This window comes from Mustelus asterias, chromosome 14, assembly GCF_964213995.1.
Source record: "Mustelus asterias chromosome 14, sMusAst1.hap1.1, whole genome shotgun sequence".
In the NCBI taxonomy this organism is placed as follows: Eukaryota; Metazoa; Chordata; class Chondrichthyes; order Carcharhiniformes; family Triakidae; genus Mustelus; species Mustelus asterias.
Window position 1 is genome coordinate 44,189,120 of NC_135814.1, and position 273,892 is coordinate 44,463,011.

The following is a 273,892-nucleotide window of genomic DNA, read 5'->3' on the forward strand; positions in this document are numbered from 1 at the left end:
AACCTGTGGTAAGACAAAAGGTTGATTGTGAACAGGCTGTGGAGCTGGTTAGAACCGGTTCAAGCTGCCTAGAGAACAATGGAAAGGTACTTACTGAGAGATTGCTTAAGTTGCAAAACCTGTTCAGCAATAGAGTATAAAAAGAGGGACACAAGGAAACCTTGTTTGTTATGACACTGTACAGCTGGACTGAACACCATGTGCCTTTGAAATAAAAATTCGTAACCAAAAACTTGTGCCTCATCGCTGACTCTCCAAAGAACCAGGATTTGAAGCTAAAATCTAACAGTTTAAAGCCAGAATCCAACAGGTGTTAATAAACCAAAAGAGAAAATGCTGGAAAATCTCAGCAAGTCTGGCAGCATCTGTAAGGAGAGAAAAGAGCTGATGTTTCGAGTCCAGATGACACTTTGCCAAAGCTAAAAGGCATAGAAAGTGGAAGATATTTATACTGCAGGGTGAGGGAATGAAAGATGAGTCATAGTCATAAATACCAGGGGGAAAGACTGCTAACAGCTGTCCACAGAGAAAATAAGGGGTGTGAATGGCCAAATGGCAGAGAAGCTGTAAGCTGTGACAGATGAAGATGTTGGGGGAGGGGGAAAAATGGGACAGAGGTAGAATGTAGAAAGGGGAAGCCAGGGGAGAAAAGGTAAGGGAAGGGGGATGAAGTAGGGGGAAAGAGTGGGGGGGGGAAGAAAAATTAAGAAAGATAATAAAGAAATAAAAGATAGAGAACAGTAAAAAAATTAAATAAAATAGAATGAAAACAAAGGGGGCCGAAGTGGGATAGAGCAAACTATCTGAAGTTGTTGAATTCGATGTTGAGACCGGAAGGCTGTAAAGTGCCTCACCGGAAGCTGAGATGCTGTTCCTCCAGTTTACGTTGAGCTTCACCTTTTTGGTTTCAGATTCTAGCATCTGCAGTAATTTGCTTTTATCAGGTGTTAATAAATGTGGTGAATAGTTGAGGCCCAATCACAGATCTTTGGAATGCTGGATGTAACTGTACCATTATCCATTCTCTCTTACCTGCACTCAGGCAATTTCCTAACCAGGTCAAAAATGTACCTTCAGTTCCACAAACCAACTTTGTCCAACAGTCTCTAATCAGGGACTTCATCAAATGTCTTCTGGAAATCCATATAAATAACATCCATAGACATTCCCCTGTACATGACTTTAGTCGCCTCTTCAAAAAATTCAGCCAGGTTCATTGGAAAGACCTGCCCTTTACAAATCCAAATTTGGTTCTTTCCGATCAACTGAAAAGCTTCCAGGTGTTCAATCACTCTGTCCCAATTGACTTGAGTAAGATTAAAATCATGAAGCACTTTTTCATACAGAGTTCTGGAAATCTGGAACCTTTTCATCCAAAGTGAATGATGGGTCAACTGAAATTTTCAACATTGAAAATCACGACCAGTCCAGCCAGTTAAAATCTTACTCACCTAAATTCTTAAGTGTTGTATTAGAAATTTAAACTGGCTGCTGATTAAATTTCAAACTGCATCATACTTTGTACATCCCTCCTTTAAGTCTGCATCTTTGCAAATAATTTGTTGAAAATACTTGTTTTAGAAATGCACAAAGTACACATATATGGTATAATACTAAAATATTTACTTCTCCAGTGTGTGTATAAAAAGTTAATAACTTGCCTTTTCATTTAATTTACACAGATATAACTTCAGTATACAAACAGGCACTCTGTGTGTTCCTGATTGTTGCACAGAGTTGTCTGTAGATTGTTGTGATATGTGTCATTTTCTTTTCTTTTTAAAAAGAAAATCAATAGAAAATGTCTGTATTGACATCTTTCACGTTATGAAGAAATCTGTTTTCATTCTTTTCTGCCTTACTTGCTGCACCCTGTAGAGACATGAGAGCCTGAGGCAAAATGCCATTCATTCATCAGCGTGATCTCAGCTTGCCTCCTCCCTCTGCCCTGTGGTTTTTCAGACTCCTCCCAAAACTAAGGCCTACTGACTGATCTGCCAGTGACTCTCTCTACACAGCAGTGAGTTATGTGGTGCTCCCCCTCAAACAGGCTGATTTGCAGATTTGCTGTTTGACGCTTGTTTCCTGTACAACATAATCTTACTTGTGTGACTTGATTGTGTGGCACCAAGGGCTGTAAAGATGCTGCTTTCCATGCCACAGATGGGGTTTGGCCCTCGCTCTCGCCCTGTACAGCAAGCTAAAAAGGTAAATACAAAGCTTTTTGCATCGGTTGTGCTGTTCAGTGAATTGACGATTGTATGTTTTGATACTCTATCGATGATAGATGAAGGAGGTAGCTATGTAAGCTGGGGATTTTTTTTTAAATTCAGGAAATGACTGAGAAGGAAGTTGCAGGAGCTCAGGCACTCTCATCAAAGGAAGTCCTGTAATGTTCCCAGCAGCATAATTCTCAGACTAATAACCAGGCCAACATCTTTTATGACTCTAGTCTTTTAAAATTTATGTCCATTTTCATATTTTAAGTGCGTTTCGAGTGTGACATTAGTTCTTATAAAAGGTAAATCATTTAAAATGCAGTTAAAAATACTGAAATATTTTACCTTTGTCATGCATTTGGTTTGTAGTTTCGAGGAGTCTTTTTTGCTGTGGACGTGATAACCGTATCTGCCCTGAGTGGGCAGATAGGTTATTTTAATCCTTCCATATTACATATTTATAAAAGTTGCACATAATTTACAGAATTACATTATGAAGCCTGGCTTTTCCTGACTAAGGCAGTGGCTGTATTTTTTTTTCAAAATAACCTTCTCAGATTTAAAAAAAATCTTTTCATGGGATGCGGGTGTTGCTGGCAAAGCCAGCTTGTTGCCCATCCCTAATAGCCCTTGAACTGAGTGGCTTGCTGGGCCATTTGACAGGGCAGCTAAGATTCAACCACATTTCTGTGGGTCTGGAGTCGCATTTAGGCCAAACCAGGTAAGCAGTAAAGGAGATTAGTGAACCAGATGGGTTTTTACAAAAATTTATCACTGAGATTAGCTTTATATTCCAGATGTATTAATTGAATTTAAATTCCACTTGCTGTCTTGGTAGGATCTGAACCCATGCCCACTGAGCAATAAATAGCCTGGGCCTTTGGATTACTTGTCTAATGACATTACCATGATAGCACCATCTCCCCACCAATTTAATTCTATACCATGTCAAATGTGGCATAAAACAATAGGACTCCAACCATTCAACAGGGGCAGTAGTGTTAATCTGTTCAGTCCATCCAGTGATGTGGAATGGGTTTGATATGGATTGTAATAGTGCATTTTTTCTGTGATATATAGTGAATCTTTCCTACATTTCAATTGTAAAAAGAACTGCACGTTTACATTTTACTTGTAGTGTTTGCCCTGCTTTACATTTCTTTTATCATCATTTAACTGGCATTTTACTTATGCATCATTTAACCATTATTGTTAGTCACCAGATACAAAATTCCATACACTAAATGTTTTTGAATTTGTTGTGATTAATCTGCATCTTTGATGTTTGGATATTCTGACAACATGCTGTTGTAATGTTTGGGGCAGAAGTAATTCAGATCAATTTGTAAAAAAGAATTTCTGTCAAAAATCAATAATCGCATAAATCTAGTACTTAGATACAAATCTGGAACTACTTATCAATTCTTGGTGTTACAAAACAAGAATATAGAGATTGCAAATGTTAAAAAAGGCACACTGCTTCTAGCCATTCCAATTCCTTTCATGGAAAACTGCTCAGAGTAGGGATATCCAGATATGCATTAATTTTGAACAGGAGTCAGATACTCCTGCCTCAAAACTAAGTGATATTTCCATACAGTGTTTTATTCATTATACCAAATGCTGGTTTCGAAAATTATTTTTTAAAATTATATTTCTAAATAAAATACAATTTACAATGGTAGTTGTGTTTCTTACCTTTTGTCCAGTACCTGTAGTTGGTATTAGCTGGCTAGTAAATGTAATTTATTGCAGTCTTTCATGACCAGGAAACCTTTCCTTGCCTCTGGACTAGCTTTGAAACAGGTGGGTGAAACTAATTCACTAGAGTCCTTCATTACTCAGGAAATCTCTTCATGGACTAGCTTTGGGCTTTTACACTTGCACATCCTCCAGATTCAGACCCTAACCTGCCTTGCATTGAAATGTTCATTCTTGGAATTGCTAGTTCTACACATGTGAATTAAATTAGCACACCTAGATAAGAAACAAGTTATTGAAATGTGTGATATGCTACTAAGATATAGGCCAGAATTTTTCAGAGGCAACAGATGTCCTGCCACTGGAGCTGAAAGCTGGGGGCTGTCCCTGCTTCGGCAGTCCGTAGGACTCTTGAGTTGTATTTGGTTACTGACTGTGCTTCCATCCTATTAAAGATGGCGGCTTGGACCAAGAGCTGCCGGCCCAATTAGAGAGCCAACAGCTCAGCATCGCCACCACTAGTGATGGTCATTTATGGGGTTGCACCAATAGGATGAGAGTTCATTGATGGTTGGAACCTCTAAAGAGGAGTAACTCGGATTGGGGTATTCGGGACCTGGCAGTCAGGTCCTGGTGATTGTCGGGGATGGAGAGGAGAGGGGGCGTATTCTTGGTGGATAGACAGTGCCATTGCCACTGAGGACCCCTCTGTCAGCCTTGGATGCCAAAAAATGGGTCTCCTCTCTTTAAGAATCCATTAGAAAGCCACCAGGTTTCATTGGACAGTCTCCTAATGCAGCAAAAGGCTACCTAGTCACTAGCAAAGTCCCCGCGGAGGCCTTTAATTCTCTCAGTTTTACTGAGACAATTAAAGGCCTCTGTGGAGTGGGAGATGAGCCGTCTGCAAAGCAGGGGCTCATCTCCCATCCTTCTCACATCTGGCAAAATGGCATGGTGGCGGGAATATGTTAGTCCTGCCGTTCAATGCCTTCCTGTGCCATTCTATGAGTCTTCCTCTCTCCCAGCCTTTTCCCAAAGGGCTGGTAAAATTTAGCCCATAGAAATAAGAAATGCCCAGTTTCAGGACCTGGCCCATGCTGGCCAATGAGGTCAGCTGGGGTAGCAATGAGGATATGATGTGTTTAAAGTTAAAAAAAAATTTGCACAAATAGAATCTAAGTAAACTCTTCTGCCATGTATGGAATTTAAGCGCAAGCAGTCATAATTACAAATTAAAATAAATGAAAGAAAATAGGAAATGCAGGAGGAATGTTATTGCCAAAAGAGTGGCAAGTATAGAACAAACTGTGGGCATGGCTTGTGAATTTAAGAAAGAAAGAAAGAATTAAACATGTTTTTGACAACACATGGAATGCAATGTTACGAGAAATATACCAGGAGAATAGTATGGTTAAGTTAGCTCAAAGGATGGACAGTTTTCTGATTGAAATGATTGAAACTGCCAGGAAAACAGACAACTGGCTGTTGAAACTCATTGGTACCCACCAATTACAGCCAAACTAGGGTGGAACGACATTTAAATATACAAGGTGAGATCCTTCACCTATTGTAGGACACCAATTACAATTTTCAAGAACATGTGGATGAAACACTCAAAATGCATGCCTGTCCCACTTTCTCTGGATGTTGAAAGGCCCTTAAATAGATTGTTGGAGGCCTCTTCAAAAAAGTGATTTTTGTGTGTGTGTGGAATACTGGTGCCTCACTAAACCTACAGAGACTTTTTTGGCAATTGCTCCTGTTCCTCTCACCTGTCCTTATCTGCTGGCTGGCTGCACACAGTAGCTGACTGGTATTTCCTTCTCATCAAATTGATAAACTGAAGCGAGATGCAAGTTTGGTGCCTCCAGCAAATAAGTCTTAAACCTGACTTGATCCTCTCTACTACCACATTGGGTAGGTACTATGGGTGCACTGCCTATGTCATGCACATTCAGTGCCTAACATGAAAGTCTCTCCACTATGTCACTGTCAATTTTTAGGTGTCAGTGGCAGTTCAAAGACTTGAGTACATAATCTAGGTTGATACTTCAGTGCAACACTGAAGGTGTGCTGCATTGTGTGACGATACAGTGGCACAGTGGTTAGCACTACTGCCTCATAGCGCCAAGGACCTGGGTTCGATTCCTGGCTTGGGTCATTGTCTGTGTGGAGTCTGCACATTCTCCCCTATATGGATTTCCTCTGGGTGCTCTGGTTTCCTCTCATAGTCTGAAAGACATGCTGGTTAGGTGCATTGGCCATGCTAAATTCTCCCTCAGGCAGGCAGAGTGTGGCAACTAGAGGATCTTCACAGTAACTTCATTGTCGTGTTAATATAAGCCTACTTGTGAAACTAATAAATAAACTTTTCTATCTTTTGAATTTCTTTTCTTTATTCTTTCCTGGAAGTAGGCGTCACTGACAAGACCCCGTCCTTAATAGTTCTTGAACTGAGTGGCTTTCTAGGCCATTTCAGAGGTCAATTCAGAGACAACCATGTTGCTGAGGGTCTGGAGATACATGTGGGCTAGACCAGGTAAGGATGGTAGATTTCCTTCCCTAAAGGACATTAGTAAATCAGATGGGTTTTTATGACAATTGATGATAGTTGCATGGTTACCATTACTGCAGCTAGCTTTATATTCCAGATTTTTATCAACCGAATTCAAATTCCACCAGCTGCCATAGTGGGACTTGAACCCATGCCACCAGAGCATTAGGGTCTCTGGATTACCAGTCCAGTGACATACGCCACTATCTCCCTGAATGAGATGTTAAACTGAGGTTGTCGTAGATGGACATAAAGGATTTTGTGACACCTTTGCTTTCCCTGTATATCACCATGGCTCAGATGGCAGTACTCTCATCTGTGAGTCACAGGATTCTGAGTTCAAGTCCCATTCTAGGACTTTAGCACAAAAATCAAAACACACCCATTCAGAGGGTGTGCTGCACTACTGAGGTGCTATCTTTCAAATAAAAAGTTATTGCTAGGGCAGATGTAGAAGATTCCCATGCATTTATGGTGGCACAGTGGGTTAACACTGTTGCCTCAGCACCAGGAACCCGGGTTCAATTCCAGCCTTGGGTAACTGTCAGTGTGGAGTGTGCATGTTCTTCCTGTGCCTGCGTGGGCTTTTTCTGGGTACCCCGGTTTCCTCCCACAGTCCAAAGATGTGTAGGTTAGATGGATTAGCCATGGTATATGTGCGTGGTTATGGGGATAGAGCACGGAGTGGGCCTGGATAAGATGCTCTTTCAGAGAATGGGTGCAGATTTGATGGGTCAAATGGCCTCCTGCACTCGAAGGATTCTATGAAACTAACAGGACTGGGACTAGTGGCCTTATGGGGATGTTTGCCACTGCTGTTGAGGAGGGTTTGAACTAGATTAGCAGGGGGATGGGAATTTCAGGAGAAATTCAGAGTGAAGAGGAGAAGAACTGGCAATAGGAAGTGGACAAGTATTAACTGATAAGAAGGAATATCAGGGAGTAGTATCAAGGTAAATAGAATATTTGGAGAGTTTTATAGAATTAATGTAGGCAATAGTGAGTTATTAGTTGGTGTCAGAGGAAAGGGGAAAGTAAAAAAGCCTAAATCAGGGTTAGCGTGCATGTATATGAATGCGCAGAGTGTGGTGAATAAGATTGGTGAACTATAGGCACAGGTTAAAAATGCAATTATGGTATCATTGCTATCAGAGGCCCTAAGGGCAGCACTGGGCATTAAGTATGCCTGGTACAAGGTGTTTAGGAGAGATAGGAAAAGCAAACAAGTGAGTGGGAAGTGACAAATTGATTAAAGGTGGCATTACAGTACTGAAGTGAGAGGATGTTTGGAGAGGGGTCAAGGATGGAGTCTCTCTGGCTAGCGGTAAGCAATGAAAAAAGTGCAATATTGATTGGTGTAGCATATAGACCACCAACTAGTGGAAGGGATGTAGAGAAACAAATTTACAAATTACAGAGGTGCAATAATTATAGAGTAATTATAATGGGAAACTTAATTATCCAAATATAAACTGGGATAGAAATAATGTAAAGGGACAAGAGGGGCAAGAGTCCCTCAAATGTGCTCAAGAAAATTTATTTCTGCACCAGCAAGTTTCTAGTCCAACGAGAGGCAGGCACTGTTAGACGTGATTTTGGGGAATTAATTGGCCCAAGTGGATCAGATATCAGTGGGAGAGCAAAAGGGGACAGTGAGCATTGTATCAAACTTTAGGCTGGCCATGGAGAAAGACATGGAGCAATCCAGAGCAGGGATCATTAATTGGCAGAAAGTCAACTTCAGTGCGGTGAGAATGCATCTGAGTTGAGTGAGTTGGAATCAAATGTTAGCAGAAAAGACAGTGGCTGAACAATGAACCACCTTCAAAGAAAAAAATATTGCAGATAATGTCAAGCTATATTCCCTTGAAGGGCAAAGGTAGGGCAAATAAATCCAGAGCACCCTGGTTGATCAGAAAGATAGAGGTGATGATGAATAGGAGGAAGTGCATGTACGACAGATGTCAGAATGAAAATACAATGGAGAATCAGGCTGAATTTAGAAGGACCAAAGGGGCTGCAGGGCTCTGTATTGGGACCTCTGCTGTTTGTGATTTATATAAACGATCTGGAAGAAGGTGTAACTGGGGTGATCAGTAAGTTTGCGGACGACACAAAATTGGCAGGACTTGCAGATAGTGAGGAGCATTGTCAGAGGCTACAGAAGGATATAGATAGGCTGGAAATTTGGGCAAAGAAATGGCAGATGGAGTTCAATCCTGATAAATGCGAAGTGATGCATTTTGGTAGAAATAATGTAGGGAGGAGCTATACGATAAATGGCAGAACCATAAAGGGTGTCGATACGCAGAGGGACCTGGGTGTGCAAGTCCACAGATCCTTGAAGGTGACGTCACAGGTGGAGAAGGTGGTGAAGAAGGCATATGGCATGCTTGCCTTTATAGGACGGGGCATAGAGTATAAAAGTTGGGGTCTGATGTTGCAGATGTATAAAACATTGGTTCGGCCGCATTTGGAATACTGCGTCCAGTTCTGGTCGCCACACTACCAGAAGGACATGGAGGCTTTGGAGAGAGTACAGAGGAGGTTTACCAGGATGTTGCCTGGTATGGAGGGGCTTAGTTATGAGGAGAGATTGGGTAAACTGGGGTTGTTCTCCCTGGAAAGACGGAGGATGAGGGGAGACTTAATAGAGGTGTATAAAATTATGAAAGGCATAGATAGGGTGAACGGTGGGAAGCTTTTCCCCAGGTCGGTGGTGACGTTCACGAGGGGTCATAGGTTCAAGGTGAAGGGGGGGAGGTTTAACACAGATATCAGAAGGACATATTTTACACAGAGGGTGGTGGGGGCCTGGAATGCGCTGCCAGGCAAGGTGGTGGAGGCGGACACACTGGGAACGTTTAAGACTTATCTAGATAGCCATATGAACGGAGTGGGAATGGAGGGATACAAAAGAACGTTCTAGTTTGGACCAGGGAGCGGCACGGGCTTGGAGGGCCAAAGGGCCTAAGGGCATGTTCCTGTGCTGTATTGTTCTTTGTTCTTTGAAGAAACTAATTAGAAAAGCAAGATGAGAGCATGAAAACAGACTGGCAGCTAACATAAAAGGGAATCTTGAGGTCGTCTATAAGCATATAAATAATTAAAGTGTGGGAAAAGAAAGAGTAGGGCTGATTTTGGATAGAAAGGGAACTAGCACATGGAGGCAGGAGAAGTAGTGGAGGTATTAAATGAGTACTTTGCATCTGTCTTTACAAAGGAGCTTACCCAGATCTGGTCCAGTAGAAGAATTTACAAGTGAGAAGGAGGAGGTTTTAGAAAGGCTATTTTTCCCTAAACATTGCTAAGGTACCAAGACCTTGGGGCCGATTTTACCAAATTGGGACCAAGTGCCGGGTCCGGTCATCAAACGGATCCGCACCCGGCAGCCGTGCTCCAGCGTGCCCATATGCCTTTTTCGGCGCCGGTCTATTGGGCGGGGCTTAGCGCTCTTGGAGTGGCCGGAGCTCCAACTGCACATGCACAGTTCGGAACAGACCGCAGGCAGCGCGCCCGGGCGCGAATGGCAAAGCAGCACAGACAGCAGAGAGGATGAAAGGAATTCCCTTTGGAGGATAATGTCCAAATCACAGGAACTAAAAACCTGACAGTCCAAAATCTGGGATAATATTACAGATGTGGAGATGCTGGCGTTGGACTGGGGTAAATACAGTAAGAGTTTTAACAACACCAGGTTAAAGTCCAACAGTTTATTTGGTAGCAAATACCATTAGCTTTCGGACCGCTGCTCCTTCGTCAGATGGAGTGGAAATCTGCTCTCAAACAGGGCACAGAGACACTTGATTTTGTGTTTGATTTTGAACTTGATTTTGTGTCTCTGTGCCCTGTTTGAGAGCAGATTTCCACTCCATCTGACGAAGGAGCAGCGCTCCGAAAGCTAATGGTATTTGCTACCAAATAAACCTGTTGGACTTTAACCTGGTGTTGTTAAAACTCTTATAATATTACAGGACAGGGATGGGGGGATATACATTTTAAAATATTATCCCAGATTTTGGACTGTCAGGTTTTTAGTTCCTGTGATTTGGACATTATCCTCCAAAGGGAATTCCTTTCATCCTCTGTGCTGCTTTGCCTTTCCCTGGGGGGGAGGGGATGGAGAAGGGGAGTGATGTGTCTCCCCTGGGGGGGGGGGGGGGGGGGGGGTGATCCCTCCTCCGGTGGGGAGGAGGGATTGAAGGATCGGCCACAGACTGGCAGCGCCCCCCCCCCCCCCCACCCCCAGGGGCAGACACGTCACTCCCCTGCTCCATTCCCCCCCCCCCCAGGGGCAGACACGTCACTCCCCTTCTCCATCCTCCCGCCCCAGGGGCTGACACGCCACTCCCCTTCTCCATCTCCCCCCCCCCCCCCCCCCCCCCCCCCCCGCCCCCTCCGGCCCAAGGAAAGGCAGAGCAAGGCCAGGAACGTGCAGGAGCAGTGGAAGGATGGTGGACGGAGACCAGCGATCAGGCTAGGTCAGGGGTGTGCCTCCCAGGGGGATCCGATCCTGGGGGGAGAGGGGGGGTCTGCCGGCGGGGCCTGCCTCCCAGGGGAGTCCGATCGGCGGGGTTGGGGGGGGGGGGGCGGTGGGCTGCCAGGGTGGTTCGCGGGGGGGGGGGTCCGCAAAGGATGGTCAGAGGGGATTGGCTTCGGCGGTTCCCCTGCTGAATTTGAGTCCCATTCGGACTTTTATTTAGCAGGCCGTTTAATGCGCGGACGCGAAATGGGCCGCAACCTGGTAAAGTCGGATTCGTCGGTGAAGTTGGGCGCGAGCTTCATTAAGTCGATTTAAATGCATGCAAATGCATTTAGATCGTCACGCCGGCTGATTCGGGCGCACGCCAGACCCGCGCCTGGATCGGGGCTCGGTAAAGACGCGATCTGCCATGAGTCGGGTGCAGATCACATTTTAGTCCCGATTCCCAACGGGCGCGAAATTTTGGTAAAATTGGGCCCCTTATGTGAAATACATGCAAGGAAAATGAGGGAACTGAGCGTGGAAATTGCAGAGGCACTTGTATTGAGGATTGTGAATGTTACACCCTTATTCAAGAACGGTTGCAAGATTGCTAGCAACTACAGACTATTCGGTTTGATTTCACTGGTAGGGAAACTTCTGGAAACTGTAATTCAGGAGAAAATCAATAGTCACAAATGCAGGATAATTAAGGGAAGAGAGCATGGATTCATTAAGGGAAAATCAAGTATAACTTGAAGTTTTTTGAGGAGATAAGGTTGATCAAGGCTATGCTGCTAATATGGTGCATATCGATTTTCAAAAAATATTTGATACAGTGCCACACAACAGACTTGTGAAAAAAATTCCAGCTCATGGAATAAAAGAGGAAGTAGACATTTGGATAAGCAATTGGCAAAGTGACAGGAAAGAGAGTAGTGATAAATGGATTGGAGGAAGGTTTGTAGTGGAGTTCTCCAGGGATCAGTGTTGGGGCCCTTATTCTTCCTGATATATATTAGTAACCTAGACTGTAATGTTCATAGAACCATAGAATCCCTACAGTACAGAAAGGCCAAGAATCACAGTCTAATCAAGCAGTGCAGAAAGAGGCCATTTGGCCCATTGAGCCTGCACCAATCTCCAAAAGAGCATTTTAACCAGCTTCCCCCCCACCCCCCCATACATTTATTATGGCTAATCCACTTAATCGACACATCTTTGGAATTTGGAACGTCGAAGGAAACTAGAGCACTTGAAGAAAACCCATGCAGACACAGGGTGAATATGCAAACTCCACACAGACAGTCACCCAAGGCCGGAATCAAACCCAGGTCGCTGGCATTGTGAGGTAGCAGTGCTAACCACTGTGCCACTATGAAATCAGGGCATTATTTCAAAATTTGCAGATGATATGTAAACTGTGATGAAGGTTGTCTTGAATTTCAAAAGGATGTGCTGGTTAGGTGCATTGACCCGAACAGGTGCCGGAGTGTGGCGACTGGGGGAATTTCACAGTAATTTCATTGCAGTGTTAATGTCAGCCTTACTTGTAACTAATAAATAAACTTTAACTTAATATAGAAATGTTGGTGGATTGGGCAGACAAGTGGCAGTTGAAGTTCAATGCAGAGAAGTTGAGGTGATTCATTTTGGCTGGAAGAATATGGAGAGATAGTATAAAGTAAAGGGAGAAACTCTAAAGGAGATGCAGGAACAGAGGGACCTCGGTATATATAAGTCAGTGAATGTGACAGAGCATGTTGAAAGAGCAGTTAATAAAGCAATTCTTGAGCTTTATTAATAGGGGCATTGAGGACAAAAGTAAGGAGGTCATGTTGAACTTGTATAAGACACTAGTTACGCTTTATCTGAAGTACTGCATCCAGCCCTGGTTACCATATTTGAGGAAGGATGGGAGGGAATTAGAGAAAATATAGCGGAGATTCACAAGGATGAATCCAAGGATAAAGAACTGTAACTATGAGGATAGATTGGGACTGTTTTCCTTGGAGAAAAGAAGGCTGAGAAGAGACTTGAGAGAGGCATTCAAGATTCTGAGGAGTATAGACAGGTTGAATAGTGAGAAATTATTCCTACTCAAGAGTATCAAGAACTAGAGGGCACAGATTCAAAATAATTGGCGAAAGGAGTAAAAGTAATGTGAGGAAAATATCTTTCATTCAGAAGGTTGGTGATTCCAGGTTCGAGCGAGGCATTCAAAAGGGAATCAGATTGCTATCTTAAAAGAAAGAATGTGCAAGGTTATGGGGATAAGGCAGAGGAGTGAGTCTGTGCAGACTCAATGGGCCAAATAGCCTCTTTCTGCACTGTAAAGATTCTGTGAATGTATAATCACTGTTTTGCCACCTTTGGTAGGTCTGTTCTGATGGGACAGGGCATACCCAGGGATGGTGATGTCTGGGATATTCTCTGTAAGGTATGATTATGTCAGGCTGTTGCTTGATTAGATGTGAGTCAGCGCTCCCATTTTTTGTACAATCCCCAAAATGTTAGCAAAGAGGACTTTGCAGGATTGATGGGGTTGAGTTTGCTGTTGTCATATCTGGTGCCTAGGTCAATGCTAGGTGGTCTGTCCATTTTCATTTCATTTTTTTAAAACTTCTTTAAAGTAAATGATGGAACAATTTGCAGTTATTGTATTTTAGTATCAATAAGTAATTGCACACTCTTTTTGTTTTTCTGGTATTTTGACTCATTAATAATGTACGATCATCATTGGCAAGATCATTACTTATCACCTATTCCTAATTGTTCTTGAGAAGGTGTAAGTGAGCTGCCTTCTTGAACTATTGCAGTCCATGTGGTGCGGGTTTATATCAGTGCGACTAGCGAGGGAGTTCCAGGATTTTGACCCAGTGACAATGAAGAAACAAAGATATATTTTCAAGTCAGGATGGTGTGTGACTTTGACGGGAGCTTGCAGGTGGTGGTGTTCCCATGTACCAATTGCTCTTATTCTTCTGACTCAGCACCTTCTCAAGGGTAGTTAGGGTGGTGCCTTGCCAGTACCTTGCAAGGCTGGCCTTGCCAGTGCATTCACATACCATGAACAAATAATTAAAAAAGAACAAACAGCTTGTAGTTACTTTTTCAGTAGTTTATGGAATCGCAAGTTCTTGCTTTAATGAACATTTTAAGGGCTCGTTTAAAACTAGGAAAACATATGATACATTCTTACAAAATACTAAAATGTCAAAATAAGCAAAATATCCTGATAGATTGGGCAATACACATCAAAATCATGCAATCTGTTGGTTTTGATTAATTTAATCATTAAAAATAAACTGAAATAATACTGGAAATCTGGGCTGATATTGGATTGAACTTCAAAAAACATTTTTAAAAAGTAGCTGGAAGTGAATCACAAATTGCTAAGAACTCGCACCATTAAAGAGTGCATTTATGTCCATTAACAATTTATTAAAAATCAGGCAGTTTGTGAAGTGAAGGAGATATGTTATGAGTTTCAATTCTCTGCAAATTACTGAATCAGTTACACATTATGAATTATTCCTGCTACAGTCATTCAGGCCTTCTCATTACTGTCATAGACATCCCTGGTAATGATGCGATTTATGGTCCTAACATGACACTCATCCTTGGAGGCCTATGGACAAGGACCATTGAGGCTGCAATGTCTCATTTCAACATGTGGTGAATTGTTCCTGGAGGTTGTATACCCCAGTGAAATTGTTGTTGAAATTAATGAACAACAGTGGCTCTAGCATTGATCTTTATGGAAACCACTTCCCACCTTTTGCCTGATCAACTTCTGAAGGCCAATAAAGCAATACAACCATTCCCGGACACAAGTGTATTACAATGTCCTCATCTTCTGCTGATTCTTGTTAGTTTTAAAAAAACTTTTCTGGCTTTTTTTCTCTCTCTTCACTCACTTTCTTTATTCCCTTTCTTGTAAAAATGTCAGTTGACTCCATGTCTTGCTGCTCTGTCGCTCTGAGATTGTGGCCAGGGAGAGGGATGGATCTGATATTTGGGGAACAGAGTTTGGCAGGACCTGCGAGACAGTGGCCCGGATTTTTCTCCAGAGTTGTCCCAGTTGTTTTGTTAAATACAGTAAGTGTATTTTGGTTCCCAAAAATCACAACTTGAAATGAAATTATTTTAAGTGAATCATGGACTCCCATAGGAATGAATGTTAAAGCTAGAGATAGGTTCCTTTAGACATTTCTTGCCTGGAAAAAAAATGTACAAGTTGAAATACTGTACCATACTTGTGAAGAAATGTACGTTACTTGCTGAAATAACTTGCAACATAAAATAAAGAAGAAATAAAATATACAAATAAAATTATTTTAAAAATGTACAGTATCTGTCCTCGTCTCAATACATGGTATTTTTAGATTGTAAGAAGTTTAACAACACCAGGTTAAAGTCCAATAGGTTTATTTGGTAGCAAAAGGCAACCTGGTGTTGTTAAACTTCTTACTGTGTTTACCCCAGTCCAACGCCGGCATTGCCACATATTTTTAGATTGACCAGGCTCTATCTAGTGGCAGAAGTTGATGAGTGCAGTTGGCAGCTCCCTGCACTGGCTGACTGTCTACCACTAGAATCATAGAATCCCTACAGTGCAGAGGAGGTCATTCAGCCCATCGAGTCTGCACCGACTCTCTGACAGAGTATCCTACCCAGGTCCTCTCCCCTGCCCTATCTCCATTACCCCACACATTTCCCATGGCTAATCCATCTAACTTCCATATCTTGGGACACTAAGGAGCAATTTAGCATAGCCAAACCACCTAATCTGCACATCTTTGGACTGTGGGAGGAAACCGGAGCACCCGGAGGAAACCCACACAGACATGGGGAGAATATGCAAAATCCACACAGTCTCCAAAGGCTGGAATTGGACCCAGATCCCTGGTGCTGTGAAGCAGCAGTGCTAACCACTGTGCCACTGTGGATCCCAGGACTTAATGCAAATTCAGGAGTGGCGTTCAGGAGTACCCTAAGGTAAGAACAGAGACCCAGAAGCAAGGTTGTCAGGAGGGGGAGGGGGTTATGGATGGTGGGGTGTGGTTGTTGGATGCTGTGGTTAGCAAGGGTGGGGGTGTGGGGTCAGCAAGGCCCTCAATTCCCCCACCCCCACTCCTCATGCATCTTCCATGTCAACTCATACTAATTCATGATCCTCTACCCACTCCCAATCCCCCCCCCCATACCCTCCATGTCAACCCAAGCCACACCATCCATCCTCAATGGCCCCTCATACCCTCCATGCCAACTCATACACAGCATCCATCGCTATGGGCCCTTATAGCCCCCATACCAATTCATGTCCAACTCATGCCAACCCTTTGTCCTGACACCATCCATGCCAACTCATCCAATAACCATAAAGGGACACCTAAGGAGCCATGCTCTCACTCATGAAATCCCATTCAACAGATTGAAATCCCCTCAAATACTCAATCCCTTTTGAAAATAAACAGACTTCTATTCATAAGACCATACAATGGCACAGTGGTTAGCACTGTTGCCTCCCAGTGTTAGGGACCCAGGTTCGATTCCTGGCTTGAATCACTGTCTGTGTGGAGTTTGCATGTTCTCCACGTGTCTGCGTGGGTTTCCTCCAGGTGCTCTGGTTTCCTCCCACAATCCAAAGATATGCAGGTTAGGTGAATTGGCCATGCTACATTCTCCCTTGGTGTACCCGAACAGGCGCTGGAATGTGGCAACTAGGGGATTTTCACAGTAACTTCATTGCAGTGTGAATGTAATCTTTCTTGTGACTAATAAATAAACTTTACTTTACTTTACATCAAAGACAGCTTGTCCTTTAATAACCTCTTTGGGCTGCTAATCAAACTATGAACTTAGGATCTCCTGTAGAAATAATGATCAGTTGTGGAAAATAGCCAAGCACTGATAATGGCATAATGATAACCCTTGGGCGAAGGTCAGCAAATGGCAATTTAATTGCTGGAACAGATTTCATTCAACTCTCACTGACACATGCAGCTTACTTTTTAATTTTTAAAGGGCTGGGGATCTAAATAACTTTAACTTGACAGTTCTACAGACCTTACTGCTCTTCAAGAGCATTTATGACTACTTAAAACATGTGTAATGCCAACACTGTAAGTTAATGCCCTTTTGGCAGCATGGCATGACTCTCCACGAAGCTCTGAAAATCCATGCCAGCGATTCAGTATTCTCAGTGTGCAAAATTTTACTTAATCTCAGATGAAATACTAGTCAAGCAATCTGATGGTGCACAGGCCTAGTAAAACGTTATTCATGATGACGAAACAAATACTGCTTAAGAAGTTTACATTTATGTGATACAAAACATTTGAATTGCAAGATATCACAATGCGGAGCAGCATGGTTATAACTTCTTTCCCCATCTTAACTGAATTCTCAATGTCATCTTGGCTGCTAATAAGAGACAGCATAATATATCATCTTGTCTTGCAAAGGAGTATAAGAAAGCTATGTTCTGTATATGATGCCACTATAGGTTCTTCAGGCCACTGATGTTCATGAGATTAATTAATAAATCTTGTCTTATTCATGATGGCAAAGTGACTGACTGAACAGTGTGTTCAATTTCTGTCAGGAGTCCCTTCAAATATAACACACACTATAACTTACTCTTAAAGACATGTCTACTGTGCTGACTGATGTCTGGATGCAAATAGAGCTGCTACTATGAGCATCATGTTGTTGGTGATGAAAGTTCCCCATGAAACGTTAACTCTTTCTCCATGGATGCTGCCAGATATGCTAATTTGTGGAGGCATTGGTGGAGATCTTTCAAGAATCACTGGAGGCAGGGAGGGTCCCAGAAGACTGGAAAGTAGCTAATGTAACACTTCTGTTTAAGAAGGAAGGGAGGCAGCAGACAGGAAATTATAGGCCGGTTAGCCTGACTTCGGTCATTGGCAAGATTTTAGAGTCCATTATTAAAGATGAGATCGTGGAGTATTTGGAAGTGCATGATTAAGTAGGAGTGAGTCAGCACGGCTTCATCAAGGGGAGTACATATTTGACAAATCTGTTAGAGTTCTTTGAGGGGGTAACAAGGAAGTTCGATAAAGGAGAACCAGTGGACATGATTTATTTAGATTTCCAGAAGGCCTTTGACAAGGTGCCGCATAGGAGACTGTTAAATAAGTTAAGAGCCCATGATGTTAAGGGTAAGATCCTGGTATGGATAGAGGATTGGCTGACTGGCAGAAGGTAGAGAGTGGGGATTAAGGAGTCCTTTTCAGGATGGCAGCCTGTGACTAGTGGTGTGCCTCAGGGATCAGTGTTGGGACCACAACTTTTCATAATATACATTAACGATTTGGAAGAAGGAACTGAAGGCACTGTTGCTAGGTTTGCGGATGATACAAAGGTAAGTAGAGGGGCAGGTAGTATTGAGGAAGCAGGGGGGCTGCAGAAGGACTTGGACAGGCTAGGAGAGTAGGCAAAGAAGTGGCAGATGGAATACAATGTGGAAAAGTGTGAGGTTATGCACTTTGGAAGGAGGAATGGAGGCAGAGACTATTTTCTAAATGGGAAAATGTTTAGGAAATCAGAAGCACAAAGGGACTTGGGAGTCCTTGTTCAAGATTCACTTAAGGTTAAGGTGCAGGTTCATTCGGCAGTTAGGAAGGCAAATGCAATGTTAGCATTCATGTCGAGAGGGCTAGAATATAAGAGCAGGGATGTACCTCTGAGGCTGTATAAGACTCTGGTCAGACCCTATTTGGAGTATTGTGAGCAGTTTTGGGCCCATACGTAAGAAAGGATGTGCTGGCCTTGGAAAGAGTCCAGAGGAGGTTCACAAGAATGATCCCTGGAATGAAGAGCTTGTCGTATGAGGATTCTGGGTCTGTACTCGTTGGAGTTTAGAAGGATGAGGGGGGATCTTATTGAAAGTTACAGGATACTGGGAGGCCTGGATAGAGTGGACGTGGAGAGAATGTTTCCACTAGTAGGAAAAACTAGAACCAGAGGGCACAACCTCAGGCTAAAGGGACGATCCTTTAAAACAGAGATGAGGAGGAATTTCTTCAGCCAGAGAGTAGTGAATCTGTGGAACTCTTTGCTGTAGAGGGCTGTGGAGGCCAGGTCATTGAGTGTATTTAAGACAGAGATAGATAGGTTCTTGATTAATAAGGGGATCAGGCGTTATGGGGAAAAGGCAGGAGAATGGGGATGAGAAAAATATCAGCCATGATTGAATGGTGGAGCAGACTTGATGGGCCGAGTGGCCTAATTCTGCTCCTATGTCTTATTGTCTTATTTCTAGCAATTTCATTTGATTTTAGATTCCCAGCATCTGCAGTATTTTGCTTTTACATTATTGTGCATGTGTTGGCATCTGCAACAGGTAAGTGAGTGAGACTGCCTACTGTAAAATGCTGGAAAGACCTTTACCTGTGGCTGATGTTGCTGGGTCCTCTGGGCCATCTTACGAAACAGAAGATGGACAATGTTTACATTGGTGTCAGCAGCACATCTCTTTTAACAAAATATATGATGCGCTGAGATACTACGGTACATCTAAGGTTTGGAAAGGGCAGTGCCTGAGGTTGTGACGAATGAAAATAAGATATGCCATAATAATGGATATTTGACTGGTGCAGGGCGAGAATTTGCTGTATGGTCTCAACTTATTTCCTGACAGAATATGTGCCTATTCTATTTTAGATCCTTCACAGTGGCGAGGGACGAGAAACGACATCCAGTTATTCTTTACTCCCATCAATGATACCTTTTTCCTCCAAACAGAAACATATTTGTGAAAAGCTGACATTTGAGAAGTGCAGACTAGATGCATGCTATATGCAAACAACTGCTATTGTAAGCTACATAAGGATGACAAATTTTTCAGATATGTGTGCTGATCTTTTGAAGGTTTCCTTGGTAGCTGGAAGGTGAAGCAAGCTTTTGACTTCATCTCTCTTCCTGACAACTGTCATGAGTTTGAACCAAAGCATTTGCAACCCTGAGATGAATTTTTAGTCACATATCTGTCCCATCACCAAGACTGCTTGCATATTTCCTATGTAATGTCACCTGACTCCGCCCCACCTCAGCTCATTTGCAGCAGAAACCTTCATTCATCTTGCTTCATGTTGCTTCTCGACCTGATTATCCCAAAACCCTTAGAAAGCCTCCCATCTTGGCAACCTCCACAAATCTAATCTCATCAAAAACTCTCCTGCTCGTATTCTAACTCGCATAAAGTCCCATTAGCTCCATGAGATCCATGTGTCCGCTGATGAACATTGGCTCCCGGTTCATCAATACCTCAATTTTAAACTTCCCATTCTTGTACTCAAATTTCTCCATAGTTTTATCGCTCCCCAGATCTAAAATTCCTCCAGCCCGACAATGCCTGGGATCTCTGGACTGCTCCAATTCTGTCCTCTTGCATATTCACAATTTTAATTCCCCTCTCATTGTTGACCATACTTTCAACTACCAAGGCCCTAAGCACTGAAATTCTGTCCCTATCCTCTCTCTCCTCCTTAAGGCAATACTTAGAGTTCTGACAAAGCGTCATCCAGATGTGATAGGTTGGCTCTGTCCTCTCTCCACACAGATGCTGTCAGACCTGTTGAGATTTTCCAGCACTTTTTGTTTTTCTTTCAGATTCCAGCATCTGTGGTAAATTGCTTTTATCTTAAAACTTACCTCTTTGACAAAATCTTTACTCATCTGTCCTAATATTTCCTCAAGTGGTTACTGTCATATTTTTAAAAATAATATTCCCATAAAACACCTTGGGACCTTTACTATATTAAAGGCACTATATAAATACAAGTTGTTGTTAAAATAGGTTTTTTCATGATGGCAACATGCTGAAATTTTCACAAGTAATAATCATACATCTGTGTTCAAGATGCTGCTGTTTGAGGCAATATTTTTTATCATTACAGTTAAATGCAGGGTACACTTGATAAATTTCCTCAGAGTCTGTGCAGCTGCCTTGAAAAGGGACACCACATTAATAGCCATTCTGCCACCTCTGTATGTGCTCTTCCAGCAACTTTTGAGACATGTGTCATTCATATTGAGAATAGCAACCATGTTTTGCTGAGCTTCCATTGTTATCAACCCGAGAGCACTCGAACTGAAGAGAGCAATGAAGGAATGTTGAAGATGATAGTTCCTTCATACATTTCACTGTTGAGTTTAAAATGTTTGAATGCTTTTTTGTTTAAAAACTTTAGTTCAAAGTTTCACTTGAAGACATAAAAGCAGCTACCAGATATCCCTCCATCGATAAAAACATATTCCCAATTGACAGAGGGAATATAGCACAAATATATTAATAAGTAAATCTCACAGGAGGGATAGGGACTAATTCTTATACTGTCAGCATGACCAGCATGCATTTCTGAATGGATTTACTGACACTGATAGGACAACAAAATTAAGCTGATGGTATCGTTCATGTCTTTTTGTTGGAGTTGTGTGTGGGAGGTGGGAGATGGGGAGAGGAGATGTAAACTACTCAGGACTGAGAGCTGTACGAAAAGCTGTGGTCAAAATAGTATATTTTGAGGAGACATTTGAAAGTAAGGAAAGATATAGATAGTAGTTTCAAAATAGAGATTAAGAATGCAGAGTTCTGATGGCTGAATACTTTCTTTGGAGTTCTTGCCATCTCTAACACTGCCTTTTCCATGTTTTTTTTAACATTGCCTGACTTTGTCTTGTCTCAGCTCACCTGCAGCTGGAACCCTCATCCATGTCTTTGTTACTTCTAGATTTGACCAATCCCATGCACTTCTGGCTGGTCTCCTACATTCTGCCCTCTGCAAATGTGAGGTCATCCAAAACTCTGCTGCTCATGGCTTAATTCATAGCAAGTCCAGTTCCTTTGTCACTCTTCTGCTCATTGATATACATTGGTTCACAGTCAAGCAATATCTTGATTTTAAAATAATCATCGGCAAGTGTCTAAAGCGGCTTCTTCCCGGCTGGTTTTCAGTGCAAGGCCATTGGAAGGACAAATGGTGCTGTGGATTGAATGCGGACACAACCCACAGAGGAGATGAATGTGTGTGAGAGAGAATGAGTGGTGATGTCCCTTGAGCTGGCAGTGAGTGAGGTCTTTGTAGATGTGTGATAGGTTTGTGAGGGTGTGAGATGAGAGTGTTGAGAAATGTGACTTACTCTGGTGGAACAGAGCAGATCATTAATTCTTTTTCTGCACTGGATGGCTGTCCTCTTTTGTAGGGATGATGTGGAGATGCCGGCGTTGGACTGGGGTAAACACAGTAAGAAGTTTAACAACACCAGGTTAAAGTCCAACAGGTTTATTTGTTAGCAAAAGCCACAAGCTTTCGGAGCCTTTCGGAAGGCTCCGAAAGCTTGTGTGGCTTTTGCTACCAAATAAACCTGTTGGACTTTAACCTGGTGTTGATAAACTTCTTACTCTTTTGTAGGGCACAGGGGCTCATCACTGCCACTGCCTGCTCCGCTGGATTTGTCACCTTGGATGAGGCAATTCGCCCAGAGCAAGGATAGAGAACTTTGCAGCGGGCCTCCACTGCGTTCAGCAGATGCTCAAGAAAGATGTCATTGAAAGTGAAGCAGTATGTTTCCTTTGGAAGCCATGACTTTTCAGCACCTTATGATCCCTTGGGAAGTGCTAGCTCTGTTCAGGGGTAGTCTTTAAATATGGCAGGTACATCACTGAAGGCCTGTGGTCAAGGCAGGGCAGGTGAATCAGAAGCCGCCCCACCACTGATCTGATGTGAAACTTGTGCCTCAGCATTTTTTTCAATAAGGTGCCGCACAATACAGCGGTGAAAGCTGCCAATGCCATTGCAGGTCAAGCATTGCTTTCTGATATCGAACTTTGCCAATTTCTGTGATGATTCTGCCCTATGTCTTTGGCCAATCTTTTGATAATCTGCCCTAATATCTCCTTATGTGGCTTAGTGTTATACTTTGTTTTATAATGTTTTGAGGTATGAAGGCCATGGGACGTTTCATTACATTAAAGATGCTATATATAGAAACATAGAAAATGGGAGCATGGGTAAGTCATTTGGCCCTTCGAGCCTGCTCCGTTATTCATTATGATCATAGCTGATCATCCAACTCAGTAACCTGTTTCCGCTTTCCCCCCATATCATTTGATCCCTTTAGCCCCAACAGCAGTATCTATCTCCTTCTTGAAAACATACAATGTTTTGGCCTCAACTGCTTTCTGTGGTTGAGAATTCCACAGGCCACTGACTTGGTGAAGAAATTTCTCCTCATGATCCCTGGTTTTGGACACCCCCTCCATCGGGAACATCCTTCCTGCATCAATCTAGTCCTGTTAGAGATTTAAAGGTTTCTATGAGATCCCCCCATTCTTCAAAACTCCAACAAACATAATCCTAACCGATTCAATCTCTTCTCATATGTCAGCCCTGCCATCCCAGGAATCAGTCTGGTAAACCTTCTCTGCATTCCATCCATAGTAGGAACACCCTTCTTCAGATAAGGAAACCAAATCTGCACACAATATTCCAGGTATGGTCTCACCAATACTCTGTATAACTGCAGCAAGACATCCCTGCTCCTGTACGCCAGTCCTCTTGTTAGGAAGGCTGACACCATATTCTTTCTTCATTGCCTGCTCTACCTGCATGCTTACTTTCAGCGACCCATTTATTCCTATTCTTTGTTTCTTGTCTGCCAACTAGTTTTCTATCCACCTCAATACACTACCTCAATCCCATACGCTTTAATTTTACACACTAATCTCTTCTGTGGGACTTTGTCGAAAGCCTCCTGAAAGTCCAAATAAAGCACATCCATTGGCTCCCCTCATCAACATCTACTGTTACATTCTTGAAGAATTCCAGTAAATTTGTCAAGCATAATTTCCCTTTCGTAAATCTATGCTGACTGTCTGATCTTGCCACTGTTTTCCAAGTGTTTTACTGTTAAATATTTTATAATCGACTCTAGCATTTTCCCTACTACTGATGTCCAGCTGACTGGTCTATAATTCTCTACCTCCCTTTTTAAAAGGTGGCGTTGCATTGGCTATGCTCCAATCCATAGGAACTGTTCCAAACTCTATGGAATATTAGAAGGTGACCAACAATGAATCCACTATTTCTCGGCCACTTCCTTATGTATTCAAGGGTGTAGATTATCAGGCCCTGATGATTTAATACCCTTCAATCCCATCAATTTCCATTACACCATTTCCCTACTAATACTGCTTTTCTTCAGTTCCTCCCTCTCACTAAACCACGTGTTCCCCAACATTTGTTTTATGTTATTTGTGCCCTCCTTTGTGAAGACAGAACCAAAGTGTATAGTTAGTTAAAAGCAAATTACTGTGGATGCTGGAATCTGAAATAAAAACAGAAATTGCTGGAAAATCTCAGCAAGTCTGATAGGGTCTCTGGGGAGAGAACAGAGCTAACATTTTGAGTCCCAGTTCGTCATAACCAACTCATATCATCGTAGTTTCCTTTATTTAGATTCAGGACCCCAGTTCAGAATCAACTACGTCACTCTCCATCTTGATGAAGAACTCTATAATTTAATGGTTGCTCATCCCCAAGGGGCCTCGCACAACTAGATTGCCAATTATTCCTTTATATAAATTGTAAGGTGATGTTGTTAATAGACATATTTTATCTTATTCCCCTTTGAAGTCTGTAATTGAATCTATATCCACTTCCATATTGGGTAGTGCAATCCAAATCCTAAGCATTTTTGCCTAAAAATATTTTTTCCCTGTCACACAATAAAAGCAAATTGCAGCAGATGCTGGAATCTGAAGCCAAAGAGAAAATGCTGGAAAATCTCTGCAGGTCTGGCAGCATCTGTAAGGAGAGAAAAGAGCTTTTGTTTCGAGTCCAGATGACCCTTTGTCAAAGTTTTGACAACGTTTTGACAAAGGGTTGTCTGGACTCGAAACGTCAGCTCTTTTCTCTCCTTACAGATGCAGCCAGACCTGCTGAGATTTTCCAGCATTTTCTCTTTTGGTTTTTTTCCCTGTCACCTTGGATTCTTTTGCCAATTACCTTAAATTTGTACCCTCTGGTTATTGGCTGGTCCTTCAGCCATCTGGTCCTTCATTTGTTTCTCGTGTATATGTGTACATCAGTGAAGATTCATTAACAATGTTCAAAATGTTGAAGGATTTTGATTGAGTAGATAGGGAAAAACCATTAGGAGAGTTAGTAACCAAAGATTTAAAATAATTGACAAATGAACCAGTGAAAGATGAGAGTTTTTTATGCTTAAGGTAAGATCTGTAATGCACTACATGAAAGTATAGATTCATTGGCAACTTTTTAAAGGAAATTGGATATATACTTGAAAAGGAAAACTGTGTGAAAGAGTGGGGAATAGATCTTGCTGAATAACTCATTCAAAGAGCTAGTTCTGGCATAATGGGCTGAATGGCCTTCTTCTGAGCTATATGATGTGATATTCATGATCCAGAGAACAGAAATATAGTCAGCATATCATATTTAGATGAAGAATCAAAATAACCAAATTAACTTGAAATTTTGGTGATTAGTGTGTTTCTTCTCTTCTTCAGATTCCCACTCTATATGCTAAGGGTGAAATTAAAATTGAAGTGAAAGTACTGACTCCAATCTCAGTTTCAATGAGTTAAGGGCAAAGCACAATACATTCATCTCGTAAAGCTGAGACTTTGTTTTATTCAGACACATTTTTGGACAGTTTAGGACACAGGGATTGATGGCAGGACAAAGCCTAACAGGACAAAAATTGAGGAGTATGCAATATCATATTTTTGCAATGTGTCCACGAAAAAAAGGTTGGTTGCTCAGCAGTAAAGATTACATCATTTTGTACTGAACGGAATGAGCTGACATCACAGGAAAAGGAAATAAGATCCACTCTTTTCAAAACCAAGTAGCATCAAACCTTGAATTATAATGCTGAAGTCGTACATAATTTGTAGAGTGTTCCATATTCCTAAAATGAATGTTAGTTTATTTCCAAGGCTGTATATGGCCCACAGAATGTTTTACATGTTTCATATCAACTGGTCTTTCTTTGAAAATCTTATTTTTATCTTACACCCAAGTGGTAGTTTAGGATTATGATTTCAGTTAGATCTTTGCCATATTATTTGCAAACTTTAAAAAAGTACTTTTGTTCTTGCCATCGCTTGACAAGATCTCCACCAAAACTTGGATACTTGTTTTTACACGTTAACCCTCGGACAGATTTGTGTGATGTGCATTGTAAAAGGTATGCTACCTTTTGGGACCTTGAAAGAGGCAGGCATGCATGCTTTGAACTGGCGAGTGATTTATTGTACGTTAAATCATCTTAATTACACGAATGTGGTCATAATTTGATTAGGAGTAATCGCATATTTTTTCTTGATTTTCATTGCTAGGTATTTTTATCCGAACTATTCTCCTTCAGTTACTAATTAAATCAATATATTTAGTGGTGCTGTCAGTTGCTTTAGTGCATTCAGTAAGTATGTTCATTAGCTCGTTCAATAATGACTAAGAGACTTGCGTTTTCTGATATATTTTCATATTTGCAAATTGACCTATCTACATTCCTTTTAATTACACTGCTTCTAACCCTGCTGCTAAAAAGGTTTGCGCCTGTGTTCTGATAGGCTATTCCGACTCTGCCTTTTGGAGCACAGGAAGATCTATCTGATGGTTAGCATTTGGAATGCGAAGCATTTATGTCGGAGCCAACCATTTTAGTTGGAGGATTGGTTGATTTCTAGTTAGTAAGCTAAGAATTGGAAGTATTTTTAAAAATATGTAAATCGTAAATGTAGTTTTCTTTTTGAGTATTTAAGTGAAGTGAAATAAGCTGAATTTCAAAATTTGTACAAAGTAGAAGTGTCGGAGCTTGGCTAAGTATTTTGACACCCCTGTCTCTATTTTTTTGTCGGCGAGGCCACAGTAGGTGGGACCATTGCTGCTGGGAACCATAAGCCAGATCAATGAAGTGAAGTTGCGATTAAAACTTAAATTATATTGTCATAAAACTTGGCAGTCTGATTTGACAGGCGACAAGTAACTACAGAAAAGGTGCACACTCGTCAAAGGAATCGGGGAATTTTCCGTCCGCTCATTGGCATTGTACTTCAAATGGTTTAACTTTCCGTCTTGTAGATACATTTTGCATAAAGGAATACTTCTGTTTGTTGCCTCACAACTTTGGAGAATTGTTACGTTTCGAAGAATGATTTTTCCAAACAATCCCGTGAGAAATCCATCTCACAAACAGGTGGGATTTAAATCTTTCTATTTAGAAAATACAATTTATTAAAGTTGGAGACTTGTCTCGATTATGCTATTTCTTACAGGTCTGCAGATGTATGCGCAGACTAGTGATATATCATAAATGCCAATTAGTCTTGTAATGGATTTGGCTATTTCCGGTTTAATACTCAGCAACATTAATGCCATTATGTTAATGCGCAAAATGAACAGTTCCTGGTGTCAAATAAAGTCCCAAGTATAAGGCGAGAAAAGCCTTAATTGTGCAACCTTTATCATTTAATTTATGACTACAGCGGTAAAATCTTTTTACCATAAGGCTGATCACTTGAAGACCACGAGATGTACATTGCTGTGAAATGCCCCCTTTCTGTTAATCCTTTGATCACATCGGAGCAAAATTTCCCTTGCAGCAAAAGGCACTTATTGGTGAAGAAAGCTTCCCAGTCAGCAAAAAGTGTTCATTTTAACGAATAGCGTATAATATCTGTTGCGCACAATGATTATATACTGTGGAATGAGTTTAGAAAAGAAAATCTAAAACAGTGCGCTCCGTATGGTTTGTTATTTAAACTCCAACAGAAATAAAATGGCAGTCTGAACATAAAGCACTGTACATCTGGAATCAAGTTTCAGTGATCCCAATATAGTGGTGAGTCATAGCTAAAAAAGCACTCGCTACATCTTTAAACTTTCAGCTCAAAACAAAAGAATTGTTGATCTTGTAAAAGACTGGGAAAGCTAACTATTTAAAAACAACTCTTCTGAGAATACACTATTGATTCGATGTGTTGGCAACATAAATAAAATATCCAGTATTGACCAGGCTTTTGAATATGTGTATATTTGTTCCCCTTTTCCTTTTATTTACTGTAAATAATTTGTAAGAAGAGGTTTTCTTCAGATAAACTTGTTGATATTTTTATCAGTTCCTGAAAATTATTTTGTTAATTGAAGTCTTGCTGCTTTAATCTCCAATCGTGATCCTCTGTGAGGCCTTTCAATAAATGGAAAAAAAACTTTAAAATATCTCAAAGTATAAAAGCCATGAAAAATAGAAGAGCAATATTATTTTTATGTAAAGATATGATTAATTATATTAATTGATCAAGCACACATTGTGACATTGTCCTATTGTGACGGAAGATAATCATGAATCTTATGGTTTCATGGAAAAATTACTCACAATTTGAAACTTAAACCTGTCAAATACCACTGTACATATTTAGTTAATATCAGCATTCATTGGTAGTTAATTTTAAACACCAATAATTTTACCACAATTTAAGCAAGGCAGAGCAAACCACTGCTAATTTAAGCAAATGTTATGATCAGGAATTTTGTGTTTGTAAACCAGAAATTCCCATAGGTTTGGTTATTTCAAGTGTTTGGTTCTGCCCATGATGATGGTGAATTTGAAGTTTCTGTAAAGGTGTAATATTTTAAGGAAGCAATATAATATGTATTTTGAAAAAATACAATTTCTATGTATTTCTGAGTTTGCAAGTTTTTCACTGTTATGGTGAATTTATAGCTGGGTACAATTTTTATGAAGCCATTCCTTCCATAGAAGTTGAAGCGATTACAAATCAACTGTTTACTGCATTACTGTTTACTTGCCCAATTGAATAGGCCTTAATTAAATTATTTTTTATTTATATATTACAAACATGCAGAGGGGAAATGTTTGGAAATAGCTCAAATGGAATTGCAATTTCAAGTAAGTGTAGCTTGAATATTGAACTATTAGCCCTATTTAACTGTTACTCAAAATGCAAATACTTTTAGGATTCGTACCACAGCAAGTTGGCCTTCAAATTAAACAACCAGTTTATTCGCATTTCAGTTTTAACACTTCAGAAACAGAATTCCTCTTAACAAAGTGGCATTTTCACAAATTGTACATTTCTGTAATTCCAGTTCTGAATTATTAGGAGTGACTTCAGCTTTTTCCCATTTTTCACCAGAGGGAGAATTTGCGAGACAGTAGTTTGCAACACATGCCTCTGCTGCTTCATACATATTAGTATATTTGCTGTCACAACAGTTTAGGGTGGTTGCATTGAAATGAGTGAAGCTTTGAGGGTGAGGCCTATAACCTGGAATGGCTGTGTATTTTGTTTGCGGATGTGACTAACTCTGCTGGTCTGGAGCATGCTGATAAGATGCTTCTTTCTTCATACTGCAATCTATAGATTGAAAGGCCTGAATAGGCTGACAAGAGCCAGGAAAACAAACAGGCTTTCAGTACTCAAATGAGCAGGGAAGCAGTCAATGTGAGGGCACTATACTGACATGAAATCCAGGACATGCATTGGCATTTCATTCAAAGGTTCCTTTTGTCCACATTTAAACCTCAGAGTGAATTGCTTCATACACAGGATTTGTTACACTATTGGGCAACCAGATGATTCATTTTGGCTCTTCAGTATCTACTGTTTCTTTAAATGGCTTTGGTGCTCCCAGTTATTCAATGTGTAGAAGACAGTATCACTGCTATGAGCAACACAATATTTCATTGTTACCTTGTATTAGGTTGGTTAAATTAAATAGAAATTAATTAATCAAAATTGTGATTAGTTGTAACAAGAAAGTTACCAGCAAGCAACTGAACAAATTTGCTTAATGCTCCAACAAATAACGATTTCTGGACTTTTCTGTACTTGGGCATAATTAAACTTTGTCCATTTGTTGCTCTGCTTATCAAGTCACCAAACTGGGTAATAGAAAATATAAAGAGGATTTAACTCTTGAGAAATGAAAAAAATGCAAATTGGAATCTGTTAAAACATGTGCTGTTTATGTAATTTTGGGAAATTCAAATTTTCTTTAACATCAGAAAGGGTTCTGTGTATGGTGGTTATAAATCAACCAAGTGGTTTATTTCACTGGTGTGAACCAGCTATAGTTTGGTGCTAACTGCCCAGTGTTTTTACTTGAGCTAAATCTGCATTTCAAGTGAGCTGAGGAGAAGGGCCAGTGAGGAATTTAGCAGCATGACTGGATATTTGGTCTAACAGGGAGCTAATGTGTACATATCTTTGTGACTAAAAAATCTATGTTTTCTTATGGAAATGACAGGACACAAAATTGATGTGTGAAGCATTTCGCACACAAATGTGATTTAATACCAGGAATGATTTTCTGGCTAATCTAGTTGAAGAAAAATAGAATTGGTCCACAAGAAGATGGATGCTGTGATGAGGAATCCATATGTTTCTATACATAAATGAGCTACATAGACCACGATGTCTCCATTGTTTACTATTCTTTTGTGATTTTTTTTTATGGCTTGCTGAGGTAGCATTTGTAATTCCCACTGATTCAATTATACTTTCTGGTCCTGGTCTCAATCCCCATTGCTGCTTTTTACCACCAGTTTTAGTCAAGTCCACCCTTTCAACCAGCTCACTAAGATCTGGTGAACTACAAAAGTGAAGCAACGACTCAAATTCTCAATTCATGTTTATCACTTCATCTTTCCATTTTATTCCTTCTCTTGTTTTCTTGATGATGGGTAGCTCCAAAGAGTTGCAAAATAAATGAATAGTTGCCACTGTTCACATTATATTATCCTCAACTTGTTCAAAAGGTAACCTGGTTCTGCACCTGAAGTGCTGCAACCTGCAAGGTTACGGACCAGGTGCTGGAAGGTCAGATCAGAATGGCTGACTAATTTTTTCCGCCAGTGAAGACACGATGTGCGTCTTTCTATGTTGTAAATTTTCTATAATTATATGTGGAGAACCCATCATTTTGGAGTGCTGTGCACATATCCTTCAATATCGGCTTTTACAATCCCTCCAGCAAACTGACTGACTCATCTCAAAGTCGTGGAAGCTCTTAGTGCATTAGCTCTTGGATGCCCAGCTATGTGCACAAAGGTTGTGGCTACCACACTGGCCTAAATTCTAAGTCTTTATGTTGACTGTAAATATATGGTCTCTGATTCATTGGTTCAAACGCACAGACTGCATAAAAGTTATAAAACAGAGATCCTTTATTCCACTAGCATCAAGTCTTTACAAACATTAGTGGAAAAGTTTTACTCAGAAACGAACCAATTACGGTGGATATTCACAGCTGATGCTCCAGATCCACCAGGATGCTGTTGTGAGTTTAACACCTGACCTGTAATCAGCCAGGTATCAGAATTCAGTTGGTGGAGCTCCTCTTGCTAATTTCACTTGACCTGGTGTGCCAGATTACCTTGGCTCCCGGATCCAAAAGGTATCTCCCTCTCCTTGGGGCTTCTTGGACTTGGGTGGTATCCAGGCCGTTTGCCTAGGTTTCCAGCAGCTGTATTCCTGCTCCATTTCCACATTCCAGTTCCCTGGCCTCCACTGGAGGTGTTGAGCAGACCTATATGTGGCCTTGTCCCCTCAATGCTGCAATTCACTGGTACCAGACTCCTTTTCCTTGCTGTTTTGCAGCCTAACCTGTCAAAGACACTGCTCCCTACACAGAGAAGCCCACCGATTTTTATTTTTCCCCCCTTCACGCACCATCACCACCTGTTGGCGGAAGCCCTACTACACACTTCTCTGCTTGAGAGCTGCCATCTCAACAAAGACATACATCACAGTTGACTGTTTCATTGAGCAATTGTGTGATCATGTTCAATTGATCTACAATAGCTAGCACGTTCCAATTCACCTTGGTGGCACCATTTCCTTTGTTCATCACCAATCTGGGCAAATGGTAATGGTTGGGATGGTATCCAGAATTTGCTTGAGATGACCTTCTCAGCTTCTGCTCTGAACTGGCACATACAGTAGGATCCCCAGGCTTTGCATCTGGTCAACTGCATGAAGTTAATTGGTCACGTCTTCAAGGATCGCAATGTCAGCAGCATTTGTTGTTTTCGTTGCAGCCTCCCTGTTTGATGTCTCTGCATCTCTCTCCAGGACCCAGAGTATGCTCCCTCACACTAGGTGCTCCTCCCCTGAATCCCTGACACACACATTCCAGGATTCCCTGTCACTATCCGACTATCCTCCACCTGAGCAATGCTAGCCGGCTCTTCAGGTTTGGCCATGTTGTTGAATGGGCTTCAAGCACCCACGTCAACTGCCAGATTTCTGGCATCAAACAACTCCCCTCTGAAAATGGTCAGTTGAGGTTGCCCACCAGCTCCAGGATCAACCTCATAGATGTTAAGCTGTCTTACTGCTTTTGCTGAAGTACATCCCTCATAGTCTGGCAGTTGTTGGCAATATTGAGCTGTAATACCACTTTCTTGTTAGCGCAGCTGCCTTTTCAGATGTTTGGATGCCCCTCCCACTTATGGACGGTTTTCATCACTTGAAACTTGAGATTGTCGGCAGGGGTGAGTTTCTCCAACTCTTTCCCATTGTCACAGACCAGCCAATAGAGAACACTATCTTCCTCCCTGATCTTCTTTCAGCCCCTCAGGAGTTTACATGCCCATTTGGATTCTTCATTAGGCAGTGTCAAGACGGTGGAAAATTTGTCTCCAACAGAAGTGAAATCTATTGTTGTCTCCATTGACCAGTCGAAGCTGCCTCTTTTGAGGTGAATGGCAAAACTGAAACCATAAGTGGTTCTACGCCTCTGGATCAGATTTGGATCTCCCTCTAAGCTCATTAGTGACACTTGACAACTTCTTGCCTGGATTCCACAGGTTGAATGCATGATGCTATTTACTTGAGGCATGGGTGTGGCATCAGCCACGGTTCTCTCCAAATAGGCAAAAGTAGTCATGGTCAGTGGTCTGGCTAAAGGCCTTGATGTTTCCATCACCTTTCCCGGGCCTGGTTAGAGAGGAAGAATGCAGTTGTGCAATTTGGGGTCACCATTCCTGCTGCTTGTGGGGCTGAGGTTTCTGGGGCAGCCTCACTGAAGTGCCCAACCCTGTTACAAGCCCAGCATTTCTTGGACACTTCCTTTGGTTGGGATCAGTCTTGAGGTTATTTTTGGAGGCTGCTCTGTCTGCATCCTCAGCGTGAGGTTTGCATCCCCGTCAGTTCCGGCAGTCACCTCCCTAATGGTAGCCTCCTTTCTGGTCTTAGTAGTCCAGTCTTTCCCCATTATCCTGATGTAATCATGCACATCAAACAAGGACAGTTGGGGTTTGTCACTGTTAAGTCCCCTCAACTCCATCTGTTTGTCTTAATCCCTCATTTCTTCAGCAGCAACTTACAGCTGTATGTCCCTTGTTGGCCTGAAAGAGGGATCCTGGAGGAAAATGGGTTTGAACAATTTCACCCGCTCCAGGGATATGGAGACCAGGTCATCATCTCCTATGGCTTGTTTGTACTCATAAGACATCTGTGGCTGCTACTGCTGTACCCAAATACCATTGAAAAGACCTCAAAGATCCACTAAGGACTACTTTAGGTATCTGTATCTCCCCCATTATTTCCTGGTGGACTTTCCCACACAGGTATTCCATCATGAACTCCATCTGCTCCCTCTCAATGAGGTCCCTGGATGCCATGACCAGCTGTGTCCTTAATCCAGTTCTCAGCCACCGATGTTCCAGTCTTCACCCAAAACTGTCCAGCTTCCTACCAGTTGGTAGGTGGAATATCTGTGGTGGGATATTGTGTTCTTCCTTTCTGATGTTAAAGGAGGGCACTTCCTGATCAACAGTTTGACTGTCTGATTCATCCTGTGAAGCCTTTGCCTTGGTTAGAGCTACAACTACTCTGGTTCCCTTGCTGACATGGTCAGTTCCAGTTCTTTCACCAAATGCTCCATCTTGGACAGATGCATTTTCATTTTCTATGCCATGATTTGGTATCTGTGTTGTGGAATCCCATTTCTGACAACTAGATGTTACATGAAATTAAAGCGCAGTGACTGTACAAAGGTTATAAAACAGGGATCCTTTATTCTCCTGGCATCAAATCTTTATAAACATTAATGGAAAAGCTTAACTCGGAGAGACAAACTATTTACAATAGACATTGGACATTTACTATTGTTGCTCCAGACCCACCAAAATACTGTCGAGAGCTTAACTTATTATTTTTTAATCAGTTGGGTAGCAGGGTTCTGTTGGTGGAGCTCTTATTGGTGATTTTCGTGCAACCAGATGACCCAGATTACATTGCTTCCCAAACTGAAGGGAATCTTCCTTTCCTCGTGGACTCTAGTGCAGTCCAGGTGGTTTGCTCAGGTCTCCAGCAGCTGTATATCCACTCCACTTCACTTCCCATTTCTCTAGCCACTGTCAGAGACTTTTGAGGCAATTGTCTTATTTGTGGCTTTGGCTCCTCAATGCTGCAACTCACCAGTCCTGAATTCCTGCTCCTGTGTCTTGCTGCTGCCTTCACGTTCTCCTGATCACATCTGGCTCACCTAACCATGGTAAGAGTTTTAACAACACCAGGTTAAAGTCCAACAGGTTTATTTAAAGTCCAACAAGTTAAATAAACCTGTTGGACTTTAACCTGGTGTTGTTAAAACTCTTACTGTATTTACCCCAGTCCAACGCTGGCATCTCCACATCATCACCTAACCATGCCAGCCAAAGACACTTGCTCCCAACATGGAAGGCCTCGTGAAGCTTTGCTCGTACTCTCCCCACCGTTGTCCCCTGCTGACTGAGCCTCCACTGCACATAGAATCATAGATTTCAGCAGCACAGAAGGAGAACATTTGGTACAACCTGCCAATGATAGCTCCTTGAAAGAGCTATCCTCTTTTCTCAATTCAGCATTTTGTTTCTGGTATATATTCAGTATTCATTTGAAAGTTATGATTTAAATTGACCGATGTTCACCACCCCATCAGGCGATGCATTCCCGATCATCGTAATCTGCAGAATCACTGAATTGTTAAAGTGCAGAAGGAGGCCATTCAGCCTTTTCTGTGCATAACAATTGAACATTCTGTGGGTTCTGATGATCTGGAATGTATTCCTTGATTGGGTGGTAGAAGTCAGTTTACTGCATTAAAAAAAACCTTGTATTTCATACCCCAAATCCACTCTTACCATGGTTCTCATTTGTTCGCTGTAATTCATAGGACAGGGTAACATTTATATCTTTACCACAGCTATGGTCAGCTGCCTCTTTAACGTAATCACTTGGAATTTGTCCCATGTTTTAAGCCTTACTGGCAATAGATTTGTGCGGTCAGACAGCCGTGTCATGACTTGTTTGCAGAGAATGTATCACTAATAAAGGCTTACAAGCCAACTATTGGTGTTTCTCATAGACCTTTAGTTTGCGGAGCCCCAGTATTCTCTCAATCGTTGCTGACAACAATTAGTCAATAATGGGTTCTTCCCTCCATCTTACGACCCCACTGTCTTGCTTTTATACCCAGATCCCACTCTCCTTTACACACGAACCAACTATGGATTACCACACACCTGCTTTGAATTACCCTCCCCATACACACACACACCCGCTCTGAATTACCCTCCCCGTACACACACACACCCGCTCTGAATTACCCTCCCCGTACACACACACACCCGCTCTGAATTACCCTCCCCATACACACACCTGCTCTGAATTACCCTCCCCATACACACACACACCTGCTCTGAATTACCCTCCCCGTACACACACACACCCGCTCTGAATTACCCTCCCCGTACACACACACACCCGCTCTGAATTACCCTCCCCATACACGCACCCGCTTTGAATTACCCTCCCCATATACACACACACACACCTGCTCTGAATTACCCTCCTCGTATATACACACACAGACCCATACCCCTGCTCTGAATTAACAGACACACACGCACCCACACATACACTCCCACTGTTCTGAATTACCACGTGTGTGAACACACACAACCTGAATTGTCACGTGTGTGTGTGTGCACACGCATACTCCCTGCTGCTCTGAAATACCACGCACACACAAACAACCCCACCACCCCTGCTCTAAATTACCAGACAGACACACTCTGCTCTGAATTACCCCAGACACTAATTCTGCATTACCACACACACACAGACATTCTGAATTACTCCCCCACACACAAACACACACCCCTGCTCTGAATTGCCACACATGCGTGAACACACACACATATGCACACGCTCCCATCCTGAATTACCACTCTCTCACACACATCCCCCGCCGCCCTGAGCTGCCCCAGACGCACAGCTCCCGCTGCCCTGAGCTGCCCCACACGCACGGCCCCCCGCCGCCCTGAGCTGCCCCAGACACACCCCACTGTAAATTACCATGTATGGACCCCGCTGCTCTGAATTGCCACAAGCATGGACCCCGGCACTGTGAATTACCATAGGCACACACAACCTGCTGTGAATTAGCACACATGCGCGCGTGTGCACACACACATGCTCTCCCTGCTCTGAAGTGTCAGACAAACACACAACAGCACCCACTCTCAATTATTACCACACATACACATACAAGCGCGCGCTCTGGATTTACTCGTGGATGCGCACACACACACATCCCTGCTCTGAATTAACCTGCACTCACCCACCCAAGTTGAATGCACACCTCATTGTTGGGAAACCTGCAATGGGGGTGCACTATTGGCAGGACGGTAAGATCTTGCCAGTTTAAATGCCAGCAGGATTTCAGCGTTAAAAGCTTCTCTAACTTACAAGGCCCCAGTTGCTAAGCAACCATTGCTGGTTCATTTATTCTTCACACTGTAACTCACTCGAAGCACAATAGAATCATAGATGGAATTGAAACCAACCCCCACACATACAAACACCTTTGTCTAGCATGAATCTAGCTATAGGTTTTACCCTTCCGGGCACACAAACTTTAAACTTAACCCATTTAAAACTATACCTTATTTCTACTGTTTACCCATACAGATATAAATCCCTTAAAACTACCTTTGTTTTCCAAACAATGCGTGCACATGCACCACGTGCGCGCACGCACACACACACAAAGGACAAACGGGGTCTCTGCAGAGATGGGCTTTATAAAATAAAGGAGAAAATTTGGAGAGTTTTGGTGCTATCGATCTGGAGCTCCCTCATGTGAAGATGGGCTGCTGGTCCCAGTCCATGTCTGGAGGATCTGACCAATGGAGCTGCGAATAACTTATCAGGGCATATATTAGGGCAGGGGAAAGTGTTGCCAACAACAGTGAAAGTACACGCTTTGATAGAATTCCCAGCTCCCTGAAACAAAATAGGAAATCATATGATTTTTAGTAATGTGCAGCTTTTATCATAATTTCTGAAAAATTAAATCGGCATCCAAAGAAATACTCAACAATAGAAAAGGAAATTCTGGGATTGTTACTGGCCCTTAAACATTTTAAGGTACATATCCGTCATGTCTGTAAAGAGACACTAGTATATACTGACCATAAGCCTTTAGCTTTTGCAGAAAAATTTTAAGACAGACTATTCCAATGGAGTTTGCTAATATAACCTTATAACTTAAAGGTTTTTCATATTGCTGGAAAGGAGAATATAATTGTTGATGCATTATCAAGAATGTAATTTTTGTAGAATTATTCAAAAAGCAAAAAAGTCAGCAAAAACTGTACAGACTCTGTAATAGCAGTGAATAGCTGAGTAAGTGTATGTTTGAATTTTGTTCATTATATATATATCCTTCCAGTACCCTTTGAAATGAAATGCATTTGAACAATATCCCACTGGCTTTTCTATGCCCAGTTTGCCATGAAAGAAAATATCGAGCTCAAACAATTCTACTTGTCTCGGCTTTTCAGTGTTCCAAATGCAGACAAGTTATACTTGGATGAGCATTCTCTGGAATCGCTCGATAACCCCATACTGAATTTGAGGTAATGCAGGAAGAAAACGAGTTAGGGCAACAACCTTCCTTCTCAGTTTATTCCCCAAAACACACACACTTGAAAAACAACAAGTCCAAAACTTAAAAGCTTGTCTCTATCATGTGATTTCCAGTAAATCACAGGCCATGCCTTTACCAGTTTTTCCCATCAATTAAAATGATTATGGTTCAAAAAAAACAGCTCTTCCCCTCCAGTACCGTGCTGATCAGGTGATTTCTTGGAAGAGGCAAGCTTGTTGACAGTTCCAAGGTGAATCATAGAATCACTACTTATGACCTCATAGAATAGAGTCACAGAAGGTTTTCAGCATGGAAACAGGCCATTCGGCACAACTTGTCCATGCCACCCTTTTTTTTAAACCCCTAAGCTAGTCCCAATTGCCCGCATTTGGCCCATATCCCTCTGTACCCATCTTTCCCATGTAACTGTCTAAATGCTTTTTAAAAGACAAAATTGTACCGCCTCTACTACTACCTCTGGCAGCTTGTTCCAGACCTCACCACCCTCTGTGTGAAAAAATTACCCCTCTGGACACTTTTGTATCTCTCCCCTCTCACCTTAAACCTATGCCCTCTAGTTTTGGACTCACCTACCTTTGGGAAAAGATATTGACTAACTCGCTGAAATGTGTCCCACATTATTTTATAGACCTCTAAGATCATCCCTCAACCTCCTACGCTCCAGAGAAACAAGTCGCAGTTGATCCAGCCTCTCCTTTTATAATTAAAACCATCAAGTCCTGGTAGCATCCTAGCAAATCTTTTCTGCACTCTTTCTAGTTTAATAATATCCTTTCTACAATAGGGTAACCAGAACTGTACACAGTATTCCAAGTGTGGCCTTACCAGTGTCTTGTACAACTTCAACAAGACGTCCCAACTCCTGTATTCAATGTTCTGACCGATGAAACCAAGCATGCCGTATGCCTTCACCACTCTGTCTACCTGTGACTCCACTTTCAAGGAGCTATGAACATGTACCTCTGGATCTCTTTGTGCTATAACTCTCCCCAATGCCCTACCATTAACTGAGTAAGTCCTGCCCTGGTTCAATCTACTAAAATGCATCACCTTGCATTTGTCTAAATTAAACTCCATCTGCCATTTGTCAGCCCACTGGCCCAATTGATCAAGATCCCGTTGCAATTGGAGATAACCTTCTTCACTGTCCACTATGCCACCAATCTTGGTGTCATCTGCAAACTTACTAACCATGCCTCCTATATTCTCATCCAAATCATTAATATCATTAATCACCTTTTTTAAAATAACTTCAGATCAGCAACTGAATGTCCAGATAACACAATATTTTTCCGTACATTAAAATAAAACTACAGTTCGTGAAGATTCGGTATTCCCAAATCCTCTCCCTTAAGAACTGAAACACTATTTACTAAGCTCTAATAAGTTACTCGCACTTTCGCGAATTTTCTTTTGACAAAGTTTATTACCAAATTGGCAGATTGTATTTTTTTTTAAATGGGGCTTCTAGTTGTTTCAAGTGGTGTTTGCAAGGATCACTAGCTCAAATGGCATCACATGGCATTGGAAAAGATCATCTGGCATGACAAAGGCTGATACTTCTTTAGCTCAGGTGTTTAAGGGACCTTCCAGTATCCTTTCAATAAATCTGTCTTTGGGTAAGGAACGTGGCACTGTTAACCCTGTCATTACAATCTTCTACATGAGGGATTGGGTGGGAATTCTGTGCAGAATCTGTTTGGCCCATCAGATTTAGTCACTAACGTCTCTGGGGAACTCCAGTTTCTTTGATTTAGGTTCAATTAGGGTGAATTTCCAACATGGACTGGATCTCTGCTTTCATCTGAGCCTGTTTTTTCGGCCCTAAGTGATTAGGATGTTGTAGGAGGGGATTCTCTTCCATTCATGCATGGCTGAAGTTATACACCCTGGTTTATCCTGACAAGTTCATTCAAATTCTCTAAGATCCTCTTGCCATCCTGCCTCTAAGTATGAAAATCTAGTATCCATTTGACTGGATATTTCAATGTTAGCTAACTGGATAGAAGGAGGTTCAATTTGTGGATTATCTAAGTATCCTGCTTCACTTTCACCGTCTCTCTCTTGTCCTGCACTGTGCTTACTACCTGACATACCTGCTCCTTTTTTATCCTCCTCCCTACAATGGTATTGATATGACACAGTCTTGTGTATTTATAGTGTTTTCTTATCAGAAACATTGAAGCTGAACTGAGCACTTCCAACACCGGAAGTGATGTCAGTGATGTTTGTGTGGGTAACTATGCAGAGTAGGTTTGCAGTCTGTGCTAAACACATCTCCTTAATAAAGCTCTTTAGTTTGTTGAACCTCCGTGGCTTCCTAGCATCAGTCCTGTCCAGCAGCACTTACTAGCTGCTGGGGAGGGGAAAAAAATTGTTGGAGAGTCAAGAGAAAGGAGTTTGAAAAAAAAAGATCGCCACATACTCTAGATAGAACGGGTTTGGTGGATGTGACTAATAATTACTCTGCTGAAGCAAATAGAGTTGGGGCTATTTTTAAAAAAATGCAGGCTGAAGCTCTGGTTGGGCCTTGTTTTAAAGAGAAAGGTAAAGATAGTTGCTGAAAACATGTTGCAGACTGTGCACATGGAGATCCTTCCATAGAACGGAAATGGCAGGGGTTTTTGGCTCTGTGGGACCTGTCGATGAAAATGTGGAGTAATGATGCTCCTATCTGGAATGGATTGACTATTTTGTACAAACTAAAAAATGGCAAAAGACATAAGGGTTCCCACATTCCGAGCATAATAGAGTGAAAAACATTTGGGGCCCGATTTTACCACCGTGTTGCACCCGTTTTCGGGCACAAAAACTTGGTAAAGTCGGGCATGAGGTGAGTAGCCTGATCCGAACCTGCCTCTGTGCCTGTTCCCCCTTTTACCAAGGCCCGAAAATGGCCGCCATCAGACTGTGCCCGAAACAGGCACAAGGGCCATTTAAATGTATTTGCACGCATTTAAATTGACTTAAATGGGCTGCAAGCCCAACTTTACCAGCACTTCGCCCTTTACCACCGCATTCGCCCATCCGGAATCGGCGCAAAACAGACGTGCTCCATATAAATCCAATTCGGGCGCTCCATCAGTGAGGATTAGTGAGGAGGTAAGTGCCTAGCGTCTGACGGCTCTCTGCTTGAGATTAGTGGTGGGGGAAAGGGGATCCGCTGCCCCTATGTCTGAGATCAGTGAAGGGGAAGCGGAGGTCGCTGCCACTCTGCCTGAGATCAGTGGGAGGGGAAGGTGGGTCCGCTGCCACTGTGCCTGAGATCAGTGGAGGGGAAGGAGAGGGCCGCTGCCACTCTGCCTGAGATTAGTTGGGGGGGGGGAAGGGGGAGGGTGGATCACTCTGCCCGAGATCAATGGGGGGGGGGAAAGGGGAGGGTGGATCACTCTGCCTGAGATCGGTGGGGGGGAATGGGGGCAGGGGCCCGCAATCAGTCTGGGTGGCGAAGGGGTTGGGGGATAAGGTGGTCAGTAATGTTGTGGGGATGGGGCAATGTCTGTGGAGGCAGGGGGAGGCATTATCCAGCCCGGAAGGGATGTGGCAGGGGAGCAGCATTCTATCATTTTTCCACGCATGCGCAGCTGGAGGCACCGATCGGAGCTGCAGGGTTTTGGCACATTAAGCCCCACCCACAGGCTTGTGCAGCGTGATTCAGACTCGCTGAACAAGTCTAAAAGTCGGATCTGAAACACTCCCAGTTTCAAGTCCGCCCAGCACTTAGAATCAAAATGGTAAAATAGGGCCTTTAACCTCCTCAGGAGTCTAGTGCAGCCAGCAAAACTGGGCACGAAGACATATGATGAAATAGCGCAAATTCTGCAAGCCCACTATTCGCGAAAGCCTTGAATAATTGCAGGCTTTGGAGAGGGTACAGAAAAGATTTACCAGGATGTTGCCTGGTATGGAGGGCATTAGCTATGAAGATAGGTTGGAGAAACTTGGTTTGTTCTCACTCGAACGACGGAGGTTGAGGGGGCGACCTGATAGAAGTCTATAAGATTGAGGGACATGGACAGAATGGATAGTCAGAAGCTTTTTCCCAGGGAGGAAGAGTCAATTACCAAGGGGCATAGGTTTAAGGTGCGAGGGGCAAGGTTTAAAGGCGATGTAATAGGCAAGAACTTTACGCAGAGGGTGGTGGGTGCCTGGAAGTCCCTGCTGGGAGAGGTAGTGGAAGCAGATACAATAGTGAGTTTTAAGGGGCGTCTGGACAAATACATGAATAGGATGGGAATAGAAGGATTCCCCGGAAGGGTAGGGGGTTTTAGTTCAGTTGGGCAGCATGGTCGGTGCAGGCTTGGAGGGCCGAAGGGCCTGTTCCTGTGCTGTAATTTTCTTTGTTCTTGTTCTTTGACATTTCAGAAACATAACCATAAGAGGGAATCAATTGCACCAATCATGGCTTTATTGAAAAGACTCAGAGTACTGTGAGTTTGGTGATGTATTATATGATATAATCCAGGATAGACTGGTCTGTGGTTTGAGTAGTGAGACAATACAGAAATGATTGCTAATCAAGGTAACTTGACTTTGGAGAAAGACCGTGGAAATTGCTGTGTCAATCGAGCTGGCAGCGGAAAAAGCTCAGCAACTGAGTTTGAATACGAGGATTCACAAAATGTCAGTTGAAGGGGCATCGAAGAGTTTCGAAACTCAAACTCAAACACAGACTCGTACTTGTCACAGATGTGCAAAGGCAGGACATTCAGCTGCAGAATGCTGATGCAAGGATATTGTATGCAGAAGCTGTGGAGAAAGAGGCCAGATTGAGCATGCATGTTGGAAGAAACAGCAAGCTTGGAGCAAAAAGCAAGAGTAGTATAAAGCAACATGTCAACAGAACAAAGGATAAAGTGTTCATGTGATGTAAAAAGCCAAGAGAAGAAAATCAAATCACAGTTTGAAAATGAATTGTCACTGAATGTGCTAGCCATTGATGGTGCTATGAATGGATAATGGGTCACTTCGCTGCTGGATGGACAGCCAGTAAAGACGGAAGTGGACACTTGGATAACAGTCCTGTTGGTGCCAGAAACTATCTACAAGGAAAACCTCAGGCACATTTCCTCTGAAACCTTCAAAAATATTGTCGAAGGCATATACAGGCAAAGTGGTTCCATTGAATGGTCATATTGACGTAGCTGTACAACTAAATTAATAGCCAGCCAATCTGTTCTTGCACCTAGTTAAAGGCAATTATTCGGTATTAATGGGTTGAATATAGTTAGAAAAGATTTGACTAAATTGGGCCAAAGTCAACTGAATGCAGAATCTGGCCGTACCAAAATCCTAAAGGAACAGAAAGTAGCAGCAGCTCTAAAAGCAGCTATGGCCAAGGTTCAGGCTAGCAGTGCTGAGACCAAGGCGGCACAGTGGTTAGCACTGCTGCCTCATAGCGCCAGGAACCTGAGTTCAATTCTGACCTTTGGTGACTGAGTGGAGTTTACACAGACTCCCCATGTCTGTGCCGGTTTCCTTTGGGTGCTCTGGTTTCCTCCAGCACTCCAAAAATGTGCGGGTTGGGTTGATTGGCCAAGCTAAATTGCCTCTTAGTGTTAGCGTAAATACATGATGTTACGGGGATAGGGCTGAGGTGGGATTGTTATAAATGCATGCTCGATGGGCCAAATGGTAATTCTCCTTGACGTTGATATATTCATTGGACTTCAAGTGCTGTAGTACAAAATGAAATAGGAAATAAATATTGATATTGTAGACTGTTGTAGGATTCTATGATTCTAGAGGCTCCACATACTCTAACAAATATGGTTCAGAATCAGGAAACAAAGAATGAAGAGTTTACAAAGATGCATAAGAATGTTTTGACAAAAATGAAGGTCAAAAGCATACTGAAAAAGACGTCAAGATTGCTGAAATACATTTATGTGCTCCTTTTGTAAATTCTGAACCAGAGGAACAAGAAATTGAGGCACATCTCGAAGTTCCTTATCACAAGGAAACTCTGGTTCATTGGAAAGAACATTCAGTTGATAAAACAGCTGCTGATTTCCTTAATGCATCAATGATCCATAAGAATAAAAGGTTGCTGATTGTAAACAACTGGAGCAACAGGAGCAAAAGCAGTCAGCACAGAAACTCATGAAAGATGTTTTGATGGGAGTTGCCCCAGGTGACCAAATGAAAAGAGCTGAAGCTGTTCAGGGTGCAGTCTACAAGATCAATATTCCTTTCCTATTTCAGTTTGTACAGCAGCACTTGAAGTCCAATGAATATGCCAATGGCAAGAAGAATTGCCATGACCAGGTCACAAGGGAAAGTCTCCTCGCAGCATGCACAACAAGCCAACCACAAAGGCTAAATTTGATATGTTTTTAAAGGTTGAGAAGCCATTTGAAAATCCTCAGGAGCAGCAGCTTTAACTGAATAGTTTAGAAATTGCATTCCAGAAACAAAACCAAAAGGGCGAAGGTGAACACAGTGATGAATGAAACCCCGATGAGAGAGGGAGAGACACAGGATCTAATGGAGGCACGTAACAATCTGGAGAAGGCACAGCAGAGGCTGTGTCATAAGATTCAGGTAAAGGAAGCCCTGGTATGTAGCCCAGAGGGGCAACTATTGGCAATGAAGAAACAGATCAACAGCCTGGAACAAGAATTAGAGGCTGAATGCTGAGCTAGAGCGAAGTTGAAGAGCTTCAACACCAGCAGAATGCCAACCCCACCTTCCAGCTAAGATCTATCCTGTGTGTACCACACTCAAAGTTGCACATGAGGATTTCAAATGGGATGAATTGCAAGAAAAATATAACTGGGAGGTGGAGAAGGATGCTGGCCCCTGAAAAAGCTCTGAAACTGCAGGTTCAGCAGTTACGATTCAGCAGTAATAAGTGCTCCAGTGAGTCTGAATCCAACTGTGCCGGGTTCCGACCTGAACCTTCCCGAAAACCTGACGCCAACCTACCCGATTGGGACAAACAACACCTCAATTGCATATCAAGCACAGAGTCAACCTCTCGTTACAACGTCAACGCCAGTCAAACCAGCCACTGACGACTTTCATACAAAGCTGAAAACCTCAGAGGTTACAACTAATGCCAAAAAGCAGGCGCCTGAAATTTGCCAGCAGCCATTCGGAGAAAGACGACCCCCAAATCATCTGACTTATTGATTGTTGTAAATTGATTGTTCATGTTATACTTGTATCAGTGTGTTGGGGATGTTTGACTTAAAGGGGGAGGAAATGTTGTGTACTTATCGTGATTTATTATCAGCAGCATTATAGCTGGACTGAGCACTTTAAGATAATGCATGCATGATATCTTTGGAAGTGATGTCACTGATCATTTTCACTGTGCAGAGTAGGTTTGCCACCTGTACTGAACACATCTCCCGAATAAAATTCCTTAGTTTGTTGAACCTCCATGACCTGCTGCGGACTCGACAAAGCTCATTCTTTTTCCCGCAACTTGGGATGTTTTATCAAATAATTTGCTTTGCCTGTGCATGATATGCTGTGGACTTTAACTATTTTCTAGCAAAACTTTTCATTATGTTTTGAAATTTTTTAGTCATGAATTTGGAACCTTGGTTCGACTGGATCACTGTCAGTAATCCATGTTGAGTAAAGAATTGGGTTAACTTCTTTACCACTATCTTAGCTGCAATTGTCCTTGAATTTGGAAATATATAGCCAATCCTGTTGCTGTGTTAAAATCCTGGAATTCCAACTCTAACAATACTGTGGTTGCGCCTACATCTCAGGCTCTGCAGCAATTCAAGAAAGCAGCTCACCACCACCTTCTGAAGGGCAACTTGGGATGGGCAATAAGTGCTGGCCTAGCCAGCAACACTCACATCCCCCTAAATGAATAAAATAAAATTCCCAGTTGTCCCTTCTATTCCTTGGCTACTTGCCTTCCTTTCACCTGCCCACTTTCTACCCTACTTGGGTTTGTTGGGGTAACGAAAAAATTATTTGGTTTTGGACCAGCGCATTATCATCAGCCATCTTTGCTGTCCATTTAGCTGTTCTAACTCTCTAGCTTCAACATGGACTCTTAAGTACTGGAGGGAGTGAATTTTTAAATTCTTCCAGGAGAATTATTTCCCAAAAATTTCGTAGGTTATCTCTACCTTTTAATGGCTGTATTGGCTGGCGGTGGAATCTTCTATTCCCACTGTTGTCAATGGGATCTCCCATTGAATCTATCCCCTCGCCACCAGGAAACTCATGGCAGGGTGCGCCATCGGCCGGGCCAGAAGATCCTACTGGCAGTTCCTCACCTAGTATAATAAAGCATATGAACTGTGAACTTAACTATTTTCAACAATGAGTAAAATACAGTGTAAAGCCAATTGTTAAATGTGTGCATTTACTGGGATGGGGGGAATACTGCTGGTTCACTGATCCTGGACTGCATTCACTCCAGCACTGATATGACCGCAGTGTTTTCAGTTTATTTATTTGAAAAGCACTTTGACCAGTTAGCTTGCAATAATTTAGATTTTAATTGTTCCAAAATCACTGCTGTGCTATATACTCTTAATAAAGAAAAAGAATTGTAATAGTTAGTAAGTTATAGAACAGCGAAAATAGAAATCTTTTGATGCTTTAGAAATTTATTGAAAAGTTGAAATGATTCCAGACCTATTGATTTTGCTTCAGTTTCATCGAAAAGAATGGAATTGATGGTCAGGGGCAATTTTGAGTAATATGTATACATTAATAAACTAATAAACATTGACCAACATGTATTCAGAAGTGGGAGCTCCTACCGACCAGCCTTCTCAACTTATTGAAGAAAGTAACACCAAAGTGTGGCGATTAGGGGATTTTCACAGTAACTTTATTGCAGTGTTAATGTAAGCCTACTTGTGACATAATAAATAAACTTAAAACTTAAGTGGAATTTTCAGTGCCAAAAAATTTGTTGGGCCCAGTCTTTCAAAAAGTCAGAAGCAATTTGTTACACTCAGATGGGAATCCAAGGTAAATACTGGAAATGAAACTGCCTGAAGGATAATAACTCCTCTAACCATCACCTGAAGAAGGAGTATTATGAGGTGCCCCAGAAACTGTTGGTGGGACCACACTGTTTCTAATTTGAATTAGTGATGCAAATTTATAAATTTAACGCAAATTGATCAAATTTGCAGATTATACTAACCTAGGAAAGGCTGTGAAAGGCATTTTCTGGATCTTTTTCCTGTGCCTCTGTCTCATAGGAAAGTAGAAAGTTGGAGCAGGAGTAGACCATTCAGCCTGTTTTACAAGTTGCGTCATTCAAACAAATCATGGTTCATCATCTATCTCTACACCATTTTCGCCCATGACCCCCCACATCTTGCTCTCGACAGTCAAGGAGCTTCCTCTCCACAACTGATTCTGCTGACAACTGAAGTCAGATATGTACTACAATACATGTACAATATATGTTATACATAGTTTAAATATTCTTAAAATTGTGAACAATTTCTTGAATATCAGTGTTTAGATTTGGTCTTGCAGCTTCTGAAAAGTCAGTTGATAGCCAAGAGAAAGGGACTTTTGCGTTAAAGGAAATGTTCTGGCTTAAAACCGTTTTATATTTTCTATGAATGAGTAACAGGAAGGAAATGGTATACCACCATAGGTTAAGACATTTATAATTGTAAGAAAGTGGTGGTGAGAGTGGGATTTGGACATGGTATGATCTTTAATGGCAGAATAAATGCTTAGATTAATATTTTGCTTTGGAACATCCCTTCATTTATAAAGTACATGAACAATTTTTTCATCATTAATAATTGATTTCTATGATGTAGACTGGCACAAATCATAGAATCATAGATGTTTACAGCATGGAAACAGGCCCTTTGGCCCAACTTGTCCATGCTGCCCTTTTTTTAAAAACCCCTAAACTAGTCCCAATTGCCTGCATTTGGCCCATATCCCTCTATACCCATTTTATCTATGTAACTGTCTAAAAGATGAAATTGTACTCGCGTCTACTACTACCTCTGGCAGCTTGTTCCAGACACTCACCACCCTCTGTGTGAAAGAATTACCCCTCTGGATCTTTTTGTATCTCTCCCCTCTCACCTTAAACCTATGCCCTCTACTTTTAGACTCCCCTACCTTTGGGAAAAGATATTGACTATTTCGCTGATCTGTGTCCCACATTATTTTATAGACCTCTATTAGATCACCCCTCAGCCTTCTACGCTCCAGAAAAAAAGTCCCAGTCTATCCAGCCTCTCCTTCTAACTCAAACCACCTATGACTCCACTTTCAAGGAGCTATGAACCTGTACCCCTAGATCTCTTTGTTTTGTAACTCTCCCCAACGCCCTACCATTAACTGAGTAAATCCTGCCCTTCTCTGCAAAAATTATCTTTGCAATGTTAAACTACAAAAATTCTGAAAATGAATTACATTCAGCCTCCGCTTGTTTGTAATTTACAAATAGCTGATGAACAAGCTCCTACATTGATTTGCTGTTTACCTCCCAAACTCTCTTGATTCAGGAATTGTCAGTTTGGACAGATTAGGAACTTCAACACTTGGTTAAATGACTGTTGTGGAAAGAAGGTTTCCATTTTAAGTCAAGTAAATACTTTACTGGAATAAGAAATAGCTGTCATGATGGGATGGGCTTCACCAAGGTCCTGGCTGAAAGGATAAATATGCCTATAGATAGGACTAAACCAATAAAGAAGTGGAGGGCCTAACGAGAAATGAAAATAAGATAAAGATTTAAAAAGGGATGAGAGCAAGGGCCAAAGAAAAGGTGGAATAGCAATATTTACAAGGGACAGTTTTGCAGAGTTAGAGAGGACATCAGTATGGATGAGCAGGCAGTAGAATGCTTTGGGTGGAATTGAGGAATTGAGAACATAGGACATTACAGCGCAGTACAGGCCCTTCGGCCCTCGATGTTGCGCCAACCAGTGAAACCAATCTAAAGCCCATCTAACCTACACTATTCCAGTATCATCCATATGTTTATCCAATGACCATTTGAATGCTCTTAATGTAAGGCGAGTCCACTACTGCTGCAGGCAGGGCATTCCACACCCTTACTACTCTCTGAGTAAAGAACCTACCTCTATACCTATCTGTCCTATATCTCTCACCCCTCAATTTAAAGCTATGTCCCCTAGTGTTAGCCATCACCATCCGAGGAAAAAGGCTCTCACTATCTACCCTATCTAATCCTCTGATCATCTTGTATGCCTCTATTAAGTCACCTCTTAACCTTAAAAGGATGCTAAATTTTGTTCTTCTAGGTAGCAATGGTAAAATAACAGAATACATAATCAGAAGGATGAGAAACTTATTTTTCACTTACACTGGAGAAAGCAGCACTGCATGATTCTCAAAGGCAGTGATTTTCTTGAGTGTATTCAGAAACTTTTGTGGAAAAATACATGCTTAATCCAACAAGAAACTACACTTCTACACTTGCTTCGTGTGTTCCCAGCCTCCTAGCTTTGACAAATTATTCCTTTTTCTCTTTGACTAATAAACTGTTTGTAATGCATTTACATCTTTCTTTGAATAAGGAGACCGATACTGTACACAGCACTCCAGATGTGGTCTCATCAGTGCCGTATATAACAGAAACAAAACTTCACATTTTTGTATTCAATTCCCAGCGCAATAGATGATAACATCCTATTAGCTTTACTAATTACTTGCTGTACATGCATACAAACCTTTTTGTGATTCATGCATTGGGAGCTCGGATCGCTCTGTATCTCAGAGCTCTACAATCTCTAACCATTTAGATAGTGTTTTTCCATTTTTCTTCCCAAAATGAACAATTTTACATTTTCTCACATTATACTCCATTTGCCAGATCTATGCCCATTCACGTAACATATCTATATTCCATTGTAGTCTCCTCTGTCCTCTCCACGTCTTATTTTCCTACCTATCTTTGTATTGTCAGCAAATTTAGCAACCATACCTTTGGTCCCTTCATCCAAGTCATTTATATAGATTGAAAATATTCAAGATCTAGCACTGATCCCTGTGGCACATAACTCAATACATCTTGCCAACCAGAAAAATACCACCTTTGCCTCCTTTCTAGTTTTTAACATTTTCTCTGTGAAAGATATTGAGGTAACTAGCCTGTAGTTTCCTGTTTCTGGTCTTTTTTTTGAATAAAGGAGTTACATTCACTATTTTTCAATCTAATGGAACCTTCCCGAATCTAGCAAATTTTCAAAAATTAAAACCAACCAACAACAGCCACTTCTTTTAAGACCCGAGGATGTCAGCCATCAGACCCCAGGACACAGCTCCAACAATTTGCCAGGACCTCTTCCCTGATGAGTTTCTCTCCCCTTTACATTTTCTGGGATGTTATTTTTGGAATGTTACCTCTTTCCGTTATAGTGAAGGTTGATGCAAAATACTTGTTCAATTCATCTGCAATCCCCTGTAATTCCCCAGAGGCTCACTTTGTTAACTCTTTAAAATAGAAGTCCATAAGACATAGGAGCAGAAGTAAGCCATTTGGTCCATCGAATCTGCCCCGCCATTCAGTGTGGTCCTGACCAACCTGACATGATGATTCTCAACTCTTTCCCGCCTTATCCCCATAACACTTGATTCCCTTACTGATTAAAAATCTGTCTATCTCAGTCTTGAACATACTTAATGACCCAGCCTCCACAACCCACTGCAGTAAAGAATTCCACAAATTCACTACCCGATGAGTGAAGAAATTCCTCTTCATTTCTGTTTTAAATGGGCAACCCCTTATTTTGAGATTATGCCCGCTGGTTCTAGACTCTCTCAGAAGAGGAAACATCATCTCAGCATCTACTCTGTCAAGCCCGTTGAGAATTTTTTACGTCTCAATAAAGTCTCACGCTTCTATACTCCACTACAGGCTCAACCTCTCCTCATGAGAAAATCCCAGGATCAACCGAGTGAACTTTCTCTGGACTACCTCTAATGCCAGTAACTTTCCTTAGATAAGGAGATCAAAACTGTTCACAGTATTTCATCTGTGGTCTAACTAGTACCTTGAAACTTTGAACACCAGTTCTTAGTGGTGTATATTTTTAATTTGTTATAAAGTGAAAAAGATATGCAAACCAGGGTGGAACAGTGCAGTCTTGTGATCAATTAGTAAAGAATATTTATTAACTTAAAAGAAAGCACACAACAAGAAAGATTATAATACACTACAATGGTATACTTAACTACACTAATAGCTCTCCACAGTATCTCATGAAGTTACTCCTTTTTCCCAACTACCTACGTTCCTAAACTCTGAGAGACACCCCAAACAAAAGCCAATGTTTTTTAACTCTGAGCTAAATCTAGCAGATAGTTATCACCCAAAGGTTACTTCTCCACATTTGGGAAAGCCATCTTCGGTTTCAGCGAAGGAATGACCTCCTGTGAAAGCGTCATCTGGACTCGAAACGTCAGCTCTTTTCTCTCCTTGCAGATGCTGCCAGACCTGCTGAGATTTTCCAGCAATTTCCCTTTTGGTAATCTAGTTGATTCCTCCACTACTCTCTTGACTGTAATGTTTCTTAATGGTATAGCTTCAGGAAATTTCGTAGATATATCTATAACAGTTAACAAGTATTGATTTTCACTTTGCGTTTTCAAAAGTAGTCCAACACAATTGATTAAAATTCTTGTAAAAGCTAGAATAGAAATCAAAGGTGCTTGCTTTATTGCAGCTTGTGATTTCGCTATTACTTGATGTGTGACATGTTTGACAAAATTTAATTGCATCTTCATGTAGTCCCAACCAGTCAAACGGTTTCTGTACCTTTGCTTGTGTTTTCTTTATCCCTAAATGTTCTCCTAATGGAATTTCATGAGCTATCCTTAGAATTTTTTCCTACACTCAGGAGGTAATACAATTTGATACATTTCTGCCTGTGCGTGGGACTCCATTTTCTCATTTAATGTGCAATCTTTGCATTACATTCAGGAGTAGACTGAGTTTCCAATTCTAGGTAAGCCGTTTGTTAAATTTGTTTTAATTTGGAATTGCCCTGCTGTAATTCGATCAATCTCTTTGAGTTAAACACATCTGTTTCTTTTCCTTGATCTCATTAATCTTCATTCAGCGTAATAAAGATGGTATCAGGTAACCTTATCTCACTTTTCTCATCTTGTGTTCCTAATTCCTCTTTCTCTTGTCTCACCTTATGTGCCTGTGATTTTGTTACCACACAATCAGGAAACACCCCAAGATGGCCCATTTGCATTGATTTTCTACTGGATGTCCAACCACAGTAGGCATCGCTTATTATCTGTGACCCAGCTACATCATTCCCTAGAATGAATTGAATCCCTGCAATGGGCAATGTTTCTACCATGATAACACTTTTCTGTCTCCAAGCTACTCTTTAAGTTTACTTTCACCGGAGAATTTTTAATATCTCCATGAATACTGCTAACCAAAACTTCTTCCTTCAATATCCCTTCAGAACAACAAATATATATTTATCGCACAATATTTGGGATTGACTTGCTCCTGTATCTCTTAAAATTGTAATATATTTTCCTATTCCATTCTGTAAACATGAAAAGACTTTCCCTTCACGTACAAAATCCTTAAACACATTCGCTCTTCGCCTGTGTAAGTTATGCACATATTTTCACCCCTTCATTCACTTCTATTGTTTATCCTTCTCTGTTTAAACTCTACCAGTTTCTTTTGTTCTCCAGTCTCTGACTTAATATTTCCTTGCTTAAGACTTATCCAACTGACTTGCCATTTAAACTCCAGCACAATTATTTCATCATTTGTCTATAACAATGAAAATATCTAATTTTCCTCCTATTCTTTATTGTATCAGCGCTGTTTTTTTTACTTTGAGATGACGTCTCCTTGGAATTTTCTTGCTTCACTGTCTTTTTTCACACCTTCCCGTTTTCTGTCTTCCTCAGGTTTAAAATTGTATCAAAAAATGCTTTGGCCTATGAACCAATTCACCAGCAGGTTCTGTGGTTTGCCTTGCAGTTTTAACTTTTTGTTCTTTCACATGAGTTCTTGTCACTGCAGCTAATGAATCTCTGAGAGCCTCCTAGGTTCTTTTTATTTTTAATGTTCTTACCCACCCATCAAAATTACCATGTTCAACCGTTTCAAATTCAGTACAAATCCGTTCAGACTTTTTCTGAATGTTTTCTTACATTTTGAAACTTTTATCTGTAAGCCTCTGCTACTAACTCCTATGCACTCAATATAGCTTTCTTAACTTTATTGTACTCCCCAGACCTTTTCTCTGACAAAGATGTGTAGACATCACTCGCCCTACCTATGCGTTTACGCTGTATAAGCAGCGTCCAAATGTCTCGCAACCAGGTCATTTGTCTTGCTACTTTCACAAATGAGTTCAAAAATGCCTCCATATCCTTTTCATCAAATTTTGGAACTGCCTATACAAATCTAAACATCTCTCCACTAGGTTTATGTATAGAACTACGTCTTTCCTCACCCTGTTCTAGTGTCTCGGCTTTAACTTCCAGCATTTTAAGTTAAAATTCCCCCTCTTTCCCTTTCCTCATCTTCCCCTGCTAATCTTTCCTTTTCCATGTCAGGTTTCCTCTTTTCAATTTCCTTTTGAAAAGTTCTCTTTCATTTTCCTCTCTTTCCTTTTCCTGCAACTCTAGTTCCACATTTTTTTCATTTGAAATTGAATTTTAGCTAATTCAATTGCCTCACATTTTGGAGAACTTGGTCTATCTGACAGCTGTTGTACATTAAAATACTTTGCTATTCTTTCAATTACCTCAGCATTCTTCGTCATTCTGAGGTAACCCTAAATGTAGTATATTCACTAATTACATCAGTTTAGCTTTAGATACAGTTGCAAACTTTCCAATGTTATATTTCTACTCCTAAACAAGTCTTAGCCATTGTGAGGGACATGTTAGTCACCTTATTTTAAATCACACACCTCCTCACTGGGTTCAACACTTACCTCACTCTCGTTATATTTAAAAGTCACAAATTTCCCTACACTCAAGAAATTATGTTTACTAAAATCCCAGACCAACCCCCAATTTTTGTTAAGAACCCCACTGATGTTAAGTGTGAGGGTATCCCAAAACCCAGAAGGGTAACTTGGAACACCGGTTTTTAGTGGTGGATATTTTCAATTTGGATAAAAAGAAAGATATGCAAACCAGGAAGGGACGGTTTAGTCTTGTGATCGATTAATAAAGAACATTTAATAATTAAAAAAACACTAAGTAAAACTATAATACACTAGAACTGTGCACTCCCATGAGTTACCCCCTGTTCCCAACTTCCTATGTTTCCTGATCTGAGAGAGAAGCCCCTTTTTCCCAAACAACAGTCAATATCTTATAACTATGAGCTAAACTCAGCAGATAGTTACCATCCGCAAGTTTTGGCCACGTTTGGGAAAGCTTTCTTTTCTGTTTGTGTTTTGGATTTTAAACAGGAGCCTTTTAATACTAACTTGTGTTTGGGAGAGTCTGCTTTCTGCAGCTTGGTGTGTCTCTTCCTCCATTATCTTGCTGTGGATATATCATTTTTCCCTTTGATGTTACTCATCCTGTGGACCCCACGTTTAGCATATAGGTGCCAATTCCTTTACCTCTCCACTTGGTGTGTAGAAGAGGTGACTTCGTTTTTCCTCTAATCACACAGGTAAAAATTTGTTTTTCCCATTGGCATACTTATTTGCATATCAAAACAGCTGCACTTGTCAATCCCTTTTTTATTTTATCCCAATTTTATATTTTAATTTTCCTTAATTCCTAACATGGTGCAGAAGCTAATCATTTTCTCAAGTTGAGAGTAAGATGCATCATTCAACTGGATTAGAAGGAAGCTTATTTTGCATCCACTAACACTAATCTGAACTGGGAGTGCTTGATATTGATAATGTGGGCTTCAAGTGAAAAAAACTTAATTTTTCCCAACATTAGCCGACTTCCCTTAATATGCACGAAATTTATTACATGGAGACTACTTTCAAGGAAATATTGCAAGTTGCAGTTTGCGTCAGTGATCCAATCATTACAGTGGCATTAGAGCACAAGTTCTTTTCACAACAGCTCTTAGTTATCTGTATGATCCAAGTGAGCTACTGTTCAAAGAAATTTGTATATGGTACACTGTAAAATAGACCTCTTCTCAAAATAATCACAATCAAACAATTGATCAAACCTGTCTGAATACCAATCAATATTATCCATCAGTTATTATTCAATGCAGATTGTGCTGAAAACTCACCTTGCCCTCGTCCATTTGTCACAACTAAGAAGCTTTCAAAAATACTGTTATTGTCTTTGATGTATCCTCTATAGTTTGACAGGAATGTCAATTTAGATGTAATTCATGTACAACTTTTTAGAAAACAAATAATATATTGAATAATCATGGTTGTTACTTTATTAGCAGCCAATTGTTTCTGTGAACGAACACTATTCAGAAGTACATGATGCTGAAACAACGTTTTATGAGGATGCTGTCGAAGAATTCTATTTTGTCTTTAGTAATTCAAGCATCTTTTTTGACAACAATTGAAGCCTATATTTCGAGATTGATCAGATATGGTTTTGAATATGAAGGTATATACCAAGCACTGTGGCAATGAGACAGTTTCAATCATAAAGTTAAAGTTGAAGTTTGTTTATTAGTCACAAGTAGGCTTACATTAACACCGCAATGAAGTTACTTTGGAAATCCCAATCCTGCACACAGATGGCCCCAAGATGATGACAGTCACTTTCCACAGATCAGAATCAGTGTGGAGTTTGCATCCTTCTAAGGCAGTGGTTCCCAAACTTTTTTCACTGGGCCGCACTTTCGGAATAAAAATTTGTTCGCCCCACACCGAATTTTTTATTGATAAGAAATACATTCAAAAACAAAAAAAAACAACTCCTGGCAGTGCTTGATTCATAACATAGAACACAACTACTTTATAATATGATCATGGGACATCCAGAAAGTATAAAACAATGCTTGTTTAAACCATGTTTAAATGTTTCTTTGATTGTCCTTGAATCTTCCCGCCACGCTTGCCATCCTCTCTCGCCTCACCAGTGTGGCGCGCCGCACCCTTTGGGAACCACTGTTCTAAGGTTACAGAACAGTGCTTTTCATATACAGCACTGCTCTCTCCAATCTGTAGAAGGGGTAGAAAAGGAACCCTAAACACAGCCTGCTGTGCCTGCATCTGCCATTTTACCATTTCTGACTGGTCATCCATTCACTGCAGTCAAAATGTAAAGAACAAGACTAAAAGTCGTTGTATGAAGCTCAGTTCATGGAATGTCAGAACACTGCAAGACAACAATGTGAGACCACAGTGCAGAACAGCACACATAAGCAGAATGCAAGACAAGTGCCGTGTTGATGTAGCTGCCCCAAGTGAAATGAGGCTCGCTGAGGAGTCTCAGCTTGTGGTTGGTGAAAGCTATAGATTCTACTGGATTGGTAAATCCAAAGATCAACCTCTGAATTGGCATGCAAGTTTAACTCAGTTCCTACTGGGATCAGCAATCAACTTGTGGTTTTTGTCTTCAGTCTTGCCAGTAACCAGCATGCACTAATTAATGCCTGTGCTTCAACAATGACACTTAACAGATGAGGTCAGAGAAGCGTTTTATGATGACATTAGCAAGATAATTAGAGTACCTCCACAGCAGTACAAACTCATTATTCTTGGTGATTCTGGTACCTGAGCGGGCACACACTGGTGCATGGAGAGGAGACTGAGGACAGCAGTGAGGAGAGAAGAGAGTAGAACAAACTCCAATGGTCTGCTCCTTCTCCTAGTGCAGAGCATTTGATCTAACCATTACAAAAACCAACGTCCAGCAAGTAGACAACATTGGCACATGTTGGACTGTTATTGAACTGTATGAAAGCGTGATCCCATAGATGTGCACTCTCCTCGCTCCTTTCAAAATGCAGAATGCAGGTCCGATTGACGGCTTGTCAGGAGTATTGTGTCTTTGAAGATAAAATCTAAAGTACTTCAGCCACAAAAGAAGCTTTATCTAACTGTTCTTGAAGATATGGCCAAGAAACAAGAACTGGAACACAAACTAGCCACAGGAATTGCTGATATCCCAGAGGACAATATTGCCATTGAAGATTCTTGGAAAACATGAAGGGATGTTATTTGCATCATGTCATATGAAGTCCTAGGATTTGTCACGAAACCAATCTCTCAGCAAATGGCAATCAGCTCCTAACAAATAGGCATAAGATTTTCTCTGATGGACAGAGCGCTTAAGCAACCTCCTAAACCTACAATCCACAGCGTGCAATGATGCCATTGAGTCATTTGCACACACACTAGAAGAGTTTGCTCTCTTCTTCTGAAGCAGAAGTCACAAAGGACTTGAAGCAGCTTTTTTATGGGCAAGTCGCTGGGAGCTAATGTCATCCCAGTTGAAATATTCAAGTAGGAGGGACTCGCATGGTTAGGAAACTCACTAGTCTCTTTGGTGTAATGTGGAACTAGAGTGCTGTACCCCAAGACTATAACGATGCCTTCCATAACTCATATCTCTACAAATGGAAAGGGAACAAGTTCATTTGCGACAGTCATCTTGGAATATTACTTAATTCAACAGCAGAAAAAGCTCTCACGAGCTGTTCTTCGTGGATTGTCACTCACCTGATTGATTTGCATCTATCAGAATCGCAATGTGGCTTCTGTGCAGGATGAGGAACGGTAGACATGATCATCACAACATGTCAAATTCAAGAAAAGTCCTGTGAACAGAATAAGGTCCTCTATATGTTGCACATTGACCTGACCAAGGCTTTTGATACAGTTAGCCAAAAGGCCTGTGGAAGGTTGTATGTAAATATGGATGCCCTGAAAAGATTATGTCATTCACCCATTTCACCAGCAAACACAGTGTAAACCCAGGCCTTCATCCATCTCTCAAATACTGACATGAAATACAATATTTGCAATTGGTTATGCAAATTGAGACTTGGTATATCTTCACACATGAGATGACATCGAACTAGATTGTAACCTTTTTTATTGCTGAACACTGTTGGGCCATGTAGAAATGTGCACTTGATGCACACTATCAAATCTAAAAGTCCTGGTTGACCTTATTTCTACCCTTTCAAGTTTCATCCCCAAATACCGTTGCACAGCTCCTTTTCTAAACATTCCAACATACTCCTTGTATTCATGCTGCTGGTTGTCTTGCTTATAGTGAAAATAGATCAGATCAATTATTTAAATTAATGAGACCAACTGAGATATTTGCCCTTCTGTTAGCCCTCCCTCATTCTCACTGCACAAGCAGGAGGAAGTCCAGGAGTAGACATTTGAACGCAACAGTTGGATGGGAGGGGTAATTTTGCCAGCAAAATAGGGAGTGACAGCAGACGTGCTCCGAGAAATTATCATTGTGTTCATATTCACTGTGTCTCCTGCCAGTGCATGATGGCGGTCTGCGCATGTGCATAAGTCTAGTGACGTCACTCTGCTGTGCTCAGCCTGAAACTTCTGCCATGAGTTTCCCTTATTGGCTTATTTTTCTGCAAGCTTCACTTGCAACTTATTGGAATAAAGCAATGTTTCCATAACTTTTTTCCCTTGTGCTTTAGGTGCTTTCGCTCTTTAAATGTCGAAACTTTGAAAAGCTTAGACTGATATGAAGAAAAGAAAACATCTTTGCTGTTTGCTGGCAACCTGAATCTTTGAATTTGAAGGTGTTCCTGGCTTGAGCCCTACAAGCCAACAAGGAAGAAAATTTAATTAATCACTCACGGTGCGACTCAGCTGCCCAGTTATGATGATTTGAGCAACGCCATCTTTGGTCGTGGCTGCTGCATACAGCATCCCTCTCAGTGACATAACTGAGTAAAACAGTCAAATTGTGTATACATGGCGTTGACAGTAAACACAGCTGTTCATATTTTCCAGAAGAATGGCCTGTTACTGCGCACTGCCATTTTTAGCTTGGAAATTAGATTGACGCCATTGGATACTAAAAGTAATTAAGTAAATGTTGTAATTTGCATGAATTTAGTTCAAGGTATTTGTACTCGTATAGGTTTGGAAATATATTTATCTCAGCTATTATTTCAGTGTATGCTTCCAGTTTTTGCGCTAGCAGCCATGAGTGTATACATTAGGATCTATGTTTTAATATGCTGTGTCATTCATGCTTCCAGCATTGTTTCTTAATAATCCTTCTGTAATAATCAACTATTGAGATCCTATATTGAGCATATTATTTACAAATATGCAATCTGCCTATTAAGTTTAATAAACAATCTTGGAATAAGGCTCAATACAGGCTATACTCTTTTTTATTTTTACAGCAACCCTGTGCACCTACCTCCCATCCAATGGCTCCACCAAGTCCCCTTACCAACAGCAACAGTAGTGGCAGCAATAATACAGGATGGGAACAGCTCAGTAAAACAAACCTTTACATCAGAGGACTGCCACCGGGCACTACTGATCAAGATCTGGTGAAACTCTGCCAGCCGTAAGTACTACAAACATTATATTTTAAGTAGTCATTTGTATTTGTTCTTTGTCCAATTAACTTGCAATAGTTTTTTTTCATATTTAAATAATCTGTATAGTTACACTAAGAAATATGTATTAGAATTGGCTCAAATTACAGCAATTTGGTTTATTTTACAAATATATGCGATATGCTTTCACTTTAGCTGTGTATGTCATTTAGACTATGTTTACTTTAGAGCTCAAATGTTTCAAGCTGCAAACAATTGATTTCAATGGATTATAATTTAGAGCCTGTTAATATGAGAAAAAACATCTCTGTGGAATATATAAACTGAAGAATTAAGACTGAATTTGTCTCCAGTTGCATACAGGTTGCTAACTCATTGGACGTAACACTGATCTGTAACAAATCATTATAAATCTTAAGAAAGTAAAAATGCTTTTTGAGTGACCACCTATTACTTAAAAATAATGACTTTAGGGTGAACTTTTTCAAGATAAGAAAGTCTTTTTTATTTTTAAAAGGTCTTCTATCCTGTAGGAAAAGTTTGATCTTTAAATATATTTTGGGGTGAGCAGCCAAGCAACAGCGCTTGCCGTTGACCTCGAAGACAGCTGCCCCCAATGATCAAATGATCTTTGTGGCGTGGTTTTCCCTGTTCCTGAAGGCAGTTAAATCTGACACCAGTTCAAGGGGATCTTTTAGCATGCAGCTGCAGTGATGTTAGCAAACAGGTAAACAACAAATCACACACAGTATAACAGGAAGCTAACAGCACTTAATTTAAAAACGGTGAAGGATATCACTTAATTTATGATGGAAGCTAAAAATAAAGACATGCAAACTTAAAAAGTCTCCGTTTTACTTTTCTAATCATAATGGAGAAATCTAACATTCCACATACAAAATTAGTTTCTGATGACCAATGAGGATGTTTAACAGTTGTAATGAAGTTAGATGTCATTCAAAATGCAGTTGTACTTCATTCAAAAATGTTTACAGCAAGAAGTGGAAATTGTTATGAATTCATAGATTTCCCTTTGCTGTTTAGGGTGACTCAAATGAAGCGTAGAATTACTGCCAATTTCTGGATTTCCGTATTGTTGTATGCAAGTGTACACTCCAGATGTTGCCGACATTTTCACTGGCATTACTGCTGCAAAATCTGGCCATTGTCCATGGACAACTTCAAGTCTCCAAATTCAAAGTTGAGATGGATGGTCAGCAAGCAGCTTCATTAAATACACACCTGGTGACTGATACTTTGGGCTTGAGCATTGAATAATTATACAGCAATTTGATTCTCTAATTGGTTTAGAGGAGGCAGTGTGTAAATACCTTCATCCTTCTAAATTCACAAAAGTCCTGTTATGGTCCGACATGGAATGGTAGGATAGGGGAGTCATTTTGTATCCCTCCTCACATGGCTGCAACAGAAATTTGGAGGCTAACATCTGAGATCTGAATTCACAGACAATAAGAGCAACTGGAAGAGGGAACTAAGCTGTATTTCGAGACGTAAATTTATAAAAGTCAAGTTGAGACTTTCTTGTGTAGAGTGCTACAGCCAGTGCCATCTTAGAACAGATGGAAATTACTTTTGAGGACTTAAATTTTCTGTAGGTTCTGTTCATTGATGAATTAAAAAGAGTAGGAGTTGTAGTTAAGAGTTTTGCCCAAAAGCTTGAAATGTTAAAACTGGTTGTCAAAGAATTGCATTGCAAACCTGAGAAAAATTGAAAAGAAATAGCTTCAGCAGAAATACAGCTAGAAAAGAGATAGTGTTAAAACACCAAGCATTAGAAAAAGAGAGAGGAGGCTTTCAAAATAAAGGAAGATAAGACCATGTGAACAGCATAGGAAATGGGGCTTGTTGGAGAATAGTACTCTTGAAAGGGCAGGGACAGTCCAGGATGGTTGGTTAGGCTGGAGAAAGCCAACCAGGATCTGCCGAAGTACAAGGAACTGGGAAGCATTAAGAATCCCTACAGGAATGAAAGAAGAGAGCCAATGATCCTTAATGGCAGATGTAAATGGGGCCCAGGGAAGTTCCCAACTAGATCGAGTGTGAGTGATACCTACTCAGTTGAAGAGCCACAGTAGGAAGCTGAACATCCTTGCAAGAGTTACACTGTTCCAGGGAACGTGGAACAAATGAGGTGAAAGCCAATTCCCAAAACAAAAGTGGAAGGGATGGGAACTTAACACAAAGCAGACAAATCTTGCAGAGACTACAAGGGGAATATCAGCGAAACCCGTACACTGTTAACCACTGGTAAACAAAACAGATCAAGTTTTAAACCTCAACCAGGACAGCAGTGTTGATGGAAAATGCAGTAAAAATGAAGTCCCAGATACCAGTCCAGAAATCCGACAGGAGGCAAAAATCAAATTACAGCTTCTAACCTGGAAATCAGAAAGTGCCTGGGACTCCGCCAATAAATTCACGGGTTTGGAGTTGGACATGAGAGGTTAAAACTGATCAGAGCAGGCTGACAGTCAGGAAAATTTGCATACTAACAGCCTCTGTGCTAAGCAGGATGAAGGCAGAGCCAATGGGAGATACAGAATATCTCTACCCCACCAGGTAACTAAGTGCACCTTGGCTGTTGCCAACAAACTGAGAGATAACAGCCATGTAAAAGTGCCATCTTTTAGACTTAATACGAGTTTATAACAAGAAAATAGCACACAGTTTCTGAAAAATTATCTGACGTGTAAAAAGAATGATAGCAACCCAGGACCCTGATGTAAGCCTAATCTTTTCAAATGAAGACAGATTTTGTTTGTAATCAACAGCCTGAAAGTGAGAGCAATGTAAGAGCATGTTATCCAGTCTTAACACAGTTTAGGATCATCTGGGTATATAAACCCCAGTAAAGTGGAACAGATGCAATTAGATTAAAAATGTAAATGGGTGTGGATGTGTTATTTTTAATTCTCTTAATATTTGGATGTCTGTAATGAAACACTTATTGAAATTTTCATTTCATTCGTCATGAGCTAGAGGTGCCATGACGATGTGACTTGTGCATGAGTGCTATTAATCTTTTATTTAATCGGCTGATCAAACATATATTAAACTGTTAAAAGGACATGAATTTAAGATGGCTGCCAAAAGACACCTGATTTACAGAGTTGTAAGTTAACCAGTTTTGTGAATTACATTTAAGACGTGCCCTGGCACCCTCATGGAATTTCACACCTGCTGATGTCAATAACCACTTCAAAATATTGACTGAAACTGCACTGAACCTCATATTTGGACTTCTATAAAGCTACCTCTCAAGCGGAGACAGAAAGTCAGCGAGGTCATTTTTCATATCTAATCAAGATGGATAATGAATAATTCAGAAGCTAATGGCTGGAACATTGACAGAATCTAATCCTTGGCCATGGGACAATAACTCCAATATGTCCCAATATCTGCTAAGCAAATGGGGAGAGAGGTCATGTGACAAGAATAAGCATTTTAAAATCTCTTTTACTACTGCAAGCAGCTTAAACGGTAGTCTAAGAGCCTGGTATTGGGACAGTAAACCTTTGCTTCTTTCCTTCTTAAGATAAGCTCTATCTCTGTTAGTTTAAAGATTCAGCAGAGGTATAGCAAATTTCCATTGAAAAGAACCTCGGGTGCAAAAAACATCAAGGTTTTGGAAAAGATGGATCACATTTTCAAAAGAGACTCTTTCCAGACTTCAACTCCATTCTTCCAAGTCATTAATATAGATTGTAAATAGTTGAGGCCCCAGCACTAACCCTTGTGGCACTCCTAGTTACAGTTTGTGATTTTGAAAATGACCCATTTATCTCAACTCTGTTTTCCCTTAATTAGCTAATTCGCATCCTTGCAAATATTTCACTCCTGACACCATGAACGGGATTCTCCAATCATGTCTGTACCTGCCCTGGTGCAAGTGAGAATTTAACATTCCAGTCAAAATTCTGTTCACTTTCTGACTTTCAGCAGCACTGGAGAATCCCAGTTGCGAATGAGAACAGGTTTTATGGCCCATATGTTTTTAACTTGTGTAGTAACCTTTAATGTGGCACCTTTTTGAAAGCCTTTTGAAAATCTAAACACACTACATCTTCTGGTTCCCCTTTATCTGCTCTGCTACCTCGCCCTCAAAGAGCTCTAATAAGTTTGTCAAACACAATTTCGCTTTCACGAAACCAAATTGACTTTGCTTGATTCTATTACGATTTTCTAACTGTCTGCTCCTATCTCTTTAATAATAGAATCTATTATTTTTCCAATGACAAATGTTCGGCGAACTGCCCTATAGTTTCCTGCTTCCTGTCTCACCTCCTTTCTTGGACAGACATGTTAGGTTTACACTTTTCCAATCCACTGATTTTTTTTTCCAAATTCTCAGGAATTTTGGAAGATCACAATCAATGCATCCACTGTCTCCTCGAACACCATTTTTAAGACCCTCGGATGTAGGCCATTAGGTCCAGGGGACTTGTCAGCCTTAATTTCCATTTGTTCTCCTATTACTTTTTCTCTGATGATAGTGATTGTTTTAAGTTCCTCCTCTGACTTATGCCTCTTGATTTTCCACTATTCTTGGGTTGCTTTTTATGTCTTCTATTTTGAAGACGGATACAAAATACCTGTTCAAAGCTTAAACTACTCCCACCATTGACTTCTTCCTTTGCTATTTCTTATCTCCACCCAAACTGATTCTACATCTTAATCTTTGGAACAAAGATCATTTACCACTATTATACTGATTTCATCCTTTATTAAAATAACTACTCAACTAATTTTCCTTTCCTCCTGCCCTTTTGAAATGTTAAATATCTTTGAGTATTTGGGTCCCAGACGTAGTCACAATGCGACCACATCTCTGTAGTGGCTTTCATATCATATTCATTTTTTTATATTTGTGCTATCAAACCATCCATTTGATCACAAATGCTTTGAACATTCAGATAAAGAGCCATTATTTCTAACCTTTTACCATTTGCCTATTCTGACCTTATTTACTGGTGGTCTCTTATGTTTGTATGTCCTGGTCCTTTCTGTCACGTTTTGATTATCATGACCTGGTTAATTTTCGAAGGGAATGCAATGGATATTGTCTGTGTGGATTTGAAGAAAAACAATGGGGGCAATTTTGAGCCATGAGTAGCCATCAGCATAAATGGTGACACAGGCCCAAAATCTTGCCAAACTTTTCTTTCCTCTCATTCTCATTTTGAAAATCCCCCACCTCCTCTTTGCATCACTAATGATCGCCCTGCTTTCAGATACCCCTTCGAATAACTTCCCTCAGCCTCTCCGCAGTCCTCTCTTTTTATGCCTTCCTTAAATCCTGTCTTAACAATCCAGCTTTTGGTCACACCTCCTAAGATCTTCTGTGACTTGGAGTACGTTTTTGTTTGATGATATGCTAGTGGAATATCTTGGGATATTTATTGCAACATTAAACACAATGTTTAAATGCATTTTTGTAGATAACTACAACCTTATCAAATCATCTTTCAAGACACAATATGTTATTTCACTTCAAAATTCAATTGTAATATCACTTCACATCATGTATACATAATCGGTTGTCGTGACTAATGTTGATTAGCTGCACAAAAACATAAAACATGACATATGATTTCTACTCTACCGTCTTTTTCTCCCTGATGCTCCTTGTTTCTCTTTTCTGTTTCTCATAGTTCTGTCAAGCGCACACTTTTTTTCTTAATCTCTTATTCCCTTTTTGTTTCACTTCTCTGTCAGAACCAATTTTTCTCCTAAGCTCTGCTGTAAAATGTATAATTTCCCTTGGTAGTTCCTCTTGATTTGAAAGGTCCACAAATAGTCCTTGTAATCTGCACTGCGGTCATGTTATGCAAAGCTAGCATTTATTATGATCTTATCAGAAATTTAAAGACTTTGGTAATGTTCAGTAGCATTTTAGATAGGAAGTTTCATTCTAAAATATTTAAATGGCATGAATAACAAAGTGAGCTTTTCTCCTGCATCTGTTTGGATTACTCACAAAATAACATAGAAGCTCTTATCTATTTTTCAGAAGTGGTTTTTTTCTGTTTTCTTGTATCAGTTTTTAGCCTGTTCCCCTCGCATCTCCATAGATTCAGCTTGCATGAAATCAGATGAGAACTAGGTCTCGAGAGATATGATGGCATGCATGCCAACATTTATTGCAAGTAACTTTCAACCTTGGCATGGGTGGAAAGTAGGAGGTAATTATTCAAACATTAACGTCAACAGAAAGGAAAATTAGATGGAATACATAATTGATATCAAATTCAATGCAAAAGTTTTGCACCAGTCAGTTGACTAGGATAATGCTTGAAACATGGCTGGAGGACTGCTGGTACCATTGGAGCTGTACTGCAATGAGAGGAGAAGAATGAAAGAAAATACCATCAAGAAAAGCACCTTAAACCAGGTTGCTTTGATTGATCGAAAAGAACACAGTATTTGCAATTGTAGCAAACCACTCACCTCTTCCTCCACATAAAACTTCACTCCTGTCGCTTCCAGTTGATTCAACACATGACTGGTTGGCCTCTCACATTCTACACTCTGTAAACTTGAGATTATACAAAACTTTTACCTCATGCCCCCTTCACCTCTTATCGCAGAGCTATAATGGCTCCCAGTCAAGCAAAGCCCTGGTTTTAAAATTCTCACCCTTGTTTCCAAATCTCTACATGGTCCATGATTGATGCAAAGCTATTAACAAAGGAGCTGCAGTGGTTCAATGGGTAGCTCTTCTGCCTGTGAGCTGGAAGACTCTGGGTTAAAGTCCCATTCCAGGACTTGTTGGCTTCAAAAGAACGCAGCCACTGGTGCAGGCAACCCAGCATTGGTGTTGGTCACCAGCCTAGATAAATTGGGAGGGTTAATGGCAGGAATAGTGTCCAACTAGAAAACCACCGACCAAATCCAAAAAATGATGCTCGATATGAGGGTGATCAATCAGCATTGTGGTTATCCCATGTAACGTGGGCAAACTCAAACCAACCAATTCCAAGTTATTAAATAAATCTGAATCGGCTCTATAAATGGAAATATACGACAATCCTTGAATCATCTACAAGCTGTTCTCTCTCCTCCTCACCTGACCAAGTATCTTTTACCTCCCCATTGGCTCCTCTTCCTCTCATCTGATATCATCTTGGCCTCCAACAGTTCCTTCTCCTGCCCATCATACCTACCTTCATCCCTAAGTTAGATGCATCCTCAGAAAGCATATATCTTATCTGTCTTCTCTAGCATTCTTCACTGAGCCAATTGTTAGATCTCTTAAACTGCAGGGTGGGCAGGACTGGGAACTAAATATACCAGGATATAAGGTTTACAGGACGGAAAGGGAAAATGGCAGAGGGGTGGCATAGCCTTACTGGTTAGAAACAAAATCACTTCAATGTTGAGGGAGCATTTAATGAGGCGAAAGCATCCAGTGGATACCTTGTTGGTGGAGCTGAGGAATGGTAAAGGATCTAAAACTGTAATAGATGTTGTGTATAGATCCTGTGGTAGCAGCTCTGAAGTGCGAGATTGTATAAATGCAAAATTTAGGCAAATGTGTAGCAAAGGCAGAGTAGTATTAATGGGTGATTTTAACTTTAACGTAAATTGGGAGAGGCAGACAAGAAGCTGCCTGAAAGGTAGTGAATTTCTTGAGTGTGTCCAGGACAGCTTCTGAAGCAATGTATCCTGGATGCAACAAGAGGACAAGCAATATTGGATTTAGTAATGAGCTGGATTTAATTTAAAAACCTAGTTGTGTGGGAACATTTATCAAATAGTGATCATAACATGATCGAGTTCAATATAGCATTTGAAAGTACAAATCAGCTAAATTTTAGATTTAGGTAAGGGTGAATTTAATGCGATGAGACCGAGACTGTCCTCAGTGAACTGGGAAAATCTGCAAATGGGTAAAACAGCTGAAGAACGGTGGAGGAGATTCAAAGAAACATGTAATGCAATGCAGAACTAGTTTATCGACCTGAGAAGGAAAAGCACAACTTCACGAAAAAAACAGCCATGGACAACTAAAAAGATGAATGACAGTATAAAACTAAAAGAAAGGGTTTACAAAAATACAAAGAACAGCACAGATCCTGCTGAGTGGAAAAGATACAAAGACCAGCAAAGGTCTATAAAGTAGCTTATAAAAGGGATTATGAAATGAAACTTGCAAGGGACATCAAAATCAATAAGAAGAAATTTTATAGTTACATAAAGGGAAAGCGGGTGGTCAGGAGCAATGTTGGTCACCTAAAGACTGAAAGTGGAGATATTAATGACAATGAGGAAAATTGCAGACATATTAATTAATTTATTTGCCTCTATTTACAGTAGAAAAGGAGGACAGTTTGCTGGAAGCCCCAAGGAAATTAATAGTGGATCAGAGACCAAGTCTAAATAAAATTAAGGTTCGTTAAACATCGATAATGGAACTAAAGAGTGACAAATCCTCAAGACCTGAGAGTTTCCATCCAAGGGTGCTAAAGGAAGTAGGGGAGCAGATTGTAGATGCCCTATCTAAAATCCTTCAGAGTTCCCTAGATTCAGGAGTTGTTCTTCTGGATTGTAAAATTGCTCCTGTTACTCCACCTTTTATGAAGGTTGGAATTGGAAAGCCAGAGAATTACAGACCGGCTGGCCTAACATCTATGGTGGGGAAATTATTGGAATCTATAATCGAGGGTAGGGTAACTGAACACCTCACAAATTTTCAGTTAATCAAGCATGGATTAATAACAGGCAGGTCATGCCTAACAAACCTCATTGAATTTTTTGAAGAGGTGACTAAGGTAATGGACAGGACAGTGTCTATGATGTTGTTTATATGGATTTCCAGAAGGCATTTGATAAAGTCCTGCATAAGAGACTGTTAACCAAGGTAGAAAGAAGCCCACAAAATTGAGGGCAAATTATTGACATGGCTGGGTAATTGATTGAGTGGCAGGCGACAGAAATTAGAGATAATGGGTAGGGACTCAAATTGGCAGGATGTGACTGGTGGTGTCCCACGATGATCTGTGTTGGGGCCTCAATTGTTCACATTTACTAATAATTTGGATAATAGCATAGAAAATGATGTATCCAAATTTGCTAATGGCACAAAGTTAGGCACGTTGTAGACAATGTAGATAATAGCATAAAATTACAAAGGGGTATGAATAGATTAGGTGAATGTCATCTGTGTGACAGATGAATTTCAATGCAAGTGTAAGGTTATCCATTTTGGACCAAAAAGGATAGATCAGGGTACTTTCTAGATGGCATGAAGTTAAATGCAGTGGGTGTCCAAGGAGACTTGGGGATTTAGGCATATAGATCTTTAAAATGCAGGAGCAGGTGCAGAACATAATCAAGAAGGCTAATGGAATGTTATCGAGAGGACTGGAGTATAAGGATGCAGAAGTTATGCTGCAGCTATACAAAACACCCCACTTGGAGTTCTGTGAGCAGAACTGGGCACCACACTTTAGGAAGGATATATTGGTCCAGAAAGGGAATACAACATAGGTTTCCAAGAACGATACCTGGACTTCAGGGGTTAAGTTATGAGGAGAAATTAGACCAGTTTTCTCTGGAATTTAGAAAATTGTGGGGTGATCAAAGTGTTCAAGATATTAACAGGAAAAGGCAGGGTAGATAAACTATTTCTACTGATTTGGAAATTCTAGAACTACGGGGGCATAGATGACAAATTAGGGCCAGATCATTCAGGAGAAATATTAGGAAGCACTTCTACACACACAGGGTGATAGAGGTTTAGAATTCTTCCACAAATGGCAGTTGATGCTAGATCAGTTGCTAATTTTAAATCTGAGGTAGATAGTTTTTGTAAAACAAAGATATTATCAATATGGGCCCAAGGCAGGTATATGGAGTAAGGCCACAGATCAGCCATGATCTCATTGAATGGTGGAACAGGCTCAATGGGCTAAATGGCCTACTCCTGTTCCTATGTTCCTAAATTGTTCCACTCTCAGCTCTGGACAATATTATTTGAATCAAGCTCCAAGTGTCAATTCTTTCAGCTTTCACTACATCAAACTCAACTTCTTAATTACCGCTGAATCCAATTCCGCAACAAATTTACAACCATCATCTCTGTCTGTATTTTGACCTTCAGAATGTTCACCCTCATGGATAAAACCCTTGTTGTCCACATTTTTGCACTTTCATCCACATTGCACTTTCTGAAAAATGGCATTCAGGCAGTAACTCCTTTCCTATTCAGAAATTTATGGGAGCTGGTGTCACCAGACTAGTAATCTAGAAGCCATGGGTTCAAATCCACCATGGCAGGTGGTGAAATTTCAATTCAATTGTTCATAAACTTTGGAATTGAAAGCTAGTCTCGGTAATAATGACCTTTAACCTATCATTGCATTTAGTAAAAATCCATCTCGTTCACTATGCCTTTAGGGAAAGAAATTTGCTGTTCTGAGCTAGTCTTGCCTACATGTGACTCGAGATTCACAACAATGTGATTGACTCTTAACTGCTGTCTTAAAAGGCAAATCATTTAGGTTAAGGGAAATTAGGGATGGGATAAAATAAATTAACTGTTCAACCAAGTTATATTTTCTACTTTTGTCCTGTGGTACAATCCCAGTTGATGTTACTCTGGGCGGGAAGATTCCAGAATGGAACCCTGGCTTGAAGCATCATAGCTTTTACCTTTTTAGAAATATGACCCCAAATTAGGGAAAAAATCATTGATAATAGATAAATGTTACTATAATACTCCTTTAGCCCCCACCCTCCCTCACACGTTAGCATCACAAATGTATGCAGCTTTCAAAGATAACACCCCGTTCTGAAAACAAATGGCAATTGTCACTCAACTGATCTTTCATGGATTTCTTCTCCAAATCCACCCAGGTGATTTCAACTGAGTGTTCCCAACTCGACTCCCAAAATGTCACATTTTAAAATCTTCTTTCAAACAACGCTTTTGATCAGCTGTTTACATTACAAATCCACTCAGGTTTCAAACTAGCCTTTCTCCGCTGTTTTAACAAGGAATCCAGCTCCGGTTTTTCCACCACTCCTTTCGGGCTTTCTTTATCTTGAATCCTTTTACACAAACTCCGAGATCCAGCCACTGATTCCCACAATTTTTTCAACTCTCATGCCAGGCTGTCGTAAAATCTCTCAAACAATCTCACTTACTGTGCCACCGTGCCGCCCTGACGATTCATGAATCACTTCAGGTATCTTCAGGGCGGCATGGTGGCACAGTGATTAGCATTGTTGCCTCTCAGCGCCAGGGATGAATCCCAGCTTGGGTCACTGTCTGTGCGGAGTCTGCACGTTCTCTCCGTGTCTGCGTGGGTTTCCTCCGGGTGCTCCGGTTTCCTCCTACAGTCAAAAGATGTGCTGGTTAGGTGCATTGGCCATGCTAAATTCTCCCTCCGTGTACCCGAACAGGTGCCAGAGAGTGGTGAGTAGGGGATTTTCACAGTAACTTCTTGCAGTGTTAATGTATGCTTACTTGTGACACTAATAAATAAACTTAAAACTTATCTTTCTTGTTTCTCACTAACTAATTTCTTCTCAGCTCTGTCTGTCTTCACTGACCAGTATTCTGTTCTAGTACCTGTTTCTGCTGCTCTTTAACCTCAGAGTTCTTGGAAATTTCTCTTCATTTCTCTAGATTCCTTAACTGTCAGAATTTGTCAAGCAGCATTGTCTGTGGCCACTGCTGCATGGGTTCTGGGTGTGTGTTCTTGACAGTGTCTCAGTACTGTCCCACTGGGTCTCCTGCAAGCTCTCCAGCCTCTCGGCCATGGGCTGCAGAATCGCGAGAAGCCTGTTGAGGCCTTCAGCTGTGGCCTGCTGTGACTCAGATGGCCCTCTGGGACTCTGCCATGGCCTGCTGTGACTCAGCCATCGCTTGGACCCTGCTACCCATGGTGAGGGTTTCCTGCCCTAGGCTTTCCACTACAGATGCCACCCTTGCAATATTGACCTGGGAACCACACAAGAACAGGCAATAGCTTGTCCACCTGAAAGCTTTGGGACTCCTCCCAATAGCCTCACAGTCTCGGCCGTTCCCTCTTCCACCTGATGTACATCAGCAGATGTGTCGTGCGTACCAGAAAGTGACCCAGGTGCCTTGCCACTAACTTGACCCATTGATGTGACAGTCTCTGGGATGGTGAGTTGCGAGATGGAAGCTGACGCAGAACTGGTGCCCACCTCGGAGGTCCCTTCATCTGCGTCCTCCGAGAAGCCTTCTGAGCTGTAGGGGCAGGATGGATGGGAGCAGCAGTGGGGGCCACGATGCAAGATGGCCCAGGCACATTGGGCTCCCTTCCTGCAACACAGGATGCAAGGTCAAGTGCAAGGGGGGGGGGGGAACGACTCCAGCCTGACCATGCTGTCACTAATGGTCTGCATGCCCTCCTCTCCCGCAAGCCCTAGGTCCTCAAAGGGGGTGAGGACCCAGATTTCAGATATGCCACTCCATGCCCTCTCCCGACAATTATGGGTATTCTTCTCCTGTGGAGACAGAAGAAACCATGTAAAATCTGATGGCACGAGTCCTGCAAGGTATCGGGATGGCTCTCGGAGAGCAAGCGTTGTGATACTCTTGGGTGGGAGAAGGGAGGTGCTTGGGGGTTAGGGGCTAAAAGCATGCAGGGTGCTGGAGGCGGGGGATCTGAGGTCATTTAGGGGGAAGATACCAGATGAGGTAAAGCACTCACCCTGGCTGTCGGAACGAGGTCATTCAGTTTCTTATGGCACTGCTTCCCTGTTCTCCTGGTCAGTGCCCTGGCACTAACGCATGCTGCCACCGCCTCCCAGGCTGCGGTTCCATCCTTTCCTCGGGGACAGAGTCCTACTGGGGGGAAGAGGGTGTCCTGCCTTGCCTCCACTGTCACTTGGCCTGGTCAGCATCTGAAAAACAGGGAGGCCATTTCTTCCTGTCTGTCCATCCTTGGGGTTTTTGTGTGTCTGTGATGATCGGGGGCAGGGGAGAGAGATGGTCGTGTCAGTTAGCCATGGGGCCTGGGGGGGGGGGCCTTGTGCAAGGGGGTCTTGGGAGTGGGGGTGTGTAGTAAGGGGGAGTCAGCAATATTGGGGAGGGGTCTCCGATGTCCATGGGGAGGAAGAGGGAGGCTGTATCTGTCCCAGGGGGTTATGTCAACAAAGCTCTCTTTTTTTAATCTGCTTTTCCTGGCATGTGCAGTTTGTGGCTTCGATCTGAGCTGCTGACTCTCTGGCGAATTAGGCTCCACCCACTGCCTCGAGTGGTTAGAAAGTGTCAAGCCCATATTTTCAAAGACTGAGTGCATATGATTGGGTGTGAAAACTCGCCCGAAAAACGGATCAGGAACTCTCCCATTTTCACGCTAGCTGGATGCTTCGAAAAAATCTCGTAACATTCCACCTAGTATGTCCCAGAGAGAGATAGGGAACATCTGCTGCAGTCAGCAGAAAGAAAAAAGACAGTTTTTAACTGTAGGCTAGCAAACTGAATGTGATGATATTCTTGGGTCGAAAATACAGAACATGTGGAAATTTATAGACTCTGGCAGATGCGTCCTAGTGTGGTCAGGGGATTGAATCATCAGACTGAGCCATGCAGCTGGAGATTGGTTCTCGGTTTTTCAGAGAACTGATGCATAGGACCTTTGATGGTCACTCGATATGATGACTCAGTGAAACAGGAAGAGGTGAACCTATTGGAAGCTGGGACAAACTTTTCTAGCTAATATCCAAAAAAGGTACACCACGGGAAATCAGTGTTTCAGGTTAAAACACACTCGCGCATATCAGCGGGGTTTCATAACAGCATTTTATTGAAGTGATACATTTAGTGAAAATGCTGTTAATAAACTCTGTTGAGACCCCCGTTTCCCAAATTTAGCCAGTGATTACCACAATGTACAGCTAAGTGACCAGGATTTGGGAATGGTCTTCGGTTCAGTGAAGAAAACGATCTTTTGCACAAACTGTCTGATGCCTACAGCACTTCATCTCTACCTGAGCTGTTTCTGGAGAATGGCTGTCCTTCTCCTTTGCCCTTCTGATGCTTACAACAATCTCTGGCTGAATTGGTTCCTGGGGATGGCTGCTTCTCTCTGCTGCTACTTCAACACCTCACCTATGTCTAAACTGTTTTCTGGCTCACAGTACTCGTGACTAGTAATTGCATCAATTGCAAAGAACATCCTGTTACCTATTCATTCTTTTTCCTTCCTTTCTCTTAGTTGCTGCCCAGACATGGTTTACAAAATACATGGCAGTTTGATTTTGTACAAAAGAAACACTCATTTTAATAGCATTCTACCATTTTGTGACAATATCCTTTACAGCTTTCCCTCCATCTCAGTCATCAGGATAGTGCTAAGCCCTTTGCCTGGCCACTGACTAAACATGGTATTCCCACCTCACCCCTTCCAGGTAAAAGTTTGTGGGTCAGTAAGATCCCTCAAAGTGGGAGGAAGGTCTTTTCGACTGGATGGAGTTCAAGGTCAGCAGAAGTGACCCACTAAAGGGACACGCTAATAATTTAGGTAACTGGATGTCAACCGGTTGCTTATTTGTGTTCTCCACTCATCATCAAGATTTCAGCAAGGTGTGCAGCTGCCATTCATTCCATGCTGTTTGCCTTCGGCTGCTGTCAGAGGCAGGGTGAAGGGAGGTGAATAATTTGAAGGGGAAGAACTTGTGGATGACAGCCAACTCATGACTCCAGACCTATATCCTCCTGGGTGAATGGTCATGGCTGAGAAGGGCTCATGCAGTTAGTCGTTCTATGCTGCCAAGGCAATGATGGTGTCTCGAGAGTAGTGTAGACAAGTGGAAAAGTGTCTGAATGTGCCATCTTGCACATGGCTCTCATCAATCTGGTCAAAGAGCAACGTTTCCATACACAGTCATGTACGAACAAGAAGAACACAGATCTCTGTTCCTCCAGGATATCATTTACTTGGAAGGCGTGAGGTGGGATACAATAGCACATTTACATTTACAGATTTACATTTGCATGTACAGACAGATAAACAAGATGCATACATGTCAAGAGTATTAAGCTGGAAGTTCTGTAAAGCTATAGCACCTTTTAGGCTGAACAATTATAAGGCAGCTATGCAATCTGTCAAGGTAAAATATAGACTATGCCGTGCTCATCACCAGAATATGTCTGAAATAAGTTGATGAGATACTCTTGCTTTGAATACATTTTCTGGACTCTGTGAGGTGGTTATTTGAAGTACACCCAAATAAAGCTTGATCTCACTATTATTATGAATATCACATTTAGAATTGTTAAAATACTTCCATGGACCTCAAACAGATTTTTCTCTCGTGTTTCTCAAATTAATGTGAATACCTCATACCTGCTGGAAATCAGAATTTCTGTGATGCAAAATGGTAACAAGGGTATGATATGTTCCAGAATTCATTAGAGTAAGGCATGTGACAATATTCAGATGTGGAGATGCCGGTGTTGGACTGGGGTAAACACAGTAAGAAGTCTCACAACACCAGGTTAAAGTCCAACAGGTTTATTTATCACCTCAATATGCCAACATCTTCATGCACAGGTTCGAACAAGACCTCTTCACTGCACAGGACCTTCAACCGATGCTATACACTAGATACATCGATGACATTTTCTTCCTTTGAACAATCACTGAAACAACTATATGATGACATCAGCAAGTTCCATCCCACCATCAGATTCACCATGGACTACTCTCCGGAATCGGTTGCATTTTTGGACACACGCATCTCCATCGAGGACGGTCACCTCAGCACTTCACTGTACCGCAAGCCCACAGATAACTTCACGATGCTCCACTTCTCCAGCTTCCACCCTAAACAAATTAAAGAAGCCATCCCCTACGGACAAGCCCTCCGTATACACAGGATCTGCTCAGATGAGGAGGATCGCAACAGACACCTCCAGACGCTGAAAGATGCCCTCATAAGAACAGGATATGGCGCTCGACTCATCGATCGACAGTTCCAACGCACCACAGCGAAAAACCGCACCGACCTCCTCAGAAGACAAACACGGGACACGGTGGACAGAGTACCCTTCGTCATCCAGTACTTCCCCGGAGCGGAGAAGCTATAACATCTTCTCCGGAGCCTTTAACATGTCACTGATGAAGTCGAACATCTTGCCAAGGCCATCCCCACACCCCCACTTCTTGCCTTCAAACAACCGCACAAGTTCAAACAGACTATTGTCTACAGCAAACTACCCAGCCTTCAGGAGAACAGTGACCATGACACCACACAACAGCAACCTCTGCAAGACGTGCCGGATCATCGACACGGATGCCATCATCTCACGTGAGAACACCACCCACCAGGTACATGGTACATACTCTTGCAATTCGGCCAACGTTGTCCACCTGATACGCTGCAGGAAAGGATGTCCTGAGGCATGGTACACTGGGGAGACCATGCAGATGCTACGACAACGGATGAATGAACACCGCTCGACAATCACCAGGTGTTCTCTTCCTGTTGGGGAACACTTCAGCGGTCACGGGCATTCGGCCTCTGATCTTCGGGTAAGCGTTCTCCAAGGCGGCCTTCGCGACACACGACAGCGCAGAGTCGCTGACCAGAGACTGATAGCCAAGTTCCGCACACATGAGGACGGCCTCAACCGGGATCTTGGGTTCATGTCACACTATCTGTAACCCCCATAACAACTTGCCTGGGCTTGCAAAATCTCACTAACTGTCCTGTCTGGAGACAATACACATCTCTTTAACCTGTGCTTAACGCTCTCTCCACTCACATTGTCTGTACCTTTAAGATTTGATTACCTGGAAAGACTCGCATTCCAATCATTATTTTGTAAATTGAGTTTGTGTCTTTATATGCCCTGTTTGTGAATATAACTCCCACTCACCTGACGAAGGGGCAGCACTCCGAAAGCTAGTGGCTTTTGCTACCAAATAAACCTGTTGGACTTTTAACCTGGTGTTGTGAGACTTCTTACAATATTCAGAACCATATTCTTTCACAGGAATTTACCACTTTTTGACGAAAGTGGCTGAAAAATAGAGTAGCCAGGATTAGTCGTAATTTCTGCTTGATGAAATAATGGGGAGGTCTTTACTCAATCTGATTTACTGATTTTAGCCACTTGCTATACTTTCAAGCTGACACTTCGTAGCCAGTGTTTCAAGATCTGAAAATTCATGGGTCAGATTGCTACAGTACAGTATTAGCTGCTATAGCCAAGGGATGAAATAAATAAATCTTTCTCCAAAAATCTGATTTGCTTCTAGGGAACAATCTTGTTGAGTGAAGCTTCATTCCTCTTCACAGGCTTTATAATATATTTACCAAATCTCAAGCATATATGATCTTTAAACTCAAATAAGCATCTACAGAACATTAAGAAACACAATTGCACTGATGAATTCAAACATCTCAATGTTAAGTTTAATGATTATAGTTCTTTTGTAATTTTTTGTCTAGCTTAGAAGTATTGTAGGACAAAGTTATTCACAATACAGGTTTTTTAAAATGATGTATTCACAAAAAGCAATAACTTTGCAACATAGAATAACAAGATTTGATTAGCAAGAGTAGTGTGATAGTATTTGGCAAGATAGGAAATACCTAAATATAAAAGGTTTGGAAAATATAGACAAGGAAAAACTGTTCCCATTAGCTGATTCTACAATGACTAGGTAGTTCAGATTTAAGATTTTGGGCAAGAGAGGCAGGAGGGATGTGAGGAAGACCATTTTTACACAGAGTGGCAATGAAGTGGAACTTGTTGACTACATAGGTGCTGGAACAGAGACAATCGGTGGTTTCAAAAGGAAATTGGATAGGCTTGAGGGAATGAACTTGCAAGGATACAGGAGATATATGGGACTCACTGGTTTGCTCTAAAGAGAGCCAACATGGACTCAATGGGTCAAAAGGCCTGTATGCCTGGATTTCAGAGTTTGGGAGAGTTCAGAGATCTTCCAACACGGTGGTTGGGATCCAAATCCAGAGGTTCTACTGCCGTTTCCTGCAGATCCTATTTTCACTGGGTCTGGGGAGGGGAAAGCAGAGAAAAGTGGGATGGACAGGAAGTGACTCCCAAATGTGGGAATCCAAATTCACTCGGATCATTTTTACTGGGGCAAGGGCCTTATCTTTGTGTGGGTTACTCTAAAGAAGTACTTGAAATCTTTAAAGAAGTCATAAATGCTCTTGAAAGGTGGATAAGAATTGACAAGTGATTTAAATCCCCAGTCCTCTGAAAATAAAGTGCCCATGTCTGTTTAAGTTGAATAAAACTTGCTCTAGCAACTTTGATAGCTATTTGTTGACATAACCCGAAATACAATCATAATAGCACTATTAATGTTTGATTGCTGATGATCACAGTTGTGCGGGGGGAGGGGGGGTTGTGGTGGAGGCATGGTTGAGAGTTCAGTTTGATTGACAGCTCAAAGATTATAATCCTGCATAACTCTTGAAGTCTGCCTATGGTGGATAGTGGTGAATTGGCATTGTGGATAGGGGGCATGACTTGGCCTAAGTTGGCACTGTTGGAATGGAGCTATAAGGACATGGATGATGGGTGGGGAGCATGGGTTGACATTTATGGACAAGTGGGGGATTAAAGGTGTGTGAGGGCTACATGGCCAAAGTCCCAGAGAACTGAGGCCTTTTTAAACAGCCCACCGCAGCATTTTGCTAGTCCTGGTAACCATCTTTGGATCACACCTGAGGTGGCAGGACTGACTCCATCTTATACTCACCCCTACCCAAATGGAGATCATGCTATTCAGGGCACATTTTCCTCAGCTGAATATTTCTGAACTCCTGCTACCTGGCAGCATAGCAAAAATTGAGGCCCAGTGTCTGCGTCACTGAACTGAAATTTTATGTTCACTGCTAGCTTCTTTGAGAGGAGATGGTATGTCGGATTGGCCTTGTCCTTATGCATTTCTCGCAATAGAATCATAGAATCTCTACAGTGCAGAAGGCGGTAATTCAGCCCTTCGAGTCTGCACTGACCACAATCCCACCCAGGCCCTATTCCCGTAACCCCACATATTTACCCTCCCAATCCCTCTGACACTCGGACAATTTACCATGGCCAATCAACCTAACCCGCACATCTTTGGACTGTGGGAGGAAACCGGAGCACCTGGAGGAAACCCACGCAGATACGGGGAGAATGTGCAAACTCCACACAGACAGTGACCCGAGGCCAGAATTGAACCCGGGCACTGAGGCAGCAGTGCTAACCACTATGCCGCCCCTCGTACTCTTAGTTTGGGTTGGTAACTTCATTGCTTCGAAGTGAGTTTCTGAATATTGCTCATCAGAAAGCAGTTACTTGGAAAAGTCTTCAACACAATTTAACTTGTGGTTTGTTTACTATGTCACTGGTTATTTTTCATTTATTTTAGTTCTTCTAAAAAAATAAGATTTTTCAACATTTTAAATAGCTAGGAATTACTTGAGAGGGGAAATTTAAAATCTTGAGATTGGAGGGGGTGGTGTTTTGTTTGATATTTGATTTATATAATGTGCCATTGTATTTTTAATAATTAGCAGACAAATTAAAAACTATTTCATTGATTTCAGCTTCAAGAATCTTGTGTAAATTCAGTAAGCTTAATTTTCTTATAAATACTGATGTCTACAAATTTCTGGTTCTGTGAGGTCTCCTCCTTGGATGCAAGGCTGCAATTCATATGCATATTAGCATAATAGGAATAGTAATTCCTCTTGTTGCACTGACATATCTTGACTTGATAATGATGTCTACCACTCTCTGTACTTATTTGCAGAAAAGCTAAGTTAGCATTTTTAGTTTGGTTACAAGGCACTATTAAATGTGTTTCCTGTACTTTTGGTGAATGCATTTGCTTCCTATCAGAAAGTCAGAACATTCAAAAGCCTCTGTGGGGAAAAAAGAGACGGGCTATAAAAACTTCCTGTCTTACACTCTCAGATACAAGAAAGCCAGGTTTCAAGGTGAATGACAGTTTATACTGCATGATAAAAGGCTGCTGACTTCTTGGCAAGTTGGCACTGATTAGTTGAGACTTTGCCATGCCAAATGCAGAAGGGAGCTATTGTCTCCCGTGCTTTTGTTTTTTCAAAAAAGATGCAACACCTGGACGTATTCCTTTTGCCTGCAGAGAACAGATCCTGCATATTAATACATAAGTAGCAAGTGTAAGCAACCTTCCAAGACCAAAAAGCAAAAGGGCAATAGTTCCTTGGTGCGTTTGCCACAATAATGTTTCAACCAATCCAAGCTGACATACTAACCACCTCTTGTCCCGTGCAGTATAAATTGTTGTTCCCTTGGAAAACTGGCATTCTTCCAAGACAGAAAGCTTCAACAGCATGTCTCTTTTTTTTCAGCAATACTCAAGTTACTGCCTTTCAGGATATTTTACAAAGTTTATAAATACAATGCACAATCTGCAATGCGATGGCATACTCACATCATTAATCATATTTGCTTCTAAATTATTTAAAAGTACATGGCAAAGGTTTCAGCAGACATAACATCTGCTGTTGAGATCCTACCTCAGTGCCAACATTGTCAATTTACAGCTGAATTTTCAAAATATGAAATTTCATTGATTTCAATGCATCAAGGACAGGACCATCATTTTGTTGTTCATCTTGCCTTTAAATATTTGTTTGAACATGATTAGCATTTTTTTAACATAAGTCTATTTAGTAAAGTGTCTGCCTTGTGGATGGTGACTGCTGGAAAAAACAATAATGATAATCCCACAGTTTCTGTCCAAATTATGTGCATTATGTTGTCATTCCAAATGTTTTAATGCTACTTTCCTGTATTAACATGCTTCCTTTTTAAAATTATTGCAAATTCAAAAATTGTGGCAAGACAAAACGGGTCAACAGAGATCTAGGGTCACTTTTACCTTGTGTCAATGCAAACTTAATTTGTTAATCGTAGCATTTGCCATATACAGGTGGCATATTGGACTATTAGAGGCAAATGCAAGTTCAATCACTCTGTAATGCTGTTAGTACACAAATATGAGAAGAAATTGAACATAATGGGTGTTTCAGATTTCCTGGACTGTTTTGAACAGCAATCCTGGCTTCATATTCAGGCTGCTTAAGATTTAAGGCATTAGCACTTATATTTGTATGTTCCTCTTGCTCACTATTCACCTCTGCACCAAAGGGTAATTGCACGTTTTATTGAATGCCTCATGAAAAAATCTACAAGGTGCTTGCAAATATTTGGAACAAATCAGTAGGCTCCTTAGAATTGTTCTTTCAACTGTTAAATTTGAATAATAGTGATTCATTGGAGATGGGTGAATTAAAAACACCATTAAAGAATAATTTGAATGTAGAAGTAAATGCATCATTAAGTAGTATTTCATAAACAACAACCATGGTGTGTGGTAATGTAACTCTTCAGGTAATAATTGCAAGTCTGTATTTTTCACATTGAGTTATATCCAACCATATCAGGACTAAAATGCTAGGTAGGGACCTGACTAAATCAGATTAAACAAAGAACAATACAGCACAGGAACAGGCCCTTCGGCCCTCCAAGCCCGCGCCGCTCCCTGGTCCAAACTAGACCATTCTTTTGTATCCCTCCATTCCCACTCCATTCATATGGCTGTCTAGATAAGTCTTAAACGTTCCCAGTGTGTCCGCCTCCACCACCTTGCCTGGCAGCGCATTCCAGGCCCCCACCACCCTCTGTGTAAAATATGTCCGTCTGATATCTGTGTTAAACCTCCCCCCCTTCACCTTGAACCTATGACCCCTCGTGAACGTCACCACCGACCTGGGGAAAAGCTTCCCACCGTTCACCCTATCTATGCCTTTCATAATTTTATACACCTCTATTAAGTCTCCCCTCATCCTCCGTCTTTCCAGGGAGAACAACCCCAGTTTACCCAATCTCTCCTCATAACTAAGCCCCTCCATACCAGGTAACATCCTGGTAAACCTCCTCTGTACTCTCTCCAAAGCCTCCACGTCCTTCTGGTAGTGTGGCGACCAGAACTGGACGCAGTATTAAACTTCTATTTTCTGAATTTTTACACTTAATATGAGCTGTACAAGGTATTTGTAAAGAGAATTAGAACGGCTTTATGAAGTGAATACTTTGTCAGTTTAAATTAAATCCTTCCATTTACACAGTAATAAGGAGGATTTGCCTTTCATTCAACCCCCAGAGCCTCTTTTGTAGGCTCAGCAATCTATGATTGTTTTAATGGGGCTCTTTTGGAACCCTTTTGAATACAATACAGTTAAGTCATGATCAATTCTGAATTACAGCAATAGCCTTGCTCTTAGAAAAAATAAAAATAAAACATGCACAATCAATCAATTAAGGCTTGTTATCAAAATTTTAATTTTCCCGAAGATGTGAAAGATTTTTAATACCCTTTTGGTCTGCCTACAATGATCAAATTTAGCAAGTGAAATATGTCTTGGCAGTACAATGATGAAGCACAGAAATCACCAGAACTTTTCTGCTTTTATGTTGGAGCAGAGCAATGTTCGCAACAACTACTGACATGTCTTGTACAGCTATCTGTAACTGAAGAATAAACAAGAGTTGTTGAGGTCATTGATTGGTAGAACCCCATAAAATTGTTTTTCAGGCTTTTTGTGTAAGAGAAGCCTGTGCATTTACTTCTGGTTTACATTTTGTATTGCAAGACCCAAATACTGAGTTTGGTTTGCAGGCAGTGAAGGTCACACATTTGGTTGAAAACAGTTAATGCACAGCTCAGTACGTCCTCTCCAAGAGACCTCAAATTGTAGAACCATAGAAAATTACAGCTCAGAAACAGGCCTTTTGGCCCTTCTTGTCTGTGCCGAACCATTTTTTGCCTAGTCCCACTGACCTGCACTTGGACCATATCTCTCCACACCCCTCTCATCCATGAACCCGTCCAAGTTTTTCTTAAATGTTAAAAGTGACCCCGCATTTACCATTTTACCCGGCAGCTCATTCCACACTCCCACCACTCTCTGCGTGAAGAAGCCCCCCCTAATATTCCCTTTAAACTTTTCTCCTTTCACCCTTAACCCATGCCCTCTGGTTTTTTTCTCCCCTAGCCTCAGTGGAAAAAGCCTGATGGCATTCACTCTATCTATACCCATCAAAATCTTATACACCTCTATTAAATCTCCCCTCATTCTTCTACGGTCCAGGGAATAAAGTCCCAACCTATGCAATCTCTCTCTGTGTAACTCAGCTTCTCTAGTCCCGGCAACATCCTTGTGAACCTTCTCTGCACTCTTTCAACCTTATTTACATCCTTCCTGTAACTAGGTGACCAAAACTGTACACAATACTCTAAATTTGGCCTCACCAATGCCTTATATAACCTTACCATAACACTCCAACCTTTATACTCGATACTCCAATTTATAAAGGCCAATGTACCAAAGGCACTCTTTATGACCCTATCCACCTGTGACGTCACTTTTAGGGAATTCTCTACCAGTATTCCCAGATCCCTCTGTTCAACTGCACTCTTCAGAGTCCTACCATTTACCCTGTACGTTCTACTTTGGTTTGTCCTTCCAAAGTGCAATATCTCTCACTTGTCTGCGTTAAATTCCATTTGCCATTTTTCAGCCCATTTTTCTAGTTGGTCCAAATCCCTCTGCAAGCTTTGAAAACCTTCTTCACTGTCCACTACACCTCCAATCTTTGTATCATCAGCAAATTTGCTGATCCAATTTACCACATTATCATCCAGATCATTGATATAGATGACAAACAACAATGGACCCAACACCGATCCCTGCGGCACACCACTAGTCACAGGCCTCCACTCAGAGAAGCAATCCTCCACAACCACTCTCTGGCTTCTTCCATTGAGCCAGTGCCTAATCCAATTTACTACCTCCCCATGTATACCCAGCGACTGAACCTTCCTAACTAACCTCCCATGATGGACCTTGTCAAAAGCCTTGCTGAAATCCAGGTAGACAACATCCATCGCCTTCCCTTCATCCATTTTCCTGGTAACCTCCTCGAAAAACTCAAACATGACCTACCACGCACAAAGCCATGTTGACTCTCCCTAATAAGTCCCTGTCTATCCAAATATTTGTAGATCCTATCCCTTATCACACCTTCCAATAACTTGCCCACCACCGACGTCAAACTTACTGGCCTATAATTTCCCGGATTTCTTTTGGAACCTTTTTTAAACAACGGAACAACATGAGCCACCCTCCAATCATCCGGCACCTCCCCCGTGAATACTGACATTTTAAATATGTCTGCCAGGGCCCCTGCAAGTTCAATACTAGCTTCCCTCAAGGTCCGTGGGAATACCCTGTCCGGTCCTGGGGATTTATCCACTCTGATTTGCCTCAAGACAGCAAGCACCTCCTCCCCTTTAATCTGTAAAGGTTCCATGACCTCCCTACCTGTTTGCCCTATTTCCGTAGACTCCATGCCCATTTCATCAGTAAATACGGATGCAAAGAATACATTTAGTATCTCCCCCATCTCTTTTGGTTCCATATACAGTCTACCACTCTGGTCTTCAAGATGACCAATTTTATCCCTCACTATCCTTTTGCTCCTAACATACCTATAGAAGCTCTTTGGTTTTTCCTTCACTCTGTCTGCCAAAGCAACCTCATGTCTTCTTTTAGCCCTCCTGATTTCTCTCTTAAGTAGCTTCTTGCACTTTTTATTCTCCACGAGCATCTGATCTGTTCCTTGCTGCCTGTACATTTCATACAACTCTCTCTTCCTCTTAATCAGTGTTACAATCTCCCTCGAGAACCAAGGTTCCTTATTCCTATTTACTTTGCCATTAATCCTGACAGGAACATACAAACTCTGCACTCTCAAAATTTCTCCTTTGAAGGCCTCCCACTTTCCATTTACATCCTTACCAGAGAACAGCCTGTGCCAATCCACACTTCCCAGATCCCTTCTCATTTCATCAAATTTGGCCTTTTTCCAGTTCAGAACTTCAACCCGAGGACCAGATCTATCCTTATCCATGATCAGGTTGAAACTAATAGCATTATGATCACTGGATCCAAAGTGTTCCCTCACACTCACATCCACCACCTGCCCTAACTCATTTCCCAATTGGAGATCTAATATCGCATCCTCTCTAGTTGGCACCTCTATATACTGATGTAGAAAATTTTCCTGAACACATTTTACAAACTCTACCCCGTCTAAACCTTTAACAGTATGCGAGTCCCAATCTATATGTGGAAAATTAAAATCCCGTACTATCACAACTTTGTGTTTCTTGCAGTTGTCCGCTATCTCTCTGCTGATTTGCTCCTCCAATTCTCGCTGACTATTGGGTGGTCTATAATACAACCCCATTAATGTGGTCATACCTTTCCTGTTTCTCAGCTCCACCCATAGGGCCTCTGTAGACAAGCTCCCTAATCTATCCTGCCTGAGTACTGCTGTAACATTTTCCCTGACCAACAATGCCACTCCTCCCCCCCCCCCCCACCTTTTATCCCTCTGCCTCTATCCCAAAGAACAATACAGCACAGGAACAGGCCCTTTGGCCCTCCAAGCCCGCGCCGCTCCCTGGTCCAAACTAGACCATTCTTTTGTATCCCTCCATTCCCACTCCATTCATGTGGCTATCTAGATAAGTCTTAAATGTTCCCAGTGTGCCTGCCTCCACCACCTTGCCTGGCAGTGCATTCCAGGCCCCCAACACCCTCTGTATAAAATATGTCCTTCTGATATTCGTGTTAACCGCCCCCCCCCCCCCCCCCACCTCATCTTGAACCTATGACCCCTCGTGAACGTCACCACCGACCTGGGAAAAAGCTTCCCACCATTCACCCTATCTATGCCTTTCATAATTTTATACACCTCTATTTGGTCTCCCCTCATCCTCCGACTTTCCAGGGATAACAACCCCAGTTTACCCAATCTCTCCTCATAACTAAGCCCCACCATACCAGGCAATATCGTGGTAAACCTCCTCTGCACTCTCTCTAAAGCCTCCACGACCTTCTGGTAGTGTGGCGACCAGAACTGGACGCAGTATTCCAAATGCGGCCGAACCAACGTTCAAGACATCTGCAACACCAGACCCCAACTTTTATACTCTATGCCCCGTCCTATAAAGGCAAGCATGCCATATGCCGCCTTCTCCACCTGTGACGTCACCTTCAAGGATCTGTGGACTTGCACACCCAGGTCCCTCTGCATATCTACACCCTTTATGGTTCTGCCATTTATCGTATAGCTCCCCCCTACATTAGCTCTACCAAAATGCATCACTTCGCATTTATCTGGATTGAACTCCATCTGCCCTTTCTTTGCCCAAATTTCCAGCCTATCTATATCCATCTGTAGCCTCTGACAATGTTCCTCACTATCTGCAAGTCCAGCCAATTTCGTGTCGTCTGCAAACTTACTGATCACCCCAGTTACACCTTCTTCCAGATCGTTTATATAAATCACAAACAGCAGAGGTCCCAATACAGAGCCCTGCGGAACACCACTAGTCACAGGCCTCCAGCCGGGAAAAGACCCTTCCACTTCCACCATTTGTCTTCTGTGACCAAGTCAGTTCTCCACCCATCTAGCCACCTCCCCCTTTATCCCATGAAATCCAATCTTTTGCGCCAACCTACCATGAGGGACTTTGTCAAACGCTTTACGAAAGTCCATATAGACGACATCCACGGCCCTTCCCTCGTCAACCATTCTAGTCACTTCTTCAAAAAACTCCTCCAGGTTAGTGAGGCATGACCTCCCTCTCACAAAACCATGCTGACTATCGTTAATGAGTTTATTCCTTTCTAAATGCGCATACATCCTATCTCTCAGAATCCTCTCCAACAACTTCCCTACCACGGACGTCAAGCTCACCGGCCTATAATTACCCGGGTTATCCTTCCTACCCTACTTAAATAACGGGACCACATTAGCTATCCTCCAATCCTCTGGGACCTCACCTGTATCCAGTGACGAGACAAAGATTTATGTCAGAGGCCCAGCAATTTCATCTCTCGTCTCCCTGAGCAGCCTTGGATAGATTCCATCAGGCCCAGGGGATTTGTCCGTCTTTATATTCTCTAAAAAAAAACCTAACACTTCCTCCCTTGTAATGGAGATTTTCTCTAACGGTTCAACACTGCCTCCGAGACACTCCCAGTCAACACATCCCTCTCCTTTGTGAATACCGACGCAAAGTATTCATTTAGGATCTCCCCTAATTCTTTGGGCTCTAAGCATAATTCCCCACTTTTGTCCCTGAGAGGTCCGATTTTTTCCCTGACAACCCTTTTGTTCCTAACATATGAATAAAGTGCCTTGGGATTCTCCTTAATCCTGTCTGCCAAGGACATTTCGTGACCCCTTTTTGCCCTTCTAATTCCTCATTTGAGTTCTTTCCTACTTTCTTTGTATTCCTCCAGAGCTCCCTCCGTTTTTAGCTGCCTGGACCTAACGTACGCCTCTCTTTTCTTTTTGACCAGTCCCTCAATTTCCCTGGTTATCCACAGTTCTCGAATCCTACCCTTTCTATCCTTTTTTACAGGCACATGCCTGTCCTGCAGCCCTAACAACTGTTCCTTAAAAGACTCCCACATGTCAGATGTGGATTTACCCTCAAACAGCCTCTCCCAATCAACAGTTGCCAATTTCTGCCTAATCCCACTAAAGTTAGCCTTCCCCCAATCCAACACCTTACCCTTGGGACACCACTCATCCTTTTCCATCACTATCCTAAAGCTAACAGAATTGTGGTCACTGTTTGCCACATGTTCCCCTACTGAAACTTTGAAGACCTGACCGGGCTCATTCCCCAGTACGAGGTCCAGTATAGCCCCCTCTCTAGTCGGGCTATCTACATATTGTTCCAAAGAACCTTCCTGTACGCATTTTACAAATTTTTCCCCATTCAGAGTCCCAGCTCTAAGCGATTTCCAGTCGATACCAGGGAAATTGAAGTCTCCCACTACAACAACCTTATTTTTCCTGCACGTATCCAGTATCTCCTGACATATCCGTTCTTCCACTTCCCTTGGGCTGTTGGGGGGCCTGTAGTATACCCCCAACATAGTGACTGCGCCCTTCCTGTTTCTGAGCTCCACCCACAGTGACTCGTTACATGACCCCTCTGAATTGTCCTCCCTCTGCACCGCTGTAATATGTTCTCTAACTAATACTGCTACTCCCCCACCCCTTTTGGCCCCTCCTCTGTCTCGCCTAAAACACTTGTACCCCGGAATATTCAGCCAGTCCTGTCCCTCTTTCAACCAAGTCTCTGTCACCGCAACCACATCCAAATTCCTCGTAAGCATCAAGGCTCTAAGTTCGTCTGTCTTACCTGCTACGCTCCTTGCATTGAAGTAGATGCACTCCAGACCTCCAGGCCCAGTGAGGTCATCCTCCCCCAGAGTGCTCTTCTTCTTTGCCAGACTTGTCCTGGCCCCAAGCTCGTCCCCAGCCTCTACACTTGTAGACCTAATTTTTTGATCCCCACCCCCCTGCCATATTAGTTTAAACCCACCCGAACTGCACTAGCAAAACTCCCAGCCAGGATATTCGTGCCCTTCCAATTTAGTTGTGAACCGTCCTTCTTGTACAGGTGCCATCCTCTCTTGAAAACTTCCCAATGATCCAGGAAAAAGAACAAAGAACAATACAGCACAGGAACAGGCCCTTCGGCCCTCCAAGCCCGTGCCGCTCCCTGGTCCAAACTAGACCATTCTTTTGTATCCCTCCATTCCCACTCCGTTCATATGGCTATCTAGATAAGTCTTAAACGTTCCCAGTGTGTCCGTCTCCACCACCTTGCCTGGCAGCGCATTCCAGGCCCCCACCACCCTCTGTGTAAAATATGTCCTTCTGATATCTGTGTTAAACCTCCCCCCCCTTCACCTTGAACCTATGACCCCTCGTGAACGTCACCACCGACCTGGGGAAAAGCTTCCCACCGTTCACCCTATCTATGCCTTTCATAATTTTATACACCTCTATTAAGTCTCCCCTCATCCTCCGTCTTTCCAGGGAGAACAACCCCAGTTTACCCAATCTCTCCTCATAACTAAGCCCCACCATACCAGGCAACATCCTGGTAAACCTCCTCTGTACTCTCTCCAAAGCTTCCACGTCCTTCTGGTAGTGTGGCGACCAGAACTGGACGCAGTATTCCAAATGCGGCCGAACCAACGTTCTATACATCTGCAACATCAGACCCCAACTTTTATACTCTATGCCCCGTCCTATAAAGGCAAGCATGCCATATGCCTTCTTCACCACCTTCTCCACCTGTGACGTCACCTTCAAGGATCTGTGGACTTGCACACCCAGGTCCCTCTGCGTATCTACACCCTTTATGGTTCTGCCATTTATCGTATAGCTCCTCCCTACATTATTTCTACCAAAATGCATCACTTCGCATTAATCAGGATTGAACTCCATCTGCCATTTCTTTGCCCAAATTTCCAGCCTATCTATATCCTTCTGTAGCTTCTGACAATGCTCCTCACTATCTGCAAGTCCTGCCAATTTTGTGTCGTCCGCAAACTTACTGATCACCCCAGTTACACCTTCTTCCAGATCGTTTATATAAGTTTATATGAAGCCCTCCCTCCTGGGCCAGTCCTTTAGCCAAGCGTTCAATTGTACTAACTCCCTATTCCTAGCCTCACTGGCACGAAGCATTGGGAGCAGTCCAGATATTGCCACCCTGGAGGCCCTACTTTTTAGCCTATTTCCCAACTCCCTGAATTGCTCTGAAACATTGGAACCCTGGAACATTGAGCTGCCAGTCCTGCCCGTCCTGTAGCCAAATTCCACTAATGGCTATAATATCATATTTCCATGTGTCTATCCACACCTTCAGCTCATCTGCCTTCCCCACAATACTCCTGGCATTGAAATAGATACACCTCAAAAGGTTATTTCCACCACACTCAACCCTTCCATTTGTGATTTTGCTTGAACAAACCTGTCTTTTTACCCCTGCTCCACTATCTGCTTTGGCACTCTGGTTCCCATCCCCTGCAAATCTAGTTTAAAGGCTCCCCAATAATACTAGCAAACCTCCCTGCAAGTATATTGGTCTCCTTGTAGTTTAGGTGTAACCCGTCTCTCTTGTACAGGTCCCACCTGCCCCAGAAGAGGTCCCAATGATCCAAGAATCGGAAACCCTGCCCCCTACACCAGTTCCTCAGCCACGTGTTCATCCACCCAAGCATCCTACTCCTACCTTCACTTGCACGTGGTACAGGTAGCAATCCTGAGATTACTACCCTCAGGGTCCTGCTTTTTAACTTCCTTCCAAGCTCTTTGTACTCACTCTTTAGGATCTCCTCACTCTTCCTACCTACATCATTTGTACCTATGTGTACCACGACATCTGGCTGATCACCTTCTCACTTTAGAACGCTGTGCACGCGATCAGAGACATCCCTGACCTTGGCACCCGGGAGGCAACAAACCATGCGGGAGTCTCTGTCCCGACCACAGAACCTCCTGTCCGTACCTCTGACCATTGAGTCCCCTATCACTACTGCTCTCCTCTTCTTCCTCCCACCCTTTTGATACTGAGTCTGGTTCTACAGCGCAGAGTTCTGGCTGTCGCAGCTTGTCCCAGGTACAGCATCTCCCACAACAGTATCCAATTTAGTATACTTGTTGTGGAGGGGTATGGCCACAGGGGAACCCTGATGGTGGTCATCAAGCTCCTTCTCCAGATCCCTAACACGCTTTGCTAGCAGCTGCAGCTGGATGCATCTTTTGCAGGTGTTGTCGTCAGGGATACCGGGGGTCTCCCTGATCTCCCACATCCTGCAAGAGGAGCATTCCAACATCTTGCCTGGCATTTTTTTTACTCTGGGGGGGGAAAAACAAGAATAAACTTTCTGGGAAAATAAAACCCTACTCTCGCCTCTGCCTGTTCTCGCCGAAGCCCGTTTTGAGCCAAAGCCCTTCAGCCCTCACTCTGCTACCTGCTCACTCCGCCGCCCGCTCTCAACGCTGCCCGCTGGATAGTGCGGCCTGCTTTTTAAACCTCCCGCGCGCTAAAAAAAACTACAAAAAACCTTCCCAGGTCACCCTGCAGTCGGCCTACTTCCGTTTTTCCCTTAAAACTACTAGACTAAGAAACCCCGTGAAAAAGTAAGTAAAATAAAGCCAACCTCTTACCCTTTCACTCTAGCCACCAGTGAAGAGGTAAAAGATAAATGATGAAATATCACAACTTAGTTTTTACAAACACACTTGATTGAAATAATGTTGTGTTTTTATTATTATAAAAATTGCAATATTTGCTAATCATTCATTCTGATTAAAAAGTGACTTTTTTATTGTCAACTTATTGAGAAATTACATGTCAATTGCATGTTTAACTTGTCAATTAGAAGAGAGTATCATTAATTTTCTTACACTTAAGAGTCTTTTACGTGTAAGAAAATTAATGCATCTATTTGTTTTTTTCAACTCTGCAAACAAAGTCACAGTGAAAGAGAGGGTAGTTGAGTAACGAGATGGAATAGATAAAAAAGGAGATATTAGAAAGGCTGCCTGTAATTGATAAATCACCAGGGCTGGAGTAGATACATTCAAGGATACTGAAGAAAGTAAGGATTGAAATTGTGGAGACTCTGACCATTAATTTCAGTTCTCCACAGATACAGAGCTGGTTCCAGAAGACTGGAGAATTTGATATGTGCGCCTCTGTCCAAAAAGGGTGTATGGATAAGACTAGCTCATTGAAGAGAAGGTTGAGAGGAGATTTGATAGAGATTTTCAAAATCATGAGAGGTCTGGAAAGCATAGATAGGGATAAATTGTTCTCAGTGAACAAAAACTGTAAATTCAGTCCATGGAAACCAAGGTCCAATGCAGATTAGCAAGGTTAATGCTGATCATCAGGCAATGCTTAATGTGGAATTGGAATTGGTCAGTGGTATGGTGTACAAGTTGAAGTTTATGTAGATAACAATTCAGGAGGACAATGAGGAAGTCTAGTCTGCAAGTAACAAAAGTACATAATTTCAATGTCTTGTGCAAAGCGTTGTCCTGATAAAATTCTGGTGGATGATCAGGAAGATACATAATTGAGTGAATAATAGATGTTTCAGAACATCTGTACTTGAAATTTAGTGAGTTAATTCTGTTTGTTTGTTACATAATTACTGCAAGGCAAAAGATCATCAGACATGCTGTGAACACATTGAAAAGAGTTTGATTAATGTTTTTGGATTTTGACATTCATCAGAATATGCCAATTTTTGTTAGCAAAATTTAAATATGGGCAAAGAGTTCAGAAATATCTCTTGTAAAGGCTGGGGTGGAATAAAGGATTGATGAACATGTCTCTTATTGGCTGTGATATTTGTCATTCTTCTGAGGTGTGAGCTTTGCTGCTGGATAGGCTGGGCGTGCCTTGCACTGTGGTTGATTCATCTCCATGTTATTTCATAATTTAAAAATGCTTGTGTGGAAACAGCCTACTTCTGTAATTCCTGTGCCTTAACTTGGCCGTACTCAAAACTGATCAGAATATAGCATAATTCAATCAAATGATGAGTGCAAATGAAGCCCGAGTAAAATTGACACCAGGTGTTGTAGCTAGCTAAAGAACATTGGTCATAAATGTCATCAAGTATAATTATGCCATTTCCCATTGCATTCTGGGACACAGTAAATGTACAGCCTGAAAATCAAAAATTTATCAAGTATTACAAATCTTGTTTCTCACAAATCAGTTCAGCTGAAAACCACTAGAAGTATAGTTCAGCACAGTGCTGAAATGTAGAATAAACCTAAACTCCTTTTCACACTTAGGTTATTTACTATCATTCAGCAATTTGATTGCAACAGTGGCTTGTTATATTTTATTGTACAGAGGCAAGAATTGGTTGATTTCATTGTGGATCAATCAACCTAAACTGTTTTCCATCTTTTATCGGTTTGTAACCAGCTGCAAAATTATAAAATTCATTGTATTATTCCCAATTTTTGTAATCAGTAGCATCAAAATTATGTCAGGATGTTGTAAGAAGGGCATCAGAAATTTGAAAAGAAAACAGATAAAATAAGATAGTGGTAGCATTTCACTTGTGGATGTCTACCAGCTCAACCCTTCCCACTCGGGCTGGCAACTGGGGGTGCAAACATACAGTATGGCTGATCAATGGACATGGACAATTCCTGTGGAGGTATTCCTGTAATGATGCAATATCTTCCATTGCGGCACATGTTGGTTCCATCTTGGCAGATGTAACTTCCACTGTACAGTTAGCCATAGTCTTAAATCCACACCTGAACTCTTCCATCTGATATATTGGATCAATTCATGCTACTCTGGAGGACCTACACTGCACCCATCTAAAGTGATGCTTATCATACTTCCCTCTTTCTCCTTTGCATATGCTGACTCATCACAGTGCCTCGCATAATAATCACTTCTAATTCCTCCTATATTCTCCACTTTGTGCAAGGTTCTTGTGCAGGGATTGCAAAGATCATGCTGAGAAACATTCTGTTCCTCATAATATATTCAGTATAGGTATTAAACCCCTAAGCTGGAAACCGGTTATGCTTGACCCTTCCTTTTTAGACAAATTGGTCAACTGTTAATTTGTAATCCACATGGATACTTCTCCCGCATCAATTTATCTAAAATATTCCCTTTTCAACTATCCACAACCCATAAGTACTGCAGACATTATCCTGGGCTGCCTTAACATGAGGCATTATAGCCTTCATTAATTAATTTGTTAATGGTCCAAGCTCTGATGAAGGGTCATTCTGACTCGAAACGTTGGCTCCATTCTCTCTCCAGTATAAAGTTTGTAGCTGTCTTCTAAAAAGTTAGAAGATCTACAGACCATAGTCCAGTTTCTTTGACCAGCAGTTGGTTATTTTGAAGAGAGCTATTTGCAAAGCATTAATATGTGTACACACACATATATATTTTGAATATGTTGTGGAGCAGCTACTTGAATGTCAACTGTGATTCAGTTACAACCTCTTCTCCTGAGTCAGAAGGTTGTGGGTTAATTTGACTCTTAAGAGGCGAGGCACAAAATTCTAGACTCCAGTGTAGTATTTGAGGGATTGCAACACTGTCATAGATGCCATTTTTCGATGAGACATTAACCCAAGGCCCGTGCTCTCTCATGGATGTAAAAGATCAAGTGACACTATTTCAGCTAAGTTTTCTCTAGTGTCCTAGCCAATATTTATCCCTCAGTCAGCATCACTAAAACAGATTACCTGGTCATTATCATATTGCCGTTTGTGAGAGCTTGTAGTGCATAAATTGGCTACCGCATTTATTACATGATAACAGAGAATATCTCAAAAGCTTTACAGTCAATTAAGTATTTCTGAAATAGATTCAGAGGTTGTGAAAGACATTGTATAAATGCAAGCCTCTCTTTGTCCATTGCTTTCTTTCTTTTGTCACATGGCTCTTTACCCCAAAGGGGCTTACTGCATCTTTGATCTATCAAGTGATCATCTGTACTCAGGGATCCCTTAGGCTATTATAAATCGGTTGTCAAACATTGTAGGTTCTCACTTGTTTTGAACCACATCTCCATATAGTGCGGTGATGCAGCACTATATAGAGTTCAGTGTCTAAGATAATAAGGCTATGGGCAGGATTTTACAGTCTCACTCGAGTGAGACCGGAAGTTCCTGCCCGAGGTCAACAGACATTTTCGTTGTCTGCCCCTTGCCCGCTCCCATTCCGTAGCGGGCAAAGCAGTAGAATTCCGGAGTATGAATTTGAAGTAATTCATTTTAGTATCAGTAATCTGTCTAAAGTAACAAGGAAAGTTGAGTATACCCATCTCAGCTTAACTGTTGCTGAAACCCTCATCTATGTCTTTGTCACCACAGGACTTGACTATTCCAATAATTTTTTGGTGAGCATCCAACCTTGCACCCTCCCTAAACTTGTTCTCTGCTATTCAGATTCTAACTCTCACCAAGTTCCAGACAGCCATCAGCCTTGTACTCACTGATGTACAGTGGCTCCCATACCAACAATATTAAGATTTTAAAATTTGCATCCTTGTTTTCATGTCCCTCCATGGCCTCACCCATTCCTGTCTCTTTGTGCCTTGCAACCCTCCAAGACCTCTGAACTCACCCAGTTATTACAATTTATTTTATTTGTGGCTTCTTTTGCCTCTATTAATTTTGCTTTGCAATAAATTCAGATTTTTTCCCTGAGTTATGTGGTCTGTCAGCATGATTATTTTTAAACTACTGACTACCCAAATTCTCTTCATTGCCCCCATGCTATCTGATATTATAAATGATTCTCTCTCCATCAGCACCATCTCCCTACCTTTTTGATCTGGTGTCATCACCTCCCTCCTCAGGAAACTCATCCTTGACCACATTTTCCTTGCAAATTACCACCCCTTTTCCAACTTTCCTTTTCCTCGCAATTCCTGAGAATATTTTGCCTCCAAACCATGCTCATTCCCACAGCTCTGTGTTTCAATCTCTCTAATCAGATTCTTGCCACTGCCTAAGCACTGAAACAGCTCTAATCAAAGTCTCAAATGATATCCAGTGTGATTGTAGTAAACTATCTCTTCTCATCCTTCTTGACACAACCTTTGACACCTCCTATTCCAATGCCTCTGCTGTTCTAGCTGAGTGGAACTACACTCAATTGTTTCTGCTCCTACATATCCAACTGTGTCAGAGAATCTCCTAAAATGGGTTTCCTTCACCCATTCACAGCCTCTCAAGAATCCTTTTGACCTCCTCCTAATCCTTCTCTACATACTACCATTTGGCAACATAGTTCAAAGATGTCCATCTGACGACATTCCATTCGACTAACTCTGTATTTGTCAGATTGTCCTTTTTTCATTATTCTTCCATGGAATGTGGAATGTTGTTTTGTTGCCCATCCTGGCAGTTAAGTGTCAACCGCATTGCTGTGGGTCTGGAGTCTCATGTAGGCCAGACCAGATAAGGATGGCAGATTTCCTTCCCTAAAGGACATTAGTGAATCAGATGGATCTTTTGCAACAATCCATTATGGTTGCCATTACTGAGACTAGACGTCCTAGATGAACTGCAATTTCCTTCAGTTAAACATTGGGAAGACTGATATCATTATCTTTTGCTCCCAACACAAACTCCATTCCCTCACCTCTGATTCTATATCTCTCCCCAGTCATCTCTTGGGTTAAACTAGGCTATTTGCAACCTCAGCATTCTATTTGATCCTGAGTTGAGTATTCAACCCCATAGTCTCTTCATCACAGTGTTAGGAAAACAAAGGTAGTTTTAAGGGATTTACATTTGTCTTGGTAAATATTAGAAATAAGATACAGTTTTAAGTGGGTTTAATTTAAGGTTTATTGTGCCTGAAGGGTAAAACCTATAGTTAGATTCATGCTGGACAAAGGTGTGTTCCTATTGTGCTTGGAGAGGACTACAGCATGAAGAGTAACTAAGTCAGCAGAAATGTACAGGGGTTGCTTAGCAACTGGAGGCCCCTTTTAAGGGGAAACAAGCTTTTTTGTTCTTAGTTTAGTTTAATTTGTTGGCAGTTGAAGAATACCAGGGATTGAACATCTCTGCCAGAAGAAAGACTGTAAGAAGTCTCACAACACCAGGTTAAAGTCCAACAGGTCTTCCACTCCATCTGACGAAGGAGCAGTGCTCCGAAAGCTTACCAAATAAACCTATTGGACTTTAACCTGGTGTTGTGAGACTTCTTACTGAGAAGAAAGACTGGACAGGATGGGACCTACAAAGAGGGAGCCTTCCCAAAGAACCCGTTCGTGTCCAGTTAACTAGGGAATTGAGACAGAATGTCTTAAAACAACTCAAGTTACGAGAACAGAGACCAAGGTATTGTTCAAGAATTCAAGGAAGAGTAAAGAAAGTGTTCTGAGTTTAGGAGACAATTGCAGTAACCAAATTTAAAGTGGGAAAGCAGACTTCGGAGGTAAATCAAAAGTTTAATGTAATTTTTAATACAGTCTGGGAACCGAGAGTTAAAGCAATTGTGAACAGTTTGTACAATAGTCAAGGCAAAGAAGTCCAAAGGGAAGTGGTGTAAAACATGGTGCGGAAGCTTTGTTTAAAATACTAATTTGGAAAAGCTGGACTGCAAACCGTTGATGGAAAGCATTATTGTGAAAGAAGATTTAAAATGTGTATTTTGGAGTGGAATTTGGAAACTCTCATGTGACAGTAATCTAGGGGTTTTCTGAGCAGAAATCCACAGACACTAACTTGGGTTCAGATTGGAGTGTGTGTATTTGACCACAGCCAATCTGTGTATTTAAAGGGACTTTGTGCTGATGAGAATATTATAACTTAAGATGTACTTTGTAATCAGCATTAATCTTAATATGTGTGTATTTGTTAAACTAAGGGGGAGTAAAGGAATATTGTTTTATAATCCAAATTTTTATGTTCAATAGATGTTCTTATCTTATTGTTAAAACTAATTACTGATCCTATGACTATGTCCCTCCACATTTACTTAAAAAAGGGAAAATGTTACGGTTCCATTCTGGGACCTTCCCGTCTAGTGGTAACACCAACTGGAATCGTAACAACAGAGACCACCTACTTCCACCTTTATTCAAATTGCATTTCTTTGCTCCTGTGTGAACACCTGCTAAAATTTGTTACCTAAAGACTTGACTATTCCAATGCTCTTCTAATAAGCCTCCAATCTGCCACACTCTGTAAATTAGAGCTCATTCAAAACTCTTGGCTGTCGTCTAATCCACACTTAAGTTCCACCCACTCCCTGTGCTTGTTAACCTACAGTGGCGATGTCTCAGTTTAAAAATTCTCATCCTCATGTTCAAATCTTTCCATGGCTTCACCTCCTCCAGTCCTCTAGCCCTCCTTAAGTATTGCAATTTTCCACTATATTTTCCTGATTTTCTTTACCCCACCATTGATGCTCTTAGGCCCCAAGCTCTGGAATTCCTTTCCTAAACCTCTTAGTCTCTCAATCTTTCCACCTTTTAAGACTTTCCTTAAAACTTATCTCTTTGACCAAGGTTTCATTCACCTGTCCCAGTAACTCCATCATAGACTGGATTTCATTTTTTTCCTCCTCATCAACAGCACGGTGGTACAGTGGTTAGCACTGCTACCTTACAGTGCCTGGGATCTGGGTTCAATTCCGGCCACAGGTCACTGTCTGTATGGAGTTTGCACATTTTCCCCGTGTCTGCGTGGATTTCCTCCAGGTGCTCCAGTTCCCCCCCAACAATCCAAAGATGTGCGGGTTCAGTGGATTGGCCATGCTAAATTGACTCTCACTGGGGACTAGCAGGGTAAATACATGGGGTTACGGGATAGGGCCTGGGTGGGTTTGTTGTTGGTGCAGGCTTGAAGGGCTGAGTGGCCTCCTCTGCATTGTAGGGATTCTATTCTAAGATCATGCTTGGAATCATTCTCTTCATTAAAGGTTCAATTTCTCTTCTTTTAAGGTGCTACTTAAAACCTCTTTGTTCAAGCGTTGGGTCAATTAATATTTCCTTCTGTAGCTTTGTGTCTATTCTTGTCTGAACACATTCCACTGTAGTTACTTAATGTGTTTTACTGCTTTAAGGGCATTATATAAGCACAGTTTGTTGCTATAAGTATAAATTGTTCTTGCTGCAGAGGCTGGTGAAATTCATCAATGGTGATTCAGATTACCATGATGCTTCTTACCTTGACACAGCTTGCATCTTTTTCTGCATTTGTAGCAAAGAAGTACAACATGAGAACATTCAAGGATCATACGAGAGTGTTGGTGAGGGATGGTGGTAGGAAAAGGAATAAAATTTCTGTGCGAACAACCAATGCCTCATTTAGCAACTCATTAGATCACTGCTTGCTAAGATTACTGGTGGTACTTCAGGCCCAAATACTGCAGAATAGTTAAAAGTGGTGTTTATCTACAACGGTGAGGAATAAATCATAATCTCTTGGCAGATTTACGACCTATTCAGATATTTATATGATATGCAGCAATGAATCCTTCTAAGGCGCTTAATTTTCTTTTTTCTTATAGGTATGGCAAAATAGTATCGACAAAGGCCATTCTGGACAAGACAACTAATAAATGCAAAGGTATATTTTTGTTATATGACGCATTAACGTCTTGGTGTCTAATTGTGTTAACTCTTTTCTACCAGTTCAAAAACATAGCCTAACATAAATGTTAGAATTATGATACTGTAAACTGCTGTCCTTGTTTTTGGATTATGGATTACTCACTTTGGAGTGTTCAGCTGCAAATATTACATTCCTATCTCCATGAATCGGTTATTTTCATTTTGTCTGCACAGTTTCAGTGGGAAATAAAACTGCATGCTTGTCAGGTTTTTAAACAGCTGCAAGCTAAAATATGCTTTATCTGGAGAAGTAGGTTATTAAACATTTATCCATGAATCATCTTGGAGGGCATTACATTGCCAGTAAGCATTCTGTGGAACATGCCAATTGGGAATTGTTTACATGGTATCTTGAAAGCTGCAGAAATGTTTGCTCCTTGTAGACCGTCCAGGGACAGGAAACAATGGTATCACCCCTGTGGGAAAATGTGTAATATTGCCAAAAGACTGGCATAGACATTTAATTGCATTTCACCTCTTTTATGAGTGATAACAGCCTCCCACGCATCCAATATGGCAGGCAGGAAGCATGCACTCATTTCCAATCAGAAACAAATCACCTAGATCAGTTTATTCTGGTGGCCTTGTAAGAATGAAAAAGAATGAATAACTGATTTGTCTTAAATGTTCTGGATTTTGATATTCCCAGCACCTGACTCTCAATTTGCTGATCCTGCCCCGCAGTACCTAACACTAATTTACAGGGCATTCCATATTATTTAAAGGCATCATGCGGAACCTACAGCTTAGTTGTTGGTCTGTTATGTCAGGCAGCTCTTTAACTTTTAGGATTCATTTAGTGTGTGTATGACCAGGGAACTTTCAGATTTTCTGCAAAAATTGTTTTGATATTGTTCCACTGTGGGCTGCCTGACAATTTCACTGTGGGTCTGGATGGCCTGATGGAGCTGCCTTTGGGTTTGGAGGGCAAGATACAGTGGCGAGGAAGAGAGCAGGTCCATCGAAGAGAGGAGATGGGCATCGCAAGTGATTACATCTCCAGAGATCATTCAGGGAGCACTTTACATTGCCTTTACTTGGAAGCCATGCCTGAGGTACCTTTACTTCACAAGAACCTATGGAGAAGAGAAGGTTAAGAAGAGATTTAATGGAAGTGTTCAAATTCATGTGCAGCCTGGACAAAAAAGATAAGGAGAAACTGTTCCTGTTGACTGAAGGATCGAGAACCAGAGGATGTCGACCTAATGTTTTTGGAAAAAGAAGCAACAGCAACATGAGGAAAAGCTTTTTTTATGCAGCAAGTAATTAACATCTAGAATGCAATGTCTGAGAGGTCAGTAGAGACAGATACAATTGACACATTCAAAAGCGATTTTGAAAAGCAAATAATTGCAGGTCTACATGGAAAAGGTGGGGTAGTGGGACAAGACATTCCTGCAGAATGCAGTGCAGGACATAATGAGCAAAATGACCGCTTCTTTGTGATGCCATTTCTATGTTTCTATGGGCAGAGAAGTGATACAATCTGCAATAAAAGACAGTATAAGATAAAGGATACAATTCTAAAGGGGTGGAGGCAATGAGGGACCTCAGTGGTGGTGGGGAGGAGTGTGCTGAGGTGGTATGCAGATATGTGTCCACAAATCATTGGAGATGGTAGAGCAAGTTTAAAAAGTAATGAAGCACATAGGATCCTCAACTGGATTATAGACAGATTTTTAATCAGCAAGGGAGCCAAAGGTTGTGGGGATAAGGTGGGAAATTGGATGATCATATCCGAACAGTTATGATCTCATTGAATAATGGAGCAGGCTTGATGGACTGAAAAGCCTGCTTCTACACCTATATGTTATGGTCTTATCCTGGACTGTATAAATAGAGGCATAAAGTACAAAAACAAAAAGATTATGGTGAATTTATACCTCAACTGGAGAACTGTGTCCAATTCTTTGCACCACACTTTGGGAAGAATATGAAGGCATTAGAGAGCGTGCAGAAAATATTTACAAGAATGGCTCCAAGAATGATGGACTTCAGTTACATGAATCGAATAGAACTAAAGGCTGAGATGTTCCCAGGACCTGATGGCCTACATCCTATGGTCTTAAAAGAAGTGGCTGCTGAGATAGGAGATGCATCGGTTGTAATTTTCCAAAATCATGAGCTTTACATGAAATGTAATTTTCCAAAATCTGTTATGGTCCCACCAGATTGGAAAATGCACCTTCACAAGAAAGGAGGGGACAGAAAGCAATAACCTGCAGGTCAGTTAGACGAATGTCTGCATTGGGAAAATGCTGGAATCTGTTATTATGGAGGTGAAGCAGGGCATTTGGAAAATCTTAATACAATCAGGCATAGTCAACATGGTTTTGTGAAAGGGAAATGACTAATTTACTTGATTCCTTTAAGGAAGTAACAAACAATGTTTGTAAACAGAACCTGCAGAGTGTACTTGGATTTCCAAAAGGCATTTGATGAGGTGCCACATCAAAGGTTACTACATAAAATAAGTGAAGGGGACAGTACATTGGCATGGATGGAGGGTTGGTTAGCTAACTAGAAGCAGAGAGGAGGGATAGATGGATTGTTTTTGGGTTGGCAAACTGTAACTAGTGGGAGTGCCACAGTGATCAGTGCTGGAACCGCAACTATTTACAGTCTATATCAATGGCTTTGATAAAGGGGCCAAATATAGAGATGCTAGATTTGCTGGTGACACAAAGATAGGTGGGAGAGTAAGTTGTGAAGAAGTCATAAGCAGTTTGCAAAGGAATATCGATAGGTTTAGTGAGTGAGCACAAATTTGGAACATCATGCATAACGTGGGAAGATGTGAGCAGCCACTTCGGCAGGAAAGGTTAAAAAGTATGCATTCGTATATAGGTGCGGCAAGTGATTAAGAAGTGTTATGACATGACAGGTGGGAATTGCTGGGCTGCCCAAATCCCAAAGGGAAACTTTGATTAGCTATTGCAACTATTTGCAATTTGTATTTTGTTATGAGACTGGCGTCAGGAGGAAAAGTTTGAAATCAATTTGTGAAGATTTTAAGCATTAAATTTAAATTTTTATTAAATAAAAAAAAACATAAGCTCACAAGGTTACATTTACACAGTTAACAGTAGTTCTACGCACATTTTCAAGAATATTTCCGCTTGGGTCCTTATAGATTTTCTCTCTCAAAATTACAATAAGAATACCACAACCATTCATTTCTGCTATCGGGGAAATATTACATGCCTCTCTCATTCAAGACTGGAAAACCAAAACTTGTATCAAAATCTTACAGACACAAAACCTGTCTTCTCTGAGGATGGCTGCAGGCTGCTTTCTTCACCAGTCTGTTGTGACACACATGCTCTTCATGATCTCGTGGCCATATCTACCTATCCAGCCTTTAGTTTCTCTTTAAATATGTTTTCCCCCTTTCACCTATTGTTTTTAGATCTCTTTGGAAGTTCCATTTCCCAGACTATATTGATCTTTGATGTTATTTTATGGCTATTATTGTTGAGTAAAACTAAATGTAATAATTTTCTTTATTCATTTACAACCTTTGATAATTGTACATTTTCCTTTTGAAGTACAAAAGTTAAATTTTAAGTCACCTCCCTTATCTTCCTAATGCAAATTCTCATTTATGCTGCTCTGGTATCCCATCTTCTGTTCATCTCCACTTCAAAAAACCCGCTTTCACACCTAACTCCTTTTGATGTTTTTAACCTTGCAGTTTTAAATACCTTCAGTCTAATTAAATTTGCTACACACACAAACACACACACACACACTTTATTGGAAAAATATTGAAAAATATGATATTTTTGTCACAGAAGACAAATGGAAAGTAGTTGTTCAATGCAAGTGAAATCAAGTATAAGCATATGTAAACTTGCTACAGTTGTACGTGGTGAGACCACATTAGAGTTAAGAAAAGATATAATTGCATTGGAATCAGTTCAGAGAAGGTTTATTTGACTGGGATGAAGGAGTTATCTCATGAGGAAAAGTTGGACAGGTTGGTCCAGTATCCATCAGAGTTTACAAGAATGGTGATCTTATTGAAACATATAAGATCCTGAGTTGATGCTGAGTGGATGTTTCTCCTTGGGGTGGGGAGAAGAGAACACGGGACATAGTTTAAAAATAAGAGATCTCTCATTAAGACAGCAATAAGGAGAATTCTTTCACTCAGGAGGTCATTAATTTGTGGAATTCTCTTCCCCAAAGAGCAGTGGAGGCAGGGTCATTAAATACTTTAAAGGATGAGTTATATGGATTCTTGAGTGACAAGGGAGTCATAGGGTATATGGGTAGACAGCAAAGTAGCGTGTGGTCACAATCAGATTGTTACAAGGCTGCTACGATGGTTTTTTTGTTGTATTTAAAAGCATCATTCCCCTCAAGCAGCCAGACAAAGTCAGAGTGGTTTAAGATGATTTACTATAGCTTTAGGACTCCGAATGAAGTCATTCAGACCATTCAGAGTGAAAAATTTAGAAATACATAAGCAATTAAAGTCTCAGCTTCGATTACAAGTAATTAGCATATACCAATAAAAAGAATAGGAGTTATCTCCATCTAATCATAGTAATTAATTGAGATTACATCATATAAAGTACAGTTTTTAAAACCAATCACAATCACCTCACACTTGCTCACTTCACGGGCATGTCCTTCTCTTCTCTCCCACCTCCCCCACCCCCCCTCCTTACTCCAGGGCCATACTTATCTGTGCACTCCTGGCGGATTCCCTTTACCTGGTTCACATTTTAAAACAACAGTTGCAAACTTCACCAATTTCACATTGAGAAGTCCCAACCTTCCTGTACGGGAACTTTGTTACGTCAATGGTGGGTGGTGAGGGTGATCAGGCCACGAGACCTCACTGGCGACATGAGAGCAAAATCCCGGCCACGGTCTCCGGTATTTGTACTATTCTATCTGTCTAAAGAGGGAAACTAAAAAGTACTGCAGCACCTAAAAAAAATGTCAATGAGATGGAGCTCCTGAAAATCTATAAGTACCTCTCGGAAAAATCCCAAGAAGAGCCCTCAGATAAAAAATATTTTGACTCCTTGTGCTAGTATTTTTACATTTCTCTGAAATTTGAATACAGATTTGCTCCTTTATCATCTTCTTCTCATTTGGGCATCTATAAGACACACACTCATTAGTTTTATTTTCTAACTCAAACGAGAGAAATTCAGTCTTTGAATTGACTTGTATATTTTGTCCCTCTGTAAGAGCTATAATCTTAACCTTGATCAATATGGTGGCCCTCTTTTTTTTATATTCAAGGGGATGATTAATTCCCATTCCCATTCAAGGCCCCTCACCCCCATCACCATTACCCCACTTTCACTGTTGCTGGGTCAAAATACTGGGACTCCTTCCCTAACGGGACAATGGACTTCAGTGATTCAAGAAGGCAGCTCGCCACCACCTTCTCAAGGGCAGTTAGGGTAGGGTAATAAACGCTGGCCTGTGATGCCCACATTCCATTAATGAATTTTGACAAAAAAGGTAGAAACTGGTTCTTTAAATCTGCCCTAATCTTTCCCCAATTGGTATCAGCTGCTCTTCATCACAACGAGGGCATGCACACAATTGTCATAGCATTTGCAACATTAACATCCCAAAGTAAACAATTCAAGGACATTGGCAAAATAACTAGATGCGATATGAATAAAAATAACCACATAGCCAGCTGTGTGATCTGAAATGGGTAGTGGAAGCAGGTTCAATATTAACCATCAAAGGTAAATTTGATGAATACTGGGGAGATTCACTGGCCTCCCCTTGAAGCAGGAGGTAGGCCACTTTTGCCAGTAGCAGGATCTTCTGGTCCCGCCGCTGTCAATGCGATTTCCCATTAACTGCACCCTCATGCCGCTGGGAAACCCATGGCGGGGGAGTGCGGTCAGCAGGACCAGAAGATCCCACGGTGTGAATGGTTGGAGAATTCCAGCCTCTTTAAGGGAAGATATGCAGGACGTAGGGAAAGAGCAGGAGAATGGAAGTAACTCGATACTTCCACCCAAAATGTTAGCACCTACACAATGGTTGTATGGCCTCCTTCTGAGCAATACCATTCTTAACCTCTAAATATTGGATTCTCCAGTTTAACAAATTCTACGATTAAATATATGTTTCCTTTCAATCATTTTGTATTCCAAAATGTACTCTTTCTGATTTTATGTGCATCTATCAGCATTCTGGTCCTTCTGCGAATTGGTTTCATGTCATTTTTCAATCTCTTGATTTCTTTCTCACAGATTTCCATGACCCTTTTTTAACATCATCAAGCTTTAATATAATTCCTCAAATCCGTACCCAAATAATCTGTGAATGGGAAAGCAGAAAAGGTTGCAGCATAGAAGTCATGGATACACCACCGCCCAGTGATCAAAAAATATCAAGTTACCCTCTTTTTTTTTGCTTTCTGGATATTTGCTATCCCTCTCTTCACACAGCTGCATTCACTTTAATACTATGTAGATTTGTTGTATTACAGATGAGGGAAGAGATAATGGAATGACTTCTCCACTTTTTCCTCACTTCTCCAGTGTCTGCAACAAGATGTGTATTTAGAGGGAGTGTTTTACCTTTTTAGTGTTGTGACATTTAGTAATAGACAAGTAGCGGGCTTTTGAGTAAGTAAATCAGAAGAAACAGTCAGGGGCCAAATCTTCCAAGGAGTGGCAATCACCATTGGACTGTCACCTTGCCTCTCCACTCTTTTTTTCAAACTAATATGGAGCTTCATATATCTGGCCTGGACTTTCAAATCAGACCTCTTCAAACATGCAGATCACACCTGTTCTGGAAGTCTTTATTTGTAGTGCAAGATCGACAGGGGAAGCCAAGCCATGCCCCCTTTTTACAGCATTAGTTTCCATAGTTTGATAAGTGAGCCTTCATTCACTAACACATTAAAACGTTTTGGGACATTTAAATAGCTTGTGAATTGCAGGTGAGCATTGGGGAGTCAGGGCTATCAGTTATACAGTTACTCAGGAGTTGGGCATGGTGTATTCCTGTCTAATATTTTTGTAACTATCTAGATAAGTGACTTTGAACCCTTCAAAGTCTTTTTGGAGACTTTTTCAGATGGTTCCAGATGTAGTGGAATTACCATCAGAAGTTGAAACTTCCCAGGCAATTCCTGAGGAGACCTCGCGTTGGTACTTCTGAGGGGTCCCTTAGCGCATCCTCCGGGTACATCCAGTCTCCATCCAGATACCAGTCTGGGTACTAGATCTGGGCCAACGTTTATTCACACAGTGCCTCAAAATGTAAGCGCAATGAAAAACACTCATTCGGTCATGTACACAGCCAAGCACATTCAAAAGATGTATTCTAGAGAATTATGCTTTATATTAACGGAATACTGGAAACAAATCATGGACAGATTAAGTCCTTTTAAGGTGTGCGAAGTGCAGGCTTCGTTGGGTAATCTCTCATGGTTCTTTGGAGGTGAATGAAAGTTGGAAGTTACTGGATTTTCAGACAAGGTAACGGCTGACTTTCTGTGGAGGCAAATGTTTGCGGGTGAGATCGATAGCCCCCATGCACTGCCTGAGTTGTCTGATAGTTGAGCAGAGCTCTGTCCTCCTGGTTGGAGAAATGGTCCCTCTTGTCCTGGTAATTTCTAGACTCTGTTAAGGTTCGAATTTGGAAGTTTGAACTGAGTTTTGGGTAAATAAGTAGTGTAAATGCACAAGTGGTTTTGCATTCTGAATGTCTATGCAAAGGAGGACTTTCCACCCACAGTTTTACATTTTAAAAACTTTCCAGAAGCGCATTCAGACAGGAGTTAATCCTTTATCTGATGGATCCTTGGCAGGCAACTTAGGCAACATTCGGACTAGTTTTTAAAGTTACTTTCAAAAAATCTACATTGACTGAAGTCCATATCTTGAAAATTAATAATATGATATCCTTACTAGGCATTAGAGTTGTTGTAATAAGTCACTAATGCATACAAAAGTCCCTTCCTGAAATCTGTGCATACATTCTATGGCATAGTGGTGAGCACTGCTGCCTCACAGTGCCAGGGACCCAGGTTCAATTCCAGCCTTGGGTGACTGTGTGGAGTTTGCATATTCTCCCCGTGTCTGCGTGGGTTTCCTCCGTGTGCTCTGGTTTCCTTCGACAGTCCAAAGTGTTGCAGGTTAGGAGGATTAGCTATGCTAAATTGCCCGTTAGTCTCCAAAGATGTGTAGGTGAAGTGGATTAGCCATGGAAATGTGTGGAGTTATGGGGATAGGATGGGCGAGTGGGCCTAGGTAAGATGCTCTTTCGGAAAGTCGGTATAGACTTGATGGGCCAAATGGCGTTCTGCACTGTAGGGATTCTATAATTCCTATAACCATGGTAATTCCCTCAAAAAAGATTCATTTGGATTCGACAATATTACTACGCCTAACAAACATTCCAAGTTGACTGGAAGAGAGTTTTGCCAATGTCACAGCCCCCAAAGTGGAGAAGTCATCCAGTCCAGATGGAATGCAACTGAGGTTGCTGAGCAAAGTAAAGGTATAAATTATGGGAGGCTTAAGCCACAATCTTCCAAACCTCATTGACTGTTAGAGTGGTGCTAAAGGCCTTGAGGATTGCTTATGGGTCATCTAGACTCGAAATGTTGGCTCTATTCTCTCTCCACAGATGCTGTCAGACCTGCTGGGATTTTCCAGCATTTTCTGTTTGTGTGTGATTGAGTTCAACAATTTCAGAGCATGAAGTCTCTCCTCTGCCTTCACCCCATTTCCATTTATTATATTTCGTTTTGTTTCATCTCATTCATCCATCTTGCCATCTTTCTTTCTCACATCCATTTTTCCACTTCTCCATTCCAGCTCTCCTCCTTGGGATGAGGGTGTTCAGAATATTGAAAGATTTTGCTAAGTTTAAATAAAGAGAAACTGTTCCCAGTTGTGGAATGCGCAGTAACCAGAGGGGACAGATTTAAGTTGATTGGCCAAAGCACCAAAGTCAACATGTGAATTTGTTCACACAGCAAGTTGTTTTGATGTGGAATGCACAGTCAGGAAGGTTGGTGGAAGCATTTTCAATAATAACTTTCCAGCAGGAATTGAATAAATACTTGAAAAGGAATCATTTACAGGGCTATGTGGAAACAGCAGGGAAGTAGCACTAATTGGTTAGCTCTTTGAAAAAGCTGGCATAGGCATGATGGGTTGAATGACCTTTTGTGCTGTGTTTTACTATGGTGCCAACAGAAGGTACTATTAATGAGTATTTTTAAAGTACTTTACTAAATCCTAAAGAAGATCTGTGTGACATGAGTTTTATTTCTGTTTAACACATTCAAAGCAGCAGTGCAGCTTCAGAGAGTTTAGATGCAGCCATTTTCTGAAAACATTTTTAAGACTCACTGCTAGCAATCTTAGGAAAATGTCTGCTGACTGGCACTAAAATCAGCTTCTAAACCATTTAGGAATCTTCTTTAGCTAAGGACTGTGAGCATTCGCTCCGAATGGCAAAAATTCATTAAATGTTTGGTTTTTAAAAATTATTAAAACTCTTGAATTACTTCATTGCTGGAGTGTACATGAATTCGCCTGGGAACATTTTCACTGACATCATCAAAGTGAGGTTACTAGAGGTCTTCCAGCTGGAAACTAATCTCTTCTGGGTTCCACAGAAAAGAATTTAAAATACAGTGTGCCAAATATGTCACAAAAATAAAATGTTACCACATGAGACACAGCTGGGGCTAAGTATCTTATTTTCCCAACGTTGGCTCCTCTAATGACACTCATGGAAATGCAGACTTCAAAAAAATCTATTCCTTATTGTGCTGCCATGTGACCCCCTTAGTTTTCTATGCACCTCGTCTCTCTAATGTGCTGCCACATACTGCTCTTCAGCTGTGTACAGAAGCTTTTGAAGAAAATGTAAACTCACAGTTTGTTCATTGTGTGTGATATTTGAAACTTTTTTTTTAATAGTATGGGATAGATTTCAACAATTAGCACACCCTGTGCAAGTTTCATGTGAAAGGAATGCAGACCAGGAATTTGGGCGCAGAGATCAGCATGTCCTGTCTAATTCTCCAAATATAATGCCTGTCAAATTAGTGGGCTGCTTTAATTCCCACTAAATGTTTCCTGGTACGTGGAGCTCTGCAAAAAGAGCACTACTTCATAACGTATATCCCATTTAAAAAATGTTTTAATTTAACAATGCATTTTTCAATATTTGCCGTCATCTCATAGAATATCCAAAAAATATACATATTTTTCTTAGCATTGCTATGTGTACAGTTCAAAGTATAATCTTTGGTAAAGAGAGTTAAATATTTAATTGCTACATATCATTTACAATTGGGATGATGGAATCTAATAAGGTAATTGTAAACATTTTTCTTTGTGATTTCACTGATCACAGAGGCGGATTTACACTTTGCCGAACCCCGCACTCGCCATTTCTGCCACTAACCTCCCCCCTCACCCCCCACCAAAATCAAGCCCCTCCCAGCCCTGTGCGCACTCGCCCCACTGAACACGAAGATGCAAGCCACAAATGTATGCAAATTTGTCAGTACCTTAGTAACTTGTAAAATCACACCTGTATGAATCATTGCTGAATGGAAATCCAAGCTTGCCTCCTGTCAGAGTGACAGTAAAGATGGTTAATAATGCAATGTTTGGCTTGAGGTGAACAAACATGGAACTTTCCGATGAGGAACAAGGTGGAAAAATCAGCCAATGACTTCACTGCAGCACAGACCAGTACAGGACAGAATGAGCCAGTCCAGTGCAGGAGCAAATATTCCAAATCAACAAGATGCATGTGCAACCATTCAATTTATTTCAGTGTCTCCTTCAGAAGTTAACTTCCTTCCATCCTCTCTCAAAATCAAAGCTACTGCCATAAATTCACATGAGTGGAGTGTCCAGTGAGTCCAAGTCCAATATAAGTGGCTCTGACTGCAGGATTCTGTTCTTTGTCTCAGAAGAGACTTTCTGAAGTCCAGTCTTGAGAGTGATGGTGGTTCGAACCATCAGCTACAGCCATTATATCAGACCAGCAATGGTCCATTTTGAAAAACAGAATTTAAACAAGAGAATGTGGAAGACGGATTGATTTTTAAGATTTCTTTGCTTCATCCCTTGTTGGCATGACTTTATTTAGCTTTTTTCTCATTTTTTCTTCACAAAATCATCAATTACATCATCGTAGGTAAAATCTTGTAAAGGTGCAGGGCGCGATTTTATCACCTTGCTGCGCCCGGCAAACAGCACGGTGAAGTGGGAAACTAGCGTGCGAAGCTAAAATCTGATGAATGCTGGCACAAAACAGTTTGCTATCTTCCTGGTTCCCTTTTAATGGCACAGAAAGGGTGTGAAAAGTATTAGCCTGAGATTGACTGGATTTCAAAATCATTAGTGAGTCTGGCTTCCCCCCCTCCTGGATGCTTCCCACCCCTCCACCATGACATCATGCCAGTGTCAATTAGTACTGCTCTGTAAAAGTATTGCTCAGGTGCAGCAGTAGTGAAAGAGAGTGAGGAGGTGAGTACCACTGAGCACCAACCTCTCAGGTGCAGGGGGTGGCTGGTGTCAGCCATAGTGCAGAGTGGGGTGGGGGCTTACATGGGTGCAGGGGTTTGCTTGGGGGGTGGGGGGGGCAGGGGGATGTGGGGGGCTTGTGCCGGTCTGGGGGTCCTCAGGTTGTGGGTTGTCGCTGTCTTGGGGTTCATGTTGTGCATGGCAAGGCCTGTCCAGGCTCGAAGTCACAACAGGAGGACAGGGGGCCACTGGTTGGGGCCAGGGCACATCAGAACATAATAAGAACATAAGAACTTGAAGCACAAGTAGGCCATCTGGCCCTTCGAGCCTGCTCCGCCATTCAATAAGATCACAGCTGATCTTTTCATGGACTCAGCTCCACTTACCCACCCACTCACCATAACCCTTAATTTCTTTACTGCTCAAAACTTTATCTATCCCTACCTTAAAAACATTCAATGAGGTAGCCTCCACTGCTTCACTGGGCAGGGAATTCCACCGATTCACAGCCCTTTGGGTGAAGAAGTTCCTCCTCAACTCAGTCCTAAACCTGCTCCCCCTTATTTTAAGGCCTTGCCCCCTAGTTCTACTTTCACTTGACAATGGAAACAACTTCCCTGCTTCTATCTTATCTATTCCCTTCATAATCTTATATGTTTCTATAAGATCCTATAAGATATGTTTCTATAAGACGCAGCCGCCCATCGGCCAGAAGGGGGGCCCGGGCGATGTCAGAGATGGAAACCCAGACACTGTAGGACCCGCATGTCCTTTAATGAGCTGCTTGACATCATGTGCCGCTGCAGAAAGCATTTCAACACGGAGACAGTGTGGCACTTGTGGGGTAGGACACCCGCTCCCTTTCACAGTGGTCCCTTTCACCACAAGATCCTTCCAGGCCTCCATCGAAGAGCTCTGTGGCTTCTCCCAGTCATCTGAACACAAGTGCATTTGTGAGGTCCTGTACGCACAAGCAGACAATTACATCCACTTTGATGTGGGCTGGGCCCAACAGGATGCCTGGGCTGCAGGCTACACTGCCATTGCCGAGATTCCCCATGTGCAGGGGGCTAGTGATGACAGGAGCATCACTAGCCCCCTGTGGGATCAAGGTGCCCTTTATTAATTGGGAGGGATTCCACTCCCTGAATGTCCAGATAGTGTGTGACCACCTGCTGAACATCATGCAGTGTGCATGACACCCGGGGAACATGAACGATAGCTATCTCTTGCGCAGCTGAGACATCCCTGGGATCTCCAAGGACCAACCCAGGCTGCCGGGATTGTTTGTGGGGGACTACTTGCTGAGGCCATGGCTGATGACGCTAGTGCGGAGGCTTGATATCAAGGCAGAAGCCTGAGAACGAGGCGGAGACCCGCTACAATAAGGCTCATGCTGCCACCCGATCCATAGTCAAGCAGTGCACTGAGCTGCTGAAGATGTGGTTCTACTGCCTGGACGGCTCTGGTGGAGCCCACCAGTACAGCCTCCTGAGGGTCTCCCGGATTGTGGTGGTCCGCTGTGTGCTGCACAACTTGGCGCAGCAGTGGGCAGAAATCCTGGAGGAGGAGAACCGGGTGGAAACCCCTGAGGAGAGGGAGGCCGAGGAGGAGCAGGAGGATGGAGTTGTGGGGACTGGTCCTAGGGTGACGAGGGTGCCACCTCAGGCTATCTGTCACAATGGGCCTCCAGCGCTCCCATGGCTGGGACTACTTGAGAGGCCGACAGGGACTGGGCCAGAGGAACTTGGACCCGTGTCCCAGGACCCTGAGTCCCGCGTCAACAGTGGAAGCCGGCAACCTCGCAATACTAACAGCGTTTTCGGATGTGCATTTGGAGTACTACAGCAGTCGGGGATCTTGCACCGGTGCTGGGATCCACACGACTCCAGCAGTAGGTATCTTTGGTATACCCTTGGTGGGCCACAGGGCCTCTCTCACATTGAAAGAGGCTCTGAGCCTCTGTGGATGTGGTCAGGGTCTGAAACTCTCGGTGGGAGGCGGATCACAGACAGAGGAGTCACGGCCGTCTGGTGCAAGACCATTTAATAGTGATTATGTATCGTGCATATTACCCTATCCCTAACTACAGTGACTGCCTTCACCCATGCCCTCTTGGTGACTCTACAACATTTTAATCTTATGTGGCTTAACACTCCGTCTAGGTGATCCCCCAGAATGCACATCAAAGATGGAGGCAGTTGGTTGTGTTGTACGCCTGTGGCCAGGGATTTGACAGCTAGAATCTGCCAGGTGGGAAGACTTGGCATGGGCTCCAGCCTTTCCTCCTCCCTCAGAGTGCCCATGGGCCCCGGGACATCTATGGGACAGAAGTGCAGCTGGAGTGAGCTCCTGAAGCCTCAGTGTCATCTGGCGCTGCCAGTCCTGGAGGCCAAACTCTGTCTGCACCATGGTGTGCAAGCCCTCTGAGACTGGCCCAAGCTTTGGAGCCCCTCAGCGATCGTCTGCTGTAAATGAGTCATGCTCACGAAGCCTGCAGCTAAGGCCCTCTGTGCCTTGAGCATGCACCCGATGCCCTCAGCCCATGTTCCCCTGAGACCCGACCATTTCCTGTCCCAGGATTTCAACTGCGGCTGCCACCCTTGTATAGTTTGCCTGGGTGCCACACGTTGCTGGCACTATCTCCTGAAGGCTGTGGGACTCCTCCAAACAGCCTCATAGTTGCATGAATGTTGCTGACACCCCCCCCCCCCCCCCCCCCGCACTGCCTCAGCATCTCCAGCAGCTTTGTGAGAACTGATCCCAGTCTCTCAGCAACTGGTTGGCGGCCAGTTGCTCCGGCAGACCTCTGCCTTTCCGAGCCCTCGGATGATCCTGCCTCCACCTGATGTGCATCGATGGTTGTGTGGTGCACACCAGAAAATGTCCCAGAAGCCTCACCGCCACCAGGCTAACCGTATCTGCGCTGGCGAATGGTGTGGGTGATGCCTGTGTCGACTGGTTGGTGCTTTCCTTGGAGCTTCCACTGGAGCTTTCCTCCGAGTTGTCAACAGGAGCTGACTTCTGATGGCCCAGCCTCATCAGGTTCAATTACTGCAAAACAAGACAGATTGTTCAGTGTAAGAGAGGGACAAGTATCCGGGCAGATCGCAACTTACTTGAGGAAGGTCATATGAATAAAGGTTTTGTGGCTGCTCACTTCCGTAGCACACGCTGACCTGGCTGGCGGTTACGACTCTCTCCTCTGCCTCCCTGAAAACTCCATGGCACACTCCTCAAAGGGAGTCAGGAGTCACAGCTCGGGAACTCCACCACCAGTCTTCTCCTCCTTACTCCTGTTATGGGCCATCTTCTCCTGTGGGGCAAAAGGAAGGATTGAAAGCCTGATGGCTGGATGTTCCTGACACGTCATACTTGGCAAATAATCTTTAACTCTTAGCTGGGTCGAGTCATCACTCACTGCTCCCCTTACTGCCTGACAGCTGCTGAACAGCTGGTTCACCTTAGCTCATGGCTTCCTCTAGCACCTCGTGCCTCACCTCACTGATGCTGGCTGGCCTGCCCACTTCAGTCCTGGTCAAGTCGCTCCCTTGCCTGCTCTTTTCACTGCTGGATACCTGCTAGTTCACCTTGGCTCATGGCAATTTCTGGCTGGCCTGCCGTCCCCAGTCCTGGCTGAGTTGAGTCGCCCCTCGTCTGCTCCCCTCGCTGCTGACTGGCTAGCTCACCTTGACTTGGAGCTTTTGCCCGTGCTTCTCACCTCCCCTCGCTGTTGCTGGCTGGCCTATCCTCCTCGGCCCTTGTCAAGTCAACCTCGCCTGCTCCCCTCAGTGCAAGATGGCTGCTGACTGGCTGGCTCACCTTGGCTCGTGGCTCTCATCTGTCGCCTTCCCTCGCTGCTGGCCTGCCCTCGGCCATGGGTCGAGAAATCTGCAGGCTACGCCTTCTTTCACAAAAGTAAAACACAGGATCCTCTGCCTCTGTCTCTCTCCCTCCTCGCCTCACAGCCTCTTATTCCTCGCGTGTATGTGCCTCAACCTTCAGATCAGTCTATTTTCCCGCTCTAAGTGGGCTCAACAATCGGAGTCTGATGCTGCTCTACATTGCCTTCTGAGGCTCTGATTGGAATCTATGGGAACCAGCCAGCACGGGTACCCCATTGGTCAGGGCCCTGTGCCTAGGCATGGTGTGTTTCATTGTAAATCCACCCCTGATTAATCACATACAGAAACTGTAACTAGATATTGTGATGAAAATACTTAAATAGGATAATTGTTAAGCTATCATTTTGTGTATTTATTATTTCTTAGATTTATGTCTTGAAAATGTAGAAAATTGCTCTGCCGAGTTTCATCTCAGGCAAAGGTGCCTATTAACATCTACCCGTCAGAACCAGCAGATGACCCATGTTCAGTGCAGTGCCAAGACTGCTACGTTGATTATTCTCAAGCTGATGCACAATTTTAGTTAGCACTTGAGAACACAGGCTAAAATGGTAATATAATTATAATACAGCTCTTTGTCCTTGCCCTAGGAGATAGACATGCTGTTAGAAGACTACTTGCCTGCAATCTAATTTTGAATGGTTTACAAATTCTACAAATTAGTTCTCTCAGTTATAATGAAACAGCCCTTAAGTACTGTTTGATTAAATGTTTTGAGTCCTTAAAATTTTCCCTGATTATTGGAGGTTGCTTAAACAATTTAAACCAGCAAAATCTGATATAGGATGCAATTTATAATTTTTCTGAATGAAGCTGTGGTCTTTGTAATAATAAAATATTCACAGAAAAAATGTACAGATGAAAATAATCCAAATCAATCTGAAAATGGGACAAAAACGTGATATACAAGTCATATAAACTATATCTACTAAAACTGTTCAATTGCAGTTTATTTTACAAAATTTAAAAGCCAGAAAAATTATAGATTGTATTATCTGGAGAAGAATAACATGCAATGTATTTTTATCTACTGGAAGCTATCAATAAAATGTCTATCAGCAGCATTACTTCTGATGCATTTTTACTTTACTTACAACACCCCCAAGAACGATTCAACTCTTTATACGTGCATGAAATTCAGACAACTCCCAAGTACATTCAGTTAAATCTATCTTTCTGATGATGTGCACATTGCTTTAATTTGTGTGATTTTTAAAAAAAAATTTCCATCAAGGCAAATCAAGTTTCAAAGTGTTTATCACTTTCAAGTACTTTTATAGTAATACAGTTTAAAAACATGGTGCTATAAACACATCTTGTCTAAATATTTGGCTTGCATATACCAATATCAATTCTTGTACATAAAAAGTTGAAAATTTGGTATAATAGGCACTTTTTAAATAATTTTGCTTGGTTATAAAGTTGCTGATTCCAGTTCTCAGCTGGCCAACACTCTTCAGAAATTGCTAATAACCTCACTAAGAATTAAGTGTAGTTCTGCTTTCCAGTCCTGCTTTTGTCTAAACTGTCAATGAGTGAAATCTTCAGAAGGTGACAGTCTGCAGTATCAGTTCAGAGGCAGCATGATGCAGCAAAATTAGTACATGTCAATTCTGCCATTATAATTGTTTACTCACAGAGGCCCATCCCCTTGGTAACAGATATGCAATGAATGCATGTTACATTTTGTTTCAGTTTGAGTAATCAGAATTGAAATTGGAGTTAGCAGCACTATGTTATTTCCATTTAGTGGATTGTTGTCTACTTGACTCATTAATGACTTTTCTCTTTTTATAAAACTTTTTTCTCAAGTTTTCTTCCTAACCGCCGACATCCCTTGACCCCCACACCAAACACTCCTAATAGTGACTCAGAGTAATGCGCTTTTTGCAGGCAGCAGCATCCTTCTGCTACCCTGCCTGTGATGATTATTCTTATCTGAACCTGAATAGTCTGTACAAGCAAACTATTCATTTGTCAAGACCATTACAGTCAGGTATGATCCTGATGTCACCTGACATTCATGTTTGTGAATCCCAGTGGTGATCAGAGGAAACTGTCTGCAGTCATTGTCCATCATTCATTAAAGAAAAATTGGACATGACTGTTCAACTGACTTCATATTGAGTGTCCAAGTAGACCCAACAGGACTCTTAACTTGATCTTCAAATCCACAGACTTTGTGAATAATTCATAATTGAAAATTAAGGTTTATGTGTTTATATACATTAACATTCTGATTGACAAAACTTTTGAGAGTGGAGATTCACACACTCACAGAATGGTTAAGCACAGAAGGAGGCCACTCAGCCATTATGCCTGTGCTGGCTCTCCGAAGGAGCAACTTACCTGATGTCACTCCCTGGCTTCTTTACTGTAGACCTGCACATTCTACATTTTCAGATAATAATCCAATTCTCTAAAATGCCTCAATTGAACCTGCATTGACAAGATTTTCAGGCAGTGTATTCCAGACCCCAATAACTCTTTGCATGAAAAAGATTTTCCTCGTGTTGCCATTGCTGCTTTTGCCAATTATTTTAAATCTGTGCCCTCTTCTTGATCCTTCTACCAATGGGAACATTTTTTTCTTATCTAGTCTATCCAGACCTCTCATGAGTTTGAATACCTCTATCAAATCTTGTCTCAATCGTCTCTTTTCCAAAGGAGAGTGGGCCTAGCCTCTCGAATCTATCTATGTAACTGAAGTTTCTCATCCCTGGAACCACTCTTGTGAATCCCTTCTGCACTCTCTCTAATGGCTTCACATCTTTTCTAAAGTATGGCTCCCAGAACTGGGCAAAGTACTCCAGTTGAGGCCAAACCAATGTTCTCCACACGTTTAACTTGTCCTCCTTAACCTTCTTGCTTTTGTTGTCTATAACCCTATTAATAAAGTCAAGGATGCGATATGCTTTATTAACTGCTCTCAACCTGTTGTATGACCTTCGATGACTTGTACGTATGTACACCCCAAGTCTCTCTGCCCCTGTACCATTCAGCATTTTACCCTTAATTTTAAGTTGTCACTCTGTTTTCTTCCTGCCAAAGTAAGTCACTCCATACCTCTGCATTAAATTTCATCTGCCACTTGTCTACCCATTACACCAACTTTCTATATCGTTTTGTAGTTCTACACTATCCTAATTTTTCACAATGTTTCCAAATGTTGTAATATACACAAATTTTGAAAATATGTCCTGTATACCAAGATTTAGGTAATTAATATATTAGGAAGAGCAAAAACCCTAATACTGACCCCTGAGGAGCTCCACGACAGATGTTCCTCCAGTGAATTGACCATGGTGAGATGAGTATGTCTATTCATGATGATGGTTAAATTGATCATAAAATAATTAGTGATAAGAGAGCCCATTTACCCCATTTCAATTCATCCATTTAGAAGCATCTAAGAAAAATCTCCCATTGCAGTGTCAGTTTCTTGTTTTTGGCCTCCACTGTCTGGATTTCCATTCTACGTATTAATTACTTTTATTGTGAAGAATTTCTTGGCATTAGTTCTAAACATACTTTTTTATCAGCATGAACTGAATCCCCTTGTTCTTCTTTTGCAATTTAATTCAAACAATATTCTGGCTCACTTCTTTCACTCCTTTAACAATATAGCATACGTTAGAAATCACCTCACTGAAGCCTCTTTTCTGGACTGAAAACCAGAGGCTTGTATTTATCTTGCTCCTGGAAGTGGAACTGGTGTTCATTTTTATGCAGTTTTCTTGTGTCTTTTGAGCACATGGAAGGCTTCCATTATTTTAGCACCTTGTTACTGTCAGCTACAAACATTTCCCTGCTGCTCCAATTCATCCCAAACGCTTACATCCCATCCCTTCAAAATGCTGCTGCAGGCCCATGATGATTGGCTATCCTACTTGATTTCCCACCTGACAAATTACATGAAGTAGTGCAGTTAGCAGTGTAATTAAATTAGTTTATTATTCAGTGTTTCTTATGATGGGTGAGTGTAGCAGACAGTTTCAGCCAGAAGTTTTGAGTGGATGATCAATTCGGGCTCCTCCTGAGGGCCTCAGCATCATAGATGCCAACCTTCAGCCAATTCATTTCACTCCCTGTGAAATCAGAAAATGGCAGAATACTGGGTAATGAAAAAGCTTTGGACCCTGACAACCTACCAGCAATAGTATTGAAGTCTGTGCTCCAGAACTAGGTGGGCCCCTAGCTGAGCTGTTCCAATACAGCTACAAGACGAGCATCTAACCAGCAATATGGAAAATTTGGCCAGGTATATTCTGTCCACAAAAAGCATGACAAATCCAATTACCGTCCTGTCAATGTACTCTCACTCATCAGCAAAGTGATGGAAGGGGTTGTTGACGATGCTGCCCCAGCACTTACTCAGCATTAACCTGCTCATTGTAGGAGAACAGCTCGAACATGATCTTTGCGATTACTCAAGATGGACCAAGTGATTCACTCCATCAACAGCACAATGAACCTTAACAATGCTGGAGCCTGGTGTGACAACTTCCATTGTATAGGACGAGCTGCTGTCAATACCTGCTTTGTATATTTATTGATCTGCTTATTTATCTGTTTCGCAGAATTGGTACAATGCAAAAGGAGGCCATTCAATTATAACTGACAGGTTTTTATCTTTGTCTCTAAGTTTTTAAAGTAGCTGTTTAATGTACTATATACTTAATTATTAAAGTGTGAATAAATAATTGAGCATTTGGGAATTTGTTTTTCCTCTGGCTGTGCTTGTCCCTTCCCTTAAATTATCTATGATGTCACTTTTCAAATTCACCTCTCCAGTTACCTCAGCGCTGACACCACTATGATTCCACTCATTGCTTTAAAACCTCTCTTGACATTTTTTTGTTGGTACCTCCATGGATTGTTGAGTTTTAAGAGTGAACAAGAAGGCTGCTAACGCATCAAGTGGCACTTGTAACTGGTAACACCATATGCATACTTGCAAAGCTAAATATTATGGAAAACTCCCAGCATTCAGCCTTTCTGAAATGCACTAATCCAGGGGTGATCGGGGCACACAGTATTTCTAGCAACTTGCTAGTTTATTTGGTTCTATTTCATTGTGTCTATTATATTCTCCTATTATGCACAATTTTGATGTTGTTTATGATGTTCCTTCTAATCAGAGTCTGTTCCTGGTGCCAAAAATGAGTAATGGTGAAATTGCCTGCCTACCTGTCTTGTCTAGCAGTTTCCCTGTCCATAGATGTTCCACTGCCATTCACATAGCTGACCTCATGCATATTTAGAAAAACTGTGAATATAGAGCACTTTGCTAAGCTTAACACTATAAGTGACATCAAATCATGTTATATACAATCACATGCTTCAAATAATTCATGTTTATTTTACAATGCCTTGAAGCATTTCCATAAGATTTTAGAATAGAAAAAGTGGTTGTACATATGAATTCTAAGATGGTGCACAAAGTTTAGCGGAGTGTAATTTTTGGTATCTGAGTTTTCCCATGTTATCTTTGCTATATTTGTAATCTCCTATTATTCCAGTACCAATGTAACACTGAACATATCACAAATCCATTCAACAAGGCTCTGATACCATTTCCTTTCCTGTTGAAGCTTATTTTCTTATGTGCCTCCTGGAGAACACTGTCCATAGTAATAGATACATATATTAAATGAATGTTGTCAAGACAATAATGCAGGTGTTTCATCTATTTTTAATGAACTCATGAGGCTTTGATTAAATAGTAACTCTGCTCTCCGATGTTGCATTTCAGGTTACGGCTTTGTGGATTTCGACAGTCCAGCTGCTGCTCAGAAGGCAGTGGCTGCCTTAAAGGGTAATGGTGTCCAGGCACAGATGGCAAAGGTAAAGACTTAGGAATTAAAATAAGTGTGGTCTTTATGATTATTTGAACGCAGGTTTATTTTCAAGGTGCAGATCACTTTCAATTATGAAAATGCTGACACTTTTATTTTCACTACCTGCATTTTTGCCTTATTTAAATGGCTAATGTGTTGTGTATGCATCTGTTTTCAAACCTTTCATTTTGGCTTCCTATTTGAAGTCATTTTAAATAATAACAATACGGAAAAGTAATGGCTTCTTATTTTGTTAAAAATTAAATCTTTCACGCACTTGAATTTTATGTGACTTGTTTTTTCTTCCATGCGCTACTTCAAATAGCAACAAGCTGAACCTTTAATCTGTTCAAATTGTGAAACCTGTTGCTTCAAGGTTTTCTGAGTTCATTGGTCAATATGGTTAAAGATAGGAGCAATGTGAAATTCCTGTTTACCTACAAGAAAAAGGATGTCAGCAGTACTACTACTTGTGCACTGTGCACTTGCAATGACATTCACCAAAATGTATGGAAACTGAGTTACTGCTCATCCAGAGCAAAAATAGCAACTGCATTGTAAACTACAAAGATTTATTCCAGATTATTGACATTATGCGCTGTCTAACATGGCAATTAGTTTATAAAATGGTGGTGATAATTAGGTGATAAAATAACCTAACCTGATCCCATCACAAAGCCGCTACTCAAGTATTCTCTGTGAAGAACGTGGTTTAAATTTGAAATTGTAGTACCTTTGAGGTAATTAGAAGGAAATTATAGCTGCTTGTAACTTTTAGGATCCAGGTCAAAAAGCCAACTGAAACATAACTATGTCCTTTATATGTAGATTGTTTTACACCTGTCACAAAATCTTGACGTTATGAGCCCTAAACGGGCGCGAAAATGTGGTAAAGCCAGGTGAGAGGCCATTATCGCGATCCGCACCTGCGCAGATTGCCATTTTACCGAAACCCGGGAATGGCGGCGATTCGATTCACGCCCAAAACGCGCGCAATGACAATTTAAATGCATTTGCATGCATTTAAATTGAATTAATGAACTGCCTGCCCAACTTTATCAGCATTTCCCCTTTACCACCGCGTTTGCCAATCCGGAACCGCGCCGTAATGGACCTGCTAAATAAAAGTCTGAAACGGACATTCCAGCTTCTGAAGAGCACGTTCAGTGTTTCCAACGCCTGTCTGACTCAGATCAGTGGTGGGGGGGGGGGGAGGAGGGAAGCGGGTCAGATCATTCTCTGGTTGGGGGGGGGGGGAGGAGGAGGGGAGTGAGGTCAGATCGTTGTCTGGTGGGGGGGGAGGAGGAGGCGGGTCAGATGTATCTCTGGGGGGGGGGGGGCCGAGAGGGCCAACCATTGTCTGGTGGTGGGGGGGAGGGCTGATCGTTGTCTGGTGGGGAGGGAGGAGGAGGTGGGTCAGATGTTCCTCTGGAGGGGGAGGGGAAGTGAGGCCAGTTCATTGTCAGAGTGGGGGGGGGGGGGAGGCGGGTAAGATGTATCTCGGGGAGTGGGGGGGGAGGTCCGATCGCTCACTCACTGCTGGGGGGGGGGCAGATGGATCTCTGGTGGGGTGGGGGGGGCAGATGGATCTCTGGTGGTAGGGGCAGGGGGGTCCGCTGCCACTCTGTGGGCAATCAGTGGGGAGGAGAGGGGGCAGGGGTGGTGATCGGTCTGGGTAGTGGGGGGGTGGATAAGGGGGACAGTGATGTGGGTGGGTAGTGGGGGGGTCGATAAGGGGGACAGTGATGTGTGTGGGTAGTGGGGGGGTCGATAAGGGGGACAGTGATGTGTGTGGGTAGTGGGGGGGGTGGATAAGGGGGACAGTGATGTGTGTGGGTAGTGGGGGGGTGGATAAGGTGGACAGTGATGTGTGTGTGCACTGGCTTTTCGCTCCCGGGCCGCTTTCTCTGCTTTCTGCGGCCCGGGAGCGATCTGACACCGACGCGTTTTTACAAATTGTTTTCAAACTGCGCATGCGCAGTTCAGAGCTCCAATCGTTTCGGCTGCACTAAGCCCTGCCCACAGCACGAATGGAACTGGAGATGGCTGAGAGCGTATGGGGGCACCTGAAAGCAGATTTCTAAGTCGGATCTGCATTACACCCAGATTCAGCACTTAGGGTCTGATTTTACCATTTTCATTCTATGTCTTAAGTGTTATCGACATTGGCTAGCCTTTAGAGTTTTGTATATCATCCTAAATGTGAAGGGGAAGTATTTTTTTAAAGTCAAATGTGGAATAAAACAAATATTCTTGCAAGACAAAATTTAAAATTTCACATAAAAATCCTGTCCTTTAATATGTGTACCAGGATACTATATGGTCCAGCTGTGTGTCAGCTCTGTATTGTATGCATTGGGAATTGCAGAGCTACAAGAATGACTTCCAAATTTTAAGAGTCTGAAAAAAAAACACAGAATTTGAGATCCACAATCTAAAAACAGAAAATGCTGGAAATACTCAGCAATCTGGTAGCATCTCAGTAGAGAGAAACAGAGGGGACACTTTTCAGCTTGTGCCCACCGTCAAAGAGAACAGCGACGTGAGTTGAAAATCCATAGAGAAAATCCACGATTTTTCCCACCCCTTGCCAATGTCGTGGCAAGGTTCACGCTCACAAAGGGTGAGAACCTTATTTAAATGTATTTTGATATATTTGAGTATCATTAACCACTCCAGCCCCCGCCATATATTCCCCCCCCCACCATATTTTCAGACCTCGCTCACGTGACATCACAACAAGGTCTACAACAAGTTCACCCAGACATGAACCTGTCATGGGGATCCTCCCCCAGGGATGCAAAGGTGATTATAGCCCCCAGCAGGGAAGGACATGCCTAGGCAGTGGCCTGGCACAGCCCCTGGCACAGGTTGGCACTATCAAACTGGCAGTGCCAACCTGTGCCAGGGTACAGTGCTAGGAGTGGACCCTAGTGGGAGCCTCATTATGGGGATGGGCCTGCAACGACGCTTTGCGTTAAGGAGAGGGAGATGCTGGTGATGACTGCTGAGGGGTGTTGGGGGGGGGGGGGAACACTAGTATTATCCCAGTAGTAACAGAAATGCAAATGTTATAGAAAGGGGGGCATTTAGAACTATCATGTCACTAGGGAAAATGTTGTCTCCTAATTTGCACATTTTCATTATTGCAAATAGTCTCCAATGTGGAATCTGATTGAATGGCTTTAGAAATCCATATATTCTAGAGAGGAGGAAAGGTGGTAAGAGAGAGGAAAGACGTCTATGGCTAAGCAAGGAAGTTAAGGATAACATAAAGGCAAAAACTAAGGCATACTGTATTGCAAAGGCCAGTGGTACACTGGAAGATTGGGAACCTTTTAAAGATCAACAAAGGGTCGTTAAAAAAAGTAATATAAAGAGCAAAGGTAAATTATGAAAGAAAATTAGCGCAAAATATAAAAATGGGAAGCAAAAGTTTCCAAAAGTATATAAAGAGGAAGAGAGTAGCTAAAGTGAATGTTGATCCCATGGAAGATGAGGCTGGCAAGTTAATAGTGGGGAATGCAGAAATGGCTGAGACACTAAATCAATATTTAATGTAGATAAACATTCCAAGTCTCCACCAACATTTTCTGCCTTTAATTAATTCTTGAGAGATAAGCTTTATCTGTCAATAAATAGCTGTAACTGGGGCAATTATTTGCAAACCATCTGTAATATATTTAGTGGTTATTGGAGCTACAGATATACTTGGCAGCTGTTCTTGACTACCAACAAGTAGTCACATATCCTTTGAACATTATTTATGTTCTGGTCGCATTGGTTCATTAATTCTGTTTAATCTTTTATGCTGGAAGCACAGATTTCCAAGTAAATGCATTGGAAAATTGTATTGAGGGCAGTGGTCCGTTAAGCTTCACTGTTGGCATTCTATCTGAAATTAAATGATCATTAAATTTGGATGTTAACTTTGCAAAAGATTGTTTTTTTCCTCTTATTATCGTACCAGATCCAACATGATTGGTGTTGCATTCCACACTCTCTGGTTCATGGATTATTTTAATATGTGCATTTGGGCCCTGTATTGCATAAACATCTGCTCTGTGAACTTCTGACCTTGGCCAGGCCCTTGGGTGCAAATGCTGAAAGGAAACAAGTTGCATCTTAACAGATGGAAAAGGAAAAAGCTAGTCATCTCTATGCTGTGGCAGACTTTGTGGCAGCTGTATCCAGTGGTGACATTGACAAATAAGTGAGAAGGTCACATGATAAGTCAGCACGGTGGCTCAGTGGTTAGCATTGCTGCCTCACAGCACCCAAGATCCGAGTTCGATTCTGGTCTTGGGTGACTGTCTGAAGTTTTCACGTTCTCCCCGTATGCAATTGAGTTTCTTCCGGGTGCGCTGGTTTCCTCCCATAGTCCAAAGATATGCAGGTTAGATGGATTGAGTGTGCTGAATTGTCCTTTAGTGTTCAATGGTTAGGTGGATTAGTCGTGCTAAATGCGTGGAGTTGCAGGGATAGGGTGGAGGGGCGGACCTGGGTGGGATGTTTTTCTGGAAAACTGGTGCAGACTTGATGAGCTGAATGGCCTCTTCTGCACTGTAGGGATTCTATAGTACTATGCTCACTTTTCTAACTCGTCAGCTGGGGAATAGTATTTGGTCCAGACACACTGGAAATATAATAGAAGAAAATAAAGTTCTTATAAAGTTTGAAAAGAAGGCAGGCTAGCATATATCTTTCATAGATTTTTAGCTGTTTTAAAATTATTTAGAATACACATTTCAGTTTCTACAATTGGGATTAAAAAATAAAAACTTGCTTTTGTTCCTTTAAACGTTTTCATGCTTTAAATACAATGTTCATAATGTTTTTACTTAATGGTAATGCTTATTTTATTGAATTACTAAGATAATGTTTTCAATGCATTTCTGAATTAACAGATAAAATACAATTTGTAAAGACCACGTTTCTGAATTTGTAAGAGCTAAGTAAAGGGATTGAGTCTTTTTCATTGAAATCTGATAATGCTGTGTATACCAGGTATTTCTTTTAAGATACTTGTGAAGCTGGTTTCATCTGCAGCCTTCTGCGTTTCCTGTAGTCAACTGAACAGTTTCAAAGACTGGAAACATTTCCATAGTACATAGGAACATGAGGAGGCTATTCAGCCATCAAGCATACTCTTCCTTTCAACACAATTATGGCTGATCTATATTTGAACTCTATCCACCTGCCTTGACTTCGTATGCCAAAATACTGTTGGCTAGGAAATAAACCTATTGATCTCTAATTTAAAATTATTAATTGAACAAATATTGACTACTTTGCACTTCTATTACCCTTTGCATGAATAATTGCTTCCTAACTTCCCTCCTGAACAGCATGACAATGATTTAAGATCATGTCCATCTGTGACTTGACCTAGGAAAACCTCGCATCTACTTCATCAGTTTATTTCTAAGTCCTATAAAGTTCCATAAAATGACCCCTTCCATATGCCCTCTCCAAGCTCAGATTATCCATAAGACTCAACTTCTGTTCTCTCGACCCAATTTCTATGAAACTATTGGCCATCCAACTTCCCTTTTTGCTCCCTATGTTAATGGCACGGGGGCACAGACATTAGTACTGCTGCCTCACAGCACCAAGGACCCGGGTTCAATTCTCATCTTGGGTCACTGTCTGTGCGGAGTCTGCACATTCTCCCTGTGTCTGTGTGGGTTTCCTCCGGGTGCTCTGGTTTGCTCCCACAGTCTGAAAGACATGCTGGTTAGGTGCAGTGGTCATGCTAAATTCTCCCTCTGTGTACCCTAACAGGTAAGAAGTTTAACAACACCAGGTTAAAGTCCAACAGGTTTATTTGGTAGCAAAAGCCACACAAGCTTTCGGAGCTCTAAGCCCCTTCTTCAGGTGAGTGGGAATTCTGTTCACAAACAGAGCATATAAAGACATAAACTCAATTTACATGAATAGTGGTTGGAATGCGAATACTTACAACTAATCAAGTCTTTAAGAAACAAAACAATGTGAGTGGAGAGAGCATCAAGACAGGCTAAAAAGATGTGTATTGTCTCCAGACAAGACCGCCAGTGAAACTCTGCAGGTCCAGTCAACTGTGGGGGTTACAAATAGTGTGACATGAACCCAATATCCCGGTTGAGGCCATCCTCGTGTGTGCGGAACTTGGCTATCAGTTTCTGCTCAGCGACTCTGCGCTGTCGTGTGTTGCGAAGGCCGCCTTGGAGAACGCTTACCCGAATATCAGAGGCCGAATGCCCGTGACTGCTGAAGTGCTCCCCAACAGTAAGAGAACAGTCTTGCCTGGTGATTGTCGAGCGGTGTTCATTCATCCGTTGTCGCAGCGTCTGCATAGTTTCCCCAATGTACCATGCCTCGGGACATCCTTTCTTGCAGCGCATCAGGTAGACAACGTTGGCCGAATTGCAAGAGTATGTACCGTGTACCTGGTGGATGGTGTTCTCACGTGAGATGATGGCATCTGTGTCGATGATCCGGCACGTCTTGCAGAGGTTGCTGTGGCAGGGTTGTGTGGTATCATGGTCACTGTTCTCCTGAAGGCTGGGTAGTTTACTGCGGACAATGGTCTGTTTGAGGTTGTGCGGTTGTTTGAAGGCAAGAAGTGGGGGTGTGGGGATGGCCTTGGCGAGATGTTCGTCTTCGTCTTCATCAATGACATGTTGAAGGCTTCGGAGGAGATGCCGTAGCTTCTCCGCTCCGGGGAAGTACTGGACGACGAAGGGTACTCTGTCCACTGTGTCCCGTGTTTGTCTTCTGAGGAGGTCGGTGAGGTTTTTCGCTGTGGCGCGTTGGAACTGTTGATCAATGAGTCGAGCGCCATATCCTGTTCTTATGAGGGCATCTTTCAGCGTCTGGAGGTGTCTGTTGCGATCCTCCTCATCCGAGCAGATCCTGTGTGTACGGAGGGCTTGTCCGTAGGGGATGGCTTCTTTAACGTGTTTAGGGTGGAAGCTGGAGAAGTGGAGCATCGTGAGGTTATCCGTGGGCTTGCGGTACAGTGAGGTGCTGAGGTGACCGTCCTTAATGGAGATGCGTGTGTCCAAGAATGCAACCGATTCCGGAGAGTAGTCTATGGTGAGTCTGATGGTGGGGTGGAACTTGTTGATGTCATCATAGAGTTGTTTCAGTGATTGTTCACCATGAGTCCAAAGGAAGAAAATGTCATCGATGTATCTAGTGTATAGCATCGGTTGAAGGTCCCGTGCGGTGAAGAAGTCTTGTTCGAACCTGTGCATGAAGATGTTGGCATATTGAGGTGCGAATTTGGTCCCCATGGCTGTTCCGTGTGTCTGGATGAAGAACTGGTTGTTGAAGGTGAAGATATTGTGGTCCAGGATGAAGCGGATGAGATGTAAAATTGCATCTGGAAACTGGCAGTTGTTGGCGCTGAGCACTGAGGCCGTTGCAGCAATGCCATCGTCATGGGGTTGCTGGTGTAGAGTGCCGAGACATCCATTGTGACGAGGAGCGCTCCTGGTTCAACTGCTCCATGTGTGCCGAGTTTCTGTAGGAAGTCCGTCGTGTCGCGACAAAAGCTGGGGGTTCGTTGTACAATGGGTTTCAGGATGCCCTCGACATAGCCGGAGAGGTTCTCGCACAGGGTCCCATTGCCCGATACGATGGGACGGCCGGGTGTGTTTGCCTTGTGTATCTTCGGGAGGCAGTAGAGATCTCCAACGCGGGGAGTACGTGGGTTGAGAGCATGGAGGGTGTTCTGAAGGTCCGGATCAAAGGTCTTGATCAGAGAGTCTCGCCAAGGCCATCCCCACACCCCCACTTCTTGCCTTCAAACAACCGCACAACCTCAAACAGACCATTGTCAGCAGCAAACTACCCAGCCTTCAGGAGAACAGTGACCATGACACCACACAACCCTGCCACAGCAACCTCTGCAAGACGTGCCGGATCATCGACACAGATGCCATCATCTCACGTGAGAACACCATCCACCAGGTACACGGTACATACTCTTGCAATTCGGCCAACGTTGTCTACCTGATACGCTGCAAGAAAGGATGTCCCGAGGCATGGTACATTGGGGAAACTATGCAGACGCTGCGACAACGGATGAATGAACACCGCTCGACAATCACCAGGCAAGACTGTTCTCTTCCTGTTGGGGAGCACTTCAGCAGTCACGGGCATTCGGCCTCTGATATTCGGGTAAGCGTTCTCCAAGGCGGCCTTCACGACACACGACAGCGCAGAGTTGCTGAGCAGAAACTGATAGCCAAGTTCCGCACACACGAGGACGGCCTCAACCGGGATATTGGGTTCATGTCACACTATTTGTAACCCCCACAGTTGACTGGACCTGCAGAGTTTCACTGGCTGTCTTGTCTGGAGACAATACACATCTTTTTAGCCTGTCTTGATGCTCTCTCCACTCACATTGTTTTGTTTCTTAAAGACTTGATTAGTTGTAAGTATTCGCATTCCAACCATTATTCATGTAAATTGAGTTTGTGTCTTTATATGCTCTGTTTGTGAACAGAATTCCCACTCACCTGAAGAAGGGGCTTAGAGCTCCGAAAGCTTGTGTGGCTTTTGCTACCAAATAAACCTGTTGGACTTTAACCTGGTGTTGTTAAACTTCTTACTGTGTTTACCCCAGTCCAACACCGGCATCTCCACATCATGACTACCCTAACAGGTGCCAGAGTGTGGCAACTAGGGCATTTTCTCAGTAATTTCATTGCAGTGTTAATGTAAGCCTACTTGTGACACAAATAAACTTCTAAATATTATTAACAGTTCCGTTGCTTCAGCTATTCACTTTCTCTCTTTAAAAATGTTGTCTCCAATCCTCAAAAATTAACCCTTGTCTCCACTGTACTTGCAAGTTACTGTCCATCTTTGACTACCTTTTTCTCTCCAAAGTCCTGTAATGTGTGGTCAACTCTCAAATCCATGCTTAGTTTTCCAGGAGCTCTAATTTTGAATCCCTCCAATCTGGTTTCCTCACTGCAGTAACAAAATCTGGCCGTATCAAAGTCATAATGGCATCCTGTGACAAGGAAACTATCCTTTCTTGACTGGTCTACAATTTTAAATGTGGTTGAACTCATCTTCCTCTTCCAATGTCCCTGCACTGTTGTCTATTTGAGTAGGACTGCACTCAGCTGGTCTCCGCCACAGACAGAAGGAACATGTACACCCATTGTACTTGCTGGTCTTGACTCATCAAGCAAGAGCCTGACATTGTCAGACTCACGGAATCATACCTTACAGGCAATGTCCCAGACTTCACCGTCACCATCCTGGGTATATCCTGTCCCACCAACAGGACCCAGGGATGGTGTCTGGGATATTGCCTGTAATGTATGGTTCCTTGATGAGCAGGTGTCACAGTGGTATACAGTACGGAGAGAGTTGTCCTGTCCTCAACATGGGCAAGGAAACGTCTTGCTGATCACAACTTACCTTTCACCCACAGTTGATGAATCAGTAGTGCTCCATGTTGAACACAACTTGAAGAAAGCACTGAGGGTGGCAAGGGCACAGAATGTATTCCAGGTGGGGGAAGTCCAGTGTTGCTCACCAAGAGTGACTCAATTGAATCATCATTAACCAAGCTGGCTGGTCCTAAAGGCCATAGCTGCTAGACCGGGTCGGTGGTAGGTGGTGAGGGAACCAACAAGAGGGAAAAACATACTTGATTTGGTTTTATTATTGTTGTCCCGTGTATTGACATACAGTGAAAAGTATTGTTTTTTGTGAGCTATATAGGTAAAACATACAATTCGTAGAGTACATAGGGGAGAAGGATAGGGTGCAGAATATAGTGAGGATAATGTGTGAACTTAATCTGTGATAGGACCATTCAAAAATCTGACGACAGCAGGGAAGAAGCTGTTCTTGAGGCAGTTGCTATGTGTTTTCAAACTTTTGTGTCTTTTTTCCGATGGAAGAAGGTGGAAGAGAGTATGTCAGGGGTATGTGGGGTCCTTGATTATACTGGCTGCTTTTCTGCGGCAGCAGGAAGTGTAGATGGAGTGAATGGATGGAAGGCTGGTTTGCTTGATGGACTGGGCTGCGCTCACAACTTTTTGTAGTTTCTTGTAGTCCTGGTCCGATTAAGAGCCATACCAAGCTGTGATGCATCCGGAAAAGTTGCTTTCTATGGTGAATCAGTAAAATTGGTGAGAGTCGTAGTGGACATGTCAAATTTCCTTAGCCTTCTGAGAAAGAAGAGGCGGTGGTGGGCTTTCTTAACCATAGTGTCAGCGTGGAGGGACCAGGACAGATTGTTGGTGAGCTGAACACCTCAAACCTTGAAGCTCTCGACCATTTCCACTTCATCACGTTTGATGTACACAGGGGCATGTCATCCACTGTGTTTCCTGACGTCAATGACTGATTTGTTTTACTGACATTGAGGGAGAGATTATTGTCATCACAACATTTCAGCTGATTCTTTATTTCTTTCTTGTACTCTGTCTCATCATTGTTTGAGATCTGACCCATTACAGTGGTGTTATCAGCAAACCTGAAAATGGAGTTGGAGCAGAATTTGGCCATGCAGTCATGAGTGTATAAGGAGTATAGTAAAGGGCTGAGGACACAGCCATCCGGGGCACCAGTGTTGAGGATAATCGTGGAGGAGATGTCATTACCTATCCTTACTGATTGTGGTCTGCAGGTTAGGAAGTCTAGGATCCAGTCAGAGAGGGAAGAGCCAAATCCTAGGCAGTGGAGTTTGAAGATGAGTTTTATTGGGATAATGGTGTTGAAGGCTGAGCTGTAGTCAATAAAAAGACATCCTCATCCTCTCCAACCTGCGTGCTGCACACAGATGCATCTGTCCGTAACAGTACGGGTCAGAGTGGCCACCACACAGTCCTTATGGAGAAAAAGTCCCATCTATACATTATGGATACACTCCATCGTGTTGTATGACACTATCACCCTGCTAAATGGGTTAGACTTCGAACAACTCTAGCAACTCAAGACTGGGCATCCATGAGGCACTGTGGGTCATCAACAGCAGCAAAATTGTTCTCGACACCAATCTGTAACCTCATTGTCCGGCATATCCTCCACTCTATCACCAAGCCAAGGGATCAATCTTGGTTCAATGAAGACTGCAGGACAGCATGCCGGAAGCAACACTAGACTTATCTAAAAATAAGGTATCAACCTGGTGAAGCTACAACACAGGATTGCTTGCATGCCAAACAGCATAAGCAGCAAGTAATAGACAGAGCTATATACTTGCATAACCAATGGATCAGACCTAGGTTCCACTGTCCTGCCACATCCAGTCATGAATGATGGTGGACAATTGAAACAACTCACTGGAGGAGGAGGCTCCACAAAAGGCCCCATTCTCAGTGATGGAGTAGTCCAGCACATCAGTGCAAAAGGTAAAGCTGAAGCATTTGCAAAAATCATCAGCCAGAAGTGCCGAGTGGATGATTAATCTCAGCCTACTCTGGAGGTCCCATGCATCACAGATGCCAGTCTTCAGCCACATGATATCAAGAAACAGTTGAAGGCACTGGAAACTGCAACGGCTACGGGCCCTGACATTAGTACTGAAAACTTGGGCTCCAGAACTAGCCGGGCCCCTAGCCAAGCTAATACAGCTACATGTGGAAAATTGCCCAGGTATGTTATGTACACAAAAGGCAATACAAATCCAGCCCAGTCAATTACCATCCCATCAGTCTACCCTCAATCATCAGTGAACTAATGGAAGAGGTCATCAACAGTGCTATTAAGCGGCACTTGCTTAGTGATAATGTGCTCACTGATGCTCAGTTTGGGTTCCGTCAGGGTCACTCAGCCCCTGACCTCGTTACAGCCTTGGTTCAAGCATGGACGTAAAATTTGAAATTCCAGTGGTGAAGTGAGAGTGACTGTCTTTGACATCAAGGCAGCATTTGACCAAGGGTAGCATCTTGCCAATGGGAATCGGGGGGCAGTGGGTGGGGGAGGAGAAGAGAGACACCCTCCACTGGTTGGAGCACAAACAAAGATGGTTGTGCTGGTTGGAGGTCCGTCGTCTCAGTTTCTGGACCCCACTGCAAGAGTTTCACACACTCTTGTTCTGGGCCCAACCATCTTCATCTGTTTCATCAATGACCTTCCTTCCATTATAAGGCCAGAAGTAAGGAACTTCACTGATGACATAATTCACAACTCCTCAGTTACTGCAGGAGTCCATGTCCAAATGCAGCAAGACCTGAATAGTATCTAGGCTTGGGCTCACAAGTGGCAAGTAACATTCGCACCACACAAGTGCCATGCAATGACCATCTCCAACAAGAGAGAATCCAACCATCACTCCTTGACATTCAATGGCATTGTCATCACCGAATCCCCTCCTATCAACATCCTGGGGGCTACCATTGACCAGAAACTGAACTGGACTACCCATATAAATACTGTGGCTATAACAGCAGGTGAGAGGCTAGGAATCCTGTGCTGAGTCATTCACTTTCTGATTTCGCAAAGCTTGTCCGTTATTTACAGGGCACAAATCAGGAATGTGATGGAATACTCTCCACTTGCCCAGATGAATAAAGCTCCAACAACACTCATGAACCTCAACACCATTCAAGGCAAAGCAACCCACTTGATTGGCACTCTTTCTACAAGCATTCACACTGTCCTACCAATGAGCCATGGCAGCATTGTGTACCATCTACAAGATACAGTGCAGGAATTTACCAGGGCTCCTTAGGCAGCATCTTCCAAACCCACGGCTGCTACCATCTAGAAGGACAAGATCAGCAGACACATGGGAATACCACCACCTGGAGGTTTTCCTCAAAGTCACCGTCCTAATTAGGAAAAAACTCACTTCCTTCACTTTTGCTGGCCCAAAGTTCTGATACTCACTCCTTAACAGCACTGTGGGGGTGCATCTAGCAGCAGTTCAAGAAAGCAGCTCACCACCACAAGGGAAATTAAGGATGGGTAATAAATGCTGGCCTAGCCAGCCACACTTACAAAATAAAACAAAAGAAGTGGTATCCCTCTGCTGGTTTATTTAATAGGGCAATGTCTTGGTCAATTAAGGTCAAGCTGCCTCGTTTAAACTTCAAACAATACTTGGCAGTTAGCTGTCAGTCACTGTAAACTGGTGCTTTCCCAATGGCTTCTCCAGAGCCCACATGCCAACCAAGTAGCAGCCTCTTCTCATGCAGTATAATGTTGTTGTTTCTCTTGACATTGGTATTCTTGTGATTGTCCAGAGTGTAAGACTAAAAGCTTTGACAAGGTAGTTTTTTTAACAGTAATGCTCAAGTTCTGTGTTACCAAACAACTATAAGAAAACTTGCACTCAGTCCCCTTTTTCAGCCATTAATGTAAAGAGCTGGAGTCCAAGTACTAATCCTTGTGGTCCACCACTAATTGCAACCTGTTCACCCGTTTATTCCTTCTAACTAACCATTAACTAATTCTCAATCCATGATCATGTATTACTCCCAATCTCATGAATCCTAATTTTGCGCAAATAATCTTAGAATAGAGTACTGAATCCATTACAGCACAAAAGGAGGAGATGGGGCCCAACTAATCTAGGTCAGTTCTATATAGTGAATCCATACCAGTCATATTTCCACCTCCCCCCACTCCCCATACCTGTAGCGCTGCAAGTTTAGCTCCCTCAAGTGCCCGTCAATTTCCTTTTGAAATTATTGATTACCTCCACTTCCATCACCCTTGTAGGCAATAAATTCCAGGTCATTACCACTCACTGTAAAAATAAAGTTCCTCCTCACATTTCCCCTGTATTCCTTGCCCAAAACTTTCAATCTGTATTGCTAACTTCTTATACCATCACCTCATGGGAACAGCCTTTCTTTGTCTACCTCATCAAAGCTGCCATAATAACCTTGTACACCTTTATCAAATCTCCTTTGCTCCAAGGAAAACAACCCAACTTCTCTATCCTAACCCAGTAGCTAAAAACCCTTATCTCTGGAACCATTTAGGTAAATCTCATCTGCAACCTCGCAAGGATGCTGACATCCTTTTCAAAGTGTGGTGACCAAAGCTGGACATAATGCTCTAGTTGTGACCTAACTGGAGCTTTAGAAAGGCTCCCTATAATTCCATGCTCTTGTACTCACTTCCTCTATTCACAAAGCCCAAGATCCCATTTGCTTTCGAACCACTCTCTCAGTATGTCCTGCTGACTTGAGAGATCAATGCACATGCACCCCCCCTCCAAAACCCTCCCAGTTCTTCTGTTGTTGCACACCCATTACTTGCTGTATTTTGTCCTTAAATAATTTTTTTTATCCAAGTGGACCCTCCTATTCCATGAACCTCAATTTTGTTAACAATGCTTTTATGTGGTACTTTGAACAGAAAAACATGTATGACATTCTCATCATCAACTTTCTCAGTTACTTCATCAAGAAGTTTAATTAGATTAGTCAAGCCCTACCCTTGCCTTGTCTCCTTGGCATGGTTGGACAGGCTGTACTCCCAGCAGTGGCCATAGCACCCATCCGGTGCTGACAGGACTACAGAGCTGCTGGTCAGTCAGATTGGTGGGTTGCTTTGTATGGTGGGACCTCTTCCCAACAAAGAGATAGAAGTTTCAGCTTAAAGCAATCATTGCTCCCAATGCTAAATTGCTGTGGGACATCCATCAGGATTCGAGGCTGGCTCCATCCTGACTTTTCAGCTGCGGGGCAGCGGGCTGGGGGGTGGGTGGGTGTGTGTGGGGAGGGGTGGGGGAGGAGGAGATGGGGGAGGGATAATGGGATCATAGTAGCATGTAAGTTTCAGCTCCATGGTGCCATTCTGTTTTCAGTTTTTGTATTGCAATTAGCTGCAGTTATTAAAATGTTAAAAGATTCCATAACTCTTGTATATGTGAACTGACCTTGAAAGCGTTCCCGTGGAAAATAAATTTCATAATAAGTCAAATACATTGCAGAGCTAATTACATCAAGCTGATTAGTTTTGACCTCCAGCCCTGTTGAAAAGTGTACAGAACATAAAAGCTGGAATCAAGTTTTTCATGTTATTCCCTTTTTCACATTTTCACAAATTCTTGTGACATGACACAAAATGAACTTGTCCTTCCTTGCCACTATTTTGCCTCACGTTTTCAGAGTTAAAATGCTAAAGATTTCAATGTAATTCACATGTTAAAACTTTATTCAAGGCTCCAAAGTCACTTCAAGGGCTTTTATGTTCTATGGAGAATTTCTCATGCTGTGCCTGCTCATGTAAAAAAAATCACTGAATTCCTTCAGCGAAGCCAAACTAACTTGCATCACAAAGGAGTACCAACAAGCAATTTGCTAATAGGATAGATTAGTCCAACAAGTTACTCAAAAATGCTATTTTCGTGCATTGTTAAACTTTCTGAAAACTTAGATTCAAAGGTCTCCACTTGCATGAAAATGATTGATTCTCACATTTAAACTTTTTTTAATAGATTTTCTTTTCAAGATTTTGAACTGATTAATACCAAATCCAATGATATAGCAGGGTTAATCTCTGTGTACGTGGTGAAATATCATTTAGCTTCACATAGTTCCAATAATTTGATTCAAATATCTCTTTCCAAAGGACACACTGAATCTTGCAGCTCACCAAAGCCATCTCTGTTAATTTCTTCCTGTTTCATTACATAAAAGCGATAATTTTGAGAGGTGGACAAGGTTAAGTAGTTTCTGCGTTGTCGGGTCTGCTTATTTCATCTGATGTTCAACTCAAAGTGAATAATCTAAAATATGTAAGAATATTTCTCAATTTAATTATAAGGTACCTGTTAGTGAAATACAGTCCCCATTGCATAACAGTCTTGTTTGTGCTAACATAATTTGTCTGCAATAGGTGATAGCCAGTGTAACATTTAAATGACTTTATGGTAGGTGAGTTCCAAAAATAATGTCAGTGCCATTCCTATTAATTAATTAATATTGTGAGCATTTTGGCCCCGTATCTAAGGAAGGATGTACTGGCCTTGAAAAGGGTCCAAAGGAGGTTCACAAGAATGATTCCTGTCGTATGAGGAACGGTTGAGGACTTTGGGTCTGTACTCGTTGGAGTTTAGAAGGATGAGGGGGTATCTTATTGAAACTTACAGGATGCTGCGAGACCTGGATAGAGTGGACATGAAGAGGATGTTTCCACGAGTAGGAAAAACTAGGACCAGAAGGCACAACCTCAGGCTAAAGGTGCGATCCTTTAAAACAGAGATGGAGGAGGAATTTCTTCAGCCAGAGAGTAGTGAATCTGTGGAACTCTTTGCTGCAGAAGGCTGTGAAGGCCAGGTCATTGAGTGTCTTTAAGACAGAGATAGATAGGTTCTTGATTAATAAGGGGATTGGGGTTATTGGGGAAAAGACAGGGGAATGGGGATGAGAAAAATATCAGCCATGATTGAATGGCGGAGCAGACTTGATGGGCTGAGTGGCCTAATTCTGCTCCTGTGTATTATGGTCTTATTGAAAGTGTAAGGAATATTGCCTAGTAGATTATGCCAACAGACAATATCATGGTATATGTAAGCAGCTATGACTGAACAATAACAACAAAATATATATGCAGCACTTTTAACATCATAAAACATCCTGAGGTGCTTTACACAATCATTGTGAACCAAAATTTTACATCGAACCATGTAAGTGACATTAGCTCAGATGACCAAAAGTTTGGTCGAAGAGGCAACTTTTAAGGAGCATTTAAAAGAGAAATAACCTCTCAGTATCAGCAAAGTGATGGATGGTGTCGCCGATGCTGCTATCAAGTGGCACTTGTTCAGCAATAACCTGCTCACAGATGCTCAGCTTAGGTTCTGCCAGGGCTGTTCAGTTCCTGAATTCATTACGTCTTGGGCAAAGGAACTGACCTCAAGAGGTGAGGTGAGAATGACTGCCTTTGCTGCCTTGACCAAGTGTTGCATCAAGGAGTCCTAGCAAAACTAGTGTCAATGGAAATAAGGTGGAAAACTCTTCATTGATTTGAGTTGTACCTGGCACAAAGTAAGGTGGTTGTTGGATGTCAATCATTTCACTTGCAGGACATCACTGCCAGCATTCCTCAGGGTAGTGTCCTCGGCCCAACCATCTTTAGCTGCTTCATCAATCATCATCTCTCCACCATAAGGTCAGAAGTGGGATGTTCGCTGATCATTGTGCAGCAATATTCAGCACGATTTGTGACTTCTCAGATAATGAAGCAGCCTGTGTCCATATGCAGCAACATCTGGCCACCATCCACGCTTGGGCTGATAACGGACAAACCACAGAAGTGCCAAACAATGACGATCTCCAACAAGAGAAAATTCAGTCAGTGATATTAACACCGCTGAGTCTCCCTCACTATCAACATCCTGGGTGGATTATCACTGACCACAAACTGAACTGGACCAGCCATATAAAAACTGTGGTTACAGAGCAGGTCAGAGGCTTGGAATTCTGAGGCGAGTAACTTGTATCCTGACTCCTCAAAGTCTTTCCACCATCTACAAGACTCAAGTCAGGAGTGTGATGGAATGCGCTCCAATTACCTGGCTCATTGTCAGGTAGATCACAATTTTATAGCTGTATCAGAGCACTTTGTCCAGCGTGTGTCTAGTTCTGGAGCACAGGTCCTCAGTACCAGCACTGGGATTTTGTATGGGCCCATCGTCTTTTTTGTATCTGGTGCATTCAACTCTTTTTTCATATCACATGCAAGGAATTGAACTGGCTGAACACTGAGCATTTTGGGAGGAAGCCAATTCAGATCATTCATTCAGCACTTTTGGCTGAAGATGGTTGCAAATACTCAGCCTTGTCATTTGGACTACTCTGCTTGGCTCTCCCATTATCATAGAATTTTTGTTTGTGTAGTCTTCTCTTCTGTTTAATTATTTATTTGTCCATCACCCTTCATGTTTGAGCATGGCAAGACTACAGATCATTGATCTGATTCCATTAGTTATGGGATTGCTTTGTTCTCTCCCGCATGCTGCTTCTGCTGTTTAACATGCATGTCATACTGTGTTGTAGCTTCACCAGATTGGTACGTCATTTTTGGGTATTTCTGGTGCTTCTCCTCACATGTTCTCCTGCACTCCTTATTGAACCAGGTTCATCCCTTTGCTTGATAGTAATGGTAGAATGAGGGATATGTTGGGCCATGATTTGGAGATTGTAGTTGAATACAATTTTGCTGCTGCTGATAGCTTACAGTATCTCATGGATTTCCTGCGTTGACTGCTAGATCTTTTTTGAATCTACCCCATTTAAGTCCAATGGTGGGTATCCTCAGTGTGAAGTCAGGGCTTTAACTCTGCAAGGACTTTACCTCTGCAAGGACTCCTCCTCCCAATACTGTCATGGACAGATGCATCTAAGGCAGGTAGATTAGTGAGGTCAAGCAGGTTTTCCCCTTCTCTTGGTTTTCATCACTTGCCCAAGGCCTAGTCTGGCTGATCGTTAGGCAAGGGAATCAAAAGAAGTAGATTGGAGTGTGGAATTCGAAACACAAACAAATCAGCTATGATCTTATTGAATGTTGGAGCAGACTTGTGAGGCTGAATGACCTGCTTCTGTTCCTATTTCATATATATGTTCTTCTAGAGTTGGCCAACTTGGTCACTAGTAATGCTACTGAGCCACTGTTGGTGATTAACATTGAAGTGCCCAACCCAGAGACAAACAGGGTGAAATAAGGTATTGGAACTGTGCTGGAAATAATTGGTCTTAGAGATGCATGGTTGGAAGTTCATTATAGGGTCAAATATGACACCAAGGTTGTAAACAGGCTGTTTCAGCCTCCCTGCCCAGGAAAGGAATGGAGTTGGTGACTTGGGAACAAAGTTTATATTTAATGGGAAGAAAACAGTACCGGATGTCAGAGAATCTGTCTGACAATTAAGGGACAGTGGAGGGATTGAGAGAGGTGGGAGCGATGTGTCATCAGAGCACATGACACAGCTGGAACCTGACACTTTGTTTTTGGATGATGTTACTGAAGGACAGATGAAAAATAGGATGAGGCCAAGGATAAATCTTTGGAGGACATCAGGCTAACAGTTCAGGAACAGGAAGAGAAGTAATTGCAGGTGGCTGACTGGTTACGATTAGAGACGGAACAACAGAATCAGACAAGTATTATTCTACATAGCAGGAAGATAATGCAGAAGCATTAGAGGAGGATGGTTAGTTAACCATTTCTAAAGCTGCAGACAGGCTGAGAAAGACAAGATAGATCACAAGAATGTATATTGCCATAGTCACATAAGATGTCATTTGTGCCTTTGATAGGAACTGTTTCAGTAAAGTTTTAACGTTTATTAGTGTCACAAGTAGTTACATTAACACTGCAATGAAGTTACATTGAAAATCCCCTAGATGCCACACTCCGGCGCTGTTCAGGCACACTGAGGGAGAATTTAGCATGGCCAATGCACCTAACAAGCATATTTGGACTGTGGGAGGAAACCAGAGCACCCGGAAAAAAACCATGTAGACACAGGGAAAATGTGCAAACTCTGCACAGACAGTGACCCAAGCAGGAAATTGAACCCGGTCCTTGGCACTGTGAGGCAGCAGTGATAATCACTGTGCCACCGTGTGCCCTGCTACCATGCCTCCACTGTTCTGGAGTGGAAGTGTGGAGAGATTCAAGCGTAGAGTTCTGGCAAAGATGAGGCAACAGATTTAATTTGATTTATTATTGTCACATGTATTACCATACAGTGAAGTATTGTTTCTTGTGCGCCAAACAGACAAAGCATACCATTCATGGAGAAGGAAAGGAGAGAGTGCAGAATGTAGTATTACAGTCATAGCTAGGGTGTAGAGAAAGATCAACTTAATGCAAGGTAGGTCCATTCAAGAAAACAAGAAAGCCACTGGCCAGCTTCAAATTGCCTAAATTACTGCTGCCACTTTGTGGGTGCCATTTAATCGAGGCCTTGATTAAATTGGTAATTCAAGGAAAGAAATATACCTGTTGTGTACAGTTAAGCTGGAAGTCTCAAATTCTCTACAGAAGATACTTTGCAAGGTTGCTTTTTTTTACCACTGTACAAAAACAGTGCTGCAGGGCAAACTGCATTGCGTGCCAGATGATCCTATCCAGCTGCTTGAACTGCTCAAAATAGCTGACCTGCTTGATGCAGTTTAAGTGGCACTTTTATACTTGATGCCTAAGGTTGTGCCAAATGGTTGGTGACATTGCCTGATAGGTGACTGTCTGAGATAAATTGGGACTGTGTAAGTGATGTATACTGTATTCACAGATTTAAATTTTAATGTAACAGTGGTTCATTTTAATTAAACATTAAGTTTATATATTGCACAGGTTACTGGATACTAGGCACTTTTGCTGCTTGATTATTATTCCTTTAATATGCTATTTAAAGTTACTTCTATGTTGATTTTGTGCCACTGATTCTAAGTATTCAAGTTTGTTGCATCTTATAGCTAAATAAGGTGGATTTCTTACGACCAAGTGGTTAAGACTTCATAGCTTTTTTGGGGGATCAGTAAACATACTGATCAGAAACGGTACATTCACTAATAATAAGATTATAATTCATATGTATAATAATTCGTAATTGTGGACTCAACACATCCACTTTTCACGGACATTGTGATACCAGTAATTTCCACATGCATGCTGGTTAAACTGGCAGAGACAGTTTGGGGATTCATGACACAGAGTGACCCATAAATGCAGCCAGTTTAGAAGAAGACAAACAGAAGAACAGTCTACTGATACCACACCTGGGATGCAGCATAAAGCAACACTAATGAATAGTGGTGCAATAAGATTCTCAAAAAGTATGCTTTATTTGTGCTCGATCAAGAATTTAAAATAGCTCTCCGACAGTTAAATTACTGAATGCAGTAATAGTACAATATTTCACCATGAAAACTTGAAAAATCTCAAGGTGTGAGAAGGACATCATTTTGGGAAGCATGTCATTGATAGAAAGTCATTGAAAAGTGCTGGTTTATCCCTGTAACCGTCAGTCCTGTTGCCTGCCAGATACTTAGAGACTTCACCTAAAGGAGATATCCTTTGTTGAAAAGATTTTGTTCTTTTTTTTTCTACCTATTCTTGTCATTCTTTATTTCTGTAAGGTACATTCATACTGCAATAGGATTTCCTTGGCACCAACACTGCAATTAGAGCTTAAATCTTTGGAGCTGGTTCCATTTTGCTTCAGTCAGTGTAAAAGCCGCAAGCTTAATGTTGAAATGAAACCTAAACTGTTTTCCACCAACAAACTTGTTGTATTAATGAACTACCGTCTTCGTTGTTTTTCTAACTGTCTCTTTATTCTGAACCTCTTTCTCTTATCTTGCATGGCCTTGTCTCTGACTCTGTTTCATTCATTTCCTCTGTCTTCATCAGCTTGGTTGTCTCTTACTCAATCAAGCTGTGCTTGTTCTCGGCTAATTTTTCATGGCTCTAAAATGTCTTTGTTCTCTGGTGTCATTTTCAACAGCAGAAGAAACTAAATGAAATATAATTTAAGAACAGGAAAACATTGAGAGGGATGAAATGTTGTTGAAAAAAAACAGTGGCACAATTGCTGCCTCACAGTGCCAGGTTCAATTCTGGCCTTGGGTAACTGTCTGTGTGGCATTTTGCATGTTCCCCCTGTATCTGAATGGGTTTCTTCTGGGTACTCCAGTTTCCTCGCACAGTCCAAAGATGTGCAGGTTAGGTGGATTAACCATGATAAATTGCCCCTTCGTGTCTCAAGATGTGTGGGTTAGATAGATTATGATGTGGAGATGCCGGCGTTGGACTGGGGTAAGCACAGTAAGAAGTCTTACAACACCAGGTTAAAGTCCAACAGGTTTATTTGGAGCCTCAAGCTCCTTCTTCAGGTGAGTGTGGAGATCCTCTCCACACTCGCCTGAAGAAGGAGCTTGAGGCTCCGAAAGCTAGTGCTGCTAAATAAACCTGTTGAACTTTAACTTGGTGTTGGGAGATTTCTTACTTAGATAAATTAGCCATGGTAAATGTATGGGGCTATGGGAATAGGGTGGGGGAGAGGGCATGGGTAAGATGCTGCGTCAAAGAGTCAGTGCAGACTCAATGGGCTGAATGGCCTCCTACACTGTAGAGGTTGTATTAGGAGAGGAAGGCAGAATATGACCATCATGCCTATTTTTCTTCCAAAATGTTCAGTCACAAAAACACCTTGTCCCTTTCACGTTAATAACATTGACAAGCATTTTCACTAATATATTATGCACATTTCGGCAATATTAACATTTCATGTTTCATCAGAAATAAATAATTATGATAACCTTTTCATCTGTATATGGAGTGCGATGGTGACGGTGTTGATATTATTGTAAATGAACAGGAACAAAGAGTCTTCAAAGGGTAGAAGTTTTTAGTTGGATAAAAACTTGTCATTTGGTAATTGATTCGGAGGTAGACATTAAAATGAATTATTACTGGGATGTGGCAAGTGTGTTCCGGTTCCTCTGCAGTATACACAGTGCATGATTGGTAAGTATTAATTAATTTTGCAAAGTGAACTTGAAATAGGTGCTATCTCCCTATTTGAATATGAATATAAAATGGGCATGGCATCAACATGTTTCATATAATATACACACTTTTTATATATTACTGGTCGATCTCTCTTGCCAGTGTAGATAGGGAATTAACATCAAAACCAGAATATTTTTAATGTGCTGGGGCCTAGATTGGAGGTGGCTTGGCACACAGTTTTGTGCAGCCAGCATCTGTATGGTTTCCTGCCAAAATAACCGACTCTGAACCATTTTCAATGAGGGTGGCTCTGGATCAGATTGGCTGTTCACCAGGAAATGTTGGGCAGCTGATTAAGGCCAGTTATTAGTGTCATTATGGAGCTTACGAAGGCATAATTCCATTTCTAGTGAGCAGTGCAGAGTAACACCTCTAGGAGCAAGGCCAGGCACTTGTGGCCTTTTTATATTAAAAATAAACTTACCTGGCTTTTTCCCTATTTCTTTGCTCAGTTCGGCAGCTCTCACCTTGACTGGTGAGGCTGCCAGTTAATGCTGGAGGGCCTCTCATTGGATCAGCACTCTCGGGAGCCTACCCACCATCTCTGAATGAATGCCGAACCCACTCCCTCCCATTAATTGATCTGGCCCTTTAAAAATAAACCATGCAGGGTCGGGAGCCGGAACTGAACTGGGGAGTGGGTTCCCGAGAAAGAATTGAAAAACCTAGCCTGTGTATATTTTCAGACCAAGTGGGCTTAGAGGATGGGTGATAATTGGATTAGAGCATACAGTGGCATTTCATGCCCCATTTTATGGCCATATGTTCTGTCCTTTTTTTCTATTTTCATTATAAATTCCTATTTCCACATTTATAATGTAAACTGGTTATGATGTCTCGATACTCTTCCTCCAGGCATTGCAGTGCCTCTAGGTTCAGAAGGGTTTAATTACAACTGACAAATTTACATAGATGTGGAGATGCCGGCGTTGGACTGGGGTAAGCACAGAAAGAAGTCTGACAACACCAGTGCTAAGATGATACAAGTAACAGCATGACAAGTTTACATTATAAATGTGAATATAATGGAAAAGTTGAGAGGACGTAACATTTTTAACATATTGTAAATATGTGTGCATTAGTTTATTTAATCATTTTTAAGATATTTTTGCAAATTGTCAAAATAGTTTTGTTTGAATTCCCTGCAGTTAAGCTGAATTGAACACCATGGAATGGTTACGCACTCAGTCTTCAGCACCTATTTTCTGAACCCAACATAGATTGGTTAACATAAATCCTCCAGATCCACATTCAGTTTGTCAGTTCAGATGGGCTTGAAAGTCATTGGCTTGTGTGATGGTTAATTTGAGGAAGGCATACTTCCAACTGCTAATCTTCCAATATTGAAGCCAAAGGACAAACGGGCAGTTTGCAGTGATAAGGGGACTAGCTAGAGTAAATACGTGGGGTTATGGGGATAGGGCCTGGGTGGAATTGTGGTCGGTGCAGACTCGATGGGTCAAATGGCCTCCTTCTGCACTGTAGGATTCTATGATTCTCTATGATTCTATAACATAATTAACTAAGGACAAGTTTCAAACAGTAATGAATCGTAACTGTCACTGAGTAATGCAGCAGATTTTGTTTGTCACAATGTATTTTTTGTGCAGATTAAGGTATTTGTTACTTCTAATTTTATACGACATGTCTTTTACAAATTGGCAGTTTACATTCCTGTGTTGAGTACTGAAAGTAAATAATTGGAGGTTACCATAGATACCCAAGCATTTCTGCTTTGCAAGCTACAGTATTTAAAGGAAGTGGAAAGCTTTCACAAGATGTGAACTTTGTAACTTAGAGAGCTTAACCAAAGAGAACAGAAAAGTTACACAGGCTGACTTGACAATTACTTCACTTCCTTTCCAGCAATTGCATTGAAAAGAAATGCAGGGCTTTACATGAAGAGTGGTGTTTGCCTTGCCGAGGCTCTGTATAAAGGTTCAGTGTCAAATTTGTACATGTAGAAACGTGAAAAGACATGTTTTCAATGGGTGACTGTCTGCAAAATCAAAGACAGCTGTACAGTGTGACAAACATCTGGCATTAGCCTACCAGTTTATTCTGAATATTGTAGCTCAGATAATGGTTTGAGTTGACATAACTCAACCTATGGTTTTAAATAAATTCATTTAGCATGCAATTCTTAAACATGTTAATGTTACATTTTTTCCTTATTAAAAATAATTTATCACAATACAAAAGGTTTCAAATAATCTCGCAATATTTATAGTGTGCCATGGTGCATATTTGTTGCACTATCATTCATAGCTTCAGTACAAATGCACAACTTACATAAAACAACAAATAACTTGTGTATATCCATTTTTAGAAATCTAAAGTAAAAGAAGAAAATATTAGAAACACAACAGAATCTGGAAAGAGAATGGACAGTGCAAGAATTTGACCAAAGAGCCTTACATCCCAAATGTTAAGCTATTACATTTATTAGCATCGCAAAGAACAAACTAAATGCATAAATGAATTAAATGGACACACTATGTTGTAGTAGTAACTGTGCCATTTTATGTATACAATGTTGCCTAAAAGAGTTGCAAGTCTGATGATTGGGAAGATTTTAAAATTAGAAAAGAATGGTCAAGAAGTTATTGAAGGAGAAAATAGAAGAGCAAACTGGCAATAAACATAGGTCGTGATTCTCCTGAATTGGTTTTCCGCTTTCATTAGCGGAGCCTATCAAGTGGAATTCTCCCATCTGATAGATGCTAATTTATTCATCGCAGACAAACCGCCAGCCAGTCCCACTGCTCCAAGACCAGGCAGCCATTTTTAAATTGCATGTGTCCCGCTCCTGAACATGTTCCATTTTTTTGAGGGTGAGTTTCATGCCTACTCAAATATGCAGAAACAGCTTGCCATTTAAATCACCAGCTTCCCCTACTGACTTTTTTTTTTGGCACCCCAGCTGCGTGGATTCTGAAGTTCGCAGAACATACCAGGTCAGAGGAGATCTGTTTTCTGCACGTTTGTTTTGGATAACTAGGGGTACCCCATTGGAGAGGTGAAATATCACGAAAAGGTTATATTGAAGTTTTCATTTAAGGACCCAGAGGTGTCAGGAACTTAACTCCCACTGTCTTCTCGTGACCCAAAGGAGTAGCTGATCTGTCAGGGCAATTTTCCATTGCCCCCACTGATTGTTGGACCCAAGTGCAAAGAAACAATTAGTGCTTCAGAAGTGTTAATAGCACTTCATCTGAGTAAGTGTAGAGGATGAGCATGATGCCCTCTCACATAGACGCAGTAGAAACCAGTCGAAGTAAGCAGCCAGAGCTTGAAGTGCAGATGGAAGCGACTGTGGCATGAGCACGAGGAAGGACAAGGAGGAGAGGGAGGATGCCCAGGTTCTAACTAGTGGGACATGTGCACAGGCTAAGGTTATCATATCTCAACATAACGAAAAACCAGTACCAGACTTGAGTTGAGTCATGATGTGACAGACATTTTATGCATTGTGCAGAAACAATTGGAGCCACAATTCATCGACACCTATTCCCTGCCCTTAGTTGTGAAGTTAACCGTCACACTGAACTTCTATGCCTCAAGCTCTTTACAGAAAAATGGCTGGTATTTCCCAGTCAGAAGCACACGCATGCATTAAGGAAGTGACTAATATCCTGTGTGCTCATCTGGGGAAGTATCTTAGATTCTCCATGGATTTTGAGTCTCTGACTCAGAGAGCCATAATTTTTGTCCAACTTACAGGACTGCATTCTTATTGCAATAAAGGCCCCCATTCAGCATGTGAACACTTTAGTGAATTGCAAGTCATTACACTCCATCAGTGTCCAGGTAGTTTGTGGCTACAATAACTTGTTTCTTCAAGTGTACGCAAGATTCCTGGGCAGCTGCCTTCATACATTGGAATTCGCAACTCCCATTCAGTTTCATTCACCCATGCAGATCTGGGGCTGGCTCCTAGGAGGCAAAGGTTATCCCCTAAGGACATAATTAATGATTCCCTTAAGGAACCCACAATCTGAGGTAAAGTGAAACTTACAATAGCAACTATGTCATCACGAGGATTGCCATCAAGCAGGCCATTGGCATTTTAAAGATGAGATTTTGAAGCCTTTATCGCTCAGGTGGAGCTCCCCAATATGCCCACAAGGGCTTAGAGAATGCTGTACACAATTGTGCAGCAGAGCATCCTCCAACTTGATGACAAAGAAGCCATGGGCAGACCACCAAGCTCTGAGGCAGAAGATGAAGAGGAAGCCCATGGCTTCATTCAGGCCATTCTGAAATAGAAAAGGCGAATGAGCTCACCAGTGGCAGAGAAGCAGGGAGGCAAGGGTGTGCATCAAGGGCTGTTTCTGTGCACAAGGGGGTCCTTGCATATGGGTCCATGTTCAGAATAGATTTATAAAAGGTCCTCCAAAATAACAACTGCTATCAGATAGTCCCTGGTGACATACCTCTACATCAAGATCCTTGTACCTTGATGTCCAAGACTGTGGCACCAAGGGAATGAAACAATATTTATAAATATGATTAAGTCACATTCAAACTGCAGCTACCCTCTCCAATATAAACATGGCTGTTCACATCTTTTCTCACATGAATGTCATTGATCGCGAATGAGGCACCTATGTTGCCAACTGAACCATGATCAAGCCATGCCCACGATGCAGATAATGACATGAATGAAGATGTAAAACCCTACACACTTTGACACTAGCGTATGGCATCTTGCGCATGATGATTATTCAACTGTGCTATTACAGCTCATTGAAATAGCTGGTGCCACATCCATTCCAGCCAATGGTCCTGGATAAGAATTGGGTGCTACGTGCATCAGTCTTGGCTCATATATATCTCCGCAGACTGCTCAAACCACAGCCTGTGGTACTGGAAATGACAATGCAGCCACTGTTGTGGCGACAGCAGATATTAACTGAACAATACATGGCCCACCGAGCTGCTCTGCCCACACCAAGGCCAAAGTGTAACACTGCAGTGTGGATGAATGTATAGTACCCTATACATTCTTGCTTCAGATGCACTTGCTGAGGAGCATCTGGTCCTGGAGTTGGATCATTAAGCCTCCCTTAAAAACACACTTGGATGGAAACTGAAAGATACATGGAGCATCTTAGTGCATGAACCTTTGATCTCTGCAACAAAAGAAAGATGATGAAAAGAAATTGGAAGCGGAAAAGGAATTAGTATGGGGAGTTTTTTCTTTGACCTCCTTTTTGGACATGGACCGAATTGGCAAATATTATGCCCAGGAGATTGTCAGCTGGAAGATTCAATAAAAATGTAGGTTACATCATCTGTGAAGGAATGAGGGATAATGGCTTTTTACTAATTTATTTGACATAAAGTATACATTATTGATTTTATATCCTACACCTATTCCTATTTCTGTGTATTCAATAGAAAACTGAATATACTTGTGTAAAAGTGAGTTTCTGAGACCAAATTTTCAGGCAAAGTTGACTTATACATGATTAGTATTTTCGAAAGGCTGAAATTGTTTTGCACTGGGGCCAACAGAGCCCATAGGATCCAATTAGTGGCACTTTGGGTGACTTATTCTGCACCCCAAGACTCTACCACTTGTTACTTGCCTGACCGACTCTCCTGCTCAATGCTTCCCGGCCTGACTCTCTTACTTGCTGCTTCCCTGTTGTACTCTTTCGCACACTGCCTGACTCTCTCGCTCACAGCTCCCTTCTTTTGCTACCTCCCTCTCACCGCTCCACTCCTGAGTCATGCTCACAGTGAGGGTTTAAAGAAAAAAAAACAGCAAGCAAGAAAGTCAGGCAGGAAAGTGGCAAGCGGAAGAGTCGGGTCGGGAAATAGCGAGTGAGAGGAAGAGAGTCGACCTGTAGGAAAGCTGGGAGGCAGGTGGTAAGTAAAAAGCGATAAGATTTTTTGGTCCAAGGTCAGGGGCCGACTACTATTACTCAAGTATTTATGGCATAACATATATTTCTTGCATTTATTTTTGTAAGGCTTTTAACTTTTCACCTTATGCAGTCTACGTGAAGTTGAAAGCTAGGATAGTATACAGTGGAGTTTTGTTTGGATGTCTATTCCAGCTACATGATTCATATAATGGTGGAGGAAAGATTAGAGAGATAAGATTCATTATTAGTTTTCCTGGAATGTTAGGCATATTATCCCCTTCCTCTATACTGTGAAAACTGAGAAGGTAACTATTCGACAAGTCTGCAGTTTTTAAATTTTCTTTTGTTATATTTGTATTGATATTTAAAATCTGGCTCAAGTTTCTTTTTGTATTCACTTTTTACAGCTCTTATTATCTTGCTGCCTTTGCTGTTCGTTATATCACTCCGACTCCCCTGGATTTACATTACTCTTTGTACTTTATATGCTCTTTCTTTAGTTTTGCCTTATCTCGCACCACTTTTGTCAACCATGGCTGCTTTGTTTGGTAAGTAGAGTTCTTTCACCTTAGGGGTCTAAATTCTACATTTTTGAACACCTACCATTGTTCATCTGAGGTTTCACCAATTAGCTGCCATCACTGTCTGTTTCATACCATTGTAAGGTAGCCTTCAGCATTTCTAAATTTTTAACTATTAAATTTCTCCTTTTCAAACCTAACATTGAATTTTACCTTGTTATGATCACTCTTAAATAAATGTTTCCTTGTTTCCTGTTTACATTTTCCAATGTACATTCTTTGTCACTCTTTGCCCCTATAAGTTTTTCATATGAATGTTAAATAGTAAAAGGTAAAGTCACCATAGTCCTAGCTAACCATAGGCTGTTTGAGAGGGCAAGCTGACAGTTGGTGATTTAACCTGAGAATCACTATACCTCAGGCAAGGGGGAAGTTCAGGAAGTAGGACTTCATGAATAACCTCGACCAGTACAGGAATTGAACCCGCACTGCTGGCGTTGCTCTGCATCCTGAATTAGCCATCCAACCAATTAAGTTAACCAACCCCCAAGTAAATAGTAGCCTCTGATCAAAGATAGTAAATTATTAGTTAGTCATCTGTACTCTTTGCTGTTAACACATTGCTACCTAAATCCCAGTTATATTTTCAGTCTGAGCTATAATTAGCTGTATACAGTCATTTTTACTGGTGGGAGTGCTTACAAATTTTTTACTGACAACTTGGAATTGGCTTTATTAGGACATGAGGAATGTTGGATCGGCCATGATCCTTTTTAATGGCGGAACAGGCTCAAATGGCCTACTCCTGTTCCTATTTCTTATGGTCTTAGGACTGCTGTACCTTGTCTAGAGAAAATTTAAAAGGAAACAGTTTCCCATCAAGAAATTTCCGCACCTTAATCACTTTTACTCTTCAGTTGAACACAGACTCCAAGCAACTAAATACATTTTTATACCAGATTTATCTTCAAGAGGCAGAACACAGTTCCAACCCACCTGTTTAAAAACAAGGAGTCACTCATTTAAGATGGAGATGAGGAGGATGCTTTTCTCTGAGGGTGGTGAGTCTCTGGTTCTCTCTTCCTCAGAGCTAGATGGATTCTCGATTAGTAAGGGGGCAAAAGGTTATCGGGGGTAGGCAGGAATGTGGGTTGAGGTTACAATCAGAAAAGTGGGGTGGGCTTGAGGGTCAGAGTAGTCTACTCTTGCTCTTAATTCATATGTTCACATGTACCTCAACTATTTTGCAGGAAAAATCAACCTAATTTTATTGATTTTTCAATAGTTCAGTTTAGAAAATTTTCAGCATTTAGGTGGGTTTCCATTCATGTCAGCAATCTGACTGTCCGAAAAATAAAACTACAATATACTTTAATCATTTGAAATATTTGCCTTAAAACAATGCCACAATGGGAAATTTTAAAAACTTTTGAAATCAGGCAGTTTTACTAACTTTATACAAGTAGTTTATCTGTTTTATCGCTTACGAACTGAATTGACATTTTTGAGAAGAATGTGTTCACAATGATGTGATGAGAAACAGTGGGTTGTTGAACTGCTGACCCAATTCTTAGGATACAAGTATATATTTTATCTTTCTGACTTTTCCCCTGTATTTTGGGAAATGTTCCACATACACTGTGAGGCATTGTTAATATTTCAGGTTATTGTGGCTGAAAGTCTGTTATCATGAAGGGCCTCTGGTCACAAGTGTATCTCCTCATAGTGCATTCATTACCCTTGTTTTGTCCTTTGTGTGAATCCTGTTTCTGTTTTAACTAATTTTAGCCTGGTAAAGATGCCAACAAAGGAACTGTTTTACATGAAAGAGCAAGTACATTTGCAGGGTTTGTGATAGATTCCAAGGATTCTATATTAAATAGAACATTCAAGTTATAACCATGGACAACAGTGATTAACTATTAACTGACAACAGTGAAACTCATTCGCTTTATGACTAACCAGCTTGCATTAAAATAAATTAAAAGTAGTTATTTAGTGACCTGACTACACAACTAAGTAAAAATATAGCATTTAATTAATGTCTGCAATCTAAAGACATTCCTCTTCTCGATAGAGGTGTTTTCTCAGTTTCCTGGACAGCAGTTAACCCCTCAACCAATAAACAGATGTATATCATTGCTGTTTGTAGGATCTTCAATGAATATACTTCAAAAGTAGTTTGTTGGCTGTAAAGTACTTCCTGGGGTTGCGGAATCTGCTTTAAAAATACTCTTTGTTTTTTTTTCTTCAAATTGCTAACAACTGATATGGTTTTTTAAATGGCACTAAACATACTCAGGAACGGAAGAATGAGTGGGATGGAAAGCCGGAACACAAAGACGTTGGGAACGGAGCTTGCATTAAATTAGAAGGGCAAAAAGGGGTCACGAAATGTCCTTGGCAGACAGGATTAAGGAGAATCCCAAGGCATTTTATTCATACGTTAGGAACAAAAGGGTTGTCAGGGAAAAAATCGGACCTCTCGGGGACAAAAGTGGGGAATTATGCTTGGAGCCCAAAGAAGTAGGGGAGATCCTAAATGAATACTTTGCGTCGGTATTCACAAAGGAGAGGGATGTGTTGACTGGGAGTGTCTCGGAGAGGAGTGTTGACCCGTTAGAGAAAATCTCCATTACAAGGGAGGAAGTGTTAGGTTTTTTAGGGAATATAAAGACTGACAAATCCCCTGGGCCTAATGGAATCTATCCAAGGCTGCTCAGGGAGACGAGAGATGAAATCACTGGGCCTCTGACGCAAATCTTTGTCTCGTCACTGGACACAGGTGAGGTCCCAGAGGATTGGAGGATAGCTAATGTGGTCCCGTTATTTAAGAAGGGTAGGAAGGATAACCCGGGAAATTATAGATCGGTGAGCTGGACGCCCATGGTGGGGAAGTTGTTGGAGAGGATTCTTAGAGATAGGATGTATGTGCATTTAGAAAGGAATAAACTCATTAATGATAGTCAGCATGGTTTTGTGAGAGGGAGGTCATGCCTCACTGACCTGGTGGAGTTTTTTGAAGAAGTGACTAGAATGGTTGACGAGGGAAGGGCCGTGGATGTCGTCTATATGGACTTTAGTAAAGCGTTTGACAAAGTCCCTCATGGTAGGTTGGTGCAAAAGGTTGGATCTCATGGGATAAAGGGGGAGGTGGCTAGATGGGTAGAGAACTGGCTTGGTCACAGAAGACAGAGGGTGGTAGTGGAAGGGTCTTTTTCTGGCTGGATGCCTGTGACTAGTGGTGTTCCGCAGGGCTCTGTATTGGGACCTCTGCTGTTTGTGATTTATACAAACGATCTGGAAGAAGGTGTAACTGGGGTGATCAGTAAGTTTGCGGACGACACGAAAATGGCTGGACTTGCAGATAGTGAGGAACATTGTCAAAGGCTACAGAAGGATATAGATAGGCTGGAAATTTGGGCAAAGAAATGGCAGATGGAGTTCAATCCAGATAAATGCAAAGTGATGCATTTTGGTAGAACTAACGTAGGGGGGAGCTATATGATAAATGGCAGAACCATAAAGGGTGTAGATACGCAGAGGGACCTGGGTGTGCAAGTCCACAGATCCTTGAAGGTGGCGTCACTGGTGGAGAAGATAGTGAATAAGGCATATAGCATGCTTGCCTTTATAGGACGAGGCATAAAGCATAAAAGTTGGGGTCTGATGTTGCAGTTGTATAGAACGTTAGTTCGGCTGCATTTGGAATACTGCACTCAGTTCTGGTCGCCACACTACCAGAAGGACGTGGAGGCTTTAGAGAGAGAGCAGAGGAGGTTTACCAGGATGTTGTCTGTTATGGAAGGGCTTAGTTATGAGGAGAGATTGGGTAAACTGGGGTTGTTCTCACTGGAAAGACGGAGGATGAGGGGTGACCTAATAGAGGGTATAAAATTATGAAAGGCATAGATAGGGTGAACGATGGGAAGCTTTTTCCCAGGTCGGTGGTGACGTTCACGAGGAGTCATAGGTTCAAGGTGAGGGGGGGAGGTTTAACACGGATATCAGAAGGACGTATTTTACACAGAGGGTGGTGGGGGCCTGGAATGCGCTGCCGGGCAAGGTGGTGGAGGCGGACACACTGGGAACGTTTAAGACTTATCTAAATAGCCACATGAACAGAGTGGGAATGGAGGGATACAAAAGAATGGTCTAGTTTGGACCAGGGAGCGGCGTGGGCTTGGAGGGCTGAAGGGCCTGTTCCTGTGCTGTATTGTTCTTTGTTTGTTCTTTGTTTGTTTGTAAAGATTTAATGGCAGAATGCACATGGTATGCCTATAATTTGAAAGAGTGCTGTAAACTACTTTTCCCAACCATAACTTTTCCAGCTACGTTTTATGACATAATTTCTACCGCAATGTCAGTTCGGGTGATCATTCAAAAGGCAAAACACTATGCTTGCTGTAAATCTAAAATATAAACCAAAGATGCTGGAAATATGCAACCAGTCATGTAGCATCTGTGGAGAGAGAAACAGAGTTAACTTTTCGGGTCTGTGGCCTTCCGTCCGAACTGGAAAATGCTACAAGTGTTACAGATTTTAGTCAAACACATTAATTGGAGTCTAAACTCGATCAGCAGCACATGTCTCAATGGTAGAAGGTGTGAGTGGCATCTCAAGACAGCGCATTGAGAGGCATCAGCAAGGAAAGACCGACACCAAGGTGACTAGTTCACATACTTAATGATGTTACTACATATCCATAACATACAAGTACATTATACTCTCGGCAAAATATCCCTCTTCAGCAACATAAAGTATTTTATTTGATAAACTATTTCCTGTTTCACCAACTGTACAACCTAAACAGTGGAAAAACAAATATTTATGAATGATATTATGATCCAAGGCCATGGCCCAAGGTTTTTAATAAGATCTGGCTAGGGACCAGTAACGTTGTTTTAAAGTAGACAAAGTTTGAGATTCAAGGCACTTGCTAAACGAATAAAGCCACAACATTCCACAGGTTTTGAACAAGTAAAAATAAACTTGCATTAAGAAAGATAAAATAATTTACAATAGTTATCTTAAACATTCAGGGTTAATATGAGGCATATGTGAATTAACAGACAAATTGTAGTTGAACACAACATACTACACAATAAATGGCAGATGTGACCAAGACAAAATCCATGGATATCTCAATAACCTATGCAGATGTCAGTAACACAGGCAATCAATCTCCCTGAAACTCTGTCTCTCCCTCATGAGGGATTTCCATCTTCATTTTCAAAGATCTCATTTGGGAATTCTCTCCAGATGTCACTCCAACTCAGACGGCATCAGCAACAGCCCACCTTGCAGGGTTTCAGTCTCATCATCCAAGACTCTGTTCCTCTGAATTCCCAAGCACAACTTTAGCTCTTCAGGCACACGAAGCAGAACACTACTGCTACAAAGGGGTACCTTTACTCCAATGGCCCACAGCATGGAATCACCAACATTCAGCTACCTTCTTGGATCTTCAAGGCTGCTCCTTCTTTGATTGCCAGAGTTTACTGAAATTCTCTTCACTTACAGTCTGCTATCCGCAGCCCTTTTCCTGGACTCCACACAGTGACCCGAGGCCAAAATTGAACCTGGGTCCCTGGCGCTGTGAGGCAGCAGTGCTAACCACTGTGCCACCGTGCCGCCCTGACCCTTGGCTGTGACACTCGTCTTCCATGGTGCTCCGCTGCTGGCTACCTGACTCAGGTACACTGGGCCCATCCTCAGCCTAAAGAACTTAAACTGCCCAGTTGCACATGTGCTGCCCTCTCCCCAAATGCACAAAATCTCCAAGGTCAGTCAGGATTTGAAGTTCCAGACCTCTGCTCTCAACAAGGTGAATACAATTTTCATACTTTAAGCACACTTGGCATAGTTACAACTGACTTTTTAAAATCTACATCCCAAAATCAATTTTAGCAACTGGTTTATGAAGCCTTCCTGATCTGCTCATGGTTCATAAACTCAGCAATTTAATTAGCAGCCTGTGTTTTTAGTGTACATTCCTGGTTAATTATCTTTTCATCAATAGCTTTCAGGTTGGTTAAGTCTTGCACCCTCTCTTGATTATTTCCAGTTGCAATCTTTTCTTTTCCTTTTTTCAAAAATCTACATGAGCTATTGGAAATGGACAAATTTTCATGACCATGGTCATAAAAGAGTTTTGATGGCTTATTTCTACAGTTTCTCTTCTGTGTCTTCACACATAATGGAACAATCTTCACTAGATTGTGACCTTCATCCATGTGACATCGCTGCTTTCCATTACCACTGAAATTAGTTTTGTGGAATGAGTTCTCTTTCCTGATTAGCCTTTACTCAGCTAGCAGTTTATCTTTTGGCACCTACAGCATTTGGCATTTTGGTCTTAACATGCCTGTGCCATGAGGTTGCTGTTACAGCAATAACAAGTTGCTAAACTGCAATTACTAGCCTCTTCTGACCAGTTTTGCCCACATATGGCAAAATGCAAGCCTTGTTGATAGAAACTATACTAGTCACTTACATAAGAAGAAATTGACAAGCATGTTTTGATGAAATCTCCATAGCAAAAGCAATCTTCTACCCACCTCAAATGTAAAATTTTGTGTGTTTAGTAACTTCGATTGGTTAATTCGTCAACTAATTCACACACTAAATCTGTCTCGTAGGGCGGGATTTTCTGCATTTTCCCCCTTTCTCCCCCACCCCCCCCCCCCACCCACCCACCCGCAGGCAGGTTTTTCAATGGCATAGGCGGCCTACCATTGGCCAGCAGCAAGATCTTCCAGTCCTACTGCTGTCAATGGGTTTTCCCATTGTTTGCACTCTCTGCTGCTGGGGAATCTATGGTGGGGCTTTACCATCAGTGGGACCGGAAGACCCCACCAGCGATAATTGCTTTAAAAATTCGGCCATGGTGCATCAAAGTTGCAAAGTAATGAGTGATGTTAAATTCTTCAATGTCTCAATGTACCCCAGAAACTGTTGCACTATTTTTATTGTTCCAAATTTATCACTTTCCGCTATCTTTACTGGCATAGGATTGAAATGTTCCTATAGTTTGGTGGTGATTGTTTTGAACAATATTTTTTGCCTTGTTGGGGACAAGAAGGTCTGTGAACATGGCATATGCTTCTATGTCAATCTCTGTTAACAAAATTGCTTTCTTGTGCTCAAGAATTGTCATATTCCAAGTCTAGGCATTTTCATTTTTATCTTTTGAGTTATAAAATGTTATTAGCTCTGAAAAACATGCTCATTCTTTCAATGTATAAATTGAATGACTCTCAAGTTCAGTCACTTATTTCTAGGTTTTTGATGTATTCCATTGGTACAGCCATGTTGTCCTGTTTTATGTGTAGCAGTGACACAATACACTGTGGCTGTCATAACAGTGATACAGAGGAGTCAGCCTAATCCGAGCAAGCTCACCCAAAGCCAGTCTAGTTGGTAGTTGAATAAAATGGACACTAGGATCCAGCAACAGCCTTTCAACTGATTGTGGCCATATACTGTGAGGAACTTTGAGGTTCAGCACAATCCAATTGAAATCTCCACCATTTGAGTAGATAAGTCTCTGGATGCCAGGTGGTCTTATTCATCACGGTCCCTACTGCCAATTGTTGCCAAATGTTCTTGAACTTTGATTTCCATGTCGTGCCAAAAGCTGTTGCATATTGAGGTGCATTTTCAAAGAAAGACAAGACACTAAGTGGCAAGTTCATGTGTTTGATGACATTATTGTGACTTTTCAACTTGCTTAGCTGAGGCCATTCTGTGTATAATTACAAATCACAGATGATCTATTGTATTTGGAGTAACACAAAGAACAGTACCAGCATTATGCCCCCAATTTCCACAATTGCTGCTAGGCATTTCCTGGAACCTATGCAGGCCACAAACAGGTCAACCCCTTTAAATTACTGCACATATGCAGTGCAAAAAACAATTTAAAGGGACACCACTTGACTGTGAGAGGGGAGAAAACCTGATTGGAGAGATTCAAACTTGGAGTTTTGAGAAAGAAAGGAATGGATTTGTGAGGCATCGACATGTCCAAGGGCTTTGGAGGGGAAAGGGGAGGTTGGCAATTGGATGGTAATTTTCATGGACAGAGGGGTCAAGGTAAAAGCAAAATAGTGCGGCGGATGCTGGAATCTGAAACAAAAACTGGAAATGCTGGAAAATATCAGCACGTCTGACAGCATCTGTGGAGAGAGAATAGAGCCAACGTCTCAAGTCTGGATAACCTTCGTCAGAGCTGGCTCTGGAGTTGGGTCTCATGGACAATATGAGCTGAGAGAGAGCATGAAGGGCTCGGCCAAGAAAGAGCATTAAAGGAATTTTGGCCAGGTAGGCTAGTGGGAGGGAGGAATGTGGCAGAGGCAGCTGATGAAATTGTCTCTTAGTGACAAAGCCCATGAGTTCTTTGCACTTGTTATTGGAGGTGATGGTGGAGGGGAGAGAGAAATGGATTCAGAAGACAGTCTGTATTTGAGACAAGAAGGCAGAAGGTTATCTTTTCATTCTAGGATGACCCTGAAGTAGTGAGCAGTTTTAGCAGATGAGAATAAGACCTGATGGTATTTTAAGTGGTCTCACCAGATTTGGCAGTGGATGGTAAAACTTGCTGTGCACCATACCCTTTCATGTCTGTATCCTTTGGACTTAAGTAAGTGAAGGTGAGGGCCATAGAAGGAGGAATGGTAAGGGTGAGAGAGAATAATAGTTTTACTGGAGACTAGAGCATCAAAGTGACACTGAGGGGAAAGTGAGAGTATGGTTGGGTAAATCAGTAGCTACAGAAATTCTATAGCAATTAGAGAACCACAGGTTAGATAGTTGAGATTTCGAAAATGAAGTTCTAAGTGAATTGGGGAATAACTTTTCCAAGGATGGATAAGGGCAGAGATAAGGCTGGGGCATAGAAGGGGAATGTGGTGATGAGCGATACAAGGAAGTAATCAGAGATGGCTTTATCTGTGATTGAAAATATGAGAATAGTAAGACAATATGAGAGGGCAAAATACAAGTGGTGGCCAGGAATATGAGTTGGGGAGTTTACATGGAGGGAGAGATTTAGGGAGTAGAAGAGGGCAATGAACTGAAAAGGAGAGGGAACATGATGAGTTGAGATGAAGGTTGAAATCTCCGAAGATGAGAAATTTCTGGGAAGAGGATGAGGAAGGAAAACAGTGAAGAAATGTCAATGATAAAATGTTCATTTTCATTGGGAGGCTAGTACAGAACGAGAATTTTGAAAGAAAGATGGAAAAGGTGAGTTACTCAAAGGAGGAGAATGTGACAGGGGGTCGGATCAAGTTGTGTACTTGTAATAAGCGCCACACCGCCAGAAGTGCATTTGATATGTTTTTCTTTTATCGCAACCAAACATTCCTGCCCACCCCATCATGGTTGACGGGGCCCATGACAAATCTTTTCCTAACGATTCCATGCAGTTCTTCTCTCACCCCTTCCCTTCCCTCCCAGACCATCATCGGGTCTGTTGTCACTTCACCTTCCAGCCTACCAACCTCCTTATTCAACAGATCATCCTCTGTCATTTCCGGCCAATGTGATGTACCCACCAAGCACATTTTCCTGTTCCCTTCCTTTCAGCATTCCAAAAGGATGGTTCTATCTGCTACATTCTGATCCACAAGACGAAGGTTCTGTCCCCTTTCACTGAGTTCAAGGGTGCCAGGATTATAGTGATTGGATTCTTGTTAAGAGAATACTCCTGGAAGAGACCCTCTTCTTTCTGCTATTCAATGAGAAATATCTGCCTTTCTAACCCCCAAAAGCATTTTGAAGAATTTTGTGGCCACCTAAATAGTTTCTATTCATCAATTGAAGGCATCAGTGGTTGGTTGAATCCATCTGGATGTTGGTGTCAGGTTGACTTTTGGAACTCTTTCCAGTTTGCTTTTCTGAAATTCCATTGTGGTTTGGGTGTTGATGTAATTACAGGAATTTCAATGCCAGCGTTGATGATTGAGAGCTTGTGTTGATTCCTGGGGGAATAGAAAAATATAATTTTTTGGCACAGAAGGGGGCCTTTCGGAAAAATCCTCAAGAACAGTTCTGGAGGCAATAAATGAGTTTCCTTGGCTATCTTGAGAGATGAAACGTAGATCTGGAGTATAGTCTCCTGGCACCTCGATGAATTGCATGTAAGTCGATCTTTGACATTAGGAAAGAGGAATTTATTCTCTATTGGAGCCCACTGAACAATTGATTCTTCATTATATTTACATTTTCATAGCTCTGTATTGTGTGGTAGCTATTCAAGTCTCCAAGATAGATGGATGGGTATTGACTAAAAGGGAATGTGGATTAGGCCATTGTACAAGTGGTGGTTTGTAGACATTGGAAATTGTTAGTTCTCCTAAGCATATTACTGTGGTGAAAACACCAGAAATACTGGTGTGCTTGAGTTCACTTCAATCTTGGATGCATTGCTTGGCATAGCATACTATTCCATATTTGGGATGATTACTGCACGTGTCTAAGTTAAAACCTTGAGTATGTCCTCTTGTGTCAAGCTGGTGGCTGTGTTTGATGTGTATTCCTTCAATAATCAGGATATTAATGCTGTGCTTGAGTGACACAAGAAATAGGATCAGGATTAGACCATAAAACTAGTTGAGCCTGCTCGCCTTCACACGATCATGGCTGATCTCTAGCTTCAACTCCATTTTCTTGCCCACTCCCTGTATCACTGATTCTCCGAGTGACCAAAACTCTGTCCATCCCTTAAATAGTGTTCAATGATGGAGCATCCGCAACTCTCTGAGGGGGAGAATTCCATGGATTTGCAACCCCTTGAGTAATTTCTACTCTCTGTAGTTTAGAAAAATAAAAAGTGATCACATTGAAGGCTACAAAATTCTTGCAGGGCTCAACATGGTAGAGGCAGGAAAGATGTTTTTTCCTGTTTGGGGTTCTAGAACCAGTGGACACGCTAAAACCAGGGGACAGTCTCAGAACAAGAGGTAGACCATTTAGAGCTGAGATGAGGAGGAATTTCTTCAGTTGGAGGGTGGTGAATCATTGGAGTCTCTACCCCCAAGAATTGTGGAGACTCAGTCATTGAGTATGTTCAAAATAGTGGTTGATAGATTTCTAGATACCAATGACACCGAAGGATGCAAGGATGGTGTGGGATTTTGGCGTTTGGATAGAAGATCAGACATGATCTGGTTAAATGGCAGAGCAAGATTGAGGGGCTGAATGGCCTACTCCAGCTCCTATGTTCCTCGTCTCAGTCCTAAATGGTTGCATGAGAGATCAAAAATCTGTTGAACCAGTCTTAAATATGTTCAATGATGGAGTATCCACAACCTCTGGGGTAGAGTATTCCAAAGATTTACAACTCTTTGAGTGAAGTAATTTCTCTTCCGTTCAGTCCTAAATGAGTGACCCCTTATCCTAAGACTGTTTTCCAGATCAACAGAAATAATTCCTCAACAATACCTTATGTAAGCCCCTTCAGAATCTTGTATGTTTCATTGAGATTGCCTCTCATTCTTTTAAACTGCAAAGAATAAAGGCCCAATTCACTCAGCCTCTCATCATCGTAACCTTTCAAGATATTTGCATTTTAAGTAAGAAACACTTTCAAATCTTAAGTTGGCACATTCAGATGGTTGGGCCTGTTTATAGATTTCTTTGGGCCTGAAAAGAGCAGTTTGATTTGCCACTCTCATCAGGATATCAATTTAACAGCAAGTTCAATACCGAACCTCCCTTTGTTCCTCTCTTGGTGCTCTCTAAAGAGCTACTTCCTTACAAGCACAAAATCAAGCGAAGTGCTAAATCTTCAACCTACCCAACCACATGACCACTTCATTTCCCTTCCTTTCCTGGTCCTCACACTAGATGATATTGTGTATGGTTCCCTTTTCTTAAGTACTGCTCCAGCCCTGTAGAAACTACCTTTCTTCAAATAATGCACCCTCAACATTTTTATCCATGTAAACTACTGACCCATCTCTCATCTCATCTTTGCCAAAATCCTTAAATGCACACCAAATATGTCTCTCCCGCAAATCCTGAGTATTACACAGGTAGTTTGTAGTTTTCTTTAACATTCCTGCCTTTTCCACAAATGAACATTTCGATAAATTTATGGATTACTGATGTGGTAATTTTCAGAATATTCAGAAGTTTCATGCATTACATACAAAAGGACAAAAGCATTGTGAAAGTTTTCAAGAAGAAAAATAATTCCAGGACTTTAGCTCTAAGTTGTGAAGACACATTCATAACTGGATTTGTTTTAGAGAAAAGGAGTTAGAAATGTTTTCCACATCTTTAAAATCCAAAACATGGATAACAAAAATGCAAGCAAGTTATTTAGCTTGCACTTAGAGAATTAAACCAGTAAATACCAAGTTAAATTTAACCTGCATCAGCCAAGATTTGAAATTGGAAGAGATTCTCTTCCCCTGGAAGTACTGAATATGTGCATTAATTTATTTCCTTTGTCCCCTTCATGAAGTACTTTGGGATATGTTCTGTGCTTAAAGCAATAAAAATAGGAACATTGTTGTTGGTCACTTGGACAAAGCAATTAACATTGTGTTGATCAAGCTTTTTTTCTAAAAGAGCTTGACGAATACTTGCTAAGTGGAGTGATTGGGAGTTAAAAGGGTACAAATGCATGAACATTATCAAATATGATGGACGCAGAGATATGAAAATCACAAAAGTATAATCTCAAGAATTGCAAGTAGTTTAGAATGTGTAGTCCAACAATTATGATTAATATTCTACATAATTGATGTGCATTTGGTGAGCTAGAATGCCTTTCCAGAGGAAATCAGAGCATTATTGAATGAATTGTACAAAGTCAATGGAAGGGAAAGACTTGATGAAAATTACTGAAGGTTTTTGTTTTGACGCTTTAAAACACATTAAAAATTCATCGCAGCTTATCTTACTAAAAAATGACAAGAGTGTTGGGTCCGGTGCGAAAAACTGAGTGTTTCACTCCAATGTGTTTATGGGCCAAACCTTATGGCTCATTAGTGTTAATTTCTATTCCCACAACTTTCACACCGCTCCAGTGGCACTTTCCTGCCAGCAATCAGGGGATTTTCAACCTACAGCCAACATTTAGCCCAGAAAATGAATGGTTGAACCTGAAAGCCTGCTGCATAACGACCTGTAAGCACTGGGAGCTCCATGTAAACGGATTCCCAGCACGCCACAGCGCTTGTTCCACCACAACTGCAGAGGATGGCAACCAAAGTCATTTCCGGCAATAGAGCAAGGAAGTTAGCAGGCCCCCTTATCCTCAGCTGTGGATCCTGGGGAGACACCGAGACATAATAGAAGGATAAGGAAGATTAAGAAACCGTAGGTACTTAGTGGGCACGAGTGAACAATATAGGCACTATTGCAGTAAGGGCACAATTTGATTCTGAATGTTTGTCAATAAATTTCACTTTGTTTGCCCACAGTGCTTCCACCCTGTCTTTTTGTGTCACCAAGCTTGGGAGTACACCCGCAGCCTCATCTTTGTGAGATGTGAGAATGGCAGTGCTATGTTCCCCCCACACTCTTGCCAGCCGCCACTCAGGGAGGGCACTCCTTCAGCTGCGATATGGACAGGAACCCAGGAAGGGGAAGCACAGGAAGCGCTGCCTGCATACCCTTCAGAGCAAGAACACTCTGACATGAAGGGTAGAGAAGGCCTGCAAGTGACCCCTCTTCCCAAAATTATGATTATTGGACCCCCCTCGGCCCTGAGTTGAGCCTGTGTCCCATGGTCCACCCTGGTGCCCCCTGAGCAGTGCACTCTGTGGAGTGTGCTGGCTGCCTGAATGCTCCAATACCCCCGCGGAGGGGCGAGAGGCCAGGGCGATTCTCCCATCCCTGTGCTAATTTTTTGCGCAGCGGGCTGGGAGATTCAAGTGGTGCCCGATTCGCATGATCTGTGTTGGGATCCAGGCCTGAGCGCATCTTCCAGCGCAGGATGTCCGGCGCCGTCAGTTCGCGCTGGAAAAAGGCGCGGAGCTGCATAGTGTATGCAGCCATTAATTTACATATCATCTCCATGCCATTAGTGGTTCTGGGACTGAAATCCCCAGGCCCGATAGCATCTCCCCACGCCGGGAGTGGTTGACTCTAGTGTGGTTTACAGTTGCTCCACACTTGCAGGGGGCTGGCAGCCCAACCCCACTGGAGTGAAGGGGGGGCAATCGTAGACCTGTTGTAAATGACGCTGAACATGACGGCACGCCAGTGTCTGCTGAAAATTCCGTATGTGCTCAATATCTAGAGAGTGTGCTTGCTTATGATATGCTAATGTATTAAAATTAGATTTCTGCGTCCCACGGCATGTTTCAGGCCACTCCACCAGTGAGATGCTGGGAAGATCAGGACTTGGAAACTTGCTTGTGTGAATCGCGTCCTCTGGAATTTGAGCCCGCGTCGCCATTCCCGCAGATGGAGAGTGCAGGCTGAGAATCACCCACATTCTTTTTCTCTTTGGCAAATCAAATCCTTCTGGTCTCTCGAGTACTTTCCCAGCAATCGGGATTTTCAACCTACAGCCAGCATTTAACCCACAAAATGAATGGTTGAACCTGAAAGCCAGAAGAAAGCAGTTAAATAAATTTACCTCTTTAATTTACCATGTGAGAAATGGAACAAATGGGGGAAAAAAAACGAGTAAGAGCAACAATCAAAATAGAAGTAACATTTTAGATGTATTGATTCATTGGATAAAAAAATCCAACTTCCAAATCACATCAATAGTGTATTTCAGAGTTTATATCAGTAGTGCAGCATATGTCATGAAAACGTAAAATGAATCAACATGAGAGGAACCCACGAACCATTGTTGCTTTAAGGGTTTAATACTTTTTCATAAAGTTTATGCCTCTTTCATGTGGCAAAACAAAATCATTACAATTTAACTGTCAACCATAACAGATATCACAGGGCGATTCTCCCATCCCTGTGCTGATTTTTAGCGCAGTGGGCCGGGAGATTCAAGTGGTCCCGATTCGCGTGATCTGCGTTAGGTGTCCGGGCCTGAGTGCGTCTCCCAGCGCAGGATGTCCGGCGCCGTCAAATCGCGCTGGAAAGAGGCGCGGAGCTGCATAGTGTATGTGGCCATTAATTTACATATCATCTCCATGCCATTAGTGGGCCTGGGACTGAAATCTCCCGCTAGCAGGCCCGCTAGCATCTCCCCACGCTGGGAGTGGTTGACTCTAGCGTGGTTTACAGTAGATTCACACTTGGAGGGGGCTGGCAGCCCAACCCCACTGGAGTGAAGGGGGGGCAGTCAAGGCCTCCTAGAGGGTTGAGCACCGGGGGATTGCCCCTTTGGCATTGGCACCTTGACAGTGCCAGCCTGGGCCCCTTGGCACTGCCCAAGAGGTAAAGTGCCAAAGCCCGGGGGCACCTTGGCACTGCCCACCGGGCATGGGGCAGTGCTTTGGGGGCGAGGCCTGATTGGGGGGCCCTCTGGGAGCGATCAGTGAGGGTGGGTGGTCCCGCTGCCACTTTGCAGTTGAGATCGGTGGGGGGAGGGAGACCAGCAATCGGGGCTGGCCTTTGGCGTGGGGGAGGAGGGGCAGCCTGCTTGGAGGGGGTGGTCGGGAGATTGAGGCAGGCCGGGAGGGGAGGGGGAAGTCAGGGCTGGACCCAGGCATGTTTGGCAGGGCAGCAGTCAGGTCATGGGGTCGAGGGCTAGCGATGCAGAGGTCGTGGGGCTGGCCAGCGATTGAGCTTGCCCGCAATCGGGAGGCCGGCAGACCGGGGCCACTGCACATGCGCTGATCTTGGCGCTGACAGATCGGCACATGCACAGTGGCCCGCTCAGCACTATGCTGCCAGCTTCTTCCACGGGGATAGACCCCGCCAACTGATTTTCAACGGGATTTACGCCAAAGCAATCTGAAGTGCACAAAGTGTGGGAGATTCCTTTTTCAACTCCCACTGAAAAAAAGTGATTTACTCCAGTTGTTACACAAATTCGACATTTAGAATGTTTTAGGGAGAATTGCCCCCCACATCTTTTTAAAATAAGGAACTTATTTGAAATTGCCCGAATGTTTGAGATTTTTCACCCAAAAACTTTATGGCAGAAGATACAGTTATACATTAAGCTATGTAGCTTTTTGTGTGTAATTTTACCCCAAAGCAATTTCTTTCTCTTTTGGATCTGGAATATAATGTACTTCATAGAAATCTGTGCTCTGGGCCATACACAGCGCATATTTCCATACTCTCAAATTCTGCTGACTTTGTAGAAAGTGCGAGCAAAAACAGAAGTAATGTGGGTGTGTGGGCTGTGGCACTTTATACTTGTTAAAGATGTCACTATTTTAAGTGACACTGGAAAGTAATTCATAGAACCCAGCAGTATTTATTCTTCAGCAATTTAGCATACACTGTTGGAAAAGAATTCTCATGCTGTGTTTTAGAAGATTCTAAGTTTGTTACAGTATTAGAGTGTAGAAATACTTTTAATAAAGTGGCACTGGACCACACAAGCTGCAGTAACTAATTTGCTCGTGAATTTGATGAAAGCAAGACAGGCTGGTTGCCTCCCTGGTCTATACATTTAACATCATGACTATACATTTAAGACAGATATCTGTTCCAATACTATAAATGTTAAATGGTGTACAACTTGATTTGATGGATTTTTTTTATCCTTTAACTTTGAAGTGTGCTTCGCTGCTGTGAAATTAACCAGTGAATTAGATATGCCTGTGTTAGAATATCGAACTAAATTATTCTAATTTATTTTATTGAATGGATATGGATGAAAAAGATCTTTCAATGGCCATTTGTTCATTATTCAGAGACCTTATAATCCCTAACTCATGGCATCCAAATGTTTCTTAAATAATTTTAATGTTTTTTGCCTTCACTACACTATCCAGATGTTCATTCATTAGGCTGATCTTTGTATGAAAAGTTTCCAAAATGTCCCTTTTACTAGTGTCACCTTGCCCTGCTTTCAATCCAAATTTGTGTTTTGGATCTACCTTCTTCATGGTAATTACTGTCTAAGGTCACCTCTGTATCACCAACTTTCCAGACAGAAAATTTGAAGTTGTTTGAGTTTCATAACAGCCTTCTGACATTTGGCACCAGGTTCTCCGAATTACCTTCAGCACTTGAATGTCTCTTTTGTGTGTCTCAGTGGCATGAATTGGATGCTGTACTGAAGGTGAGGTCCAGTTAAATTTAATGTGGTTTGCATTTTCTGCAAACCAGAATGCAGTTTAAGCATAACGTATTCCAACTCCAGTCTTAGGAGAATTCCCAGCATCAATCCCCAAGGCACCCAACTTGACATTTTGCACATCAGCAAGAACAATTTCCAGTTACATAGTGCCTTTGACATAGGGAAATCTTGCACAATGCTTCACAAAAATATAGTAAGACAGAAGTAGATGCTAACCTTTCAGCAAATGACTGAAGTCACTGATCCAAATAAAGCAAAGGTAGGGAGGCGCATGAGTTCAGAAGTAAATGAACTTGAGAGTTTTGATATCTGTTTATTATTCAAAGCTTGAAGCATTAGGAAGTGGTGTATGTGCTTTTTTAGTTGCTGCAAACTGTAACAGGAGATGGCAGCCTAGTGGTAATGTCACTGGACTCGTAATGCAGAGGCTCAGGTTAATGCTGTATGGACACAGCCTCACATCCCACTGCAGCAGCTAGTAGAATTTAAATTCAATTAATAATAACTTTGGAATTAAAAGCCAGTCTCAGTAATGGTGGCCATGAAACTATCATTGATAGTCATGAAAAATATCTAATTCACTACTGTCCTTTAGGGAAAGAAATTTGCTGTCCTTACCCAGTCTGGCCTACGTGTGACTCGAGACCCGCAGCAAAGCGGTTGATGCCTAAATGCCCTCTGAAGTGGTCGAGTAACCCAAGGACAATTATGGGTGGGCAGTAATTGCTAACTTTGCCAGTGACGCACACATTTCAGGCAAAAAAAAAGTTAAAACTTAGTTTAAGTTGCAATTAAGAGCTTTCATGCAGGACAGGTGGATGGAAGAACATGCTGTTCTTTGTTCCTCTGTTGGTATACTGGATGTCCACTAAGTGGTGTGGAGATGCTCAGCTCAATAGTAAGAAGTCTCACAACACCAGGTTAAAGTCCAACAGGTTTATTTGGTAGCACGAGCTTTCGGAGGGCTGCTCCTTCATCAGGTGAGTGGGGCAGCACTCCGAAGGCTTGTGCTACCAAATAAACCTGTTGGACTTTAAACTGGTGTTATGAGACTTCTTACTGTGCCTTCCCCAGTCCAACGCCGGCATCTCCATATCATCAGCTCAGAATGTAACGGTATACAGGTGGGAGCTGTGCTCGACCAGAACAGGTTATCCATCTCAACGTAACTCCATTAAAAATTAGTTACCGATTGCTTCTTCAGCAATTTCTTGAAGTTTTACCCTGAATCACCATCACTTTAAACTTAACCAGGAGGTTTTGTGGATAATTTCATCACGTTTTTATAATCAAAGTATTATGCAAACTTTATTTGATTCCTGTTGTCTTCAGTTTATTCTGTCCTTGCCAATATTAGCAAATGTAACCTATCCTTTGTAAGCTTGAAGACCTGATTCTGTTACTGCTCGTGGTGAACATTACATAAGGTGGGTTGAGCAGAAGGGTAATTTCCTGTTCTTGTATTTTGGACATGGAGCCTTACCTGACAAAGAGTGCTTATATAAATTCCACTGCTGCTGAGCATGATTCTTTGACCATGCAAATTAATGGTCAAAAATAATTTTAAAATAAATGCCTGTACAATTTCTGATGTGTACTTTAGTGGGTCTGATACCCGCTGAAAGGCCAACATTGGAGAATTACTCAAAAAGTATAGAATTTTGAATTTACTGTCCACACTCCTGCTGTGAGCTAACTTATTTTTCCTTTCTTAAAAAAAACATACTTGGACAGAGGCCATCAATATAAAATAGTCACCAAGAAATCAAAAAGGAAGTCCAGAAAAAACTCCTTGACCCAAGTAGTGAGAATGTGAACTCACTACCACAGGGAGCAGTTAAAGCAAATATTATCAATGCATCAAGGGAATCTGGACAAGCATATGAAGGAGAAAGGGATACAGAAGGCGACAATGATAGATTTAGATTAGGAAAATTGGGAGGATGCTCAAGTGAAGCATAAACACCAGCATGAACAGGCTTGTTTTTGTACAGTCCATCCTGTTTAATCCAATGCATTTGATGAGGACAAATTTTCAGGGTTACGGGGAAAAGATGGAGGCAAATATGGACAGCTCTTTCAAAGACCCAACATGGATGTAAATGGTCAAATAGCTTCCTTCTGCGGTGTTAGATTCTATGATTCGACAATTATATCAATAGTACAACTTGGATGTCTTAAAAAAATTGTTTTCAATGCATAGGTGGAATTTAATGCAGCCCACAGTAGGGGGCTGGGAGATGTGGAGAGCAAGTGAGGGGCAGAGTGCCCAGTGAAGGGCCACTCAAGCATTTCATGCTGCCACATGGCTATGCTGCCCAGTTAAAACTTGCAGCCTCTTTGCAGTTGAAGCAGTTGGGGCCTCCTGATCGGGCACCCTATGATTCAGAGATATTTCCTCTGGTGGCAAGGGCATCCCCCACGGAAACAGATGCACTCAGCAACAACTGGTTCTGATGGGACTGAACAGCTGCTGGCTTTTCAATTGGCTGGCAGCTGTTGGAGGCAACGGCTTCATCCATACAGGGATGGGAGCAATGATGGTAAGCAATTAATTGTTTGATGGACATAGAATCGCACTGGGGTTCCCAGAACTGGCTGTAGTATGGTTGCTCTCAGCTTTCTGACCAGCCGTCAGCACTAACCCCACCACCATTAATTCAACCCTATGCGTGATTAATCTTCAACAACCATAACTATCTTCCTTTGTGCTAAGTGTGACTCCAAACAGTGGTGAGCTTTTCCTCTGATTCCCATTGACTTCAGTTTTGCCAGGACTCGGTCAAGTGCTGCCTTGATGTCAAGGGCAGTCACTCTCTCTTCATCCCTGCAGTTCGGCTCTCTTGTCTATGTTTGGATCAAGGCTGTAATGAGATCAGGAGTTGAATGGCCTTGGCGGAACGCAAACTGAGCATTAGCGAGCAGCCTATTGCTGAATAAGTGCCATTTGATGGCACTATCAATGACACATTCTGTCCCTTATGATGATTGAAGGTAGACTGGTGGGATAGTAATTAGCCAGGTTGGATGTATCCTGCTTTTTGAATTGCCTGATAGACGCCAATGTTGTAGCAGTACTGGAACTACTTGGCTAGGGACATGGCTAGTTCAAGCAATGGTTTTCACAGGTACTATTGCCGGGATGTTGTCAGGGTCCACAGCCTTTGCAGTATCCAGTGTCTTCAGTCGTTTCTGGATATTATTGGAGTAAATCGAATTGGCTGAAGACTGGCATCTGTGACAATGGGGACCTCAGGAGGAGGCCAAGATGGATCATCAACTGAGCACTTCTGGATTAAGATGGCTGCACATGCCTCAGCCTTGTCTTTTTTGCTGTGTTCTCCCATCATTGAGGATGGGAAATTTGTGGTGCCTCCTCCTCCCATTAGTTGTTTAATTATCCACCATATTCATGGCTGCATGTAGCAACACTGTAGAGCTTAGATCTGATCCACTGGTTATGGGACCATAGAATCCCTACAGTGCAGAAGGAGGCCATTTGGCTCATTGGGCCTGCACCGACAACGTTCCCACCCAGGCCCTGTTCCCATAACCCCACGTATTTACCCTGCTAATCCCCCTGACGCTAAGGGGCAATTTAGCATGGCCAGTCAACCTAACCCACACATCTTCGGCATGTGGGAGGAAACCGGAGCACCCGGAGGAAACCCATGTAGTCTCAGGGAGATTGTCCACCCCCCCGCCCCCCCCCCCAGCTTGATGGTAATGGTTGAATTTGATATATGCTGAGCCATTAGGCTACACATTGTGGTTGTATCCAATTCTGCAGGGGCTGTTGGCCCACAATGCCTCATGAGTGCCCAGTTTTGAGTTGCTAGATATATGTTGCATCTATCCCATTTAGCACAATGATGGTGCCACACAAACATGTTAGAGGGCATCTTCAATGTGAAGATGGAACCGTGTCTCCAAAAGGACTATGCGGTGGTCTCTTATACCGATACCATCATTTACAGATGCATCTGTAACAGGTAGATTGGTGAAGAGTAGGTCAAATAGGTTTTTCCCTCTTGTTGGTTCCATTATCACCTGCCAAAGATCCACTCCAGCAGCTATGTCCTTCAGGACTTGGCTAGCTTGGTCATCAGTTGTGCTATCGAACCACATTTGGTGATGGACATTGAATTCCTCCACCAGAGCACATTCTGTGTCCTTGCCACCCTTGTGCTTCCTCCAAGTGGTGTTCAACATGGAGGAGTGCTGATTCATCAGCTGAGGGCAGGCAGCATGTTGTAACCAGCAGAAAGTTTTCTTGCCCATGTTTGACCTGATGCCATGAGATTTCATGGGGTCCAAAGCAATGTTGAGGACTCCCACCGCAACTCCCAACCAGAAATTGCTGTGTCGTCGCCACCTCTAGTGACTCTGTCCTGTCAATGGGACAGGACATACCCAGGGTTGGTGATGGTGGTTTCTGAGACATTGTCTGTTAAGGTATGATTTAGTTTGTATGTCTGTGTCAGGCTGTTGCTTGACTGTGTGACAGCTCTCCCAATTATGCCACAAGCCCCCAGATATTTGTAAGGAGAAATTTGTAGCATCAACGGGGCTGGGTGTGCAGTTGTCATTTCCAGCACATAGTCCAATGCCAGGTAGTCTGTCTAGTTTCCTTTTTAGACTTTGTCATGGTTTGATACAAACTGTTTAAGAGACTCGACAACCAGATAATTTGGTGTAGGTGCTTTCGAAACAAAATTTAAAAATATACAGTTTAAGGCACTATTAGCATGTACAGGTCACACTGAAGAGTAAGTTGACCACATGACAAAGGACCAATCACCAGAATGTCTAAAGCTTGAGTTCTGAGAATATAGAAATGTGTGTTAATGTTTCAAAACCAACTACTCATTGTATTATCTTGTATTTCAGCAACAAGAGCAGGACCCCACAAACTTGTACATCTCTAATTTGCCACCATCAATGGATGAACAAGAACTGGAGAATATGTTGAAGCCATATGGACAAGTAATTTCCACACGAATACTCAGAGATGCCAATGGCACAAGTCGTGGTGTTGGCTTTGCAAGGTACTGTCTGTAGCTGCTGACATTTTAATGTTCAATTTATATCAAATTTCACTGTTAAGGACCAGGATTCTCTCCAAAAATAACTAAGTGCCCAACAGGCAAGAAAACGGGAGATTTTCCCACCTGTTTTTTGGGCATACTTAGTGAAATGCAACTCTAGCATTCTGTGCTCCACAGAGTGCCTCAGGGAGATTCATAATGGAAAGTGGGGATGGGGCCTCATCACACTGGAGAGGCCGGCAGCATAGTGCTGAGCGGGCCACTGCACATGCACCAATCTGCCAATCTGTCGGTGGGGAGAGTGGCGCATGCGCAGTCCTACCAATTGCTGGCCTTCCAATAGTTTCCTAACCCACCACCCACACATGGCCAGCCACGATCTCTTTGTCTCCCCTGCCCCCCACACCCACTATGTGCAGCCCCGATCACCTCCTTCCTCTCTCACCAATCCTATTGCAGAGTGCACAGTGGGGCCCTCTCCCACCACCACGCTCGGCCACCCAGTAGGTCCATCCCCTCTGGCACCGCCAATGTGCCCAGTGGGCAATGTCAAGGCACCCAGGGGGCAGTGCCAGGTTGACACTATCCAAGGGGCACCCCTATACCCCCGATCTCCCAGGGGGGACCTCAATGGCCTCTGTCCCCACCAGCAGGGTGAGCATTCCTGGTCCCCGTTGATGGGAACCTTTCCCGGCAAGTGGGGGGGGGGGAGACACAAGCAGGCAGGGAGACTGCTGTCCCGGGTTCACTAATCATATTGAAATGGCAATACATCTATAAACATTGCCTCGGAGACTCTCAATAGGCCAGTTACAAGTCCCGCTATATATACATTGGCCATACTAGATTTTAGAACCCCAGAATACACCTAAAAATTGTTTTACTCAATAAGAAAGGTTTCTTATTATTTGACAAAGTATTCTACCTTCAGTTTTCAGACCTTTGCTTTGTCTACTTGAGTACCATCACCATATAAGAGACAAAATGGAAGCGAGAACAATTTTGGCACAAGCCAGGAGAAATTTGTAGGATCGACAGGGCTGGGTGTGCCGTTGTCATTTCCAGTGAAAAGGTCAAAGACAACCCAAATCAATTCAGTTATTCTTTGCAGCAGCATTATTAAAATCTAGGCAGAGAGAAAAAGTTCTTCATCCTAACTGTTTAGACTGAATGTAAACTTGCAGCACTGAACTGGAAGGACAGTGTTGTAATTCCGTCCTCAATCTTGCTTTATATCCAATTCCACCATTTTCTGTAATTCCTCTCTTCTGGTGAACCAGCTTCAGTGTTATCACTTTGTCTATGGATGACTGAAACCACTAATTTCAGAATTTAAAATAAGATGCAGCAAGCAGTTTAAGTTGAACCAGATATTTTTCCTTTGGTGCATTGTTCAAGCAGTCAAAAACACTAGTCAGATTTTGCGTTGTTTTCACAGTGAAGTGTTAGCATTCGCCGTTGTTACTCACATGAATCTGATTGCAACCACAAGATTTAGCATAAGTGCAGATTAATACTGAAATCCTGTAGTTGCAGCCTGTTCACTCACTACTCTGCTACAAGCTGTAGTATAGGAGGTGATTTTCCCACTTCACGCCCAATCCCAGAAAATAGCACGTGGGCCTAAAAATTGGCTTCGTGCCCAGCACCAAACAGTTTGCAATTGCCCCGGCCTCCCTCTAATGGCGCAAACTGGATCATCCCCAGAGGCCGATTAGCATATTTAAAGTAGCATTTAAATATACATAGCCCGTTCGACTCCCAGCACACAGAATCTTCTGACCTTTAGGCATCAAGTGAGATACGGCGGAGGCCTGGTGTGATGGGCACGCTGCAGGGCCTGGAGGCCATTGAAGCCCTGGGGTGGTCGGGGGCATGGCTGAGCGGTGCCCATCTAATACGACTAATTGCTGTTTTAAAAAGATTAATAATTTTTTTTTAAATCCTTTTCACGACTTTTCAGATTCTTCCCATGTATATATCCCAACCTTGATTTCACGCTCTCTACAAATTTGGAAAAAGTGATTTGATTGAGAGTGATTTTCCTCTCCTGATTGACTTTGTATCCACAAGAATTCTTTACTGTGGCTGGCCACTTGCAATTTGACTTTGGGAATCTCCATCAAAGAATGCTACAATGAATTGCATGTTAAGAAAGTTCTCGTCAAAGAGATTGCTTGATCTCTCAGCATAGCTTTCTTTGAGGTCAGCAGCGAGCACCCTTGCTTCACAGCTGACCGCAAAATTTGGGTGACTATCCACATCTTCTTCCAATATTACAAACGCAAAGCTCCAGCACTGCTTTATTACCCTGGTTACGGAGATAGGGGTCACACAATTTCTATTTCAGTCCCAATCTGTTGGATTGATTGATATTTTTTAATTATTTAAAACTTGAAACATATTGCAAACTGTAACAATTTGGTTTAAATCACAGTTCAGAGCTGTTGAAGGCAAACATAATTCTGTTATGGTCCTTCCTTTTCAATATTAGTAAATGATACTGTTTCTCCACAAAACTACATTGTATTATTTTGATGTTTTGATAAATCCAGTGCATTTACTGTTGACTAATAAGCCTCATAAGGAAAGCATATCATCCTGTGACGTTCATAGTAGGACTGCGTTTTTCTGGCCATGGTTCTCCCGAATTGAGATTAAATGCCCCTGCCAGCAGGAAACCTGGAAAGTTTCCCGCTCGTCTTAGCAGTGTCTATCTGGTGGGATTTTATCACCTGATGCATGCTAATTTATTCATAGCGGACAACCCGCCAGCCAGCCATGCTGTTCCGAGACCGATCTCCGCACTTGGAGACAGGCCCCCAACCTACAACAACATAAATGGTGGCCCCCACACTGACCAGGAGAACACCACCAACCCCTCACCAAAAAGGTGCATTGTCCCCCCTCACCCACAAATTATGGGTAACCCCCCCCCCCCCAGCACACAGACATGAGGATGATCCCCTGACCCCTCAGACCCGCACACAGCCTCCCTTCCCCCCACACAACTCTCCTTCACTCCCAGATCCCCCACTCAGCCCCCCTTCAGGCCAGCACCTTGGCAGTGCCAAAGTGCACTACACCTTGGCACTGACACCCTGGCCTGGCACCTTGGGCCCCATGGGGGCTCGAGGAGGTAGGTTTAGTGGTCATTGCCCCGCTGCTGCTGCTAGGCTGCAGAGGAAGGGTCCATGAAGGGTCCTGGGAGTTGGGTGGGTCCAGGCTGAGGCAAGGGCTTGATCTCGCCATTCTCCAATGGAGTGGGGTTGTCGTGTCTGAACAGCCCCTTCTCGCCCTGAAGATCACCTCTGGCATGGTGAGTCCAGACAGGTCTTGTGATCTGTCTGGGTCGAATGGCCTACTCTTGCTTCTACTTTCTATATATGTTTCTATGCAAGAACACCCAGATCTCTTTGGACTACATTTCCCAATCTTTTCCCATTTAAGAAATACACATGCTCTAATGCTATTATTTCTCAGGTAATGAGACCAAAATTTTATACAGTACTCCAGATGTGTTGTCACCAATGCCCCATAAATTTGTAGCAAAACTTCCCTACTTTTATATTCTATTTCCCTTGCAATAAAAGCCAACATCCATTTGCCATCATAATCATGTACTAGGACACTCAGATCCCTCTGTACCGCAGGGTTTTGCAATCTCTCTCTGTTCAAATAATATGCCGCTTTTCTATTCTTTCTGCAAAAGTGGACAAGTCCACATTTTCCCAAACTATACTGCATCTGCCAATTTTTTGCCTACTACTTAACCTGTCTAAATCCTTTTGCAGACTCTTTATATCCTCCTCACAATTTACTTTTCTACCTATGTGTCATCAGCCAATTTAGCAACCACTTAGTCCCTTCAACCAAGTCATTTATATAGATTGTAAATAGTTGAGGCCCTACTACAACTTCCTTGATAATAGTTTCTAGCATATTCCCTTTATCAGATGTTAGGCTAACTAGCCTGTGATTACCTGTTTTTTTTTGTTTCTCTCCTTTAAATAGAGGAGTGACATTCACTATTTTCTAATTTGATGGGTCCTTTCCAGAATTATGGCCATTTTGAAAATTCCACCATCTCCACAGCCACTTATTTTAATATTTAATGATGAAGTCTGTCAGGTCCTGGGCACTTGTCAGCCTTTAGTTCTAGTAGTTTTCTCAATACCCTTTCCTTGGTGATTGCACGTTTGTCCCTTTCACCTCTTCACTGATGTCAAGTATGTAGTGTTCAAACAAATATAATCTGGGTATAAGAACATAAGAACTAGGAGCAGGAGTAGACCATCTGGCCCCTCGAGCCTGCTCCACCATTCAATAAGATCATGGCTGATCTTTTTGTGGACTCAGCTCCACTTAACCCGCCCTCTCACCATAACCCTTAATTCCTTTACTGTTCAAATATTTATCTATCCTTGCCTTAAAAACATTCAATGAGGTAGCCTCAACTGCTTCACTGGGCAGGGAATTCCACAGATTCACAACCCTTTGTGTGAAGAAGTTCCTCCTCAACTCAGTCCTAAATCTGCTTCCCCTTATTTTGAGGCTCTGCCCCCTCATTCTAGTTTCACCTGCCAGTGGAAACAACTTCCCTGCTTCTATCTTATCTATTCCCTTCATAATCTTATATGTTTATCTCCCCTCATTCTTCTGAATTCCAATGAGTATAGCCCCAGTCTACTCAGTCTCTCCTCATAAGCCAACCCTCTCAACTCCGGAATCAACCTAGTGAATCTCCTCTGCACCCCCTCCAGTGCCAGTATATCCTTTCTCAAGTAAGGAGACCAAAACTGTACACAGTACTCCAGGTGTGGCCTCACCAGCACCTTATACAGCTGCAACATAATCTCGCTGTTTTTAAACTCCATCTCTCTAGCAATGAAGGACAAAATTCTATTTGCCGCCCTAATTACCTGCTGCACCTTCAAACCAACTCCTTGAGATTCCTGCACAAGGACACCCAGGTCCCTCTGCACAGCAGCATGCTGCAATTTTTTACCATTTAAATAATAGTCCATTTTGCTGTTATTCCTACCAAAATGGATGACCTCACATTTACCAACATTGTACTCCATCTGCCAGACCCTCGCCCACTCGCTTAGATTATCTATATCTCTTTGCAGAGGACGCTGAAAGTCTGCACACTTTGCTCTTCCACCCATCTTAGTATCATCTGTGAATTTTGACACACTACACTTGGTCCCCAACTCCAAATTATCTATGTAAATCGTAAACAAATATATCTCCAAAGAGTGGTTCAGCAACGTAAATTCTCATTCTCAATGCAACTGGTTCAGGTTGAAAAAGATTGACAACAATGTAAAAATGATCTGATGGATCATGCTGATTTAAGACTCCTTTTGGATATAATTGAAAATGGCCGCTAAAATTTTGCCAAAAGGGTCACAGCAAATTTTTATGCTAGGAGGTATCATTCCAGTATATTCAGCCCAAGTATACTATCAAATGGTGCAAATATATATATATCTCGAGGTATCCAAGACTTCATTAGTAGATTGTCATAGACTAGGATGGCTAGCAACGTTGTAAACCTTAGATTGAATATCATATGATCCAAGTTTTCTTTTGTCTTATCATGTGGTTAGAACGCAGGTGGTATCTCATGAAGGACACAATACCATGCATGTAATCCAGTAACACATAGCCGAGTATCATTCCAGAAATCAATAACAGCAAGGATTGCCCTCAGCTTTCCACTAAAGTACAAATTAATGAAACAACAGTTGTATATGCTATGCCAATTCTCCATAGATCTGTCCAAAACAGCTTTTTGTTGGAATGTTCACCAGAAACCTCCCACCTCATCCGGTGCCTGGGTCTGACAGTGAATGGAGCTTTGGCTGAGCACCAAATTCGCCATTGTCGCTGGCAGCAGGCGTAGGAATGAGATTGGAGAATCTCACCCATTATCTTTGTTAAAACTTTTGCATTGAAAGCAAAGTTCCACTCTCAATGTCAATAGAGTGGCGAAGTGGGGATTTAGTTTCTTAGTTAATATGTCATGAAAAAGTCAAATTACAGGAATTTATGCTGAACATTTCCATTTTTTTGCTAGAACCCTGTTCAAAATTTATGCATCTTCCTCAAAAAATAGCTGTAGTTCAACACAACCAGGGGAACCAACTGTCCTGGATTTTCAGCGTTGTCCAGAATTTGGCTTCCCATCCCGGAAGTGGCTTTCTGGGATGTTATTTGTCCCAGATCCCTCCAGGTAGCATACGTAGACATTCAGCCACAAGGGAGCGGCAGCACTGGCCAGTACACTCCTCGGAGAATTGGCCAGCTTCAGCAAGTGGGTGGTTGGGTCACAGAGCTGTGACAGCAACACTCAACCTGGCCCAGGGAGGGTGGGAGGTGGGGGGGGGGGCGGGGGTCTGAAGTTGGTTACAGTGGCGGTGGTACTCTCACCTCTGGGCCTGGAGGGAGTTGGGTCTGATACAGTCAGGCTTAAAAAGTGGGCATGAGGCCTCCGGCAGGCCTGAAGGGCATAGGCAAGCCTGAGAAAGAGGGTCCGACTGGACCGAAGGGGAGAAGGGTCCAAGCAGGCTGCTCCTCCAGTCTCATCAAGAACTCCACTCCCCCACCTCCTCTCTAGTCTTGTCAGAATCCACCTACCCATTCCTTGAGTCTTATCAGCACCTTCCCCCACATTCCTTCCCTCATTCCTCTATTCTTGTGTAATCCTTTTTCCTCCAGTCTTGTCAGCACTCCCCTACCCACTCCCCAACTGTCCGATGAAGTGTCCTTTATTTTTTCCCCCAGAAATAATTTTTACATTATTTTAAAACAGGCAGAGATTTTGCACCCAGGTGTGCCCCAATGCAAATGACACAGGTGCAAAATTACACAAGAGTCAAAAACATGAATCTTGCCAGCAAGATCTCATTTTCTAATTTTCCCCACATTTCCGCCAATGACGGAACAAAGTTCCCGCTCAGAGAGGGTGGAAACCTCATTTAACTAAATTATATAATCATTAAAGGGCTTCCCTAATGTATCATCCACACACATTGGGATCTCCCTCCTCAAATGGAAACCAGGCGAAAGGAACCTGCCAGTGGTGCACAGCTAAGTGCAGTCAAGCAGCAAGGGTAAAACATTATTCTGTCATTACCTTGAGTGGTTTTGGTGCAAAAATCAATCAGTAGTACCCCAGATGTTGCCCTCACTTCAATGCTAACAACATAGCAGGATGATGATAAACTCTGACATCTTCCGGATGTGTTTGGCACTAATTTCTCACTGCTTTAACCAGCTGAACCAAAGAGGAATTTCCTAAACCAACTGTTTTTGTAAAATGAAGAAGGTTCCTAATAAAACTCAGGAATGATTTCCAACCTTCAGCTAGATCATCTATTGGGAAGACTGAAGCCATTACTTTTGGTCGCCGCACCAAATTCTGTTCCTTGGCTACTAACTCCATCCCTCTCCCTGGCTACAGTCTGAAATTAACTCAGTCTGTTCACAACCTTGGTGTCACATTTAATGCCAAGATGAGCTTCTTAGTGTCGTCAATAAGACTGGTTATTTCTACCTTTGTAACATTTCCCAGCTTCGCCCCTGTCTCAACTCATCTGCTGCTGAGACCTTCACCAATGCCTTTGTTGCCTCTAGAGTCAACTATTCTAACACACCGCTGCTGGCCACCCACATTCTAACCTTTGTACACCTGAGATCATCCAAAACTCTGCTGTCCTTCTCTTAATTTGCAGCAGATCCAGTTTCCCTATTACCTCTGTGCTACATTGGCTTCAAATCAAGAAATGTCTTGATTTTAAAATTCTCATCCTTGTTTTCAATTCCCTCCATGACCTCGTTCCTCCCTATCTCTGTATTCTTCACCAGCCCTACAACCCTTTGAAATACCGTCAGTCTTATAATTCTGGCCTCTTGTGCATCGTCAATTTTAAATGCTCCACCATTGGTGGCTGTGCCTTCAGTTGCCCATGCCTCAAAGCACCTGAATATCCTTCCGACAGCTCTCTGCCTCGCTACCTTGCTTTCCTCCTTTCAGATACTTCTTAAAACCTACCACTTTGGCCAAGCTTTTAGTCATCTGACCCAATGAATTTTAGATTCGGAGTAAGTTAACTCCTGAGCCGCCTTAATGTGTCACTCACCTGCTTCTGGTCAGAACATTGAGGAGAAGGGCACAGTGCAGATAAAAACAGATTTGTCTTTGGCCACATTTCTTGACTGGAAGGAGGTTTCAGGAAGATTTCATAGGAGGGAAGGATTGTAGAGGAACTGGGTGCAAGAAAAGCTGTAACTTTCCTCATGAGGGTCCAAGGGACATTCTTTGCTCCTGGCCCTCAAAGGTAATTGATTGGTGAAGCTGAGAGCCTTTTCTTCCTACCAGCTGCACTTTCCCACTCAGGCACCAGATGAAATTCCATTAGGACTCTATTAATGCAGAAAGATTCTAATTTGTATAAATCATTTTAGGTTACCACCAGCTTTTTGGCACTTCAGCTATCTGCAGAACCCTTGGGTTCTTAACAGAAGCATCAGGAATGGATCAAGTTCTCAGCAGGCAAATAATTGTGTTTTTAATTGCCCATTTGCTCTTTTCACAGAATGGATAGGGTTAAAACTGACATCTATGTGATCATTGTAGGTCATCATGTACAATTGAATGAGAAATTAGTTTGCAACAAGTTTGTGTTTTTTGGAGAGAGCGGGATGTGAGGTCAATAAGGATGTTTTAAAAATCTCAAGTACGGCATCTTTGAAATGCTGCAAGTTAGCAATGTACTGGTACCTCCAACATTTGTTAAATGCTTGAGACAAACTTCAATGCTGTGGTCAGTCTCCTTCCTGAAATCAGCTAGCAACAAGAGTAAATATTTATTGATCCATATGATATGGTTAGATACATTCAAATTGCAAAATATTTGATGTTCTGGTGTTTTGCAAGCTTTCATTTTTGTATATTAAATATGTGGGTCATATACTGTTTCCAATATTTCTGTATTTGGAAAACATCAGTTTTGGAATTTCTCACAACCATAGAATAGAATTTTACAAAATTAAGTATGTTGTATACAAATTGTTCAATCATAAATTAAATTTAGTTTAATAAAATTGAAGGACTTTTTTTTGAACGGCGGTTAAGAATTTGAATCTATGCAGTTGGTGTATTGTTGGTGTCAAATGATGCTTTTTCTACCAACTCCTGACTGATGACAACAGTCTGGGATAAAAGGTGGAGATTAATATCTAAGTACATTACCAAAGATAACAAATGTTCACTGGCAGATTTTAGTTCTCCTTTGCAAAAAGTATGTTGGCTTTTTAAATTGAAATATCTTTGAAGTGTATACATTTTAAACAATTATTTCTTTGTAATTTAGTTTCTTAAAATAAAGCCATTAAATTAAAATTATAGAATCATTCCCAGGAGTTTTATTCAACAAGATGAGCAAAATGGCATAGAAAACTGAAACAAAGAAATTTGATAAAAATGCTTTACACCAGTGACACACTTAAAGTGACACGTTTTCATTTTTTCCTTGTGTTTGAATAGAACGACCGATTTTCGAAAATAATTTTGATTGTGAAAAGTATTGAAGTTTTGCAGTGAAATCTCAGCAACTGTTGTTCAAATTCATGCATTGATAACCTACAGCATTTCTCAATGGTGTAGAACACTTAATAATACAAACCATCTGAGGGTAAGGAAAGAGCCCACCAGGATTCTAGGCTGCATTGTCACACAATTAAGGAAAAGCTTTTGACTGGACACAAACTGCAAGAGGAAAACAATACAGTATTTGGTGGTAAATTATGAAGTGCAGATATAATTTGGAAAAATAATTTTTTTTAAATGCATCCACTTCCTAGCTTTCCATAGACTAAAATATGATAATTCTTCAAACTTACAGTACCTGCCCTTTTCAATGATCAATTTTTGTCCCTTTACTAGGATGGAATCAACAGAGAAGTGTGAAGCAGTCATAGCTCATTTTAATGGCAAATTTATTAAGACCCTGCCTGGTGTCCCTGGTGAGTTTTGATAACCTTTTCTTAAACTACTGTGGATATAAATTGTTGGAACCAATTGGTTTGCTGATAACGACAATGAGAAAAATGCATGAAATGTTTCTGAGAAAAGCTAATGCACTGTGGAATTGCTGATTGTAGTATTTCAATGATTTAGGTACAACCCAATTCATTTATTTAATAATCCTGTTTTTTGCTAAATAAAGTATATTAGCTTTAGCTGTGTAGAAGGAAGTAATCTTTTAATCCACCTCGAATAAAGGAGAAATTTGTAATGCAAATAAAACAATTTCAACTTGTAGCATTAAAATAATTCCTATTGTTTCCTGCTTGTCAATAAAGAAAAATCATCAATTTTAAAAGCTGCACAATGTGGCACAGAGGTTAGCACTGATGCCTCACAGCGCCAGGGACCCGGGTTCAATTCTGGCCTCGAGTGACTGTCTCTATGGAGTTTGCACATTCTCCCTGTGTCTACTTGGGATTCCTCTGGGTGCTTTTCTTTGCATGCTCCAAAGATGTGCAGGTTAGGTTGACTGGCCATGTTAAATTGACCCTTAGTGTCAGGGAGATTAGCAGGGGTAAATACATGGGGTTATGGGGATAGGGCCTGGATGGGATTGTTGTCAGTTCAGACATGATGGGCTGAATGGCCTCCTTCTGTACTGTAGGGATTCTATGAATATTTGCCTATTAATAAATCTCTACTGCCTTCGTGAGTTTTAAAAACTGTTCGATATTAGCAATTATGCAGGAATTAGTGCTGGATATTGCATTGTAAGTGTACAACAAGAACAGCTATTAAGGTTGATACGTCATTAATGATGCCTAATGTATGTACTTATTGTTGGACTGCCCAATTCAAAGTGGGAAATAATTTGTGTTAAATTGTAATTTCAGATTTGTTTGATCAACTAGTTTATTGTATTGGCAAGTAAATATAATTTCAAATTGGTAGATGCTATCCAATTCTTGAATTGTGCCTGATGTTCAGATTGAAAACTTAACTGATTACAGGAAAGGGCAAAAGTCTCTTGTTTGTACTGTTGTTTTAATTTGTTTCTGAATTCTTCCTCTTTAAATTCTACTACAATTAACCCTACAATCAAAGAGTTCTGATGTAATTTCTACCAGATTCTAATGTGGGTATTTTGGTCAAATACAAATACTCTGTACTGTCACAGGTACTGTTGAAAAATGTTAAATTATACTAACGACCCAGTTTCTGATTCATGATTGACCTGCAAAAATTACTTTGGATACTGCAGGAAATATACTCTCCATTCCTGCAAAATGGAGAAGAAAGTGTATTTCACAACCTGGAGGAAGTAAGTTTTATGAAGAAGGGGTCCACTCTTCCTGTTGAGTGACATAAAATCAGAATTTCATAGTTTTAAGCTGCACTTCAGGTCTTGATCACGTAATCTAGACTGACACTTTCATGCATTGCTGAAGAAATTGTATATTTTTATGATTAGCTGTAAAATCAAGCCCTGTCTGCTTGTTCAAGTGGATGTAAAGTGGCAATATTATAATGGAAATCTCTCAATGTTTTGGTCAATATGCATCTCTCAAACAGAAGTACAAAAACTAGTGATTTTAAAATTGCTGTTACATTTGCCTACAGTCAACAGCAATTGCACTTCAAAACTAATCCATTCGCACTGAACCACTTTGAGAGTCTTGAGAATGTAAAATGTAAATGCAAGCTCTTTCTTTCTCAAAGAAGCAGAAAAATGCACTTAACCTTTCACTGTTCTACCTTGGGCATTGTATTCTCCTAATTACTAAAAAGGTATTACATTATCGGACGTTATTTAATTTGTTGGCTTCGCTACCATTGACCTCTTGTAATAATGGTCCAGCCTGTTGCCTGAACAGGCATGAGGAGAGCACCTGCATAGACAAGTTTATACTCTGTGAAAATATGGATATGTGAAGAAAATCAGCTATTGTAAGACAATTTAGATGTGTGTGGGGTAATGGTCCATGCCAAAAAATAAATGATTGAGTGAAGTCCCAATATTTGCTATGCAAAATGTATGCTGAGCCAATTCCACTTCAGGCTCTGAAATAATTCTGTAAACACTGCATGTGCACTGAACATGAAACTATAATGCAGAAAGCATTAACTCACTTTTGACAGTTTGTAAAATCAACTAGAAGAACTCATGGTTTTGGGCACCATAATTAATAAAAATGTTACCTGGACAAGAAACCGGGACCTTTCTTTCCTTTCTTTTCCCTGCAATAACTGAGCATATCGCCAAACCACTGAATCACTTCTAAATCAGAAATCAGCAACTGGCCTGTAAGTGCCACATGAACCCTTTAAAGAGCACTGATGAGAGAGGCTTTCTCCAAATACTGGAGGTGAGATCTAAACGAGCAATGAAATCCAAGGTTCCCAAGTTGGAGGTCAGTTGAACGCAGCTCAATGTGAACTTGTGCTACAAAGTAGGGATTTGGTTCGCATTTTTCAAAATAGTGGTATTTTTGATGATTTTTAGTCCATCATGCATGTACCAGCTCTTTGAAAGTGAAGCTTTATTTATGCTGAATTCTTGTTGCTGTTCACAGCAGTGGGATCTTTACAGTCCCGCCAACGGCACACTCCTGCCGTGGGTTTCCCTGTGGTGAGGGGCACATTTAACGGGAAACCTCGTTGACAACAGCGGGACCAGTAAGATCCTGCCGCCAGCACACAGCATGTTACCTCCCTCCACCACGAAACACACCGTGGAGGGGGAGGAAAATCCTGCCAAAGTCTCACCCCTCCAACTTTTTCTCCACATCCTTAAATTAGTTCTCCTCAAGTTCATGTGCAAAAGCTCAAATGGTCTCTAATTTCTTCACCATTTCAAGTAGTGCATTCCAGATTTAAATGCTCCATATAAAAACCTTTTTCCTCATTTCCTCTCATTCTTTTGCCAAGTATTAAGAACCTATGACCTCTGGTTACTGAGCCAGAGAATAAACATTCTCATTTGTTTTTATCAAAACCCATTGTAATTTTGAATGGCTCAAGTAAGTCTCCCTTTAACCTTCTGTCTTCTAAGGAAAACTATCCCAACTTCTCCAACATAACTTAATGGTCTGGGCAATGATATCATCGTGGTAAATCTCCTCTGTATTTCCTGAAACGTTGTGCCGAGAATCATTACTCTGGCTAAAGCCTAACCAGAAATATCTAGAGCTTCACCACAACTTCCCTATTTTTTGTATACAATGCTCTTATTTCCAGATTCCAGTATCTTGTGCACTTTCTTTACCAACTTGCCCTTCCACCATCAAAGACTTGTAAGTGAACACTCCAAGAAGCATTTATGCTACCCCAGCCCCTCTCAAAGTGCTACTGTTTAGATTACACTTCCTCTTTCCCAAAATGCATTCGTTCACACTCATTTGCCTTAAATAGTATCTGCACATCTCTGTCCATATCACTCGTCTGTCTGTGCTCTCTTGAAGTCTGCTGCTACACTGCACACTATTTACTACATTGCCAAGTTTTGTTTCATGTGAAAACTTTAAATTTATAGTTGTACAGTTCATTTATAAATAATGAGAAAAGCACAGCTCCTAATACTGACTCCTGGGATCACTCTGCTGCTATACCACGGCTGATGGTAACTGCCGAGCTACCCAAATACCAAAGGGAAACTTGAAGCAGCTGCCAAAATGGTTTTTGCAATTTGTAGAGTAATTGGAGAGGTTTGGGACCAGGAAATGATGTCCCTGACTATTTATGATGCTTTTATAGCAAAATAAACATTTATTTTAAAAAATAAAGATAACAAAATTACACTTAAATGCAAGAATGGTTTTGCACAGTAACCAGTACAAAGAACAAAGAAAAGTACAGCACAGGAACAGGCCCTTCGGCCCTCCAAGCCTGCGCTGATCATGATGCTTGCCTAAACTAAAACCATATGCACTTACGGAATCTGTATCCTTCCATTCCCATACTATTCATGTATGTCTAGTTGCCCCTTAAATGCCACTATCGTACCTGCTCCCACCACCTTCCCGGGCAGCGCGCTCCAGACATTCACCCACCTGTGTAAAAAACTTGCCTCGCACATCTCCTCTAAACATTTCCCCACGCACCTTAAACATATATCCCCTAGTACTTGACTTTTTACCCTTGGAAAGAGCATCTGACTATCCACTCTGTCCATGCCACTCAATCTTGTAAACCTCTATCAGGTCACCTCTCAACCTCCACCATTCCAGTGAGAACAAACCAAGTTTATCCATCCTCTCCTCATAGCCAATACCCTCCAGACCAGGCAACATCCTGGTAACCCTCTTCAGTACCCTCTCCCAAGCATCCACATCTTCTGGTAGCAACGAGAATTGTACACAATATTCTAAATGAGCTTAACTAAGGTTCTGTACATCTGCAGCATGAGCTACAAATTTTTATACTCCAAGTACCCCGACCTATGAAGGTAAGCATGCAGTATGCCTTCTTGACTACCTTATCCACCTGCATTGCCACTTTCAGTGATCGGTGAACATGTACACCCAGATCTCTCTACTGTCAATTCTCCTAAGGGTTCTACGATTTACTCTATAATTCCTACACGCATTGGATCTTCCAAAATGCATTATCTCAAACTTGTCCGGATTAAACTCCATCTGCCATTTCTCCGCCCAAGTCTCCAACAGGTCTACATCTTGCTATATCCTCTGACAATCCTCTTCACTATCTGCAACTCCACCAATTTTTTGTACTTTAAAAGTACTTTAAAACAGCTACAAAAGATCTTAATTCAGCTACACTTAACACTAACCTTTTTTTCTTTTCAGCAACTATCCTTACAGATTTTAAAATTCCAGTCATTTTTACCAGTGTGCTTTTCCATTTGGGGTGTCCTCCTGACAGCAGCTGGTTTCCAGGCGCGAGGCAGATTACATCAATAAAAGTGACCTGGGAGGATCGTAACCGGCCTGATACCGGACGTAATTCCCATTTTTTGTCTCTTGCAGAAATTTCCCACTCTGCTATGCTACTTGACCAGTGCAGTGGGGCGGGAAAATCGCGCCCTACATATTTGTCTCCATTCAGATAAAACATTTATTCACCACTACTCTCTTTCTATCCATTAACTAGTAACATATCCAAATCATCACTGTCCCATTAATACCAAGTCCAAGCTTGGTATTATCATTAAATTTGGAAAATATTGTCTATATTGCAATATCCAAGTCATTCATATATATTAAAAAATGTGATCCTAGCACTGCTCCTTTATGTGTATATAAAATATTGTTGTTTTCCCTTTTACGTTACACTAGTTTTTTCTCACTTGCGCTTTGTTCTTATTTTTGGAAATGCCCCTTACACTCAGGACTCTGCCCGATTTTTGATTCTATTTTTTAATTCTTTCAGGAATGTGGCAAGGTCAGCACTTATTGCCCATCCCTAATTATCCTGGAGAAAGTAATGGTGAGCCATCTTCTTGAACCTTTGCAATCTTGAGTTTTGTAGATCCCCCACACGCAACCCCCCCCCCCGCCTCCGATGTGATTGGAAAGGTAATTCTATGATTTGACCTAGGTGCAGTGAAGGAATGGTGATAATTTCCAAGTGAGGATGATATATGATGTGGAGAGAATTTTGTGTGTGGTGATGGCCCCATGCACCATCTGCTTTTATTCTTCTAGATGGCAGAGATTGCAGATTTGGAAGGGACTGCTGAAGGAGCCTTGGCTAGTTGCTGAGTACATCTTGTAGATGGTGCAGATTGCTGTCATTTTGTGCCAACAAGGGGGGAGTGAATATTCAAGGTTTTGGATCGGGTGGCAGACAGGAAGCTACCTTTGCCCTGGATGGAGTTGAATTTGAGTGTTGTTGGAGCTACATTCACCCAGACAATTGGGGAGTATCCCATCACATTCCTGACTCTGGATGGAGGATGAACATTGGGGAGTCAGGAGGTGAGTTATTTGCCCAGGCAATACTGTCCATAAAAAGCGGAACCAATCAAGCTCAGCCAAGTACTACCACCAAATCAATCTATCCTCTCATCAACAAAGTGTGGAAAGTGTTGCTATCAAGCAGCACTTACTCAGCAGTAACCTGCTCAGTATCTCTCACTTTGTGTTCTGCCAGGACTTCTCAGCTCCTGTCCTCATTGTAGCCTTGGTCCAAACATGACAAAAGAACAGAATGTCAAGGAAGGATGCTTAGATTCTCTTTTTTGGAGATGTCATTGCCTGATACTTGTGTAGCATGAATATTACTTGCTACTTATCAGGCCAGGCTTGAATATTGTTCAGATCTTGCCGCCTATGGTCATGGACTGCTTCAGTATTGGAGGAGTTGCAAATGATGCTGAACATTGTGTAACATCCCCACTTCTGACCTTATGATAGAGGGAAAGGTCATAGATGAAGTAGCTGTAGATGGTTGTGCCCAGGACACTACCCTGAGGATCTCCTGCAGTGATGCCCAGGAGTTGAGATGATTAACTTCCAACAACCACAGCCATATTCCTTTGTGCTAGGTATGACTAAACAGTTGAGAGTTCTTCCCCTGATTCCCAATGACTGTTTGCTAGGACTCTTTGATGCCACATTCGGTCAAATGCTGTTTTAACGTCAAAGACAGTCACTCTCACCTTACTGCTTGAGTTCAGGTCTTTTGTCCATGTTTGGACCAAGGCTCTGATGAGGTCAGAAGCTGAATGGCCCTGGCAGAACCCAACTGAATGCCTTTGAGTAGGTTATTGCTGAGTAAGTGCTGCTTGCGAGCACTGTTGAACACACTTTCTGTCACTTTGCTCATGATTGAGGGTGGACTGATGATACAGTAATTGGCCAGGTTGGATTTGTTCTGCTTTTTCTGGTCTGGAGAACAGTACCACCCACAGTATGATATAAAGAGACAGAGTTGTATGTAGAGACCCAACTAGAAGTTAGCATGGAGTTTGGGCTATACATCAGTATACTTGCATGTTACTAAAAAGCATGACTGTTCAACCTTACAAGCTTCTGAAACTCTTCATGAGACCTACTGAGCAAACCTTTACAACCACAAATATTCCACTTTCCCTCCTTCAGTCACCAGAACAATATCCTTCATTGCTTCCTTCCTCATTGGGTTAGAAAAATACTGTAAGAAAGTTCCCTCTATGCATTTTTAGGAATTCTTTGCCCTTGTTGCACTTTACACCATTTTCCACAGTTCATTTCAGAGTAGTTGAAACCCAGCTGATGGGCCGAATCATTTGTTTCTGTGCTTCAACATGCTATGAGTTTACATAATACTATTAAAATTTTAAAAAGTCATTGATAAAGCCAAATGGTTCATGCTGTTTTTAAAATCAATGAATACAGAATAATAACTCGCCTAAGGGTAACAATGACCAGTTTCTTCTGATAAGTAGCAGAAGATGTTTGTAAATATTCTGGCTGTCCACCTGAGAGTTGTGTGGTACCCAACTGGTAATTGATAATCAGTTTTCAGCATTCTTTTGTCTCTATCCTGAATGATTTCCACAGCATAACTTTACCTACTGAATGCCTGGAATTTGGCATGGAAGCCAGTAGGCTGCATTAGCATTTTCCTGAGGCCATAAAGGAAAATAATCAGTTCCGGTTAATCTTGTGGCATATTATTGATGTATTCCTCATCAGAAAAATATGAATTCCCCCAACATTTAAACATCACAGTGTCCCAGAGCAGGAAATTGGATCAAAGGTTGATCAAAGGAGGCAATTCTCCCAAAAAAGTTCTACGTGCTGAATTCGCGGGAAAAATGGTGTAAATCACGATTGTTTTTTCAGTGGGAGTTCAAACTCGAATCTCCCACACTCTGTGCAATGCAGAGGTCACAATCGTGAATCTCAATAAAAGCTCGGGGGTGGGGCCTATTCGCACCGGAGTCTGACAGTTCTGGGCCTCTGCGCATGCGCAGTAGCCCCGATCTGTCAACCTCTGATTTGCTGGCCAGCCCGGGACCTCCGCAGTGCTGCTCTTCCCCCCACGCCCCGATCTCCAGCACCACCCCCTGCCCCCAGCAGTGATGATTCCCCCTACGGTAGGCACAGACCACCACCCCCCAGCCTGCCTAGGTTTAAGGTCTTATCTGAACAATGGCTTTTGTGACTCTAAGGAAGAAGCACAGTGGAATTACAAGCTTTGTACTTTGCGATTTAGTTTGTGATGTAACAATCATTAGTTAATTATGGTTTAATTATATTAATAAGATCACTCATGCTTTATATTCAGACACAGAAACAGATTTGGTTCTTACCGCATAGCTAATCATAATATATTCTATTGTAACATGTATAATGAGTTTTGCACGGGAACACTATTTTGTGTGCCTGGGTACAGGCTATATGTACTTAATACGTAAAATCTTGCACTGGTACACTCAATGTCAGCTTTTATATTGTAAGTTCCATAGCTACATTTATATTAGAAAAAGTCTAAATTGTAATTATAACCTTCCAACTGTGGTAGTTGCTCGATTTCTGTGACTAATTGGTGTACTTTGCGCAATCATGCTATCTAAAATATTGTATTAAAATAAAAGAGAATGCCTGACTCTAAATTGGTACTGAATTACCTCTGCACAACCTGGTTATATTGGCCCAGATCTTCCGTTCTCCAGTTCACCGGAGACCAGACGTACCACCCAAGATCTTCTGTTCTGGGACCCAGTGGAAGTCCTGATGCAATGGCTCCATGGGAATTGCCTGGGAAGTTTGAACTTCTGATGGGCAATTCCCCTGCTCCCACGGAGCCTCCAATAAACTCCAACAGTCACAAACTTCAGACAGTTCTGACTTATTTACTGGATAGATACCCAGGGAAATCCTCGTCTAAATTATGAGTAACTATACAACTGATACCCCCAATGGCTTGGCTTGTTGTTGTTCACTTGTTTGTTCTTCTGGCTCAATGAGTTTTTGCTTACTCTGTTAGTGACTTGCAGAGTTTCAGCATTTAGCTCTCCTTGAAACTACTTATTTGGAACAACATACATCCAAGACCTCATGGTAAGTGCTTTATTCTCTAGACAGTGTTCTCGATCTTGCTCTCTTAGAATTTCTGGGTCATCTGACCCTGATGTCATGCTTACATCACCATTAACATCATTGTCTAATTAACATTAATATTACACCTTTACCCTACATCTCCCATCTTGTACAACCTCAAAACTGTTACATTATTTTATTGAACTATTTATATTCCCACCATCTTAAACACACACACACACACCACTTTTTTGGGTTCTTGCAATTGTTGATGCAATATGGGCTCAGTGGAATAAGTAGATAAATTTGCTTCTTCATTACCTTCTTCAAAAGGATGATTTTCCTCAAAAGAGACAACAAAAACTTCATGACCATTGGCAGTGTAGTAAGGTCTAGGACCTCTTCTTCCAACAGATCATTTGCCTTTGCAATGGCTTCATTCTCTTAAATTCCAGAAGGAGCTAGTCAAGTTCTAGAAACTCATCCAGTGAATAGGCACTACCTATATTCATGCATCCTGTTTCCGCCTCTTCTGGCATGTCTCCATAGAGAAGTAAGAGATCTGCAATATTCTCCTGTGGTCCAATGAATGGTGTTTCTTCGATTAAAAAATGGCTCACTGCGTAAAAAGCTGACTTCAAATTTCTGCAGTTTTTTAAGCTTTCCAAGTTCTGAAAGCAATGTTGGACATTCATTCTATTATTACCTCTTTGCCTTTTTGTAGATGACCCTGCTGAGCTGTTGTTTCTCTACGATATAAAGAGTTCTGTAAATTTCATTATCTTCAAGTCTAAGGGTTGTAGTGAACTGACCCTTCACAGAGATCTGTATCTCCTGGCCCCTGTGACTTTATATTACATGGCTCAATTTTCCACTTTCTTAAACCAGTCCAGTTTGTCCATAAGACTGTGACTTCAGCTCTGGTGAACAGGTTGAACTCTGTTCTTGCAATTCTAGCTCTACAGACCGGAACTACTTATTGGGATCTTTGATTTCTCCTAGGAAATCGTCAGTTTGAAATGCTGTATTTCCAATTTCCTAGGCTTTAAAATGGTTGGAAGTTCGTTCCAGCTTTCTTCCTTTAAATTGTAATTTAGATCTGTAAAATTGTTTAAAATGCCTGGCCACAGAAAAAGCATTCAATTCCCACTGTTGGGCATTCTTTGCAGCAGTGCTGTTTTTTGGTTCTGCATCTAGAACATGGAAGGGTGCCTCTCGCCCCATTGGTGGTTTTGGTGGGCTTTGTCACAGGCCTTTCAATTGGCAGGGCTCCTGGCTTTTGACTGACATACTAGATCGACCCCTCCCGAGGTTTGAAATCTCCATGAAGTACACCCTAACCTCTGCTTTTGTAGCTCTGCCTGCCTTGTAAACTGTTTGGCCTTCTCAAACTTTAAATCCTCTTTGGTTTGCAAGTAGTCCGAAACCACCTTATCAAGCAAGCCAACCACAATGCGGTTGTGAATTAACTCATGGTGCAGAACACCATAGCCGCAATTACTGGCTAGTCTATGCAAATCGTTATTGAATCCATGGATTTACCTAATCTCTGGCTCCTTTCGTTGAATCTCACCCATTCAGTGACCAGATTCTTCTTAGGGCTGAAATAATTATCAAAGGCCTTCTAAACTTTCTGGAGGATTCCAAGGTCTCCTTGACTCCTTGTCTTGCCATCATCAGTTATGGTACCGATTGAATCTAATAAGGTACTGATCTTGTGTTTTGGAGCTTTTTCTTGTTAATCCAAAGATGTTCAGTACCTTTCAAATGGTCAACTCCAGAGCTCCCATTGTTGTCGTTGCTGTGGACTCTCGATGTGTTTGAAGGGGTGTGGAAAGGGTAGTGGCTGTTCAATTACTGACGACATTGTGAGTGGTTCACTCACTGTCCCCTACCAAGGTACGTCTTATTTTTTGTTCTTCTTTGCAAAGTTGTGTTATTCCTAGGACTTCACCTGTGGGTTCCAGTCTGTGGTTTCAGTTTCCTTAAACTACAGCCTCCAGCACTGCCACCGTGGTTTGGCTTGTTGCCCTTGTTTAGTCTTCTGGCATAATGAGGTTCCACTTACTCTTATGTGTGAGGGGTTATTATGTGTGACTTGGAGATAGTCAGTATTTAGTTTTCTTGAAACTATTTATTCAGAACTATATATACCCATGATGATCTCATGGATAAGTACATTATTCTCTCACACATTAAGCTCTGTGTTTTGCCCCCGGGAGTCTCCGATGTCATGCTTATATCATTAGCATCATTGTCTAACTAACCTAACCACTAATGCTTTACTCGGCACCCGACACCTCATTCAACCCGATCCCTGGATTCCACCCTGAATCACCCAGACCCAACCTGACTAGCCCCCAATCTGATGACCCTCCCAAACTGGCCTGATTACCCACTCACTCAACCTTCCTACTTCAGTCATCTACCACCTGACCCCCCTCGCTCACCGATGCACTCAGCTACCACCCACTGAAAAGCTTAGGGACCTTTAAACATTTCCAGAATACAGCAGCTAGTGCCACAAAATGTGAGCGTAGCATCTGCACAGATTCTCTTTACTACACTCTGCAAGGCTTCCTGCACTGAGTCCATTCTTCTACGTCATAAATCAGAAGTTAGAGCCTTTTCAAGGTATGCAGGAAAGTGGGTAGTTTTCTGTCTGATCAGGAACAAACACAGATTCCCACTCTGATCGGAAGTTTTGGGCCAGTATCTCTTGCCCTCCAATTCCACCTCGCCTGAAGGCTAACCCTGGTCTTGATGCCATGTATGAAGTGACACAGGAGATGGCTAGCATATAAATTCAAGGAAATCAGTTGTAACATTGCAGAGCATTTTCATCATAAGGCCCTCTTTAATCATATATTTTTCATGTTCATTAATCTGAAGGTTTTACTGATTAGCAATGGAGCTCATTTCCATTTTTGCCATAAAATGGTAGCATCAAACATGATGAAGCTCCTTCTACTTTTTTCTAATAATTGGACAGGTTTGAACAGCAGTTTTCCTGCATGAAACTGTGCTACAAATTAATTTCCCTCTGGTAGAGGCAGCATACGCATTTTAGGTTTAGAGCCTCATTTAAATGTTGCTGACCAATGTTCCTCCTAGTTTATAGTATGTGCCCATACTCTAACGAGGGCTATGGTGATTATGCAGTCACACATTTCTGTGCCTATGCTGTAGGCAGGACCATCGCGTTCATGCAGTCACACATTTAGTGCTGTGTCACTCAACCATGCAGCTCATGAGGAATTTCTGGTACCTGGTGACAATCTAGCAGGACTCAAACCCTTGTGTGACTGTTGTCTGATGACAACTAGTGATTTTCCTCCTTGAGAAGATGAAACAGGGTTTTTTGGTTTGGCATGGCTTCAAAGATAGCATGTCTACGAAAGAGAAATTGGAACCAAATCATTTTTATTAGGCTGATTCAGTAGTCTGATATCTAAGGCAGGGAGGTATGCAATATTGGAGAGGACATAATTATTGATTATGATTGATGAGAAATCTAATTTATTAATAGGATCTGTATTGATCAGTCACTAGGAGCAGGGCTTCTTCCCACTCACTTCCATGCATTCTTGCAAGTTCTGACAGATGGGTTCCAAATGCTTGGGCAGACAGATGAATTACATGGTTTTGGCTAGCTAAACTTCACCAGTATATTCATATACATTTGGGAACTCCTAAGCATTGCCTGTTGTCAACCTGTGTCAAGTTTTTAAAGCTTTCTATAAATGGGATGTATTCCTATATTGAGAGTGTGTGGACTTCACCAAATTAATAGAAATTCTACCTTTGTGCAATACTCATTAACTTGGTTTGAAAATTCTTGGAATATCAGGCGTGGATTTTTTTTGCAGTTAGATACCAAACTGATCCCAAAAAAAATGCATCGAATTAGATCTCTGTAGACACTGGTTGCAAAATGTTGTTAGGTAACAATTGTTTTTAGCTGCATAATGCATCCATAGCACATGTGCACATTCCTGGTGCAAGCTGTGCCAGGTACTATATTGGTGAGGGCATTAACATCTGCACTTTACGTCATGGGAGAGTCTGCCAAAAATATGAAGGGGAGGCAAATCCTGACATATTTGATGCCGGTGCTGCCAGTATGGACTTCAAACTAATCCTGTGTCTTAAATGTGTGCAACTCGGCACACAGAGTAACAGGAAGATCCTCCATACCAGTGCTGTTTAAAGGGATCACCAACTACTTACAAGTTACTTGCAACTTGATGTCCACTGGCTGTTGCTGTCATTGTAAAAATGCTTGATGGTTGTTAAAGTTCAGAGGGAATAATGCACAAGCCATTTGCTATCAGATCTGGGTGTTTTGCAATCCCCTCATGATAAGGAGAATGAGCAGAGGCAACACAGAACAGGCTGCTGGAAGATGAAGAGAAGAGCAAATTTATTTATGGAATGTGAGAGTTGCTTTTGCCCATTCCTAATTGCCTTTGATAGGTAATTTCAGAGGGCATTTAAGAATCAATCACATTGCTGTGGACCCAGTGTCATACTTACGCCAGACATGGCAAGGATGGCAAATTTCCTTCCCTAAATATTTTTACAACAGTCAACAAAGGTTTCATTAGATTTTTAATTCCAATTGTTAACTGAGTTCAAATTTCACCATCTGCCATGATGAGATTTGAATTCGATTCCCAGAGCATTATCCTGGGCCTCTGGATTACTAGTCCAGTGACAATACCACAACACCACCACCTCCCCTAAATATCTGCTCAGGATGTTCAGAGAGCAATTCTTCTATCTGAACCTCAGTGAGGAACAGTTTATCAGATGCCCCCACTCAGTAAGGACATCCTCATGCTAATCTTCCACCTATTGCAGTCACAACTGTGATCTCAGTTCAGGGTGAGGATGGCATTGCCAATGGTTGTAATGGTGACCACAGCTATGAACTTCTGTGCATTATGCGCTTTCCAGACTGAAGCATGTGATATTTGCAACATCTCTCAGTCATCATCCATTGTTGCATAACGGGTGTTGCTGAGGCTCTGTATTTCAAGAGAACTAAACTCATTTAATTCTCTCTTGTAGGCAGAACAAATACTGGCTTTGCAAGGATTGTAGGCTTTCCCCCATATTGTATGGTGCCATTTATTGCACACGTTATTTGTTGGCACTGCATGCCAATTCTAAGATGCCAAAAGGGATTCCATTCCCTCAACACCCAGTTAGTGTGCGACTACACACAATAATCATGCAAGTCAGTGTCTGGTACCTGACAACAGTCATGATGCATTCATTCGGCAGCAGTGCATTGTGACACCAACACTGAGCCATCACATTAATGATGTGGAGATGCCGGCGTTGGACTGGGGTAAGCACAGTAAGAAGTCTCACAACACCAGGTTAAAGTCCAACAGGTTTATTTGGTAGCAAATACCATAAACTTTCGGAGCGCTGCCCCTTCGTCAGATGGAGTGGTTATCTGTTCTCAAACAGTGCAAACAGACACAGAAATCAAATTACAGAATACTGATTAGAATGCAAATCTCTACAGCCAGCCAGGTCTTAAATGTACAGACAATGTGGGTGGAGGGAGCAGTCAACACAGGTTAAAGAGATGTGTATTGTCTCCAGACAGAACAGCCAGTGAAATTCTGCAAGCCAAGGAGGCAAGCTGTGGGGGTTACTGATAATGTGACATAAATCCAACATCCCGGTTTAGGCCGTCCTCATGTGTGCGGAACTTGGCTATCAGTTTCTGCTCAGCGACTCTGCACTGTCGTGTGTCGTGAAGGCCGCCTTGGAGAACGCTTACCTGAAGATCCAAGGCTAATATCACAGTCAGCTGAGTCATTCAGGGACCAGAAAGAGGCCGGGTTGTTGCCTTCTGCTTTCCTTTTGTTCTTTCTCCTCCTGCCCGCAAATGGTCACCAGAGCTGGTGGCAAAGGCAGTGCCCTTGTTTGGCCAGGCTGTGTAGCATGTGGCAGACCAAAAAGAATCTTGACTCAGGCTCTGCCAATTACTACAATTTTCTAGAGCGCTCCAAGTACTGAAAGCATTGTTTCAGCACACTAAGTCACGGGCATTCAGCCTTGGATCTTCAGGTAAGCGTTCTCCAAGGCGGCCTTCATGACACACGACAGCGCAGAGTCGCTGAGCAGAAACTGATAGCCAAGTTCCGCACACATGAGGACGGCCTAAACCGGGATGTTGGATTTATGTCACATTATCAGTAACCCCCACAGCTTGCCTCCTTGGCTTGCAGAATTTCACTGGCTGTTCTGTCTGGAGACAATACACATCTCTTTAACTTGTGTTGAATGCTCCCTCCACCCACATTGTCTGTACATTTAAGACCTGGCTGGCTGTAGAGATTTGCATTCTAATCAGTATTCTGTAATTTGATTTCTGTGTCTGTTTGCACTGTTTGAGAACAGAGACCACTCCATCTGACGAAGGGGCAGCGCTCCGAAAGCTTATGGTATTTGCTACCAAATAAACCTGTTGGACTTTAACCTGGTGTTGTGAGACTTCTTACCATCACATTAAACCAGAAACTAACTACTCAGTGAGTAGGGCTATCATTTGATAACATGACTCTTGCCAAAACCCACAAAAGCCAACAGAAATATGATGGAGCAGGCCATTAGTGTGCTGAAACAATGCTTTCAGTACTTGGAGCGCTCTAGAAAATTGTAGTAATTGGCAGAGCCTGAGTCAAGATTCTTTTTGGTCTGCCACATGCTACACAGCCTGGCCAAACAAGGGCACTACCTTTGCCACCAGCTCTGGTGACCATTTGCGGGCAGGAGGAGAAAGAACAAAAAGAAAGCAGAAGGCAACAAACCGGCCTCTTTCTGGTCCCTGAATGACTCCGCTGACTGTGATATTAGTAATTACAACCCCCATTCACAAACAGTCTTGCACCTTACCTTCCTTCTGTTACTGACCATCACTGGCCACAATGCAAAAATTAAAGCAAACGCAAAATAAACATTCTGAAGCAAATTTGTGAATTGAACCAAACATTGCATATAAATGTCTGTGCATTCCCATAGTCCCTGTCTTCCATATGCTTTTGCCTATCCTGGTGCTCCTATATTGTGCTGCCTCAGTGGCTGCAGTATGGTTCCTGAATAGTTGCTGACTTCCAGTTGAGGGGGTTGTAGGATATCCTGGAGCAGCTCTGGCCCTGGAACATGTGGGTTCAGACTCCTCCATCTCAGCATGAGTGACAATAGTGCATGCTGGCTAGCTAAAAGGCAACAGAAAGGGTATCAGCAGAGTGACACTGGTGGGAGGAAGAATGATGTCATGCTGAGTGAGAACAGCAAATTTGTGTTCCACGGAGCCTTTGCCACTCCCATAGGGTGGCATCTCAGAAATTCTGATAATCTATTGGAAGTCAGATAACTGGATTGCTTTAGAGACCCTGCAAGACCCTGTAAACAGTGGTATCTGTGGCCATGTTTGCAGTAGTCTGAGTTTGTGTGGCAACAAGCTGATCTTCCATTGCAGCAACTAGACTTTGGGTGGCTTCTAATTATGCAGCAATGGAAGCTGAGACACCAACCATCAGATGCTACATCATGGTTGAATCTATAAGTAGGCCGAATAGAGTTAGCCACCACTTCCACACTAAATAAGATGGGTTTCATGCTCTGCTTGAATTGGAGAGGCAACAGTGTTTGAGAGGTGAATCTCTGAATATTAGGTATGAGTGATGATTTGTAAAGATTGTTGATGGATGGCTCATGAGTGTGCAAAGAACAGTGCGTGAAGTTAGTGTGCAGTTGGTGGATATGGCATATGACAATACATTTGTTGACTTTAACCACTTGTGTGAGATCATTAATCTTGTTGCAACATTACTTCCTGGACTTCAGTGTTTGACTCATAACATTGACCACCACAGCTATTTGGCCCCCACTATCATGTCTAATCTTTTCCACATATCTAGAAGGCCTGCAAGCTCCTTATGAATAGATTGCAACTTTCCTCCTCTCTTCCTCACCCATCAAGTTGTCCAGTGCATTGTCGAAGAACTTTAGAGCTCACTCACACCCCGTTGCACTATAATTTTCCTCCTATTCATACTCTCTTCCATAGCTGTCTCCTCTACAAGCTCATCTTATTGATGAGACTCCCATGTTGCGCAGTCAACCCTCTTCCCACAAAATTGCGAACCATCTGACTTCTCTTCCTGGTTCCCATATTAGCTGATTTTATTAAATGGTTCTCTTTCTTCAGGTACACCTCCTCTCCTTCAAATCTTCTGTCATAACATCTCTTCAAAAACCAAACCTTGAACCCACTATCCTTGCAAACTTTGCTCCACCCTCTACCTCCCTTTTCTCTCAAGACCTTGAATGTGTTGTCACCTCCAAAACCCTTGCCCGCCCAACTTCCTCGAAAATTCATGTTTTAGTCTGTCCATTCACATTTCCATCCTGTCTGCAGTACCAAAATGGCTCTTACCAAAATCCGAAATAACAATCTATTGACTGTGACAAAGGTAAACTATCCCTCCTTATCCTCTCGACCTATCTGCAACTTTTAACGTGGTGATTGTGCAATTCTGCTCCATTGCTGCTTCACCATTGCCTGTCGCAGACCTGCACTCACTTGGTCTGTGCAGCTGATAAAGAACTATCCACCCTAATTCCATTTTCCAACTCTTGGTCTGTAGCTTGTAGGTTATAGCACTTCCAAGTGCATGTCCACATATTTTTTAATTGAAATAAGAGTTTCTGCCTTTGCCGCACTTTAAAACAGTGAGTTTCAGACCCCCACTACACTCAGGGTGAAAAGATTTATCCAACTTCCCTCTAATTCCTCGACAACTACTTTAAATTTCTGCCTCTTGGTTATTGATATGCCTCCTAAGGGAAATAGGTCCTCCTTATCCATTTTAGCTTGGTCCCTCCTTATTTTATACACCTCAATTAAATGTCCCACCAACCTCCTCCATTCCAAAGGTTACAACTTCAGCCTATCCAATCCTTTCTCATAGCTAAAATTCTCCATTCCTGGAAGCATGCTCTTAAATAAACCCTCTGATGCAATTACATCCTTCTGTAAATGCAGTAACCAGAACTATATGCAGTACTCTAGCTGTGAACTAACTAATGTTTTATACAGTTTGAACATAACCTCCCTGTCCTTATCTTCTGCGCTTCAGATAGTAAAGGAAAATATCTCCTTCTCAACCAATTAATCTATCTGTCCTGCTACCTTCAGTGATCTGTGAATAAGCACTCCTCGGTCCCTCTAGGAGGGGGCGGCACAGTGTTAACACTGCTGCCTCACAGCACCAGGGACCTGGGTTCGATTCCCAGCTTGGGTCACTGTCTGTGTGGAGTTTGCACGTTCTCCCCATGTCTGCGTGGGTTTCCTCCAGGTGCTCTGGTTTCCTCCCACAGTCTGAAAGACGTGCTGGTTAGGTGCATGGACCCGAACAGGCAACAGAGTGTGGCGACTAGGGGAATTTCACAGTAACCTCATTGCAGTGTTAATGTAAGCCTTACTTATGACTAATAAATAAACTTTAACTTTAACTCTGTTGGTCTACACTTCTCCATATCCTACCATTTATTGTGCATTCCCATGCCTCGTTATGCATCCCAAATGTTTCACCTCACTCTTCACCAGATTAAATTCCAGTTGCCATTTTTCTGTCCACCTGACCATCCCATTGATACCCACCTGTAGTCCACAAATTTCATCCCCACTATCAGCCATTGGCCAATTTTTGTATCATCTGCAAACTTCGCAATCATGCCCCCTTTATTTAAGCCTAAATCATTGATATATGACCACAAAATCAAGTGACTGAGTCATTTGGAACCTGGGAAAGAAGTGGAGGCTGGGTCATTGAATATATGCTTAGTTAAGAAGATTTTTGATGCACGTGAGTCAAGAAAACAGAGCAGCCATGATCTTAATGGCAAGAGTTAAATGGCAGAACAGGCTCAAGAAGCTGAATGGCCTAATCCTGCTTCCATTTCTTATGATCTTATATTAATCAGCCTTCCAGTCAAAAAAACACCTACTAATCATTACCCCTTGCTCCCTGCAATGAAACCAATTTTGAACCCAACTTGCCATCTAGGCATAGACAGGGCGGATAGTCAGAGGTTTTTTCCCCAGGGTGGAAGTATCAATGCAAGGGGGCAGAGGTACAAGGTAAGAGGAGGAAAATTTAAGGGAGATTTGCGAGGGACGTTTTTCACAGAGAGTGGTGAAGCAGGCACATTAGCAACATTTAAGAGGCATCTGGATGGGTAAATGAATAGGGAGGGAATAGAGGGATACAGTCGAAGTAAGGGTAGAAGGTTTTTTTTTGTTTAGTTCGGGCATTATGATCGGCACGGTCTTGGCGAGCCAAAGACCTCTTCCTACGCTGTACATTTTTTTGTTCTTTGTACCACTTTCCTTTTGACCCCGTGGATTTTTATTTTCTAACAAGTGTGCAATTTGGGACCTTGTCAAAAACCTTGCTAAAGTCAAAGTAGACTGCATCAAACATTCCACCACCAATGAAACTCCTTGTTACCTTCTCAAAAAAGTCAGTCAAATTACCTTCTGTCCTGGCGACCTTCCTTTAAATCCATGCTGACTGTACTTGATCAATCCATGCCATTCTAAATGATGATTAATACCATGCTTCAGAATGTTTGCCCGTAATTTGCCACCATTGTGGTTAGGCTGACTGGTATGTAATTACTTGGTCTTTTCCTTCTTCCTTTTGTAAACAACAGTACATCATTATCAGTCGCCCAGTCCTCCGGCACCATGCCTGTAGCTAGAATGGCCAGGGCCTCTATTATTTCCTACCTTGTTTCTCAGAGCAGCCTGGTGATTCATCTGCTTTCAAAGCTGTTAAATTAATTAAGATTTCTATCTCACTATGTTTATCCCATCCAAGATTTCATACTCCTTCATCTTAATTGCAATATCTGCATCATCTCCCTCTTGTGAAAACAGATGCACAGTATTAACAACCCATTCACCTTTTTGTTGACTTTTGTTAAACTCTTGTCCTTTATGGAATTCTAAACATTGAATTTTCTTGCTTGCCAACATTTCTTCATATCCTCGCTTTTCTTTCCTAATTTCCTTTCTAATTTGACCCCTCTCTTTCTATAATTCTGCATGCTTTTGTGGTATTGAAATCTCATTATTTGGCATAAGCTTCCTTTTTTGCCTACCTTTTGTCTACCTTTACTAAATCTGCCGTAATCTTACACACTGCTATCAATCTCCTTTGTTCCAAGGAGAACAACCCCTGTTTCTCCAACCTAATGCTGTAGCTAAAATCTTGTATCCCTGGAATTATAGAAACAGAAAAAGCAGGAGTAGGCCATCCTGCCCTTCGAGTCATGGTTGATCATTCAACTCAGTAACCTGTTCCTGCTTTCACCCCCATATCCTTTGACCCCGTTAGCTCCAAGTGCTGTATCTAACCTTTTCTTGAAAACATACAATGTTTTGTGGTAGAGAATTCCACAGCCTGACCATTCTCTGGGTGAAGACATTTCTCTTAATTTCAGTCTTAAATGGTGTACATCATAGCCACAGACTGTGACCCTGGTTTTGGACTCCCCAACCTTCGGAACATCCTTTCTACATCTACCCAATCTAGTCCTGTTAGAATTTTCTCGGTTTTTATGAAATTCCCCCTCATTCTTCTAAACACCAGTGAATATAATGCTAAACAACTCATTCTCTCCTTATATCTCAATCCTGCCATCCCAGGAATCAATCTGGTAGCTCCCTCTGTAGCAAGAATATCCTTCCTCAGATAAGTAGAACAAAACTGCACACAATCTTCCAGGTGTGGTCTCGCCAAGGCCCTGTATAACTGCAACAAGACATCCCTGCTCCTGTACTCAAATCCTTTCACTATGAATGCCATCATACTATTTGCCTTCTTCACTGCCTGCTGCACCTGCATGCTTACCTTCAGTGACTCACGTACAAGGACACCCAGGTATCATTGCACATTACCCCCTCTCAATCCATAGCCATTCAGGTGATAATCTGTCTTCCTGTTTTTGCTACCAAAGTGGATAACCTCACATTTATAGAAAAAAGAACAAAGAACAACACAGCACAGGAACAGGCCTTTCGGCCCTCCAAGCCCGTGCCGCTCCCTGGTCCAAACTAGACCATTCTTTTGTATCCCTCCATTCCCACTCCGTTCATATGGCTATCTAGATAAGTCTTAAACATTCCCAGTGTGTCCGCCTCCACCACCTCTGTGTAAAATATGTCCTTCTGATATCTGTGTTAAACCTCCCCCCCCCTTCACCTTGAACCTATGACCCCTCGTGAACGTCACCACCGACTTGGGGAAAAGCTTCCCACCATTCACCCTATCTATGCCTTTCATAATTTTATACACCTCTATTAAGTCTCCCCTCATCCTCCGTCTTTCCAGGAAGAACAACCCCAGTTTACCCAATCTCTCCTCATAACTAAGCCCCTCCATACCAGGCATCATCCTGGTAAACCTCCTCTGTACTCTCTCCAAAGCCTCCACGTCCTTCTGGTAATGTGGCGACCAGAACTGGACGCAGTATTCCAAATGCGGCCGAACCAACGTTCTATACATCTGCAACATCAGACCCCAACTTTTATACTCTATGCCCCGTCCTATAAAGGCAAGCATGCCATATGCCTTCTTCACCATCTTCTCCACCTGTGACGTCATTTATCCGCATTATACTACATCTGCCATCCCACTCAAATCACACTGAAGCATGTCTGCATCCTCCTTAGAGCCCACCGTCCCACCCAACTTTGTATCATCTACAAATTTGGAGATATTACATTTAGTTCCCTCATCTAAATCATTAATATACATTGTGAATAGCTGGTCTTAGCACTGATCCCTGCAGTACCCCACAAGTCACTGCTTGCCACTTTGGAAAAGATTATTTGTTCCTACTCTTTTTTTCCTGTCTGCCAACCAGTTTTTTATTCATTTCAATACACTAACCCCAGTCCCATGCATTTTAATTTTACACGCTAATCTCTTATGTGGGACATTGTTGAAAATCTTCTTAAAGTCCCTATAAACAACATCCACTGGCTCCCTGTCATCAGTTTTACTAGTTGCATCCTTGAAGAATTCCAGTAATTTGTCAAGCATGATTTCATTTTTGTATATATGATCCTGCCATTGCTTTCAAGTGCTCTGCTATTAAATCTTTGGTAATGGACTCTAGCATTTTTCCCACTACCGACATCAGGCTGACTGGTCTATAAACTCCTGTTTTCTCTCTACCTCCCTTTTTCAATAATGGGGTTACATTAGCTACCCTCCAGTTTGTAGGAACTGTTCCAGAGTCTATAGCATCTTGGAAGATCACCAACAATGTATCCACTATTTCTAAGGCCATTTCTTTAAGTACTCAAGGATGTAGATTGTTAGGCCCTGGACATTTATTGGCCTTCAATCCTATCAATTTCCCCAACACCATTTCTCTACTAATACTAATTTCCTTCAGTTCCTCCCTCTCACTAAATCTTGTATTCCTCAAAATTTCTGGTCCATTATTTGCATCCTTCTTTGTGAAGACAGAACCAAAATATGTATTTAGTTGGTCAGCCATTTCTTTGCTCCCCATTATAAATTCCTCCATTTTGGACTGTAAGGGACCTACATTTATTTTCACCAATCTTTTTTCTCTTCACATACTCATGGAAGCTTTTACAGTTTTTATGTTCCCTGCAAGCTTACTCTTATACTCTATTTTCCCCTTTTAGTCAAACTCTTTGTCCTTCTTTGCTGAATTCTAAACTGCTCCCAATCCTCAGGTTTGCTGTTTTTTTTGTATACATCTCCCTTGAACCTAATGCTATCTTCAATTTCCCATGCAAGTCATGGTTTGGCCAAATTTCTTGTTTTATTTTTGCACCAGACAGGAATGAGCAATTGTTGCAGTTCATCCTCTTTGAACATTTGTCATTATCTATCCACCTTCACCCCTTTAAGTAACGTTCCCCAATCCACCATAGCCAACTCGTGCCTCATACCATCGTAGTTTCTGTTATTTTTCCATTCTGCTAAATCTCCTCTCTAGTCTCACAAGGGGGAGATGGTGATACTGTACCAACGTCACTAGACTAGCAATGATGTGGAGATGCCGGCGTTGGACTGGGGTAAACACAGTAAGAAGTTTAACAACACCAGGTTAAGGTCCAACAGGTTTACTTGGTAGCAAATGCCACAAGCTTTCGGAGCGCTGCCCCTTCGTCAGGTGGAGTGGAGAAATGCTCACAAACAGGGCATACAGAGACACAAACACAAATGGAGTTTGTGTCTCTGTATGCCCTGTTTGTGAGCATTTCTCCACTCCACCTGACGAAGGAGCAGCGCTCCGAAAGCTAGTGGCATTTGCTACCAAATAAACATGTTGGACTTTAACCTGGTGTTGTTAAACTTCTTACTAGACTAGCAATCCAGAGACCCGGGTTAATTCTCTGTAGGTATTAGCAGCCATCTCTTCAATGGATAGCCCTGGTCACCTAACAGCTATCCACATACTCTTTCCAGTGGCATGAACAGCTACAGCACCTATGAATGCTTATGAATGAAGGACTCTGGCAGCACACCAGCTAAACATTGAAGGAGCGCAGTCCCTTCCTGTTCATAAATGTATCTGGTTCACTTCTGGTGCCTTGATGGCCACATGGGTGCAATTGACAACTCAATGCATCTGAGTGGAGGCAAATTCTACTACCTTCTTTGCCTGTATGGCCCCATCAGTGGTGAACGCAATGTAATCTGAAGCCCTCTTAACAGTGATCCATCACCTCCCATTATAGTGTGATGGGCAGTGATCATGAGATGCCATTCAGATCTGCTGTCATCCCTCTTTGGAATCAGAGGCAAAAATGTTCATTGTCACTTTAATGGCTCCCTGACACGGTGTGCCATTGCAACTGGCAAGGTGACCAATGCACACAACTCTCTTACTGCCTGCCTAGATAGACTTATCAACAGCAATATTCTGTCAGAAACAGGATGCTCATTTGTTCTCAGTATTCTCTATGTGAAGGTTATCGTCATCATTTCCTTCCTGTTCCTTCTGCATCAGCTTTGTATGCCTTAGAATCATTGGACTGTATTCACTCTCATCACCAACTCTAAGTAATTCGGCTTCATGTTTGCAGATGACCTTCCTCACTTCCAACAGCACTGAGGTGGTGTTGGGGCCCTTGTGCTATGTCCCAATAAGCCCCGTGGGTCAACCTCCTTATGCTCAACTGATCCAGTGCTTACAAAGCTAACTCAGTGCAGCCTTTGCACACTCCATATCCACTGTGTGCCATTGCAGAACCAGCTCTCTGAGCTCTTTCCCCTTTTATGCTCCAACATGACTTGCTTGCTGTTGGAATCTGCCCCCTTTTCAGGGACGTGGTTGCAACTCTTTATGTTTTCCATGACTCCAAACGGAAATCACGTTCTTCCCTTTTAAGTGGCTCATTTGCATGCTGAATTGAGTGGGTTATTGGTATACAGGTCCCATCACCTCTTCCAAAATCACTGGGAGGCAGGATTGTGTTGGAAAGCCAACATGCTATTCAGGAACAAAAATTATGGCCTCACCTGCCTCTAGTTCCACCTCTGGAACCAAAGACAAATTCAGCCCTGTGTTTAACTTATGAAATACCAACTGACTTTGAATTTGTATGTTTCAAGGATGTAATATGGCTAAGTACGATTAGTGTTGTGATAAGCAATGAAAGTTCAAGTAGTCTATAAATCCATCCATTCCCCAGGATTTTGTTATTCACAAGGAGTATGGCATAGGAAAATTAGTAGTGATGGACTACATTATTCCAATGCTATGTTAAAATGTGGTGTCATGTTTCTTATTGCATCATACATGCTGTAATATTAATTTTTAAAATAAATTTTCTCTTGACAGCTCCAATGGAACCTTTGCTATGCAAGTTTGCAGATGGTGGTCAGAAAAAGAGACAAAATCAGAACAAATATGTGCAGAATGGTCGAGCGTGGCATCGAGAGGGCGAGGTGAGACTTGTAAGTTCAACCAATCAACATTTGACTCTTCCCCTGTCTTTGTAAACTTTGCCTCCAACTTTGTAAACAATCACCACATTTCTTACATACCTTTCCTCTCCAAAGCCCCTGAACAAATTTTTGCCTCTGAAATAATTGATCACACTGTCCTGCTCTCCAACTCCTCTCCACCATCATCCAGCAGGGTGGGCCTCCATTCAAAAATTACATTCTTATCTATTCAATCATAGTCAAAGAAACACCTGCAATGACTTCCCTTCCCATTCTTACACGGTTATTTCTAATATCCCACAAAAACCTATCCTTCACCCCTCCTATTTCTTATCCAAATGCTGCCACGCAGTGATATCATCTAAAAACGTGTCAGGCTCTACATGTATGCTAATACACCCAGCTCCACCACACCACCACTGCTCTTGATTTCTCCACACCCTCTCATTTTATTTTTGTTCTTTCCCAAGATGTGAGCCTCATTGACTCGGCCAGAATTTTTATTACTCGTCTCTAAATACCCTTGAGAATTTGGTGGTCATCTGCTGCCGTGAACCGCTGCAGTGCACACATAGTGCTGAGAGAAAGGATATTTGAATTGTCAGACTGCTTGTCCGACATCCGTTACTAGATGAGCAGAAATCTCCTCCAATTAAATCGTGAAGACCAAAGCCATTGCCTTCAGTGTCCACCATAATCTTTGTTCCCTAGCTGCTGACTCCATCTCTCTCTCTGGCAACTGTCTGAGGTTGAACCAGGCTGCTCACAACCTTAGTGCCATATCTGACCTTGAGATGATAGGCATGGTGGCACAGTGGTTAGCGCTGCTGCCTCAGTGCCAGGGACCTGGGTTCAACTCCAGCCTCAGGTCACTATCTGTGTAGAGTTTGCATGTCCTCCCCACGTCTGCCTGGGTTTCTTCCCACACTCCAAAGATGTACGGATTAAGTTGATTAACCATGCTAATTTGTCCCTTAGTGTCAGGGGGACTAACAGGGTAAATACATGGCATTACAGGGATAGGGCCTGAGTGGGATTGTGGTCAGTGCAGACTTGATGCACCAAATGGCCTCCTTCTGCACTGAAGAGATTCTGTGATTCCATAATGATTCCATGAGCTTGTGGTCACTTATCTGTGCTATCACTAAGATCATCTTATTTCCATCTTCATAAACTGCCTGGCTGGTACCCTGCCTCAGCCCATCTGATGCTGAAACTATTAGCCATGTTTTGCTAAGTCTAGACATGAATATTACCCTTCACAAATTTCAGGGCATCCAAAACATTGGAGTACATGTCCTAATTTTCACCAATTTCTGTTCATCTATGTCTCCTATGCTCTCTGACTTTTATATTGGTTCCTGCTGAAGCAACGCCTTGATACAAAAGACGCTATTTTCAAATCCCTCCATAGACACACCCCTCCCTAAGTCTGGAACATCCTACAACCCTCCATGATATTTGCACTTTAATTCTGAAGCATCCCCGATTTTAATTGCTCACTGTTGGAAGTCTTACCTTCTGCTGCTTCAACCCTAAGCTCTGGAAATCCTTTCTGTTATATATTTTGTGTGGCTGGCAATTACAACTATTAAGAGAGACTTCAGACCATTGTTGGAATGAGGAAAGTATTTGTTGAATTGAGAAACTTGGGCACAGAAGGTTTGTGCAGCACGAAAGTTGCCCAAAGGCAGAACCCCAGTTCTACATGCTTACTCCATATTTCCGGAAGATTCTGCCTAAGAGGACTCCACCCTCTGGTTCAACACTCACTCTATTTCCATTGGTCGCTCAAGTCAGGTGACCCTCTGTTGCTGTGCTGTCTTAAAGTGACAGACACCTCATAGACAACACTTTCCTAAACTTTTATGCTTCCCTACCTCTGTGAGATCTTCTTAAAATCTAGCCGTTTGAGCAAACTTTAGGTTACGTGTCTAGATGTTGCCTCGTGTACCTCTGTGAAGCATCTTGGTGTATTTCATTATGTTAAATGCACCATATAAATGCAAGTTATTTTTATTCTTTCCATTAACTTAAAGCCTGCCTATGGAAATAATATTGTAAGCAAATAGTTTAACTGTAGAATTAAAGATGTTGAATTGAAGACATTATGTGCATATTATTCAAAGATAATGTTTTTGTAATTTTTCCTTTCTTAGTTGAATAATAAAGTCTAGATGAGAATAACCGACTGAAGACATCAGCACAACCTAGATAGTATTCGTCTTCTTCTTGTGTTCACTGCCTGAAGGCAGGACCTTGGCAATTATTTGCCAAACCATGGCAAAGTGAACCCCATATGATGGCATTAGTCTGATCCACACCCTAGTTAACTGAGCTAACTAGCCTCACCTAGCCAGTATACTCTCTTCAAATATATATTTTATTCAACACTGTTCTGTGCAATAAATACAATGCTTTAGTTTTTTTTAATGGACACAAGCTGTGCTTCTAAAATTCAAAAAATATTTTATTTTATATAAATAACATTCAACACCACAAAAATGGATCATAGTGAAATTACAAAAAGGCCTTCCTTTGTTCTTCACAGTTTTTCAGCATAATGGATATTCCTAAAATTCAATATTATCAATAGGAACCGAACAGAAATTGGAAACTAACATGAACCTATAGAATACACTAATGCCAATAACATAGGCTATTCACCCCCTCAAGCTTGTTTCACCATTCAGTTACATCATAGCTGATCTGTATCTCAACTCCATGTAGGTACCTTGGCTCTGGAAGCTTTAATCCCTTGACCAAACCCTTTAAATAATAACTTGAAGTCATGCTGACTTAATAGTTCTTTAATCACATGATTTGAAATAGCTGAATCTTGTCATGTAAACTCAGTAACAGATACGATGAAGCATTGAACTGAAGGTGGTACTGATTCTTTTTTCAGGCGGGTATGACCCTCACATATGATCCCAGTGCTATGCAAAATGGGTAAGTAACAAAATTGATCTTGCTTCTGTGATAAATACTCATTTGAAACAATGTGCCATTAACATTCAATTGTTTTTGTATGTAGAATTCATTTTCAGAAGGGTTTTTGTATTCCTGCTGTATTAAATATCAAGTTCGCTGCTATTGGTTGTCTCTTTTTAGATTTTATTCAACGCCATACAGTATTGCAACAAATAGAATGATTGCTCAGACATCTCTTGCACCATATATTGCATCTCCTGTTTCAACGTATCAGGTTGGTAATCAAACATCATCTTAATTTCAGTTATTGTATGTGAATGTTGATTATAAATCTGCAGGAATGACATGCAAGTTGCAAAGAGTAAAACATAATTGAGTAATCATTTCTCTACATAACAAATCATTATTTTAAAGTAATTTTTTTTCTGAAGTGCTTTGAGACATTTCAACAGTGTAAAATGTTATATAAATGTAAGAATCATTATTTGAATGGCTGCTTCAGAACTACTTTTCGTTATTTTACAAAATAATGCTGACTCTCTTGATAGCTCAGTGAGTTTATCCAATCAGTAGCTGAACTATGCAAACTAGGAAGGTCATGAGTTCAGTTCCCCATCTGAATTAGCTAGTCCCAATCAGTATAGTCAATGCAGTTGATTCCAAGCCCCTGGGTTAAGCTCCCAGTGCAAATCAATGACCACAGTTGGTAGTGCGGATTTTGGATGTGGATGAGATTACACTAAAGTATCATTGAATAATGTGTTCATAATCATTGTCAAAGTTCGCGCATGAATTATGCCGACTTTGGCGAAAGGCCAAAAGCCAACCAGCACCATGGAACCATATAGCAGCAACGAGTCAATACTTTGAGAAAATGAAGCAAAGTGAAAAACTTAACAAATACAAAAAACACAAAATTGTTCCTATAAGTTTGAGAAATATGCTGTTAATATAAACAAACTGATGAATCCAACCACAGAAGCAAAATATTGCAGGTGCTGAAAGTTCAATATAAACCAAGAAAACACTACAAATACTCTGATGGAGCAGCATCTCTGGAAAAAGAAACAGAGTTAACATTTGGGTTGATGATCTTTCATGTGAACCAAGCTGAGACTAATATTCTGGGGAGTTGTATTACTAGAGTGGTAGAGAGTGGTTTAAACTTAATAGTGGGGATGGGGATGGTGTAGATAGTTTGGGAAGATGTGATAAATGGAGAAGACAAGGTAAGAGAGCAAGTTAGGAATAAGGGAAATGATGATCAGAGCATGGCAGGAAGGGACAGAGTGTACAAACCTAAGAATGTACCAGCAGGTAAGAGATTTTTTTGTTCATTTACAGGATGTGGTGTCATAGGCTAAGCCAGCATTTTTTGCCCTTCCCTAGTTGCCCTGAAGAAGGTTACAAAAGTACTAAAATGACAGAGCTAGTTCAGATTACAAAAACTAAAGGCTCTGCACCTGAATGCATGTGGCATTCAGATGAATTTATAGCACAGATAGAAATAAATATGTATGATCTGATACCCATTAGAGATATAAAGAACAATACAGCACAGGAACAGGCCCTTCGGCCCTCCAAGCCCGCGCCGCTCCCCGGTCCAGGATTGAATCCTGAATCCAGGATCCCCGCCCAATTTTCCAGCCTATCTACATTCTAATATCCTATCCACCGAGCTGTCCCTCACAGCTACGATGCTTTGTTCATCACAACCTATTAACTCACCCCCACCCCCCCATTCCAGACCATGTGATCTCCAGGGAGAGGCGAAAACCCAGAGTGAAAACCCCAGGGCCAATATGGGGGAAAAAAAATCTGGGAAATTCCTCTCCGACCCCCTGAGGCGATCGAAACGAGTCCAGGAGATCACACTGGCCCTGATCAGAAAATGCTTCCCAACGCTATTCATTTCCACTTATGCTTTACGAACACCATCTGAATTCCCTGCCCCCGAGACAGGTTCCCAACTATCCGTAGTCTCGCTCTGTACTGGCACCAGCAAGATGATCATAGAATGAAGCCTTGAAACGAGAAACAAAGAACAATTAGTCCGCGCTGCTCCCTGGTCCAAACTAGACCACTCTTTTGTATCCCTCCATTCCCATTCCGTTCATATAGCTGTCTAGATAAGTCTTAAACGTTCCCAGTGTGTCCGCCTCCACCACCTTGCCCGGCAACACATTCCAGGCCCCCACGACCCTCTGTGTAAAATATGTCCTTCTGATATCTGTGTTAAACCTCCCCCCCTTCACCTTGAACCTATGACCCCTTGTGAACGTCACCACCGACCCGGGGAAAAGCTTCCCACCGTTCACCCTATCAATGCCTTTCATAATTTTATACACCTCTATTAAGTCTCCCCTCATCCTCCGTCTTTCCAAGGAGAACAACCCCAGTTTCCCCAATCTCTCCTCATAACCAAGCCCCTCCATACCAGGCAACATCCTGGTAAACCTCCTCTGTACTCTCTCCAAAGCCTCCACGTCCTTCTGGTAGTGTGGCGACCAGAACTGGACGCAGTATTCCAAATGCGGCCGAACCAACGTTCTATACATCTGCAACATCAGACCCCAACTTTTATACTCTATGCCCCGTCCTATAAAGGCAAGCATGCCATATGCCTTCTTCACCACCTTCTCCACCTGTGACGTCACCTTCAAAGATCTGTGGACTTGCACACCCAGGTCCCTCTGCGTCTCTACACCCTTTATGGTTCTTCCATTTATCGTGTAGCTCCTCCCTACATTATTCCCACCAAAATGCATCACTTCGCATTTATCAGGATTGAACTCCATCTGCCATTTCTTTGCCCAAATTTCCAGCCTATCTATATCCTTCTGTAGCCTCTGACAATGTTCCTCACTATCTGCAAGTCCTGCCAGTTTTGTGTCGTCCACAAACTTACTGATCACCCCAGTTACTCCTTCTTCCAGATCATTTATATAAATCACAAACAGCAGAGGTCCCAATACAGAGCCCTGCGGAACACCACTAGTCACAGGCCTCCAGCCCGAAAAAGACCCTTCCACTACCACCCTCCGTCTTCTATGACCAAGCCAGTTCTCCACCCATCTAGCCACCTCCCCCTTTATCCCATGAGATCCAACCTTTTTCACTAGCCTACCATGAGGGACTTTGTCAAACGCTTTACTAAAGTCCATATAGACAACATCCACGGCCCTTCCTTCGTCAACCATTCTGGTCACTTCTTCAAAAAACACCACCAGGTCAGTGAGGCATGACCTCCCTCTCACAAAACCATGCTGACTATCGTTAATGAGTTTATTCCTTTCTAAATGCGCATACATCCTATCTCTAAGAATCTTCTCCAACAACTTCCCCACCACGGACGTCAAGCTCACCGGCCTATAATTACCCGGGTTATCCTTCCTACCCTTCTTAAATAACGGGACCACATTAGCTATCCTCCAATCCTCTGGGACCTCACCTGCGTCCAGTGACGAGACAAAGATTTGCGTCAGAGGCCCAACGATTTCACCTCTCGTCTCCCTGAGCAGCCTTGGATAGATTCCATCAGGCCCTGGGGATTTGTCAGTCTTTATATTCTCTAACAAACCTAACACTTCCTCCTTTGTAATGGAGATTTTCTCCAACGGTTCAACACTCCCCTCCGAGACACTCCCAGTCAACACATCCCTCTCCTTTGTGAATACCGACGCAAAGTATTCATTTAGGATCTCCCCTACTTCTTTGGGCTCCAAGCATAAGTCCCCACTTTTGCCCCTGAGAGGTCCGATTTTTTCCCTAACAACCCTTTTGTTCCTAACGTATGAATAAAATGCCTTGGGATTCTCCTTAATCCTGTCTGCCAAGAACATTTCGTGACCCCTTTTTGCTCTTCTAATTCCCCGTTTGAGTACTTTCCTACTTTCTTTGTACTCCTCCAGAGCTCCCTCCGTTTTTAGCTGCTTGGACCTAACATACGCCTCTCTTTTCTTTTTGACCAGTCCCTCAATTTCCCTGGTTATCCACGGTTCTCTAATCCGACCCTTCCTATCCTTCTTTTTTACAGGCACATGCTTGTCCTGTAGCCCTAACAACTATTCCTTAAAAGACTGCCACATACCAGATGTGGATTTACCCTCAAACAGCCTCTCCCAATCAAGAGCTGCCAATTTCTGCCTGATCCCACTAAAGTTAGCCTTCCCCCAATCCAACACCTTACCCTTGGGACACCACTCATCCTTTTCCATCACTATCCTAAAGCTAACAGAATTGTGGTCACTATTTGCCACATGTTCCCCTACCAAAACTTTGAAGACCTGTCCGGGCTCATTCCCCAGTACCAGGTCCAGTATAGCCCCCTCTCTAGTCGGGCTGTCTACATATTGTTCCAACGAACCCTCCTGTACACATTTTACAAATTCCTCCCCATCCAGAGTCCCTGCCCTCAGCGATTTCCAGTCTATACCAGGGAAATTGAAGTCTCCCACTACAACAACCCTATTTTTCCTGCACCTATCCAGTATCTCCTGACATATCCATTCTTCCACTTCCCTTGGGCTGTTGGGGGGCCTGTAGTACACCCCCAACATAGTGACTGCGCCTTTCCTGTTTCTAAGCTCCACCCAGAGTGACTCGTTTCACGACCCCTCCGAATTGTCCTCCCTCTGCACCGCTGTAATATGCTCTCCAACTAATACCGCTACTCCCCCACCTCTTTTGGCCCCTCCTCTGTCTCGCCCAAAACACTTGTACCCTGGAATATTCAGCTGCCAGTCCTGTCCCTCTTTCAACCAAGTCTCTGTCACCGCAACCACATCCAAATTCCTCGTGCGCATTAAGGCCCCAAGTTCGTCTGTCTTACCTGCTACGCTCCTTGCATTGAAGTATAAGCACTCCAGACCTCCAGGCCCAGTGAGGTCGTCCTCCCCCAGAGTGCTCTTCTTCTTTGCCAGCCTTGTCCCAGCCCCAAGCTCGTCCCCAGTCTCCACACTTGTAGACCTAATATTTTGATCCCCACCCCCCTGCCATACTAGTTTAAACCCCCCCGAACTGCACTAGCAAAGCTCCCAGCCAGGATATTTGTGCCCTTCCAACTTAGTTGTGACCCCTCCCTCTTGTACAGGTGCCATCCTCTCCTGAAAACTTCCCATTGATCTATGAAAATGAAGCCCTCCCTCCTGGACCAGTCCTTTAGCCAGGCATTCATTTGTACCAACTCCCTATTCTTAGCCTCACTGGCACGAGGCATTGGGAGCAGCCCAGAGATGGCCACCCTCGTGACCCTACTTTTTAACCTATTTCCCAACTCCCTGAATTGCTCTCTTAGGATCCCCCTACTCTTCCTATCTACGTCATTTTCACCAATGTGTATAATGACATCCGTTTCTTTATCTTCCCCTTTTAATATGCCTCCTATCCGCTCGGAGACATCCGTGACCCCAGCACCAGGTAGGCAGACTACCATCCTGGAGTCCCGTTCGCACCCACAGAATCGCCTGTCCGTGCCTCTAACTGATGCATCCCCCACCACTATCGCTCTCCTAACCCCTCTCTTCCCTTTCCGGGCCACAGAGCCTGACTGTGTGCCAGTGACCTGGTCACTGTGTCTTACCACTGGAGAGGCACACTCCTCCACACTATCCAAAACAATATACCTGTTTTGGAGTGGGACAACCACAGGTGACCCCTCTTCTAACTGTTCACTCCCCTCCCCTCTCACACCTGTCACCAAGCCCTTCCTATTTTGAGAGACCGCCACTGGAGTACTCCCTGGTACTTTACCCTTCTGCCCTTTACTCCTCCTAACTGTGACCCACGTGTCTTCCTCCCGATGCCCCGGTGTAACTAGTTGCCTATAACTCCTGTCAATTTTTCTCCCATTTTCCCTGACTAGACTAAGGTCAGCGATCTGCAGCTCCAGTTCCATGACACGGTCCCTCAAGAGGTGCAGTTCCACGCACCTGGCACATATGTGAACCTCTGGGAAGCTAGGTGTTTGCAGGAACTCCCACATCGGAAGCACTAAACTGGCCGATCACTCATACCTGCCCTTATCCTTTATAGGGTTGGATAAAAAATAACTAGCCTTGCCTCGCCCTTTCAGCCTAAGCCCTGTGAGCCAAAGCCCTTATAGTTCACACTCTGCTTCCCACTCACTACACTGCCCACTCCCGACGCTGCCCGCTGTATAGTGCAGCCGGCTTTTTATGCTCCCGGCGAACGCCCCAGGCAACTGCCTTTTATACTAAGACTCAACCTCCCAGAATCCCCTTCAGCTGACCTCACTTCCTCAATTCAAAACCCTGAAAAAAGCCCGCGAAATATACAAGGAATACCCTTAAATGAATAATTAAATCACTTCTTTGCTTACTCTCAGCACTCCTGCTAAGACTCTGTCCCCCAGTCTCACTCCAGTCAAACAAAGAGACATCTTGTCTGCAAGATGACAAAGGCTGGGACCTGATTTTTGAGGGGTACATGACATTTCAAAAGAACAGAATGCAAGGAGAAGGTGCAGGAGTAGCGCTGTTAATTAAGGATTATATTGGCATAATAGAAAGATGACCTTAGTTCTGGAGATTGATAAATAGAATCTGTTTGGGTAGAGCTAAGAAGTAGTAAAGATAAGAAGTCACTTGTGGGGCCCCCCAATTGTAACCACACTGTAGGATGGAGTATACAGGAAGAATTAATGGGGGTTTGTGAGACAGGTGTAATAATCGTGGGTGATTTTAATCTAAATATAGATTAGACAAATCAGATTGGCATAAATAGCCTGAATGTTTGTGGGTCAGTTTCTTCGAACAGTACATTCTAGAACCAACCAGAGAGCAGGCTATACTAGACCTGGTAATGTGTAATGAGATGGGATTAATTAATGACCTCATAATTAAGGTGCCCCTGCACCTTCTCCTTGCATTCAGTTTGAGGGAGAGAGAATTGGATCTAAGACTAGTGTTTAGAACAGTCATGCCAGTAAAATTGCAAGAGCCAATAAATTGGGCGTGATCCTGATTTCTTGGCTTTCGCACGATTTCACCAGCTTGCCCCGCCCATGGTGGCCAAGGAGTCTGCCAAGAGACATTGATAGGTTAAGTGAATGTGCAAACATTTGGCAGATGGAGTAGAATGAGGGAAAATGTGAACTTGTCCACTTGGCAGGAAGAATCATAAAGTGCTGTATTACTTAAATGGTGAGATTGCAGAACTCTTGAGGTACAAAGGGATTTTGATATCTTGTACGCGAATCACAAAAATCTAGTGCACAGATACAGCAAGTGATTAGGAAGGCAAATGGAATGTTAGTATTTATTGCAGGGGAAATGGAATATGAAAGTAGGAATTTTTTGCTACAGTTGTATAAGCTATTGGTGAGACCACATCAGGAGTACTGTGTGCAGTTTTGGTCTCCTTATTTAAGAAAGAATATAAATGCATTAGAAGCAGTATAGAGAGGTTCACTCAAATTATTTCTGGAATGGAGTGGGTTATTTTGTGAGAAAAGGTTGGCAGGCTGGAATTTAAAAGAATGAGAGGTGAAGTATATAAGATAGCTAGGGGGCTTGACAAGGTGATGCTGAAAGGATGTTTTTCCTGTGGGAGAGACTAGAACGAGGAGACATAGCTTAAAAATACAGAGTCCCCCATTTAAGATGGAGATGAGAAGAAATTCTTTCTCTGAGGGCTGTGAGTCTTTGGAACTCTTCCAAAGAGCAATGGTGAAGTAATTGAATATTTTTAAGGTAGAGGTAGATAGATTCATAACTAACAAGGGAGACAAAGATTATCAGGGGTATGCAAAATATGAAGTTGAGGCCACAATTAGATCAGCCATGATCTTACTGAATGGTGGAACAGGGTTGAGGTGCCAAATAGCTTACTCTTGCTCCTAATTTGTATGTTCATTTGTTGTGATTTGTTCACGATTCATGAATAGGTTAATAAATAATTCTAGAATATTAATGATTAGATGGGTGTGTGTTGTGAAATGTGGATTTATGTTATCGGGCATATGTTTTGCCACTGTTTTTCCCACATCCTCTTAATGATGGGCCTTAACACCCATTTAACGTGGCAGTGTTTGTCAATAACTGAAGACTGTGTTTTTGATAGATGTAATTTGATGAACTCTTAAAATTGTGTTGCAGGTGCAGAGTACTTCCTGGATGCCACACCAACCTTATCTTATGCAGCATGCTGTAAGTTGGCTATCTTTTGCACAAGAAAAGGTTCATCTCTGCCTAATAGGGAATAATAAATCAAATTCTATTTAATTCGCACTTTTTCAGGGTATTTGTCAAACTTACTTCCTTTTTTTTTCAAACATGTCTTTAATGCTGCCACTGCACATGAATGAATCTTGTTCATGAATAGTTACTGAAATGCCACATTTGCAACTTTACAATTCCTTCCCTGATTGCAGGAGAAAGATCTTTTCAGGTCAGTTTTGCCAAAAGGCAATTCCTGCAATGGGGTTGAAAAGTTGACCTCCCAAGGTCAGGCACAACAATACAAACAAACCTTCTTTTCATTGCCAAATGCAGTTCATATTCAACAGTGGGGACCATAGGATGTTTATTAATGCAATGTTAGGGGGCCAGCATTGCACAATGTTGATAGACATGGTGGCATCCATATCCCTTACAAATGAAAATCTGTTAACAACTAAATGATCAATAACAATTCAGGGAGCAGGAGGAGGGTGAGTAAAAGCCAAACAAAGTGGGTAACTCTTGAAATAGGGGACATGGAAATGCCTGTTTGATTTTGGTGTGCCGAAACACAGAGGGAATCATTTTAGGAAAAGAAATCCTTGTCAGCTTGGGGGCAATATTTGACCCAGTGGTAACACATTGGTTTGGGGAAGAGGTCAGAGAACTCACTCTGCGATTCAAGATATCAGCTTACTGTGGAGTTTAATAGGATCAGCGAAAGTTATCGAAATAAATTGGGAACAGAAGGGAAGGTTTGCACCTTATTCCCGAATGTTTGGAGCAAACATGAAAGACTGATACAGAATTTTGCCGCTATCGAGCGAATCTGTATTTTGTTTCCCTCAAAAGGCCAGATGAAGTTTTCGGAATTTTAAATCAACCTCTGTTCAAGCTCTTGCAGGGAAGTCTGCTGTCCACAAGATGGCATACAGACTTCCTGAGTGATAAATGGCATGACCAATTATACGTTTGGTTAGCTTACAAGTAATTTGCAATATACCAATCACAAGTATACATTTGTTCTGAAGTCATTGATATCCAATTACAACTAATATTGCTCGTTACTTCATTTATGTCAGGTGAATATAGTTAATCAGTTACAGCCTCTATATGCTTGTCTAATTATAAAGATTAATTACTAATGAGATACACATACATAGTTACACCATCCAAACATCCACACCCACTGTTATGGCTACCACCTTGTGGTTATCAGAGTTCCCATTTTCTTGTCCATTGTGCAACTTGTTCGTGCCGCCGGTGTGTAAATGTGGGAACTGCTCTGAAACATCTTCACAGCAGCTTCTCAGGGAACAGTGCTGAACTCAATGATTTTAACCTCTTCAGTTTCCAATGGCTGTTTGGGTAAGAAGCCGAGGAGTGAAAGTCCCATGCCAGGGGATTGTATACAGGTATAACACGTAATTAGCAGAGCTAATAGAATGTTATCGCTTATTGCAAGGGGAATTGAATGCAAGAGTAAGGGAATTATGCTTCAGTTATACAGGGCATTGGTGAGACCACATTTGGAATACTGTGTACAGTATGAGTCTCTTTATTTAAGGAAGGATATAAATGCATTGGAAGTAGTTAAGAGGAAGTTCACTTGACTGATTTCTGAAATGGACGGGGAATTCCTGGAATGAATGGGCTGCCTTTTGAGAAAAAGCTGGGCATACTAAGCTTGTATCATCTGGAATAAACTGATTTAATTCCTTACCACAAAGATGCTGCAGTCGACAATAGAAAACTATTTTTATTCATGGCATGTCTGTGACTCCTGACAGTAGCATGTCTCGTAGATGGTTAAACAGAAATGGTATAGCCAGTGTTCTAATTCCCTCATCATGATTGGCACTTGTTTACTAAAATAGCCCTTTAAATTAAACAAAAATGTTTAATCACTCTTTTGTACACTTTTAGTACTATTCATGAACGTGCATTCCTTTTATTACCTTTTCAGTAATTAGCCCCTCACACCTTTTTGAAATAGATCTATTTTTCAAATAGACCTCCTTTTCACCAATATTCTTATTAAATGAAGTCCTATCCTTTCATTGTTTTTATCCTAACTAACAACTCCCCAAGGTATCTTCCGAGTAAATTAACATTTTGTCTTTACTTTGAGGTGCAAAAGATTGCACACAATACGTGCATTTTAATTTAATCAATGTCTAAACATATCCACCATCACTTCCTTGCCTCCCTATAAAACCCAGAACTTAATTTTCCTATTTTCTTGATTTTTCTTTTCACCTGCAATCCTGCTTTTGAATATCTCTACTTAATTAAACTTAAATCTTTGTCTCTCACTTTATTTGAGAGTATTATAGTTTCCATTTTCTTCTTTTTCATAAAATTACATATTTATAAGTACTTACATGTTCAACTGATATATCTCACATCTGTCCATATCCCTCTTAGTTTTCCATTCCTACTTTGACAATGTAAGAAAAGCATTGGTATTAGTTCTATTTTGCCATTTGTTTGTGCTCTACAGTAAAGCAGATGTCCTCTACACCACCTTCCTTAATAACTATTTTATTTTTCATGTGCTTATCAAAACTTTTGGTATCATCGTCAGTCTTTGGCTGAAATATTCACTAGAATTCTATCGTCCCGCCCGTCACGGAATTGGAGTGGGTGAGGGGCGGACAATGGAAATGTCGGTTGACCTCAGGCAGGATTTTCTGGTCTTAGAACATAGAACATAGAAAGCCACAGCACAAACAGGCCCTTCGGCCCACAAGTTGCGCCGATCACATCCCCACCTCTCGGCCTATCTATAGCCCTCTATCCCATTAAATCCCATGTACTCATCCAGAAGTCTCTTAAAAGACCCCAACGAGTTTGCCTCCACCACCACCGACGTCAGCCGATTCCACTCACCCACCACCCTCTGAGTGAAAAACTTACCCCTGACATCTCCTCTGTACCTACCCCCCAGCACCTTAAACCTGTGTCCTCTCGTAGCAACCATTTCAGCCCTTGGAAATAGCCTCTGAGAGTCTACCCTATCCAGACCTCTCAACATCTTGTAAACCTCTATCAGGTCACCTCTCATCCTTCGTCTCTCCAGGGAGAAGAGACCAAGCTCCCTCAACCTATCCTCATAAGGCATGCCCCCCAATCCAGGCAACATCCTTGTAAATCTCCTCTGCACCCTTTCAATGGCTTCAACATCTTTCCTGTAATGAGGTGACCAGAACTGCGCGCAGTACTCCAAGTGGGGTCTAACCAGGGTCCTATAAAGCTGCAGCATTATCTCCCGACTCCTAAACTCAATCCCTCGATTAATGAAGGCCAGTATGCCGTACGCCTTCTTGACCGCAGCCTCCACCTGCGAGGCCGATTTAAGAGTCCTATGGACCCGGACCCCAAGGTCCTTCTGATCCTCTACACTGCTAAGAATGGTACCCTTCATATTATACTGCTGCTTCATCCCATTGGATCTGCCAAAATGGATCACCACACACTTATCCGGGTTGAAGTCCATCTGCCACTTCTCCGCCCAGTCTTGCATTCTATCTATGTCTCGCTGCAACTTCTGACATCCCTCCAAACTATCCACAACACCACCTACCTTGGTGTCGTCAGCAAACTTACCAACCCATCCCTCCACTTCCTCATCCAGGTCATTTATGAAAATGACAAACAGCAAGGGTCCCAGAACAGATCCCTGGGGCACTCCACTGGTCACTGACCTCCATGCAGAGAAAGACCCCTCCACAGCCACTCTCTGCCTTCTGCAGGCAAGCCAGTTCTGGATCCACAAGGCAACAGCCCCTTGGATCCCATGCCCTCTCACTTTCTCAAGAAGTCTTGCATGGGGGACCTTATCGAACGCCTTGCTGAAGTCCATATAGACCACATCCACCGCTCTTCCTTCGTCAATGTGTTTGGTCACATTTTCAAAGAACTCAACCAGGCTCGTAAGGCACGACCTGCCCTTGACAAAGCCGTGCTGACTACTTTTGATCATACTAAACTTCTCTAGATGATCATAAATCCTGTCTCTCAGGATCCTCTCCATCAACTTACCAACCACTGAGGTTAGACTCACCGGTCGGTAATTTCCCGGGCTGTCCCTGTTCCCTTTCTTGAATATAGGGACCACATCTGCAATCCTCCAATCCTCCGGAACCTCTCCCGTCTCCATCGACGATGCAAAGATCATCGCCAAAGGCTCCGCAATCTCCTCCCTCGCCTCCCACAGTAACCTGGGGTACATCCCATCCGGTCCCGGCGACTTACCAACCTTGATGCCATTCAATAGTTCCAACACATCCTCTTTCTTTATGTCCACATGCTCGATCCTTTCTGTCCACCGCAAACCAGCAGTACAACCACCCAGATCCCTTTCCACCGTGAATACCGAGGTAAAGTATTCATTAAGCACCTCCGCCATTTCAACGGTCTTGGGTCAAGCAAGGCTGTAAAATTCCACCCATTCTCTCTTAATTCTTCCAATCTCACTTTTTGTTTCACTTCTATGCTTGTGTTACAATTCCAGTTGATGTTACTACTGGACAAGACAGATCCTAGGATGGAACTAGACCTGATAGATCCTAACTTTTATTTTTTTTATTTAGAAAGTTGGAGAGCGACCACTGAACAGAGTCACAGAGTCCATTGATGAGCTTTTAATAAAAGAGTAAAACATAAGCAAGAAAAGAGAAACTATAATATGCAACTCCTTCATGTATAGCTATATCTTTACAGATATATACAGATTTGTAAGGATAGCATAAGTTACAAAATCTATCTTGTACGCTAATGTCCACACTAAATACACAGTCCACTAAAAAATAGGTGACTTGTGGTCAAACACACCACACTCTGAAACCAAGTGATGCCATGCCAAACAGATGAAATGGGTCTTATGAACTCCCCCCAGGGGCTTGTCACCCTGAGCCAATTGATCTCATTGGAACTCTATCTTTCTCACGCTCAAAGTACTTGCTTTGGAATCTTCTCCCAAGCAGTGCTTTCTCTCAGATGCCTTCCACAAGGGCCCACCTGCAGGAATTTCATCTCTCGTAACAATGTTCCTCTCCCCTGGATCACCACATTCATTCAAGCTTCACCTTCTACACATACTCGTAGGTATTGAGCCGTACCAAGATAACACCATTGCTTCACAGGCCCACACTAAGGAGTCATCAATCTTTGATCGTCTCCACTGATATTCTGGTTTCTCACAAATCCACCTTGTTCAAAGTCTGCTTCCAGCAACTTTTTGTCTTTGCACTTGGAGTTTTCCTCCGCTCCTCACTTTTGACTTCACTTAACAGGATCGTTTCCAGATTCAAGTCTTTTCCTTTGACTTAACTTAAAGGTCTTCTTGGAACTTTTCTCCTTTAGGACCTGCTTCTGCAGTTCCTCCTCCTAGTGGACTGCTGATAGCTTAGTATCTCCCTTGAGATCCAGAACTCATTTGAAATTCACTGTTATTTTAACTTTAGAGCCTAAGACTCTTAGACTTGCTTTCCTCAGCAATTGCTTGTTTGTCCAGCTAGAGAGATTGAAATTGCTTCTTTCACCTTAGAGCGTAATCACCAACTGAACTAAAAGCTGCTGTTCTGTCTCTGTGGTTCCTCTCTGGACCATTATTGCTCGGTAACAGCACAGTTTTTTTTTGCTACCTTTTTTTTAACTTCCCTAAACTATTTCAAGGGTCATAAACTCTGATTGAAAGTGCAGGTTATATAAAAAATATAACTTAAACTTAAAGCTATTTCTTATTCTGATCACCATAAATACAAAGACAACTTATTTAAAACTATCTCTAGTTCCTCACAGCTTGGTACTCTAGTATTTTTGTTATGTGTCTCTTTCTTGAATTTAATTTTTGGTCCAGCCTCCTTATTTATTAATGAAACTTTGTGGTAAACTCTTCTGACAACTATCAGGCAGCTCTGTTTTAGTCTGTACAAATTGCATTTTTTCTTGAATATTTCATACTGCTGGTCTGCTCTTTCATCTTCAGCCTCCATTATATTGCCTGTCTCTGTCCTGCCTCAGCTCATCAGCTGTTTAAACAGTGCCATTGTTAACTTTAGTCTTGACTATTCCTGGCTCACTTCCTGTCTTCCACTCACTGTAAATTTGGACTCCTCTAAGTATGATCCCCATATCCTGACTTGAGCATATCTTGTTTCTCTCATCACCCCTATGCTCACTAACCGACATTAGCCCTCAATTCAACAAAATCTGAAATGTTGTATTCTCAGGCTCGCCATTGCCTCGCCACCCTGCTTCTCTAATCTCCTCTGGTCCTGCAACTCGACAAGAATGTTGTTTTCCTCCAATTGACCTGTTTGCGTCCTCAATTTCTTTTGCCCTTCCATTGATGGCTGCGCTTTGAGCAGTCCATGTCTCTGGCTTTGGAATTCCTTCCCCAAAACAGAAGGAGACAGAATGTGATGACAGAAGGCTGCTTTAGTGACTGGAAGCCAGTGGCATACCACAGGGATCCGTGTTGATTCCCCATATTATTTGTCATTTAAATAAATGACATTTATGACTATGTGGGGGGTAGGATTAGTAAGCTTGCGGATGACACAAAGATTGGAGGGGTGGTTAACAGTGAGGCCGAGTGTCTTGGGCTATAAGAAGGTATAGAAGAATGGTCAAATGGGCAGATAAGTGGCAGATGGAATTTAACCCTGAAAAGTGTGAGGTGGATACACTTTTTGGAAGGAGTAATTTGACAAGAAAGTACTCAATGAATGGTAGGACACTAGGAAGTTCTGTGGAACAAAGGGACCTTGGTGTGTTTGTCCACAGATCTCTGAAAGCGGAAGGGCATGTTAGTAGGGTGGTGAAAAAGGCATTTTGGATGCTTGCCTTTATCAATCGAGGCACAGATTACAAAAGCAGAGAGGTCATGATTGAACCAAAAAAGAACTTTGGTGAGGCCACAGCTAAAGTACTGTGTGCAGTTCTGGTCGCCACATTATCGGAAGGATGTAATTGCACTGGAGGGGGTGCAGAGGTGATTCACCAGGATGCTGCCTGGGATGGAACATTTAAGTTAATGAAGAGAGGTTGCTTAGGCTTGGGTTGTTTTTGTCGGAGCAGAGAAGACTGAGGGGCAATCTAATCGAGGTGTACAAGATTATGAGAGATGTGGACAATGTGGATAAGGAGCAGCTATTCCCCTTAGTTGAAGGGTCAGTCACAAGGGGACATAGATTCAAGGTGAGGGGCAAGAAGTTTAGGGGGGATGTGAGGAAAAACTTTTTTACCCAGAGGGTGGTGACAGTCTGGAATGTGCTGCCTAGGAGGGTGGTAGAGGCGGGTTGCCTCACATCCTTTAAAAGGTATCTGAATGAACACTTGGCACATAACATTCGGGGATATGGGCCAAGTGCTGGCAGATGGGATTAGGTGGGAGTTCAGGTGTTTCTAATGTGTCTGTGTGAACCCAATGGGCTGAAGAGCCTCTTCTGCGCTGTATGATTCTATGAAAACAGTCTACCTCCATAGTTGTCCTTCTGTCTAGCTTTCCCACCCTTAAGATACATAAAACCTACCTTTTTGATTGAGTTTTTCATCATTTGCCCTAATATCTCCTCAGTATCAATCTTTACCTGCTAACACACCTGTGAAACATATTGGGATATCTTACTATGTTAAAGATGTGCTATGTTAAAGATATCTTGCTATGTCCAAAGATGTGTGGGTTAGGTTGATTGACCATGCTAAAATTGCCCCTTAGTGTCCTGAGATGTGTAGGTTAGAGGGATTAGCGGGTAAATATGTAGGGATATGGGGGTAGGGCCTGGGTGGGATTGTGGTCGGTGCAGACTCGATGGGCCAAATGGTCTCTTTCTGCACTGTAGGGTTTCTATGATTCTAAAAGCACTAGAAAAACAAGTTTATATTTGAATAAAATGCACCTAGCCATTTTCTGTTTTCCCCCTTGTGATTAAAGAGAAACAGAGTTCCAGTCATATTTCGGCACAGTCTTGAAATTAGTTTTCTGGAATTACTGCCAGATTGTTATTTGCTCCACATGGTATGTACTAATTAACTAGACAAATACTGCATCGGGTGCACTGGGGCTACATATGTGATGGACAAGCAAGTCAAAAATTGGCATTGCGGCTGATGGAGTGAGAACTGAGTTGAAGACATGTCTGAGGATTAGCAAAACATTTATTAATGTACATTCATCATTAACATTGAACAGATGTGTGTAGACATTTTAAAAGTAATTATTTTTGAAGCAACACTTTCTCTTTCCATATGAAATTAAATTATTCAGAAAACTGCTCATGTTTATTACAGATTCGCTAGCTAAATCAGCTTCCTTTCAGCAATGTTTGCTTTCCATGTGAATAATTTTTTTAAAATTCTGCTATGGAAGTAAAATTAGTTTTTGCTACGGAAAGAATTGTATAATCAGGCATGTAGTTACCTAATGAATTCCTATTTTTGTGAATTCAGCATTTCAGAAAGCTGGAACCTATGAATCATTTAATATCAGCATTTTTACTGGCGAAGGTTAATTTAATTTATGGCACATTAGCTTTATAAAAAATAAATTTCCTTTATTGTACAGAATTTAAGTATTGCTGAAAAACAAGAAATGCTGTTGAAGCTTTTCATCTTGCAAGATGCAAGAATGCCATATTTCACTGGGAGTAACAATTCATGCTGCATGAGAGCAGGGTGTTACGTGGGTTGGCAAGGCGATTCTTGGTCGAGCAGTTGCCATGAAGAATGCACCAGAGAACTGCTGTCCCCCATGTGTCCCTTTTGTCTCCAGAGGACAGGTCCCTCTGTTTTTATATGTAGATTCTAGCAAGTGTAAATGAGCCACATTGTGAGCCTAAGTGATCTTCTTAGATTGGTTGGGAGTACAATTGTTGTCACATTGTTTATCAATGTGATTGTTCGTCAAATGCTATCAATCAAGAATCATATTGTTAAGGCACTGCTGATGGTAAATGCCGAGCTGTCTAAATCACATAGAGAAACTTGAAACAGCTGCCAAAATGATTTTTGCAATTTGTGTATTACAAGGAGATTTTCCAAAATCAGGAAATGACTTCTCTGACCAATTGTGGTGGTTTTATATCGAAATAAACATTTATTAAGATAAAGGAAATTTAAAAATTACACTTAAACACAAGAATAACTTCACAAAGTTAACAGTACTTTAAACAGTTCCAAAAAGATCCTAGCTTAATGCAGCTAACCTTCCTTTTTCTGATGACAAGAATCTTTATAGATTTTTAAATCTATAGAATTCCAGCAACTTCACCACACAATGCCCTGTTGCTGCTGGGGTGTTGTTTGATGGTGACAGCAAATTGGCTCTTCAGATCCGTCCTTGTCCACATAGTGTCTTATTTTAGCTATTACCAGTCGCCACACTATCTGCTTGGAGATATTACATGAACAAAGAACAGTACAGCACAGGAAACAGGCCCTTCGGCCCTCCAAGCCTGTGCCGCTCCTTGGTCCAACTAGACCAATCGTTTGTATCCCTCCATTCCCAGGCTGCTCATGTGACTATCCAGGTAAGTATTAAACGATGTCAGCGTGCCTGCCTCCACCACCCTACTTGGCAGCGCATTCCAGGCCCCCACCACCCTCTTGTGTAAAAAACATCCCTCTAATATCTGAGTTATACTTCGCCCCTCTCACCTTGAGCCCGTGACCTCTCGTGAACGTCACTTCTGATCTGGGAAAAAGCTTCCCACCGTTCACCCTATCTATCCCCTTCATAATCTTGTACACCTCTATTAGATCTCCCCTCATTCTCCGTCTTTCCAGGGAGAACAACCACAGTTTACCCAATCTCTCCTCATAGCTAAGACCCTCCATACCAGGCAACATCCTGGTAAACCTTCTCTGCACTCTCTCTAACGCCTCCACGTCCTTCTGGTAGTGCGGCGACCAGAACTGGACGCAGTACTCCAAATGTGGCCTAACCAGCGTTCTATACAGCTGCATCATCAGACTCCAGCTTTTATACTCTATACCCCGTCCTATAAAGGCAAGCATACCATATGCTTTCTTCACCACCTTCTCCACCTGTGTTGCCACCTTCAAGGCTTTGTGGACTTGCACACCTAGGTCCCTCTGTGTTTCTATACTCCTGATGACTCTGCCATTTATTGTATAACTCCTCCCTACATTATTTCTTCCAAAATGCATCACTTCGCATTTATCCGGATTAAACTCCATCTGCCACCTCTCCGCCCAATTTTTCAGCCTATCTATATCCTGCAGTATTGCCCGACAATGCTCTTCGCTATCCGCAAGTCCAGCCATCTTCGTGTCATCCGGAAACTTGCTGATTACACCAGTTACACCTTCTTCCAAATCATTTATATATATCACAAACAGCAGAGGTCCTAGTACAGAGCCCTGCGGAACACCACTGGTCACAGACCTCCAGCCAGAAAAAGACCCTTCGACCACTACCCTCTGTCTCCTATGGCCAAGTAAGAAGTTTAACAACAGGTTAAAGTCCAACAGGTTTATTTGGTAGCAAAAGCCACACAATGTGGCTTTGTGTGGCTTTTGCTACCAAATAAACCTGTTGGACTTTAACCTGGTGTTGTTAAACTTCTTACTGTGTTTACCCCAGTCCAACGCCGGCATCTCCACATCATGGCTCCTATGGCCAAGCCAGTTCTCCACCCATCTAGCCACTTCTCCTTGTATCCCATGAGCTTTAACCTTCTTAACCAACCTGCCATGTGGGACTTTGTCAAATGCCTTACTGAAATCCATATAGACGATGCTTCCGAATGTCCTCTGGGAGATCTAAGCCACTATCCCCTCACACAGACTTCAGTATTTTCTTAAATGTGTTCCTTCCCTTTGATCTTCCTACCCTCTATTGTTTCATACAGTCTCTCAGAAGTCCCTTATATAAGAATTGATTAAATACCTTTCTATTACTTCATAGCTTATATATATTAAAAAGTAAACTTACCCCATCTTTGCCTCACTTACAATTTTACAACTTGTGCATGGTCCCCTTTGAACTAAAACTACTTATTTTATTGCCTTATGTAAATCCTTAGGTAAGCTCCTCTTGGTTCCCTCTTCATTAATATAAAACCATTGCTTACTGATGTCTAGACCCTGACAGTCTGTTTCTTAATCCAATTACATCAATCACACCCCCACCAGCCTGTTTTCCAGTATATGAGAAATATGATAGTATTACTACCAAAATAAAATATCGTAATTCCTCATTTTTCTGACAGCATCTAATGCTAGATATTATGTTCTGGATTTTGAAAGCACTGGCTGGTTGAGTATATGATGTGGAGATGCCAACACTGGATTTCTGTGTCTCTGTGCACTGTTTGAGAGCACATTTCCACTCCATCTGACGAAGGAGCAGCGTTCCGAAAGCTTATGGTATTTGCTACCAAGTAAACCTGTTGGACTTTAACCTGGTGTTGTGAGACTTCCTACTGGTTGAGTATAGTCAGTACTAAATTACTGACAGCAGATGGGACATACTATTTGATATGATCTGCCACAGTCATTTGGATATACAACCTATGTGCTTAGCATCACATTGACATTGAAATTCATGTACCATGTCACATATTTGTATGATAGGCAAAATGTCTTTTTGGCTTGATGGCAGAATCTTGTTAATGTAAAATAACACTTGTGTTGCTACTGCTGGCTTCAGCTGTTGCTCAGATTTCTAAGGTGCTTTACCATTCCAGGGTAATCAGTTGCTCCCTTTGAAATTTGGCATTCTTGCATCTGTCCTTCTAAGTGCAAGATAAAAAGGTTCCATCGCATGTATCTTTTGTTCAACAACACAAAATTTCCTTTCCAACACAAAAACAGAAAATGTTGAAAAATCTCAACAGGTCTGACAGCATCTGTGGAGAGAGAATAGAACCAAGATTTCAAGTCAGGATGACCCTGCATCAGAGCTGGCCATCCTTATAAACTCCAGAGAATATAAATCCAATATACTCAGTCTCCCATCATAGGGCAACACCCTCATCCCAGGAACCAATTTAGAGAACAAACCTTCAATGGTCTAACACTCCTAACAAACTAGCCTGCAGAAGGGGTGGAGAATTCTTTCTGTGGCTATTCAATGTATTAAAGCTGGAGAATTTTCTTTTTCTTTTTCTCTTTATATTTTGTCTCCACATTTTGTGCTGCCCTTCTGAGAATGTTGAGGCTTGCCACTTCGAATTCTATTGAACACAGTTTTTATTCTGTGTTCTCCACTTAAATCGGATATAGTGAAATGAATGGCGGGCATACTTCATTGTCAACATTAGTGTCACACCATGATGAGTAACTCTGTAAGATGACCTAGAGTCTAACTTAAGCTCCTTTACTTGGAAATTTGGATCCAATTATCTCTACTAGTCAGCACAAAATACATGACCTGTGGTTTAGTCACTCTGTCATGCTTGTAATATTTATTTAAATTATTGTGGTGATAACCAAACCAAAACCTGTTTTCCTCAATGTATTGTTTTTCTCTTTTATTTAGGGAGCAGTAATGTCGCCATCTATGGATCATCCTATGCCAATGCAGCCTACATCAATGATCAGCCCACTGACGCAGCAAATGAGTCACCTCTCATTAGGCAACACAGGAACGGTACATGGTGTTCCAGAGCAGGGTCGTTTCAAGTTGTTAACCTCTACTTCCCTGAAGGAAGCTCATTCTAGAAGAAACATTATAAGGAAATAACTTACAATTCAGAGTTGCAAAGTGGGAGTCATTCCAGGCCTGCAATATTTAGAATATAGAAATAGCAGTAGGATATTAACTTCATCAAATCTGCTCCACCATTTTATTAACCATAACAGAGCTTTATCTTTTTATTCCCAGTTCCTTGCTCTTTCTTCTTTTCCTTAAGTGTCCGAACTTCCCAAGTCAGCATCTGAGGGACGTTTCAAATGCTTCTCCATCTTTATGCCTATTGAGCACTGCAATTCTTGTAGTGCTCAATGTCTGAAGTTTTTTTCTGAATTGACTTTGAATGTAGTTGATTTGAATTTTGAATTCTGGCTTCCCTTGTTGGAAAGAAGAGCTGTTCCCTATGTACTTTACCAATTCCTTTGTTATTTGAAACTTCACAATTACATCATTCTTGGCCTTCCCCTATTTAGGAAATACAATTCAATTTATCCACCTATTTATAGCTACATTTTCTTTTATGCAGTGTGGGTATCGCTGGCCAGGCCAGCATTTGTTGTTCAACCCTAATTGCCCTTGAGAAGGTGCTGGTGAGCTGCCTTCTTGGCCCACTGCGGTCTATGTGGTGTAGATACATCCACAGTGTTGTTAGGGAGGGAGTTTTAGGATTTTGACCCAGTGACAAAAGGAACGGCAATATATTTCTAAGTCAGGGTGGTAGTTGGCTTGGAGGGAAACTTCGAGATGGTGATGTTCCCATGTGTCTGCTGCCCTTGTCCTTCTGAGATTGTGGGTTTGAAGGTGCTGTCGAAGGAGCCTTGATGTGTTGCTGCAGTGCATCTTGTAGGTGATACGCACTGTTACCACTGTGTTTCGGTGATGGAGGGAGTGAATGTTTAGGTTGGTGAATAGGAATGACAATCAAGTGGGCTGCTTTGTCCTCGAGTATTGTTGGAGCTGAACTCAACCAAGTAAGTGGATAATATTCTATTACACTCTTGACTCATGCCTTGTAGATGGATAAACCTTGGGGAATCAGGAGCCGAGTTACTCACTGCAGAATTCCCAGCCTCTGACCTGCTCTTGTAGCCACAGTATTTATATGGCTAATCCAGTTCAGTTTCTGGTCAGTGGCAACCCCCAGGATCCCAGGGGATTGAGCAATTTTAATGCCATTGAATGTCACGGTGAAATGGTAGTGTTCTATCTTGTTGGCAATGGACATTGCCCACAACTTGTGTGGGATGAATATCACTTGCTACTTATGAGTACAAGCCTAAGTGATGTCCAGATCTTGCTGCATGTGGACATGTACAGCTTCAGCATCTGTGGAGTTGCAAGATGTACTGAACATTGTCCAATCAACAGAGAACTTCCCCACTTCTGACATTGTGAATGAGGGAAGGTCATTGATGAAGCAGTTGAAGATGATTGTACCTAGAGCACTACCCTGAGGAACTCCTGCAGTGATCTCCTGGGACTGAGATGATTGGCCTCTAATAACCACAACCATCTTTCTTTGTGCTAGATGTGACTCAAACCAGTGGAGAATTTTCTCTCTGATTTCCATGGATTCCGTTTTTCCAGACCTCATTGATGTCCCACTTGGTGTTGAGGGCTGCCTTGATGTCAAAGACAATCCTCTCAGCTCATCTCTGCAATTCAGCTCTTTTGTCCATACTTGGACCACGGCTGTAATGAGTTCTGTAGTCAAGGCAGAACTCAAACTAAGCATCAGTGAGCAGATTACTTCTGTGTAAGTGTTGCTTGATATCACTGTCAAAAACACCTTCCATCACTATGCTGATGATCAAGAGGAAGCTGCGGGGGTTGTAATTGATGTCTTGATTTTTGTGGACAGGATATATCTAGGCAATTTTTCACTTTGTCAGGTAGTTGCCAATGTTATAGTTGTACTAGAACAGCTTCGCTAGTTCTGGAGCACAAGTCTTCAGAACTTCTGCTGGAATGTTGTCTGGACCCGTAGCTTTTATAGTATTCAGTGCTTTCAGAAATTTCTTGATAACACGAGGAATGAATTGTATTTGCTGAAGATTGGCATCTGTGATGCTAGGTACCTCAGGAGGAAGCCAAAATGGCTCATCCATTTGACACTTCTAGTTGAAGATAGTTAGAAATGCTTACTCTAGCCTTTTGTAATCAGGCAGACTCTCATGAGGCTGGAAGATGAGGAAGGAAGGAATTTTAACAGCTGTAAGAAACTCTTTCCACATCACCCTGCCTGATGAACGATCACCGAGCTTTGCGTTACCATGCTATTTCCAGTTCAAGCTCAGCCATTCCAGGTGTAAGAAGGTAACAGCAGAAAAACCCAGACCTGGAGACTCCAGAACAGCAGTCAATTGCAGCAATGCAGTTTAGGATGCTGCACATCTGCTGAATGGTTGTTCATTTCATGCTATTCTACAGGAGTACTTTCCAAACTCTACAGTGCTGATCCTTAAACTGCTTAGTGGCTGAAGTGTGTATAATGTCTACCTAGATTCTCTGACATATTTTGGTACTTCAGACATTTTGCCTATTAATTTATCTCCCCAACTAATAGTTTTATATTTTGATTTTCCGCCAACATTTATTCTATCATTTGCACATTTGCAAATAAAATAATAGTATCACTTCCATCTCTGAGTCAGAAGGTTATCTGGTCACACCCACCAGAGGTATTGAGCTTGGAATCTAGTCTGACATTTCAATACAATAATGATTAACTGCTGCATTTCGGAGCTCTTATCTTTTAGATGAGATGTTAAAATATGGCCCGTTCTGCCTGTTCAGCTTGATTTTAAAGCTCTGTAATATTATTGAAAGGAAAGCAGAGGAATTTTACATTTCTGTGGCAAACGTTTAACCCTCAAGTGAGACCAACAAGACCATTAACACTGTGGGGCCATGCTGTGTGTAAATTAGGTATCTCATTCGTATTACAACAATGACATAATGGGAGAAGTAACTAATTGGCATTAAAGTTCTTTAAACTTCATAATGGAATGAAAGGTATGTACAAATGCAAGTTTTTTTTAACGTCCTCAAAGAACTCTACCAGATGAGGTGTACACCAATTTAGCTTTGACAAAGACATGCAGGTTCTCTGTAATCAGTTTGTTTTTTCAGATAATCAATTTAGGGGAGGTGGCACAGTGGTATTGTCGCTTGATTATTAATCCAGAGACCCAGGGTAATGTTCTGGAACCCAGGTTCATATACCAACATGACAGATGGTGGAATTTAAAACTCAAAATATCTGGAATTAAAAGTCTTGAAGATGAACATAAAACCATTGTAGATTGTTGTAAAAGCCCATCAGGTTTCACTAATACCCTTTAGGGAAGGAAATCTGCTATCTTTATCTGGTCTGGCTAACATGTGACCCCAGAGCCATGTCAATGTGGTTGTCTTAAATGCCCTCTGAAATGGCCTAGCAAGCCACTCAGTTGTATTCAACAACTGCATATGGAACAAAAAGGAATAAAACCAGATGGACCACCGGCATCGACCTTGGCAGCGGAAATACAACAGAAGAGCTGTCTCACAGACTAGTCAAGCAACAGCTTGGTGTAGTCATACTCACGGAATCATACCTGACAGATAATGTCCCTCACACCACTACCATCATTCCTGGGTATGCCCTGTGTCACAGGCAGGACAGACCCAGCAGAGGAGGCAGCGCAGTGGTATATAGTCGGGAGGGAGTTGCCCTGGGAATCCTGAACATCAACTCAGGACCCCATGCAGTCTCATAACACTAGGTCAAACATGGGCAAGGAAATCACCTGCTGACAACGACACACTATCCCCTCTCAGCTGATGAATTAGTACTCCTCCATGTTGGATACCACATGGAGAAAGCTCTGAGAGTGGCAAGGGCGCAGAATGTACTCTGGATGGGGGAATTCAATGTCCATCGCCAAGTGTGACTCAGTAGTACCACCACAGACTGAGCTGACCAAGTCCTAAAGGACATAACGAATAGCCTGGGACTGTGGCAGGTGATGAGGGAACCAACAAGAGGGAAAACATACTTGACCTCATCCTCACCAAACCTGCCTGTGACAGATGCATTTGTCCATAACATTGGAGTGTCACCACACTGTCCTTGTGGAGACACAATCCCATCTTCACATTGAGAATACTCTTCATCATTTTGTGTGGCACTACCACGTGCTAAATGGAATTGACTTTGAATAGATCTAGCATCTCAAAATTGGGCATTCATGAGGCACTAAGAGTCATTAGCAGCAGCAGAATTGAACTCAACCACAATCTATAACCTAATGGCCCGGCAATAGCCTCATTCTACCATTATCACCAAGCTAGGGGATCAACCCTGGTTCAATATGGATTGCAGGAGGGCATGCCAGGAGCATTACCAGGCATACCTAAAAATGAGGTGACAACCTGATGAAGCTACAAAACAGGACTATTTGCGTGCCAAACAGCATAAGCAGCAAGTAATAGACAAGTGATCCCACAACCAATGGATCAGATCTAAGCTCTCCAGTCCTGCCACATTTAACCGTAAATGATGGTGGACAATTAAACAAATCGCTGGAGGAGAAGGCTCCACAAATATCCCCATCCTCTCAATGATGGAGGAGCCCAGCACATCAGTGTAAAAGATAAGACTGAAGCATTTACAACAGTCTTCAGCCAATTGAATTCACCCCAAGCGATATTTAGAAACAGCTGAAGGCATTGGACACTGCAAAGGCTAAGGGGCCTGACAATATTCCAGCAATATTGAAGACTTGTGATCCAGAACTTGCCGCAGCACTATCCAAGTTGTTCCAGTACAGCTACAATACTGGCATGTAAACGGCAATGTGGAAAATTGCCTAGGTATGTCCTGTACACAAGAAACAGGATACTTCCAATCTGACCAATTAGCACCCCATCAGTCTACTCTCGATCATCAGTAAAGTGATGGAAGGGATCATGAACAGCGCTATCAAGCAGCATTTACTCGGCAATAATCTGCTCATGGATGCTCAGCTCAGGTTCCGCCAGGGTCACTCAGCTTCTGACCTCAGCTGCAGTATTGACGACGTGCTTCAGAACTTATCATATCCCTACCCAAGCTGTTACAGTACAGGTACAACACTGGCACCTACCTGACACACTGCAAAATTTCTCAAATATGTCCTGTCCATAAAAATTGTAATAAATGACATCTGGCCAATTGCTTTCTTTCAATCATTGACAAAGTAAAGGCGGGTGTTGTAACAGTGCTGTTAAGCGGCACTCAACAAAAACCTGTTCAGTGAGACTCAGACTTTGGGCCACCCAGCTCCATACATCTTTCCAGCCTTGGTTCAAACATGGACAAAAGAGCTGAATGCCAGGAATGAGGTGAGAGTGACTGGCCTTGACATCACGGCAGTATTTCACCGAGTATGGCATCAAGGAACCGTAGCAAAACTGGTGTCAATGGGAATCGAGGGAGACCTTTCACAGTCATACCTGGCACAAAGGAAAATGGCTGTGATGATTGGACGTCAATCATCTCAGCTCCAGGACATCATTCCAGGAATTCTTCAGGGTCGTCGTATCATTTCTCCTACATTAGAAATTGCCCCAGGGAGGTTTATAACAGGTTTCGCAAAACGTAAGCCTGGAAAAAGGAACTAGCTGGGGGCACACAATTAAGTACAGCCCTTGGAGGAGAGGGACATGCCGGGGCAGTGCCATTGGAGGGCCCTGCTGGGGAGCTCCATTGGGGGGGTGGGAGGCAGTGATGGTCTCTGTGTGCATGTGGGGGGATTTCCTTATTTCTTATTGGAGATCAAAGGGTGCCTGGATCTCAGGATTTCCGGCAATGCCAGCTTTTCCGGGCCACCGCGTCAGCGTCACGTGTGAACCACACATGCAAATTTGGAATGAAATCTGTTTTCTTCAGTTACTTGATGTACTCAAAAAAACTTTTGTTAATATCCTTTATACTATCTGCATATTTTATCCACATTCTGTCTTTATCTTTTATTTTCTTTCTTGCTGTAAGTCTTTCAATTTCATTCCTACACTTTGATCTTTACATTCTAAAGATACACATTTGTCTTTGACTTCAGTGCAAAATCAGTGATAGTGTATTGACAAACCCTTATCCACTCTATCTGAATTGCTTTTCAATTGATTTCAGTGTGAAAGACATGAGAGGTGCCATTGCTCTATCACCTGCAATAAATTTATAGCTCCTCATGGTTTAAGGATGGTTCAAACATCTCTCACAGATAATCATTCCATCAACTCAAGGGCAATTAGGGATGGGCAATAAATGCCAGCCTAGCCAGCAATGCCCACATCCCACAAATGAATGAAAAAATCTCAGAAGTAACTCTATTGCCCTTGAGCTGCAAATATTGTTCTGTAATCTACTTGTTCTACATAGATTCCACTGTTGGTCTTTAGATTTCCTAACTAATTTCTCTAATTTTATTCCAGTCAATTCCTTCCTCAACATTAGCTTGTTTAAGTCTCATCCTTTCAAGCTGGATGGCAAACTTAGTCATGCCATTATTTTCAAGATCCTCCCTTACTAGTAGGCTGGTTATTATTTTTGGTTCGTTGTCATAATTTAATAGAATATCATCTGTTCCCTTCTAGGCTTTAGAACATGCTGCTTTGGAAAGTAGTTTAAATGCATTTAATACAACTGTTTACTTTCCTGTTGTGTTTCTCTATCCATTTGTGCTACCAGTCTCTTGATTTTATCTGTAATCCCGCTAGTACTGCCTAAGACACCTTATTTTGCCAAGTCGTTTCCTCCTCCCTGTCTGTTGGCCCCTTTACCATTTTGCTTTGTATTTGTTTAACTTCCAACCTCCAATACCCCAACTCTTTCCCTTCATACAGGCTATTTAAAAATCTTATTGCCCCTATTTTTTTTCCACACATCGTGCAGTTATTCATTAAGAGAAAGTAGCAGATCAAGAATTGTTTTTAATTTTTATGGTTGTAATTGATAACTTTGAACAATTGGAGTTAAAGAATATATACCAAAAAATTGCAAAGCAAAAATATATATGCATATTTTTAAATATGCAAATCATTTTAGAAGTTTTATGAAGTGGTTTGCAAATGTATAATATGTCAGTTGTAAAATATTGTGACTGTGTTGGAATGGGCACATAATTAATTAATTTGATACACTTTGATTTAACTTAGAATGAAGGTTAGAGTGTACCACAAGTCTAATTTATTAGTGTATTCAGATCTTCATGATCACAACAGCAAGATTATGGCCATCAAAGACTGTTCATATTGTTTTCTTTCTATTTTATTTTTAAAGTACATGCCTGCTGCTACTGCTATGCAGGGAACATATATCCCCCAGTACACACATGTGTCAACAGCACCTGTTCCAGTGGAGGTGAGTATTGGTGTGCTTATAACATTTTCATCGATTATAAGCAGTTATTGAAACAAGAATTTTGTTTTTTTCTTAAATTGGGTCCTCAATGAAATACATTCAGATATTTCAATCTCTCAAAATAACAAGTTAACTTTTCCACACCCACTTGGAAGTCAGTCGAAATATTCTCAATTAGAGAATAAAACTCATGTTTTACTCGTGCAAATAAACTATTGTCACCACTTTCTATTCCAAAAAGTGAAATATGCATATGCACACAACTCAGTCTAGGCATTGAATATGCAATAACAGGACTTAAAGTTAAAGTTTAATCATTACTCACAAGTAGGCTTACATTAACATCTCAATGAAGTTACTGTGAAAATCCCCTAGTTGCCACACTCCGGCACCTGTTTGGGTACACTGAGGGAGAATTTAGCATGACCAGTTCACCTAACCTGCACATCTTTGGACTGTGGGAGGAAACCAGAGCCCCCGGAGGGAACCTACACACACATAGTGGAGAACGTGCAAACTCCACTCAGTCAGTGACCCAATCCATGGCACTGTGAGGCAACAGCGCTGACCACTGTGCCACCGTGCCACTTTTTATACCAAAATAGTAATTCTGTACTTGGGTTAAATATGTACATGGATAATTATTTTAATGTCAAGTGCTTATTGTATAATGCTTACTAAACTATTAATATGTTTGTTATATTGATATCTCAATAAATGTTTGATGCAATTAACAGAACTCTGCCCATTTCAAAAGCATGTTTTGTAGAATACTATGATTGGAAAACTATACTGTCTGTACTGCCTTTCTGATATCATTGTCTCAACAGTGAAATGACCTTTTGTCTGTGATTGATGCAATTAATCTTGAGAATGCGAGCTAGTAATCTGTTTTTTAAAAAATGATAATAGTGAAAATCTACAAATGAATTCATGACAAATGACCTAATTGTAGTAAGGATCTAATGATTTCAGCATGTGCCTTATTGATTGCATTTCATTATCACAGGAGCCTAGTCAGCAGCAGCAAGTTTCTGTAGAGACATCAACTGAACACTCTCCCTACTCCTATCAGCAAAGCAAGTAATTCTCAGGTAGCTAATAATTGTTGTATGTATTGATGATTTATTTATCCCTTTGAAGTTTTTAGGTCAAATTGACAAAAAATACACCAACCAGATGCCAATGCACTGTGGGTAATTTAAATCAGAAACATCTTAAAAGCATTTTGGTTGCACTTTCATAATGTATCTAGTTGCTTGAATGGCATAGTGGATAATGGGCAGAATTCTCCCAAAAAAATTCAAAAGTGTCGAATTCGCTTGAAAACTGGAGTAATTCACGCAGGTTTTCTTCAGTGAAAGTTCAGACAAAAATTTCCCACACTCTGTGCACTGCAGAGGCCATCAGCGCGAATATCATTAAATTTCAGGGGCAGGGCCTATTCCCACTGGAGAGGCTGAATTCAGCATGCAGAGCGGTCTACTGCCGCATGCCCGGTGGGCAGTGCCAAGATGCCCCCTGGGCATTGGCACTGTGCTCCACTACCAGAGTGCCAATGCCCAGGAGGCACCCCTCTCTACCCGTCACCCAACCCTCTGGGGAGCCCCAATTGCCCCCCCCCCCCTCCCTCCCTCTTCACTCCAGTGCGATCGGGCCTCTAGCTTCCCGAAAGTGTGGAGCTACTGTATGGAATACTCCTAGCGGGGTGGGAGAGGCTAGTAGACCCGGAGACTTCAGTCCTGGGGCCTTTAATCATATTCAAATGACATTAAAATGTCCTCTTGAATACATAATACAACTCCACGCCTATTTCCGGCACGGAGCTGGCGGCTTCAGGAGAAGCGCTCGGGCCGGACGCCCAGTGTAGATCACACGGATCTGGCCCCACTGAAATCTCTCGGCCTGGGATAGTAGGATCTCCCCCAATATGTAAAATGTTCATGAATGTCTTTACTTTAGGATAGTCCTAAAGTTCAACTGTGAATTAATAAGTAATTCCTCTGATTATTTTGATACTATAATCAAATATTATGTCAACTTTTGATGTAAAAGTTTGGATCCAACAGTTTATCAGCAGAAAGGCACAGCTTCAAGGTTAAGGAAATAGTGTGCACGTTTCACGATATGTTAACGTTAGATTGAATAAGCATCAGTTCATTCTAGCCATATTTTTAATGAAATGACAAATATCTGCAGCTCATTAATAAACTAAAACATACACCTACATTTCAATATTTATTTTGCTCCTGCCTTTTCTGTAAGAAACTGCCAAATTGCTTACTTTTAATGAAAATAGCTCAATCAGTTATTTACGTTCATGTTAATTTCTCATCTTTTCACTGGAATTAGTACATAAAATACAATTTGACATTCAGCTAAAATAAGATGTTTACGTTTGTGTAATATTAGACCATTTTATAATTTGGACATTTTTATCTAGTATGGCCTATTTGGCTATGAAGTGGTGTACTTCACGAATAGTTACATTTCTATAATCAGGATACGACGTTTCTGCTTTGCCTTCAGGTTTCTTGTGCATCATTTGCCTTTTTCTCACAGGCGATATTCCTACAGGACAAGATACATGCCTGTATTTTAAACGTACTTTCATATGTGAAGATTCACACTCGTGATGTTCAAACGAAAGTGCTGCATTCTTGGAGATCATATAACTCATTGATATTTATAGAGTCTTGCTGTGGGTAAATTGACTGCCATACTTGCCTAAATAATTGACCACTAGATATCCTAAGAATGCAAAAGGCATGATATAAAATGCAAATGTTTCATTTTTCCTTCATTCAGCGATGGTTCTATATGTTCCTTTGTTTACTTTGGCAAATGGAACATACAGAAAGAGATAATGCAGGAAAAATGAAAAATCTTTTGTGATGCTCATCTGCTTAAAAACAGTGAAGATGTCCTTTGTAAAAGTTTGTCTTCCTGATTTTTGTATTTCAGATGTGCAATGATGGCCCTTCCCCACTTAGCGGAAGACATTCAAGGACTGAAACAATCACGGATTCTAATCCAATATGCTTTAACATTGTCAACCTTTTGCACAGGTTCTGAAAAAATATTTGTAATAAAATCAACTGAAACAGACTATTTTGGTATAAGTTCTGTGAAGTACATATAAATGCTTACATTCATTAAGGGGTAAATAAACCTCCGGGAAATAAGTTTATTTTATTAAGGAAAGAAAGCTTATTTTTAAGAATTTGTCTAAACAGTAACATAAACCTTCTGTATGCATAGATTGAGAGAGTGAAATTTATTATTCAAGGTGCATGGCAGATTGGTCTTCGTAGACTAAAGACTTCTGTTATGACTTATATTACTTCTTCTGTATTATATACCAGGATTTTTTCTGAAGTTTCAAAGTAGACCAGGTATCTTCCACTGATATACTACGCTTGCTGTGTGAGTGTTGTTGTGAAGTGTTAAATTGTTAAGAGTTCTTTTGTTAGATGCCTACTTTATTATCGGTAAAGTGATGTGATATAGATTTTTTCCTCGAGCTACAATTTGCCTTAAACCTCATGTTTCAGTAGCTGAAGCATTTTCAAAACCTCTATAAGATAGTGCTTTGGCCATAAAAAATGGCTCAGTAATGCCTTGTAAATCAGCATAAATAGACTTTTATAGAATTGATAGTCCTAATTTGACTGGTTGTGGATCACACCTTTTTAATGTATTGTAGATTTTTTTTATACTTTTAATTGTTCTTAGCTAAGTAATAATTGAGGTAGAAATTTTAAGAGGAAAAAGCATGTGTTGGGTGAAACACATTTTCTGAGTTTGATGAAATTTTAACAGAATGAAGTGTTTTTAAGGTGGTTGGGTTGTAAATTCATCTGATAATAGAAATGAGTTAGGAATTCTGCTACATAGTAAAAATGAAAAAAATCTTTTGGCTTTTTTCAAAATAAATTGATGTTGTAGTCTTAGAGTAGATAAAAGGGGTAAGTGTGGGTGCACCTGTCATAACAGAATGTTTTTTTCTTCTGCTTTAGCAGGTTTTAAGAGAGTTGCTAAAGCTTAGGTGATTTATGAATGCTCACAAGGTAGTAAATAAATGAGTTGCTTTTAGAGAAAAATATGAAAGCTAAACCAGTTTTGTTCATCGAAAATAAACTGAGAGTGACATAATTTTGAATGGGTACTAGCTCTTCATTAGGTATATCAAAAAAGACTTGGCACTTTTGAAAGTTAATATTACCAAAGAATTATGAGCTAGCAACTAGTCAAATGGAAAAAAAAAATTTTCTCTCAGCCTAGAATTTCTTCTGTACACTTTTACTTTGTTTTGTGCCGGACCAGTTTGCGATTAGATGTGCCTTTTTATGTGCATTTGCATTTAATTTTTTTAAATGTAGGGACACAAAGAAGCATGAAGGAAGATTTTGATCTAAGCAGTGCCACACTTTATATAATTTCCATTACCATCATCTTCACTACATGTGCTAGAGTAATAAGAATGATTTTGAAGCTATGAAATCACTGATAACTATTTGGAGCTTTACCTGATAGAATCAGTTTTATTTCACATCAAGCCAGTAGAGCTCACCTCATTTATTCATGACTTTGTATTTAAAAAGAAATAAAATAGGTTGTCTTCCAAGAGACTGTGCATTTGTCTGGTCAGCTGTTTGATCAGTTATCTACCTCAGGGTTGTATTTTCTGTTTTACTGGGTCAGGTTGCTGGGCCTGCCTGCCTCACTAGACCAAATTACTCTAGCTCAGGAGCTAGGGCTAAACAAGTTATTTTTTCATATGTTTAGCTATTTTTCAGAATTATTGTAATATGTCAATGTATTAAGTTCTTGTCATCAGTAAATTTCATAGTTTCAAAATATTTGCTGCTGAAGAGTTTTTTTTAAATAGCTTTGTTAGATTCTCAACACATATATCTTGTATAAAGCAAAACAGTTGTGGTATTACTTGATCAGTACTCCCTAGAATATTTCTGTTGTGTCAAAGTCCAGGCAAATTGCAGCATTACCATGTACTTGGATGATTGCTAGAATCAGAGCGACAGACAAATATTGGATTGTTACGTATTGTTCAAGACTGAAATCTGAGAGGTCTATATAACCATGTGGAATTGGCTCCTGTTAATATCTGAACTAAGTGCCATACTCATTATCTGGATAAGATTTGGAAAAAAAATCCGCTGTACATAAAGAAATGATCAGTTACCTAAAACATGACATTGTAGACAGCCATTAAATTATAAAGAAACTTAATTTATGAAGAAAGACCTTTTGTACAGATTGTTTGAAAAAGATTTTCATAGAGATGTCTATATGATCAAGAGAATTAATTTTTTATTTTTGTTTTACTCGTGCCACAAACTTGCCAGTGGTAACTTATTTGTCCGGTTCCAAATGACTCATTCTGTAGTTTTGTTTCCTAAGATGTGTTGTTTAAGCCAAGAAAACATTTTTGAAATGTAAATTAATTTAGATTGGTACCTTAGTATTTCTGTTGATTTTCTTTTGGAAAACTTTTGAATAAAAAACGACCAAGTGAAAATACGTCATCTTACAGTTGTATTAATCTAATTACTTTTCATTTCTAGTCTTGGGTTTTTGGTCAAAGTAGTGCTCTATAGAATCTCAGTTTTGTGCATTTTATGTCATTCTCTTTCTACCTGTATTATGTTGCATACAAAAATGTTATCATTTCTTAGCTTATGGAAAAAGATAATCAAAGAAAGTTTGATAGCTGTTTACAAAGGAAATCTGTATAGGTGCAAATTCTGAAAGAAAGCAATAAAATTTTGGTACAGGTTAAAATAGCATTTTAATCACTTGTGTACCTTGTCATGTATCAGTGGCAACAAGGTGCATAGGCTCTGGTATTTATCGGACAAAGCATATTAATGCTTAGGTATATGCTGTCTGCACTTGCCAAAAGAAAAGAGAGATCCTGGGCTTAATAAATAGAGGCAGAGAGTACTAAAGTCAAGAAGTTGTGCTGAACTTGCATTAAAAATTAGTTTGGTTTCAGCTGCAGTATTGTGTGCAATTCTGGGCGCCACGCTTTTGAAACGATGTAAAGGCTTTGGAGAGGGTTCAGAAGAGAGCCAGTATTTTACAGGTTTCAGGGAGTGGGTTGGAAGGCTGGAGTGGGGCAAAAGATTATGTGGAAGAGAAAAGTGTGGTGTTTCTGTTGCCTTCCCACTGCCACTGGCATGTTGGCAGATGGCCCTCCCACCTAGAAGCCAATTGGGTGCCATTTACATGCCTTTTTCAGCCACCACTGACATTTTACCAGCCATGTGGGGTGACCACCAGTTATATACCACAGGTTCCTTGCAGGTTCAAGGAGAGTGGGAGTCCTCCTGATCAGGCATTCTAAGGCCCACAGAGAGAACTTCCCTATCGTCCCAAGAGCTGTCAATTCAGCAACGCCACCCATCCGTCCAGCCCTCACCAGCTTCCCCTATCCCTTCTACTTTAGCTGCAGGCAGTGTCCTGCTGGGTGCAGTCCAGTAGTGGCCACCACTCCCAAATGGCACTGCAGGGACTAAAGAGCTGTTGGCCCTCCAATTGGACGACAGCTCTTGGGGATGTGATCTAGCCCTTAAAAGGAATGGGAGCCCCATAGGCAGAAAGTTAATTGTCTAATGGACAAAAGACTCATAAGTTGGTGCTCCCAGAAATGGCTAAAATGAGGTTGCTCTAACTTTCGAGCCCTTGAACCAAGCCACTTTACCCATAAATCCTGTACTGATTTACCAGAACAGTTCTAGGAATGAGGGATTACAGTTATAGGAACAGACTGGAGAAGTGAGGTTTGTTCTGCCTTAGACCAGTGAAAGGTAAGATAAGATTTGATAGATATGTCAAAATCATGAAAGGTTTAGATACAGTAATTAAAGTGAAACTGTTTTCAATTACTGCAAGATTGATAACCAGAGGATGACAGTTCAAGGTGATTGGCAAAAGAACTAAAGGCAGCATGAGGAAAACTTTTTCATGCAACAAGGTTTGGAATACACTGCCTGAAAGGATAGTGCATACAGAATCAATAGAAGTCTTCCATAGCGATTTGGATAAATATTTGAGGGAGAAAAAAAAGGGGAGGAAAGAACAGTTGAGTGGGACTAACTGGATGGTTCTTTGAAAGAACAAGTGCAGATTCAGTGGACAAAAATGGCCTCTTTCTCCACTGTATTAGTTTATGATTCTATGATCGGTCAGTAATTATCTGGTTGGATTTTTCTCAGTAAGAAGTCTCACAACACCAGGTTAAAATGCAACAGATTTATTTGGTCGCAAAAGCCACTAGCTCCTTCGTCAGGTAAGCGGGAGTTCTGTTCACAAACAGGGCAGAAAGACACAAACTTAATTTACAAAATAATGGTTGGAATGCAAGTCTTTATGGGTAATCAAGTCTTAAAGGTACAGACAATGTGAGTGGAGAGAGGGTTAAGCACAGATTAAAGAGATGTGTATTGTCTCCAGCCAGGAGTGGGAAAGAGTCTTTACCCACTCAGGTCAACCTATAACACAGACTACACTGAGAGGCTTTGCCGTCGCACTTCTCTCACACTCCTCAACCATCTCATACACCAGCTCTACAGCAAACGCCGCATCCAGGAAACCAAGATAGAGTCCATATTCTCAACTTGCGCTCAGGACACAGACCAGCTGCGAAACTCTGCCAAGCAGACGAGACAAAGGAACTACGCCATCTACATGCACACCAAGAACAGGAAACTTGAGAAACTCGGCATCACCACCAGCAGCAACCAAGCCTCCCCCGGTACCACAGTAGAAAACAGTACCATTACAGGGAAGTCCATTGTCAACTTGTCTGACTACACACTTCAACCAGACGAAATCGAAGTTCTCAGCCGAGGGCTCAATTTCTGCCCCACCACCAAAATAGACCCCATCAGTCTCGCAGCAGACACAGAGGAATTCATCAGGCGAATGAGGCTGCGGGAGTTCTTCCACAAACCCCAAGAGGCCAACAACGAACACAGTGAGACAGCCAATGAACCGGAACAGCCAACAGAGAGATTCACAGCGCAGCAACCGAAGAGGAAAGAGTCGAATTGGACTCTTCCGGAAGGCCGCTGCCCTCGACTTGACATGTATGCCCAAGCCATCAGGAGGTGCGTCAACACCAGATTCATCAGCCGCACTCACCCGGCCGTCCCATTGTATTGGGCAATGGGATCCTGTGCGAGAACCTCTCCGGCTATGTCAAGGGCATCCTGAAACCCATTGTACAAAGAACCCCCAACTTTTGTCGCGACACTACGGACTTTCTACAGAAACGCAGCACACATGGAGCAGTTTAACCAGGAGCATTCCTCGTCACAATGGATGTCTCGGCACTCTACACCAGCATCCCCCACAATGATGGCATTGCTGCAACTGCCTCAGTACTCAACGCCGACAACTGCCAGTCTCCAGATGCAATTTTACAATTCATCCACTTCATCCTGGACCACAATGTCTTCACCTTCAACAACCAGTTCTTCATCCAGACACATGGAACAGCCATGGGGACCAAATTCGCACCTCAATATGCCAACATCTTCATGCACAGGTTCGAACAAGACCTATTCACCTCACAGGACCTTCAACTGATGCTATACACTGGATACATCGATTACATTTTCTTCCTTTGGACTCATGGTGAACAATCACTGAAACAACTATATGATGACATCAACAAGTTCCATCCCACCATCAGACTCACCATGGACTACTCTCTGGAATCGGTTGCATTCTTGGACACACGCATCTCCATCAAGGACGGTCACCTCAGCACTTCACTGTACCGCAAGCCCACGGATAACCTCACGATGCTCCACTTCTCCAGCTTCCACCCTCAACACATTAAAGAAGCCATCCCTTCGGACAAGCCCTCCGTATACACAGGATCTGCTCAGATGAGGAGGATCCCAACAGACACCTATAGACACTGAAAGATGCCCTCATAAGAACAGGATATGGCGCTCGACTCATCAATCGACAGTTCCGACGCGCCACAGCGAAAAACCGCACTGACCTCCTCAGAAGACAAACCCGGGACACAGCAGACAGAGTACCCTTCATCGTCCAGTACTTCCCCAGAGCGGAGAAGCTACGACATCTTCTCCGGAGCCTTCAACGTGTCATTGATGAAGACAAACATCTCGCCAAGGCCATCCCCACACCCCCACTTCTTGCCTTCAAACAACCGCACAACCTCAAATAAACCATTGTCCACAGCAAACTACCCAGCCTTCAGGAGAACAGTGACCACGACACTACACAACCCTGACGTGCCGGATCATCGACACGGATGCCATCATCTCACATAAGAACACCATCCACCAGGTACACAGTACATACTCTTGCAACTCAGCCAACGTTGTCTACCTGATACGCTGCAGGAAAGAATGTCCTGAGGCATGGTACATTGGGGAGACCATGCAGATGCAACGACAACGGATGAATGAACACCACTCCACAATCACCAGGCAAGAGTGTTCTCTTCCTTTTGGGGAACACTTCAGCGGTCATGGGCATTCGGCCTCTGATCTTCAGGTAAGCGTTCTCCAAGGTGGCCTTCATGACACATGACAGCGCAGAGTCGCTGAGCAGAGACTGATAGCCAAGTTCCGCACACATGAGGACGGCCTCAACCGGGATCTTGGGTTCACGTCACACTATCTGTAACCCCCACGACTTGCCTGGGCTTGCAAAATCTCACTAACTGTCCTGTCTGGAGACAATACACATCTCTTTAATCTGTGCTTAACCGTCTCTCCACTCACATTGTCTGTACCTTTAAGATTTGATTACCTGTAAAGACTCACATTCCAACCATTATTTTGTAAATTGAGTTTGTGTCTTTATATGCCCTGTTTGTGAACAGAACTCCCACTTACCTGACGAAGGAGCAGCACTCTGAAAGCTAGTGGCTTTTGCTACCAAATAAACCTGTTGGACTTTAACCTGGTGTTGTGAGATTTCTTACTGTGTTTACCCCAGTCCAATGCCAGCATCTCCACATCATGGATTTTTCTCAGCAGCCTACTCATAATTCTCAGTAACATAATCAATGTTGTCATCAGCAATGCTATAAGGTGGTCATTTACTCATCAAAACTAAATTTCTGTTCCAATGGCACCACTCAGCTCCAGACCTCAATGCAGCCATGGTCTAAATGTAAACACAGTCTGATTTCCTCAAGGGAAGGCAGGTGCCTGCCCTTATCAAGACAACATTTGAACTGAATGTGACACCAAGGAACCCTAGTTAACCTACAGTTACTGAGATTGGAGGGAAGCTTTGAAAGTGGCAGGTGTCATAGCTGGCACAAAGAAAGATGGTTGAAGTTGAAGGCCAATCATTTCTTCACTATTGGGTGGCACAGTGGTTAGCACTACTGCCTCACAGTGCCAGGGACCTGGGTTTGATTCCCGGCTTGGGTCACTGTCTTTGTGGACTTTGAACATTCTCCTCTTGTCTGTATGGGTACCCTCTGGATGCTCTGGTTTCCTCCCACAGTCCGAAAGATGTGCGGGTTAGGTGCATTGGCCATGCTAAATTTTCCCTCCGTGTACCTGAACAGGTGCTACAGTGTGGCGACTAGGGGGATTTTCACAGTAACTTCATTGCAGTGTGAATGTAAGACTACTTGTGACACTAATAAATCAACTTATCAGTGTACTATCATAAAATCAACTATCTTCAACTTTTAAAAAATTAATTTATGGGATGCAGGTGTTGCTGGTTGGGCCAGCATTTATTGCCTATCCCCAGTTGCCTTTGAGAAGGTGGTAGTGAGCTGCCTTCTTGAACCACTGCAGTCTCTGGTGATTCATTAATGATTTGCCTCTGCCATAAAATCAGAAATAGGGTTGTTCACTGATGATATAGCATTCAGTTCCATTCACAAATCCTTAGTTAATGAAACAGTCCTAGCCCACATGCACTAAAACTTGGACACTACCCAAACTGGAGTTGATAAGTGGCAAGCAACATTGCACAAGGCAATGGCCATCTCCAATAAGAAACCACATGATCACTTCCTCTTGACATTCAATGACATTATCACCACCAAGGCAAGAATTCTGCACCAAGTGGCTCAACTCCTAACTCGCCAAATCCCCCTAAGCCACTCAAGGAAAAGTCAGGGGGAGTGTGAGGGAAGACCCTCCACTTAGGTGTATGGCTACAGCTGCAACTTGATTCAAATTTGACACCATCCAGGGAAAAGTGATCCTCTTGATTGGTAACAAACCTGTTGGCTTAAACATCCATCTTTTAAACTGGTATATTGTAGTTGCTGTGTGTGCTACCTCCAGAATGTATTAAGTAACTCACCAAGGTTTCTTCAACAGCGCCTCTCAAACCCTTGACCTCCACCACTTCGAACAAGGGCAGCAGGTGCAGGGAACACAACTGCCTCCAAGTCGGATACCATACTGGCAAGGTAACACATAGGCCACTTTCCCTTCTTCCTTTCTTGGGCTCCCTGGATACCATCATTGTCTTCATCTTTTATCTAAGAGCTTCACAAATAACCTTTCGCAATGCATTCAGGTTAAGGAGATTGTGAATTGCAGAATGTGCAGTATAACTACAATCCTTCAAACAGCAATTACTTCCATGGACAATCCTGAGAGGCCTTCCTCTATTTTATCAAACTGATAACACCATCACTCATACTTGTGTCCTGTGCCCCACAGCACTTATTTCCTCAATTGCTAACCTTCACCTAATTCACTCAATTTTGTTGTTGAACAAACTACTGCACAATCCCCATGTAAGACAGGTCAGCAAAGGTGACATTTCCAACCTGAAAAGTTCACATCCTAAAAGGAGCAAATCACGGAGTCATTGTGTTCTGGTTGTGCAAGATGGAAAAGTTTACAGCCATTGTCCCAATGCCAGGTCAGTGACCAAACAGTTACGTTGTCACTGTGACCTCAAAGCCACAAGCTTTCACCTCCATTTTTGTCTCCTATTCCCAGTGGGGTAATAATATTTTTAGCTTGTCTCCAGATCCACAATGAGGGGCTAGGTAGGAGGACAATGGAGGATGGAATTACTTTTGGATAGCGAGGATGATAATGAAGCATGAAATTCAGATTCAAGTCCATCCATAAGTACCTAAAATGACCATTTTCACATGCTGTTCTGCAATAACCCTTCAATCTCAATCCCTGCACATCAGCTCAAGGGGAAGAGTGGTTCAATTGAAGATCTGACACCTGAGTGATTCAGAGAGTCTTAAGAGTGCCAGAAGAAGAAGCAATGGCTGAGGATGTGTCCATTTCAATAGCAGAGGCTGATCCTGAATATGTGGTCAGAGTACTCACCTAAAAAAATGTTCAAGGACCATCACGCCTGCATGTGGGCTGTAAAGTTAGTGTACAAAATTGTGCAGCAACTGATCAATCGAACATTAAATAACTGCACTGGAGCCCAAATCAAGCCCCAGCAAAGAAACAGTTGGTACCAATGTATCATGTGTCATGTCAAATGGGCTGTAGATTCACTATCGCCTGTTTTGTGCGACTGCCGAAAAGACATTTCGTCCACTATCACAGTGGGAAAGCGTGATGTCAGGAAAGAGCAGGTTTGTATCTGTTCACTTTGGACTTGGTTGTATTCACATGGAATGTATGAATTTCTGTCACGCTTTGTGATTCAGAGAGGTTAACACGTACTGGAAAGGATGTCTCTAATTTGTGATGACTTATTCGATCAGTTGGTGACGATTGGCATTGTCAAGTTTGGAAAATAAATCTGATGTCATTTCCTAGGGTAGATATCCATTGAAAAATTGATCCTTTATTTGATGGTAGCGAGGAGTTAATACAGAAGTTAAGACTTTTGCTGAACCAAAGAGAAAACAATAGTATTTTAGCTGAGGTCTTAAACTGGTAGGCACGTCAAGATTCCATGTACTCACTTGAGAAAAAAGCAAGTACCTCCAACAGTGCCAACCCCCTCCCCGATTTCAGGAATGTGACGATTGTAACTATCCTCAAGAAGGGAGAGTCTGTGAATCATGCTGTAGAAACTATCAAGGTATTTTCTCTCTGGTCCGTAGAAGGGAAATTTCTACCACGCGTTCTCTTGAATCGTTGACTTGCTGTGGGTGAGGAAATTCTCCCAGAGACAGGCTGGAATTTTACTGACCATCATGTACTCAGAGTTTGTGGATGACTGCAGTATCATTGCCCCCACTCTGCAGCAGATTTGCAAGCCACTCTCGATTTCTTTAATTCTGAACACAAGAAACCCAACCTGTTCTTGAATGTTGCCAAAACAGAACTCATATCAGCCCACTCTTGAATAGACAAATATTCCACCTCCCATATATGTTGAAGGAGGGACCCTGAAATATGTTGAGTACATACTTAGAGGGGCCTGCAGTGCCTGAGACTTATTTATTCCAGCTTTGATGAACCCCATGATGTGCCTGTTCATTAGCATGGCACATGCAGCTCTCTGTTATGCAGGAGTCAGACATTACAGCGCAGTACAGGCCCTTCGGCCCTCGATGTTGCGCCGTCCAGTGAAACCAATCTAAAGCCCCTCTAATCTACACTATTCCAATATCATCCATATGTTGATCCAATAACTATTTGAATGCTCTTAATGTTGACGAGTCCACTACTGCTGCAGGCAGGGCATTCCACGCCCTTACTACTCTCTGAGTAAAGAACCTGCCTCTAACATCTGTCCTATATCTCTCACCCCTCAATTTAAAGCTATGTCCCCTCATGTTAGCCATCACCATCTGAGGAAAAAGGCTCTCACTATCCACCCTATCTAATCCTCTGATCATCTTCTATGCCTCTATTAAGTCACCTCTGAACCTTCTCTCTAAGGAAAACAACCTCAAGTCCCTCAGCCTTTCCTCATACGATCTTCCCACCATACCAGGCAACATCCTGGTAAATCTCCTCTGCACCCTTTCCAACACTTCCACATCTTTCCTATAATGCGGCGACCAGAACTGTATGCAATACTCCAAGTGCGGCCGCACCAGAGTTTTGTACAGTTGCAGCATGACCTCATGGCTCTGAAACCCAATCCCTCTACCAATAAAAGCTAACACACCGTATGCCTTCTTAACAACCCTATCAACCTGGGTGCCAACTTTCAGGGATCTATGCACATGGACACCCAGATCCCTCTGTTCATCCACACTACCAAGTATCTTACCATCAGCCCAGTACTCTGTATTCCTGTTCACCTCACACTTTTCCGCATTAAACTCCATTTGCCACCTCTCAGCCCAGCTCTGCAGCTTATTTATGTCCCTCTGTAACCTGCCACTTCCCTCCGCACTGTCTACAACTCCACCGACTTTAGTGTCATCCGCAAATTTACTAATCCATCCTTCTACGCCCTCATCCAGGTCATTTATAAAAATGACAAACAGAAGTGGCCCCAAAACAGATCCTTGTGGTACACCACTAGTAACTGAACTCCAAGATGAATATTTCCCATCAACCACCACCCTCTGTTTTCTTACAGCTAGCCAATTCCTGATCCAAACCACTAAATCACCCTCAATCCCATGTGTCCATATTTTCAGCAATAGCTTACCATGGGGAACCTTATCAAACGCTTTGCTGAAATCCATATACACCACATCAACCACTTTACCCTCATCCACCTCTTTGGTCACCTTCTCAAAGAACTCAATAAGGTTTGTGAGGTACGACCTACCTTTCACAAAACCGTGCTGACTATCCCTAATCAAATTATTCCTTTCTAGATTATTATAAATCCTATCTCTTATAATCCTTTCCAAAACTTTGCCCACAACGGAAGTAAGGCTCACCGGTCTATAATTACCAGGGTTGTCCCTACTCCCCTTCTTGAACAAGGGGACAACATTTGCTATCCTCCAGTCTTCTGGCACTGTTCCTGTAGACAATGACAACACAAAGATCAAAGCCAAAGGCTCTGCAATCTCATCTCTAGCCTCCCAGAGAATCCTAGGATAAATCCCATCCGGCCCAAGGGACTTATCTATTTTTACCCTTTCCAGAATTGCTAACACCTCTTCCTCAATCCCGTCCAGGCCAACAGCCTGCATCTCAGTACTCCCCTCAACAACACTGTCCCTCTCCTGTGTGAATACCGACGAGAAATATTCATTTAGTGCCTCTCCTTTCTCTTCAGACTCCACGCACAACTTCCCACTACCGTCCTTGACTGGCCCTAATCTTACCCTAGTCATTCTTTTACTCCTGACACATCACTGAGGCTGAGAGAAGCATCGCTTTGTCCTTGCTGCAAGTCATCATCATTCCCTTGCAAAGTCAGGCCAATGACTTCAGCCCCCTGCCTAATGGTAGCTAATGGCGGCACAGCATCATTAGCTTGACCTTATAACACCTCCTATACCCGCTTGTCCCCAAAATGAGAAGCGCTCAGGGCATCCTTTGCTCATCAATCAATTCTGGCCCTGTCCACTGCCCAACATCTTCCTCCTCCTCGGAATCACCAGGCCAACTGCCCTCCTTAACATCCTCTTTATCTGAGGAAATCTGGCGCTTGCCATCTCCTCCAGGTCTAGGTTGTCTCCCCTCTGCAGCGCTATGTTGTGGAGAGTACAGTGGAGCACAATAATGCGGGAGACCCCCTGGGGGCTGTATTGTGGCGCATCCCCAACCTGTCCAGGCAGTCCCATCACCTGCTCCACCAACACGCGCATTGAAATATCAGCCTCATTGTATCGAGTCTCCGGCAGTGTTTGTGGCCTCCACCCTGGTGTCATCAGCCACCTTCTAAGTGAGTATCCCTTGTCCCTGAGCAGTCACCCCCCCAGCCACCGCTCTCAAAGACAGCTGGGATTTGCGAGCGACCCAAGACGTAACCGTCATGGGTGCTCCCCAGGAAATGGGCACACGCCTGTAGGAAGCACATTGTGGGGTTGCAGATGAGTTGGATGTTGAGGGAGTGGGATACCTTGCAGTTCCTAAATGGCACTGTATGGTAACTTAGGAGCCATGTGGGTGCAGTCTATCAGAACTGGGACATCCCTGCTAGGTGGGTGAAGCCCACAGCCTTGGTGTCCTGGCTCACCTGGCCCCAGTCAAAGTTATTAAACATTTTAGCCCTGGCATAAAGGACATCTGTCACTTCCCCAATACGTTTATGAGTAGCAGACTGGGAGATGCCACAGATGTCCACTGTACTGCCCTGGAACGAACCACTGGCATTAAAGTTCAGAGAAGCTCTAACTTTAAGGGCCACAGGCATTGGGTGACCTCCAGTTCCACCAAGAGGGTGGCAGCTCATGCAGCATGTGGCAGAATGGTCCACTGTCCCCCGGGACAGACGCAGTCTTTTCCGGTACTGCAGCTTGGACAACTGCAGGTGGGAGCATCGATGCCGGAAGATTCTTGACCGCCACTGTCTCCGTCGTTGCTCCTCCGTGTGTGGTCCTGCTCCCTGAGCAGCTGCAGGCCGCTGGTCCTGGCCACATGCAGCAGCGCATCAATGTCTCTGCTGCTGGTCAATCCCAATCAGTAAAAAGGCCAGCTCAACAGGCTCCATGATTCTGATGGATCAAGCACTGAGAGAGAGAGGACACACAGTGAGCACTGAGGAGTACTAATAGAGCCCTGACTCTCATTGTTCCAAGCGTCTGAGTGCCCCAGTGCTTCCCATTACCTGTGTGAATTCCTGCTCTCCCTCACACCATCCCCATATAGCTTGCCCTGTACTCCAACAGAATGAATAGTGTTGATCCTCTATTGTCTCATGACATCTGACCCATACATTCCCCCCATCCCTCACCCCCAGCCAAAGAGCATAAATCCTGACCTTGCATAGTGCTGAAGTGCATTAGAGAGAATGCATGACACAAGGTCTGCATCCTGACAGGGCACATCAAAATGGTGCCAGGCATGATATTGAACATGGGGAGTGGTGCCATCTATTACCTTGACTGGGGGTTCTCCACAGTGCGAGCAGTGTACTGCTGAGGTTTGAATTGAAAGATGCATCTACCTTCTTGGGGCTTGGTGTTCCAAACCTTTGTTCCCAGACTGTGCAATTAGATCTAGCTCTGGATATTAAACTGGCATGCTGGACTCTTCTCAGAAAATTCAGTTCGTCGCTCTGGCAACAAGCTGATTCTTGAGAGGTATACAATTAGCTTTTGAAGCAATTCTCAAGAAAGCAGCCTCATTCTTTGGGTCTTCAATGCTGGGCAGTTAAGCAGCCTTGCATGAGAGCAATCAACACACTCTGCTAGATCTAAGAGTCAGAGTTCGCAGAAAAATGGATTTGAACTTCCTGTCCAATAATCCCCTCTGACCTAACAGCATTGGCAAAGTGAGGGTTGCAGGCTTCACTGCATTCGCCCTCCCCCAAGTGAGAGAGTCTTTATGCCTCATGAGGTAGGGTAGCTCCCCATCACTGATACCCCAATGCTGCCCTTCTGCCTGGCCTCTCCCAAAGCACAACCCCAGACCACATAGTTGCACCCAATACTGCCCCTCTATTGTGGCTGCCTCCCACCCAGTTTGCAGCTCTCAACAAGGAAGGACATCCACTCAGCTGCTGTTTGAACACTAACCCTGCATGGAGGAACCGGGAAGTGATACCTGCTTGGCAGCCATCCCTTCAGAACAAGCGGTGACCCGATATGAAGGGAAGGTAAGACCTCTGACCAACCCACACACACCTCCCCACCCCACCTATGGCGACAGTGACTCCTGCTCACCCCCAGCCCCGAGCTGCACTTGTGTGCATCCATAGCATTATCGCTGGCACTCCTTGCATGTTGGACTATCCGAGAAATAATGACCATCTGAGTGCTCACCTCAGGAGTGATGGCACCAGGTTCACGCTTACTTGGAGCTGTTGTAAATGCCATCATTGTAACATCATGCCGGTGCCAGTTGAATATTTGTTGCGAGCTCATTAAAAGACCATAAGACATAGGAGCAGAATTAGGCCACTCAGCCATCAAGTCTTCTCCGCCATTCAATCATGGCTGATATTTTTCTCATCCCCATTCTCCTGCCATTTCCCCATAACCCCTGATCCCCTTATTAATCAAGATCCTATCTATCTCTGTCTTAATTATCCAGAGTGAACACTCGCTCATGAAATGCTGATGCATTCAAATTAGATTTGCACCCGTCCCCAGCATCTTTCATGTCACTTCACCGGTGAGGTCAGCTCAAAATCAGAAATCGCGATCTTGCTGGCGAGAACCATGCTTTTCTGAACTCTCCACATTTTGAGCCCGCACTGCCATTCCTGCAGACAGTGAACACTGGCTCAAGATCCCACCCTGTGTCTGGATTGCCAAAAAAGCATTTTTCCCTTCTAGGTCCTAACTCCTCAGCTCTCAAATGGCCAATGTGCCGAGGGGTAGAAGGAAAGCGTTCCAAAGACACCCTGAAGCTCTCTTTGAAGAAGAGCAGCATTGACACTCATGACTGGAGAAACTTGCTACCAATCATTCAAAATGGCGACAACTCATCCGTCAAGCTGCATCACGCTTTGAGTCACAACTTCTTAATGATGAAGCAGAACTGAGTAGTGAAAACAAACCTGCTCTCCAGATCCCATCCTGCCCATTGTGCCCAAAGATTTGTAGGTTGAGAATTGGCCTGTTCATTCAAATGGGGTCCCATGGCCAAAACCTACAATTCTGAGTAGATGTCATTTTCAAATAAAGGGACAGTCGACAACCAACCTTTCATGTTGTGGCAAGTGGCTCATTATGGCACTTCTCTGCGGCGGTTCAGGCATTATGGGAGCAGCAGGTAAAATGTGTCACTTAGAAGCCATCCGTGAACATGATTTTCTTCACATTGTAAGCATCGGCTGTGTTTATTTGTGTCCCAGTGTAAGGCTGAGTGCACATGCACGACTGTACTGATGCCTTTCTGGTGGGTAGCAGGAGCTACAGTGGTGAGCTTTGATGCGCGATTAATTCACACGGGAGGCTAGAACGTACCCAGGAATAAAGGCTTTTATTCACGACAAATAGGAGCACACTACTTAACAATATTATCCCAGACTAAAGACTGCTAGGAAGTAGCAGTGACCTTTATACCCCTGTAAGAAGGCGGAGCCGAACGGAGTCTACCACATAAACAATAATAACAGGTGGATCACCCCAACCCTAACCCCAACAGTAACAAGAGTAACATATGTACAAGTACCCATAGTGGTAACCATCTATGGTTCACCACATTCACCCCTCCTTTAAAAACAAAGACCAGTGGGGTAAGAAAACAATACGAACTGTCCACATGTTCACAAGTTCAGCCGTATCGGGGGTCCGCACCGTCTCTGCGACCTCCGCAGCACTGGCTCCAGTGCCGGTTCTGGTGACCGTGGTGACGACCCTCTCTCCGAGGTGGTGTCCACTGACTCCTCCAGTTCCTCTCCCGACTGTCGACCTCGAGATGGTGACAATTCCTTGGACTCAGGCAAGCTGCACACGGGAGTAAGAGGGTTAAGTTGAGGTCCCGATGCTGTCCGCGCCGTGTCAGGAGGGGAGAGAATGGGCAAAGGAATCCTAACCAGGGGTGCGGGAGTGACAGGGGTTTCCAGGTCCCCTGCAGGTGCCAGATCTCTGCTAGAGACCGTGTCCTCTCGCCCGTCAGGATATGCCACATAGGCATATTGAGGGTTGGCGTGGAGGAGATGGACCTGTTCAACCAAAGGGTCGGACTTGCGGGCCCTAACATGCCGCCGCAGGAGGACAGGTCCTGAGTACATCAACCAAGACGGCAGTGAGGTCCCAGAGGAAGACTTCCGAGGGAAGGCAAACATCCGCTCATGTGGGGTAGCGTTGGTTGCCATACACAGGAGGGACCGGATCGAATGGAGCGCATCAGGAAGTACCTCTTGTCAACGGGTGACTGGAAGACCCCTAGACCGTAGCGTCAGTAAGACAGCCTTTCAGACTATAGCGTTTTCTCTCTCGACCTGTCCGTTAGCCCTGGGGTTGTAACTTGTAGTCCGACTTGAGGCAATTCCCTTAGAGAGCAGGTATTGCCTCAATTAATCGCTCATAAACGATGAACCCCTATCACTGTGGATATAACTAGGGTAGCCGAACAGGGTAAAAAGACTCCGCAGGACTTTGATGACCGTGGCAGAGGACATGTCAGAACAGGGGATGGCAAAGGGGAATCGGGAGTATTCGTCAACAATGTTGAGGAAATACACGTTCCGATCCGTCGAAGGGAGGGGCCCCTTGAAGTCGACACTCAGTCGTTCAAAAGGACGAGTGGCCTTAATGAGGTGTGCCCTGTCAGGCCGGTAGAAATGCGGCTTGCACTCTGCACAAACCTGGCAGCATCGAGTTATCGACCTGACATCCTCTATGGAATAGGGCAGATTCTGAGCCTTTACAAAATGGAAGAGCCGAGTGATCCCTGGATGGCAGAGATCATTGTGGAGGGCCTGTAACCGGTCCTCCTGCACACTGGCACATGTTTCACGTGACAGGGCATCCTCATTGAGCTTCCCCGGACGGTACATGTTATCATAGTTGAAGGTGGAGAGTTCGATTCTCCACCTCAAGATTTTATCATTCTTAATTTTTCCCTTTAATGTGTTGTTGAACATAAAGGCCACGGACCTTTGGTCCGTGAGCAGGGTAAACCGTTTGCCAGCCAAATAATGGCGCCAATGCCGGACGGCCTCCACAATGGCCTGAGCCTCTTTTTCCACCGAGGAGTGCCGAATTTCAGGGCCTTGGAGGGTGCGAGAGAAAAAGGCGACGGGCCTGCCTGCCTGGTTAAGTGTGGTGGCCAGGGCAAAATCAGATGCATCACTCTCCACCTGAAAGGGGATGGACTCATCAACAGCGTGCATCGTGGCTTTCGCTATGTCGGCTTTTATCCCTTCAAAGGCTAGACGAGCGTCTGCTGTCAGGGGAAAAGAGGTAGATTTTATGAGCGGACGGGCTTTGTCCGCGTAGTTGGGGACCCACTGTGCATAGTACGAGAAGAAGCCTAAGCATCTTCTCAGTGCTTTGATGCTAGTGGGTAGGGGAAGTTCAAGGAGGGGATGCATACGGTCTGGATCGGGGCCGATGACCCCGTTTTCCACCACGTATCCGAGGATTGCTAGGCGGTGCTTGCTGAATACGCACTTCTCCTTGTTATAGGTCAGATTCAGGAGAGTCGCAGTGCGTAAAAACTTCTGGAGGTTGGCGTCGTGGTCCTGCTGGTCATGGCCGCAGATAGTGACGTTGTCCAGGTACGGGTAGGTAGCCCGTAGCCCGTTTTGGTCCACCATTCGGTCCCTCTCACGCTGGAAGACCGAGACCCCATTAGTGACGCCGAAAGAAATCATAGAAATCATAGAAACCCTACAGTACAGAAAGAGGCCATTCGGCCCATCAAGTCTGCACCGACCACAATCCCACCCAAGCCCTACCCCTATATCCCTACATATTTTACCCGCTAATCCCTCTAATCTACGCATCCCAGGACACTAAGGGGCAATTTTAGCATGGCCAATCAACCTAACCCGCACATCTTTGGACTGTGGGAGGAAACCGGAGCACCCGGAGGAAACCCACGCAGACACGAGGAGAATGTGCAAACTCCACACAGACAGTGACCCGAGCCGGGATTCGAACCCAGGTCCCTGGAGCTGTGAAGCAGCAGTGCTAACCACTGTGCTACCGTGCCGCCAAGGGACTCTTAAAAAGTGGTAGAGACGGCCATCCGCCTCAAAGGCCGTGTATTTGCGGTCCTCTGGGCGAATGGGGAGCTGGTGGTAGGCTGACTTCAAGTCGATGGTGGAGAACACCCGGTACTGCGCAATCTGGTTGACCATGTCAGATATGCGCGGGAGAGGATACGCGTCCAGCTGCGTGTACCTATTAATGGTCTGACTATAGTCTATGACCATCCGGGGCTTGTCTCCAGTCTTGACCACCACGAATTGTGCTCTCCATGGGCTAGTGCTAGGTTGAATGACCCCTTCCCTGAGGAGCCGCTGAACCTCAGATCTAATAAAGATCCGGTCCTCAGCGCTGTAACGCCTGCTTTTAGTCGCGATGGGCTTGCAGCCTGGCATGAGATTTTCGAATAGGGAAGGCGGGGTAATTTTAAGTGTTGAGAGGCTGCATGTGGAGCGCACTGGACAATTTGGAGGCTGCTGTTCTCCCACTGAAAGTGGAGGGAGTGGCCCATCGTACTGCAGGGTCACACTCCTCAGGTGGATCATAAAGTCTAGCCACAGGAGTACCGGACCGCAAAGGTGCGGTAGCACGAGGAGCCTGAAGTTCTCGTAGACTGTGCCCCGCACCATTAGAGTTACCACACAGCTCCCAAGAACGAGGACAGATAGGGACCTCGATGCCATGGAGATTGTCTGCCTGATAGTTTGCACACAGAGAGCGCACCGTTTTACTATATCCGGGTGGATGAAGCTCTCCGTGCTCCTGCTGTCAAACAAGCAATGCGCCAGGCGCCCGTTTACCTCTATGTCCATCATGGACTTGTCGAGTCTGTGAGGCTTGGCCTGGTCCAGGATGATTGACGCCACTGTTGGATCCTGAGCGTAACTGCAGGCAGTTGAGATAGTCGACGACGAGGACCCCTGCTGGTCCCCTGCGGCCGGTGTCGACCAAAGTGGCTGCGCCCATGAATCGCACACGGTCGAGGATGTTGAAAATGGCAGCACCCGCAGGTCGCACGTGGCTGGCGTCGTCGTCATAGGAAATGGCAGCGCCCGTGGATCGCACGTGGCTGAAGACATCAACGAGGCCGGAGACGAGGAGATGGATCCTGGGGAGTCCCACGCAGCACTGCTGGGCCTGGAAGGGGTCTTCGCTCGGCACACCTTTGCATAGTGCCCTTTCTTTCCACAGGCGGAGCAAATCACCGCCCTGGCCAGACATCTTTGGCGAGGATGCTTCGCCAAACCGCAGAAATAGCACCGTGGGCCTCCAGGAGCTGCCGCAGCCGTCAGGGCTGAAGTTGTGAGCATCATCGTGCAGTTCCGAGGAGCCGTCGAGTACAGCTGAGGCGGCGGCTGTGCTTGCCACACTGTTCCCATGTGGTCGGTGGGGTAGGCTTCGAGACTTCTGGAGGCCGTTTCCATTGCGTCGGCCAATTCTACCGTCTTAGCCAGGTCCAGGTTACCCTGCTCTAGCAGCCGCAGGCGGATATAGGATGAGCCGATTCCCACCACGAACGCATCCCGAATGAGGTCGTTTGTGTATTGAGTAGCCGACACCGCCTTGCAGTTGCAGGCTCTGGCTAGCTGTTGAAGTTCGCGCAGGTACTGTCCCGTAGTTTCACCGGGCTGCCGCCGTCGAGTGGCTAATAGGTGACGAGCATGAATTTCATTCGGCTGTTTATTATACAGCTTCTTGAGCAAGTCGATAGCATCTTTATAATTTTGGGAATCGCGAATTGTTGCATACACAGTGTCGCTCCCCCTGGCGTGGAGGACCCACAATCTGTCGTCGTCGGACTGGACTGCTGCCGAGGTCTCAACGTAATCCTCGGAGCACTTCAACCAATGGTCGAAAGTGTTCGACGCCCCAGCGGCACGTGGATCCAAGGTTAGCCGATCAGGCTTTAGCATCTGCTCCATTTTGTTCGAACAAAATTTTCAGTATTTGTCGTGAATAAAATTGATGCGCGATTAATTCACACGGGAGGCTAGAACGTACCCAGGAATAAAGGCTTTTATTCACGACAAATAGGAGCACACTACTTAACAATATTATCCCAGACTAAAGACTGCCAGGAAGTAGCAGTGACCTTTATACCCCTGTAAGACGGCGGAGCCGAACGAAGTGGACCACATAAACAATTATAACAGGTGGAACACCCAAACCCTAACCCCAACAGTAACAAGAGTAACATATATACAAGTCCCCATAGTGGTAACCATCTATGGTTCACCACAAGCTTAAAGCCTGGTGATTCAAAAAGCAACATCTATGGTTCTTATTTACATATATTGTAATGAGCTCACTTCAGGCATGGTGTAGTGAACTGTGCATAAGGCAAAAAAGTTTGATTGATTTCTGGTTTCTGCCCTCTGTTGCTACCAATAAAAGTTTGTAAACTATGATGAAAGCACTGTGAAAGTAATTAGGCTTGTATCCCTTAAGAACACTGTTAACTAGATCCTCCCTGATACCTTATTGTTAAAGTAAACCAAGCCATGTTAACTTCTGTTTGTGCTGTTAACTAATCTCAGACATGTCTTAGTTGATAACAGTTGACCCAGCAGAGGGAGAAGCCAGATTTTCCAATCTTCCACATTTTCCAATCCAATCCCAATTGCCTCAGTGTGAGCTCTGGTGAAAGGTATACATATCTGGCCATATGGATTGAACTGAGCTGTGATACTGCCCCTTGCACAGTCAGTACATAATGACAAAAGCAGTAGGAACAGGAGTAGACCCGTTGAACCTGCCATTCATTGGCCAATCAGTGTACCCAAACAGCACCGGAGTGTGGTGACCGGGGAATTTTCACAGTAACTTCATTGCAATGTTAATGTAAGTCTACTTGTGACACTAATAAATAAATTAAAACTCAATGTGATCATGGCTGTTCTTCTGTTTCAACTCAAGCTTTCCCACCTGCTTCCCCGATCCCTTGATCTACTGAGAGACCAAACATTTATCTATCTCAGACTTAAATCTTTTCAACAATGGAGCACTACAGCCCTGTGGGAGTGCGGGTAGAAAGGATTTAATCAGGTGGGATGGAACTGATTGGAGGGTCCAATAATGGGGAAGGGGGGTCCTATTAGGAATCATCCCTCTGCCCTTACTGTTAACCCCCCTCCCCCAATCTTCTGTGATCCCCATCCTGCTTTTATTTGCCTGTGCCCTGGTTCATTACTGATCCTAGGCCTCTGTGGGTGCATTGTCAGCAGCAACCACCAATCCACTGGGGCTGCCTGCAACAGACTATTTTGGTATCTGATAGATGGACTTCCACCTCAGGGTCCTTGACCCCAGGGAAGGTCCAACACTGGCCACTTATTTGTTTATCTGAAACTTATTATAGTGGGCTTTCACCAAAGGAGACACCACGGTGCTCTTGCCAGCTCTCCAGCCAGCATGTGAGAGCCCAGTGCTTGGGTTAAATGTTGCCCATTATTCCAATGGAGTTTCACCAGATCCCCATAAAATTATCACAAGACTTTCTTATTCTTGTATTCTAATTCCCTTGCAATAAAGACCAACAAGCCATTTGCCTTCCAATTGCTTTGTGGACCAGCATGCTAACATTCCGTGTTCTTTATATGAGTACACCCAAGTCCATCTGAACATTAACATTTACAAGTAAAAGTATTCTTACCACAAACTGAATAATCTCACACTCTCCCACATTAAACTCCATTTGTCACTTTGTTACTCCTCAGTCAATCTGTCTACATCTCTTCACAAACTTTTTGTGTCCTTCTCACAGCTTGCATTCCTACTTAGTTTTGCATAGTAAGTAAACTTAGATACATTACTCTTTGTAACTTTGTCTAACTCACTTATGTAATTGTGAATAGCTGAAGCCCTGGTGCTTCACTCCACAAGTCGCAGCCTACTAACTTGAAAATGCATTTATATCCACTCTTGACTTCCTATTCATTAACTAATCCTTTATCCATGCTAATGTATTACCCCCCAACTCCATGAGCCCTTTTCTTGCATATTGACCTTTAGTGTGGCACCTTATCAAATGTGTCTTGGAAATCTAAGTATATTGATTGCTTTTCCTTTATTTACCCTACTAGTTACCTACTAGTTACCTCTGTAAAAAAAAAACTCTAAATTTTCTTCTGATTTCCTCCCTACAATGCAGACAGAGACCATTCAGCCCATCAAGTCTGCACAGCTGCATAGACTCTCCAAAAGAACATCTGACCCAGGCCCATTCTCTGCCCTATCTCCGTAACCCTGCACATTTGCCCTGCTAATCCCTCTAACCTACACGTCTTTGGACACTAAGGGTCTATTTGTCATGGCCAATCCACCTAACCTGCACATCTTTGGACTATGGGAGGAAACTGGAGCACCCGAAGGAAACCCATGCAGATACGGGGAGAACGTGCAAACTCCACACAGTCAGCCAAGGCTGGAATTAAACCCAGGTCACTGGCGCTGTGAGTCAGCAATGCTAACCACTGGGCCACCGTGCCACCCAACAACTTATTTCTATACTAGAGCTTACATTTTTGTCAGCCATCCTCACAGTTCATCTCCTCTTGATATTAACTTTGATGTGCATTTACTTTGCATTGTATACAGCACAGAATAAACAAGATGGAATAATGGTTAAAACAATTAAACTAATTTAAGGAAGGTAGTTGTGGGCTCCACTGTCTTTTAGCCAAGCAGCAATTTTCAGTCATCACATCACACAATGTTCTAGACTTTTTCACTGCACTTGGATGAAACTTAAATTTAATGGCATTAAAAACACACCTCAGGTAACCCTGGTGTGCTAGGCCATGGGAAGACAGCATTTGGCAACAGAGAAATGGCAGAAGTATTTTTTTCAAACAACTCTTTCTACAAAATGAGCTCATGCAATACTGTAGTGTATGATGAAAGGCCACGTGTACAACATTTAAATGAAGGATATAAACATGCTTTCACATCTCACAAGGCATGGTTTCCAACATTTGAATATTACAGCATTATCAGGGACCCCGGAGAAAGAACACAAATCAGAACTGGACATTCCAGAACCATTTGCAATTTTACACAAAAGGATGAATAGTAGTCTGTAAAATGTCAGATGCATATAACTGTGCATATCTTTTTTTAAACTCTGAGATTGTTCAATTGATAATAAAGCTCTACTTCCCCTCACTGGCTATCATTCTACTCTCTACACATTGGGTGGAATTTTCCATCCATTTTCGCCAGCTTGCAGCGGCGACAGTGGGGCATGCACAGCCAGGAAATCCTGACCATTGATTGGAACTCAAGCATGACTGAGTCCCTCCCCTTGGAGAAGGCCAAACTATAGAGTCAATGCTCAAGTGAGTCTTTCCGTAGTTGTCAAAAATACTTTCATTTGTCACTTTTTAGTGAAGCTGCTTCGTAAGTAATATCGTTTTCCCCATGTGACTTCTCCTGCAATTAACTCTATAGATAGAATGTTTCAGCCAGTCTGTCACATGCTGAACAAAATTTCTGTGGAAGAACAAGATTCTGATTACAAAATGTACAGTTAAGTAACATGCTGATAACGTTAGATGGCATAAGGTGTGAGGAGGCTTGAGAGGAGCATAAAAACACAGGCATAGATTATTGTTGTGAACTCCGATTTCTGTAATCTTCCAACAGTCCTACAAGCATGACAGATATCTGCACTCCTCCATTCTGGCCTCTTGAGTATCTGTAGTTTTAATCACTCTACCATTGGCAACCGTTCCTTCAGCTGCCAAAGCTTTATCTCTGGAATTCCCTCTTGAAACCATTCCATCTCTACTTTTATTTCCTCCTTTAAGGTGCGACTTAAAACCTAACTCTTTGACTAAGCCCAAATATCACTTTGTGTAAGTTAATGTTTGATAATGCTTCTGAAGAGTGTCTTCAGACTTTTAACTACATTAAAGGTTGAATATTTTTGTAAATTGAAAATAGTGTCGTTTTCATGCTTAGGTGCTACAAACTCTAATGATGTGTGTCACTCCCAATAATATTGAGACTCAACTTAAATCTTTTCTGTAAATTCCAGATTCGTCTCATCCCACCCTTAAGTTGCAAATGATATATAGAATATACCCTCATTTAACAGTGCTTTTAGTTTAGCTAATGTTGACAGGTTCTGTACAAAGAACAAATAAAATTACAGCACAGAAACAGGTCCTACGGCCCTCCAAGCCTGCACCGACCATGCTGCCCGACTGAACTAAAGCGCCTTACCCTTCCGGGGACCATATCCCTCTATTCACATCCTATTTATGTATTTGTCAAGACGCCCCTTAAAAGTCACTATCGTATCTGCTTCCACTACCTCCCTGGCAGCGGGTTCCAAGCACCCACCACCCTCTGTAAACAAAATTGCCTCGTACATCTCCTTTAAACCTTGCCCCTCGCACCTTAACATCTGCCCCTTGGTAATTGACTCTTTCACCCTAGGAAAAAGTTTCTGACTATCCGCTCTGTCCATGCCCCTCATAATCTTGCAGACTTCTATCAGGTCGCCCCTCAAACCTCCGTCATTCCAGTGAGAACAAACCAAGTTTCTCCAACCTTTCCTAATAGTTAATGCCCTCCATAGCAGGCAACATCCTGGTAAATCTTTTATGTACCCTCTCCAAAGCCCCCACGTCCTTCTAGTAGTGTGGCGACTAGAATTGAACACTATATTCCTCAAGTGTGGCCTAACTAAGGTTCTATCAAGCTGCAACATGACTTGCCAATTTTTAAACTCAATGCCCCAGCCGATGAAGGCAAGCATGCTGTCTGCCTTTTTGACTACCTTCTCCACCTGCATTGCCACTTTCAGTGACCTGTGTACCTGTACCTCTTAAAGGTACAGACAATCTGATCTTCGGGTAAGCGTTCTCCAAGGCGGCCTTCACGACACATGACAGCGCAGAGTCGCTGAGCAGAGACTGATAGCCAAGTTCCGCACACATGAGGATGGCCTCAACCAGGATCTTGAGTTCATGTCACACTATCTGTAACCCCCACGACTTGCCTGGGCTTGCAAAATCTCACTAACTGTCCTGCCTGGAGACAATACACATCTCTTTAACCTGTGCTTAATGCTCTCTCCACTCACATTGTCTGTACCTTTAAGACTTGATTACCTGTAAAGACTCGCATTCCAACCATTATTTTGTAAATTGCGTTTCTGTCTTTATATGCTCTGTTTGTGAACAGAACTCCCACTTACCTGACGAAGGGGCAGCGCTCCAAAAGCTAGTGGCTTTTACTACCAAATAAACCTGTTGGACTTTAACCTGGTGTTGTGAGACTTCTTACTGTGTTTACCCCAGTCCAACGCCGGCATCTCCACATCATGACCTCCCCTGTAGCCAGTGAGGATACAAAGATTTCTCTCAAGACCTCAGCAATTTCCTCCCTTGCCTCGCTCCATATTCTGGGGCATTTCCCATCAGGCCCTGGGGACTTGTCTACCTTAATGTTTCTCAAGACTACCAATACCTCGTCCTTTTTGATCTCAACATGACCCAACCATCTACACACGCTTCCCCAGACTCATCATCCACCAAGTCCTTCTCTTTGGTGAATACTGAAGCAAAGTACTCATTTAATACCTCACCTATTTTCTCTGGCTCCACGCATAAATTCCCTCCCCTGCCCTTGAGTGGGGCAACCCTCTCCCTGGCTACCCTCTTGCTCTTTATATTTGTATAAGAAGCCTTGGGACTTTCCTTAATCCTGCTAGCCAATGACTTTTTGTGACCCCTTTTAGCCCTCTTGACTCCTTGCTTAAGTTTCTTTCTATTTTCCTTGTTTTCCACACTTGCTTCATGTGTTCCCAGTCTCCTAGCCTTGACAAATGCTTCCCTTTTCTCTTTGACTAGGCTCACAATATCTCTCGTTATCCAAGGTTCCTGAAACTTGCCATACTTATCCTTCATCCTGACAGGAATGTGCCAATCTGAATTCCTATCAACTTACATTTGAAAGCCTCCTACATGCCAGATGTTGATTTGCCCTCAACCATCTACCCCCAATCTACCATTCTTCAGCTCCTGACTAATATTGTTGTAATTAACCTTCCTCCAATTTAGCACCTTCACCTGAGGACTACACTGATCTTTATCCATCAGTACCTGTAAGCTTACTGAATTGTGGTCACTGTTCCCAAACCACTCCCATACTGAAGCGTCAACCATCTGGCCGGGCTCATTCCCCAATACCAGGTCCAGTATGGCCCCTTCCCTACTTGGATATCTACATACTTCTTCAAGAAGCCCTCCTGGATGCTCCTTACAAACTCTGCCCCATCCACACTCCGAGCACCAAGTGAGTCCCAGTCAATATAGGGGAAGTTAAAATCACCCACCACAACAACCCTGTTACTTTTACATCTTGCCAAAATCTGCCTACATTTCTGTCCCTCTATCTCCCGCTGGCTGTTGGAAACTCTACCCATATTCCCTTGCTATATGAGCCCGCCGAGGTGTGTTCCCTCAGTGCAGTTGTGATATTCCCCTTAATCAGTAGTGCAACTCCCCACCCCTTTTACATCCCCCTCTATCCCGTCTATATCCTGGAACGTTAAGCTGCCAATCTTGTCTTTCCCTTAACCAAGTCTCTGTAATGGCAACAACATCATAGTTCCAAGTACTAATCCAAGCTCTAAGTTCATCTGCCTTACCTGGTACACTTCTCATATTGAAACAAATGCACTTCGGTCCACCAGACCCTCTTTGATCAATAGCCACACTCTGCCTGCTCTTCCTCTGAGTCTTACTGGCCCTACTTTCTAGTTTCCCTTCTGTTAATTCACCTTTGCTTTGGTTCCCATTCCTCTGCCTGCTTTTAGTTACCTTCCAGATCCTGTTGTGGGAAGTTGTATTCATGCTGCTATTCTTTGGCAATCAAAATGAACAGCAATCAAAATAGATTGAATATTCTTGGTTGCAAAACATTTTCAAAATGATTTGTCCAATTTCCAATGGCTTGCCATCAAGAACATTGGACGCATTTCATCCTTTTCAGGTTTGCAGTGGTTTTTCTGTTTAGTTGGTACAAGGTGTAATAATTAAAGGCTCAAATACAAAGCAATGGTAAGCATGAGACACAAGAATCCAGGTCCATTACAGGGGCTCCCTTGAATATCTTTTATTCAAGTAATTAGAAAATTTAGAGTCCTGTTTCTTCTGAGTGATATGAAAGTTGCGTCTATCCAGTTTGGGTAAGCTAATCATTCCACTGTCAGAGTCCTTGGAATGTTGTCTCACATATTTTTGATCTTAACTTGTTTTTTTACTTAGAGCAGTAACTTTCATTTTTATGGTAGATTTCATGTATTAAGAAGTCCCAAGGAGTTATAAAGCACTATATAGGAGTGTTATCAAAGAGAATTTGCCATCGAGCTACATAAGGCGATTTTAGAGCAGATGACAAAAAAACTCAGTAGGTTTTAAGGAGCATCTTAAAGATGCATCTGACCAGATTGAGAGAACCAACAGGGATGATAATCAGATAACCTGCCTTTCAGGCAGAGAAAATACATTCGCTGCATAGACTTTGTGAGGAACAGGCAGGTGGAAGATTTGTTTTAGCCTGCAGCAAGTGGAAGAAACCTACCATGGTCCTCACAGAGCCTTTTGATAGAAATCAGTCAGCAAAGTTACCCTAGGAAGCTGTGGGGAGACAGCTGGATATCTGCCGACAACTCAGACAAGGAGCTAAGGCATCCACATTCAAGAGATTGGTAAAGAAAAGGTGAAGGGTCACATAGCCAAAATCTAATGGAAGGAGGTCTTACCTCGGAGGAATATCTGGAATACTAAGGAGAAGAAAAGTAAATTCAGAGCTCTGGGGTATGTGCATTTAGAACGGAACAATCTCATTAGTGACAGACAGCATGGTTTTGTAAGAGGGAGGTCGTGCCTTACAAATTTGGTGGAGTTTTTTGAGGAAGTGTCAAAAACGGTTGATGAAGGAAGGGCCGTGGATGTCGTCTATATGGATTTCAGTAAGGCATTTGACAAAGTCCCACATGGCAGGTTGGTTAAGAAGGTTAAGGCTCATGGGATACAAGGAGAAGTGGCGAGATGGGTGGAGAACTGGCTTGGCCATAGGAGACAGAGGGTAGTGGTCGAAGGATCTTTTTCCGGCTGGAGGTCTGTGACCAGTGGTGTTCCGCAGGGCTCTGTACTGGGGCCTCTGCTATTTGTGATATATATAAATGATTTGGAAGAAGGTGTAACTGGTGTAATCAGCAAGTTTGTGGATGACACGAAGATGGCTGGAGTTGCGGATAGCGAAGAGCATTGTCGGGCAATACAGCAGGATATAGATAGGCTGGAAAATTGGGCGGAGAGGTGGCAGATGGAGTTTAATCCGGATAAATGCGAAGTGATGCATTTTGGAAGAAATAATGTAGGGAGGAGTTATACAATAAATGGCAGAGTCATCAGGAGTATAGAAACACAGAGGGACCTAGGTGTGCAAGTCCACAAAGCCTTGAAGGTGGCAACACAGGTGGAGAAGGTGGTGAAGAAAGCATATGGTATGCTTGCCTTTATAGGACGGGGTATAGAGTATAAAAGCTGGAGTCTGATGATGCAGCTGTATAGAACGCTGGTTAGGCCACATTTGGAGTACTGCGTCCAGTTCTGGTCGCCGCACTACCAGAAGGACGTGGAGGCGTTAGAGAGAGTGCAGAGAAGGTTTACCAGGATGTTGCCTGGTATGGAGGGTCTTAGCTATGAGGAGAGATTGGGTAAACTGGGGTTGTTCTCCCTGGAAAGACGGAGAATGAGGGGAGATCTAATAGAGGTGTACAAGATTATGAAGGGTATAGATAGGGTGAACAGTGGGAAGCTTTTTCCCAGGTCGGAGGTGACGATCACGAGAGGTCACGGGCTCAAGGTGAGAGGGGCGAAGTATAACTCAGATATCAGAGGGACGTTTTTTACACAGAGGGTGGTGGGGGCCTGGAATGCGCTGCCAAGTAGGGTGGTGGAGGCAGGCACGCTGACATCGTTTAAGACTTACCTGGATAGTCACATGAGCAGCCTGGGAATGGAGGGATACAAACGATTGGTCTCGTTGGACCAAGGAGCGGCACAGGCTTGGAGGGCCGAAGGGCCTGTTTCCTGTGCTGTACTGTTCTTTGTTCTTTTATACCTTTGGGTTGGTCCCAGGAGAAGTAAATTAACGTTCAAAATTTCGTAAGATCTCTTGGCGGGAAGTGAAAAGTAGATCTGAATTTATGTCATAAGATGTAATGTTGAGTTAATAGTCTTTACTTTGTTCAATTATATTTAATATACAATAGAGTTTGTTTTTGTTTAAAAAGTGTGTAACATTGTGGCATAGTTTTGTTAGTTAATTACAGGATGTTCCTATTTCACCTTTAAACATTAACCACCCCCAACAGGATTGTAACAACAGGCAGAAGGGTGCATTATTTATTGTTATGATCTGAATGATAGAGGCAATAAGGGTTCAATTAGCTATCATTGAGTTTATCGTACTGCCTCAGCAAGTGTACCTTTATCAGGTATTTATTATACAGTCTCGATAAGCCAGCTGTGTGGAGTACTACTGAATCATTTACCAAATTTTAACTTCAATGGTGTTACTGCACAAAGTGACTTTTTTGCAAAACTAGGTGCTCCTCAGCTTGGACACCTCCTGAACCGGTATTACAGTGATGGCTCTCACAGTGAGTCACAGATTCAGAACCATTCAGATTGTTTGTAAATTATCCGAATTGTGGGAGATTCAGATGTTTTCACACTGGGTGTCTTCACTCAGTATCCTGACCTAATTAGGATTAGTTTTTGTTAGTAATTTTAAGATGAAGTTAGTCAAGATTAGCTGAATAAAAAATAAATTAGTTCTGCAATGTAACACCTAGGATTTTACAATGCAGGAGTAAAAGCCTACCTACCTGTTTTGCCAACTTCTGTGATGTCACAAAGCAAACATTTTTAAGAACATGCTCAGTTTATCGTTTCCACCCTTAGAGCAGTGTGAAGGATCCTATGAAGAACTTGCAAGGTAGGGAAATGTAACTTTTTGATTTGCTCCCTTAGGGAGCTTGATGTATGGTATTGAACTACCTACCTGGTTTCCTGGTTGGAAGTTGCTTAAGAACAATAAATAAGTATGTTTTAGGATGTATCTATGGTAATTTTATACCTGGTCTGATCCCCATGCCTTCGCAAGGGCTAAGTAACACAGTATATATAATACATCAGGCAAGCTGAGCCGTGGGGGAGCGTGTGTTTAGCTAGGTACTGATGCATCACATGTTATCCTCCCTGAAATGTAAAAATGTGGAATGAGAATAATGTTTCAACACTGAGCCTTCTCTTTTGAATCAGCCATGTAAAATTTACACAGCGACAGATTCACTCCAACCTATGTTCTTCCATTAGGGAGAATGAGTAAGGGCAGTAAATCATAAATCAGTGAAAAGTCAAGCTAACCTAGCAAAAATCCCAGAATATCCATTTTTAATTATAATTTATATTATTCAACCCCCGTGAGTTGATTTCTCAGTTCCATCTGAACAGCAACCAAAGTAACTTGAATGAAACATAAAAAGATGTTCCCCCTTTTGGGAGTATCTCGAACCGGGAGCCACTATCTAAAAATCGGGGGTTGCCCATTTAAGACAGAGATGAAGAATTTATTTTTCTCTGAGGGTTGTGAGACCTTTGAATTCTCTTCCTCAGAAGCTGGTTGAAGCAGAGTCTTTGAATATCTTTAAGACAGAAGTACATCGATTCTTGATAAGGAAGGGGGTGAAAGGTTATTGGGGGTTGGCAGAAAGTTGAGGTTAAAATTAGTTCAGCCAATAACTTATTAAATGGCGGAGCAGGCTCATGGAGCCGTGTGCCCTACACCTTCTAATTCATATATTCATATGTATTTTTGTAATATTCAAATAGATATTTGAAGTCTGTGCCTATATTTTTCAATTTTTTTTTATACAGCTTTTAAACAGGTAATTCAGATTGCTATTTTGTAAAGGAGTTAATTGATTGAATAGTACGCAATTGGTTTTGATTTATATTTGTATATATTACATATATACAAATGTAATCTTATCAGGTGATCTTATAGAGGTGTATCAAATAATGAGGGGCATAGATCAGCTAGATAGTCAATATCTTTTCCCAAAGGTAGGGGAGTCTAAAACTAGAGGGCATAGGTTTAAGGTGAGAGGGAAGAGATACAAAAATGGCCAGAGGGACAATTTTTTCACACAGAAAGTGGTGAGTGTCTGGAACAAGCTGCCAGAGATAGCAGTAGAGGCGGCTACAGTTTTGTCTTTTAAAAAGCGTTTTGACAGTTGCATGGGTAAGATGGGAATAGAGGGATATGGGCCAAATGCGGGCAATTGGGACTAGTTTAGGGGTTTAAAAAAAAGGGCAACATGAACAAGTTGGGCCGAAGGGCCTGTTTTCATGCTGTCAACCTCTATGACTCTATGACTCTATATGTATATATGATTTTCCATGTCACTGCTACTGCGGTTTTATGCAGGTTTTGAAAATGCTTTTGACAAGGTACCAGATAAAAGATTTGTTGAAAGCTAAATGGCATATGGGACTAATGGCAGTATGATCATATGAATAGAAAACTGACGTGAAGGTGGGGGGATATGGGGATGTGGAAGGGAGAGAATGTAAAAGAATGAGATAAAGTAGAAAGTTATTTTTAATTTGTTCTTGGGATGTGAGTGTTGCTGTTGAAGTTCTATTTAATGTCCATCATTGTTTACCCTAAGGGCATTGAGCATCAACCAGAAAATGTGGACAGGAGTCACACACAGGCCAAATTGAGACAGGAACAAATTATTTCTTTAAAGAGCATTAATAAACCAATTAGGTTTACATCATAAAATCACAGCCCCATTCATGATCATTTTAATGGTTTAAACTCATTGATTACCACATCATTGAATTTCAGTCATTTGAAAGAAAAAAAATCAGGCAGGTTCTGTTCTCAAATCCGTATGTGGCTCATTTCTCTAACAGCACCCTGCTCAAATGACCTTCACAATCCTAAATCCTCTCCCTTGAATGGTAAGATTTCCTAAATTTGCCGACATTCCAACATAAACTGTACCAAATTTATACCAAATAATGTTGCCTTCAAAGCGACATAAAAAGTGCTGTAATGATGTTTATGTCGTTTCTTTTGTTGGAATTAAGTTCTGAACATTATATGCTACAGGACATTGTGGCATTTCCATAGAATCCCTACAGTGCAGAAGGAGACCATTCAACCCATCAAGTCTATATTGACTCTCCAAAAGAGCATCTTACCCATTTTAAAATGATCCTATGAAGGACCTTGAGATATTTTATTACATTAAAGGTGTTACGTAAATATAAGTTGCTTTTGCTGTTGTTATTGAAAGTTTAGTGGGAGTCGGGCCAAGGACGTAGGAGGTGTGACTCATGGACAGGATGAGCTCAGGGAGGGCATGAGTTAAGATAGGAGTGAAACGAGAAAAAGATATGAGTTAAGGAGCAAGGCGGGGGGAAATCTAGCAACAATCCGGCTGAGTGGGAAGAAGAAAGGGAACAAATTGTCATTGCCAGCTGATCAGACAGTCTCAACCTTAAAGATAAAGAAGTCTGTGGGCTTGCACCTGATTGTAATGGTCAGAAAGCTAAACAAAAGTTACAGAGAATGTTAGAGTTTAAACCAACATCTTTTTCAAGAAACAATAATGTCTTTAAACTAACCAACAAATTCAAATTGCTGTATGTCAGTGAAGTTAGTGTTTGTGAATTACAGAGTGAAGGAACAAAGCAGATTTCTCACTGAAATATGTTTTAATGATGGTGCAAATACTTTGCCAAAAACGTGATACTAAGAGGAGCAAAGCTTTGTCTTAAAAACAAGATTTTTTTAAATTTGAAGTTTCGTTCGAAAAACAGTAAAGAAAACTGCATTTTACATTTTCAAGGTCAGGAGCAGAATAATCCTTTCCAGAAGTTGAAAAGGATGTTATATTTGCTCATAACTTTTCATTTGTTTGCAAACACACAAACTCAGCTAATATGCATCATCATTTTTTAAATGTATTCTTCCAGAGGATGTGCAACATTGTTGGCTAGACCAGCATTT

The 273,892-nt window shown here is 42.3% G+C and overlaps 1 protein-coding gene across 9 annotated transcripts; it reads left to right on the top strand.

The window, feature by feature from the left end:
- Positions 1-1,976: 1,976 nt before the first annotated feature.
- Positions 1,977-242,663, top strand: LOC144503629 (RNA-binding motif, single-stranded-interacting protein 1-like). 9 transcript variants are annotated; one of them, XM_078228271.1, is made up of 15 exons: positions 26,589-26,687; positions 27,079-27,193; positions 59,240-59,409; positions 98,407-98,465; positions 119,671-119,762; positions 170,735-170,892; positions 180,848-180,927; positions 205,846-205,961; positions 208,861-208,904; positions 209,067-209,160; positions 217,004-217,054; positions 229,578-229,688; positions 237,034-237,114; positions 238,124-238,208; positions 240,079-242,663. In XM_078228271.1, the coding sequence occupies exons 2-14, from the start codon at positions 27,149-27,151 to the stop codon at positions 238,199-238,201; spliced, it is 1,179 nt and encodes a 392-aa protein (XP_078084397.1). In that variant the 5' UTR covers positions 26,589-26,687; positions 27,079-27,148; the 3' UTR covers positions 238,202-238,208; positions 240,079-242,663. The 9 variants fall into 9 exon arrangements, with proteins under 9 accessions (XP_078084393.1, XP_078084394.1, XP_078084397.1 ...); XM_078228270.1 differs by having other exon boundaries at positions 26,621-26,994; XM_078228273.1 differs by having other exon boundaries at positions 26,631-26,687; positions 205,846-205,952.
- The last annotated feature ends 31,229 nt before the right edge of the window (positions 242,664-273,892 follow it).

Bases quoted from the DNA above. Each gene is read 5' to 3' on its own strand.
- LOC144503629 (XM_078228267.1), top strand. From the start codon at position 2,143: ATGCTGCTTTCCATGCCACAGATGGGGTTTGGCCCTCGCTCTCGCCCT. The intron at 170,893-180,847 runs GTACTGTCTGTA...TCCCTTTACTAG, and splicing joins CGTGGTGTTGGCTTTGCAAG to GATGGAATCAACAGAGAAGT. The intron at 209,161-217,003 runs GTTGGTAATCAA...ATTGTGTTGCAG, and splicing joins CTCCTGTTTCAACGTATCAG to GTGCAGAGTACTTCCTGGAT.